The 233,469-nt window shown below is 39.8% G+C and overlaps 2 protein-coding genes across 4 annotated transcripts; one reads left to right on the top strand and one right to left on the bottom strand.

Moving 5' to 3' along the window:
• Nucleotides 1-872: 872 nt before the first annotated feature.
• NOX4 (NADPH oxidase 4) lies at nucleotides 873-118,509 on the bottom strand. Of its 2 annotated transcripts, XM_030042542.1 has the most exons (20): nucleotides 118,405-118,509; nucleotides 117,548-117,643; nucleotides 106,334-106,444; nucleotides 105,248-105,332; nucleotides 104,497-104,594; nucleotides 102,456-102,483; nucleotides 99,299-99,371; nucleotides 94,607-94,687; nucleotides 89,985-90,213; nucleotides 87,770-87,934; nucleotides 87,559-87,621; nucleotides 70,724-70,784; nucleotides 48,194-48,275; nucleotides 23,606-23,725; nucleotides 20,120-20,228; nucleotides 19,469-19,537; nucleotides 17,285-17,385; nucleotides 12,115-12,204; nucleotides 9,945-10,003; nucleotides 873-8,259 (listed from the first exon to the last, which is right to left on the bottom strand). In XM_030042542.1, the coding sequence occupies exons 1-20, from the start codon at nucleotides 118,459-118,461 to the stop codon at nucleotides 8,105-8,107; spliced, it is 1,932 nt and encodes a 643-aa protein (XP_029898402.1). In that variant the 5' UTR covers nucleotides 118,462-118,509; the 3' UTR covers nucleotides 873-8,104. The 2 variants fall into 2 exon arrangements, with proteins under 2 accessions (XP_029898402.1, XP_029898403.1); XM_030042543.1 differs by having other exon boundaries at nucleotides 873-12,204.
• Nucleotides 118,510-193,424: 74,915 nt separating this feature from the next.
• LOC115353314 (putative N-acetylated-alpha-linked acidic dipeptidase) lies at nucleotides 193,425-227,552 on the top strand. 2 transcript variants are annotated; one of them, XM_030042541.1, is made up of 19 exons: nucleotides 193,425-193,650; nucleotides 195,054-195,159; nucleotides 198,367-198,553; nucleotides 199,344-199,445; nucleotides 203,829-203,954; nucleotides 205,873-206,059; nucleotides 207,395-207,488; nucleotides 209,672-209,770; nucleotides 211,857-211,942; nucleotides 212,969-213,088; nucleotides 214,488-214,570; nucleotides 214,870-214,933; nucleotides 215,487-215,554; nucleotides 217,561-217,652; nucleotides 218,539-218,629; nucleotides 219,435-219,699; nucleotides 220,902-220,983; nucleotides 222,688-222,780; nucleotides 223,828-227,552. In XM_030042541.1, the coding sequence occupies exons 1-19, from the start codon at nucleotides 193,533-193,535 to the stop codon at nucleotides 224,015-224,017; spliced, it is 2,253 nt and encodes a 750-aa protein (XP_029898401.1). In that variant the 5' UTR covers nucleotides 193,425-193,532; the 3' UTR covers nucleotides 224,018-227,552. The 2 variants fall into 2 exon arrangements, 1 of the variants encoding a protein (XP_029898401.1); XR_003927541.2 differs by lacking the exon at nucleotides 223,828-227,552 and having other exon boundaries at nucleotides 219,435-219,545.
• The last annotated feature ends 5,917 nt before the right edge of the window (nucleotides 227,553-233,469 follow it).

The following is a 233,469-nucleotide window of genomic DNA, read 5'->3' as shown; positions in this document are numbered from 1 at the left end:
TCGAGTGGGTGCTTTAGTCTGCACCAGCAAGTCCCCAACCACATTACTGGGACATGGATTATGAGTTTTAAAACAACTGTTTCAGATTTACTGTAGACATTAGCTCTCCATTAAGAGCTATCAAAAGCAGTATGGTCTGAGCATGTGCTTCAGATAAAACACACGGTGAAATACTTTGGTAAAGATCATGTTTCCCTCAGTCAGGCTCTCAAGTGCTCATCTTAAGTAGGAAGGATTTCTACACACTTCTGGTATGGAAGGAAAACTGTGTTCATCATTGATTTCGGTGGGTTAGGGTCAGGCAGGTGCCGTCTTCTGTTCCCTCTGTGCTCTACGCAGACAAAGATACGCAGAGCGCAGTGGACTGGTCTTCTAAGTTCCAGTGGTGGGATGACTGTGTATGAGAATGTGATAACTTTATTCTGCTTCTGAGATGGCTTCATAGTTGAAGATAAAAACAGAATATATTTGGCACAGTCCCTATTTTCGAATGGTCTGGATTTATCAGAAATTTCAAGAGGTGGCATATGAAGTAAGCATATGCCTAATGTTTTAAGCCAGAACATGACTCTGGGTGGCTAAACAAGGGTGCCTAGTAGAATTTTTGTACTTCGGGTATCCTACCCAGCTTCCTGCTGTCATTCCAGAGGATCCTGGGTCTCTGTAGCATATCTGCCAACCCTGTGTGGATGTTTCAGCTAGTTTAGGGCAACTCAAACAGTATTAGAGCCTCTGTTTAAGCAGTGAAATCCCAGCCTCCCCTGCCAGCAGTAATACATACGCACATATGCACATACACAATGCTTCCACGATTAAAGCAGTATGTCATTAATTAAAAGCAGGTCACAAACAGCAACTCAACCATGTTTTGCTCAGTCTTGGAATGGTTGTTTATTCCAAAGTCACGAAGCTTCCTGTAAAGTAAATACCTTGAGAGTACAGTGCCATAATTACATGATGAATAAATGTATGGTGCTTTGTCAAATACAATAAGAGACATAAACTCACGTTAGGGCATCCTGCTAATATAACAGAATGTAAAAATAACATCTGAACAGCAACAGAACTCAGCAGCCAAATACTTTACTTGTCAGGATTGCCATTAAGATAAAATAGCTAATTCAGTGTAGTGTTTTTGGAAAGAAGCATCCTTTCCATACTGCAACCAGCATTTTGCAATTTAACTAAACAAATTTGAAATGAAGGAATCTTTGCCAGGCAAACCCATAAAACTCTTTTCAGGTGTGGCAGTCCCCATTTTACAGGTAGGCAAAAAGAACATAGGATTTTATAAAGAAGCTTAATGCAGTTGGGTATCAAAACCTCAGTGAACTTGAATTCTTCATGTCACCCTGAAAATCCTAAGCAGAGTAACTGGTTTGTAGGGAAACTCCAGAAGACCATAGGATAAAGCTTAGTATTTCTCCCAGTCTGAACCTTTTTTTAGCCAATGGTTTGCATCTACCCTCACAACACTGTATAATTAAGAAAGGGACACTACAGGAAAAGATTTCTGCACATGACTCAGGAAAAAGAGAAGAAAAAACCCCAAAGGACTCAGGAAAAAGCAAGAGAAGAAAAAGAAAATCCCAAAGCTTTTTTTATAATCAGTTTTCTAGCTCTGCCTTATTATACAGCTAACTGGTAAAACCTTTGCTTCATTTGATGGGAACTAGCAGAGTCGAAAAGCTTACTGCTTACTCTTTGAAGGTTTACGAGGCATGCAGTTACAATAGTGACCTATTTAAATCCTTCCAGCCAGTGAAATATAATTCCTCTGTTGTGTTGGGGGGCAGCAAGCTGAAGCTACAAAATGGGCTGTTTCATATGACAAAGTGTGACTTGTTATGGGCACAAACCCAGTAAGTACTGTTCTTTTTCTAAAAGTCAAGCCTGGAGGAAAAAATTAAGAACGGAAGTTCAAGACCAAATTTTGCTTTCTGTTCCACTTGGAAACTAAGCAGACATTTCTCTTCAAAGAATTGTACCACATCCTGATCTATAAAAACATAAGAACAGATTGAAATTACATTAATGTAAACAGGCATCTCTGAAAAGAACATTGCGTACTCAAAATTGTGGACATTTATGCTAGTACTTTCCAAAATGGTTATCTTGCACATTGTATAGAGATAAAAAAGTAAATGCCACCTTCCTTTTTAATACATTATTTCAGCTCTAGTGGAAAAAATATATAATTACAGAATTGGAAATTTAGAACAAATTTTATGGCCTCTCTCTCTTGGGACAGGAAAGAGTGAAGGAAGAATGTATCCTGTAGTGAAAAAGTCAAGACCTGCAACTACAGAAAAAACAGGGCATTAATTTTTTCTATCACATATGCATGTTAACTGGAAATAACTACTTCCAAGGCTTATTTCTTGAAAGAAAAATCGGAAAGTTGAACTTAGTTTATTGCTTTTTCCAGATTTTAGGGATGGCAACAATTTTGTCTGGGGTTCGCATCTTCCTTTGTGAGACTGGATCTTGATTAATTATTTTCTGTCTGTGCAGCACTCTGGTTCAAAGAAGTCCTTTGACTAGTGGGATCACAGGCTAAGGTCTTTTCAGGATACCCACGCTCGTACCAGTGTGCCCAGTCCTTGGATATTTACGATGTCAAACTCTCACATGGCCTCTGAGTCCCACGTAACCATCCAAAGTGAGAGAAAAATAGATCATTCGCCTTCTTCCTTTCTGAAATAATTCCTAACTCTATATCCTCATCACTTCAGAAAACCATTACGAAGTAAGGTAAGCTGTGGCTAAAGAAGGCTAAATGCCCAACAAGCTCCCTGCCCTCAGCACACACAGCTCTCTCACGCGAGGGCTGGTGTGCGCCCAAGAGCCCATCGAGCCTCCAGCGGCCGGCTCAGCCTTTGGGCTCAAGCTGTGGAGCAACCCAAGTCTCGATCTGCCGCAGACATTGCCTTGAAGGTTCAGCTGACAGTGCAGACATGGTCCTAGAGAGATGCTTTGCTTCAGAAGAAAGATTTTCACTTGTCGAAGCTCAGATTGTGGTAGTATTGCTTAGTTTGAACAGTATTTTTCACTAATGAAGGTTGGAAAGAAAAAAATCCTAAAGAATGCTTTGCCATTAGAAAAGAATATTTTTTTCCAGCTGGTTTCCACTCTCCTTCTAAGCATCTTGGAAGAATTTTTTTAAAACAGACATGTTTTGGACATGCTAAAGATGTTAGCCCAAGTAAAAAGATGTTTGGGGGGTTTTTGTTCTGCTTTTTTGATCTGAAATGAAAATATATTTAAACAGTGTAAAACCATAGAACATGAAAAAAACCCATATGCACATTATGGAACTAATATAGCTGGTCCAGTCAAAATACCTTTTCGGACATCGGTTTGAGGAAAAATGTCAGAATTATGACTTTTCTCCTCAGCTATCACAGACCAAGGGAACCATTTCTTAACCAAATGTGCTTCATCAAATGTGCCCTTGCAAGTGATTAGAAGGAATGCAGGGAGAGAAAAACTCAGTGGGATTAAGGGTTTGACAACCTGGCACATATGGGCTAAGGCTACTTGTTTCAGAAAAAGCTAACTAATAAGCCCAGAGCTTCATCGACATAGGAATCCTGGAAGAGGGTCTTGGTCACATCTGAATCTCAGTGAAAGCTCTGCCCTTCTGCAGTTGCAGCAGCATCAGTGCCTCCTTCTCAAAGATGCAGAGCAGAACATATGTGTTGGGAGTTGTCTGCTTAACAGCACAATCCTTCTTCTTTTCCTCTATAAACAATGAGCTCTCAAGCTCCCTCAAGCAAAGAAACCAGGCGAGGAAATATTTAATCAGTGAAAGGAGGAATTTATATGCAGTTGATAAACTAGGGGCTGTAAGGAAATAGAGAATAGTTGAAAAAAGCAACCCTTTCCATCACTGCCCGCTGTCCTGAAATGCCTACGTGCGAAAGCAGAAACATGACTTAATTTCAGTGATGGCCACAAAAGATCTGACTTTCACAAAACCAAATCCCCGATTCTCATTCAGAAGATGACATATTCTTTGCTATTATGAGTTTTCCCCATTTTCTACACAGCTGTCCTTGTGGCACTGCCCCTCCTCTCATTTTACAAAGCATCTCCAGGAGTAGGATGCTGCAACCCATCAGTACACTAAAGCTCATCAAAGTGACTACAAAACCCCCGTTGGTTTGTGTACATTAGGAGCGTTATAAAGGCTGATGCATGCCGATTAAAATTGAGGACCTCTGCATTTCCCAAACTGGCATTCTCCTGAGTTAAGGGAAGCAGAGGGTGGGAGAAACCTCTTGACACAACATGTGCTATGGAGGGAGAGAGCGCAGAAAAGAAGGGCTATGTGACACGTGGATGAGGCTGTTTCCAGTGAACCAAGGGTTAAAGCACATCTCTGAATAAAGGCTGAGGGTATACAGAAAGGATGAGATGGATCTGAAAGCTCAGCTCCCACTAATCTTCCATGGAGAGGGAGCAGACTGAGATTAATGAAAGCACCAATGCATCCAGCTCCAAGAGACGATACTTCACTATCAGGTGGAGACCCTTTGCCAAGTTGCATCTCAGCCATGTTTTTAAGCTCTGCTTGGGGACACTATGTTTTTGTCAAAAAGCATATATCAAACACTTACAAGTGCTTAAGCAATCAAAAAGAGTAATGCCGTAGGTGAATCTTCACATTCTTATCAAATATTTTTTAACAGTTATTTATGTTGTTCTGACACAATAAAGGAAAAACACAGCACTTGTATCTTCTCTGCAGAGATTTTGCCATTTATTCCTCATGAACACTAGTGCAAATATGGGCAGGTTATATTCAGTTGTCAGTGGAAGCTGGCATTCACTATCCTCATCTGTTCTGGACAGTACATGCTTTCAGGCATCCAACACCCAATGAGGTACAGTAACATACCCTGCTCCCCAGACCCTGAACAACACGCTTCTACAAAGCTACAGAAATACAAGGGGTATGTCCATACCCTCAGCTAACCACACAACTGAGACTGCACTCAAGAGTCAGACCGGCTCGTTGTCTACACAATTCACCCTCGGATATGACAGGTCTGAGCTCCAAGCTGGAAAGTGCACACAGGTGGCTCACCCGGCTGCTTTTAAACCTGCTTTCATCTCACATTGCAGACTCAATCCGAGAGCCCTCGACCTTCCCTGATGCCAAAGTGTACCTTTAGGATAGGCTCTGACTCAGCACCATCCAAAGACATGATGGCCAGTGTTGCGACATGGCCTGCTTCTGACTACAGATCATGTATCACTGCTCTATTTCTCCTTAAAACAGTTGTTTTGTTCTTTGCCTTAAACCTCGCCTCTTCCCAGCAGCTTGCAGAGTTTCTGTAAAGCATTCCTAACCAGGCTGCACTGAGTGCATCTCAGGACACAGTCCACTCTATATGCTCTCTGGTATTTTGCATTTCTCTCGGATTATTAAAGGGAGAAGAAAAGGCTCAGAGGCGTTATTTATTCAATTCAGAAGCAACCCGTTATCACTGTGTTACATTTCTAACACGCAAACACCACTACACAGCACCAGGAGAGAATCTGTTATCCCTGAAAAAGAAATGACATGCTTTTTTGAAATTGAAAGAAATGCCCTGCTGTCGATGAATGTATTCTTGGTTACAGCACAAGGAGGAAGTTTTCCCTTTTCCTCCCCCACCTCTCATCCAAATTTCTTCCCCAGGGTTGTAGAGTATGAGATGAGCAACACGACCTTGCAATGACAGAATTTTAATGTGTGACTGGTGCACCAAAAGCAATGCAGCAGCGTCTCTCTTCTCAGTGTTGCTATGTACACTAGACATTTATGTAACACTGCTTCTCATCCTCAAGGCTGTCCTCACCTAGGGTCAGCAGCAACGAACACAGAATTTATTTAGTCAACTGCCAAAGCTACTTACAGCTAGCACAGAGAACTACACGCTTCAGTATTTTGGTGAAGAGAAGTTAACAGGTAAAGCCATTCCCAACCCCAAAGCTGCAAAACAGAAGTGGATGGTTTTTTGAAACAGGTTAACTAGAAAGAGTCAATGGTGGATTTATTGCAAACAAATTGCTTATTTCCAAGGTGTTTACTAAAATATACCAGTTCTCTTATGTGCTTTACCACCAAGTTGTGCACAGAAATGCAATGTCTTTGCACATATTAGTTCCCAAATCCCACGGAGACTTTGTATCCACATCCAGAAAACAAGGCTTGCTTGTAATTTCTAGAATTGAGAAGCCAGGAAAAATGTCTCACTCCTTCCCCTTTGCTCCCAGGTTCAAAATATCTCATCCTGTTCATTGCTGGCATTCATCATGCTCTCCTGCCCTTCTTGGTTTGCTCCTCAGTTGACAGCAGTTGAAACTTCAGGAGCTACTCTTGGCTTCCCCCTCCTGGTGTAACAGTACAGATCATTAGGAAGAAAGTGCAGATTTTGGACTGTGGGATGGACAGACTTTGCCCGGAAGAGGCAGACAGCACGTAAATATTTTTGCAAGGTCTGACATCCTCAGAAATCCAAGGGCTTTGTTAAGAGGCAATCTACAATTGGGATGGGTGGCTTTCTCCAGCTTTCTCTCCGTGCCCTGTACTAATGGGACAGATCCACTGCTGTTAGTAGAGCACCAGCAGCTGCCTCTTACAAATATGATCTTCTAGAAAATATAACACTTCAGGCTCGGCAAACCTTGAGCGTCCACTGCAAGCGTGGAGATATTCATAACCTCAGAGAAAGTGCACAGCATTCCACAGCACCAAAACAGATCCCTCTTACAACATGGGTAATACAACTAGCAGGATACTAAACCTTCACAAATACTCCTCCAGCCCTTTAAGGAGCAGCATTTGTTGCTCAAAACTTTCGTGTAAGAGCATTCATTATACATGTCAGTCCAGCAGAGGACTCGGGGTTCAACCCTAAAAGATGCTGGCTAATCAATCTACTGCATCTACAAAGGAAATTCCAGAGTTTCTGGGATTTGCTACACTTAGAAGTGGCACTAACATATCAGGCTCTTTATGGGAATGAAGAGTGTCATTTCAGCTCCATGCGTTTCACCAGTGCATCACTATAGTGGCCTTAATGAAATACACCAGTAGCAGAGAGGATGCAAACCCCAAATCACTGCTCACAGTTGAGTCATCAGATGTATTATATATATCCCTGAAAAATGTACATACATTGCAGAAAAGCTCAGTTCAGCACAGGCACCAGTGGCATTTTGATTAAACCTTGCTGTTAAATCCTCTTTGTTAAAACAATAAAAAACAGTTTTATTTGTGAGGGGTGGGAAATCTGCAGACAAATTAGATGCATAATCCAGAGAAGAACAGATCCAGCTTGTCTTAAATCATGCTGGCATGTTTATGAAATGATTGCCAGGCTGAAGTGAAAATTAATCTCCCTAGAAGCCCTTTTATTTTTTAAACAAGTAAACATTGCATTTTAATAACTATGTCTCTTCTCTGACTTACAGGGCTTGAACTGCCATAGGCAATGACTAGTTAGACTCCTGCCTGCTTCTCTAAGCAATGTCTTGTAGTTTGAAACTACAACCTGGTGCGTTAGTGTTGAGTAGAGGCTTTTCTCTTAGGCTGCTGTTCTAAAAGCAAATGTCTTACCAAACCATTACTTCTCTGCTCTGTTAGGCCGTTATAGCTGAATTACTGTTCCCAATGCGGCTGGTCTGCCACTCGTATTATCTGCTCCTTCTCAGCCAGCTCCAAATCACTTTCTCACTTATGCGCTAGAAGTATTAGAAGCAAAGGGACGACTCCGCTCTTGCTTGCACTGGCTGCAAAGCGTGCTCACAGGTTGCTCCATGCTTATATCAGACTGTGCACAGACGCAAGTATATGTAGTACTTCTCTCACCTGCAAGGCACATCTGCTAACAAGACAGGTGAAGATCTGCAACCAAAGAAAACGATGGCGATTCAGTGCTGAGGGAGTAAGTCCGCGATCGGGATGCAGCGGGAACTGAATGTGCGCAGTGCTTTCATACACATATTCACGTCGGGCTTGTGTGGGCAGGAGTCTTCAAACAGAGAGAGGGTTGGGTTTATCTCTTTTCCCTTTACAGCAACTGCTCTCTAGTCTGTTGTGGCAAAACAATCAGCATTTTGCAGAAAAACGGATTTGGCTTAAACTTTCTATCCTAAGCAGTGCAGTCACCGGCGAGGCGTCTGTGCTACGCACTGGTGTCCTCTCCCCAGCCCAGGTCCAAGGTTGTACGTTGTGATCTCTCATACTCCTTTCAGTCCCGTCTCCTAGAAGAGCAGATAAAAGACCAAGGAAGAACTCACATGCTATTGGAACCATATGCTGAAACAGGGAAGCGTTGCTCCAAATCAGGGCTGGAATAATCATCATGGAGGGACGGGCTGTCCTGCAGACTTCGGAGGTGAAGGTCACTCCTCATCAGCCCTTCCCATGCTCCACCAGGGCTCGCCTCTGCAGTCCTTTGCTATGGCAGTGAACATTTACTCACACAAGTAATCTCAGTGCTATGGGAATAGGATTTCTCCGGTAAATCTGATTAATCCAGCTGTTAGCTGTGTAAAGCCCCGAGTCTCACACTGCTGTACAAGGGCTGGATTCTCATTGCAGGGAAAGGGCTTGGTTTCCACCATTGCATGAAAACATTCTTAGTTTAAAGAAAAGTCCTGAAACATTTATGATGAATATAACACAACGCTCCTGCTGACCAAACACTGAGAGGTCTGCAGTTTTGTGACAGACTGAGTGAGAAGTGGCAGAAGACATGGCGGGATCCTTCCCCTGCCAGCAGGACACTTACGACAGACTCACTTACAGGACTCAGTTTAAAGAGTAAAGATGTTCAATTACGTAAATCCGGTTGATCTGTAAATGTGGAATTAAGTGCTGTCAGCCTTCACTTACTTTGCTGGCATGGAGTTATATTTTCACATACACTTGGCTCACGGATAAAAAAGCTATGGAGTTTAAAAGAGGGCTCGGCTCAGTTTTGCAAGCTGGCGACACACTCAGAAGCAGCAAGGACAATGCAGCCTGTGGAAAGACCGTGTTTATCATAACGTCTGCCACTCCTGAAGCCAAGTCACAGTCGCTAACCCTTAAACTTTTCGCTCCTCTAAAAAGCGTAGCTCAAGGAAAAGGAAAAAAGCAACTGAGGCTTTTAGCCTTTCCCCAAACTCCTCCTCACCTGGTCTAGCAATTAGTCATATCAGCAATAGAAAGGTTTACACAAAATAAAACACAAATACAGTTGCACAGCAATTAGATAGATCTTTCCACTGCAGGTGCACTGAAGTGATCCCCAAACATTAATTAAGCCTCACAACACTCCAGAAAGGTAGACAGTCCCAAGCCTGTTTTACAAGTGGTCAGCTGAGGTTAGTACAGGACGAAGGCAGAAAGAGGAGTCCCTGGCTCTGCTTATTCTTGCCCTGACAGCACTGCCTAATGTAACAACAGGCATTTAATATGCCTACACGCTGCGTCAGCTCCTGCTACAATGCAGAACAAGAGCGCAGTACTAATATTACTATTTTAATTATAAAGCACTACCTATATAGGAGCTGAGCCAGAACATATAATCTGTTTTAGCACAGAGCTAACTACTAAACTAGCTGCTCATTATATGGTAATGGAACCGATATCTATCAGAGAGGAGACGTGAAACCACAAACAACATCGTGATTAGATGACTCTAAACCATATTTAAAAAACATTAGATACTAGATCCTAAAACAAGTGGAAAAAGATCACTGTCTGGTTGTGGTTAATAGATGTAGTCATGATTTCAATCACGCTTTAAGCTAACTCCCAGCAAACAAAAAAGCCTGCAGTATCAGCAATATCCAATATCTATGCATTTTGCCATCAGTGTTATGTTTATTATAAAACCCAGGCAGGCAGTATTAGAAATAAATCTTAATGATTAAAAAGGATCTAATCCTTTGCTGCATACCTTCAGTTTTACAGTGATGGATGAATGAGATCCAATGGGAAAATAATGATCCTTCCAGCCTCAAAAAAAAAAAAGAAAATCAGTAGCTGCAATGTAGGCTTCCACCTCACACTGCATTTCTGTTTTGGCTTCTCTCCTCTAGGCTACTTTGAGAATTCTCATCAGTAGGAATACGTCCAACTCTGGCTCTTTCCTTCCCCCCTGAATTACAAATTGGGCAAAGCCAGAGGTAAAACCTTCAGTGCAAAGTCCCGACACTGAGGAACACGTCCCCATGTGCCTTCGCTGCTGCAGCTCTGCCCTGCTGCTCCACCGAGGGCAACTCCTGAGCAGAAGCTGCCAAGGCACAGACTAAACTCATTTTCACTAGTTACACATGCAACATGCCTATACACCACTTACTAGAAAAACGCTTCCCTCTGAACACTGATACTGATACTTGCAGACCCCTGTACAGAGTTTGTGTTGTGAGCTGAAAGTTAGAGTCTTTCCTACTACAATAAAAAAGGTCTTCATTGGAAAGATGTAAACCAAATCAAATGCACTGTGCTAAATACAGGTGAAGCACGGGCATGAGAGATGCTGAGCTATCTTACGTTGGGGTGTGCTGCAAACGCCACAGGGTATTGCTCCCAAGCTTCTGCTGGAGAATAAGGGGCAGGTTTTCAGCATGTGCAAAGTGATGCTGCTCTACTAAGATGCACTAGAATGATGCCTATTTATGCCAGCTAACTGTCTGACTCCTGTGTAAATTCTCTCATCTCAGCAAAATAAGGAAAAGGGGGTAAAGAAGACATAAAGGAAGTTGGATTGGCTATTGGATGGAGGAAAGAAAAGTTGTTCCTCAGAACCAAAAAGTTATAAAGTGCCTGTTTCAACCTCTAGCCTTTCCATGGCAACTACGAGCAGAGTGGAAAACAGCTGTGGGGAGGAGAAGGGAAGGAAAGCTTAAATTTGGGTGTTTCAGATCCTCCCCTTTGGAACACACTATAACCACACCACAGCTCCTGCAAGGTTCCTATCTGCACACATGATGCAAAGAGGCACAGTAATGAGGGCTTCGTTCTTACTCTGCTGTAGATCTGGCCCGATCCTGCTTTCAGTGACATCAGAGCAAACAAGTGTGACTCCAGGGAAGGTACTCAAAAGATCACCGTCAGCCAAACATACTCTGGGACCTCTAAAATTGGATTTCAACCCACTGCGTTGTAAAATAATCAGTGAGAGCATCTGAATGCTTAAGTATTTGACATTCAGGGCATGTGAGTGCAGAGTGAGTGCAACTTCCACGTTGAGCACGTAGTATAATAAAACATCATATCCTGTCTGCTCCCATTAATCGCTTTTCTTGCTACATCTTTCTGGCTGCATAAATCACACTTATTTTGCAAACTCACTGAATGCTGAATCGATGCAAGATAGAGAGTTCTCCACATACAGCCGTTTGCTTGCCAAAAGGCTGTGATTTACATCACGGTGGAGTCTGCCCACAGGTGCTACGCAGTTGTGCTCACTTTTCCATAGGTTAACTTACATCTTTCCCCATATTCCACCCTCCCATTCAGGGTGGGAATATTCACATCCATTAAAGAAGTAGACTAGCGAGAGCAACACTCTATATTTTTAAATACAGAATCCCAATTCTGCTGTATATAAAATCTTTAATATGGAGTGTTTCCACCCCAAAGCCATGAGATTTGTATACCAACAAAAGCCAATAGTCTTTGTAGTCTATGTTTTATCATTTGGATTAACCTGGGTTTTGGTTTACTGATCCAGCTTCAGAGGACTGAAGTGGAAGAAGTTCAAACATTCCACAGATTCTTCTTCCATCAGCTTTTAAAGCAATTGTGTCTCTCCCCAGCTTCTGTACTTTTTAATTAACAGAAACAACTCCAAAGAATCACTGCCGCCACAAATACTGTGCGAGTGCATTTGGGTTTGAACATAAACACTTATTATTTGTTGGTATACTGCTGCATCCATCATTTTCCAAAGTCTTAAATAATCATAAATAAGAAAATCTGTGCTATTCTTTGGTACATTTCTGTCTGCTTAAACCACAGCGGAACTTTTAAGTTGTACAAACAAAAAATTGCACTTTTATCTTCTAGAGAGTCTTGCTAGTCCAACAGACTTTCAGCTGAAGGATTCTTTATTATACTCAAACCTTGTCCCATAGGAGTTGCTGCTGTTGCTCAGTTTATGAAGTATCTTAGAGATTTTGCTTGGTCCACAACAGAAAACTCCAATGGTCTTCCTGTTAAAAAAAAAAGAAAAAAGTTATGACACTGCAAATAAACAGTAACCTCTAATGACAGACAGAATTGGATTCTGGCCTCACTGTATTATATGTAAGCCAACTATGCGTAAATTTTAAGGTGAGAACAGCTCACTAGGTCATGTAGTTAGTATTACTGAAGCCACCAGATCTCTCCCAAGTATCCCCACAACAAGCCTTATTACTTACTTGACTAAGACAACTCTTAGAAAAAAGCGCCTCATCTTAGTCTCAAGATACCAAGTGATGAAAAATTCCTACTTCCCACTCTAATTTCTTCCACGATTTATCACTTTTTTTGTTAAAAATGTGTCGTACCATAATTACTTCATTAGTGTAACTCGTGATTTACACCAGCAGGAGATCTAGTCACAAATGGTGATTCATTACACTAATGAAACCAGAGCACTACTAACCCATGATTATTTCTGGCAGCAGCAGAGTAATTTTACCGCTTTAGTTTCATATTAGCATGCAATCTTTCTTTAAACAGCTGCATCGGAAATTCTTATGAAACGCTAAACACAGAATATGATCCTTGTTCACCATCCACAGCTATCAGCCCAAGTTCATTAGTTAACCTGACTTTTTCATTCACACCACTCCACTGACAACAGCTCTTTGCTCTCTGGTCACCTTAAACACAGCCTGCCAAGTCAGACTCGCAGTCATACAGCATTTAAGGGCTCAGAACAGTAGCCAGCATCGGAACAGGACACATCCACAACAGCGGGACTGAGCCAGTCATGATATTCATCATCTCCCTTTTTTTGAAAGATGAGGAGAAGGGAAATGAAGGAGAAGGGAAAGAGGATGTGGTGCTGCCTCTTCTATATCATGAAAAAAAAAAAAAAATTCTTCACCTTCCTGCTGAAATTGTGCCACTACAGAGAAAGATCTTAAAGATTTACTGAGATGGAGAGAGAACACGCAAGAGGGAACATGGCTTTAACTATTGTGGTCTACAGCACTCACCAAGAGTTCTGGTCCCTGCCTCCAGGACTGTTTCAGTATTTTATCCAGTAACTATGTAATATAAAAAATTCTGGCACATGCAGGATAATCAAAAGCACAGTTTAAAGCTGCCTGTGTATGTGTTTGGTGAGAGAAGGGAACTAATACATATAAGAAGAAATCTTTGATGCACACTGTCAAGTGTATGTGCCTGATGTTAGGCAGCAGCTTGAATAGCACGGCAGTCCACGCTGTATCAGCGCACAGCAACACTGGCGTGGTACAACTGAGGACTCAAACATTAAAAAGCATCACAGAGTTATGCAGGTAACTGCAATGGTGTTCTTGTGCGGGCACCTTACAATGCTGACTTTAATTGCCTTCAGCTACATCATCTCTCATAACAATCCATGGCAAATATTCATAACTCGTACTTTTCTCACCCTTATGTATATCTATTAAACTTTCCTATCCTGGCAGTACTCCTTTTAATGGTAAGGGGTGTTGTGTTGGTGGCTGGATTTGAAGAACTAATGAGAGCGCTATTGCTCGTTGCTCTCAAATAAGATTCCTCAGCACCTGCAGACTCCGAACACTCTCTAATCTGTGCACGGTGGAGAAAAAGGGTGCATAAGCTGCCAGCAAGAATCTGTCTTTTACTGTGTATTTAAGTGAGAGAATTAATGTTGGGATTTTTTTCATTAGCCTAGTTAGTACAGACAACTGATAAACAAAACCCGAAGAGTTCACCTGTCTCTCTCCCTTTTATTACGTATACATAGCCCCCAAAGCACAGACATGTCTAAGCAGCACATACTGCTAATGTATTCCCATCTCAGCAATACCCTTCCGAGGCATACAGACTTTTTGGCTAGTAAACAGAATCACAGAAAGGTTAAATGATTTGCCTAAGGTCACACAACAGACCTGTGGCTAAAAAAGTCTCCCAAAACCCAGCTGAGCCACTGCGGTGAGCCAGAGGCTCTCAAACTCCCTTCCCGGGATACCCACCATCCGCATCTGTTCCGGACATCCCTCCACGTACCGCTCACCTCCCGCAGTTCACGCCCCACGCCCTCCCTCACCTCCGCCGCCCACGTCCCTGCTCGCAGACGCCCTCGTCCCCGCCGCGCTGGCTCCTGCCCCGCTGCTGTGACACCAGCGGGCAGGCGGCTGGAAGCAGCTCCTACCCGGAGCAGCACACTACTACCCCGAGCTGCTGGGCTTTTAATTGTCTATCACTTGTCCGGGTCAATTGCTCACTTTGTCGCTCAGATGAAAACAGGCAGCTAGGTAGTGCTATGGCTGAAAATCTTTATAAATACCATTAACATGTTTACAATTAGGGAAAATACGTTCTAGGCCATTCTTTGTAATGATTATAAACATTAGTATAGGATTTTACTCATTCGGAGCACTAAGCAAATAACTCCTCGGTGTTGCTATGGGATGAGTAGGTCAGCACGTATTCTTACATCCATTTTATGGACAGCAGGAGGTGAGGGAGAGGTGAAATACTTTGCTACCTAGAGAGGACAGTCAGGACTTGAAATGTTCCGGTTTTAAATCCAACATTCATTCCTAGATAGAGGCTTGTCCTTTACAGTGCCTAAGAAATATATCATGGTGCTCCACGCCCTTCTCTCCTACAGATATTCATGTCTTTTTCTAGGTCAGTCTCCATCTGGAAAAAAGCACATGTCCATTTGACCTAAGCAAAATGGAGAAAGTGGGGCAGCCGAGGCATGGTGTAAGCTTTTCATCCAGGACACCACTGAACAGGAACAAGGCTGCTGCTCCATCCCCAAAAAGAGAGCACGAAAAACAAGACCAGTAATTTATTATATAAACTGTCCCAACGCCCACCGCTGGGACTGCGGCTGTCATATAAAATATCAACAGTAGATGGCACGCGTCTGCTCCTCTTAGTCCAGAAGCAAGAATCGGGAACCTGATGCTGGGTTGTCCCATGTCACACTCTGAAGGTCTGGCAAAGCTCAGACAATTACAAATGCACTTTGCTTATTTGGGACCCAAACAGCAACAACAGCAACAATTCACAAACCACAAACCAATCAGATGGCTAAACCGATGAGAGGTTGGCCAGCTGTGTGTTTATTTATGCAGGGCTTTTACTAAAATCACAAGATAAAAAGTGGAAAATATCTTGGCTGCCCATGAACAAGCCCAAGGGGATGACTGCAAATACATGTGAAAGCCTGAACACTGGCCCCAGATGTTGGAAACAACTTGGTTGCCCTGTTTTGGGTTTTTTGGGGGTGGTTGTTTTTTTGGCCTCTGTATTGCAGCAGGGTCATTTAGGTGGAAAGTTACAGAGAAATAAGAACTGAAATAAAGTGAGTAGGAGACCAGGAAATTGGACTATAGAGAAATACTAAAGTTCCCATCTCATCCAGGTAAATAGGGAGAATATTTACCTACAACAGGTAAGTTTCTGTGGGATAGCTGAGTTACAGGTTGCACTACTGTCTATCATGTTACATGTAACTACGCCTATAGATACAGACCTGTATCTATAAACCCTGATAAAGGGGTGACAAAGGGTGAGGAAGCCTACATCTTAGCAAGCTGCAGGATAATCAAAAGAGTCAGAACATTATTTTAGGTATTAAAAGACACCTTGCTTGGAAATGGTGGCACAATTTACAGACCTGATGTGAAAATGCAGAGGAAATGGTACTTGAAGTCTAATTAGGAGTAATGCAATGGAAAGCACAGAACAAGCAAGGATGACTACTACTAATAGCTTCATCTATATTATGTGCACTTACAGCCTCGCAAGAAAGTGGCAGAAACCTCACCAATTTCGTATTTTAAAACTGCATTCACACAGTTAAAACAAAAAAGACATTAGAATGGAGCATAAAAGGTCAACAGTCCCCTATGCAGAAGACTCTGAGCCAGAGAGTCAACTTGCTTCTCTGACGTCTCTATTTCCCTTTCTTTCCCATGGTTCTTTACTAAAAACCCCTTCTCTAAGTGATACTCATTTCCACAATGTGAGAATCCTACTAGGGATGTCCCTCTGTAGCAGCCTTTGGGGCGTCCTGGCAAGGGACCCTGTCCACAACATCCTCCAGGACTGAATCCAAGGTACATGTTGTCAGCAGCTTACACTGCCAACAGTGATACAAACTGGCACTCGGTATTTCTCAAGAGCCTGGGCTCAGTGTCTCCTAGTCATATCCAGGCTCAGAAGAGAAGCGTCACTAAGCCATGGGCAGATATTCACTTGGCAAGTGCAACAGAGGACAAAAAATTCTTGAGGGAAAGTTCTGCGGGTGACCATGAGAGCACCTCTCAACCTGGTGCACCCAGATTACTATCAACAGCTACTGAGGGTGGTTTGCGCCCACCCCACTGACTTTGCCAGAAGTGAATTAGGGAAGATTCACACAAACCCTTCTACCAGATCAGCTTTTGAGGCAGAAAACTGCCAGTGGCGGGTAAAATACTCAAGCAACAAAGCTGGATCTGGATAAAGACGTTCCATAGTCTCAGTTGCATGTCTTCTCTGGTTTACAACTGTCTTGTTTCAGACCACAATATGTTTGCCTAGCACAGTAAAAAGGCATTGCCAGGTCTTAACAAAGAATAAGAAAGTGCCAGGAATCTCCAAAGACAATATCCTCTGAATAAAAACAATACAGGACAGTCACATTCTTCCTTGTGCGTTTTGTTTGTAAACAAGCACTATAAATCACAAAAATTATAGAAGTCAACAATAATTTAAAAATGCAACTTTATATATAAAACCAGCATACGTTGCAAGCAAGATATTGCCATGGACAAAAACATATGCAATCTCTGTGCAGTGAGATGGAAATCTATTACTTTTATTTTCTGGGCCACTGAACATCCTAGCTGCATGAAAAGATGAACTGTTCTGAGTGTAAAAAAAAAATAATGTTTCAGTTTGTACAGGCTATCTCTCACAGCAAAATATTAGCTAATTTAAACATCAGTAGCTTAAACATTACACTCTAAGATAAAACCCAAAAGTATTTTCATACAAACATAGCTAGAAACAGATAATATCCCCACCCTTCAAACTGTGGCATCCTTCAAGTGGACTGGTACTTACCGCCTGTTACACTTTGCAATTTCATCTAAAAGGAGTTTCCACCGAGGTCGTCCAAGCAAAAGCCTTGAGTTTAAGGCTTGATATTTTTCACCAATTATTTTCTGCAAGAAACAAAAAATTCCATTCTGCCTGATTTGCAAATTGCCTCATATCACCCAGGGCTCCCATTTCTGACACTGGCTGACTTACCGTATCGCTGAGGTGTAAAACCTGAGCACAAGTATCAGACAGTTGTGATTAAAACTGCAGCCATTTCATGCACCAATACCTCTGCTCACTGCCGCTTCAATGGCTCTCCTTGGTGTTCGTTATACATTGTTCCTCATGCAGCTGCTCATTAATCTCCCCATTACTTTTAAACCAATTTATTTAAGCCATAAAACAATAACCACGCTCCTATTACTCATTCCCTCATTGGCTTTTAATGCTAAGCTGGAAGAAACACTGCTGATGCAAAAATCGTATTTCTGTCTGAAGTCTTTTTTTTAACTTTGTACAAGTAAGTATTAAGATGACTACGTCTGAAAAAGTAACAAGGGATATCTTACATTTCTCCCTGAGTGTAGTTTGCCAGCTGTTTTGAGCTGCCGTAATGGCAGAAAGCAGCCAAAACCGCTCCCTGGATGGAACCTGACCCATTCCAGCAATGCTAACTCACCAGCATTTTGATAAGGTCAAATGCCCTTCCACTGCAGGGCATTACCCTTCCTTGGTTTCCTGTCCGAATGCGATAGAAAGGCAGAGAGAAGTTACATCTTCTCCAGGCTCCCATATTCACTCCACTGCTGAACAACCTGAAACATTGCTCATACCAATTGCAAGCACAGAGTCCAGGCTAACTCATCCTCCGTTGGCCCTTTATATTCAGGAGGCATTTGCTGAAGGATGGGCTTGGCTCCCTGTTGTCACGCAGGCATGCTACTTCTGAGCAAAGGGAGCATGAAGCGAAACTGCCCTAATTTTGGTAGCAGTCAGCACTTTGGACTAACATCAGTGAACACAGAAACTGTATGGCAACAGAGAGTTGAGTTTAACTCCCCCTTGAGAAATCACGAGCAGTATTATGGTTCATGCCAGTTTTGTTCAATAGCCACAAAAGAAAAGTGACTTTAAAGAAAGACTTAAAGTTGACTTCTTAAATAAATTCTGCTTAAGTTGTGTAGCTGCTTGATACACAATATTAGAAAACTTGCTTTGAATTGTCTATTATTACAGTCTTGCCGTGTCATTGCAACGCAGTCTTGCTTTGGGTTTTAATTTTAACCTAACAATTACATACCAGGTTCATCAATTAGGTGTTTTCAAGCACCCCATTTCAATCAACATATGTCATCCAGACATTAAATTTGTGGAGCACTGTTCGTAACTACTGTAGCTATCACATCATTGAGACTATTGGATAGTGTTCCTACCGGAGCTGTGAATGTTATGCTGTCTCCACCTGATACCAGGCAGATCAAAATCCTTTGGGCATGGTTTCTCACTGCATTTCATGTTCTGTAGTAATTGTTAGGCTTGGTTCTGGGCCTGCTGCAGTCAATGGAAGGCTTCCAGATGCAGCAGGGTAAAGAATCAGGCCTGGGCTCATGTGCTAAATAATGTGAAATGAAGATCGTAAGCGTAAATTGCTACGGGAGATGCCAAGAGTTGGGGAATTAGCCCAGCTTTGGGGTTGGTAATACATGACAATCAACAGTTCAGTATAATTTCCAGTCTCGTACATCAAGAAATTTGTAACTTTTGTCTGTATTTGAGGCAAAGAAATCCAAAGCTTTTAAAAAACACTAGTTTCTCTCAAAATATTTATTTGAAAAGAAGATTTGAGCTTGGAAGCTCCTAGAACTATTCTGTTTTGATTCTTAGCCCAGAAATGATGCAGATTTCCCATCAAACACGGCCAACTGTCTGGTCTGTGGCCTGGCCTGGAAGGACCTCTTTCCTAGAAAAGGAAGATATGGATTTCTGCCCACTTCTGATCAAGTTAAGGCTACTCGACTAGATTCTCTTAATGCTGTGGGGATGGACTTGCTCTCTTGACCTAGTAATGAATCAGTCACTTGAGTTTATGGCCTCATTTCCTGTTTTTACCATCTGCAGTAATTCCCTTTTGCCTTTGACTGACAGTTTGCATTGTCTACTACCCCAAGGTCTAGTTCGGTTTACAAACAGCATTTAGCCACATACCTGTATTCCATCTGTTTGACTGAGGTACAGCTGGATATTTATATAGTCTGGTCGATTCTCCTGCCAAAGCTGGGAGGATGATAAAAACAACTAGTGAAATAATATCCCTTCTCTTAGTGTAAGTGTAAAGTCACTTGTGCCTACTATGCTGAGGGACATGGGTTTCAGCATCAGTGAAGTAAGCTTTTTAACGAGGAAGATATGCTTGCATAGCACCCCTTTGTGAACTTCAGACTGTTGCACATCATGCTGTGTACAAAATATTATTTTAGGAAGCTACGCTGCTCTTAAAATCCACCTGAAATTGTAAACCCCCCTCTCTTCTTGATCTGTGACTAGCCAAATGGCTAAAGGCCGCTCAGACTCCCCAGCCTGCATGTTCTTCTTCCATCTCATAAATTTCACAGATAAGTGTCCAGATTACTGGTACATGGCAACACTGTGCAATGAAATACTGCTGACAGGCACTCAAACTGTTTTGTGCAGCTCCAAGAATAAATGGAGTTTGGGTCACGTAGCCAAAGCAGAAGTACTGCTGGAGCTTGCTTGTTTTGAGCAAGGCTGCCTTTCTCTACAGCATGCCAGTTGTGTGGTGTGGACATACTTTGCATTCGTTAAGGTGTCAGTATCCCTCCAAGCCATACCCATTACCTTGTTATGCAACATACAGAGCAGATCTGCAAACCAGCGGAAAGATTCAATGTCCCTGCACACCCAAATGAAGTAGAGTCTTCTGAGCTTGTAGCATTTCCAGCCGTCACTTGAAAATAAAATGTTTGGTTAATTAAAAATTATCATTTAAAAAGGAAACTTTAATTAAGATGCTTTATATTCATTAGCGAAAACATGAATTTCCATTAGAAGCTAGCTGCTAAGTTGTTCTGCATCCTATGATACATCAGACACTGAAATGACCAATGCAGCCTATTAAGATGATCCTGAGAATATTAAATCTCTACCACAGAGCTAATACCCTTCACAGATACTGTTTCTGCATTAGGAAGTTGTCAGCTATACAGATGATTTGGGCAGCAAATATGGATTCATGCATCATCATCAAACTTTTATTTCAAAGCAAAGCAGACATTCTAAGTTCAAGCGCATTATGTCAATTCTTTATTAGGTTTATGAAGCGACCCGTAAGAGGAAAATATTGACAAATGCAATAATGTCAGGACTTAATTCTGCCTTTATATGTGAAAGGCTCTGGTTGATTATAATTAATACTGTAGCGAAATCACAAAGACCAAATCAAATCAGAGCTCCATTGTGTTAGGGAACTGTGTGATATATTACAGTCCTCAGAAAACGCTGGTGGGTAAAGTGCAGTCATGGGCAGATTCTGCCATTGCATTTAGAAAAACAGGCCTCTCGTGTCAGATTTCTAATTCAAATAAAACAAATATAGCAAAAAGGAAGGATTGGGATGAAAGGAGAAAGAAAATAGAAGTGAAAAAAATCCTGATGATTAATGAGTTCAAATAAAGCACAAATATCCAGGAAGTTTCTTAGTTGGCCAACGCTGTTTTCTGTTGTTTTGATCACTAAAATGTTTCCTCCTTTTCCTCCTAAAATAATTTTCAGAGAAGGCCGTAGTCTGTCAACTTCAAACGCTAGTCCCAGCAGCCAACCCCAGTTGAAAAGTTTCACGATACATCTCACCATACCCATCGCGCATTATTTCAACCTCTGGTGTTGCCAGCATATCCAGCAAGGGTACAGTATAAATAGATCTACGTAAGTGATGGCTCCAACCACTGTCCTACCTGCCCATACCCCTAACCTCCACTGTAAGCCTGAGGAACAAGGGTGGTGACATTCTCAGCAGCATATAAAGGCTGAGAACTCACCTTTCGTGTAAACTCCCCAGAGAGAGAAAAAAAGTGCTTTAAGACTGGGGAGTATAATGTCTTTCAAGTCCTGATTTCAGCTTTTTATTTGTAAACTGTTGACGTGCAGAGCAGGATTTCCTCCATCTTTTTCTGACTGCCTATACTAAGACAAGCCCTTAGGAAGGGTCACAATCTGGTCAGATGTGACAAGATAACTATGAGCAGTAGCAAGGAAAATAAGTGCCTTTCACCATAAAAAAGGATAAAAGAAGAGAAAAATGCAAGGCATTTTGTATTGAAATGCTGTAGTTCAGTAACAAACCGCCACTCTCAGTGGTGAAACACTGCAGCTGGACAAAGAGGCTGGACTGCAAGACTTCACGAAACAAGTCGAGCGTAGATTTAAAATAGCACCTCAGACACACATGCTTGGGTCTACCTCCAGCAGGATATATTATGCAACAAAGGTGCAATCCCCCATTACAACCAAATCCACATGTATATAGCACTTCTTGTGTGTTTCTATGTTACCACCGCCAGTAATAACAGCCATTATTTACAGACCCTTCTGCATGAAAGCCACTAGCTTTCCTTAATGTAAGTTTTATTTTCTTAAAAATAGGGCATAGCGTTCAACAGTTAAGTGGAGGGACGGGCAGCAGCAGGAATTAAATTGTGTACATACAACAGGAACACAAATGAGCAGGAAATAAATGACTACTTCTGATCTCCCCCAGACCAGCATGTCCTTGACACAACAGGACTGGTCCCGCTGCTCTGCAGCGCCGGCATCGTAAGGCAGTTTGCATGTTCACACCTGCCAATTTCTGCTTCTACGGCAGGGCAAAGACAACAGGCAGTTCATCCACTAAACTAGTGCTTTGCTGATGTTTAAATACCGAGAAGGGAAGTATGCTAAGACTGTTGCTTTTTCCCAGAATCACAGAATGATTCCCCTGTATATTGTACGGCGCACAAGGGAAAGATTGGCTACAAAGGTATGGTAATGTCTGTGCAAGTTCCTACAGCCTCTGATAACAGACTGGCAGAGGCAAATATCTCATTACCTGCCGCCAGCCCATCATGATGATCTGTGACATTTTTGCTAAGCACTGTCAAGCATAATCCATCACAAGGAAAATGGTCATCTTACCCACCTGGGCCCCCAGCTTTCAGCAAAAATGTACCCTCTTTTTGAGAGAATGATCAATACACGCTTAGGAAAAGAAAATGAGGGAGCCCACAATGGTCTTTGAGGGCTGAAGCACTATGAGATGGGGCTGATAATTTTCAGAAACGCTCAGCACTGTCAGGTCCAGCCCAGACCAAGGATAGAAGAACTTGCACAGCATCTAAATTCCAGGCTTTAACTTCACTTTGGCGTTAGAGCTGGCCATTGGCATGTTCATCTTAGAACAAATGCTTCAGTTGTGCAATGTAAAACCCTCCCAAAGCCAGCTTAGCCTTCCAACACTTCAGGGAAAGTTTGCTGTTTTGGTTGGCTGTTTATACAGTGCCTATGAAACAGGGGTGCTTAACCTGTGACTGGAGCTCTTAGCCAATACTCTAGCAAAAAAAAAAAATTAAAAAATCAATAGCAATCATAAAAGCAAGCCTATTTCACAGAGTGTAAGATTTAGTGGGAACCATGTTGTCAATGTGACAGAGAAACAAGAGGTGAAAGGTTTGGTCTGAGTAGAATATCAAAGGCTTCAAATTAAAAAAAAAAAAAAAAAAAAAAAAAAGAGAGAGAAACAACAACAACAACAAAGAAAATACCTAAAACTTAAACTTCTCAAATGGAGTTAAACATCCGAACGCTACCTGAATCCAAGCTGATCCCTTTCCTTTAAAACCTTAAGCTTACACATTTACAGAAGCCAAACAGACCAGGAGACCCGTCCCTGCATTTCCAGCAGAAAGACTGTCACAACTTCCTGACTCTCAAAAACTCACTATCACAGCCCATAGCCTCTTCTAAACTGGGACTAGGGGAACAAGTCTAGCTGAAGAGCTGTGACTACATTAATCCCAGGTTAGGCTGGTGGCAGGATATAACGGCTAGTGACACCATCCCAGTTCAGGTGCATTACTGGCACAACTCTGCCACAACTCCTTGGGTTAAAAAGCCTGTATGAGAGGATTTATGCTCTTTAGGGGACATCCCAGTCCTCTACCTCTCTCCAAGGAATCATTCACTTATGTCATGCTAACGGAAGTTTTTAAATACTCTGAAAGTCTTTCTGACATGCACTACTATGGTAAATTGGGGGGAAATGGCTTTAAAAGGCTTAAGCTCACTTACAGCAGTGTGTTGAGTACTGATGCAAATGGTGTAACTCCAATACCTCCAGCCACACAGATGCTGACCTCATAGTTCAGGGATTCCTCAAAGGGACTTCCAAAAGGTCCATCCACATACAGTCTGCAGGAAAAGCAAAAAGAACACTTTTAGAGAAAGCTGCTAAAATCAGAGAGAGGAAAAGGAAAGTGAGCTGGAATTAAAACCCTACAAAGAATTTGTTCCAAGTTTTTATTAGTCTTAGGATGCAGAATGTGAAAATCTTTCTCCTGGAAAGCTTTATGTGGAGAGAAACCAATGTACAGGTGGTATGAAAAACTGTTCTATAAAATCTCTTGGCACATTCCATGATTAGACAAGCTCTTTTTTAATCCAATAAGTGGAGGTGACTAAATTATGACTGCCCTTTGTGTCTGTTATTAGAGGGTAAATAAAGTGCTGCACTGGAAACAATAACAACTTGGTTGGTCACACACAGGAAGAAAAAGAGTTTGGCTAGCCTTGCCTAGGAGGTTCATCTCCTGAACATCAGAAACAGCTGAGATGGACAAAGGGTTAAAAAAATCTATTGTTCCTGGTTCCTCATAATGTTTTTCAAGGGCCTCCACAGAATAAATGAGGTGACACATATCCATCCTGCAATGTGCAAACGGAACAAATTAACGTCTGTCTACTCCTTCACTTCATGTCCAGACCCTTAAGAATGTGATCTCTCCCAATCATACAGGTATTTGAAGAGGGAGAAAAATCCCTGAGTTGTACCCCTTTGACTCATGCCTCTAATTATTGTACTAGTTTTGTCCACCGATTTTGAAAGATTGTTTAGGAGACTAAGTCCCATTTCCAACCCATTTTGAGTATTTCAGATACTGCTAGAAAGCCAGTTGACTATAATTTAAGAATGGGCTTTTAGGCATCTTCAAAAGTTTGACCTCCAAATCTTTCCTACACTGCTGAAAGTGTGACCAAGGTCATCCATAGATAGCTCAAAATTTATGGGCTGTAAGATCTCCAATAAGATTTACGTACCCCCTATTCTTCCTATGGAATAACAACTGCATATCTTACTTCAGTAACAGATTCACCTTTAGAAACTATTACAAAGAGAACTTGAACAGTACATTTAGTCAAGGTCCATTCTGTGTATGAGTGGCTCACTGGATCACCACGTTAGGTGACCGGTGAATACAGCAAAGTGTGGTGGGACCAGCACTACGTTCAGCAGCTCAGTGACCAGGTATGTGCTCACAGCTAGGCTGAGATCAACCTTTGGCCTGAGTCCACAACAAAGCTCCAACATGTATTAGTTTTGTACATGCACATTCTGGTACTGTTATGCAACTAACTACACATACTCTACATCTAATGAAAGGGCATAAGCTTCTCCTTTATAACATCAGCCAGAGAATTAAAGGCAGAGGAGATGTCTCTTTTCCCACACAAAGTCTTCCAATCCTCATCTGATTCTTTCCTTTTGAGGGCTGGATCTTAGCCATAACTTAAGATCTCAGTCTGATCTCATTTCTTTTAGTTTTGTGGTCTGACCCTTGGCATCTTACCAGTCAGGACAACGTCTTGTCTCGGTGTCTTTGGCCAATATGGTCCTTTCTAGGAAATTTCTTCCAGACCTCTGCTATTGCTGACATCTTGATGCCTCATATGTTAGGCTCATTCTTCTACAATGTCTTATTTAAACACAGATAAGTACCTACTTTCTGATGGATCTGGAGGCAAACAGGCTGATCCTTACTATGCCCTGTCTTATAAACTCCCTTCTTGGCTCTTGGTGTCTTACCTGGAGAGAAAGGGAGAAAACACTGGGCCAGCCACAGCCATCATCAGCAGGCATTGGAAGTGCTGGCAGTAGATGTTTCATCACTGATATTCATAACTAAGCAATCGGCAACCTAAATATGCTTATTCTTATTTCTGTCTTTATATTCTGAAGTCACTACAGTATTCTACAAACGTTCTCTTGGAGAATCTCAAAGCTTTTCAATGTCAGGTATGTTAGTTCCAGCACAATGAGAATACTAGAAAAACAACTTCACTCCTTACTTCGGACAGATAAATTCTTTTGTACAACGGGGCCAAGAAAAACTTAACTGGACATGTGCATACAATATAACCAGAACTTTAAGTATCTTCTCATTAAATGTCTCCTGTTACATAACAATTTATACCCCATTTGCTTAACAAGGGTTTATTTTCCACTAGTGAAATTATACCACTGCTGGTGCAGAGTGCAGCAGCAGCTGCTTTAAAAGATCTTCTAAACATTGGCTGAGGAGGTAAAGGAGCATCTCTTATTTAAATAAGCAACAGGGGAAATGTAGAGAAGCAGGTCATTACTCTGAAATGAATCTGGTCCAGGGAACATTTTGAAAGAAGTCCACAAATGTTATGGGTCTCAGATGTGTATCTCAACAGAGATCTAATTTCAGGATATCAGTGTGGGGCAAAAAGAAAAAAAAAAAAATACTGGCTAACGAAGACCAGCAACTGAAGTCCACTGTCATTCCTGGCATACCTCTTATACATATGTTACCCTAATCAGATCCTGCCTAGCTGGTGAAATCTGGAGAATTGCTCCTAAAGGTATGAAGGGCGTAAGCACAGGCTTGAGGGAAATTCCTTGCATTTTGCACAAGCAGCACTAACTTTCATTTGGATATACAGACTTAAAGCCAACATTCTGGGGGGAAAGCACAAGCAAGCAAAACAAAAGCAAACTGGCAAAGGAGATTTTTCCAGAAATTACCACAGTGGATGTGACAATAGTCATATACTGCAGGGGTGCCTCTTGGCAGAACTGCACTTAAGCCGATTTGAGGACTATCTGAAGTATGTATGTATGTCTGATCTCAGAAGGGATGAAGCAATTCCTGTGAAGTCTGAGTGCCACTGAATACCACTGACATGATCAGGAGTTGAAACATGCAAAACTAGATCTGTTCACTGCAAACCAGTCAAGCATGGTGCATAATTCCGTGCCAGAAATTCAAGAAACAACCTTCAATTAAATATGTATTTTGGTCAGATTGCTCCAGTTTGTGGCCCATTAGCCCCATCTGGCCTGCAAAATATTTCTATCTGCCCACTGTGTCTTCCTCTGAGGGAGTGAAGAGCAGTTGTTTGGACAGCAAATGGAGTCAGAGAAGCCAAGAGTCTCCTGCTGTGCCTGCATGTGGTCCAGCACAGAACAGCCAGAAGTCACCGCTTCCAAGTGTGAGAAAGAGAAATGGGGAAAAAGCTGGAGAAATACTGCTACTGCGTTAACCCACTCCACAAGACTGCCTGAAAAGACTGATTCCAAAGATAACATGACCTCCCTGGAAGATTTTGCTGGATGTCATAAACACACACTATTTAATCCCATTTTACTATGGGGATAATTTATAACTAAAAAAAAATGTGGCTCTGATGCCTTGATGGAAGTGGTCATTGAGGAATTGATCTTTTGTTCAAGTCAGTGGAAGAAAGAAACCTCCTGATGCCATATCAAACAGCGCAGCGATGAACAGAGCAGCAATTCAGTCATGGACTCTTGCAGAGATTATGCAACTTTCACTTCCTGTCAACATGTTCCTCCTTTCATTTGGTGGTACTGAGAAGTTTTGCATAAAAGCAGTTCATTATTGCAAATGAAATATCACAGCATTCAATAAAGAGACAGACAAGCCAAGGGGGGTAAGATGACTTTTTGTTTCTTGAGTTGTGCCCCAGATATATCACACTACCACGCTATGCTCTCCTATACCCCCAGCTTTAATTTAATTAACATGAAGGAAGGGAATGGAATCTTACTAAAAATTTAGAAATTCCCCCTTCAGGCAAACTTATTCCAATAACGAGTTGCTCTCTTCACTTGTATTCATTTCTAGTCTTAGGAGTGCTCTCAGTTACTCTGGCACAATTTCTTAGCTCACAAACAGGAAAAAAGCTCCTCAAAACAGAATATATCACAAAAAATAGCACAGCACATTATTAAAAAGCATCTTACGGATAGCTGGTGAACATATTTTCTATTTAAAGCGCATTTACATTCTACAGTACAGTGGTACAGAAATATCCCAGCAAGCACCGAGACAGCTTGTTCCAGCACTGGGCAATGCAACTGCACCAACGTGGGGCTGTCCCTGAACCAAGGGACACTGTCTCAGGGACACAGCGCGCTGTACTGCTCTTAAGACCCAAGTTATTATCTTCCATAAGGAACTGCATAGTGATGTGTGGAGACACCTGCTCACAATTCTGTCGGACTTGGACCTCAGTGTCATGCTTTACTTCGGGGTGTAGATGCCGTTAGAAAAGTTTAATGCTTATATTGTACTTCACTACCCAACTGTAAATGCTGATACTACATTTTTTTCCAGGCTCTTTGGGAGCCACTGTGAGACATTATCTGGGAAATTAGTGGAATAACAGATGGATAGGGGAGTTAATTCAAGAGCTTGCAGGAAATTTTAATTAAAGATGTATCAGCATTTGCAAGCTGAATAAAATGCTTGGATACAAAGTACTGCATAGAGCACAGAAGTCCTAGTCTGACTGAAGTTTGTGGCAAAACTCTTACCAATGTCAACAGAGTAAGGATTTCACCCAGCAGTATGAGATTTTATAACCTTGGAGCAGTATTCAGTCTGTTACAAAGACCTAGGTGTAGGTATCTTTGTGTGAGCATACTAAGTCTCCGATGCAGTCAAAAGAGATGCAGCCAATATAGCTAATGGAGCCTAGAGAGAGATTCGGGATGTGATGAAATGCTCTCTCTGTCTACTGACTGTGCTGACTCAATTCAATAGGACCTTGGAGATCAGTGTCCCTCTGGAAGGGCAGCTGGAGGCCAAGCAGAACTGAAGTGGCACTAGGCACCTAACCTGAGGGACCTGAATCCAGACCTAGATATCTACTGAGATAACTGGAGCTTTGATACCTAGCTCACACACAGACACCTACATTTAGATGTCTTCAGCTGGAGCTGAATCCCTCCCCTGATTCCCTATTCAAAGCCCATGTCATTGACTTCAATAGGTTTTGGATAAAGTTCTCCAAAATCACAGTAAAATCGACTAAACAACCCTCCTCCCACGCTCGTTCTTAACTTGTCCTACCAACACCACAGCTCAGTACTGCCATGATAGATACAGCCTGAGAACTCCAAGGAACTGACTGTCTGATGGCTGAAACAGTTTCCTTACGCTCTTCTGCTGCTGTAATTCTTATGCACCAGAGAGATGCCATCACCTCCCTCTGATAGCCCACAACACCAGCCTCCACCCCCACGTGATAAATATTCAAACAAGTGCCTTCATGTTCCTCCCACACCGCCCTTCATGCCTGGGAGGAAATGTCTGTTAACATCTGCACAGCTATTTCATTATTTTCCCTTCAAATTCTTTCTTAAGACTCCTCTTTCCTCTAATATCTAAAAAACCAATAAACCAGAAGTTGACAGTAGTTAGGCTGCCGATGTGCTTGCTGTAGCTCAGTCATATTCTGGCCCAGTACCGTCTCACTGTTTCCCTGAATTTTGCTGTCTGATTGTATCCATCTGTTGTCTCCTGTTCTTCTAGTTTGATTTGGTTTGGTCAGGACAGTCTCTCTGCTGTGTGACTGTGTGTATCAGGATGGCTTCCTGATGCACAACTGTTTCCTCAGGGCACTAGGATAGTACAGATAAGCAAAGAATTACTGGAAACCATCCAATTCTGAAACTTATATCAGAGGCAATCTTTCATATGGTAGGCTTGCAGAAAGCAAAACTGGCTACAGAAGTGTTCTGGACCACTTTGGAGTCCAAGGCTCAATTCACAGTTTTCAGTAAAAACCTAGCTACAACGAATTACATGATTTTATTTTTCAAAGGAGCTGTACTTACTACTACCGAAGATTTTCAAGTATTTTCTGTACCAAAAATCAGGACAGCTACTACATCTTTTGAAGTCAACATATGACACTTTATGTCATTATTTAAACCTCAATTAGTAAGTGTACACTCTGACACTATTTTTCCAGAGGGCTTGTGATTATTGACAGCATTTCAGTACCAACAGTCTTTTACAGACGAAGAACCACCACTGAACAAAGCATATCATCCTTGGTTTGTATGGATTTCCGAAACTACAAAGGCTTTCAAGGTTTAAAAGTGTAACAAAATGTGACATCTGGCATGTGAGATCAGAGATTCCCATGTGTTCTCCTGACATTGTGAAGGATGATGTTTTCATTAAAGCAAACGGCAGTCCCTTAGACAAGTAAGCTCGCAAAACCCAGTGGGTCCAATTAACTTTATATACTATTTTGCGCAAGATTGCAAAGTGTTATGATTCTAATTCAGATTTCATTAGGCATCCTCTCCTTTTTTTAACAGTTTGAATTTAATCTCTGATTGATTATTCACATTTTTCCCTTTCAACTTCAAACATACTCTTACAATATACATTAGAGTTTGTAGAAGTTTCCTTCTCTCTTCTACAAAAGTTGCTTCCTTTATCTGTTAATGAAACATCCAATTATAACAACATAGATGGCTCAAAACCCTATAGAATCAATTAGCATCAGATTTTCTACTCATAGCAACATGCCAAATTATTATTATTTTTAAAATTCTGCAAAAGCCATTGGTTTTAGCACATCTTAGTTCCATTTATTTCTCCCTGGTTGGGCAAAACAAAATGAAATCACCTGTTCTTCCACTTACTATACTCTCAAGGGCCCAGAGATGACTGAAGAAGAATTTCCATTTGTACAACATCCTTAGCAAGAGAAAATATGTTGAAGGCATGATGACAAGGGCAAGAAAGTGGAAAAGCAGAGCAGGCTCCTGCATTTTCATGGATAAGGCTCCTTCTGTAAACCCTGAACTGAGATCCATGGTTTTCTGAGACACAGCGCCGGTACAAGGAGAAGATCCCACTGGAGTAGACTGGAACACTACAGCAGCAAAAGTTGTACAACTACCTATGGGGGAGCTGGACTTGTAAGAGGAGTGAGGAGGATGGTAGAGGAGGAGAGAAGAACCTCATAACTATAACTGAAAGTTTAAAAAACAAGCGTGGAGATCGCACTTCCACTGAAGGCAACAGAAAATAGACTCGCACAAATGACAGACACCCTTGTAAGCATGGCTCTTTCTTGTTCAGGACTCCTAGAGCAATCTGAAGGCAATCTCTCAGACCAAGTAAATTTTCCTCAGAATTGAATAGAAGTGTTTACATATTGCCCAAAGTATTTATGGAGAACCTGTATTTCTTATTACTCATTGCTGACTATCACAGGAGAGAAGCAACAGTTTAAACCACTCACTTACTTCATTAAAAAGGTCTGTAAAACCACTATGAGAACTACAATCAAGTATAATTATGTATTCAGACAACTTTGCTCTCTGAAAGCACATGTATTTTCTATACAAAATTCTTGGGTCAATATTCTTAATCAACATTGTATTAATTCTTCTCCATGGCAGCCTTTTTACTGTCATTTTTATAAAATGTTTCCAAAATGTATTCCTTTGATTAAAGATCTCACATGATTTAATTTTATTGTAACAAGAAAACCAATTTTCCACTTATTTCCTTACCAATTACAGTATCTATTTTGTGAAGTGCCTTGACTTTCTGTAAACTTGTCTCCTACCAATTTTGCCCCAGCTAATAAAGTAAAATAAAAAGAAGAGTATTTGTAGTGAATGCACCACCTACTGTAACTCGTCTTTTGAAAATTTAGTTTGTTACATCATTAAGTGATAAGACACTGCAGACCAGCAACTACAATTAGGTTGAACGTGTTGGCCATGTTTCTCCACAGCACATTCACTGGCACAGTAGTTATCTGCCCATTTCACTGCAAACAGTATTTCTGCTTTAGAGCAACCCACTTCCATATTTGAGCTTTGGTCTCTTTAAATATTTGCACGAAGCTCTTTCTTGCCTGTACTGTTCCCTTTGGTGGTCATCTAAGAGTTGCCATCTAGCAGTTGGCATGGGTCCTTCACACAAACTGATATTAGCACTGAGCCCTCTTCCTCACCTGATAAATTATACTCACCAAGACAGGATATCCCATCTCCCCACGTCAGTGGAAATACCTGCAGCACCAGTATCTCAGGGTATTATGGGATACCTGAAGCAACTGAAGCATACTGATGCAACTGGATTGCAGATTTCAGATGCCGATTCAAGTTTTCCCCACCTCTAATTATTACATATTAACCAGCACCAGAGGTCTAACGCAGTTACCTCAGCCAGGGTTTGGGTATTTTCAAGCTAAGTAAAAAGTCTACATGGGACTACTACTTAGGACTCAGGAAAGCCTGACAGCTAGTACATATATGAGATGTAGTAGTCCCCCAGCCCTGGCAGCTGCTTTGTACTTACAAATATACTCAGGGGGTGTATTATACCAAAGGTCAAAATACTTTTTTTAATAGAGTAGGCTGGGGGAAAAAGACCACCACTCTAACTAGACATCCACACTGCCGGTAGGTTTTCCCGGTCAAGCTCCAATACACCTTAGGGCTGGGGAAAGAAAAGTTGGCACCAGCTGACAAATCCCAAGGATGACAAGTGCAGAAATTAAAATCCTAGCTAGGTATCTGCAGAAACAAAAGGGGAAGAAAGAAGCAGCTGACAAGAGTGCTGGAAGATATAGTTGGTAGCAGATCAATCTGAAGACAAGGCCAGGCAAACCACGATCCCCTCCAAAGGCAGCCCACTCAGGCTCCTTGGACTAGATTAAGTACAGATGAAGAATTCAAAATGAAGAGAGTAAGAAGAAAGAACAAAGAAGGACAAATCTCAACAAATTCTGCAGTTGGAATGAAGTAGTTAATCCTGCAGTAAAATGGGATCCTCAAACCTAAGCACGAATACGTTACCTAAAATGTAATAAACCCCCAAGAAAAATTTGCCATGTCTCACTGCTGACTCTTTTCTGTCTTAGGGTGTACCCTGGGTAAGCAAAGTGACTTAGTCCAGTCACAAGCCCATCTCTTCTCTGGAGAACTCTCTTTGTAAGGAAATGTCTCTCACAGCTACAGTTCCTTTAAGGAAAGATGCTCTCCATGAACCTCACATCCTATACACACTAGTGAATGTGCCTACAGGAGTAGGTTTCCTTCAGGTCAGCTTCATGAAGCAAGTAATTACTGGTTTGGGGGTCTGTAAAATACCTTTGCTTGAACTTAGCTGCCAGGAAGCCCAGAAAGAAATTCTCTACATACTGCTCTGACAGTTGAGGAGTGAGGTCTGCAAGATAATGAATGATAAGGCAGCTTCAGATGGCTTCCAGATGTTCAGTGATGGTCAGACAAGCTCATTTCCTTAGGCAGACAGTCTCTTATCCGGAAAGGGATACGGAAAAATGGCAAGGCCAAAATGGAAAGAAAGAATACCTGCTGAACACTAGAGTGCACCATACGCAGTTGCAGTAAAATGGCAGATTAAGGATGAGATCACCCAACTTGGAGAAGTAATTTCTGAAGTCAACACTAGCCTATAGAAGAGTCTGCGTATAGATCCACGGGCAGAAGCTTATCAAGCTACCAGAGAATATACTGCATTACATCATAGGTGAGCTCAATGCAGCCCTGACTATCTTGACCTCTTCATTGTTTTTCTCTGAAAATGCTCCAACTTCTTATTCCAAGTTCTGGTTTTTAGAGTGAAAGGCCCATTATTGTCTGCAGTGTTCAAATTTCAGTCCTGCCAAGGCTGTATATAATGGCATAATAATTCATAGGTGGTGCTGTCATCATTACTACCTTTCTAGACATACAAAGATGCCTTTGTACAGCCCTCTGGCCTCTTGTGTTATTCAAAATAAAGAATTTTTCATCCCTTGAATTTTTAAATTCCTTCAAGCTCCTACCTTTCTACGTGCTGTAAGAGTATCCATGATAACAAAAAGAGTTTTTAGTGTTTCTATGAGTTTTAAGAATCTAAGAGAGAACAGGTGACCCTGAACAAGACAGATGAGCAAGTGACCTGGTGAGAGACAGAGAGAGAGGGGACTAGTGTTTAAGTAAGTACTTCAAATATATCATTCCTCACACAACCCTTCCCACCCCTAATTTTCATGAATATCCCGAGGGTTACAACCCACTGGGCGTGAAACACTGCTGTAGGGCAAGGTGACTATAAGGCACTGAAGAGAACAGAGGCCGGACATCACAGCAGAATATATCTGGCACAGAGTCAGGGTCTAAGCCGAAGGAGCTTCTCCTGTAGTCCAATACCAGTTCCTATTGACCAGGCCCCCTGAAGGTGCTCCATGTACATACAGAGAAACCCCACCGTGTGTGACTGGTCTTGTCATTCTAGAGAGACACAGCACATCTTGACTCGTGACACTTCTTAATAAAATCAGTGTCGTGCAGCTCCACACTAGTCAGGCTGATCCCCGTCATGTTCACTGTCATTGTGAAATGCAGATCACAGGCCTGTGCCTCAGGTCTGACCTCAAATGCCAGTTTTGATCAGTCAGAGAGGAAGAGAAGTCCGGCCTTTTAATCCCATCTCCCTCATGCTGATCCACTGTCATTTCCAGAATGTCATTTACTTCCTCAGCTATGCTCTCCCTTTTGGTGAAACCAGGTAGCAACACTTTCTCAGACCTCCCCTCCACAAGATCAGGAACACTTAATTTAATAGGTTTAATACTCTGATACATGCAGACAAAAGGCTGTTATAAAGTGCTAAGTATGATCCTAACATTTCCCCCACCCCATGTCACTGTTTCTTCCTCGATGATGACAATTTCCTTCTCGGTGAACTGTCTGATATTTCTGCCTATTCCAAATCATCTTCCTCTTCTTCCACCCACCTCCTGAAATTTGCCAGATCATTGAGAAATTTCAATCCATCTGCTCTGAAATACACTATCCTCCCTGGTCCAATATCATCCGAGGATTTAATTAACTTGGTGTTTACATCTCCCTCCTTGTCATTCATTATTTGATATATTGAAAAGAACAAGTCCCAAGATGAATTGCTGCATATTTGATACCTCACCCCTTTTAAAACTGTCTGCTTAAGAACTATTTGTTGCTTGCCACCTGTCAGCACTGACTTTTTCTTTTTTTCTTTTTAATACACTGTGCTGTATTCTTATTTAGACAATACTCTGCTAAACTGTCTATAGGAAAAAAAGCAAACTGCTTCCAGGACGAAACAAATGGCATAGATGCCACTGAATTCCATGATATGAGGATTTAGTTCTGCAGGACTGAAAGGTATATTATCAAGCAGATATCCACTATACAAGTGGATATATATACCAAGTCTACTTTTTACTACTTATCCTGCTGTTGTACCTAGATTTGCAAGTAAATACACCAGGACATGGGCAGTACACAATGGATGAAATCTCAGTGCTCTAGGTTCTGTGTATCTACCAAACCTCATTTTTTGAAGAGGTCACTCTGTATCCCTGAGCTGTGGTCAGTGGTTTAGGTGTTCCACATACCATTTACTTTCTTTCTGTTAAGGGTTCCCTTAACAATTGTAATTCAAACAAATTGTAAAGTAAAAATTGGACTGACAGGTGAATACTTTCTGGTTGTTCCTTTCTGATATTCTGAAAACTGCATTTATGTTTTTCCTAACGGTCGCATTCATCAACCATTTGCTAAACCACCACCGCATGTTTCTAATGTTACTACTGCTACATCTATTGTGGAAGTGCCCAAAGGTCCCCAATCAAAAGGTACCTTCCCCCTTGGGGTAGGAACTTTATGAAGAGGAAGAATGAATGCAGCAGCTTGGGTGCTGTGCTGGATCCAACCCACTCTGTGCCATACCCTCCTCAGGAGAACTTGGGCAAGTCGGTTTAGCATCGTGTGACAGCATCTACCTGTTAGACAGGAATAGTTATATTTCTCAAACAGAGAAGAGCATTTCAGCAAATACTTCATTAAAAGTTTGTGAGGCCCATAGAAATACCTATAACGGCGGTCATAAACCCCACCAATATATGGATCACAGTCCTTAATGAGCAAATAAAAGGAAAGGAAGGACAACATTACACAAAGGAGTGTTTCTAGAGATTCATTGTTTTACCATTTCCATCTGTCCAACTGATGGCTTTTATCTGCAGACCTGACTGATGCACAGTTTAAAAAAGGGTAAGCAATAGCTTCATATCTCATTGGAGAAGTCTTGCCAAGACAAACTAGTGAAAGAAAGGGTAAAAATGACTGTGGACACAGGCACCAGCCCTGTTATTTCCTTGTTAATTCTATTTCATCAGTTTGGTTAACCTTACATGACAGTGTTCACATACTTGAGTGCACAGGGGTTTTTTTACCACCCGTGACCCAATGATAATAAAACCATACATGATTTAGAAGCAATTCTGATATATTTTTTCTCTGTGAACAAGTTTTATGGTGCAATGTCCCTTGAACTTTCATCCTCCAAGGGACCTTCAGGGCAGAGAAAAACAGACCCCAGACTCAGCAAAATCAAGACACCCTTTTTGTTTTTTAATAGCTGCTAAATATTTCAGTCATGAGTCTTCTCCTTGGACATCATAAGAAGGATGGAACAGGGGAACGAGCCAAATTTAATTGGCTCTTAATTGCCAAAACATTTCCACACAGTGCAGATGCTATTCACTGGTGCTAGAATCTGAGCGCAGGGCCAAATAACTAACAACAACAAAGTTAATTCAATGAGGGGGGTTCATCTCACCACATATAGCTGGCATAGCCAATGCAGAGATAAATGAATTTCTTAAGCTCCAGTGATGCTTTAGAGTTGCTTGCAGCCAACCTGCTCTATTTTGCTATCAAATGGCTTGAGAGAACCAGCTCAAATTTCAATAACTGCTGTTTGCACCAATCCCTTAAAGTGGATTCCTTAACTGTAGTGCAAATCTGCACCAAGAAAAAGAAAAGTTAACCATCAACAACTACACAGCTAGTTATTGCGATCTAATAACGTGAAGGCAAAATGCATATAGACACACACACAAAAATGCATTCAGACAGCAAAGCGCTGCTGCAGATGGGGCAGCGAAAGCTAGAAAAGTTCCCCATCTCAGAAGCGCTGCTTGTGCTGAATCTGAAAGAGGGAAGCAGGGGCTGAGCCCCAGGGGACAGCCCTTCTGCTGCTCTTAGAGCTTGGAATTAGATGCTCAAGTGCGTACTAACGGCACCACGGGTGAAAGAAGCCTTGGAGACGCCGAACTCGCAGCCTGTTTTCTCCTGGGGACACAGCAATCCGCAAATAAATTAGCAAGACATTCCTTAAACCCTCCTCCCCAACGCAAGACAGAAGGAGCTCGAGTTGTCCATCAATACCAGCACTGCTTGCCTGTCACAGAAGAGCAGTGCCCAGAGGCTCTCATTACAATCAGAGCCCTATGCAGCTGAACAAGCTCATTATATTTTGCTCTGCTGATCCCATAAGGCAAACCTGTTCTTTTGAATTAAGGTATCCTTCTGCATGTAATGTGTGGACTGTGCACAAAACAGAAAGCTACATCTGTCTTTTCTTCCTTCCTGCTCTCCTTCCCTCCCTCCCTCCATCCTCCTGCTCAGACCACACAATATTCAGCATCTCCGCTCCCTTCCAAGCTATTCAGAAACCAGACTTATCTTAAGAGTTTTTAATTTTTCTTCAGTTCTCTAGCAAGCTTGACATATGTGAGCTGAAGCAAAATTTCATGTTGTCTCCTTGAAACAAAACAGGGTCAACAAAGAGGCTTGCATGTAATGATTGTCCTTCACAGAAAGTTTGTTCTTTCTTGATGGCAAGCAGCATAGCATTTCACTTGGACATAACTGAAATACGTAACCAGTGACTTTTACACTCTTCAGATCAGCAGTGATCCTTCAGGACAGCAGCCCCTGCCCTTCCCACTCAGACACACTGGCACAGCCCGTGAATTGCCTACTATATCACCCTAACTAATGGATTTTGGTACTTTCTAGTCTTTCTTGCAGCTTATACTAAAAAATAATGGAAAGCATGAGCTCGGTTCACAACTCTGCCAGATTTCATCTTATACCAGCTTAAATGAAGTGCCAGGTTCCTAGATTTGAGCAAAGTGAGTGGGATCTCTCCAAAACACTTCAAACTCTTACTGATGGAGCAATTAGCTGAAATCCTAGAATTGCTTCCATTGAAAACTGCAGTGACAGGAGATACTCTAGGTATGTTATTAAGATCACAGAGTTTCATCTTCACAGTGCCCAAATGCCCAGAACATCAGGTTTATGACTCCTTCACAGGATAACATTACATCTACATGATTTGCCTCATACAAACTGAAAATACATCTGCAGATGAAGCACAAGGAAATGTATGGGACAGTTCTGCCACCATTTATTTTGCCTTGCTCTGGTAATAACAGTCCCATGTGATGGAGAAATTGTCACCAACCACTTCCATTGCTCTATTTTCCCTAACAACGTAAAAAGTATGGCACAAAAAATAAACTACAAATAGCTTTCAAAGTCTTTTGAGAGGGGATGCAAATACCTTTATTTTGGAGAAAACACTGGAAATAAATGCCTGCATTTCAAATACTGTTTAGGAAGCTTCAGCTATCCATGCAAAAAAGGACAATTTAATCTATTTTAAGACCTTCAGAATTGGTTTAGCAAAGGGAAATCAATATAATAAAGAAATTCAATCTTTTATGGTGATTTGCCTAAAAGAGGAAGTAATTGTACCTTAACCATTGCAATATTAGAAATCACCAACAGTAATGTATCTAAAGAACTATCTTAAGCCTTAAAGACATGGTATACAGTGAAGGGAAATACAAAGCTCTAACATCCTTAGGTAACATCATGATGCACCATGCAGAGGAAAGCAAGACCCCAGTCCTCAGAAGTGCTCAGGCATTTGGCTTTTGTTAGACACTTTTGAGTACTTTTTGAAACCAGAGAGGATGCAGAGAACACTTACACCGACAACTCTGGAGGTTGTAGTATAGGTTACTGTTTCCATACTGGTCAAGTGGATTTGACATAGGAGGATTGACCCTGCTCCCATGTGTTTTTTTGGACTATGCAGCAATTTTGCCTTACAAGCTCCCAGAGGACCGAGGGAAGTTCCTTGCAGAGTTTGGTTCTAAATGAGTTTCAGCCATGCACAAACTTAATTTAAACCTCGTATTACAAAGATACCTTGACAGCAATGGATAATTAAGTCATAAAGCAAAGTGTTACATGAAAGCTATTAGGCTCTAAAGCAAATGATTTTTGTATCTTTTCTTTCTGGTCAGTGCGTATAACACAGCTTCTCTCATTGCTTTGGGGGGAGAAAAAATGTCACTACATTCATGACACCAAAGAAAAGCATTGCTTGTCACCTCACTCGACACATCTAATGCCTCACTTTAGGTGCAGATGCTTAGACTGGTAATTTTCTGTCAAATCTGTGACTCACAAAAATCTTGTATTAAAAAACAACAACCAGGAACTCTGAATATCACCCAATTTATCTTCACCATCCAACAACTCAGTACATATCTTCTATTCAAACAGCTTTTGTGTTAGGACTTATCTACTTTACTCTCCAATTCTGCTCATGAACAGCCTCAGCTAGCTGATTAGGCAACACTCAGAAAGGATTTGGCAGCTAGTATCATGGGCCGTCGCTGTTCTGCAGCTGCTAACAATGTTTTCCAGCTGCTAGCTGTCTGGCCGTTCAAAAGCACTTGTGATTCTTACAAACCACTTGACGTGGTTGTAGAAGAACTTTCCTTGGGGCTAGGCTTGCCCTACTGGGCACAATCTCCCAGCATCCAACTCCTGTCCCCATGATTGAGGATAATTAACATCTGGAACAACATACTATAGGATGAGATGGATTTTCTACCACTGCCAGTTTTTAAGACTTGATAGTTGCTTCTGAGCTAAGCTCTAGCATAGATGCCGAGACATCTTCCTTCATGAAATGGGGTTGGCGTATGTGTTTCCTTGGGGGCGCTCAGCTCAGGGTGGTCCAGTTGGCATCCCACAGCCCAGATCTCCCATCCATTTCTCCGAAGAGACAGGCGATGGCTGTTAGATCAACATGGGCCTCTGCTGCCCCTTTAAGCACCCAGAGCTTAAAGCCCAAATTGTTGCATGAAAAAGAAATGTGAAGCGTCTCCCTCATGTACACTGAAGAGCCTGGCATTCAGAATTGAACCGCTCCACCAGTGCCACTCACCAAAATGTTGCTAAAACTGAAATCTAGGCTCATGTCCTGATGAGAAAAAGCCATCCTTGCCCAGTTTATGCAAAACTAGACCATCATAACTGTCTCCTTTGACTTGATTGTTCGTGCTCCCCTCTGCTTTCACACAGAGCATACACTTGCTCTGCTACCCCAGGGGCAGCAGCAGTGTATGCTGTTTTCTGTGGCATTAAGCAGCATGAAGACGGACTTGTGGTACAGCTGAGACACTTATCTAACAGTTTACCTGCTTCTTCAAACCCTGTTTGGGGAAGGGCCAGAACAGCAATCAGTGCTGCTAAATTTCTGCCCTCCTTAGAGACCAGTAAATACAGTTTTTGCTTATGTCTTACATGAAATATAAAGGATGACATGGTAGGCAACTCCTTTTTCCCTCCCAGTTTCTTTCATGTGTTTAGGGGCATAATATTGTCCATTTTCCCGTTTATTGTAGCTGTAAACTTTCTTTTCTCCCTTCTTCACTAACACTTACTAATAAAACACCAACAAAAGATGCTGCCTCCTTTAACAGGTTCTATGAAAGAAAACAGCCTCCAGGGTCCCTCACTGAAAGCATGGGGACAAAAATTAAATTGCTAATGTGCAGGTAGGCGTATAGGAGTGAATGAATGATGCTGCTCCCTTTTACCCAGAGAGTCAAGAATGAAGTCACTACTGTCAACAACCACAACTCTTTAGCACTTGTTTTTCTTTTTCAAGAGCCTGGTGCTTGGATTTCTGTAACTATGGAAATTGTGAAACTATTTTTAAACTAATATAAGCCATTTTTAAAACTATGATAAAAGTGGATATGAGGGCAGAAGGGATCATTGTAACTCTCTCTTGCATAATGAATCAAAGAACTTCACTAATAATTTCTGCATCAAACTACTATAACTTCTGTTTGAACTGTTTAAAAAAACATCCTTCAAGACATCCGGTGGCAGATAATTCCCCCCAGTCTCACACTGCTGCTCAGTAGTAGGCAGGTATGTATCAATTACATCAACAGGCTTTATCAAGAACTATGCTCATGCTTCCAAACTGCAGAATGAAAACCAGCTGTAATGTTTTGTCTTATACCGTTCACTTTGAACAAAGCAATGATGTCATCTTCCAAATATTTTGAAAGGTTTAGGCATCTTTTATTTTCAGTCAGCTTTCTCCCCTTCTCAACTGGGAGTATTGCAAGTTTGCATAAAACAGTTCATGACTGCTAATAAGCCACAACTATGCTATGATAAACAGAGCTAAGTCAAACTTGCATTCTAGACTGCTTGGTACTTAGAAAATATATGCACATGGAGCTTAGATTTTGCATGTATGTTGCTGCACAAATCTCTCAGAGGATACAGGTTTTTCCCCACATCTCTCTACATCTGAAAGATTGGTACTTGTTTCTTCAAAGTTTCTTAGATTTCAGGTCTGAGCCCTGTTGCAGTTAGCAGCAAAATTCCCCTTGACTTTAAGGGGATTGATTCACTCTGTGTTGACGGTATCTGAACTTGACGTCTTTAGAAACAGAACAAAAGTGTCTTTATTTTGCACTAGAAATTACTGGGGCATTGTACTGATACTCTGAACAAATATAGTCTCTGTCTTGAGGAATTTATGACCCACATTTGAGTTTAATGTGCAGTCCTAAATATTTCAAGATATTGACTTGGTCTTGTTTGATATTATGTGGATGTGTCCACATAAGTCTTTGTAGGATCTGAGCGCAAACATGTAGTGCACAGTATGAATTACTGTCCTTTTTCTTCCCATTTTCATTATGGTTTCAACAAAATCTAGATCCAATACTTGCATTTTTAGTGACATGATTACTCCTGTAACATGACTGTTGTTTTTTATAAATAGCTAACTGCCTTTGCCCCATTGCCATTGTTGCTCTTACCACTTGGTAAAAATCCCAAATGACAGGAAAATGCCCTTTACTTATAGTGGAGGTCTTATTGTCATGGAGCTCAACCCTGCACTGGTCTGCAAACTCAACAGGATAACCTGGTATCACCGCAAGTCACATTAAAATAAAAAAAAGAAAAAAGAATGAAAAATAAGAGACAAAATCCCAAACCACTAAAAACACCTATAAACATTCTTCTCTATAAACAGCTTGAGTTTCTTTTAAATGTCATTACCAATTCCTTAAGCAGGTATCTCTTTTTTTATCAAGTAATCAAAATTCCCTGAGACTCAGGTTTTCTGAGGGCTCAGTGCTGCTGGCGAGATAGTTAGCTTCTAGCCTGCATTTTTAAATAAATCTTGGAGCGCTTCAAAAACAGTAATTTTCATGCTTAATGTACAATGCTACACAAAGCATTTAAAGTGCTTGTGTGGGCACTTCTGAAAGGCTCCTTCACTTGGCACTTTCCCATCTGATTTCAGCAATATGGGCAGGCCACGTGTTTTTTTCAGTGGAAAACAGGATAGATGTTATTTTAGATGAGAGAGCCAATTGCACACAACTGAAAGGACTGTGGAAGACCTGATTTCTATTTCTGGCCTCGTCCCCAGGAGAATTGTTCCTGGGTGACACTGGTAACTCACATCAGAGTGCCATGCCTCAGTTTCTCCTCTGTAACAAGAGAACATCTTTTGTAAAGCACTTCACAGAAAGCCTTTTACACAAAATCACTCCATGAAAGTTCTCCACCCCTTTTTAAAATTAAAAATCTCTTTGCCTTTACAACGAAGACTGCATGACAAACGCATAGGTCACGATTTTTCCCCTTGTTGAACACCAAGGAAGATGTTGCCTTTGTTTCTAATGCGAACTGAATTGGGTTTCTAGGCCATGATCCTGCTAGCTGGTTGCTCTTTTATGTGCTTAAATCTAGGATTCAGGGGGAATCTCAGCGGATGCACTGTCTGAGCATCATCACTTCCAGAAGCCACAACTCACTACTTGCTCTAGTTAGACACAAATTATTTTCCTCTAAAAAGAAAAACGTTCTCAAGACAGTTACAAATAAGATACAAGTTTTATTCCTGGGGTATTATTTATGAAATATTATCTGTTTCTTGGCTCGGATCTTAAGCTGTACTAAACTGGCATGGATCCATTACAGATCCATTATCATTAAAATGAGTAGCAATTGAGAACCAGATGGCACAATGGTTTAGGGCACTAACTTTCTGCAGCCTATTTGTCTAGACTACTCCATGATAAGAATTGAATAACACCATTTGGCTTTGTTTGAGCTGAAACTTTCAGCAGCTTTTCAAAGATGACCTTCAAAAATATGTATTTGAAGATACATATATATATAAAAATCAGGATCTTGTATTTTCTGGTTTTCTGTGACATGAAAATGACCAGTATTTTTGTGCATACACAAGAAGCCTGCCTTAATTTACTAAGAATATATGACAAAGAAAGGTTTGTAAGTTTATAACTGATGGCAAGTAAATGTACTTGGAATACTCTGTTATTCTATTACACCTGCTAGGTTCTAAGTTCTTCTTTTTTCTCCAAAGTTCAACACTTTGTCACACCATTTAAATAATAAGATAGTGCTCAATTTACATTGTCTCCTTATTTGACTACAAAGAAGTGCTGTTATTTCTCTATGTGCACATTATGAAAACAGTTACCAAAATACTTTCTTATTTCCTGCCTGTGTTTATAAAAAAAAAAAAGAAAAAGAAAACTTTGGAAAGGTTTTAAAAAGAAAAAGCAAATTACTAGAGAGAGACCTTTTAAGTAAACCTTATCCTGCAAGAAAGTTTTATTTATTTAATTTGTGCAAAAGAAGGGTAAGTTTTAAAATGACCGCCAACCTCTTGTATGGAGGTGTCATTTCAGATGGTACAGGACTTTCTTGTTTAGCAGAAAATGGTATAGTAAGATAGCAGAGACTGGAAACTGAAGTTAAAGAAATTAATGTTTTACATACGTGAAGTAATTGACAACTGAAACAAGCTGATCTAAAGGCTTGTGAATTTTCCAGTTTTTAACATCTCAATTTAAAGACCGGATGTCTTTCTAAATTCATGCTCCAGTTGAACCAGAAGCTTGCTGCAGGGATTACCGGGTAATGCTCTATGGCTTATGTTAAGAAGGGACTCAAATTAGCTGGAACATAACAGCTCCTTCTGTTCTTAAAATCTGTGAATCATCCAAGAACATTTCCACCAAACCCACAGAAGATAAGAATGAAGACTGCAAATATTTCTGAAGGGGAAAAAAAAAGAAGCAAATAATCCCTCCAAAAGACCCACACACGTATTTGAGGATTTCAGCAGTATCTTGAAAATATGAAGTACAGCTGAACTGTCAAGTCACTTGCATACAGACAAATTTGCTAAAAAGCTGTAATGCCAGTAGCATTTCTGGCGCATCCCTCTCAAGCACTGTTTCGTGCAGTGTCAGCCTCTCTCCTGCCTTTTTCACCCACCAACCTAATTTCTCACTCTCGCACTTCTTTTATCACTTCCCTTATCATTCCGCTCTTTCGGGTTTTTTTTCTTTTGACATTATCAGGCCCAGCTACGAGAGACACTTCTCTCTGGTGTCGCAAGGTAATTGCACATCCTTCCCTTGTGCACACAGCACAGGGGGTCAGGAGCAAAGTGGAGTCAGCAAGAAAAGACCAAAAGACCCTGGTGGGATGGAGTGACCTAGGACCCCACTGCTAGCACCAGCCACCCTGTCACTTGCTGGACCCTACAGCCCAATTAATGAGCATAATGGTGTCTTCTTCGGGAGCAATCCTCTGTAGCCTGTGTCAGCACTTCAGCAGTTCTTGCATTTTATGAGTGAATCCATGTGGTAAAAAGGTAAGAACCTTATGGGTGAAGCGGGCAACTAAGGAAAGCATAAGCTTGATACCATCGTGAGGAAAGCTCCTGCAGAAATGTCCTAAGAGTGAAACTCTGAAAAGTTTTTCATGAGATATAGGAGCCCTGACGCTCCTTGTCAAAGTAAGGAGTCTTGATAAGACTCATTGCAAGAAGTTTAGTTTGTCGACAGGCCTGATCATGTTGGTGTAACTCACCTCGGTGACTTCAGCACGCTCATGGAGTGAGGGAGAGAAGGAACAAGCTGCAAGTATGTCTGTGATTTGGTTCGCGTGCAGAGGCTCTTCCCAGGCGGGTCCGCTCGGAAGCAGCTGTGCACCCCAACCCATTTGGCTGCCCACAGCTGCAGGTTTATTCTTAGTTTCAGGAATTCAAATCCTCACGGACATAGCGATGGCTTCATGTCAGCTAGGAGACAGATTTTCTCCTCAAAATATTACTCTCTGTGGATGCTTGGGTTTCCTGATGAGGTGGATGAGGGGTGTCTAGAGACATCTGATTTCTGAACCATGCATTTCATCCTCTGACTTACACTTCAGGTATCAAAAAGCTTTGCCTAGGTTAGTCTGGTCTGGCTAGTTCAGTAACCTGTAGCTACGTGCAGTGCAGTATGTTTCATTAAGAAACTCTACTGTAGGCATTTACTGGAGAACATAATTCCATATTCCTTCCCCAATAACTATAATTTTTCCAAGACACCGTTCCATTATCATGCGAGAGAAGGGTAAGATAAAGCCAAGCTCATTCTGCTCTGCAACCTTGTAAAGAGAAGTGAGAGGACGCACACTGCAGGTTAGGCTGACTGCATGGATGCTGTACCGATGTGCTGGCACAGTACTGCATCTCAGCCCACAAGGCCATGATGAGAACCAGTGCTCATGATGCCACGCTTCTTGTGGACACACAGTGATAAGTCAACCAAGTCAAGGTGATGTGTCGTGTGACTTTACAAGCCTTGATCTTTGTAAACTCAGGCGCCTCTATAATCTCCTCCATGTGCCAGAATAGGTATTTGCTCCTTGGCTAAGCCAAGACCAGCAGAATAAACTCAGGCATAAAAAGATCCTGCCTTTCTCCCTTCATCAACCAGGGGTGCAATGCATGTTTCTTTTACACATTTACCCCAGCAAATCCAGAACAATGTGCATGCATAATCTAGAAAACTTCTTCCAGCCATTTCAGTGCACAGACATCTTCTCTGAGAACAAACATGTACCCAAAATGATACTGCTGTTTCCTGGGAAAGAGTTCAGGTCTTAATATAATAAATGTGCAAGAACATAATTCAGGCCAGAACATCATGTTTCCTATTTCTTTCAAGAATTGATGGATTCTAGTTTGCTTATTTAGCTTTTAATATCTATTACTATGTCTCTGAATATCCTGAGAGATGCTGAACAGCTTCCTATCCAGTCTACTTCCTTTGGACGTCTGTCTCTTAAACATGGGCAAACTTTTGTCCTTTCTACCTACTAAACCCTGCTTAGTCAAGCTATTCAGCTAAAAGTCATTAATAAAATTTCTCTTCTATTTTTAACCTTCCATATTCTTAGGATTTCCTTCAGCATTACAAGCTCCAGCTCATGCCTCATGACAATGTCTCATTAAAATTACCTTACTGCTCAGGTTTTATGTAGTACAACCAGCCATTGCTCAGCTAAAGTCAATGAAGGGACACTGATTTAGAGACCTGTCTGTTCATTGTCTTCATTTCTGTTAACCGACCTTTCAATGAAAATGAGCATAGGGAATAGAAAAAACTGACATGGGAATAAGACAAAATACATTATGAAGATGAACGGGTTTTCTACCTTGCTGAACACAAGTATTTCACTTGAAAGACAACCCCTAGGGAAATTAGGACATGTCAATATTCTTCAAACAGTTTCTAAATTAACTATAATAAATGATACATTTCTGTAACAAGCAAGCAAATTTGCATCAATTAATGATGCTATAAACAGAAATCTATTGCTTTTAAGAACATAAGCAAACTTCTCTTTCAGGTGCCAAAGTTTGACTGATTTTATATAGTAGATGAATCAGTCAATCTTGCCAAGTAATGTGGCTGAAAACATGTATCATTTTGTCATGCAAGGCCACTATAACTTCAAATAGCAACAGAGCTCCATACTACCAGCTATTTGTTGTATGATCTTCAAAGAGCTGAAGCATCCACTGAACAGAAGACAACAGGCACTTATTCACCCATGAATGTGACAATGTGTAATATCGCTAGTAGACTGTACTTGCCAAGAATGCTAGTAATAAATTGAATGTAGGGAAATGGAAGTCAGACACCTTAGGAATGATTTATACAGAAATAAGTCTGTTCTTTGAGGAAGGACAATAAACTAGTTTCTCAAGACCAGTCTGACAGTGTCTGTACCGTAAGTGAAAACATCTAAGCCAAGCAAAGCATTCTACTGCCATGGAAAAGTAACTGTTCCAGTGCTCCAAAGGATAAGGAGAAAAGTAATAATTCATGGAAGTCCTAGTAAAACAAGTAGACCAATCCATCTACATAAGGTGCCTCCCACAGTTTCATATATTGTACCTCCATAGTATTCCAGTAGAACAGTGACAATGGATCATGCAATCAGTAAATTTAGAGGGATAAAATCCTGTCTCCCTTGAAGTCAATGCAAAATTTCACCATTTTCAGAATCAGGATTTCAGCCTTGAGTGCTTTTATTTTCAAGTATTCACAGTGAGGAGATGACTGGTTTTCAGCACTGAGCCCCTCTGTCTGTTGTCTGCTCTTAAAAAAAATCGTATTATCGGATTTTAGGAGCTGTATTTAACACTTAGCTCCACTGGTGTCTTGTGCATTTCAGGAACCTGCTAACAATAATTAAAATAAATAACTTTGCTTATTTCCATCATCATTGCTGGATTGGCTCCAGACATTTTTTCTTGCTTCTTCTCCCTCTGTCCATCCTGCACTAGCCTTCTTTCATGGCTCACTCTGGCCACGGATAATTCTTTTTCCCCTTCACTGCCTCTTTTCAAGACTTAGCTGAAAGTGACTGTTTCTTTTAACCAATATAATAACAAGGAGCATTTATTGTTTTGTTCAGGTACGTCACTTGGGAGAAGAGGTTTCATCCAGGATACTCAATACATGCAAGACCTCCTAAACGCACAACACTACTCTTTTGATTTGCTTGTACATCCATCCCTAAAAAGGGCAGAAAAAAAATGTCTTCTAGTGCTTGCAGGCTTCCAGAGGGGAGCCTGCTAAAATCCAAGGGAATCTGTCACCATAAATGATGGAATCCCACAAGAGAAGAGTGGGGATTAGCCTGACAAAACATCTGCCTATGTCAACACAGTGTCAAGTGAAACAAAGCTTCACCAAACACTGATCCAGGCAACTTAACGTCTGCACTCCACCACCACCTCCCCACTGACAGCTGGGCACGCTTGCAAAGCATGTCTGCTTCTCCCTGGCACCGCTGAAAGACTGCAAAGCTCAGCGTCAGTGTCGCTCCCTGACAGCTCTGCCTCAGGGCTTCACACCAAAAGCATGTACAGTGCTATAAACGCTTCACTCTCCCTCACTGCAAATAGATAAAGATTTTATTTCTCCCAAGAAGACAATCTTACTTACTTGGGATAGCGCCTCTGCTGAAAGATGGGAAGAATCTCTGTATCTTGATTTGAATGTAGAAGCAGTAAATCCCGAAATCTTTCTGTCAGGACAAAGAAAAAAAGAAGAAAAGAAAAAAAAACAAACCCAGACTGTGACTCTGCATTATAAGTTCAGGCCACAAGTAAGCAAGCAGTAATATCAGTGAACTCTCTTCTCCAGCAATATTTACCAGAGGACAAAGCTAAGTGTATAGGGAATACTATCTATATATTCATACAAAACTGCTGCTAAGACTAGAAATCGCTGTTTCCTGTAAACCCTTTTAATATTTTAAAATGTCATTTTTTTCATCCAATATTGAATTCTAGTAGTGCTTACAAGTTTCTGAGGCCTGCATACAGGTCTTCTGGGTATCATACACAGACAGCCATAAACAGTCCCTGCCTTGAAGAGCTTAGTCTAAACAGAAAGAAGGAGCAACTAAGAATTCACCAGTCACTCAAGGATCACAGTAATCTAAACAAACACAGATTAATTAATTAATCTAAATCAAATTGCAGTACGAGTCCTTGGGTAACTGATTCATCGGTATTTTCAAGGATGGCTGGAAGACTGGATTGCTTTTTGTTTATTACTATATACTTAAAAAACTGCATTATAGGATCACCTGCAGTAGGTAAGGTTTTTGTAACTTAGCTTCACCAACCACCAAGTGAAGGTGTGGTTGTGGTTTGTGTGATGCCTTTTTCTTGAGGTGGTTAGATGCAAAGTGTAAGCGGGATCTGTAGGAGCTTCTATAAGTATCAATTTCTCAGCTCCTGGAACATGGGAACCTCCTCAAAATTCAATGGATACACAAATTCAGGGATAGAAGGGAATTTTCCATCCAGGTCAAATTCCCTTAGCACAGCCCGGAGCTCTCCATAGCATGGGACATGCTTTGTTTCCTGCTTTCCTTCCATCACCTGCAACTTTTATCTAACCAGTCCTCCAGTGGCACAGAAACCTAGGACACTGGTGATGTCCTTCCCACCTTCGCATCTCCTACTCTTCCTGCAATACCTTAAACTGTGGCTTGAAGTCTTCAGCTACAGGTTTTACCCTTCATTTCCTAAACCACAGTTTGTAGCCTGTGTTGTGTGTAACAGCTGTACTATGCGTTTCTCTACACTAGCTATCTCTTCCATGTAAGTTTTTCATTCTGGGAACTGAACCTGAGGATAAGGGTAGTCCTTCCTCCCCTTATATCCCTATGTATCTCAAAATATCCTCTAACACCGGGTTTACAGATAAGGAAATCAAGGGACAGAAAATCAGTGGACAAAAAATGTGAATCTCCCAGCTCCAAAAAGGAACCATAGCAGCTTTCTTACTTCTTACAGGTTAGTATATGATGGCTTTCTTAACATTCAGCTTTATGTACTGTTATGTCATCATAATTAAGCTTCATTAATTTGTACACAATTCTGCTATGTAGCCTCTAAAATGGAAAAAAAACCCCAAACTCATACTTCATAGAGTTATAACACTTTGAAGAAAGCATAATAAATTCAGAAGAAAAATTCTCTTGTTAAGGGCTCAGTTTTAAGGGTCAATTGTCTCAGATGGTCTGATCTAGTCATTCATCACCTGGCTAAGACGCATTGCAAACATCTTGGAGAAGATACCAGGATCTGCCAGTGAAGAAACAAGGGTTGATACTTAGTATCTTCATTCCTTTACTTCTACACCTCTTCAGGTTCAACTTTGAAAGAAATAACCACTTGTACCTCCAAAATTCTTACCACATCTTCAAAATGTAACTTGGCTTTCCCTGTACCTAGCTAGGACAGAGACTGGATGTGGCCAACAACAATAAATGCAATGCTGTAAAGATGGAAGTGAAACTCAATGAGCATCCTTCAGGGAACAGCCTGCTCATTGTCTTGACAAAAAGCCTGCCATTACAGCTACTTCTTGAACTCTTCTTGAATTTTTAGGAAGATGCAGAGATTTCCTTTTTTCTCAGTCCTCTGGTACATAGCAATATACTGTACACGGGCATGCCCTGTCATCCTTAAAGATGATACACTACGATCTTCAAAAGCCACTGGACGAGAACTGAAATGCTTCAGGAAGCTTCCACTGGTGCAAAATATACAATTGTCTATGTTTCAGAGCAAGCACATTAACCTCCACCCCTACCTCAGGAATCTCCCAATTCAACTGAAGCTACCAGTGTATTTCTAGGAACCCTTTATAAAAAGGCTTCGTAGGAACAACAGACTTTGTGTGTGCCTGGTGGAGGAATGAGATGGAAGTTTTCAATGGCAAACACCAAACGATAGTACTTCCTTCCACGACTTGAGGGTTTTGACCTCCAGAACATGGTGCAAGTCACCACGATGAAGGATTTGTCTTTGGGGCGGTCTGATTTATTTATTTTTTAGGGCTTATAACCAGGTGCGACAGCAATGCAAAGCATTGGGAGACATGGTCTTCTTCAGTTCAGTACTGCACAACACCACATTACATGTGAGTGAGTGAGTGAGGCTGGTCTGGCAGACCTTGCAAAGGGCCTGTAACTCTCTGGGAGAGACAAAACACATCTTGGCGAGGGCGCAGATATGTCCCGCTCCGTTGTTCTGCCCGAGATGGACAGCACCCAGGCAGACAGCCATATTCCATCTCTATCCCCTACTCCGTGACTCTTTTTTCTTGTGCTGCTGCCCTTTCCCATTGATCCAGGCCACCTGGCTGCACTCCAGGACTCAGTTCAACAAGCTGCGATCTTGAAAATATTTTGAATAGTAATGTGACAGGGCTGGCCAGTACTGGAGTGAAAGCAGCCAAGTTATGGCATCTGAATTGGCCTAAACAGCTTCCCTACTGGATCTTGTTTTCGTTAAAGTCAACTTTTATTCCCCCCCCCCCCCCCATGGCAAATTTCCCAGGCAGATGGATTTTCTTTTCACCATATGACTTTACTCATTTTTCCATGGCAACACTTACGCTATATGGTAGCGTTCCACCTCATCTCAAATACATACTACAACTTCCTCCAGCACATGTAGCCTCCACGACCTGTAAATCCTCTTAAGAGAAATGGCACACTGAACAGAAGCTTTTTGGATTAACTTGTCCCATAGGACCATTATGTACATGCTTCACCCTCCAGGTCTATGATACTCTGATATTACACATATGTGTGTACAGTACAAAAGTCATACTGGTGCAAATGACATTATTGCCTCTAAGGACTATCCAGCAAGGTGATGAGAGAGGTGACGAGAGCTTTGGCAGCTACTGACAGAACACAGGTACTTTTGGTACTCTTAACAAAAGTGAGTATCAGAAGTCTAACGCTTGACAAGAGAAGGCTTTTCAATTTGCAAGAAAAAAATCACAATGATTCCTTCCAAGGGGGGGGAATTTTTTTCAAAAACCTAAGATTTTCTTCTAATCCATGCCACAACAACAAATGAAAGATTTGAGAACTGATTAAACTAGTAACTGGAGCATTTTTACACTATCTTGATTTGCAATCACTAGTTGATCAATAGAACCAAACCAAGTCACAGAAAATCTTACCATTACTTGGATCATTTTAGAGAGACATCTCCCAAAATTGAATCTTTTCCATCACTTCCTACAGTTTAATACCCAAAATGTGATGCTTTTGTCTACATGTTGGTCTGGTTTGTTAACAAAACATGAATAACATTTGCTTAACCAAGTCTTAAAAGGCTTACTTCTGAAAATCTGCAATTATCTTCTCTGTCCCTCATTCTGTCCATGCAATTTGCATTAGTTTAAGTCTGTACTAGCTAGTCTCCTAATGATTTTTTACATTGTTCTGAGACCAATTATGCCATTGATTGTTTTGTCACTCTGCTGAGTGTGACACTGCAGACATCATCTCACTGATTCTCCCGTAAGTCTGTCGACAGGACAAAGTTCTCACAGACATCAAGAATGGTTGCACAGTCACACCTTATGCTCAAACTTCTCTTTTCAACACGCTGAGTGTCTCCACTTCCTCCTGGCTTTCATTTTGAGCGTACAGTTCCTTCCAAATCCTTGATCACTGAGAAGTCCTCAGTTAAATTTAGGCAGTCTCACTGGGATCATATGTTTAGCTAAATGTGTAGCACAGTTACCTGTGATGACTAAGGGCTGGATGTAATAACACAATCTTATACCCTGTCCTCCTAAGTCAGGAAGGTTGTAGACTATAAAGGAGAAAAGAAAGTTTGCCGTTGAAAGCTTTAGAGATTTAATCTGTCCTCTTACATATATCTCTCTTCCCTGCCTCTCATCTAATTCTTCTTCCCTCTTTTCCACCCTTTGTTCCTCCTCCCCCCTCCCAGCTCAACATATTCCCAAATCAGCTGCTGGAATCTCAGTATAAACGCCCACTAACGTCTTTGTAATACCTGTAATGACAAACCAGTTACCAATTTACAAGGACAGAAGGATGCATTTCAAGGGAAATTCTCCCTTTGAAATATTTAGATGCATGTCGTTGTTGTTCTCAAGCAGAATGGGGTTCTGCTCGCCATGGTGAGTAAATGGTAATGCCAGAAAAAAGTGTGCAAGAATGGACGTATGGTCTGAAGCCCATTCAAACTGCTTACACAGTCAAGTTTCCTTTTTTCCAGGTTACGCTATTAGGGAGGTGGAAAGAGACACAAAGGGAAGTTTTATGATAATATTTTAATACCTGGGGCTCTGAAAGCAAAGAAAAATAATTTGTATAGAAGGTCCCTGTGAACTAAAAACTATTATTATTCACATTCTGTAGACAGACACTATGACACAGGGAGCACTGGCCTTGTTTTCTGAAGCTGTCACATCCCTGAAGCTCTTACTGCTTTAGCACTTTGAAGATGATGCCAAAAGTCAAACACTGCAGTTCTGTCAGGTTTGACTTTAAAAGTCAGGTCTTGTGGCTCTTCTTTCCTTGCTCCTTCTTGTTACAAAATATTTTACAGAAAATAACAGCAAAGTCAATCCGCTGAATTCCAAGGGTCTTGAAAAATCAAATTCCTGCTCATTCAGAGTTTGATGGGTCTGTACCTATGAGGCCACAGCAGTATATAACTGAAGTCCGAGATATTACTGTTTTGTTTATCCAAACCACCTTTTAAATAGCAGCTTCAGACCACACTGAACCTCTAATAAAAACAGGTTGAATTGCATGCAATCGACTCAATTAAGAACACTGTAAAACTGATGGTAATTGGTTTTTATGGAATAAAGATTTTTTTATATCAGTTTTATGGATTATTTTTAAAATCAAAGTTCATAAGAATGAACAGATACGGGACTAAAAAGCAACCAGAGAATAGGAGAACAGAATAATGTCATCAGTTATAAAGTACAGAATATTGTGGTCCAGAAGGCTAGCTGTCTACCAAAAGGTCTATCCATAGTGACACTCTCATGCATTTCGTTATTTTGCAGTCATGTTTCTGTAAGTACCTGTAGCACTTCTGCATTCATTGAGACACAAATCTCAGTTCCATCTTTCACGACATGGACGCTTGCAAGCCCTGCAATTTCAAACTAAAAAAATCTGCCTAGTTTTATGCAAAATACAGAGTGGTCTGGAGCACCTTCTGTGTCATGAATAGCTCCTCAGCACCTTGCAATCATTTAAAAAAAAAAAAAAAATTAAGTCAGCTTTCTTAAGACTGCCAACTGCATTTAAAAGGATTTGAGACCCACTAATCTGACTTGTTTTCAAGCTCTGTAAATTTGGAAATGCTGTCATAAGTAGTTCCTCAGTGCCTTGTAAAAAGAAAAAGCATTCAGGAAGAAGACTTTGCCAGTTAAGGGCTATAAAACTATGATGAGCAACAAGATGGCATAAAACTGAAATGTCCAATATTTTAGTTTGACCTGTGGCTCATTAATGGCCGAAGTTGCTGAAGTTAAGGAAGTGTCACTTCTCTTCTCTTGAAGAGTCAGTGCTACAAATATTCTCCATCAGATTAAAAGAGGAGGAAAGAAAACAATGATGAGGTAATGTTGATGAGGTAAAGGTTCCAAAATGATTACATCATAAGCCTTGGAATTCCCCTGAAACATACATATTTTGTGGATACAAAGAGACAAGCTTTTTGACCAGCTTTAACCTCCATGATTCTCAGTCCATTAAGCCTCACAGAGTTTAATTCTCCTGTTTTTTCACTACCATTTCCTTCCCTCCAGATCAGTCATCTGAAAGAATAATTAGAACCCACCATTTACAGAGATACTAAAAAAAAAAAAATTAAAATATAGCAAAACCCCAGAAAGTTGAAAATTTTATTTCAAAAATTGCTGTTTAAATTTATTTAAGGGAAATAGATAAGCTTTTACAGAAAGGCAACTGGTCTCTTCATTTTCTAAGCTAGGTGAGTAAACAGCGATCGTCCGTCCTTCTGTTCAACATTTTCTTTTGCAGGATTTTAGTTTATTTAAGGAGAGGGGACAAAATAAGGAGATCAACTAATCATTACACAGGTCAGCAGTGAACCTTCCAGTCACTCTGGACGTGCAGAATAGTCCTCCTTTCTTTGAAGAAAGTCTCTGTACACCCTGCGTTCCCTCCTAACCTGCATTTGCTTCCTAAAAAAAAAAAGTCGGCTCCTTCTTTTTCTCTAGCTATGTGCTTACCAGCTGGAAATCATTCTCCCTCCCTGATTCTGGCATCAGCACATCCTTTCCCTGCTGGAACTCTAGGTGCTTTCCTATGCCTTTAAAATACCCCACCTACTATGTCAAAATTAGCTTGGACAGATTTATTTCTGTCTAGACCTCCCTCATTTACACTATAATCACACATACTGCATCATTTCTGTGTGTATACCCATATATCAGCCAATGAATAAACAGAGTAAAAGGCAGTTCTCGTCCAAGGAACCTTAAAAGGTTGGAAGATGAATGATGGGAAAGAAAAAGCATCACTTGCTTAGTTTCAAAACAGGGAAGAGAGATGCTGAGGACCATATTTAGACTGCATTTTGTACGTCTAACTTGACGAGACAGCAGGGAGTGACCCAGAGTGCTATGAGCTACGCTGCCAGACTCGGGTTCCCCGGCCAGCCAGTGAAGAGAATTGGACACAACACCAAAGTTAAGCAGCCTTGATGCTCAATACTGAGTCAGAAATTCTTCTGTAGGTTATACAGCAACTCCCTGACAGAGCTGGAGATTAGCTACACTGCTGGAGTTCAAAATCAATGTCTTAATCAAGAAACTTTTTTTCTCAGAGGTACTTACTATGCTTGAAGACTACTTCAGTCATGACAGCAGAGTGCATTCCACAACTCAACACTAACACAGTGCAACAGTAAAACAGGCTTTAGAAACAACACAAAACAGTAACTTTAAAAAATATCTTTATAAATACATGTTCTGAAGCGAGTGTTATTTATGCAGATTTTTTTAGCACTGAGCTGTACAGTATCTCCCTTTGGCCATGAAGGGCCATACTTTGCTGTTAGAACTTCCCACGAGCCAATGCAGGGAGGCTCAGCTACCATTTTATTCACTAGTGGTGCACTTTCCTCTTCTAAAACATGCCAGAAGAAATGATGAGGCATCAGTATATCCCTGTTTGGCTTTAAGGTAAAGTTGTGACACGATCTAAAAAATCCTTACATTCACAAAGAAAAGACTCAAATTATGCAAAGGGGGGATTCAACTGGTTCTCTCTTTGTAACTTGTAATCCGATACAGAAACTAGAGAAAGCCCAAGCTTTCAAAAGCTTCAAGGGATTTTAACACTGAAATGGAGCTACCATCCAGCTGTGCAATTACTGCAATACTATCCAGCACCGCAAAGCTGCCTCTAAAAAGCTGAGCAAAAGCACAATTCGTCAGGCTGTACAGATTCACACCAAGGGCCCCCCTACCCTAATATCTTGCTTCACATGCAGACACCGATGGAAGAATCAGCACAGGGCAAGACCCTCCTGCTGTCACCTTCCCAGCCTCCAACTGTTTCTGTCTCAGCGGATCTCCTGAGCCTATGGTGGTTTGTCTATTGTCTCTAATGCCTTGATTTCTCTTTAAAGTACTTGCCCAGTCCCCCATGTAAACCTCTTAATCTATCCCACATCCTCTGACAAGGAGTTCCATGTGTGTCTCACCTACTGCATGAAGATCCATCATCTTATGTTTGCTCTGAAATGGTGTCTTACTGACTGTATTTGATAGCCAACAGTTCTGATACTGGCAGAAACTGTGACTAGTCAGGCCCTACCCACTCACTCTTCCAGTGTTATGCATGATTTTGTAGACCACTGCTATATTCCCCTAAATTATCTCTTTTCCAGGCTAAAGAGTCCCTGCATACTCAGTTGTCCTGTGTTTGGAAGCCTTTCCATGCTTTTGATCATCTTTGTCATTCCTTCCCAAACCTTGTCCAGTATCCTGTCTGAGAGATGAGGACCAGACCTGCACACAGGATTAAAGTCCTGGGAGCACCACAGAAATACCCAGCTGCACAATGATCTCCTCTGCTTTATTCTCTACTCTTCTCCTAATAATTTTTCTCTTTATTGCTGCTGAGCACTGAGCTGATGTCTTCATGGAAAAAATCATCATGACTCCAAAGTGTTATTCTAGGGCTGTCATGGTCACATCATCTCCAGCCATGTGTATTAGTTTGTCACCAAATATATCAAACATCAGTATGTACCCACATGCACACATGCACTGGTATTTTTAGCCAGGTCTATAAATAGGTTTGCAAGTGTAATATATTTTATGCACTTGAACAAGCTACAAGAACTTTTCATTAAACGTATTAAATGGCAGTCACAAAATAATGAAATTAATCCCATCCAAGGCTAAAATTTTGTATCAAAACAAAACCACCACCAGTCACTGGGAACTCATTCTTGGGCTCTTGTCTATTCATATTTGGTCTCAGGTTAGACTGTAAGCATGGGACCACTTCACCCTCTTACTAATACAGACACAGCTTCATTATTAAAGTCAAATATGCAAATAAATTACTGTATAATAATTTCACAGAATCACAGAATAGTTAAGGGTAGAAGGGATCTCTGGAGATTGCCTGGTCCAATCTCCCCGCTCTGAGCAGGGTCAGCGAGAGCAGGGTGCTCACAGCCATTTTCAGTTGGGTTTTGAATATCTCCAAGGAGGGAGACTCTAGCACCTCTCTCAGCAACCTGTTTCCGTGCCTGACCACCCTCACAGTGGAAAAGTTTCTTCTGACATTTAAAAAGAATTTCCTGTGTTTCAGTCTATGCCCTTTGCCTCTTGTTCTGTCACTGGGCACCGCGGAGAAGAGCCCGGCTCCATCTGCTTTACTTCCTCCCAAGTAAAAGTAGGTAAGACGAAAGATTTCGGAGGGAATAATTACATGTCATGAGACTTGGATTCAAGATAATGAACCTTTCTCTGTGCAACATAAGGGGTGATGTAAGGCTGATAAAATTATATTTTATCTTTGGCCACTGTTGTTGAGGTGGGTGATGCACAAAATGCTTTGCATACCAAAACCGCACAACAGGCCAGTCTTGTACAAAGCCCTCCTCCTCTGTTACAACGGAACAGGAGGGAAGCACTAGCAGATTTTGGCCTAGCAAAGGATGCCCCTATAGACACATCACTGCTAAGTACGTCCCAATCCTTTGTGTCAGCTCCTTTCTTAAAAGTCATCCTAAATTTCACTAATTGATATAATCAGCGGGTCTGCTTATGGGAAGAAAAAATATTAATATCAGTATTTTGTGCTGTTTCTGTTGATTGCCACCTTTGGATAAAACTGCAAAACCACACCTATTTGAGAAAAGGGACACAGCAGGTTAGAAGGCAACTGTCCCCACAGCTGATAAACACAGCCAAGACACTGCCCTGCCATAGGCTTCATACATGCTGGGCAAGTTAGATGCTGGCTTCTCTTAGCTGGGGCAGGGATGGGAGAGGAAGGGAAAATGCTAAAGAAAAAAAAAAGAGTTTGCAAAAGAGAACAGGAGTTTCTTGTTAATGCACACTCACTCCCTGCCTTGTAATATAAGGCAGTGGTGAGATTGCCCAGCCCTCTGGCCTCCAAGTGCAGGTGTGAATGATGTTGCTAATCACTGAGGCTTAACTGATGTTAGTAAGGTCATTAAGCATAACTTTTACTTCCTCACAGCTAAGTTGTGTGAATACATACATTGAAGAAGGTGCTAAGTTATTCTCAGGGTCTGTGCTGAGGGCCGGACAGAAAGCTGAAATATGCTGAATACTTAAGAGACAGTGCTTGGAAGAGACAGCTCTGACAGAGATCCTGTGGGGGAAACGCCTGTCCAGCCAACCACTTAGCTAAACTAAAATGTTAGAAATAACAGTAACAAGACTGCAAATAAGAAACAAAAGGGACTCCATTTATATATAAAACTAATTTCTCCTGTGTTTTCAGCTGTCTGTGTCTTTCAGAGAACACATACAAGTTCTTCTCTAAAAGCACTCCTAGCACTAGTTGCACTGAAGCATAACACAGGATAAAGTGATCAGAGCTCAGCCAGATCCTATTTTCTATATAAATTTTGCTAGGCAACTGGGGATGATCCACTGGGAAGAAATGCACATTTTTTCCAAAGATCTAATCACATCTGAGGCTCCATTTCTTATAACATCTCTCAAAGGGCAATATCAAAACCTTAGCAGGAAATAATTTCAATGACTAGCAAATGAAATGAGCTATTAGATATTGTTTTTCTCTTTTTTTGGGCGGGGTAGGTGATAAACATAATGTACACAAGTATAATAGGAAATATATCAAAAGTTTGGTTTCATTTCACCCTGCTGTGAGCAATTCTGTTATTTCTTCTTACATCTGAATGAGACAAGTCATTCTTGAGAACTTAAGCCTGCCCACTCCCTGAATATACACTACTGTATATAACCTAGTCTGGGTAGTTTTTGTTTACTCTTAATTAATAATTTCTTAAAAATACATACATTTGCTTACTTAGTACTAGCTCTTGTGTAGACTCTCCTTAAAATATGCTGCAGGATTTTCTACCACATTGTCGTCTCCATCTTTCTACTATCACGATGTTATGAATGCAATGAAATATTAAATAGACATGTTTTTACATGACAGAAAGTCTTTTACAACTGAAGTCAACAGAAAAAGTATTCCCAGCCTTGAACAGGAAAGAAAAGCTTCAAATGTTACCATGTAATACTACATTGATAACTATTTTCTAGAACAAAGAACCAGTGGTTTAACATGATTTAGATCACACAGTTCCTCACATCATTGCAAGGAAACAGTTTGGCATGTACTTTTCTGAAAGTGTGATTTTGCCAATTCTTATAACTATAAGCTGTCATTAGATATTTATCTTTTATTCTTTTAGTTACCAGTCATGACCTGGCATATAGCAATGCATCCATGTACAAATTCAGCAATACAAACCGGCACAGAAATGAAAAAAAAACTTCTTCATGCAGAAATGGCACATGCTAGTACATGTGTTCAGAGGTATGGGAGACTTATAAAGAAATATTATTTCTAAACAAATTTTTGGATTAATGAAATGATGCTTTATTTGGAAACTGCACTGAGAAAATTTCATTTGCCATGCTTGTTAATAATGGGGCACAATTAGCATAATCCCCTCAACCCATTAAAAAATGTGAACATCAAATAACAGAAATTATAAAAATGTCTTCCTTTAATTATAAATTTTGCCTTTTTCAAACCAGTCACAGCTAAGCTCAAGAGATACTCAGCTAACACAGTGTACGTGAAATCCTTGAGGGAAAGCCCTGTGCAGTCAGGCTGGCACCAGCCACTTGGCAAAGCACAGCAAAGCATCACAGCTTCGTCTTTGAAAATACGTGGGGGTGTCTGTGGCATTTTCCTTGAGGAAATGGCACTTACAGTGTGCGTAATGAATACGGGAATATGTTAAATTTATGGGAAGAGATAGTCCTTAAAACTGCTTATCGCACTGAAGAGCACAACCTGCCCACTGATTTATTTTCATTTCACGTAACACAAGGAGGCTTCGCGGAGGCTGTAGGCGCACTAGTTATCATCGACAGTACAGTAAAATCATCACAGCAGCCATTTCAGCAAAACTCAAAATAGCCAATAATCTCTGAAACTCCTCCCCTCCCCCAAGTCCCCTTTCAACACTGAAAAAAGTGTCAACAGCCATCGGTAACAACAACCCTCCACTGAGCGAGTCCCCCCTTGTCCAACACACATAAAACCACAAATGTACCTGTTTGGATGCACAGACCTTCTAGGCTCTCTCCCCAGCAGAGGAGCATTCTCTCTTACTCATGATCATGGTATTTACTACAGCATAATTTAAAATTTTCTGGTTCCAGGTAAGTCACAAAGCTAAGCAGTCATCCACTGTTTATCGGCTTCTACATACAGAACAGGGTCCCTTCAAATTACTAAAAACACAGCGAGGCTTTGCATAGAGCATTGTCCAATTTTTACTCTCTGTAGATGGTCAAACATTTTCAATCAAAATGTTGTTTAAGTAGGATATTGAGATTTTAAGAGAGAAAAACCTATTAAAATGTAAAAACCACACCCAAATGCTTAAAGTTTATATACATGTGGGCATGTACAAGCACTTCATGCAAGTCACAGTGGAGTTTTCTCACGTGCCCATCTCTTCTCCCAACTGAGTTGCCAGCCAGACTGTATCTGCCATGATGCAAATGCCTTCTCTCTCCAGGAGGGAGTGAGACCATGGCATATTCCAGCAAATATACCCTAAACTGGGAACCCAGCCAAGAGAAGATAAAGAAAGCTGGAGACGTACAAATCCTAAGAGGCAGTGGGGAGAGCATTTACAAGTGATATTTTTGGCTTTCAGACAGTATTTTTGACCATACGAATTTTTTAAGAAACATTATTTCTCATGGAAAAGGTAAATGAACTTTTTTAAAAAAAGGCGGGGGGGCATCTTCTATTCATTCACTAGGCAATTTTATGGCTCATATTTCTCAAGGAAAAAATTGCTTTAAAAAGTAACAGGGAATGTTACTTCATTCCCTGCTCTTTGCTTTCACTTTGCTGCCTCTTTGTCAAACCTGCTGAAGGCACTGCATGCCTGAAAGACAACCTGTTTTTTCCGGCTGTTTCAGCTGATCTAATAAAAGATATTACCTCTCCCTACAAAACTGGCCTCTCATGGAATATTATTTCATTATAGTGTGCTTTGGTCTAATCTGCTACAAATGTCACAAACTATATAAATAAGAAGAATCATGATATCCATTTTGAAACAAGCTCTGTCACTTTATCCCTATTCTGAGCAAAAAGCACTTTAAATAAAGAAGAAAAAGAAGAAGAACAAGAACATGCCTGAGCTGCAGAGATGTGGGTTATAATGTCAGTGAAACAAAATACACACTGCACCCTGCCCATCAGCTGCTGCACTTCATACCAAAGCGCCGTTTATTGCTGTCACGGCACACTCTACTCCGCGTACCGCAACGGGCAAGGCTGCAATCCCATTCACATTTTGGAAAGTCATTTCCAGCCTATGAATTCCCTCCTACAGTTTCTCCTCACAGCACTTTAGTTAATACTGAGATAATTGAGCCTCATTAAGAAAAGCCACGTTCAGCACGTAGCAACTGCCATTTCAAATTTCACTCAAAATTCAGATGCACTAGCAATTCATTTACCTTGCAGCATCTTAAACTCTATAGAGTATTTAAGGCATTTCTGCCTCGCCACCTTTTGAAATTTCAAAGCCTGATAAAAGAAAAAAAATGGGTTGTAATTACAAATTAATTTAGTGGACTGACACTCACAAAAAGATGCCTTTATATTAAAAAATGGATTGCACTGGCAGTCTGACTCCATTCACATTAGGAACTTGCCCCCACATCTGTGTTCTGCACTGGGTATCCACTTTTCTGAGGCATGGGATTACGAGGTTCATAGTCCAGCACAGAGCTGTGATTAGCATGCAGTTTTGTGTGTCATTTAAGTATGTACAAACCGCATAGCCATAAACATTTTCAACTAAACTTTTCTATTCTGCTTATAGCAGATACCAAAATATCTATTTTGAGAAGTTGTGGAAACCTGCTGTTGGCCCATTGTCATGATGTGGTGCTATCCGTGCAGGTTCTGAGGTTTGGTTTGGTTTGTTTCTTTAAAGGAAGAAGTAACACTTTTGCAGCTGTCACATACCCGTTTTTTTCACAGGAATCCTATTTTTGCAGCTGATAACTATATAGTTGGTTGGTGGCAGATTTTTATTAATAATATTTAAGATTTAATGGGACAGATCTCCAGGGGAGGACTGGGGCAGAGAAGAGCTGTGGCTGCAAGATTCCCCTCAAAAATTCTTGGATCACAGACTGGTTATATTTTGTTAGGGTGAAACCCAAATTCTCCAGCTACTGCTCGATGCATCAGAGAAACAATGCACATACGAAAGTCAAAGGACTGGATGAAGCAACAGGAAGGTGTGCGGCACATGAATGCAGAGCTGGGCTGCAAGGGGCTGTAGGGAGTTGATGCTAAGATTTGTGGTGTAGGATTTGCTTCACATGAACAAGGCCAGCACTGATTTTAATGCATCTTGGAATACAAAAAGATTTTGGAAGTCAGTTGCTGTTTCAAGGAAGTCTGAAGTTTGGGGTGAGGACATGCAGCTGGTGAAAAGTGGGGTAAATATACTTACGGAATGAAGGAGAAAAAATTATGCAATAAAGGAGATGGGATATCTTAACCAGAACTTCAACACTAATATCATGCCAACAAGGAGCTATACAATATTTGCTGTGTAAATAGGCTGAAAATGTCATTTGACCATGTTATTTTATCATGATGACATTTGCAATGTTGTGGGCATTTTAATTAACTCCCATAGAGTTAACTGCTGAGCACAGAACAAATTCTGAGCAAGCGATGGCCCCTCTCCCTTCCGATTCAAGCTTAGACAAGGCACCTGTAGAAATAAGCGGACAGGTAGGAGAGACCAAGCCCGCTTCTGGATTTAAAAGGCATGTTAGAAGTGGAGAGGGTGCAGAAAGCAAAGAGCCAGACAAATGCAAGGTTTCAAAACTTGAACTTAGAACAACAGATCAACTAAATCAAAGGTTCAAAGGTGCCATGCTCATTTTCTGTACATATTTGCACACAAAGAGGCAACAACTAAAATGCACACACATTATCCAGTGGTGGTTCTTGCTCTGAAATGAAGGAGGAAAGGGGAAAAAAAAACCAAACAGGAAAACCCACTAAATTATGACATCATCACAAAGTTGAGCTTCATTTTCACAAACAGCACAGAAAGAGTCCATGGACATCCAAAGGTAGAAGCTTAAAAATCTGCAGACTATTTCAACCCCAAGTTTTGGTTTTGGCTTATGTTAACTTCTGCATAGAAATTATTCTAAGAAATTCTAAAGCATCATGTGGGAATTGGGAGCACAGAAAGACAACTGTCCCTTCTGACCATAAAGTTTATAAATATCAGCAGTTCCTACAGAAGTTTTTCCTATTTTTTTTAATATTCCAAATTTGAAATATATTTTTCCTAATTAACTACTGCATTTTTACAACCTGTTAGAAAAGGATCCCCAAAAGAAACCTTTGAAATCTACTTTCAAGACATTTTAACTAGCAATAGTTAAAGACTGGTAACTCATAATTTCAAGTCGAAGTGTCTCTGCTTTTTTCTTCTGTCCTTGGGGAAGAAGTTTCAATGAACTGGGAACAAAACAAGATGATGTTTGGTAGGGATTCTTCAGTAAAACTTGAGTGGCAACTAGGGGTTTCCACTATTGCCCCCAGGGAAGTGCAGGCATGCATGAAGAGCTGGCATTTTGATGTGAACTCTCTCATTTCTTTAAAATCCATTACACACCTGAGCTTGTTAAAGGTGCCCATACAAAGGAACCAGAAAGTCCAGCCAGACTTTGTATATTCATTGCTTGAAGCAGCTGTGTACCCCTGCACAGAAACTGCCACAAGAATGGGACTTCCCTAAGCATCCTGAAGCAAAGATTAACAGAAAAATGGTGAAACTAAGCAAAGACTTGCTTCCCTAGGCAAAGATTAACAGAAAAATGGTGAAACTAAGCAAAGACTTGCTTCCCTAGGCAAAGATTAACAGAAAAATGGTGAAACACAGGCAACTCCAGAACAGCAACTTTGCCTTCTTAAATAGGCAAACACAGCATATAGACAGTGATTACAAAACCAGAAATTCGCCTGGCAGTCCACTCAAATACATACCCTAGAGCTTTTCTATCTTGTGACTCTATTTTCAAAGTAGAGAGTAGCTTTTTGCTTTTTTTCACTACATTCATTTAGATCCCATCAGCTGCTACATGTTAATGTGCTCCACAGGTTTCATTCCTGTAGCTCATAAGGGTATTTAAAACATCTGAGGCATGGCAAGGAATCCTTCAGCCTTGTATTCTTGGATCAGTTCTTAACTACAGCAACATCCACACATCCTGTGCATATTATATCAAAGGACAAAAATAATTTACATCACTCAGCCATGCCATTTTCTATAATCGTTACGTGATTAAAAAGATCCTGGGACGTGCAAAAAGGTGGAAGTTTACAAATAACAGGGTGCATGAAGAAAGTACTTCAGAGTAGGAGAAAAATTTCCTTCCAGGCAACTTTCTCACCTAAAAATCTTTTTTCCCTGTAGAGGTAAAACCCATTAACTGTTCAAATTGGAGTTGACGAAAGTTATACTGTTTTGGTACTAAGTCAGCTGGAGTTCAAGTAATGTAAAACAATCCAGGTCTGCAGCCAAAAATTCAGATGTGTTCACCTTCAGCCTTAATTCTTTAATCAAAAGAAAGGGGCTTTCAGCATTGACCCAGTAAACTAAATCTGCTCTCCTTTTTCTCCATTCTCTTAATCCTTTTAGTGAGCTTGTTTGCAGTCATAAATAAAATAATTAATGAATGTTAATGGCAACGAAGAATAAAACTAGTATTCCTTACGGCACACTTTAGCTAATTATATTGTTAAGGCATTTTAACCTCCCAGTAATGTAACAGTATTACTTTTATTACTTATGTCAAATTATATAAAATGAAACACAATCAAACCTTTTTAGCACTCAATTCTGATATCTTCCTCAGAAGTGTAAGTAGGATTCACTGACAATATAAGAATCGGTAGTCATAAAATCTAACAGGGAGAAATAACATCTATCCCATCTCTGTCTTCTGCTTCCAAAACCACATGTTGATTTTGCTGGAACAACCAACAGTACCACAACATTAACACTTTTACACCCTGGCAGGAATCTCATGGAATAACCAAACACAACAAAATACATGTTACTATGGAACGAAAAAGGCCGAAATCAAACAGAGCTTGAGGTAATAATAAAACAGTTGACCAACTGTTCATCACCAGTGACTAGATATTTTTAAAGAAACTCAGTAGCAGTTATAGCGATCCTGGGACAACCTCGTCACATCCTGCAGGCAGACTCTGTAGTCTTATTATTCCTTCTTGTCAGCTTCTGCTTCACACATTTGTCCAGTCTGAATCAAGATCTACTAAGAATATAGTAGATACTGACTGAATGATCCACTACTTCAATATCTCTAAAACTGTCCCTGGGGTTACTGACAATAAAATATTGCTTCTTTGCTAGCTCCTACACTTGCTGATAAATTCCAGCTAAGCGCAGCAATGCACAGCGAGCCTTGGGATGCTTCAGGCATTCTCTAAACCAGGAGCTGCAAGGACTTAACAAGGTCACATAGATACTCCTGAACAATTTGACAAACCCTCCCAGGCCAGCAAGTTTAGATCATTCTTCCTTCAGAGCCACTCAGAAGGTATGTTTATTTTCGTCTGGTAAGCATGCAAAAAATCCTTAGTCAGCCTTCAACATCCCAAACAACTGCCTCAGAATTTCTCTCTGTTTAAAAATAAGAAATCTGGGGTGTGTACTCTTAGCTGTCTCAGGTTTTAGTCCATAGGGAGTTAAACAAGATCCATGCTTTCATACATTTGCCATGTTCCGGAAAATTGTTGGTTTTAACTGAAAAATATTCCGCCCCCCCCCCCCCCCCCCCCCCCCGCCCAAAACGTCCTGCTCCAAATGTGGACCTTCCAGAAAAAGGACTATGACAATATATCTGACATATATATATGATGTATCTATATATCTAACTACCTGACAAAAATTCACATTGTACCACATCAGATTCAAAATAAGGTAGTCACTACCTAAATGACCTAGCAACTGTGTATATAAGAATTAAGCAAAGATACGTATTTTCTGATGAGACCTAGAGTTTACTAGAGTGATGCAGACCGGTACCCCATGATCTGTCTGTTCTGGTTCTAACTGGAGAGTTCCCGCACACGTCAACACCTCCTGTTACCATGACATTTAGTAACCTACAGGACAGAAGTCTCAGATTCAGTGGGTGGTATTAAAGTGCTCTTATGGCATCCCCACCATAAATACCATGCTGCTCAGAATGGTGGACAGGCCTTGCAGATGTCTCTAGGATCATACGCAACTGCACAGCAGGATGATGTCACCACAAGATAAAAATTACCGTAGAGAGCAGAACAGCAGCAGTGTTTTAAACACAGTCCCACGTCAATTTGTACCAGCAATACGCTGCAACATAACAGCAATGTTTTATTGCCGTAAGGCATGCAGTTCACCTTAACACCTCTGAGTGCTCTGTATTTGTTTTCCACAAAAACATGCTGCATGGCTTCAGAAGTCTGTTATTTCGGCATCATCAATATCACTTTCTGTCTCGCACCCTGAAGTTTGTCTAGTGAACGAGACACATTGTCTCGATACACTGCCGTGGTTTTTTTTCACTGCTGTCAAGTGGTTGGACATGAGGCATGGCCGGTGGCCTCTCTTTTTCCCTCTGGAGGTGCCAGATGAAATGTCAGCTTTAAAACTAAACAAGCAGTAGTACTTGAGGCAGCAGCAAGGACAGAGGAAGCATAAGGCTGATAGATGACAACGCTGATGACAAACTAGACAATAAGTGGGACGAAAAAATACTTTCAAAAAACCCTTTTGTAAATACTAAGCCAACAATTTTTTCTAAGCTGAAGGAGAAACAGGTGACCACAGAGGAGAGAAGCAGAATAAAACAGGTGTTTAGAGGGGAGGCTAGTAACAAGATCAGATTATTAGCTAATTCATGGATCGCACAGCTCTGATCCGTACACGAGCCATTGCAGGGACTTCAATGTTACTGTAGGGTTTAAAGTTGCCATCCACCAGCTCAGCTGCAGTAACTGCCAGGCGGCTGCAGAGGAAGACACACTGACTTAGCTCTGAGCCACAGGGCTAAGCCAACCTGCAGGGCTTCACGTTTGCAATTACCACAGATCAGTCACTGTAAACCCATTCTAACTTGGGTGTCTAAGTCACAGAATCATAGAATCATAGAATCATTTAGGTTGGAAAAGACCTTCAAGATCATCAAGTCCAACCATGAACCATGCCCAGTAAACCATGTCCTGAAATCCTGACAGGCTAACTAAGCTGTGGTCTACAGCCATAGGTTTCGTCTCTGTAATATGATGAACTAACTGCATTAATAGTACGAGCCACCACAATGCCATAAAATGTTTTGTTAATACAATAGGTGCTGACTTACGTAGTCACATGTCAGCACAGGGATAGTAATTACATTATCACAAAACCATTCTTTAAGGGAGGTCTGTAATAGCTGTTCTACTATTCACAATACCCAGTGCACACAACAAAAGATGGAAAAACCACGTTAGGAACTTTCACATGGGAAAAATCACAACTAACTGTCAATTAACTAAACTAACTACCTCTGAGGTAGGGATGTATATATGTAGACTCTCTTTACAATGAATGAAACCTGGCTCATCTCATCCTAAACTAGACACATAAACAGGTCAGAGGTCTACAAAGGGAGCCATGGGAAGTATTCCAGGTGAAAGTATTTGCTACACAGGCATCTGAGGGCACATTACAGCAATACCAGTGCCTGTGTGTCTCTGTTTTCTGTGACAAACATGAAAGCTAAGCACAATACAGTTACTAACACCACCATAACACAGACGAGAAATGAAAGAGCTCAGATTTGTATTGGAAATTTTTCTAAGGGATGCCACTGCCTACATAATGGGAGGGAATGTTGTGCCTTTATCCAAACCTGCTTCTGAGAAGGGCAGGTCTCAGCTGTTCTAAGCTCAGATAGTACTATTTGATTTCAACGGAGCAAGAATACATCACTTAGGGGTCTGGATTACCATTTGGTTTGCAAGGGTCTCAGAGCTACCATTTCTGAGGTTTCTTCCTCTCTCCCCTACTTCTTCTGTCCTATGTTTTTCATTATTCAAATCATTGCTTTAAAAAGCAAATAACAGTATTGCCTGAAAACCTACTAAATATCTGCTCCTATGCCAAAAATTATTTCTAGAGTGACTGCCTTTTTCAGAAGCTGCTTCTTGTGGCTTCTTCTATTGGATATTTAAAATTATATGCACTGGGATATGGGCAATAAATGACTTTCCATAACAGCAACTTCTCATCAGGAGATGATAGTTCTACTACCTCTTATCTTTTCTCTTGACATGCAGTTGCTTTCCTAACCTACAAAACAAAGTCACTAAGGCCACGAGGTAGTCTATTAAATTCTCAAAAAATAAGACTCAGTGTCAGAGACTAGACCCAAAACATAACTTGCAGAATTGGTTTGCCAGCAGTGTGTATCCCCCCTCAAGTCGTTACAGCTAGTGGCAGGAAATTGTTCCTTCACATCTCCCAGGTACAGGCAGCAGAAGCTGAAGCCAGCAACAGGAGAAATGTCTCAAACTAACCAGCTCTTCTCTGCATTTCACAGCATATCTGCACTCTTCTTGCATCCTTTTAATTTAGGCTTGTAATTGAGTTCTCTGAAATAAATTGTTAACTCTCTTTGGAGTCAGGCATAAACTGTCAGGAATGTGAAAATGTGATACAAAAGAGAATTTGAATAAATAGGATAAAGGCTGAGAGAATAGGTCATGAGAAGAGCTCAAATGACAGTATGTCGCATAAAAACTTCTCCAGCCCAATATTCTGTCTGCAGAAGCAGCCATTAGAGCACGCTTAAGAAAGATTATAAGGAATGTGGCAAATATAATAATCCTTCCTCAAACAGTCAGAGGATTAGAGACCATTAATTGTCACAGGGCTTAAGGGACCGAGTGAGAACAGGGCTCCATGGCGCAGATGCAGCATAAAGGGTTGGGTAAACTGCCCGCTTCTCAACAGCACATTTGACGCCGGGAGAGATATCCCCGTTTAGCAGAACTACTACAACAAATGGTCTCTGTAATGTGACAGTGTCCTGAATCTCATACAGTCCTACCTAGGCAGACCTGCCTCTCAGTGGACAATATAGACACTGAGTTGGGAGAATAACATTTAAATGCTAATAGAGAGCAATTCACGCCACAGAAGCAATCAGAAAACTTAAAAGATGTCGCTTCTTTTAGAAAACTGATCTACTTAGCACTTCTCCGCTCCACTTGTCCCAATAGCCTCCTGTCCTCTCCCAGGTAGGAATGATGCTTAACAACAAAAGAGCCATCATACTGGGGCAGACCAGAGGCTAATTAGGCCCATAATCTGCCTCTGTCTGGCCAACACCCTATACTTCGAGCAGGAACTGAACATCAGGGTGATTAAGGAGCACACATGCATATGGCACTGCCCTCCTAACCTTTACCTATTAAAGGTTCAGCAACTTCCATAGCCAGGTATGCAGCCAGACCAACAAGTTCAACGGATATTCATGGACTTATTCTCCCTGAATTGGTCTAATCGCTTTTAGGGCGACAAACTCATTTGACTCAGTTCCACAAACACACAAGCTGATACAAACTAACATGAAAAACATTTCTTCATGAGAAATGAACAAGAAGGTGTTGCGTATTTGTCTTCCTTGCAAGGAAATGCTATGCTAAGCAAGAAAAAAGTCAGCCACCAAGGAATAATGACAACTATCGCTTGAGTATACAACTGCCACAGGGAGCAGCGAATTACCATTCTCCTCTGCAGGGAATCCTGGCTTACACTCCTGGTCTGGAGGACATTCAAAGAGCAATGGAAGAGCATGGAAGAACATGAAAGCAACCTGTAATCTCAGTGTACCATAGGCGTTAATTAACCTGGCTGCCATCCAAACTGCTGGCATCAAAATCCGCTTATCTGGGAGCTGCACATTTCAGCATTTCTGCAGGCACTACTACGCAGAGAGGCACTGCACTGCACAGGGGTAGCAGGCTACCGAAAAATAAGAAAAAGAGGCAGAAACGGAGGAACACTGAAAATCGTTACATTGCCATCAGAAGATCTGTTAGTAGTTGGAAAAACTTGTTACCTGAAGAAACATACATCTGAATAAAGCAGGGGTTGCATCAAGAATGTAATAAAAACAACTTTGGGAAAACAAGCGTGAACAATCTCTAGTGAGAATACACCACAATCAAGGTACAATTGTACTGAAGCCAGAAAGGGATAACAGTTCAAGTAAAGGTATTTGTCTCTGAAAAGGAATTGTTTTTCTACATACCTGTCCAGTCTCCTACTACTTTAAGGTGGACCCCAAACGTTGCTTTGGTATCTGTAGGGCACTAAAAATATTAAATATATTAAGGACCACTTCTGAGTAACAAGAAAATAACAAAATGCATTCAAAGTACAGTTGTTAAGACAGAACCTGATGTAAATAGGTCATTCCTGAGCAGCCATACCCTTTAAAAAGCAAGTCTAGCATCAGTACAGTTCAGGAAGCCAAGCATGGCTAGTGTCCCCACAGTCTTAACCCTTTCTTCTGGTCACAGAGGAGTTTGGGATGGGCTTGTCTTGGGGGGGTGAGTTGGAACAGCCACTTCACTAAGCTTTACTCAGCAATGATACCAACTGAGGATACAACAGCACAGAAATACTCCCTCTACTATTGACACTTATCATTCAAAATCAGGAATTGCCCCATCACTCCTAAAACAAGGCATTTAAAAGACTTCTGGTTCTTGAATGTCAGGGCACATGTTTTCAAGTTGATCACTCACACAACTGACACTTTCTTCTAAATGGAAACTGAAATTTTGCTGCATTTCATAAAAGCTTAGAGCTTGCAAAGGAAAAAGACCAGATTGCATGGCACATCATAAAAATCACTTTACAGCCACCATTCTCTCACTCTGCACCTATGCCCTCACCTCGGGGCTACTTACTTGTGACTATCAACACAGGAATGATATTATTCACAATCTTATCCACACCATGGCATCTAAAAACCTCCAGTCAAGCCATGTCAAAAGTCTAAGGAGCCTCCTCAGTTTTGTTCTTTGTTAGCTCCAGGGAGACTTCAAATGCACTGTCTGGACAGCTTTTGCAGGTACACCAAATGATAAACAGGACAAGTAACCATTCTTCAAGAAAAGATTCTTCACTTTCCTTCTATAAACCAACACCATTGGTTTCTTTTTGATAGAAGATATTACTCCTGAGTTTTGATGCCTTTCTTAGAACCTGTTAATGACTGATCCAAGCTCCATCATGAATCTAACACCCAACAGATGACACTCCTGTCTTTTTTTTTTTCTACTGCTACAGACAAATATGAATTCTGAGGTGAGGGCTTAAATTCAAGGAACACATCTATATTATAAATAAAAGAGGCCCAGGTAAGGAATCCAAGCACCAAATACTCAATCATCCATCATGCTTGTGAGGACACTCCTTGGCTCTGTTCTGGACCATTACCATTAGCATTCCCAAGATAATCTGTTAGGCAGTGGGAAACCGCTTGTCTCAGGGCTGAGGATCAGTTCCTATCAGTTCCTTATTTAGCAGCAGACACAGATAAAAGGTTAGTATTCTCTACGCCTTGGCAAACCTAGAACAGGGAATACAATGTCCCAGCTAGTCACTCCATTTTCCTGAAGGGGAAGAGCATTCTTGTTAAGAGTACCGATTACTAGACAGATTCATATTCAATTCCTTGCCATCTTTAAAGTCTTCCTATAAAAATTTGGTACAGAAACTTAATCAGAATTATTTCAGCAAGCCTTAGCCTTCAAAAAAATGGCATCAAGGGAGGGATGCAGACAAACCTTACGCAATGAGGCCAGTATTTGCTGTGGCTAGTTGCAATGTCTGCAAACAAAAATATCAAGACCAATTCTCCATATAAAAGTAGTTAAGCAGTCTCTCAGCTAGGAAGTTGCACACTGGCAGCAAAAAGATCTGTTCTCCTGGGGGCTTCTGTAAGAGCATTTAGCAGAGTTTATTTTTCAGTCTCGGCTGTCCCAGGGCTCTCTATGTTTCACAGGAGGTTGAGTGATTTTCTTAGCCCAACTATGCACCATCCCATTTCAGCACATCTTCTATAAAATTGTCTGTCATTCCCTCCTTCCATTAAAGTTAATGGCAGAACAGCCCTTGTCTCCAGCCAGAATAGGTTCAAACCTGTTATCCTTTACATTACCCTTCTGACTAACTCCTTTCTGCACTACTTTGAAAAATTATCTAATAAAAAAGAGATTTATTTCTCTTTGGACTTTAGGAAGCCTATTTTGATACCTATAACTGGGTATAAGAGTTCCTCAGAGAGTTCTGGAAAAATCTTATTGTACTGCTAAATCTTACCAGAAGAAACACATGCATCATCTAGGCTACACTGAGTGAATTTCCCTCAGTTCGAGAGACAGCAAGATTGTAGATGGTCCAGCAAAGGGCCACCAAGACAATGAGAAGATTGGAGAACCTAACATAAAAAGAGAGGTCAAAAAGCGAATGTGTGCAACCCACAGATGAGAAGTCTCAGGGAGATCACTCTCTTCCAATACCTAAAAAAATAGCTGTAGAGAAGATGAAGGTGCTCTCTTCAGCACCATGCACGGTGACAGGACAAGAGACCAGGGGCACAAGATGATTCAGGGAAAATTTCATCTGGATATAAGAAAAATATTCTTCACCATGGAATAGGTAGCCAGAGAAATGGTGCAATTTCTCTTGCTAATTCAGCTTCACAGGTCCCTGGATAACCTAATCTACGGCCCTTGCACCAGAAGGTTGACCCAGATGATCTCCAGAGGCCTCTTCCAACTTAAGACTTTCCTATGGACCTGTAATTTTAACTTTTAAAAAAGTACGTTTTCACTGCACGGAATGCTTATTTTACCTCTCTCATCTCCATAAACACAATTAAGTCTCCAAAATGTGGCTTTTTCCAAACTGTTAGAGAATATATTCCAGAAGCTTAAGAAAATATTCAAAGACAGTTTTCCCGAAGTTTAATCATGAAAGTGGGTAAACTTTCCCAATGTTATTAACAGACCACTGGGCACGTGTAATGAAGTGCAATGAAAATATCATCTCAGATATTTAACCTTTTCCATGAAAACACAGAATCATAGGATAGCTGAGACTAGAAAGCACCTCTGGAGACTGGCTACTGCAATCCTTCTGCTCAAGCAGGGTATGCGAGAGCAGGTGGCCCAGGACAGTGTCCAGCTGCGCTTCCAATGTCTCCAAGGATGGAGACTGCACAGCCTCTCTGGGCAACCTGTGCCACCCTCACAGAAAAAGTGGGGTTTTTTCTTATGTTCAGATGGAGCCTCCTGTATTTCAGTTCGTGTTGTCCTGTCACTGGGTGCCACTGGGAAGAGTCTGGCTCTGTTTTCTTCACTCCTCCATCAGTTCCAGCTCTCTCAGCCTCTCCTCATATGAGAGATGCTCCAGTTCCTTAACCATCTCCATGGCCCTTTGTGCTCCGATATGTCCATGTCTCTCTTGTACTGGATATCCCAGAACTGGACACATAGCTCCACATATATCTCACCAGTGCTGAGCAGAGGAGAAGGGACACCTCCCTCGACCTGCTGGCAATGCTCTGCCTAATACAGCCCAGGAGGCTGTTGGCCTTCCTTGCTGCAAGGCCACGTTGCTGGCTCATGGTCAACTTGGTGTCCACCAGGACTCCCTGGTCATTCTCTGCTGAGCTGCTTTCCAGCCAGTCAGTTCCCAACATGGACTAGTACCTGGGGTTATTCCTCACCAGCGGCAGGATTTGGCAATTCCCTTTTATGATCTTCATGAGGTTACTGTCAGCCCATTTTTCCAGCCTCTCAAGGTCACTCAAATGGAAGCACAACCACCTAGTGTTTCAACCACTCTTCCCAGTTTTGTAGCATTTGCAAACCCATATTGACTCCTGAGGTACACCACTACTGACTGGCCTCCAGCTGGACTTCATGCTACTGATCACAATCCTTTCAGCCCAGCAGTTCAGCCAGTTTTCCACCCACCTCCCTGCCTATTCATCTACTCTGCACTCCATCAATTTCTCTATGAGGATTTTATGAGAAAGTGTCAAAAATCTTGTGAATTATGATGCTCTTGTCCATTTTTACATATCTAAGTCTCTGATCACCTATTTTACTCTTAATTTGCCATATCTCATCTTTAAAACACTGCACAGCTAAACACTGCTTCAAGATCCTTATTACAGTCAGTTCATACACACATTTAAATTGACATCTATTTATGTTCCATGAAGAAAAGCACAAGCTGAAGCAGCCTCTTGAATTGGAAATCAAGAGAATAATGATATGAGCCTTGGTCAAATAAAGGCATATCAAAGTGGCCTCAGCAACGCATGATGTCCTGTCTGCAGCTGTAAACAAAAAGAACTAAAATTGTTTTTAAAATGTGTTTTGGCAAATAGTACTTGCATTTCCCCCTGACCCTTTTAATCTGGGAGCCCTAAGAAAAAATCCAGTGACTATTAACTGTACTGTAGCAAGAGCTGCACGCAGCCCCTTATTTTTTCCTTATTGCCCAGTACACTGCCCAAGAGGAAATTGTAAAGATTAGCCAATCTTAAAATAAAAAAATACTTTTCTCTTACTTTCTTTTCCTTAAATAAACAATGTTTTCCAAACAGGTAAATCACTAACTTGAATAGTCTGTAATGAGAAGGGACATTAGACGTTGTTAAACAAAAGATCACAAGTGGTAAGATTTTCAGTAGCTCTTTCTGCATTTTGAAGAGTTAAATGAACCTCATTTGCCGCACTCATTTGATTAAAATGCTATGGTACACAAATTAACTGGCAGATAGATAGTGTAATTACGTGAAGCTAAATTAATCTTATTCTAACCTCAAGCTATCTATACCTTTAAAAAGTGAAAGATTTCACAGGTAGGAACGTCTACACTAATCAGAATATCTGCCAGCATTTGTCATCCTCCAAAAACAATTGAAAACTGAAGGAATTCTGTTAAATTTAACAGAGCTGTGCAGATTTACACCCCCAGAGGAACCAAACTATGTTCTTAGCATTGGAAACTTGGTAGATTTCCTCAGAGCTGTTAATCACATGTGACCAAGTTTACAATGCCTATTTTTATTTTTTTTGGTATGTATTTTCACATTCAAAGCAGTGAGAATTGTATTTTATATGTAGTTAAAACTAATGGAATACAGATTGTTCTATATCTTGATGAAAAAACACCTTTCCACATTTTTTTTCCTTTTTTTTCAAGCTAACTTGAAATACAAATGCAAATTATCACATAGGGAATTTGCAACAATCCCTGGAGAATTTTATGCTTATAAACCACCAAATTAATTACACTCACCGGTGGCTGTAGCTCTACTATTTATCTATGCTGAGATAAAATATAGATGATCATTTTTAACAATCTTAATAATCTAATTAACTAATGTTTAATGCACTACTAGATTACTACATACTTGAAATGTATTTTATTTATCAGTTTTACACTGTGAACACGATTACATGCACTCTCTCAGAAGCACTAATGCATACACCAGGATAACACTGCAGAACACCTATTATCAGAAAAAAGGAGATGCAAGGGATGCCCAGGTTATGTACCCCCATGTAGCTCTGCAAATAAAGCTCCTTACAAGTTCCTGTGGAGACACCGCTCTCAAACTGATACACCACAGTAAACACCAACTTCTGTGTTTGATGCTGTAGCAGGTGGCCTGAATAGTGCCCAAAGTTACAAAGAATATCTATGCCACAGCTGGAAGAACAAAGTGAAACCTCATCTTTGTCTGATTTGGGGAACTAAAAATCTCACTGTGGAGTTTGTTTAAACATAGGGAAACTCCTTCAAAGAAGGCTTTCACTTTGGGGAAAAAGCCACAATATGATCCTAATATGGATTTGCAGATATCCTGGCAGGGACTGTAAACACTGCTGAGCCCCTGATCTTTTTCCATCCCTCTGCCCACCTGCCAGGGTAAACCAGCTGCACCGTGAACCCCGTTTCATCAGCATATCCTTGCTCCGGACTCAGACGAACCCTTACACAGATCAAGAAAAACACATTAAAGACTTAGCATGTTTGGGAAAGAGGCAGAATTGAGGGGAAAAAAAGAACTAAACACAACCAACTTATTTTCCCTCCTGTAGAGGGAAAAAAAAAAAAAGAAAAGTAAAGGTTTTCAACTTTGTCAACTGACAAGAAAATGTGAACCTCGGAAGCTCAGAAAGCTGTAGCTTGTCTGGTTTCATACAGAACTGATATAAACATTCCTAAAATGATTCATCCTGACATCAGAAAATGAAGAGGAGTGATGACAAACACAGGCATGCTATATAAAGGTAGCCAAAAAATAGTAGCTAGACTTCAGTCTGACTCATAGGAGGTGAACTCTGTTACACCGGGTTACCCCTGTTTTAACTAATGAATCCCATAAGAAGCAAATTTCAGAGGAAAAAAAGTTAATCTGAGGAGTTACTCTTCTAAATACCTCTCTGCCTCAAAGGCTAGGAGATTCTCTAAAATGGCTCTGTTTATTTTCCTGTTTCGTGTTACTTTATAGATCGGATTTTGTCTAAGAGCTTTCCCTGTTAGAGATTTGGCCTTACAGCTCTCCTAATTTAACTGGCAGACATCAGCAGACATTATAACATCTCTGAACGTGGGGAAATCCTAACCACGGAGCATGATTTAAGTGTCAAGGGTGTCTGGATGATCAAGGCAAGACCACCATGCCTTGAACACTCATTGCTTCAGCCAGAGCCCTCCCATTGCAGAGCTGACTCCTTGCAAGCAGTCCAGCTGCAGAAACATACCCCAAACAATTTTCCCTTTCACTTTCCATTCCCTTATACTCCTTGTTGTACACCCCAAACACCTGCAGTGTAGCTAGTGGAAAAAACACACCATAGCACTGTGGGATGCTCAGGATGCATCACTGGTCAGCTGCAGTGCCAAGAAGGATTGTTCTGGTCATCTGGGGTCTAACTTCTTCTGTAACATAAACCACAAACCCACACCCACTAATTCCTGTGAATCTGTAGTTCAGCATTTGCTACTTCACTCCCTGCAGTCTCAGTTGTTAAATTACTCTCAACAATCTTTTTTTTTTTTTTAGGTCTCAATCTATGAGCATTTGTTCCTTGATTTCACTCTTGCACCACAAGAAAACACAGATCTTTACTGTAATAGATTAGGATTGTAAATAGACCAATAGTTGCATAAAATAGATACACTGTTGAAAAAATAATATGAAATTACTTTATTTGTTTTCTAGTAAGTCTGTAATAGCCCAACTGCTACTCTATTGCTGCTACAGATGCACTACAAAGATACACTTCTACAGACTAGTCAGTATTTCTTTACCTCTGCAGTTCAATCACGGTAAAAAACTTGCGGACTACCCTTTCACCCCAGGAGACACATTACATTTCACAGGATCACAAATCATACAATGCACAAGTTGAAAGGAACCCATAAGGATCATCAAGTCCAACTCCCTATAATATAGTAAAAATGTTTCAATCCTAGCAATATTCAGCCCATATAATTTATGCATTTCAAGTTGCTAGCTAGGGGAAAAAACAAACCACTTCCTTATGGGACGCTCAGGATGCAAGCCTTTGTCCCTGAAGGAGTAAAAAGCAGCGGAGCAACGTTTCTGCCCAAGGCTGCCTCTCCAAGTCCTCCAAGGGTATCCGGATACATTGCCAAGCAACACCGTGCTGAGCTGACAAATGCACGAACAGGGAAAACTGGATGGCACAAAAGGCTCCTTCTCCATCATCCCTGAGCAGAAACCATCGGCCACCTCCAGACTTGCGCTAACTGGCTCCCAGTGGTATGAGGCACTCATGGAAAGAACCATCAAAGCATCGATAGGTATTCTAGTCGGATCACCAGCACCTTGAGGAATGCTGTGTCTCTCCAAACTACCCTACCAGCACACACAGTATTTTGCCAGCCTAAAGCACAGATCCCAGCCAGTCAGCTGGTCTTAATTTTAGGACAGCAAGAGGCAGGGCACTTCATTTCCTCTGATACTTTGTCCACATGTTAACTGTATTCATGCTTAAAAGTTGTGCTTGGTTTTTTTTCATTTTGACGTTCTCTTGCACTTCCTAGACCTTTCTTTGACCTGACTTAGCAGGTAACCTAGAAGCACTACCTCTGACGGGAGAAAACACACTTCTCTGCTAAAGTCAGTAGATGCTTGTTATGCATTGTAAATTTACTTTCATAGTATCAGAAAAAAAACTACTTATGAGAGGGATCTGACACCTTTGGATTAAAGTATCTGCTGAAGGAGGACTCAGGATTTAGTGAACTTGAATGTAATAATTTCTGTGCTCCCTTGACCCAAAAGAGTCAGATTTATAAGTTTAAATGAAAGTGAAGGTTTACTTAGGGTTTTTATACACATCCCAAAACTATTAAGCCCAAAACCAAACCAAACAAACAAGTCTAAGGAAGTACTAAAGGCATCTGAAATATTAATCTATTTTATTTTTGTTTTACTTAAATTCTTTGTCAAACAGCTGCTAGATTTTCTACTACTTCTATGAAAAGCAGACAAGCTCTAGGGATTTCTTTAGTTTGCCAGCAAGATACTTCACAATATCTGCATTTCCCTAAATGCTCTGTAAATCATCTCATAAAGACAAGTTTCATAACCATTTGCACAAGATATTTAACAAATCTTATTAGAATGTCATCATGTGAGATTTTGTTTTTATTGTATTTATCTGTCAGTATGAACTTAGCTCTTGATGTCCTTACATACTTTTTACTCAGGGAAACTTCCAATAACTTCTCTTTTTTTTTTTTTTTTTTTTTATGAAGTATTTCAGAATTTGGCCCCTAGGCTTTTCCTGTTGTGGATAGTTTATTTCTCAAGTTTACAGTACAGGACATGTGCTTCTCCATCATCTCTGGTTTTGCTTCTTGCGCAGTACAAAATTTCTTGCTTAAAAGCAGCTTAGAGCTAAAACTTCACTGCCAAACTATTAATACTTTTATTGACTTTAAATGAACTCTGGATTATCCAGGGATAAAGACAACCTTGGTTCCACAGAACACTGGTTTTCTCTTACAAAACCAATGTGTTACTTGTGACATTGTTTATACTCGTGTATTATTTGCTGAGAGCTTTCTGACAAGGCATCAAGCCCAAAAATGTAAATATACAGATGAGGGCCATCATCTTGTAATCCCATCATGCCTAAATCCAGATACCAAATGGACTTAGAGGTGCGGAGGTAACAAGGAAAACTCAATCTACAAAAAATCAAACCAAACCAAAACAAAAACCTTAAAGGTAGAAAATGTATGAATAAGTAATAGCTCTGAGACATTTAGGTACAGTATTATAATTTCTCATGTACATCCAGAAACCTCTTTCAGGTAATTCTTCTACCTACTCTGAGATGATTAATGGACTTAAGTGTTTCTCTGCCCGGGGTTAAGCAATTATTACTTTATAGAATTTTAATTTGGATACTAATCAGTCAAGTATTCTTCTTCAGTAATATATATCTGGGTTTTGTCTGTGGATCTGAGTATTTGCATATGCAAATTTGTCCTCTCCCCTCCTGAAAACTCAGCTTTGATTTATTAAAAATCACACACATACTGGCCTCCTAACTTGCTACATGCCGTAAATGACGTAGCAAGGATTTGACCATCTATGTATATGAGCAGAGAATTCAACTCCCTCCAGACTTTCTTTTCTTAGTCATACAGAACTCTGTGTGGAAGGACAGGAAGAAAGACGTCACAAATCCTCCTGATATGATCTGCTTCAAATTAACCATCTGTGCAAAAAAATGGAGAACCAGCAAAAGGGCAGAACTTCTTGGAGCTTTTTATTACCGGACTCTTCCAGCTTATACTTCAATGGGATTTAAAACCAGATTTCTTATGCAGTACTTGAAGTAGGGGAGGTCAGAGCACATTATAACACAGGAGAAAACTTCCTAGTTTCAAAGAAAGTTTCAAACTACCTATTGCAGGTAGTTGGTCTCTGCTTACCTACTACCAGAACTAGGATCTAGACATTGAATGAAGAGCCAAAACTCTTTGGAGGATCTGAAGAAGCAGCCACTCATGTAATATAAAGCAGATATTTCATAAAGTCCTGGAGTCTGAAGGCTGGGGTGTTTGCTTTGGGTTCTTTGTTTTGGTTTTATTTTTTGCTTTATATGTGCCACTTCCATGACATCTGCCTCTATTAACTCTATCTCACAAAGCTACTAATCAGTGGATATGCAGTGTACGTCTTAAACAGAGAGGCAGAGAAAGCTCAACAAGAGTTTATGCAAGTTATCTTTGAGTATCAACAAGAGTATCTTGGGACGCATGCATGTGTTAAAAAAAAAGTCACCGATGGATGACTTCAATGTTAAAACAGTATTAATCTGAAAAGACAACATCAAGCTCAGGATATAGATCTCTTGGAATGACAGATGAGGTCCTGGACAGCTTTATAGATATAAGTACAAGGACATTTATCCAAAATATTTAAGGTTGCATTGTTCACAGGAGCAGAATAGGTGGTACTTTTTCTACATAGACAGTCAACTTCTAACAATGTAGATTAACATCTTCATGTTAAGCCTTTTATCTTAATAACAGGTGGCTTTTTAGTTGATTCCAAAAGGGATTCTGGATACTTAAAGGGGAACTGCAGGATGGGAGGGGGCATCCTACCAATGGTGCTGGGTCAGGAGGAACGATGGAGAAAGGAATGAAATTTCTATGTCAAGTCAGTCAGTGGAAGGTTGACCTATACAAACCAGGCAATGCTTTTTCTCTGCCTGAAGAGCCTGAGCTCAGTGGGCTAAGATTTATTGTTTCACCACTTCCAACAAAATGATGTCCTGAATCTCAGAGAAATTCAATATGGATTATTTGCCTGAGTGACTTCAGTGAAGAAAGGAATTGTGCTCAGGTCACTGAAATCACTAGACAGGAACTACAGAGTGCAGAATTCAGTTCCCAGAAACTCCTAAGGACTCCCTCCTCTCCAGCACCCACAGCATCCGAGGGGGGATTCCCAGGGACTAACTGTAGCACCTTCTCTAGTCAATGCAATAATGCGATTCAGCGGATCTACATTTGGCTCCTCTAAGTTCCACATGAAGTGATGCAACTGTTCCCTACCTTCTTTTGCCACAAGCAAATCAACACTACTGAAACAACAAGGTTACCAAGCTTTATGAGGTGCTGGGAATAGACACCAGTCTTTTTTGGTAGCCAAGATGTCTAAACTGCAGCTTGTGAGAGTTTGTGGCTTGCATTGACTCTGTAGTAGATTCAGCAGAGACCACATGAAAGAACCCAGAACATCTTCTGAAGCACTTAACATCTGCAAAACACAAGGCTATTTCCATGAGGCTTACTGCCAATCACTGCATGCCAACGCAAGAAATTCCAAAAACATAGAAGAGAAGTCACTTTTTCTGCTAAGACACTAATATATATTCTAAATGGGAATCTACTTCTGAAGTCATTCATTAGCAAAAAAAGGAAGCGAGCAGCCATAAATGGTCAGTACCATGGTTTCATGCTGCTGCAAATAATCAGTAGTGTGGTTAACTGTCTGGAAAGAGAGGGAACTCAATACAAAGTGAAAAATATAAGATGGAGATGGAAAGAAAACCAATGCTACCATAAACAGCAAGCCTTAGTCTCGTCTTGTTCATACAGGTTAGAACGAAGAGCAACCAAAACGAAGTCGGGGAAACAAACGCTTTCCAAAAAGGAAAAAAAAAAGATGGAAGAATATCCATAAACTAATTTTTTTTCTTAGTTTTGATAAGAGGTGAGGCTTTGTATGCTAAAGAGTAGAAGCAATGTTTTGGATATATGAACTGTAATGAAGGACCACCCTTACTACCAGAAATTTGTACTATTGCTGGCACTTGTTTTCTTTTCCAAGGGCTTTAAAGATCGTTATAGACAATGACATTTAAACTGTATTCCACAGCAGATGAGTTCCACACTATCATCTGCAAAAGTGTAAAGAAATGTCAGTCTCAGGAAGCAGAGCACTAAAGAGAAGATTTCTGATATTTCTTTGGATGGTCTGATCTCCAGACTGTATTGTGCACTTGGTCTGAAAGACAAATCTCTTTAGAAGAGTTCATCAAGTGGAAACACACAAAAATCATCTGTCCCTTTACAAACCCTCAATTAAAATATTTATTTACAGAAAATGTTTCTCCCCACTACAGTTCAAAATATCTTGGAGCTGACTGCATTCTGCTCAGGTTCAATTGTAAGATGCAATGATGTCCTATCTAAAATAAGTAAATTGGACGTACAGGACTAAAGGGCATACAGGACTGAAAATGTTACTCACACTGTCTTAAACAGCATAGTAACAGTTGTGTACAGTTGTGTACAGAAACCGGTGAAAAAAGCATAGAAAAACATGTTAAAAAGAAAGCATTTTGCTAAAGTGAAATCAAAGACAATGGAGCAATGAAGACAATATGAAGTGAGTAGCCCACTATGAATTACCTAGAGCTGGCCAGCAGGTCACTTGCAGGAATCCCAGGCGTTGGGTCATCCATCCCTTCACTACCACTCCCAGCCTTTCCAATGTATAACAAAGTCAAGGAGTCACGGTACTGAATACAAAGTCACTAGTGGATAAAAACCAGTGGAAGGACACTTCAAAAATGGAGTTAAAAAATGTCACCTTCCACATCAATCATGAGAGAAAATTGAGATCTCTGAGTGCCTGGATTTCAGAGTGTACAAGTAACACTGCCAGCAGGTCACGGGAGGTGATCCTTCCCCTTTACTCAGCACTGGTGAGGCCACACTTGAGAGTACTGTGACCAGTTCTGGGCTCCTCACTACAAGAGAGACATGAACACACTGGGGAGACCCCAACCAAGGGCCACAAAGATGATGAAGGGTCTGGAATATGTCTCCTATGAGGAAAAGCTGAGAGAGCTGGGACTGTTCAGCCCGGAGAAGAGAAGGCTCAAGGGGACCTTATCAATGCCTATCAATACCTGCAGGGAGGGTGCAAAGAGGATGGAGCCAGGCTCTTCTCAGTAGTGCCCAGTGGCAAGACAAGAGGCAATGGGCACAAACTGAAACACAGGAGGTTCCCTCTGAACACAAGGAAACACTTTTTTACTGTGAGGGTGACCGAGCACTGAAATAGGTCGCCCAGGAAGGTTGTGGAGTCTCCATCCTTGGAGATATCCAAAAGCCATCTGGATATAGTCCTGGGCTACTGCCTCAAGGTGGCCCTGCTTGAGCAGGAGGGTTGGACAGGAGGATCTCCAGAGGTCCCTTTCAATCTCAACCATTCTGTGATTCTGTGACATGGAACCTTTGATGGCTGAGCCAGGTCACAGGTTAGCAAAGAAGCCAAACTGGCAGCTCTGAGTTCACAGCAACATGGATTTTGTTTCTTCAAATTCTCATGTGCATTTTGCACCAATGAATTCTCCTCATTCCTTCCATCAGCAGGGGGAATAATGCTTTCAATTGACAAAAAGGAAAAGAAAATAAACACCACTGCACACATTTCTGAACAATGCCTACCTCTTTATGTTCATTTGGTTACGATTCAGCGCTCCCTCTGGCTCCAAGTGAAACATGTGGGAGCTTTGCCAGAGTGCAATGGGAGGGGGTTCAGGCCCTTTACACAGCCTCCCAGTGTTTTCCTCCACCCCGGCATTATGTAAGAAACTGAGCTAAACTGTAAATATTACACAACCTCGAAAAGGGAAGGGACTATTAAAATATCTGCATGACTTCTTCACGCTGACTCACCCCTTCCTTTCCACTTTAGTCCTCGCTTAGAGTAAAAAGATATGCCAGAACTGGTCACTTCTTGCCTTTTAAGCATACTCCAGGCACAGTGAGATGTTTCATCAGCTTAGACAGGACATCACATAGAGCCTGGGGACAGACTTTTTAGTAGGGCCTGTTGCAATAGGACATGGGGTAGTGGTTTTAAACTAAAAGTGGGTAGATTTAGATATAAGGATATAAGCATAGATATAAGGAAGAAATCTTTTACAATGAAGGTGGTGAAACACTGGCACAGGTTGCCCAGAGAGGTGGTCGATGCCCCATCCCTGGAAACATTCAAGGTCAGGTTGGACGGGGCTCTGAGCGACCTGATCTGGTTGAAGATGTCCCTGCTCATTTCAGGAGGGATTGGACTAGCTGACCTTCAAAGGTCCCTTCTGATCCAAACTATTCTATGATTCTAAGCAGGACAACAGCACCAGGAAGACGGCTGCAGTCTTCCCCCTAGCTCTGCTGCAGTCATCGCTGCACTGCGCTTCCAGTATCTGAAACCCCACGTGCCCCTTGGGCTGCTCCTGCTGTGGCTCCGAGTCCCACGCTCCTACACCAGCCTTGAAAAATAACCCAGGGGTTATCATCACCCAAGAAAAGAAGCAGCAGCAGTGTTCCAGCTTGCTTGGTAACTACAAGTAGGTCAGATGGGAGCAGAAAAAATACCGAGTTAAACTATTGCCTACAGACTCTATAAGCACAGTCCCATGCCTGGCATCATATTAAACAACAATAAAAAAGCTTTTTAAGCAGGACAGCAGCCCAAGGCATATTCTATGACCTAGAAAGACAAGTGGAAGTGATTGTCCCCTGTTTAGGCTGGGGAAAAAGACTGTCATAAACCTAGACATTTCAAATCCTCATTATGCTGTAAAACAGCCATTTACCCAATAAGAGCATTTCTCCAGCATAGTTGATGTTCTACTGAAATGTGTTTGTGGCAATAAAAATGAAGCTCAGTAACTCAGTGGTAACTTCATATCTTGTAATAGTTAAAATATGTATGTGATCTTGAAGGATATGCTGTTACGCTGAAGGATATCACTGTACTTTAAAGTGTAAAGCACTGAGCATGAACAGGAATTGCCTGGTCTAGTATTACATACTTAAAACATAATGCATTGTGCATGAGTGGAAATTGCTAGTTCTGATGTTACATATTTAATACATGACTGTAAAAATTACACAAACTGTAATTTATCAACTAGACTTACGTATCGGAAATATACTGCACATTATCTGAATATAAATGAGTTATTTATATTCACTAAGAAAACTCAGACTCACAAAAAGAGATCTGTTTTCCATAGCTCCTAGATCTAGAAGTTTTCATGCAAAAATAATTTTTTATAACGTGCAGTATTAGAGTATGCCATTTTAAATATTGGATGAAATCCTCAACTCATGCAAAGAATCAGACTTCAGTAAAACATCCTATTCAACTTCATCCTATGATCTAACCCAATAGGTCCATGTCAGCAGACTCTTTTCCAATAAAACCTCTCATCATAACAAGTAAGAATTTTTGCCAGAGAAAAGACTACTGAACCAGGCCTAATAACCTCTGATGACATTATTTCTGGAAATTAGAATCACACAATCCATTGTTTTAGCAGTGTCCTAATATAAAAAGAGTAAATCTTTTTAAGAGTCCCATAGTTTCCAAACTGTGCAATTACTACTAATGATCGAATTACCACCATTATTTTAATTTCCACTGAGATGGACAGTCAGAAATTAAGAACATGATGTTTTGGGATGAATGTTTAAATAAGATGTGTCCACTGGTATAGAACAGGTCTAACTTTATTAAATATAGCTATGCTAGGGCCAAATGAGTGTAAAGAGCAATCTGAGACTTACACTAAGCTCTTTAAATTTATCTTCTGATCACTAAGCGAATAAAATATATAAATAAATACTGACTGAATCATTCTGCACAAAAAAACAGCTACCATTCCATCATACCCAATGCACATCATTTTTCAGCATTGCTTATCTAATTATCTTCATGCACTACACAGAGGAAAGCCATAAAAATTGCCTGCTGGAGTTAACAACAGATAAATAACACATGCCTCTGCTTTCTACTGGTAAAGTGAACAGCCAGGAAAACCTGGCAAAAATCAGGCTATGCAAGTGCCAATACTGCTTCACCAACTTATACTGAGGCAGCTTCCCTGAGATTCGCTCCCAGATTTACAGCACAAAATTTATTTTGGGTGGAATTTATTGTGGGTTCCCCTGTGACAGTACTTGCCTCCTGGCTCAGTATATAGATAAATAAATTAAAAAAACAAAACAAAAAAACCAAAACACCCCACAAAACCAATGAACTGGAAGTGGACAGGACCTGGTTGTGCTCTCTGAGTTTCAGGTAACAGAAAAACATCTCAGCTGTTCCATAGCGCTAGGTACAATTCAGTGGGGATAAAGTATGAGTTATCAGTCCAAAGAAAAGAATCAAGTGGGAATATTTATCTCCATAGTCTTCTTGAAGAAGAATATCCATTTCAGGCAATCCTAAAGCCTTTATTCCCTTTGGAAGGAAAAGGCTGCCACTATTATTGAACCTTAGACTCTGCTTTTTGTAACAGCATAGCCAGTGCAGTACAGTGATTTTTTTGGTAGCATCTCACAGGCCTCTGCACTGCTCACTCCTGAAGAACTTCAGGTCTACATACAATTTCACTTTATTCCAGCCTTTCTCCCCGGGGGTCCAACTCCCATTCTAGATCAATTGAGCTGAGTAAGTAATAATCCCAACGTTGTATGACTTCACTGGTAAATCACTTTTAAGTCATCAATATATCTCTTAATATAAAAATAAAGAAGAAGACTATTTCAGAAACTTCTTTTTTAAACTTGATGAAAAGGCAGTTGAAGGAATGTCTTTTCATTGAACAGGAAAGACGACAGAAAACTCATTACAACTTGTGCTTATTCTGTGTTAAGGTCTACAAAAATGGCTGAAACCCCTTTTATGAAACAATGATCAAAATCACATGGATTTTATTTATTTATTATTGGTTTTCACTTATGGAGGACTTTGAAAAAAGTTCCCATTATCATTTTCTCAACAGTAGAGAAAATTAAATATGCATTGAGTACTGTCATACATAATAATCATGCCATTTCATATTCATTGGTACCCTCATAAATGATACATAAGCCTTTCTGGAGGGAATTTTCACTTTGAAGGAAATAAAGACCATTTGCTTACCAAATATAAATAGAAGGGAAAGTACAGAAATATATCATATTTCTTACCATTGTAAGGGTGAATGGATGGCTTTCCAGTGCGGACACTCTTGGACAGTGTAGAATAACATACTGAAACAAAATAAGCCAGAGAAAATAAAATGATAGAAAAGGTATGTTCAAAATATTCAGTGATGGGTTAGTATATACAAAGTGAAAGTCATCCCTACAGACAATGCTACATGAACAGCTGTGATTTTTTAGGGGCACATTAACTCACCTGACCAGGCCTTGCTTTGAAGTCATCTTTCATCATCCTTACTTCAAGGACATTGGAAGGATGGCTTATCACTGAAGTTATGGTGACTGGTTTATTGCTGCGGATGTAGCGGTACAGCCTTTCCACACAGTACAAGCACAGAGGTCCAGAAATCCAAAACCAGGTCTATGGGAGAACAAAAATATGTTACCTCAAGGACTTTCCATTTTATGTTTTCTAATTTCAAAACTACATGAGTGCTTGCAGGACCTCATTTCACATCTATTGTGGAACAGTGTTTTGGTCACAAGTAACCTCCGTATCTCTCTACGTGCAGAAATCCAACCATGTTATGGAGGCTTAATCAGTCTAACCGGCAGCATCATCCACCAGCACAAACAATTTCAATCATAAAACTCATCAGGAACAAAATGCTAATGACCTCATTTGCAATGATGTTACTCTGGTTTTAAGTAGTTAGATTGCAACTGGTTTCAGCCGTGAATGACACTGTACATTTCAAAATCTAACAGACCAGAGTACTATAAAACTGAAAACCTTCACGGAAAAACACTCTGACATGCAGTATTATGTGACTATTACCTCCTTTTAATTATCTCAGGTACAAGCAAAAAACTAAGAAAGAAGCATTCTTGTGCTATAGAATTTATGCCTATATTAAACTAGTGTAAAATCATAGACAAGGGAGAGAAATGGGCACTTCTGAATCACGATTCATTTGCCCCTGTGGAAGATGTGTATGCTAGACAAACAATGCCCTGGAAATGTCCATTTCCCTGCACTGATTATACAGGGAGCCCTGGGTGACTACCTCAGACGGAGACATTTGCAGCTGCTCAGCTAAATCCCATCCTGAGTCAATTACTAACAGCTTATGGCAGAGATAACTACTAATTCCACACCTGCTCAGTCATTCAAGCCATGGCACTGAAGTGCCCTCGACTGCCATCCATCTTCCCTTCCCAATTTTTGAAGCTACACATCAGATTCTCTTGCAACTAGCAGAGTATTTAATTTCCTCAAGCACCTCTGGCCTGACAAACTTCAGTAGCTCACAAGACCTAAGGCTTTTTTTTGAGACTTGGTATCGCTAAGTGCATAAAACGCTTCCAAATCCAAAGAAGTCCTACGTAATGTTACAAGCTACCAGGAGAACACTGCGTGGCCATTTCTTTCCATGGCTGCTCTTTTCCCATAAATGGCTCTACAGTAGGCATCTTAAGCCCCTAATAAGACTGTTTGTGTCCTATGGGTCATATGGAGCTACACATACATTGATGCTTGTAATTCAGGAGTATTACCACAACAAAATACAAATCCAAAGAACTTTGTTGGATGACTTCAGTGTAGAATTGACTGTTTCTTATTATGAGTACATGCTCCATGGTAAAATGGGTTCCCACTGTGGCTAGTAAGGGACATATGCATTCTACAGAAAACAATGATAATAATAAAGAGAAACTCCTGTGAGGTCTGTTATGGGACCACCTTGAATGATGGGCCTTGGACTTGTAAACTCTGTATTCTCAAACTTCCTCAGGCTACTTGCCAATACAGCCCAGCTCATCTTCTCTCAAAAGAAAAGAGAAAATTTGTATGAAGAAAAAGCTGCTGCCACAAAACATAAAGAAACAAAAGGAAAACGGAAAACAGAAAAAGAAAAGGCTTTTCTATCCCCATCATCATCATACTCATTTACCCATGCCACATATAAAACAAGCCTGTCTGCAAACAACAGGCTATACAAAGCCAAACCACAACCAACTGCAACCCAGAAATGAGTATTAGGACTTGCAGCCGCATGGTAAAAAAGAGAACAAATGGAGTTTGATTATTTCAATTAACTACCGCCACACAATGCTTACAAAGGGACCTTATGAATATGTTATATAAATGTTTTCTCTGAAGTGCTATGCTGCAATTTAAAGTCACATTTATAGCAAGACCAATACATCTCTTATCATGTCGCACAAAAAAGAACATTACAGCCAATCTCTTGACATTTTTCCGCCCTATTCTATGCACCACATTGTAATGCAGTTCAAGGTTTAATACAGATTGGTTTTTCTCTACCAAATCTTTGAATGTCTGAAAAGGTTTTAATAATATTTTCCATTATTAAAACATCTGGTCTGGAAAAGCAATAATTAGTGGTTATGGCTGACTGAAAGGCTTGGCATGGCTTGTAATACCTGAAACGTCGGATCATACAGACCTCTGGGAAGTGTGACTGGAACTTGGGTTCCTCGGAACAAATTCTCATAAAGTTATTTTGTACAAAGGGTTCTGGTACTGCTAAGTCCTCTGGGAAAGGCTCAGTAGTATAGTCAGGAAACGGCTGGTCAAAAGCCTTTGGCACCGTCATATTCTGTCGAAGTGTTTTGTTAGGATTAAAGCAACCAGGAGGGTGTTCCTCTAAGTTGGTCTGGTACTTGAGCACTCCCCTACAGGAAAATAAAAATACCAAAGACACTGAAGTAACATTTACAACCAAGCAACTTATCTTGATTCGGAGAGGGTTTTAGAAAGCAGTCACAAGGCTCATCTTCTGTAAGAATTTTTGTTCTGTTTGCTTTCAGGACTTTCAATGAGATCGAAGCTTTGCAACAATAGAGCCCTCTGTCACTAGAGGCAAGGTTTAACTTTTCCAGCTCACTTGGCACTCCCCCACTGAACAGCCTCAAGCTTAATACTGCTTGAAAGGGGGAAGATATTGTAGGAGCCTTGAAAAAAAATTAAATAATCACATTTCCAGTTCAATCACACCCAGGCTGTTTTCACTCATCCTCCCTACAGTCAGCAAGCAGTGTTTTTTAAGGCAATCTGTAGCAGAAGTGGCCTAAGTTGCCAAATCATAAACCGCAGGAATGTTCCCACTACTTGGTGTTCGTCAGGTTTGCACACAACTGTATAATTTGCTCCTTTAAATATCACCTTGTCAAATAGATAGAAGGAAGAAAGAAAGTCCTGCATGATAGCCAAGGAACCTTTCTTGCAAATTATTTTGTGGGGTCCATGCTTGTTTTTTACGCTAAAGTTAAATTTATAGTAAAACGAAGTGAGAACTTTGCAGCTGCAGCTAGAAACTATGAAGAAAGAAGTGGAAACCTGAGACACTCTGGGATTTCTCAACACATGAATGAATCATTGAAAATGGGGAAGAACTGATAATACTAGTAATAAAATTCCTCGGAAGTACTACTTGCCTCCAAATCTGGATTTGATGACAGTAAAGCCGCAAGGAGGAATATTTAAAAAACCAAACGACTAAATGGCAGCTGTATAGGATGGTGGCTGGGTGGGAAATGAGGCACACTGACACAATGCCTGGTGAGACGTGCCCTCTGAGCGCCAGGCCATGTGGTGAAGGCTCATCTCAAGTATACAATCAAACCTAAGGACATATGCTCCCCCCTCTTCTCCCCAACGTACACACACGGCAGCAGCGGTGACAGAGTTTAATTCACAAGAAGAGAGAGAAGAGGGACATCTGTAATATTCCCAACTTAAATGGGCTTTGACAGGCTACTGGCAATCTTCCCTACTGAAATGCAGTCCTGACAGCTAGTAACAAGCTTCCCACATGGTCCAGTGAATAATGTACAGCTTGGAAGTTAAACCTGCTCACTCTGAACTCCACGTCTGACCCCGGGAGAATCACTTGGGAAGTGTCCGTGCGCCTACACCTGTGCTTCTGTCTGTCTTTATTGCCCGATCATGCCTATCGCTTGCACCTGGCATCACTGTTGGTCATCACATATTTACAAAGTGACAGATACCCTAGCATTACGTTAGTTCCCTGCTCCGTAAATATTATGGTGCCTCACGGATTTAGCTAGAAGTCACAGCACATGCAATATTTTTCCAATCAGCCTTGTGTGCATGCCTGACAGCTGCTCCCACAGCTTCCCTGTTCTCAACAGCATCCCAAAAGAGGATTCCAGGTTTTCCCTGAGACATGAATAGCTGAACCACAAACAAGAGCATCCCCTCCAGTGATCTCTAGTTTGTTTAAACTATTACAAACATGCTAAGTAAGTGGCAAACTGGGATGACAAAGCTGCCTGTTAACAGCAGCTGCAATGACTCTCATTTCTGAAGCTGTCAAGGAAAGGCAAGGTGTCTTACACACCCAAGATCAGTTCCCAGAAAGGTTGAGTTCTGCACAACTCTTAAGGAGCCTAAGATATATCCCCAAATATTTATTTGGTGCAACACCTGAATACAGAAAGACTCAGTGTGGATGTCAGTAGGTAGAAGACAGACATCTTTAGCAAACAAAAATGGGAGAGACAAAAAGGGTAAGTCATGTGAAAGTGTCCTACAGGCTGAGCAACACAGCATGCAGGATTTGCATGGGCATACATCAACCTCTGCCCCAATTTTCCATCCCCAAAATTCTGTCTAGAGCTGGAAAATACATATCACTATTTCTTGAGATTTTTATGGTGATAAGCTAGAGGTCAATGGTTCTAAGTGGAATTGCACTGCTCCTATCTTCTCATCCATCTTTTGCTGCTCAGCTCAAGGTGAGTTGCTTGAGGGGTCTGCTAAATGTCAATGTGTGGGTGGAATCTTAAGAATTTTCACCCTTTGGAAGATAAATCCTTGAATAACTCTAGTGACAGCACAAAGGCCTTATTCTCAGCTCCTATGGACCAGCATAACCCATTCAACTCCACAGTAATATCAAATTTGGATCAGCTGAGGATATGGGCCCAAATGTTTTGTATGTTTTATAGCTCCTTACATTGGTACTAGAAACATCAAGCTTCTATTTTACATAAACTATTTTTTGTTGTTGCTATTACCAGCTTAAAATATAGATAAATTAATGTAGATATGCACCAAGCCTTAAGCCACCAAAATATTTGAAAGTCACATTGCAAGAACTACAAGAGCAACAAAAGTCTTTAAGGATAATTCCCTGAAAGATAGTCCTCTCCCTTAGGGTAGGGATGAAAGAACAAACCAATAACATGATAGATGAATCACATCATTTTATACACTGCTGAGAAGTGCTTGGCTACTCTGAAGAAGAGGATACTATAAGAACATACCCATAATAGTTTGAAACAAAACAAGAATCCAGGAATACTATGGAAATACTTGAAAGGAGAGACTCCCAAGACAGGTAAATCCTCACCCAATCTGCCTGCACAGTTCAGCCACAGGAGATGCCTTGCTCTGTAGAGTAACTGGCCATGCATCTGCAAATCAATGAGACATGCCATGCAGGAGTCAGCTGGGCACCTAAGCATGGGTGTCTAAGCTTTATTCTCAGAAGAGATCTTCTAATCAATATCATGAATGGAGCCCAGAAATCAATCCAGCTCACTTGAATGTAGGTCTTTGTAGTAGCAGGTTAGTTGAAGCATCCTTCAGGCTCCACTCACTGTATTTATTAGAACTCATTAGACTATAATGGGAAAAAGACACTTAGAAAACATGTAGAGACCTACATTTAGGCATCTTAAACTTGAACTGACTCCCACTCTTCATGACTCATTCTTCTCCCACTTTTCACTGACACTCAGTTCTTTCAGATTTGCACTGAACGACTTTCCAATTCAATACTAAGGAGGCTGCGTACAAGAAGATGCCTGTTTAATGCTTCGTGTATTACTGCAGCCTTGGTTTGCAAACTTCTCCAACTAGACTTCTTCCTTCATGAAGTGGCAACATGTTTAGGAATACAATGGGCAAAGGATAATACAGTGAAGAAGATGAATTAAACCAGACATGAAAAATACTCCAAAGGCAATCACTGGAACAGAGTGCCTATGGAGGCTGGAGGATCTCAGTCACCAGATGTTTTCAAGAAGTTAGACAAACTAGAATAATTTAGCAAAAGTTCACCCTGCCCCAGGATGGAGAGAACAGGTTAGATCCATCTTCCCCAGCCACGAACAAGAGCTATGCCACAGAAAAACAAAACGAAACAAAACACAGAAAACTAGAATTGTGTCCAGGAGTTTCAATTGCTTTGAACTCATTATTTCAATTCACCAGATCTCAAGCTGCGTTTATTTTGTTCAACAACATATTCCTACCGTGATCTTGCTAGGCCTAATTACCTTTCACTGTTTACTTTAAGCAGCGGTGCTCAGTGTCACACAGACATTCCAGCACCCTGTGTTTCAGTAGATGTTTGATGACATGAAGAAATAAACCTCGTTCAAATACACCTTCCCTTCCCTATACCAATCTCTGCACCTACATCCACAAAGGAAGCTTCAGAGACGTTAGTGGACCAGATTTTCACACAGCGTAACTTGTGGAAGCTGCTTTACCTTGCAGTAAAGCTGGGCTTGTTTGTGCCCGATACAGACCTAGCCATCAGCTTCATGGCGCATGAACACTGCTCTGATGTTTGTGAAAACAAGAAGAAAAACTAGTAAATTTTGTATCATAGCAATAAGAAAGAGATAATTAGGGAGAGACCGTTCCTTCCCTCTCCTTAGGAGTCAAAATGGAAGGTAGAGAGGAAAGAGAAAGGGATGACCAACTTTGCTTCACACTCTCCTCTCAGCAGCCAGGTAAGAGGGGGCAGAAAAGAAACGTTTTCTTCATTTCCCACTAGAAACTGGTAAAATGGACAAGGAATAAACTTGAAAGTGAAGAACTTTGTGCTAGCTGGCTGTAGTAACACAAAATTCTCCAAGCTGCAGTCTGAACTTTATTTAAACAAACACTTGTTGAAAAACTGAAGAGGATAGCATCTTGTCAAGAAGTTGGCCCACTGTCCACAAGCGAGCTCAGGAAAAGCAGCAATCAAGGGAACTGCTCTTTCTGGTTGTGCTTCAGGAAAAGGGACAGTGTTTTCCATTTACTTACCCAGAAACATGCAGCATCAGCAGCATATAGAAGACAAAGAAAAGGTTGTGTGTGTACCAGAAGACGTCATAGTTTGAAACCCTGAAAAGAATAAACCATGGTTCAATGCTGTTTCACTCAGATGGAATCACTGCTAATGAAAAGCAGATCTGTGCACACAGGACATCATTATACACCACGTAGTCATGTAGAATAGTCAAAGCCCGGTATGTATTCCTACAGGCCCACTGTACTTGCAAGCAATTAAGTGTTGAGAAGAACAGGTGGCTGGCATGGAAGTAAAAAGCTGAGAGAGAGATGAACGACAAAGAAGTACAGAGCCAGCTGAAGAACTATTCCTGAATTAGGAGACTTCACTGCTTTCATAGGTCCTACTTATTCCCTGTCAGATCCTTTAGCTAGAATAGTTCTTCTGTCTCCAGGCTCAAAACTCAACCTCTTTACGGCAAGTGCCTCCTTGCGTTCTCCCTGCCCCAGTACAGGGCTGTGGTGTTTAATGTGTCACTACTGGTACAACATACAAACAGGTAGTGTAGACAGCAGCAGAAGAGCTGCTGGGAAAGGTAAAAGAAACTCGTGAGGTTATGAAGTGGAAGGAGATACAGGAGGAAAGGGAACTAGAGCAAAGAGGCAACAAGAGGACAGGTAGGAGAATTTTGAGGGCAGGAAGCCACATACGGTGGGGCTCTAGGACTGATGGTCTTGAGAGGAACAAGAAGAACATTACCACTGTGAGGATCAGGAGAGGTGAAGGGGAAAGAGGACTTCCTTTCATCAGTGATTTGTTAGGTAATGTAAAAAGAACCAAGACCAAAGAAAACACCCATCTGGAACTGTTTTCTGTTAAGCTTGTTTGTTTTTTCTTGAGGAAAATACTCGCCAAAACACAACAACAACCAAATGGTTAAGAAAATACTCTACTTCATAGCACACAAACGCACCTTTCACACTACACAGCATGGTAGGAGAGTCCCTTCCAAAACCAAAAAACCTACCCCCATTCATAAGCCAAAACAATTATTCAATAAAAAACAACCTTAAATTCGAGGACGTAGTTTCAGAAGCTACTCCTCCGACATAGCTAACTTTTTTCACAGTTTTTTTCCCCTCCTATGGCCTTTTACATAAACAGCTAACTACCCTTGCTTCAATACATCTGAGATGTACACTGCATTTGTTTCTGTCAATACAGGACTTGTTTTCTTTCTCAAGACAGAAAAAATAATTTTGATAATCTGAGGGCCACCAAAATAAAATCCAACGAACAGCAGTTCCAAGGAACCCAGCAACAGCAAGGGGCTCTGAATCCCCCCCTTCACCCTGCCATCCTTCCTCCGTTCAGCACCACGCTAACGCTTTTTCCCCCCTGAGGCTGCTCAAACTATTTCTAACTGCCCACACCCTGGCTGGCATTTCCATACAGTCACTCATCAGTATCTGTAAGGAGTTGTGGGAGAGAACATCAGTAAGATGAAAGTAAAGGATGACGGTGTGGGGAGTCGAAGCACAATGGGAAGGCACAAAGAGAGTAACATTTACCCCCAGACCCGAAACAGGTCTCAGAGTTTAATTTGGTATCTTGCTACAATACCAAAAGCTGCACACTGAATTCATTTTTATTGGATCTTCAGCACTTTTTTCAGAACGCACCGATTTTTCAAAATTTCAGTGATGGAAAGTCATTCCCAGCTTCTGACATGTTGTTTTCAACAGCTAATTATTATCACTGATTAAAATTACTGTACACTTCTTGTCTGAATATGTCTAAATGTCAGCCTCCAGCCAGTTGAGCATTTTATTCTTCTTTCAGCATTCCTGCAGATATCTCTACTATAAAATCCTGGTTCCTTCCATGTATCAAGTTCCCCTAAATGTAATCAAGTCCTCCCAACTTCACCTTCTTAAACTAAAGGAATGGAGATCCTTGAACCTCTTACCATGAAGCATATTTTTCAATATTTTAATAATTATAAATTTCTTACTTGTATCCTTCTTTAACTGTGTATCCTACAAATACATACAGTATTCTAATATACTCAATAATCTTCCTGCTGCTACATATATATTTTTATAGTTCTTCAGAACATTTATTACTTTCTTTACCCTCTTCTTAGGGCTTAAAATAGACATTATTCACAGAACGAATGCATTTCTTAGGAACACAAAGTCCTGAAAATTTGAGATCAATTTGAATATTTAATTTTAATGTTGGTTAACCTACTTTAAAATTTTGCAGGTGAAGTCCTGCAAGAGTTAACTTACTGAGAAAAGTGAGGGGAGATTGCCATGCTTTAAAGGGACACAGTAAGCAGAACAGTTTTGGAAAAATATTTTTAACCCTGTAACAGCTAGTTTTGAAAAGGCAGATATATGTGGTAGTTTAGAAGATGAAATTGAAGACTGGAATATTTGGTTACAAAGAGAGATGGCATTGGAGCAGCTTATATTTTAACATTCCTTTAAATATACGATTTCCAATGTCACTAGTAATTGTGTTCAATGGAAATACCCCTGAACAACACTAATTTGAAAGTTAGCAGAAATGTCAACTTTATTCACAGGATTTATTGTATTTTCTAATAACTTCATAACCCTTCCAATAAACAACTACCGAACAGAAAATGTTGGTCTGGTATTCACAGGATTTATTGTATTTTCTAATAACTTCATAACCCTTCCAATAAACAACTACTGAACAGAAAATGTTGGTCTAGTTCTCTGGTATGACACAGCAAAAATCTGCAAAATTTTTCAAACAATACTCATTTTCCCCTTTTAAAACATTAGCAGCTAATTCAATCTCCTAATACTTATTCACACAGTTTACTGAACAAGTAAAGGCACGAAAATAGCAGGATAATCATGCGTAGAAAAAATTCAGGAAGTACATATGAAGGAAGAAATGATTAAGCAGGTTAGTGTGCAAGAGCAGATTAGGGCTGAAATCCAAGAGAGTATAATAGTCTCCGAAATACTTTTTTAAAAGCCCAGTTTCTGATAGGCAGTGAACATTTACAATTAGTTTTCCTAAGACTATAGCGTGAGCTTAGCCATCATAAGCAAGTGAGAATCCACAGGGAAAGAGATTGAAAAGGGACAGAAAGATGCACACGGAAGCTTGTTTCCTTAGGAAAACATACTATAAAGATAAGCTTGAGCCATACGCCTGAGGGAGAAGGCAGGATAAAATTTCTAAATAAGAATTATTGCTAGAGTAACAGGAGATGCAGGTGCTCTCTTAAGGGCTTTGATTCTGCTGGCTAGATGGCAGAAAGACAGGAAAACACTTGCACTTAGTAACTGAAGAAGGAAATAACAAACATGTAACTTCAAAAGACGGAAACCTTTGTTGCATGAATCCCAAAATTATTTCCAAGAATATGGTTGCGACTACATATATTTTCCTAAATTTCACAATCATTAATAAATGCTGTTCTTTTTTTTTTAAAATTTATCATGGCCTTGGAGAAAACAGGACTTTGTTCTGGCTCACTGCTGCAGAGTAAAGTAATGGTTATATTTTTCCATCTTCCCAAAACTGGCTTTCTTTTGCAAGTAGAGCTATCTGTGTGGACTATATAGTGTGCAGCCATGTCTGACATCTTGTGCAGCAGTCTTATCCTGCACTTGTGTAGCCTACAGTGCCTCACAAAGGTCTCAACCCTGTAAGTATCTTCGTCTACAAAAAGTGCACAAGTATTTGCTGAACTACTTTCTTGAATCAGTGCCTGATAACATTGCTACTCAGGAAAGACAGATTAGTTCAAAGTTCAAAACCACATACCTAGCTCACATGAGTGAAGCACCATTAATGTTTGAAGATACGGAATCAAAATATCCTTCAGTGTTTGCTGAATTGAGATAATATATTTACATAACCAGTCTTTGAATTCATCAGAGACTGCTATAAAAATCAAGGGGTTTTTTATATGCTTCAATTGCAGAATCAAAGCCTTAAAAAGGCTATGATGTAGGGCTAGATCCTCCAAGGTGCTGGTCAATCAAATGATATATAATACTATAATATGTATTCAGTAATGTTGGTGCAGAATGTGAACCCACTGGAGGACCAAACCTTTAGAAATCCCAGCAGCTACTCTGAGTCAATACTGCATTGCTGTTTCGAATTATAATCGACATTAAAAAGAATATATCTGACAACCAGAAGCAGAGCTTTAAAGAAGCAACATTCTACTTCAGTAGCACAATTCTGTTCCAGTTCGCTTCATTGCTGGGTTTTTTTTGATGTTTTTTTACAGTTTGTTGTCACAATTAATTGGTGAAAAGAATTAAGATAAATATATCATCTTATTTTACTTCCAGTGGACTTAATTTATGCATTGGACAGAACTTCCCATATGCTTAGTTTACTGCCTCCCTGTACAAACAGGAAAAAAAAAGAACTATTTGAATTTTTAAAGGCCTAGATTTTTAACTGAGCACATTCCTCCAACAGTGTTTTTCTCTGAAGGCAACTTAATCAGGTTTTGTAATTTTTTGAATACAAAATTCACTGTGCTAATTTACCTGCAAGCTAATAAAAAAAAAATAGGGCAAGAAAACTGGTATTTTTAATACTCATTTAAATACTCCTTGCCTCGTATTGCATTTACTTTTCATTCCCTCTAATCAGTATGAGAATATGATTACACAAATGGCATTTTTCAGCATAATGATCAGATTATGTCTTACCTGATGGCATACGTAGAAGCTGTACACATTAGGAATAATACTAACACCATAATGACTCCAGTCAGACCTGGAACTAAAACGGACATAAGATAACTTATATTTGAACTGTGAAGAGGTATATTTGTCTCCTATGACCTTTCAAGAAAGTGGAAGTTATTAGACATACAAATTCTGATTCAATCAAACTCTTGCATTTGATATTTATCTCTTGAAGACAGCTATTGTGTTATTTCCCACCTTCCCAGAGAAAACTGCCCTTTCCCTTGCATTTCCCCATGCATCACTAACTTCCTATTAGTCTTTGCTCCTGTCATCCTTTGCTCACAGCGTTTGTCTCTAAGCAAGGACAAATCCTGTCTATTTGTTTACTTGTAAGACTGACTGTACAAGTTTCTGTATCTCTTTTTTATTCCAAACCCTAAACTCTGTTGAACACAATTAAAAACCTGGTCAGGGACAGAATTTCAAGCAAATCAATTTCTATGCAAGCTGTCACTACAATTGTTTGCCAACCCATTTCATCCTGGAATGAGAAAGAGCCTGAAATTACTCTCCATGGCATTGTATCATGCTTGAAATCGCTGCCCGTAGAGCAAAGTCTGTGAGAGTGATCTACAGGCAGCATTTGAGAAGGAAAGGTTAAAAATACTAAGGACTGGACTCATCTGCTCAAATGCAGACATGTATCAGAACTAGTCTATCCTCAGCTCTGTTTTAAGTCAAAGGAGAGAAACAAGTATTTCTAACAGCATGACTCATCTCACCCTAAAGCAGAATCTTGCCCACAAAGTACAGTAAAGCATCAGCCTAAAGACAGATTAGAAAAATTCCAACCAAAGTTACCACTTTTTCTGAGCACCTTATCTTCAAAATTGCCATCCCAGGAATTAAGAATCTGAATTAAGAATTAAGAACCTGAAATCCATGAAGCATTACATCAAAACCTTTTACTTCTCAAAGATTGATAGTTTTTAAGCATAGTCTCTGGTCACCCTAAAAGCCACGTGCTTGGGTTCAAAGTCAGTCAGGCCAATCACCAAGCACAAAGCTAAATAAGTGCTGTTTTAATGTCAGAATATAAGCGTCTCAACCAGCTTTCATGGACTTAAATGGCAAACCCAAAGATTTTAATGGTCCAGGATCTTTGGCAGGATCACATCCTAATGATAAGAACAAGCTAATTTTTTTAAATAATTGATTGTGCTTTTAGACTCTTTAGCAATAAAGAGACAATTTCAAATCTTATCTTTTTATAAACTTCTCAGTATCCCCTTGTTGAAAAGTCTGATACCCAAAATCTGATACATCCCAAATCACTCCTCAGTTTTACAAACTGTAGGAAAAATCCTGGTCCTACAGTCAATGGAAGTTTTGTCATGGACTGCATAAGAAACATAATTTCACCCCTTCAGGGAAAGGTTACAATTAAAAGCAGTTGCAATAAAAAATGTGCATTCTTTCCATTGCCTCCTTCTTCATTTCTTCTTTCTTAATCTAATTTGATATGTAGCGTGCAATCAATCTCCCCTCTGACACAAATACTTCCAATCCAATTGCAGTACAGCACTTGATCCAGCTTCCTACACTGTCACTCAAGCCACAGGTCACCTTTTACATCCAGTTCTTCAATTCTCTTCTCCATCAAACTGCAAAAATGAAATCACTCACAGCCTTGTCCCAATTCATCAGTGCATTTTCAGTGTTTCCTCTTCTCCCTGTCCCTGTCTCTCTTTTCCTCCACCAACTATAATCTTGAATACTTGTTCCTCCCACAATTAGCCTCACACCGTTATACAAGGAGGTACTTTCCTGGACTGATCTGAAAAGGCATCACACTATAAATCCTTCAAATTCCTTATTCCTTCTCACTATGTTAAAAAAATCAGCCAATAAATCTAGTTCTGAACTGTTTGGGAAGAGACCACTTTTTTGCATATTTGTACAGCTCCCAGTGCAGCAAAATCTTGGTCCCTGTCTGGGCACTCCTTCAGCACAAATAATAAATGTTAATTACCAGTCATTAGGATGGGGAGTGATCTGAGTAATTTTAAATTTAAGATGACTTAGAATCACTGCTTTTTGAAACAGAGCGCTCAAACTTTCAGAAATGCAGTATATTCCTGGCTGTCAGAGGGTAAAAGGAGTTCCACCTTGCAGGTTCTCTGCTCAACCAGAGAGGTCTCAAGGTGTCCCCAGAAGCCAGGACAGTATTTGATGGGGCCTCTGCACTGGTTCTCCACCCCAAGTCCTCCTTCATCCAAGATACTAAATAAAATCCTTAGCTGCTTGTTCCGATTTTCCCTCCCCTTCTTTAACTCCCTCCTCCATCAGTAACCCTCTTTCTCACTAACTACACCAGTTACCCAACCTATTTCCAGTTCGCAGTTAACTTACACCTCAATTTCTATAATATAATTTTCTCACTTCCTCTACTCTCAACTGATCTAAACCTTCCCTAGGGTTTTTGGAAAGCACTTCCCCACAGGCTGCTAATTCTAGCAAACGTATTGGGATTGACAGACAGAGAATCGCATTCATTGCTGTCCAGATAGATTCCTTTGGACCCTGCCCTAAATGCTACCAAGCTGCAATTTTTGGTGAAAGACAGATGACATCAGGAAGAACCTTTACCTGCTTGTGAAGCTCTACAGCTCAGGCTTCTGCCTATCCCTGCATACCCAAACATTGCTCCCTTCTAAATTCCTGCACCAAAAGTGTCTTTGCTTATTTATTCTTTATGAGTGCTGAACCCTGATTCCTGTGTAACAGTTTAGATTGCTCTTAAGTCAAACTAACCCTTAAATAAACCAGCTGAAGCAAGAAGACCGCTTTTTTGTTATGTTTCTTTTTCTAGAAATTGGATCATTTAGGAATTTGGTTTTAAGATTATGCAGAATCTCTGTTTGAAACTAATGATTTTCCACTGACTCATCTGTACAACAACAACTTTGAAGATGCCGCTCATCCTACTACAGGGCTTATGTAACTCCTCCCTCCTGACTATTGGATAAGCAAACTGAGGTTATATTAACACAACACATCTTAACCTAGCTGAGATACAACAAATGGACCATGCAAACACAGGATCAAAATGTTTTGCCTGGAGAGTGATGATGAGAAGCAGCAAACTTTCTCATCAGTTTTGCAACAGACTTACCAGTAGCAAAAAGCAGTTTCCTTGGGTCCTGAAAAACAGACAGGGGAAAAATAAATAAATAAATAAAAATCAACACACATGATTTTATATCTATATGAATAATGTAATAATAATAAGTAGCTCATAGAGCTCACACACTTGAAGGCATAAGCAATCCCTACATCTGGATGTAGGAATGGATTTGGTATCTGGTAACAGTTTACACTGACTGCAATTCAACGTAAGCTAAACCTTTAGCCTTTGCGTTCCCCCAATGAAGACAATTCTGATCTGTTACGAAAAATTAGGATCCTAATTTTACAGACAGTTATTTTTTGAAAGCTTAACTTTAATCAGTTATCTCATACCTTTGGGAGGACAGAGGGGAGCAGAATAGAGAGAGATTTTGAATTCAAATGAAAGACAAGCCACGAGCGTTTTACTGCCAGTTACATCACCAAGAGATTTACAGTGGACTCCAGTGAAGCAGGACTGAACACAAAGGAGCTGACAACACAAGGCCAGATGTTCCTGTGTCCTTCACCACATGTGAAAGGAAGAGGGGATATGTCAACCTCACAGGAAACTGCCTCACTCCCCCTGAGTCCTACACCTCGTGAGGTTTTGTCTTCACTTTGGAGAAAAACTTTTTTTTTTAAACTTGCAATAAAATGCAGTGAGGGGAGGTGAGCAGTTTTCATACAGGTCAGGAAAAACGAAGCGTCCCTCTCCCTGAACTTGTCTGCATCCAGATGTGTGCACCCATCTACAGAAGATGACAGTAGCATCCAGAATGCCCACCACACTTAAAAAACAGGTTTAAGTGGAATTCAAGCACAAAGGTTCAAGAGCTACCAAAATACCTAAAATTCGAGAGGTTTTAATCCTAGAGTTACTAAAAACTTGTTATTATCTCCATTTTCTATTGCAAAATTCCTAAGGCTGCTTAGTACAGGCTTCCATGCACACCCTGGCACATTCTAGCCTGAGGCAAGCTCCTGCTAATGTTCCTGATGAAGCTAAATCTATTACACCACTCCTAACACATGCAGACACTGGAGTTCAATCCAGAACCTCAGCACAATAGTTGGTGTTGGCATGTCTGTCTGCCACAGAATAGCTGGGTGATTAGATCATTCACCCAGGGAGTGGAAGACCTTGGTTGTTGGTCCTTATGAGCCTGGGCTGAGTCAAGCTCTCCTTTTCCAGGAAAGGATGCAGCTGGGATAGGGTCATTCTAAATCTTTCCTAATGAAGCTGGTAGAAAAAGAAATGCAGACTTGAGACTAGAATGAATATAAACAAGAGAGAACTTGATTGTAGCCCAAAGGAGAAAGAGTCCTGGACTCTGGTCTTCCTCCCAAAATCTGCAAATCTCTCTCCAGTGCCAAATGCACAAGCAAGCACCTGGAGGAGGGACTAGGACTCTGGTATGCCTGCAAGAGATCTGCACCAAAGTCAGAGAAAGGCATGCAAACCAACTATTTCATAAGTAGAAATTAGCTTCCAGCCCAGTTCACGCAAATAACTAATTCCACTCTTTTAACATATACACTCCAGTTACCACAGCAGTTTAAAAATGCAAAATCAGTCTCAAATCTCACTATCCTCAAACGCCCAGTATATGTCACATAGCACTATATTCTAAAGTGCGCAAATGCAGAATGTATTTTCCCAAACAGCAGCAGAAGTGTCTCAATCAGGCCCACACAAGGAACAGAGAGAAGCACGAGAGAAGCAGGAGAACAAGGTACAAGGTGAAAGGACTTTATGACAGCATTCTCCACCTCATAATCCAATATGATTGAATCCTGCTGGCTTAAACAGAAAATGCTTAATACATGCTCTGTCCAGAGTAAAAGAAAGAAGAAAATAAAGTAAAAAAAGAAAAAAAGAAAGAAGTAAAATTCACAGCAATCCACATGATGGTGAGTTTTCAGTGCACAAAACAGCAGCACTGTCTAGATCAAAAGATGGATCATACAATGGAATTGAATATACAAATAATCATGTATTTAAATTATATACTTAAAAGCAAAATATGAAAGGACAGCTGGCTCACCTCACCACGATAGTTCGCTGCATTTAGTGCCAGAAAGTCTTCATTGTAGTTCTCAGAGAAGTTAAGAGCATTCACCAGATGAGCAGCAACATGTAGGACTAAAAAAAAAAAAAAAAAAAACCGAGTAAAGCTGAAATCCGTAAACAAGATATAGATATTCCCCTGAAGAAAAGTGGCTACCCAGATGCCAAGCTATAAACATATCACCTGCGTGAGATGCATCAGGGACTAAGGATTTCTTTTTCTAAAGTAAATTGGGTTATAGATATTCATGGCAGAAAGCTGTATGTATTATGTATTTTAAAGTTTTTTTCACACTACAGCAATCATTTCTGTACTGCAACGCTTCAGCTGGGAGACAACATTCAGAGGTGTCCACCCAAGAATATTTCTTCTTCACTGAATTAGGTATTTGTCTCCACTGCTCGCTCTTCTGCAGATAAGCCTGGAGCTCCCTGCTTCTTCACTCTAATTCCTTAGGCACAATGCAGGGTCACTTGTAATAGCAGATTTTGACCTGATCTCATATACCTGTCCTTTTAGAAACTGGAATTTTAAGGAAAGGCTCAGCATTAGAATGTAAGCCCATGTGTTTACAGGAAAAAATAATCGAAAACCCACACACATCCGAGAAAGCATTCACAATTTAAGGCAGGGAAGCACAGAGCAAGACTACCCCCAAATGTACTGTACAAGAAAAACCTCAAAGTACTGCTTCAATGTTTCCCAAACAAGCCGAGTAAGATCTCACCTGAAAAGATGCATATTGTAACACCACACGTCACGTGGAAAGTTTTACTTTTATCTAGGAGCCTTCTGGTTTTCCTGCTGGCAACCTAATAAGAAAAGAATTCAAGCAATCTCTCTTCTAAAACAAAGCAAAATAAAAAAAAAAACTAAGACCAACTGAGGTGATTTAATAGCAACTTCAGCTTTTACTAGGTTTAACACCCTTGCAAGCACAGTACCTAAATTTAAAACTACAGGATTATGTCAATAGGCCAATTTTGAGGTCTTAATGAAGAAATTACAGTTGGACCTGTATTACATAGATGTCAAAAGCGCCTAAAGTTATATCCCTTTTGGCCTTAAAACTTAGGAATTCCAGCACTAATTGCTATAGGCTTCACTAACTCTTTAGTGAGAGGATCAGAGGGAAAGGTATATTTGCATACATATATGCATCTATAGGCATCAACTCTTATAGGTACTGTCACATGACAAACAGAACTCACAGGTTCAATTTGCAACCATCTAGAAAACACAGATGTTCCTCAAAAGCATTACTGTAAAAGGAACCGGTGAATCACAAACAAGCAAAACTATTGTTTACTGAATACTGGTACAGAAAACAAACCCTCTTAGCTTTGCCAGAACTTTTTTTTTTCTCCCATGGTAACAAATATATCAGGTTGGGTATTTTTATTTAAAGTTCTATCATCTCTAGTAGGACACTTCTGGTTACGCAGAGATGAAGTTCTTTTTCCCCTGTTGAATTCTACCAGGAAGCAGTAGAGAGGACACAGATGTCTTTAATATTAAAGAGTTGGGAAAGAAAGAGACTTCGTCTGGTTACATTTCCACAGCAACTCCCGTCCTTCAAAAATGCATTGAAGAAAGCTTGCTCACAACAAGTCCGATCAAACCAGACAATGCCAGCCAAGGCATTGTCTTCAAAGGAGCCGTGAATCTAGGCTGAATGTCTGATACGTGCACCCTGCAGGCACATACTGTATAATAAACAGGGATATAACAGATTTTTTCCTATTATTTTTAGACTAAACAGGGACCAGGGCCCTCCTCTTCTCAACTGCTGCATGCTGAGGACAGTACTTACCTTCTGAGATCCCCGCAGGAAGGCCAAGAGGACACGGCACATTGGTAGAAGGACCAGGCAGCAGTTGAGATTGAGGACAGATGCTGAAGCTCTGCTAACACACAATCCTAGCTGAACAAATACAGCAAGAGTTAGATTACAGGGAGAAAAGATGCTCTAATGGTTCGCGTGTCAGTATTCAACCTCCTCTTCTTTACTGTGAAACCAAACGGTTCCCATGCTCTCTTGACTCATCAGAATAGTGGAGTTTCATGTTTTACATGTACTGGAAAAACCACTGTTCACACAGCATGCTATGCTGTTCTCCGAGGGAAACAGCTCTCACCTTTGCATCAAAAAATTAGTCAAAATTAATTTTGTCAGGAATAATGTCAGCAAATGACAATTTTCTACTGAAACAACCAATATCTTCATTAGTGCTCAAAGCCATATGGAACAAAGCATATCTGAGACAACAATAAGCATCCACCGAGAAATTACCCGAAAGCTTCAACAGACATAATTAAATAAGAAAGAGGGATAAACACTATGAAGACACTAGACAGCCACTTAAGTAAAGTGTAATGATTTTCTGGTAAGCAAGCCAGAAGAAGATGTGAAAAAAAACCTGATTCAATTAAACTGAAATGATAATATTGTTTCAATGACTGTTATGGAATTGTCACAAAACTCCTCATCCATTCACACTATGCAGTGCCATATTTGGACCTAAAGAAAGTAGGTTTTCTTCATTTTAACTACTCAGTAGCTGAAATCTAATTTGAGTAATGCTTTCACTGGTGCATTTGAAACTTGCATAATTAGAACAAAAACACTTGTCAAATAAATGAACAAAGCACGCATTAATGTCATAATCCTGTATTTTTTAATCTTATTATATTCTCTCATTCATTTATGATTTTTAAAGAAGTTAGCAAAATGCCATTGTTCTCCTAGTTATTAGGTTGAATTACCATTTTACTAGCTTATATAAAAGATGCTTTCAGACTGTCAACAGATTTCTGGAAGGATACTTCTTAGAATGTTCTCTAAACCCCAAGTTTTTCAACTACTGAAGAAATTAATAAAAAGCTATTATAATATTATAAGATAAACTCAAATACTGCAGAGGTATGTGAACGATTTGAACAGGTACAAATTATCTAATAAAAATTACTAAAGATTATTACTTTTTCAAAATTAAACTTTATGTCAAAAAGACCCCACTTGTTATTTCTCAGTCAAAAGAAATTTCATCAGTGAAAAATTTATTATATTCATATCTTTTGTATCAAGAAGAAGAAATAAAATTGGAGAGAAACAAAGAGGTTTTATTTGTTTGGAAATATATTTTTTTACAAAAATTATTAGAAAAGCCTTGTAATTTCAAAATTTATAATTGCTATTAAGTTGGTTTTTTACAGACTTACCTACATGTCACAGAAATGGATGAATACATAAACTAGTAAAAATAAAGTAAACAAAATAACTGGACTTCAGCATGTCTATCAAGATGACAAGCACGATGGCATGACAGGAGCTTCTCAGTACCATAAAACATCAAAACTGCCTACTGTCACAGTTAGTAACACTCACGTACCCCACTTTCTCTGCAGTACATCTGGGCACAAAACCAGTAGGTAACCAGAAGGCAAAGATGTTCAATCTGCCTGAAGCATCAAGCTCCCCACCTAAATCCCATTTCTCTTCTGGCTCTACTTTACATTATTTGGTTAGACCTGAGTGCTAGGGACTTCCTCACCAGACACTACCACCTTCCACAGAACGAAGCAGTCCTAAGGGCACCTTCTCTCAAAAGTTGCCCCTGAGAAGTAGGAGGAATTACCCCACAAAATGTGCTCTGCCTTGTTCTCTGCCATGTAAACGTGGGATCCCTGGCAAACGTCCCAGGAGCAGATCTCACAGAAGTTACACTGAGAGTGACACTTACAAGAGAGGCATCTCTAACCTACTGAATGATAGAAAATAAGACTAGAATGAACCACATCACTTAGTTCTTTCCCACTCTCCAGACCTCCTCCACTATTTCTTCCAATGCACTGCTAGTCTTTTTTCTCCTTACATAAAACCTCCCTTGCTTCTATTATTTCATCTGTTACTTCACACTCTGTTCACATGCACAATAAGAGATTATTCTGGCTGCTTTTCTCTCACAAGTCATGTTCTTCATATTTTAGATCATCCTCTCCTCCCTGCCCTGGGCTCTCCCAACTGGTCCAGAGCCCAAGTGCAATGACTACAACCGAGCACCAGCTACAATGGCCACAACCTCAGCAACTGAGCTGAGATTTTACTGAATGCTGATGTCACTTTCCACTTCAAAGTATGATAAAAAACAAAAAAAATGTGAACAACCACAACAAATATTTCTCTATCCTTGCCCACAGTAGCTTAAAGTGACTTTAGAACAAAATATATTTGGACTATCAGATAAAATGGCAATACCCTTGAAATGATTGGACTTAATGGCAAGTAAAATGTCTCTATAATGTGCTGCTTCCATCTACAAGACTGCCTCTATTTTCATTAATTATTATTCCTCTAAAGAGAAGCTAAAAATAAGCTATACACCTCGTAAAAGCAGTAAGTCCAAAGACATGATCCTTAAACACATATAAGCATTTTTATTAGAGCTTGCGGATATGCTACAGTATTTCAGTGATTAAATGAGCATGATTTGAAAAACTGAAGAATTATGTGGAAGTAACATTATGCAAAACCAAGAAGTAAACTGAACCATTTGTGTAGCTCTTGACTAACACCCAAAAGCTGAAAAAAGTTTCAATACAATTAATAAGTAAAGCAATTAAAAAATTTTAATAATTTCTATTATATGACCTACATGATGCATCATTAGTTTCTTGAGAATCTTTGTTGTCTTTGAGTTTAAACACAAACCAGGCATGATATCAATTATCCAAGACTTCATTTATCAAGCACAACTATTCTTCTTACAAAACTTCAACAAAACAGTCTAGTTTGCAGTAGTCTAGAATAGTTAATTCTACACTGTATAGTATTAAATGAATGAAAATGCCAAATAATTTAACTAGTACAATATGCTGATATGAATCAGCTATGAGTCGAAAAAGCTACCCTACTAACCTTCCTTTGTGTTTTCCATGCCACCATTTAACAAAGAGCAAATATTCATTCATAATGCAATTACTATGGAAGAATGCCCTTACATTAATTCTAATTCAATGCTATCAGCATCTGTACAAAGGAAAAAAAAAATTAAAAAAAAAAGAGAGCAGGAAATGACTTCTTCAAATATGCAGTGCACTTCTAGGAAAGTGCGATTCAAATATTTTCACCAATGGTTCACTTAAGGTATTATTCTGAAGAAATAAAGTTGGGCATGTTTGCTGCAACAAGTCCACGACCAATTTGAAAACAATGGTAAAGTAACACATGTAACAATGCTTAGAATCACAATTCATGCAAGACCCAGAAGAATAACAGTACTAAGTTTGCTCTTAACATATATCCAAAGGCTAAAAATATCCCCATGAAACTAATTCCTTCCAAATGGTTTCCAAGCGGTCTCTTTCTTGACTTCCTTTGCATTGCCTGGGTGGCATAGTAACGAATTAACACAGTGCATTGTTGGATTTTTAAACAATAGTAGAATAAAAGATGATTTTTGCTCCAAGGCAACTCACTGGTTCTAGAATGGAATATATATTCTTATTAAGTAGCTAAGAAATGAGAGAAATATAATCCTTTTTTCTTCCTAAGATTATCTTTGTCTTAAGGGGAAAAAAAAGTATTATTTCATGTTAGTAACATGTGACATTTCTGTAGGATCAAAAAGAGAGAAAAAAACACCCCCAAAATCTCTGCTGGACACTCTCTTTTATCCACTTCTGCCAATATCAAATCCAAGCACTTGACAACCTCCTTCTGTACTCTGCCTACCCAGTACCACACATGCTGTTATCCCATTTCATGGAGGGGCAAAGGGGCACAGAAAAACTAAAGGATTAATTGAACTCACAGAGGAAATCTGTCACAAGGATAGTAGGGAACTGGACCCAATAAAAACTCAAATCCTAAAAACTAGGCTAGATTTTTTTCTCCAGACAAGTATAAAGCAATCACCATATTCTCCTCCAAAGCAGCAGAAAAGGGCTCCAGAGATGTAGTGGGAATGTAAGTCCTCCAGCTATCCCTGTCTGATGTACAGTCCCAGAGAAATCAGGATGGACTCCTGGCTACGCTTATACAACGTAAAAAGTAGGACAGAGAAGCAAAGAGTCAGTTCTCCTTGGATGTTCTGTGTGTTGCTGCCAGCAAAGTAGGGGAAATGAGCTTCTCTGTACTTAGGCAAATGATTTCAGGATTAGGTTGAGGGCTAAAGTAACTTACTGTGTACCACAGAATCCCCAAAAGTTCATCAGTTATAAACACAGAGATGATCGTTACCTGCAACTGCTGTGCAGAAAAATCTAGTATCCAATACATGGTTGCAAAACATACTGGAGAGCAGAATACAGGAAGGCTTCAACAAATACTGTCCTATCTCACCTTTCAAGCCCACCTTGTAGCAAAAAAATGGAAGAATACCGCAAATCCTTCCTCGCCTAAAAGTGATGCGATTCTGTTTCCCAAGACCTCACCATCTACAAGCAACAATCCTAAACAGGTCATGGGGCAGCAGAGACACCACACTTGATGCTCTCTCTGGAGGCCTTTCTTTGAACTTTTTCAATCTTCTGTGGTTCAGGGTAACTTGAAAGGTTGCGGGCAGACTCATAAGCCACATACTGCTCTGCAGACACAGGTCACAGACCACCTCCCCAAATCAGTACTGGAGCAGGTAAAACTATTTATTTTCATAGGTGGGACAAAGTGTGCTACACAATGTGCCTCCTTTTGACCTGACTTCCTCTTCTTCATAGATAGAGTACCCCTTGTTTTGAGTAACAGAGCACAGATAATCTAAGATGAAGGAGAGATCTGAATTGTACGGATAGCAATTACTGCCCCTAGGCCTGACAAATCTGGTTGGAGATCTAGCAAAAAAATCCCAAAGCAGCTGAAGGGAAGGAAAATGCGAGGGTAGCGGAAACCTACCAGAACATGTGAAAATTTCTACAAAAGTTTGACTTAGTTTTGTTCCTGAAGATGGAAGGTTTCGAGGCAAGACTCTGTAAATCCCAACCTCATGTACTGCAACCCTTTAAAAATTATTTTAAGGCTAAGTGGTGTAATATTTCTGAATCACATTTGAAAAAAAAAAAAAAAAAAAAAAAAAAAAAACAAAAAAAAAAAAAAAGTGTATTAAGTATTTAAAAAAAACCTAACAACAAAAACCAGCAATCCTTTACACAGAGAATTTAACAGCAGCCCAATTCTCTATGCTAATTCAACTTCAGTCTTCTGCTTGCATATATGAATCAGAAGTTGGATATGATATTATAGAAAGGGAGAAACATCAGGAGTGGACAACGGCAACAATATTTTTAGCTCTTTCATGAGGTATGGGGTATCTTCCCTGCACTACTGAGAATCAATATTCTTACCATTCACTTGTAACTCACCAAACAGGCATTCCCTGAAGGTTTTCCTTCTCTTTTTGTCCACATATTTAGGTTACATTCTCACTTTATACGCAGTCCCTTTGCGTTAGATGTACTCCTTCCGCTTAAATCAGTCATTCAATCTGAAGAAAGCAACTATCTTAACCTGGAATTCAATATCAGCTTCCAACTTCTCTGATAATCTCCAAACGAAGTGTATTCATTTACAAGATTTCAGACCAAATGTTCATCTTTATTAACCTATTAATCAGTTAATTTAGTCTGTTAGAATCCTGACCTCAGGAAATAAAATTTTAAAAAATACTTTTGTTGGTGTTGCTGAGTTACAGCTTTCTTTTCGTGCCAGGCAGAACGATACACACACAGACTGGAAGGGATCTGAAGTTATCTTCCAGATTTGAGTGTTCCAGACCATCCTTATTCTGCAGCAACATCACAAAGCGTGACAGTATTTTATACCTTAATTAGCAACAAGAGCTTGAATGGTTGATGTCGCAAGATGCAGCATGATCTAAACTCCACAAATTCAGTCATGAATCAAGGGATTAAGGGTACCCAAGTCCCTGCAAGACATTCACAACACAGTGCAACTCATGGCCAGAGCAGGAAGTTGCTTATTGTCATATCTGAGTCACAGTCACACAGAAGTGATGCAACGTCTGCTGCTAAGGGCTTCCTTTATGTTGAATTATTTCCCCTTACCACAACACAGTAGGTAACATGGGCTGTAAAACTGGTCTTCTGGAGTGTAATGCAGCTATTTTTATTTTAAGATCTGCCATTGTTGGACTACCACGGGAACTCTGCAATAATACATAATATAATGCATAATCAGCCAAAGAAACATTTTGGCCATAATTCAGTTCTGTTCTACACAGAGTATTATGCCATAATCATCTTAGAATGAGGGGCAATGATGACAAGAAGACTATTTTTAACACAAGACTACATGATACAGTAGTAAAAATTTCAGTTAATTATTTGAGTTGTACCTCTACTAATTGAACCACCATTATGGACAGTTTCACAAGAAGTTCTGCAAAGGTGGAAGTTCTCCCATAAAAGTTAACAATATAGATGTCCTTCACAGGATTACTGCTACTTGAGCTAAAAAACAAAACAAACAAAACAAAACCAAACAAGCAAACAGAAGAACTACATGGTGCAAAACCCAAGTTCTTCATTGGCTCATAATGGAGAATAATCTCAGCAATGATGCTGAACTGTGGGCTGCTCGGGAAGGACAAAGAGTTGAAGGAAAAAATGTTTTGGCAAACAAAAAATCTAGAATGAGTCAAAGAGAATGCAATTCAAGAAGAGATTTACTTGCAAATTCAAGGGGACTATCACGATAAGGTCTTGTGGATTAACACACTCAGTCTTTACTAGGGAGTCCTGCATAAATATAGCTTCCATAGCAACATAAATCCAGTATTAGACATTTTTGTTACATGTAACACTCTAAAAAGCAAATCCCAAATAGCCTGGTTACAAGACAATTAAATAGCAAAACCACGATGCATTAAGGAAAATAAAGGGTCACGATACACTACTCCCTCCAATGCTTAGATTTGTGGGGGAAGCAGGCTGCAGTGTGGTTGCATAAGGATCAATGAAAGCAGAGTTTGGCCTTAATTAGTAAAATCTCTATCATTACTATATACTAACAAGGAGACACATGCAAGTTACTGGAACATCTGGAATATATTCCAAGCAGTGAATAAAGATGACATAAATGTGATGCACAGTACTGCACAGTAAGAAGGCAGCAACTGTATAGATAAAAAAAGTGAGGTAGCACTTTTCCTGTTCAGTCCCATTTTCAGTTATTCAATCTTTTCCAAAAAGAGATCCTTCTGAGATGCATTTTGTTCACTTTGGTCTGAAACCCAGAAGCTTATCTCTTGCATTAACATCCATTTGACTACATTAGAGTTATTTGCGCAGGGCCTAGACAGGGAATAGGGAAAAAAGACCTTTAACGCCATGACAAAATGAGCCCAATGCTCTTTCTATTCATGGGAAACTCAAGCAACAAGAAACAGGCGTTTCATTTAATGCTGTCAAAAGCAAGATTTGAGTTCTGTAAGGCCAATACTGAATTTAGGACTGAATTTGTTGGTCAGACACAAGCAAACTTGTTGGAAAAAAATACAGCCAAGCTAATCTAAAGGGACAAATCTTGAAGTCTGCAAAGAAATTAATCATCTGGACAATTTCTCTCACTGAGCAGACACAAAACCTCCAACAATGAAGGTTTTGGAGTCACGTCAAGTAATTTATGAACCTTCCTTTCTGTAATTCATGCCTACTCCATCTTGTAGTATCTATTATGAACATGAAGATGCAAATATTCCTTTCCTCTTTGCCACACTCTTTTATAAGAAATCCATGCCTGTTGTGTGCTTCCCAGGCTTCTCTTCAAGCAATGTAAGGCCACAAGTTAACATTTATTAAATTATGAAAAACTGAGATTCTTTATCTGAATCATGTTCCTGAACCAGCAGCAATGAACGCATTCATGCAGTAAGACTATAGGATCTGCAGTGTTACAAGCAATTAAGTATCCAAAGGGATGGTTCATCAAGGCAGAAGTACTGGGAAAGGGTTTACATCCACTAGGTTCTGGTTGAATTTACACAAGAATCATATAATCACAGAATTACTCTAGTTGGAAGGGACCTTGGGATGTCTCTATTCCAACCTCCTGCTCTAAGCAGGTTCAACACCAAACTCAGACTAAGTTTGCTCAGAGTTTTCCCCAACTAGCTTTTGAAAACCTCCAGGGATGGAGATTCCGCAGTGAAGAGTTCATGGTCTCATTAACAGGACTCAAACTGAGCAAAGCAGTGACATTTGACACAACATAAATTTACCCACTACATTTTGTAGCATAGAATAGGCTGATTAACCTCCTCCTCCTCCTAGCACATCGGTGCCCGTGACTTATTTCTTCTCTTTGCACTTCCAGGACACTACCGTGCTCTTAGTGCCTCTTTACAGGTATAGAATTCAGGATCAGAAAGATTGTCATTGAAAGATTGAGTGGGAATTAGGAAGCTACATCATTTTAAAATCCTGTGCTAAGTATCTCGTTCAAGGTTGCAGAGGATGCAATCAGACAAGAATAAAACTGAGCCTCCTTCTTCTGCAGAAGGCTGAAGGCAAGTGAACCACTTCAGTGACCACTGAATGAAAGCCTAACCTCATTCTTTCTCCTTCTTCGCATCAGAAAGAAAAGACATGGCATGAAAATGTGGCAAGAGTTGAATATATTCAGAATATTCAGTCCAATACCTCATTTCATATCACAATCTGATTTCCTACAGCAACTCTTCTTGTTCTCCATCCTGTTACTTGGCAAACAATAAAATTACCTGTGTAAATCTTTCAGTGCTGCAAGTGCAGAAGTTCTTAAGGAGATTTTAGGCTATCATAGCATACAAAGAGAGAAAAAAGTTTCTTAGCAGACCACACTGAAAAACAAGAGAATTTTTTTTTATTAAAGAAATGACATTCTTTTTTGCCATTTTTTGTTAACTGGCTGGAAAAGGGAATCAATTTTCATGAAAGTATCTGTAAAAAAGTTAATTCTGTAAAGACAAAAAAAAAATCAACTGTTTAATTATAAATGAAGAATTTCCATCTAAACCTCAACATTTTCAATCAAGAAATGGCACACAGAGGCACTGCAAGCCACTCACACATGCATGGAACAGAGAGGAGACTGGTTATGCAGATGGGCCATGGGCCAGTGGCTACACAAACCAATATAGAAAAAGAAGAGGAGCAAAAATCCCCATGGAAGGTTAACAGCAGCCATGGTATGGATATGCTTACTCAGCTTCCTGAAGAGACTAATATTGGATTCAGTTTTCCCAACCCTTGCAAAATAATCTGTATGATTTATATGCATATACAAATATATACAGAGAAGAGAAGGGAGAAAGCGAACTTTAGGGCCTAAGGATGATATTTAAACAAACTGTAAAAAGTGAATTGTAATAATGTTTTACAGTCTTTAACATTTTCAAAATTTTTAAATTAGTTTCAGAACTTTGACCAGAAGTATTTTTTAGACTCAGCTCTTCACTTTCCTCCTCATTTTAGAAAGTCTTTAAACTTCTTTGGTATTTTTTCCCACAGCAGCAGACACAGTTAGACAAACTCAAACGCATGGCCTCCTGGTCCTCATCTCCTGACCAAGACAAGGAATCGGTTTCTTGAATCATCTCACAGGTTCTGAGCACACATTATATTACTTTGTACGTGCCTTTTATTCTGAAGTATAAGAAAACCAAAAAAAGACCAGATGATGAGCTGGTACAAGGCAGACGAGTCTTCTGAATTGAGAGGAACTTTGCTGATTGATATACCAGTTGACAGACTGGCCCAACATGTTGACCCAAGAACATTTGCTTTATAAGCAACCCACTTGTTCTGCCACAAACAAACACAGTTTTCAAATGGATGCACTGGGTTGCAAAGCCGTTAGAGATTATGATAAAATTAAACACGTTTTCATGCTTTTTCTGTCAAGAAAGTCATCATCATGAAGGGTTTAATTATTTTCGTTCCCTCCTTTTTGCACTACCTTTGCTAAAATCCATTTCTTGAACACATCCAAGTCAGCCATAAGAAGGGAAAAAAAAAAAAAAAAAGATAAGTATATCAGGTCAACTTACTTTCAAACAAGTTCACAAAAGCTTATGGAACTGGCTAGCTATGGCAATGATATAAATCATATGAAAAAATATATACTGGATCTACCAAAGATAAAACCCAGAGGGTCTACAGCAGGTTAGATTGTGCATCATCTGTGCTTTAACCCCATGTCAACTTTCCATGGAAATCCATTCCCAAGTATGACACAGTGTTACAAAGCATCATGTTATTCATCCACTTTTTCGTGGGTTCTCAAATTCTGACCAACCCTAGAGCATTTTCCAGAAAGCTGTTAACCCTTAATCTATCCCTTTGTATAGAAGTCGTTCCAAAGAACTGCAACGGTGTAGCTGTGGATAACTTCACAAGACAGACCAGTATCTCACTTCCCCAAATTATCTTTTTGGGTTCTTCTGGTAGTGGTGGATGTTACCTTTGCTAAATCAAAATAGTCAAATTTTCATTAAACCATTCAGATTCCAAGAATTTGTTATTAGAAAACACAACTAAAATTACATACATTACAATGATTTACACAGAATGGAGGATCTATGAGGATGACACAGACCGAAGAGAACTAAGACTTATCAGAAGAATTCCTTCAGCAAATACGTATCGCAATAATGGGATTAGAAAGAATTTGCCAGCACGAGCCCATAAGCTTGGCTAATGTTTTGATGACAAAAAGTTGAGCTCCAGTCCTCTGTTGAGCATGTTTGTGTTCCTGTGAGACTGCCTGCAGCTGGGAACACCGGGAGGGAGGAGAGGAGGGGGAAGGATAGCTGTCCCACACTTGACGGGCTCTTTTTCTTCTCAACTCTGTTCACTTTCTACTCCTAAACAACTGTCAACAGTATCCCAGTAATTTCCTACTTGATCTTTCCCCACTTTGCAGAGTTACCAGGCAGTTTGTGTCATCCTCAATTAGCAAATGCATTCTGTCCCTTTCCCATCTCCCAGCATCCCAATTTCCAGGGCAAAAAGTAAAGTCTGGGTCACTCACCCCTAACATCTGATGCAAATAATAATACTGCAGCCCTTGATAATAGAGCAGGAAGGTTTTCCAGAAGAGCCATACATTGAGGGAGAGCCAGAAAAACTAAAATGAAATACAAACAAGAGATTGTAAGTGAAAGAAAGTTACACGCGCAAATTTTTCAGCGTTAATTTCCTTCGCAAAACTCGTATGCCTGTAGTTTCATAAACACATGTACATGGAAAGGGAAAACAAACTTCAAGCATTTAGCATAAAATATTTTAAAATGTTAAAAGGAATAGCCCCTGTGTGAGAAATTTTCACTCTCACTGAGCTGGCGAAACCCCCCGCATACAAAACCCTACTCCAATCTTCAGTTAGGTATCGCAGCTAAAGGCTCGAAGAATAAAAACTACCAACAAAGAGACAAAGACAAAGGCAGGAAGAACTTGACCTCCAAGGAGACGCATCTTCTCCCCCAAACTTCACCAAAGAGGATCTCACAAAGGGCAAACACACGTCCAGCGTGCGCCGAGCCCCAGCACGACGCGGACTCCCGCACCGTCCCCGGGCCACGGGCACACGCGTGTACCTCTGCCAGCCGCCCACCGGGACGCGCACGGAGCGCATCCCCGCCACCCCCGCACCTACAGCCCTGCCCCCGGGCACCTCAGCCCGGCACGGCCGGGACCTCCTGCGCCCTGCCGCGGCCGAGCGGCCGAACCGCCCCGACCCCCGGCGCTCCTCGGTGCCGGCCCCGGCCGCCCAGCCGGCAGCACCCCCCGGCGCCCACCTCCCGAGCCTTTCCCGCGGGTCAGCCCCGCCGAGGGGACCCCCCCCCCCCCCCGCTCCTCCTCGCCGCGGGGAAGGGGGCAGCCCCCTACCAGAAAGAGATGTTTGCTCCCCTCATTAGCCAGCCAGCTCCTCCAGGACAGAGCCATGGCGCGGGCCGCCTGCGGGGCAGCAGCACCCGGGGGGCGGGTGGGAGAGCGGGGAGGTGGTGGGGGGGCGACGGGCGGGCGATCGAGCCCTCCTTTTCAGCCGGGCTGAGCCGGTCCTCCCCTCTCCCCACCCCTCACCCCCCGCCCTGTCTTCCGGCCGCCGGGTCCGGCCCCGCCGCTCCGCGCTCCGGCCCCGCCGCGGAGCACCGGGCGCTGCCCCTTTTGTCTGCCGCCCGCCGCCGCTTTGTGCGCCGCGCTGCCCGCGGGGCTCCCCCGGGAACCGCGGCGGAGCCGGGTGGAGGCGGCGGAAGGGGGGCCCGAAGGGGCTTTGGGCCGCCGGAGCCTCTGCCCCGGAGCGACGTGGCCGGCTTCTCGCATGTCCCCCACCTCGAAAAGCTCGTTTCCCCGCGGGGAAAACCCCGTCCGTGGGGTTTAACCCCCCCTCCCGCCCCCCACTCCCCGCCGGCTGAAATGTGATACGAAAGGCAGGAGGGAGTGGGGGAGCAGCGGCGCATGCAACCGTACTGCAAGTCGGGGGAAAACAAAGAGGCTGTCCGAGAAACTACTGTGGGGCTGTACGTGAGGTCTTCGAAAGCTGGGAAGGGCCGGACTGCGCTGTAAGGGGCTTGATCCTGCTCCATCAGGTGTCCCGGGGGGGCACGGGAAGAGGCAGGCTGCTGTGCCCAGCACAAAGCAACCGAGTGTGCCCGCGCAGCGGGTGTGTAATCCTACGGCAGCCGCGAGAAAGGGTGCTGTGGGCACCTCCACATCCACGGCGTCCCGAGTTCCAATTGCTATGCTTTGCAACCGGTCTGCTTTTTGTGGTGGTCTTTGTGTTTGGTTTGCGTTTGGTTTTTTGGTTTGGTTTTTTTTTTTTTTTTTTGGAGTGGGAGTTGCACCGGATACTGATTTTTATATTAAGAAAAAGCTTTTAAAAAACCCTTGTTGCTAGCAGCTTTTAAATACAACACCCTCGTTAGTCACCAGGGGAGCTTCCACTCCAAACCCGGCATTGTGGTGCACACGGCTGCTCCTTGATATAGCGGCAGCGATGACAGCTGGCAGCAGAGCAAGGCAGTTTTTTCCAGGAGATGCCAAGTCCAAGGAGCAGTGCCGAGAAGTCTCATCCAGTCCAGCTTGAGCTGGCTGTCTTTCTCTTACAACTCGGAAAGTTGCCGGGTTTTGTGTTCCTCATGAGCCACATACCAAAGGTCCAGAGAATATTGGGAGGAAGCTAAATACCTTCTTTCTCCAGTTCCATATAAAGATGGAGGGAGCGCCTGACACATATGTGGCCCTAAACTAAAGAGTACGAGTAGAGCATGGCTCCTGTGAAACTCAGTTGGGGCTACTTTGTCTGCGGCAGGAGCCCTGTCTCAGAAAGTGGCAGGATGAGGTGCCAGGTAAAGTTTTGGAACAGCAGGACAGAGAATTACAGCTATTTTATATCATCAAGTGACACTAAAAGGAGAACTAGTGAAAGGGAAAATACATATTTTGAATTTAAGGCTCACCAGAGCCAGTTTGATGCCAAAGCAGCTCTAAGCAGAAGAAATAGTATAGTTTATTTATCTTGTTTGCTGTTTCCATTCACTTCCTCATTTCTGTTGGAATGTAAGAGAAGCGGAAGCTGCTCACAGAGAACCAGATGATGAAACTTCTCTAGACAACCATGTCAAAGCTGGAATGACAGAAAAGACTTCTAGGATATGTCATGCCTAATAACGTGGGGCCTCGGCCAAAGCTGACGCCGCAGCAAGTGCAAACAAAACCAAAATAATTTGCCCGTGCCATATCCTATACTTCCAAATACTCTTAGAAATGTCTCTGAAAAATTAGCTTATGCAGGATTTCACTGCCCGCTTACATGAAGCTGATGACTCATGAGCCAGTGACTGCACTTCACTGCCCACATACCAAGTGCTGTAATGCATGTGGAGTACATGACTCATGCTCCAGTTGACACTGGATCTTACATCATATCTAGGTACAGAGCAAGGAGTGTGTTTTTGTAGAAAACATCCCCTTTTTCTTTCTCCCTGGAAGCAACCAAGGGTTTTGAATCAGTATGCCAAGAAGAGGCTGGCAGAGACCAGACGCACTTAATACGACTGCGTTCCTCCTCCATAGAAAAGGCTGAGCTTGCACTTGGCTAAATCATGCCTTCCCAGGGATCTCTGGAAGTTTCCTGTCTTCTTCCTCTGTTTTAAACCATCCCAGATGTATTATGAGCATGTGTTCTAAACTTCTTGGTAAGAGCACTCAGAAATTACCATAGATGCTAGTTATAACCTGAATAATTAGAAAAGTTATAACATGACTCTCAAACATCACTTGAGCACCAGCTCATCTCTTCTCTGCTTCCTGAACATCCATTCTTCAGTTATGACAGTCTTTGTCCTACCAGCCGACAGACCACTGTCATGGCAGGCAGTCCCTCTTAGAGACTGAGCACATACTTGCTCTGATAACGTTGCTTCTACTGCATCAGCAAAGTCACCCTTTCGCCTTTCGCACATTCGCCTTCCAAGCCGACTTCCTGCCAACATCGGCTACGCTCAGATCTACTCTCCCAGAGCTTATTCAGGTACTTTACAACACTTTGCTGGGCGTTGTAGTTGATGCTACAGACACGGCTTAAAAGATATCTGCTGCCAAAATTTTGCTTAAGTACCTGAGAGTAATCCAGATTCAAATCACCTAAACTCCTGGGTGTCTCCATCTCTCAGCCTATATGATCATCCTGCAACTTCCCGCAGTGACTGCACGTGTTGTGGGCACAACGCTGTGTCCTTCCAGTCTGGGGAGCGATCCAGGCACCTCGGCTTCTGCTCTGTTGCAATCTAGATTTAGGCAGACAGGCCCTTAAATTCTGCCTGCATCCCTAAGGGGGTTGATCCAGTATGCCTTCTCAGAGTATCTTCCCTTAACACTGAGCTCATGGGAGGAGAAGGAAATGTTGGCACCGATTTCATTACAGAGAACGGGAAAAGTGCAGTTTCTGCATAATAGCTGAGTGATTAGACCACTTGCCCAACAGTGGGAGAGCTGGATCTTTCTCAAAGAACTGAAGCCTGGCATTCACATCCCAGGAAAGTTTCCTAACCGCTGCCCTTCACTGGGGTTAAGGAAGGAAACAATCTCCAAGTGAGCCACTGTGCAGCCAGGAATGCAAGAGAGAGAGGTCAGAGAAAATCGGAAAGGCATGCTGGCCAAGTGGTAACAGCACGCATCTAAGGAAGGGAGAGGATCATCTAGGAAAAGGAGATTTGGGATGCTAGTTCATTTTTTGTTTCCATTGGAAGAAAAAATGCAGAACAAATTTCAAAATTCAAAATGTTCAGGAGAAAACTGCAATCACAGGAGAAACCAGAAACAAAAAGGTTTCCCCACAAATGAACTTCTTGTATTTCTTAGAAACTTTCTCATTAAACTTAAGCTACATGCTCTTTGCCTTCATCATTTTTACTGTAACTCTAGTATGTAGTCACAACATAAGGGTAAAATAGCAATCAAAATGTGTGTCACTCTTAAGATCTGTGCCATGTGAGTAATATCCTGTGCAATGGCATATGGCTTTTATGGCATTACATGTTGTGTCATTTCTTTCCTTTTTTGAAACTGGATCTTTACATTTGCTGCATACCACAAGATCAACTTGCTTTCTTGCATGCTCCCTGATGGACTCAGAGGCCTCCCTAGGGTGAAATGCTTCTCCAGATTTGGGTGACAGCCAAGTTTATTAATTTCAATGAAGCTGCAGTGATTCATGGTAATGCATTATTTACTGCTGCTGTAGTGTCTAGAAGTATTGGGCATGGCCCAGGCCCACGCTTTACCTTACCAGAAACGTAAAATTTATGCCCAAAGACTTCAAATGAAAAGTCAGACAATGACAGATGGAGATCTGATCCTCGATTCTTGTAGACACAGCAAAACAGGCAGCAAGGCGCGAGTGCACCGCTAGCATTAGCAGGCTGTGTTTTGGTTCTGTTGAACCTCTCTCCTAAATCAAGCCATTCAGCCACTGCTCAGCTCCATGCTACAAGTTCAAAAATATGACAGGAGGTCCTACAGTATTTTGTCCTCAAATAACCTCCTACACATTCCTGATTTAAACAACAAAGATAGCATGACAACTCCAACACACGGCAACATCGTTCATCACGAAAGAATGCAAGCACATAGCACATGGGGAAAATGTGTATAATAAATACAGCTGGAGTGCATTCCGTGACAATTTGAGAGAAATGTCAGCTACATTTATTTTTTCAACTGTTTGTAAGATTTTCTTGAACACTTATTACAAAATTGAACCACATATCTACAGATCATTAACACGCAGCATCTTGTACCTTTTAAAAGGTTTTAGGTCAAATCCACCTTCCACTGAATTTATAGGCCTTTCCTTGATTTCACTATGAGTGGGGACCAGGTCTGAGAATAGTACAAGGGTTAAAATGTACATTGCATTGATTTTAGAAGTTAAAGGAACTATTATATTCCCCCAAACTGGCATTCCAGAGATACTCAATTATTTCTGTATTTGGCCAATCATCAACTCTGTTTGAGCTTGACCAGTTCTGTAAAAAAAATTGCTAGCCTTATTTTACAACCTTTGAAGATGGAAATAAACACAACCTACCAAGCTAAATGATCCTTTAAATCATTATCCTTTGCTTTCTTTTTTTTTGTGGATGCACCATATTTTTGGACCAAACAAGACTAAAACCATTTTGGGAGCACTGGCATTATCATGTATTTTGCTGTTACATGGAAATAAATCTACCCTCAGAAATCCCTTTTCTCTTCAGTTTCAGGTAACTTATAATAAGTCACCTTTTTACTTTTTTCCTGGTTAACTGAATAGACTGTGCATTTAGTTCTTAATTCTTCCCTCCAAGACAAGGTTTCCAGAGTTGGAAGCATTTTAGTTGACATTTCATCTTTCTTTCTGAAGAGGAAACTCCTTCTTTTTATACAACAGTCCAAAACCAGGCTCACTAATATTATAGGTAGGAGTACGAGTATCTTAATACATTACAGGACACTCCTCTGCTTATATGCTAAGTTACTGCATTTGCCAATTTAGCTGCAGCACTGCACTGAAGATTATTAATGCTTCCAGACCATGAATAAAAGCTATTGAACAGAGCTGGTGTGGAAAAAAAGTTACTGAACAGTCACGCTAACACACTACCACTGAATAACAATCCCTTGTGATATGCACTTAATAAAAAAGTGATATCCTTCAAAGAGAGGCTTTAGTGGAATCATTAATAACTGAGTCTTGGAACAATCCATGAAATAAGTAAAAACTGGGGAAGAAATGCCTCATATCAGCACAGTTACTTCTCAGGTAGAAGAGGACAGCTGGTTAAGAGTGCGCAGCAATAATTTAAGACAAGAAATAAAACATTCTTTTACATCTCCAGTAGCTTGCATCCCAAGGTGACATAGTGTGTGCTAACATTGTGCCAGGCCATCCTGATTCAGTGCCAGGACACGAAGGTCAGTGCCAAATAATCTGCAGTATCCAAGTTTCCCAGGGGGCTCATCGAGAACACGTCAGTCCCGGTTAACTGAAAAATTTTAAACAATTACAGTACAAACTACAGCTCTTACAGTTTACTGAGCATAGTTTACAGAAACTCTTAAGTCTACAGTGCAACATCCAACAACATGCTTATGCAAGCATCATAAATATCAACATTGAGTAAACACTCATCATTCCCCAATTCTTGGAAAAACTTTTTTCCTCGGAAGACTGTAAAGTTAAAAGCATCAAGACTGCAGATCCAAGAAATTGGCACATTCTTCCGCATTAACTCTGCCAAACTGGTGTTTGCACTCTTACTACAAAGTTAGTGGGACAGGAAAAAAAAATTGGAAATGCAAGAGCAAAGGAGGGCACAAAGCTAACAGAGGAGCTCTGAGAACTAAAGCTGACTTTTATCCATGATCAAAAAAAAGTAAAATCAGGAAAGCACTTTTGATACTTCAAGATAAAAAGTGACCAGATTTTGGTCCGATATCCCAGATACTAGAAATTACTATCTGAGGAATAGTTCCTTCTTTGTCTATTCACATTGTCACACCACAGAATCCTCTTATAAAAGTGCAAACTTTATTGCTCTTATTTAATCTGGGGTTATATTTGTCTTTGTAAAACTTGCTCAAATCACTCATGTAAGTTCACTGCTCTCTGTATATTTGAGAAAGAAATTCCCATGGGAATGCAGAAAAGAGATATTCAGGTATTTCTCCCCTAATTTCTTTGCCTTAAAAAGTTTGTCTTCTGAAAGATGCCTTTAGGCTGCCTTCAGGATGCATCTCGCTGCCTGTACACATAGAGAATCTGAAGTGCAATACATGCTATTGCCAGAGATATGAAAATCCCCAAATGCTCACGTGCAGATGAAAGGTTGTAACAGCACCAGAAAAAAAAAAAATAAAAAAAAAAAAACCCAAACAAAAAAACCCAGAAAAACACATAAGCAATGACTGGAACCTGCCAGGCCAGTAGTACAAACTTAAGGCGGAAAAGTTGACTGTGCCATACAGCTGCACTTGCTGGGGAGTTGAGGAGTAATGCAAATATGATGAAAGAGCAAGATCTGCTTAGCTTGGAGAGAAATGGTGCTATGGGATTCAGTCAGACAAAGCAGCTACAGTTGGCAGTAGAAGTGTAAATACTAATGAGGGAAAGCACTCTACCATTCTTTAAATAAAGGGTAACACCAGTACGTGAATAAATATTTATACCCTCTTCATGATTAAATTTAGCCTGGAAACTAGATGAGGTGCAGTGAAGTGCTGGAACAGCTTTCCAGTAAGAGTAGTGGGGAAAAAAAAAAACCTTGTTAAATGTTAGAGCTCTATCATTTTATGAAAAGGACTGTATAATATCTTCCAGAGTTAAGTGGAAGACTGTTAAACGATCCAGTTTCAGAAAATGTCTTCCACTCCAAACACACCTTCCAGCAATCACTACAATGACTGGGGACTGCCACCAAGGACTCCCAACAGTCAGGCGCACGGTCCGGACTTCACCACTCCGTCTGGTTTTAGTAGCAGTTTTTGGGGTGAGAATTGCTAAGTTATTTCTGACGTTTTACTGTCAATTTAATATTGAACACAATGTTTCTCTCTCCTTCTTTTAATTAAAATCCTCTTGAACTTTCTTGAGAATGTGCCTATTATTGTCATAGTTATGGGGCCTTATTACAGAATTCAACTATTTTTGTAGAAGTAATACTTAATATTCTTACTTGGCAATTAACTGCACTGGAAATTTAACTCACACTCCTTGCTTCGCACAACCTACAGAGGCAATCTCACAATGTTAGAGGATCCCCACCCCCTGTTCAGTTTGATGAAGCCCAAAGACATGTGGAACTTTCTGCGGATCATATTGCATTTAGTGCTAAGACAAGGTAAACAGCATTAGGCAAGATAGTTTAGAGAAGAAAGATTGTGAACATTATGGAGAAGATTATAGGGGATAGACTCGAATCCCCTGTTTTATTCAATTAGGCTGTCATCCAGTAAAGGTCTTAGGCACACATTTAACTTGAAAAAAACCAAGCACTGAGGTCCAGTCTCACTTTCCTTACAGTTAAGTAAAGGGATTTCTTTGCTTGGTGAGGGCTTTCAGCACATATGTAAGCGCTTTGTTGAATCAAAGTCTTGCACAGGAGTAAATGAGAGGCAACATTACTGAAGTGCATGGAATTATGTCAGTTAGACTGATATAACAAAATATGGCTGGTATTTCTCCTTGTTCTCCCCTTAGTATTCTGAGTAAGCAGAGCCAGTTTTATTAGAGACAGCCATTATGACAAACCTTGACACAAAGTGCTGCTGGCTTGAGAACCTTCATTTTAAATGCATTTAGAGTTTAATAACACATTTAAGTGTTACTGAATATCTAGAGGCTTATGATTTTCTTGCATAGATATGCTTGTAACTGATGCTATGATTTTTTTTCAGACCATGCCATTCTTTTGCAAAGTATCTAGGTAGAAAGTTAGGACAAGTCTTCATTACCTGAAACTATTTTGGGCTTTCTTACTAGACAGTCTTCTGGGAGAAGCTGAAGGTGTCCTCACTGTATAATAAGGACTTAGAGTTAATGTTCTTTATTCCTCTGGAGCCACAAGCATTACACAAACCCTTGCAAATTAATGAAACACAGTTTCTGATGGGGCTACTTAAACTGAACCAACCAAGAGCATCATGAAAGCTGGGTCTTGAGTTTGTGTGAGACCAATTCCACAACTGAGAAATAAATACTTTTGCATGGCAGTCACACCTCTCAGCTACTCAGTAAGCGAACTATTTCCATAACCATTTAGTATCCCCCTGACCATGTTTTATGACAGCACTGTTCTCTTTTTCCTTATTTACACGGTGCCTCTGAAAAATTTGCTGCAGTCACCTTTCTGTATTGCAGTTCCAAACTATGTTTGCCAAAGGCTTCCCCCTAAGAACAATGCCACTGTAGATTATGTTAAGCCTCACTAAAACTAAGGGCTGTAACCAACTCACTTGCCTCATTTCTCTCATATAAGAGAAGCATAAGAAGTCACAGAGGTCCGTCAGTGAAAAAGGTTGTTGAAAGGAAATATCCCCAGAAAAGAGGCACATTACTGCTCCAAAAGGCAAGTATGCCAAAGCCGAATTTATTACAGGGGAGAGTTTGCTACATATCGATTCAGAAGAGCAAAGTTTACATTTGTAGGTGAGAGTATTGCAAGCTAAAAACAAAAGAAACAAATGGAAGAAATAGAAAAGCTGGGACACCTTGTATAAGAGTATCAAGATTTGTAGCTGATGAAAAAAGCATGGAGTACCTACAAAGATAACCTTTTTTGTTACTAGATCCCATGCTAGGAAAATATAAATGTACGTTCTTTATGAACAAACACTTTCTGCAAATACTTACTGTATCAGGAATTGCTTGGTTTCTTAATACATATTTTCTTCAAACATTTTTTCTTTCTGCAAGTCTAGCTTCACTGATTAAAAAATAAAGGAATAGTGTAGATAATAATGACATGGTTTCTTCAATTCATGTACATTCAAAATTAATTGTTCAGTAATTCCAATTTTCATCTCAGCAAAAATATATAACTAACTTAAAAAAAATGCTCTTGTTCCCCCAAGTAAGAATTCTTCTATCGTTATTCATCCTTTTTTGTTTAAAGTATTATGAACGCTTTATAAACTAGAATAGATGAATAACATCTATTTTCAATTATGCTGGGCTTTTGGAATTACAGCAGTAATTCCTCCTTACTTGGTAAATTGTTGCCTAAAAGCAGTTTCACTCTTTAAATGTTATTAAAAAGCAAAAGTTTTTTCTTTCACATACACAATTTGAATCACATTAAATCATTTAAATGATGAATGATACACCAAGTATTCTTGAGCAGATTTTTTGGATGTTCTTTTTATTGCCCTGCACCCTCAGTGGAGTTTAAGCTATCATCATCTACTTTGGAAGCCAAAAATGTGAATTGCGGTATCAACTAAACAGTTCATATTCATTAATTTTAAAGAATTTAGAGTGGAAAGATTTATAAAGATGTTTAAAATCCAAAGGTCAGTAAACAGCATCATTTTTCAATAATTTAATACAAAGCAAATTTTCCTATTTGATTAAGAGACACTAGGGGAAGGTGAAATACGCTTGCCAGGAATGAAATGCATTTACATTTTCCTGCCAGTAAAGGTAACTGACTGACATCGGAGACAAAAAGAAACAAACAAACAAGATATAGTCAATTCTCTGTGAAAATGAAAAACACTTTTCTGTAATTAAACTGCTTCCCAAAGGAAATATATTTTTCAGTTCAATGCCAGAGTCTTTTATCAGATAACATTCCCCAGCGTCTACAAGGAGAGTGCTGGAACACTAAGGTACTGGCATTTTTAAGTATGTAAATCTATAAGATTTGATTTGACATTATTCCTATTTTATGCTTTTAATAGGAAAAAACTCATTCAGCAGAAAATTGCTTTTATTAGCTGGGTGCTGCTCACTTTCATTCTCAATGTTTCTCTCCTTTCCTTGTTTTGCTACACATTGGTAAAGGAAATCACAGATACATTCGCATCAGGTTTCTCTGCCAGTAGAGCTACCTGTCATCTGGACTGTCCAGGATACATCTTCTTCTGCCAAGACATGTTCTCTTGAGGGAAACTGAGGACTTTGGTTACCCATCTAAAATTTCCAGACATACAGCAACTTGATCAGTGTGTAACGGTTGATCTCTGTAAAGATTTCAGCTCTGGTTTGGAAGTAGGTCCTTCATGAAGGGTTTTTTTGGAAACAGACTACCAGTTCGCTCCAAGAAACCAAAACACAGTCTGTGGTGGTAGTGGAGCAAGTAAGAAAACAGTTGAATGAATCCCAGATCATTGAGGATGACCATTAGGTCTAGAGCTTATCACTGAGTGGCATCTGACATTGAACCTATGCATTGTGTCCTCAACGCAAGGAGATTTAGACCTGTATTTCCCTACCACCATTTTTCCAGGGTAGGCTGGAGTGTGGATATGCCACTGAAACTCTCATCCAGTGCAGTAAATGATGCAAATTCAGGCACCAAAAAGGAAGAAGAGCACAAGTTGTATCTTGACTCTGCCACAAGTGGAAGAGCACAAATAGAAAGTATAAATTTGCAGTTACAGTCCCAGCTCCTAGCATTTCTGCCCAGTAGCACATTAACAAGCTAACACAACTTGTTGAAAACAGCTGCTCCTTAAATTAGTTCACCAGGTGCCTACCTTCATCTTTTGTGTGACATCTCACGCTATTACAGTAGAACCAGATGGATCCAGAAAATCAAATGTTTTTATTAGTATTCAGTGACTGTTGTAATGTGAGATACAGAATTTCACAGTGTTTCTTCTGACATGCTGCGATATATTTCAAGAAGATGTGATAAATGTTAACAAGACATTACAAAATATAACTATAAAAATTAAAACCACCTCTATGTTTTTCCAAAATAAGATTTTTATAATTTCCACTTTGGAACAAATCTGGAAGATAGTTTTCATTGTGATTCAAAATACCAATGTTTTCTGCAAAACAGACATTTTCTTTCCTTTCTTTTAACAACCTCAAAAAACTCAGTGATGGGCAATAAAGTAATACAGTGGTAGTAGTAGTAGCAGTAGTAGTAGTAGATGCTGTACCAACATAGCTATGGCCCAAGTCTACTGCAGAATCCATGACTTCCAGCCTATTTTCTACTTCTGTACCAACTGCCCTTGATACATCTGTGTCTCCTCCCAGTACTCTCTGGTGTCTGCCTGGGCTTCCTTCTCCTGCAGCTAGAAGGAGATGGCACTAGAAGCAAACCACACATCCCTTTTCTCTCCTCCCTGAGGGATAACACTTCGGAGAGCAGTGCTGCTGAGCATCTGGGATTAGCAATCTCAGAAGGTGAGTGAGGAATGCAGAGGCTTGCAGAGCAGGGATAGTCCTGTGTGTTCAGAAAGTGGATGAGGAACAGGGAGTCCAGCAACTTTCTGCAGCCCTTAACTTGAGGTAAAGTTCTCAAGGAACATTTTGGTGTCTTAGCAAGTTTGGGTAGGGAAGGAAGAAAGGAAGGAGAAGGGGAACAGTGCCCACAGCCAGAGTCACCTCAAAACCTATTGAACTGTTTCTAAGAGGTTTAGTAGGATTAGTAAATACATAAATATATGTGTATCTCATAGGAGCTTGAACAGTATCATCTGTTGCACTAATAGAAATATTTACCCTTTTAGCTGAGAGCAGTAATTCCACTAGCGTGTTGCAATCATCATCTGCTGTGCACCAGCCAGGTGTCAGGTCAACAGTCATGCCTGGATGGGAGTGCTGAGCACCCCCAGGACACAAAAATCGGCATCACTCACTGAGCAGTGCTAATACAGGAGTGTTATAGCAGTTCATCCCATCTTCCAGGCAAACCTGTGCATCATCTGAGTGCTGTTTGTATGGCCACAATCCTAAACTTCAATCTCTTTTAACAAAAATCCACAGTACATGTGCTTATGTATGTATAAAGACAAATATATATTTACTGAAAGTATTATCTTTTTGTTATAGCCACAACCAAAGAAACCATTGTGATGATAAATTGGAAAATGCGTCTTAAAGATCCAGATAGTATTTTATATTTTTATCCATTTATGTCCCACAATATTTGTAAGCATCATTATTTTCAATTTTAAGTACCTAATAGGAACACTTTTTAAATCCATTTCCTTTTTTATGATTGCTGTAGCTATAAAAATGTATACAGTTTACCTTATTAAATAAAGAACTCCCAGTGTTCTGGAATAAAATTGTTCTCATCAAACAAAGAACTTGTACCTACCACAGAGAAACTGTCGTTCTCACTGGGGAATTTTTTTATTTGTTTACCTGTTGTTCCATATAATTTCTAAATGATAGAATTCACAATTGTCTACTGAATGCCAAGATAACATTTGACTTTAGGTTTCTCATTGAGCTTTATTCTTTGTCTTTGCTATAGAAATGAAGAACTAGTATTTAGAAACCCTGTTGTTCAAAGAAAGTAAATAGCCACGTATTTTGAGGAACACTGCTTGCTCACGCAACCTTCCTTCTCCAGGAACAAAGGTAGCAAGAATGACTCGAGTGCAGAGCTGCAGAAATTTAAAAAAACAACACAAACACTTGGAGATTTGCAACACCACTGCGCATTAGTTCACACAACTCATAGCGCATCTACTTTCTGAAAGCAAGAATAATTGACAAAGTATTGGTGTTATATAACGTTTCTAATCACAACTGTCACCCTTCCATCACTTGCATTATTTTAAGCTAGCCTAGACAGTGATATTACAAAGGAGTGTCAGATATACTGATGTGTGAGCAGTGCAATTCTAATTTAGCTGGACATTTCTCATGCTTTGATTATCAAACCATATAAATGAAAGAAACATAAGGAAGTCATAAACTGATGTATAATGAGTGCCTTTATCATACCATATTAAAAAAAAAGGAAACCAAAACCTTTTTGTAATATAACTTTTAGACTTGTTTGTTATTTAATGTTTGTTACATTAAAAATTGTCTTCCTGTTATTTCAATGAACTAAAATGAAGTAACTCTGAACAGTACAACAAACTTCCTAGAAATGTCAGTTCCTTGGGGTAACCTAGCCTGGGGGCTGGAAAGTTTGCTTTTGCATTGGTTTCATTCCAGAGATAATAAAGCTAACATAATACGGAAAAGGTCTGGCAATGTTGTATCTAAAAAGGCATCACTGGTTTACATCAAGATTCATGTGTTTGTGTTTAAAAAACACACTTAATAGAAACTTTCTCAAGGAGTGAATACATGAGGAGAATGACAGACATGTTTTTTATGTAAGTAACCACTCATGTTAAGAACATCACCACCAATGGCTAACATCATCCTTGACTGTGACTTCCCATCTTTTCCAAAGATACAAAAGACACAAGAAGATGGACTGAAGTCAAGGCAATTAATATCAAGGATATTAATAACTATAATAAGTGGTACAAGCCCACCAGCATGGCCAAGTTTTTTTGTAAGCATGATATTGAAGGCTTTGAAGGAGGTCAATGAAGTGGCTTTCAGGAGTTTCACAGCAAGCTCCTTTTAGCAAGAAAGGCAAAATGGGAAAAAGCCCCATTGACATTTGCTGATGAATTTAGTAAGTGGACCAGGAAAGTCAACAGTACTGGCTGAGTAATGTTGGCGATTGACATTGTGACAGCAAATGAAAGGTAATAACCACCAAGGTATTTCATAGCCTAAGTACTTTATGTTTGATGTGTCAGTGAAAAGGAACAATTCCCCAAGCTGACTGATAAAAATAAAGAGGAATTTTCCATATGAAGAAGGACAGTTCACAAATCAGTGTCAAAAACTTCAGTACTGATGGCAGGGAGAAGCTGCAATATCTTCACAACCTGTCTGTAAAAGGAGATCAGTGATAGATCCCTAATCTTTCAGTATTCGTGTAATGTAGGGAAGTATTACTGTTTTTACTAATCCTAACATGATCAGAGCTATAGAAACCTAGATAAACAGGCAGTGCGTTTTTTTCTGTGAGATTAATACCCAGATTCTTTGTCTCACTAAGGTAGCAGTCAAAGGCAGTTCAAAAATAAGCAACTACTTTGACTATAAGAGACGATTTTTTTTTTAAACCCTCTGTTTTTAGAGTCAGATGTCTTAGATATCAAAGACTTTGGAGCAGAGACTGGAAACGAGGTTGCTGGATTTTCCTCCTTTGCTCAGAGAGCTGTCTTCTAACCTATAGAATCCTACAATCAGTCTTTGTGTAGAAGAGCAGAGTGTCATACTGTCACCAGAGGGAAGACATGGCCTCCAGCCCAGCCTGCCTGACAGCCTGGTGGTTAGGGTACCCTCCTGCATAGCACATAGGGTGAGTTTAATTCCCTGAGGTTGAGGAGTACTTTCATCATTAATCTTCCAGCATCTTGCCTGTGTGCTCTCACTATCAGGATATTGAATGAAAACAGATATAATCTTATTCTGCATCTGAAAGAAAAATTAATTATTAAAATGGCATATAATGAAGTTCCCAGTTTGATAAGAGTTTTGAGAAGACCTACCAGATGTAGCCCAACTGTCACTGAAATTTTCAGATGAGAACATGACTTGGGTGAGAGCATGTAATGGGCAGCTTGATACCTGCCGGGAACAAGAGATGCCTAGGCCTGGGTAGAAGTGCAACCTTTAGGATGCTTGAGAATTGCCAGTGTTAAAATTATGCATCTAAAAGAGCATGAAGTAGTGACTGAGCTCGGATAAAATGGAGATACCGTCTTACTGTGCAGGGTAGGAGAGTCAGGAACTGTGGTAATTAGGGCCATGCACATACCTTTGGCATCCAGAACCATAACCACAAAGACTGAGCGGACTGACATAGTACGAACAAAATGAATGGTTTGGGGACAGCTCCAGGGAGCAGACATTTGTGTGACAAGGTCCAGAAAGACTTCAGAAACCTCACAAGGTCGTAGAGGACAGAGGATAGATATTCAGAAAAATATGGTAGCAGGCTGACTAGTTAAGAGAGTTAAAAAGGGGGAAAAAAAGAAGAAAAAATCCCCACCTCTCAGAAAAAAAAAGAAAATAAAATAACATGCCATCCTTTCACGTTAACTCAGACCCACTGTAGGACAAGATGTGTTAATCAGGCTGTTTCTTTTGTCTTCAGAGGACTGTCTCCCTACTCTTAATAAATCTTGTTGTTTGGGTTTTTTTTTTTTAATTAGATCCTTTGATGGAACTCAGCAAATGACCCATCTTGCTCTTCAGAATTTTCTTTTTATTTCTTTATGTCTTTTTTTTTTTATCCTCTTCATCCAGTGTGTGGGCTCACACTTCTCCACATTGCATCGCACACAGAATATTCTGTTTCCTCAGGAACTTTTTTATTTTGTGCATTACTGCAGAAAATACGCATCTCTAACTTTCACAAATTTGCATGAAGCCTTGTGAGATGTCTTCATTTTACAGATAAGAAACTGAAGTAGAGTGAATTGTCCCTAAAATGCTTACTGATTCTGAGTAGGTGAGGGTCTTCAGTTCCTACATCCTTCAATTTTTCCCTCTTCTGATCTCTAATTATGTTGGCTTTCCACTTGTTACATTACAAGCTTTACAAAACCAATAGCCCTCCTCATCTTTGTGCCTTGTCAGTGCTAAACAAAGCAGGATGATAGAAGACAATTTTTTCCCACACAGATTGAGAAAGAATTTGTGGTTCTGGCCATCTTGCCAGGCACATGTCAAGTATTAGTTAAACAACAGTTTGGGGAAGAAAGAAAGTTTGGACTCTCACTACCTTTTCTTTGCCTCCACTTTTTCAAAATAGTTCTCTAGGCTATGCAACATACAGACAGATTCAGTTCACAAGGGAATTGCTTTAGGGACTATGTGCTCTCCAGCCCACAAGTACATGTATTTCTGTAGACTAAACATAACAGATATGTCTCTCTAGCACTGCAAAGCCAGTCCAGTTTTCAAAGTTGACTGTCCTGGAGGCTCCAGTCTCTGTGCAATGTTAAGTGACCCCAAATGAAGAAAGACAACATGTAATTTGTATTATTATTTATTGAATTCCAAACATCCAAGTTCTGATTATAAAAGCCTGAAAAAATGCTTTAGTGTGCAATATCCATTCCAGGTCAGGCAAATGGCCTCATACACTGCCCTGTCTCTGAGGGCAGCCAGGGTCAGATGCCTAAGAAAAAAACAAATGAAAACAGTGAGAGTCTTAGGGATGCCTCTGCACAATAGTATTCCAGCATCTCACTATTCATGGTCCAGGGAGTTCCTGAGAGTCAGTATTTTTTAATCCTTGAGATGTTTTTTCTTCCATTGATTGTCCATCACTTTAAGAACCATGTAGCCTTTCAGTGTCCACTGCCTCCACTGGTAAGAAATTCTACAGCTGAACTACAGATGAACAAATATTTTCTTCGCCTACTTAAGACCACTTACCTACCATTTTCATCTGATATCTCCTGTTTATTGTTTTAGAAGTACAATTGTTCTGTACCAATTTCTACTAAAGCGCTCAGGATTTTGAAGACCTGTATGTACCCTCGTCCCCAAAGGTATGTTTCTTCCCGGACAATACACCCTAATTCTGCTTTTAGTTATTTCTCAAACTTGAATCACTTTTGTTGCCTTCTCTGTTGCTCTGCCAGTTGTACTATATAACCTTTTGGAAAGGGATGGATGCTGTTTGCGTAGCTCTGGTTCAACAGAGCCCTGACATTGCTTCCGGACCCTGTAATTCAAATATATGTAAGGAACAAAGGTTTACATAGAAGAAACTGAGAATTTTAGAAGTAAGTGCAACAGATTTGTATAATCAACTAAGAAAATTGTCAGGTTTAGTCAGAATAGGACCAATTAACAGCTTGATGAATAAAACCAAGAAAAAATACTGTGACATGTAAAGGTTGTACTGAATATGCAGAGAAAAATTTTACCAGAAAATGCAGAAGAATAATGTCACATTGTAGCTCAAATTTATGAAACAAAATGAACAATTGGAATTAAAACAGAAAAGCTTGTTCGGTTTGGGTTTTTTTTTTTATGTTGACTAAACTAGAAAAGATGTGCATGAACATTTAAGTAACATCAAAGAGCTACAGGTGATGGAACAAAGCTGATTTGGAATCATTAAAAGATGCAGTGACCTAAGTTACAAACATTTTGGATGGTACTGAGCCACTTAACTACCTGCTAAATCCCATCAAGAATCCTACTTACTAAGTGATGGTACATTGTGGCCTAACAGGAGGAGAAACTAAAGAAAATCGAAGGAAAAGGGAGCCTTAGAAAAAATGAGCAGTGTCAAAAAGTATCTGAAACAAACTGTGAAAAGAGACATTATTGAAGAAGGATGGTACTTCAGGGATCACCTGAAAGAGATTGAAGAAATAATTTGTCAGAAGACATTGAAGACAGAAATGTTACTGCTAGCTTGGAAGAAGCTGCAGTATGACAGCCTCCAATCACATAGTTGCAGAGAAGAAAGATAACTAAACACAGACTGGGAAAGAGTGGAAAATGGATATGATTTAATTATCTCAACAGAGCTCATTTTAGCCACATCTGAAGACAAATAGAAGAAAGGTCATCTGAAAGAATGCAAAGCTGCTAAGGAACACAGGAAAATGGTAAACAACATTTTAAAAATTGAGAAATGGGAATAAGGAGAGAAAGTCCAGTCCCTGTCTTTATTAAATGGGATTTTGCTGAGTTTAATTCTGTAAAGCATTCAAACATAACAAACAATCCACAGAAAGCATAAAAACAAGGATCAGGCTGCTGCAGAAGTTCGTAGAGTGAGTCATCAGCCCTGGCCCTTAAAACCAACCAAAGTTGCAGGCAGGAGGAGAAAACTTTAAAATGCTTCAGCGAAGCCACCCTAAAGACTGCCTTGGACTTCTGTATCAGTAACTTGGAATGAGGGTTCTTGCAAAGCCAGAGACATGTGAAGGATTTTAAGACTATCAAAGTCTATACATAAATATTTTGTTATGATCAGTTGTTGTGAAGCCCTACAAAGTTTCACAGGGCAAATCACATTGGGATGGGAAAAAATCAGATCAGACTGTAATGCAATTGACTTCATAACAGGAAGGTCATCCTGAGGTAGAAAGCAACACAACTAAGCCTCATGGAATTTCAAAATGCAGTTCAGATCCAGACAAAGAGTGGGTTTGTCCTCACAAAGAATAAAATTAATAGAAGTCATTGTATAATAAATCTCCATTGTTATGAAGGAAGAACTAAGAGTTCCTTGGAACTGCTCTGAATTCTCATTTGCATTCAATGCCATCCTATAACCCTCTTGCACAGGTGGAAAAGGAGTGAGAGCAGCCTCCAGAGGCTGCTGGAGATGGAAACCTGCAAGTCTGAGGCTGCAGCAAGTGTCAGCTGGGACAAGACATCACCAACATGTGTTTCTGCAACCTATGCCTTCCTATATCTGGGGTTTTCTTTCAAAATGGTGTTTCTAATTTCAGAGCCAAGAACTGAATCTCTTGCTCTGCTACAAATCAAACTTACTGTTTGCATTTTGAGCTCTATTTAAAGTGAATTTAGGTGAATCTTGCCAGTAAAAGACATCTTACTCTTCCGGGGGCAACCGACTGCAATAAAATATTGCTATAGGTGTACTCTCCCTCTGCTTCATGTAATCCCCACTGTGTGCCACATCTTTATTGCAGTGACAGAGGAAATGGTCAATGCACAAGTGGCAGGAATAGAGCCAGGACATGGCAGAGGGCAAGTGACACCTTTTTTTTAAAAAAGAATGCATTAAGGGAGACCCAGCAGGAAGAAAAGAGCAAGTGGTTCCCTTCTTCACACCCCATAAAAGAATCATCATTTACTGTGTCCATAATGCTCACCTTAAGAAATTGTAAAGCACTTTACACGCAGAAGAACTTGGTGGATAATGATACTAGCTACATATCAGTACCCTCAGCATCAACAGGGATTCCTACAAACCATTACACATCATTTTTTTTTCCAACAACATGCTTCTGAGAAAACAACCTCTTCTGTCATTATTTGTATCTTCACATTCTTCAAAGAGATGGGTTTCAATGGTCTTTTCCCACTCTATTTCCACAGCTAGCTCCATTCTTTTAGGACTTGCTGTGAAGCATTGGAATTCTTTGCTTTTGATTGGAAGGAGAGAGGGCTTAAATCACAGTCTCCAAAGGAAGATGCCATTGGTTGGCCAATCATGATTTACAGAGATCTGACTGAGAAATTCTGTCAAACCTGATGCACGATAGAGTGGGGATTTCAACAGCAACTACTTTTCAAAAAACAGTCAGCATTTTAAAAGCAATATACAATTAAGGTAATCCTGCCTTACTTCCGGAGTGTCACAGGTTGAGGACTTTATCCAGCAATTCCTACAGTGAGCATATAGAAGAAATACTTGATGCCAAAGCCATATTTCTTAAAGATACCCACTCTCATTTAAACACTCAAGTGATAAATAAAAAATCTTCCACAGCTATTGGTAATAGTTCTTAGTAGTTTATTAACATCCCTGTTCAAATGTTTCACTCCATTCTCAATCTGAATTGATATGTAATCAATTTCTAGAGATCAGATCTCAGGCATACCTTGTTCTCCTAGATCAGACAGCATGTACTGTCAGATTTCTTCTGTTGGTATAGTCAAAAGGTACCTTCATCAGATTTGTAATATTTAATTTGTAAACTAATTAGGCTCAGTTATCACACCTAAAACTAAACTTCAAATCTCTCATTTCTTTTCAGAATGCTTAGGAATTGCTTGATGCTTCTGTTTGGACAGAGTAACCAGATATAGAAAAAATATTCCAGTAGTGGTATTCTCTGTTCTGCACATGACTATAACAACACCTCTTTATTCTAGCTGAAGTTCCTGTGATGGTAGATCCAAGTACCATGTTTACCTTCAGCTACACCACCACGTTTGAAGTTTGCACTTGATTTGCTGTGGATCATGTCCCAGCTCCTATCTCAGAATCACATTTCCAGGAGACAGTTCCTCACCATATGTATATGCTTTTTTTCCTTGGCATTTCCTATAACTTTTTAAAGAAGTAAATTATTCATAGTTACACTCCATATCAAGCTGTAGAAACCTGTTGGTGTAATTGGCCTGTCCTCCAACTTGCATGTTATTTGAAAACTGCATGTGCATTCATTTTATATTTTCTTTTGAGCCATAAAAAACAGCTCAGAAGCACTGGGAGAAAACCACCATAAGGAAAAATCAGATGTTTGCTGTTTTGTGTAAGGAAAATAATAATATTTTTATCATTCAATATATGCTAGACATATGCACGTGTGAGTATAGTTTCTTAACTAGTCCTCAAGCAATTAAAATTTATCAATACATTAAACATAACTGGTATCATTGCTTTGCTGCAGACAGTCTTAGCAAGTTAATAAACTTGTCCACTGAGCAATTTTGAAGACTAAGCTAAGTATCTTGAGTATTTGCACTTCAAGATTTAGGATGTTTAGATATTACTATTACTTGATGTTTAAATAATGTTATGAAGTTTTTAAACTCAAGTTGGAGAAGAGGAAACAGCCAAAGAGCAGAAGAAAAACAGCCAGCAGTTATTCCAAATGAGATAAACAGAGACTGAATAACCAAGTTTAAATATCTTTTTTTTCCTGGCAAGATTCTCTGTTTTTAATTTCCTAGACCAACTTGTTGATTTTTTTTTTTTTTTTTTTTTTTTAATATTTGCCTGTCTGGAGAGGGATGCACATGAACCTAAGGGAAAAGAAGATGTACTCAAAACAGTAGCACAGCATAAAATGTTCAGACACTGGAAAGAGATGACCTCATCCTATTTTTGCCTGAGTCGGCTGGTTGTAAGAAGTGAGCTGGCCATGAATCTCTTTGAGCAATTCTTTGGAGAACTCAAGTTCACCATTAAGAGCAGCAATGCAGTTCCTCTTTCTCCACATTAATACAGTGGATATTTTGGAATTTTAAAATGCACAAAAATTAAAGGAAACTGAAAGGTTAGTTCTCCCATAGAAATATTAAGGAGGAATTATGATTAACATCATAAAGGAATATACCACAGTATGCACTGTAAGCAGAAAGCGAAATTATCCAAGATATTTTTTTACAGTAGGGAAAATTATGAACAAATTAGAGAAAATAAATTCACTCCTGAATGCCTGTATGCTTCTTAAGACACCATTTAACAAGGACATTGCTTTTAATTTCTCTTCTAAGAAAAACAAAGGAAAAATCTGCTTTCACTTAAAAAATGAAATCAAAATGAAAAGGATCTAACCTAAAAGTTATTTTCTAGTGAGGGTGTCTCTGCAAGTTCATCTTATGCTGTTCATATTCTTGTTTCCTGTGCTCCAGCATGCCTAGTAAGTATTCCAAACCCACGAAGCTCCACACAGCATTCAGCTTTATTAATTATCTCTCTTGACAGAGTCAATCTTGTTACATTGGTCTAAGCCTTAACTTAGGTCTCAGTCTGTTTTCCTCTTAGCTGTTTCTTAAGTTTTCAGCAAGCAAGCTGTATCCCTCACCTGCTTTCCAATAAAAACCTTCTCAGACTAACCAGGACTACCTTTCTAGCAAACTGGGAGAAGGCTATACAATACACTAGCTAAAACAGACTTCTTAGTTGTAGTTATGCACATCCAGAACTATGTCATCTGCTCACATGCATTGATTCCAGCACAAAGCTATTTCCCCACCAAGCTGGGACATAGATTTCTCCTTTTTTAAAGGAAATGAGAAACACAGGGGTTCCAGACTGCAATGGGGCTACATGTCTTTCTCCTTGTTGCAGTAAGGCGTAGGTATACATACACACAGAGATAACCTCTCTCCAATATATTGACAGAACATAGTAACAAAACTTATTTCTCTAAAATATTTTAGGACTGTAATTCATATTTTCTGTTAAAGGAACAAATGAAAAGCTAGCTCTATTCCTGGAGATGTTTATTTGAGGGGTTTGGGTTGTGGGGGTTTTTTAAATCAAGACCACATTGTGTGGCCTATAAATTATTTCTTTTTGGCACGTCTTTACACATGAAAAAAATGTTAGAAATTTAGGGAAAAGATTTGTAAGCTTGGAGCTAATTTCTGTTGCCATTTCTTTAAGCCTAATCCAAAACAATTTCATTAAACTCCGTCACATTTCTCTAGATTACCACAATGCAAATGAAATTCAGTTTTGTTTCAAATGTTTAAGTGATGTTTGCAGTGTACACGGACACTTGTGCAACCAAATCTCTTTCCTCTGCAATAAGGGTTTACGCTCACAGCAAGATAGTAGCTGAGGTGAAGGTAAAAGGGCTGCATATCTGTGACAAATTCTCAGTGTGTTTGCATAACTAGCTAACAAATTTTGAGGGTTTTTTTCCTGAGAGTTTCAAGTACCTCATTCAGCACATCCTTATCTCTAATAGTGAAAACTGCTCTTCAGCCATGAGATGCTGCATGTAATGGAAGAAGTTTACATTACACATAAAGTTTCTAGGTTACACAAGCTCAGTAATGATAGTGAATCCCTTTCTAGACTGCAGAGCAGAAGGCATGATGGTTTCCTCCGGAGAAAACAGGGAACAGTTTATGTGTAATGTGTAGCCTTGTTAAAATGTTTTCCCAATGGGGCAATAAAACAGTTCTGAGAAGTCACAGAAGGGAGGAAAATGTTGCATTCCCTTTTTGCCTTTGCTTCAGAAATAGCAGCTGTGTTAAAGACATGAAAGGATGAGAAGTGTTCAGAAGTGGAAACATGAGCAGATTTAGGCTCCTATAATTCAAACTGAGTCGAGGAAAATCATAGCTACCATGTAGAGACACAAGAATTATGAATATGAATGAGTGAATTTTATATATAATTAATTCTACTGAGAAGCATAATTACTTAATTGTATAATGGGAGGGAGATAGTTGCTTCCTATATGCTCCTGAGCAGCAGGGTGCCAGGCACCTTGATACATCCTTACAGGAGTTTCTGTATTGTAAGCAGCTCAGTTGTTTTATAGAGACGCTACTCTCTCACCCTAATCTTGCAAAGGTGTAAGAGTGGGCATGGCATCATTTCCACCTCTCTTCCTTTCACAGGAGGAAGTATCAGACCTCAGTTTACAGGTGGCAGAGCCGTACCAGAGGCATTTCAGTGCTTGGGGCAGGATGTTTAATTTGCCTTCCTCCCACTGCTCCAGCTCCCAGCCCTGCTCCTCCTCCTCCCCAAGGAAGATCCTGTAGCCATTAATGCTCTTGTTCTACGTCCCTGATACTCCCTCACACAAACCAAAGACGACTTTTGCACTGACCTCAATATAAGTCTTCTCCCCGAAAGATCCCATTAACTCTTAAGTTGTCCTGGGAGTTCAAGCTACATTTTCTCAGCTCCAGGAGAACTTTAAGATCCTCAGCATTTACAGAAAATGTTGCCTTGGACCTATGATGCACATTTTCAAGGAAATTCATGTGGTACTTTACTGTGCTTCAATTTTCTCTTGTTACGTTTTCAGGCTTAAGAGACTACGAACAAGGTTCTACTTTCCCTTCAGCAGAAGAAACCGCAGTTTGTTAATATTGGACATTTAATAGGTCCATTCTTGGCAACTCTCTGGGGTTTTATATTTGTTTTTAAGGTCTTAACAAAAAAGATATTCCTGTGAGCAGCAATATTCCTGTGGCATCCTCTGCATCACTGGCTTGTTGACTGAGTTCATGTACAGGCAAAAAAATGCAAGTGGAAAGATCTCAAATGTCTTTTTAAGTTTGTTTCTTTACTGTAGTTCAAAAGCAGAAAGTTCTGTTAATAAGTAAAACTTCTTCAAGGACAAGACTTAACAGTCAAACCCTTGTATACCGCAACACACTGATGTTAATTCTTAGTGTGACTGTGAAACAAATTATTTCAGTTTTGTGGACCTTAACTGGTTCATTTCATGGAAATTAGAAATAACATATTTTTGTCTTTGCTTTTAAAGAAATGTCAGGTCCTTGAACATAAAAAACTGCAACTACTTGGCAGATCATTCATGGTTTGAAAAATTTTAACTGTCCCATCATGGTTTGATTATGATACACTTCATCATAGCTCATGTTAGTACTTGAAGAGATGTCGTTCTCTTTAGCAGAAAATTGTAAGAAGTTCAATTTTTTTTTTTGCCTGTGTATTAAAAGGAGATATTTGGGCTAGTTAGCATTTTGCTCTTAGTAAATCTTTGTCTTGGTTGTATATTGCTGCTTTAATTCTTCAAGTGCTGCAAGAAGGCACCAGAAGTTGTAACTTTCTAGGACGTTGCCAGACAGGAAAGAATTTTTAAGATAAGTATCTGTGAAAATAGGTACAATCATCTATTTGGAGCAGGGAACATCATTTTGCATTGTGTTGACTTTCTCTGTATCACAGTGGACACAGTCTTACCACCACTCAATAATTGAAAAAGATCTTTGTCTCCATAAGTCATCCATTAACCAACAACAGAGGACCAGCTAGTTCAGCATAACATAAATATTTCTCATTATTCAGGGGAAGATTAAATAGTCTGAAATGTTCTGTGAGAAACTGAAGGACATAGTAGTAAACAATAGACCATATACAAGTATGAAGTGGAAATCACAGTTGTCAGAGTTGCTGAATAGTCTTATTCTTGTCACCATCAATCCATTCTCAGTCCACTGAAAAAAATCAACATGACTGGGAGGAACGTCTTCAGACCTTTGAGGAACCAATCAGGGAGGTTTATTTCATAAACTGATTAAGCTCTGTTTTAAAATTCATTCTAATTTCAGTTCTGCTCCTCCTGTTACTACTGAATGATCATCACACAGCTTCCTTCTTCAGATACCTTTACTTTCTTCTGTTATCCAGCTTAAATGTATTTACATTCTCAGAAATCCATCCTGAATTTATTCTGCTATTCTCTTTTAGTTTAATTTCTCTTTTTCTCAGTTGTTTTCCCAGTGCCATGACCTGTCCACTTAAGCTCTGCTTTGCTAAGCCAAACATGGAACAGGGATATTTTCTGGGGTAGTCTGAAGTTTTGCGTGCCAGATGTGTCCCAAGGCTGGGTTATGACTCCTTGCTGGAAAGAGACCACAATCACAGACAGGTTTCCAGAGCCTTGGTCAATGGCATTAATACTTCCTTCTCTCTGGTTGATATATGTTGTCCAATATATCACAGCATTGTGTTTGTTGTTTTAAAATTCTTCACTGAAGGCAAGATAAGGGAAATTTATTGCATCCCCTTTATTTAGCAAAAACCAGAAATCTTATCAGGGCAAATAGTTGGGTTACTGAATATTGCTTGCTCTTGGGAAATTCACATTGCTTTTTCTCCATTTCTCACACACCATCCCATTGGTAAAGGATTTTCTTCTTCAAATTACATTGTAAAGTCTTATAACCAACTCAGTCTAACATGTTCAAATTGTTTAATCCTCTCTAAAAGTTACATATAATGTCCCTCTCTCATGTCTCCCCTTCTTCCCCCACCATCTGGCAATAATCCTCACTAATACAGTCATTTTTAATGAAATCAGAATTCTGGAATGAAATATATCTGATTCTCCCCAGACATACACTTTCTCCCTTAGATGCTAAGCACTTTGAGATTAGCTTCTACTTCAGTTCTGGCAATTTTAGTTTTCATAACTAGTTTAATCAAGATATGGATTGAACGAAACTTGAGTTCTGGCTGTTTGTAAGATAATACTTAAGCTCCTACCTAGAATTTCTGCAAAAAGGAAAACAAATGTTTTCCATGTCACGGAGCAGCATGAGCAGGGATACTGCACAAGGGAGGATGAGCTGGGAGCTGCAGGTGGCTGCAGCAGAAGCATGGTTCAAGTCCCACATATCTCACCAGAGCAGGATGCTGATAACAGGATCCATCAGCAGTCCCAGACAAGGGAAGGTGATGAATCCAGTCCAGCATGTACCTAAGGGGTCCAGAGCAGCAAGAGACAGGTTGGAGACAAGACTCAAGACAAGTCAACAAGATAGGTCCTAAATCCAGACAAGAGACAGGGCTAGAAATGTACACATATGGTATAGCTCAGGCACATCATAAAGACACAGCTTAAGCTTAAGCAGAGCTCCTGGAGAAATGGACAGAGGGTGCATGGAGTGGAGGTCCCAAGGTAAGGTCAGTCATGATAATTAAGGCCTGCTGGTACACTCAAACCATCTTGCAAAGCAGTACCTACCCTACTCCCAGTCACTGCTTGGATTTGACAAAATGAAGCCCTAGAAAGGGAAAGGATGAACAACATGAACTTGAGAAAGAGCCTGGATATAATATATCTGCATGAATAATTTCTTGACTTTGACCTCTTTATAGCCCCCCATTCCTGCAGGCATCCAGCAGACAGAAGAAACCCTTTACTGTTTTTATTAGTCTTAGAGTGTTTTAGGACTCTCACTATGAAAATATGATGACAATAATTTGTAAAATTATGATGGCAAGCCTGTAGCCTCAGACAAGAGTTTATGATTTTCATTAGACTATCACTGCCCTGCCCCCAAATAAAACAAAGCTGTGATTTATCAAAGCTTTACTTCATTTTTGCACCAATTTGACCAATTTGAATTGCCATTGTGCTCAGATACAACCTGTAAAGAAACCTACTTGTCTTACTATATTAAGTGATCTCCTATCAGAGACCTGCTGCATAGCAATGCATCTAGACAGAATGAAAGTTTTAAAACATCAAAATCAATGACAATTTCTAACAGTCACTTAAGTCTTCTGCCACTTTCTCTTTCTCAAGTTGCAAGCACATTTGATGCCATTTCTAAATGGCCAGTAAATGTAGGGGCTGGCTTAAGTTCTTACTGCCAAGAGAATCTTACCAAAGGTAGTACAAGGTGAAAATATTGTGACAATGTTTTCTGGTTTGTTGACAATGCAGCAGAAGATAGACAGAAGCTATAATGACAGGGGATGCATATTTGGGTTTTGAAGGATTCTGGGATTTACAGGTGGAAGAACATGGCCTGAACCAGCAGGTAGACGTTCAACCCCCACCCAGGGAATACCAATGGCAACTGCTTGAGTGTGTTTGGAAGAGATGGGGGCAGATGAGTGGGAAGCAAATGAAGTCCTGTCAGGTAATTACATCTCCAAAGAAAATCTTTTTTCCCCTTATTAGCTTATATGGTAATATTGATGTTTTTTGGTTGGTAGCTCCAAATCTCTCTCTGTCTTTTTCTCTGTTTCATAATCCCTCTTTCCCATTTTCTGTTGACTGCACTGGCACAAGTCATTGACAGGTGTTACTATAACTTTCATCACTGAAGTATTTTACATGAGGTTGTACAAAATCTGGTGACACAAACCTAAAGCATGACTGCAGTCACAGTGCTTTACAATTAAGACAAGGTTGATGAGGGAACAGTTTTCTGTCAGCTCACAGACTGCACAAAGTCTACATTTTGTAGCTGGCTACAGCTTCTGTCAAGAGAAAGCAGATGGGGATGTCATGATATTTTCATAGTGAGAGTCCTAAAACACTCTAAGACTAATAAAAACAAAAAAACCCCTAATGATATACAGACTGCTAATACCTCCCCTGCTGTGAGACACAGCTTTAATTAAATATATTCACAGTTAACTAACTGCAGATTGGAGGGAGTACTGGGACTGAAAGGTCGCCAGTGAAAGATCAACAATGACAGCCAACAGTCACATTAAAAAAGAAAATAAAACAACAAACCTGCTTCTTGGGCAGTGCCTAGGAAAAGAGACAATTTCTCATGGATAATCTGCAAAGTACTTCCCATTTCTGCAATTTAAAACATAAAATAGCAATCAAAAATAAATAAACACCACCAGCAGCACCCAAGGATGCCAAATTTCAGATGATGGAGGCTTCAGCTTCAGGGTAGAAAAGGTTCCCAAGACAGTCTGGCTTTGAAATGTCACCTCTCACTCTCTCTCTCTTTTTTTAGCTTCCTCTTGGGACCTGCCAAGCCCAGTAGCATTTCCTCCAGAAGAATTTTTTATATGCCAAGGAGTTACTCCCAAAGGGAATGAGCCTTCATTAGGGACCAAAAAGGGCATCTGGTTCAAATCAAATCCTGGATCAGAGAGCAGGAATATTTTGCCTTTACTGATACTAGACTTCTGCAGTTTCCAGGGAACAGAATGGGGCACAGAATGCCAGTTCAATTAAGCAGCACTGTTGTTTCCTCTAACTCCAGCAGGGAAGTTTGCTGTTGCAAGACAGAGACTCCTGGGAGCCACTAGTTCCTTGCTATGTGACCTTGGGCAAGATTCTTCATATTCTCATACCTCAGTTAAATGGCAAGAGTATTGAAATCTTAATTAACATGGGAGAGATGTGAAGGTGGCTGTAGAAAAAGCGCAGTTTTGTCATTATTACTTTTGCATTTGGACTAGCTGATACGTCTCTGCTCCTATTGATCACCTTCCAAAACTGTTTCAGTTTTAAAGAAAATAACAGTGACTGTTTTAATATGCTAATTTAAAAAGTAAGAGTTATGCTACAGCTAATCTACTCAAATCTAGGGGATTGCTGAAAGAAGCAGTCAGGACTCCCATCTCCTCCATGTTCAAGTGCTGCCTTGTGCTTATGCTGTCCTTGCCATGAGCTGGTAGTGCTCACTAAGGGCAGGAAAAAAACATCTACCCCCATTAAATGAATAATTCTGTTGGAGTTATAGAGCAGACCTGGCTCAATCAGACCAGACAAGCTCCAGAGACAGCACACAGGGAGCAGCAGGAGCACAATTCCAGGGAGCTGGTGCGGGGTGGAACAGGGAATGCCACCTCCAGCCTGGTAGCAGTGAGCTCCCCTTGTTCCATCTCAGCCTTAAGCATGAAACCTCCCCTCTGTCCAAGCAGACATCCCCACAAATGATTCAGAGAAGGAGCACAGGGGCAGTAACTGTGACTCATTCCAGAAACAAGGGGGAACCTTCAGAAGTTATGAGGCCTTAAAATTCAAGAACAATTTTTAAAAGAAGCCCACATATGCCTGCTTGGCACCGCGTGGTCCTGGAAGCCATTTCTCGTGCTCTCCTTTGCTTACTTCTTTCAGAGCTTTTTCGAGAGAGACAGGCAGCTGATAAGTGAGACTTGAGGAGTTGAACAGGAAAGTATAAGACTAAATTTAAAGTCTCTAATAAATATTTAGACCACTCCTTCATAATCATACTACAACATCAAGATAGCTTGCACATTAACTAGAGCTGATGAAGGGCAAAGGAAAAGGGAGGAATTCAGTGGCATGTTTCAGAGGGAAAAAGCTTCACATTTTGCTCAATATTCAAAGCTCCATGTTTTTCCAATGACAATTGTTAAAGAAAAATAAATACAATGTGGAGCAAAAGAATTGCTTTCTCTTTCAAAATAAAATTTCAGCTAGGTAGTTTTCTCCCCTGATCATTCTCCCATTTTTTTCAATAATGATCACTCCTTTTCCAACAAAGGGGAGGGGCAAAGTAAAGGAAGGAGAAAAAATTACAGTTCACTACAAAAAGAAAGAATTCTCTGATTATTAAGCCTCCCTTTGGCCTAGTGGAAAGAGGAGAACATGATTTCAAAAGTTGGAATTTTTTACTTAATTAAAGTTATTTCATTAAAAACTGGATGTTGTTCATATTGCAAAGTCATCTAGTAGAAGGCACTAGAAGGAAAAATTGCTTCAGAGTTGTTTTGGTCCAAGGCATATTCATGCTCTGTTATCATATTTGTAAAGTAAAAATTTCCCAGCAAAGGAGAAAAAATTCTACGTCATCCAAACTTCCTCTGATCTTACTTGTTCCTTCAAATTCAAACTAGCTTCTACAACTACTGGTGAATCAGATTAATAAATCTACAATGCACAGATGTACTAACACATGAATCCCTTTCTTTGGCTCTAAATTAATTTAAGAGTTATGACTGGTTATCCTGTGGTATTCAAAAATTAGAAATTGTTCTTTCTCATGAACTCCTTTGCTTTTCGAAGAAGCCTGATGAGAACTGAACTATATTTCCTTGAAATTCTTTATTTTTCTTCTACTTGTTCCCACCCTTTTTTGGATTCCTCTAAAGTTGGAATTTGTCATATTTGTTATATAATAATTGAGTAATCTTCTATTTTTACCACCTTTAATCCTTATTTTTAAGGTTCAGCCACTAAGTGCCGGGGAAAAAAAAAAAAAAAACCAAACAAAACAAAGCTCTCACTCCAGAATAGACACATTGAGTTGATAAGTTGAAAGGGCCTGTCAGGCAACATTGCAAAGACAATTCTGTGCTTCACCTTAAAATAGCAGATCTAGGAGGTATTACCAAAATGTCAATTAACATGCATTCACACTAATTGAGGGAACAGAAGGCATGTGTCCTTCAGAGATCTGGCCTGTCGTCTTCAAATCTGTGTTTGAAATTAAGTTTAATTAACCCCAGAGGATAAATCAAGACATTTAGCATCCCACTAAATCCATCATGAATCCCTTGGAAATGAGGAGCTAACAAACATATCCCAAAATTAAGTACTTTTGCCTTTTAGCAGGGAGAGGGAGCAGATATTTCCTGACCCATATTAATAATAGTGTAACTTCAGCTTCAGCAACAAATATAGTATGTTATCCAATTATGTGTACAGTGGCTCAGGTTCATTGGAAGCTGACCAGTTGCCCTCCAGTGAACCTAAGGATGTATCTGCTTTGTTTCTGGTGCAGGAGGTATGTTTTCTTTCCATGCTGTACATCCACCCCAACCCAGATAGTGCTCCACCACTTGTCAGCTGCTATAAAGTCCTTGCTCTGAACTGGGGAAAACCAGAAGCAGAGCTAATCAGTGTAGTCCTTACTCAGGAAAAGTGCCATAAGACTACTGTTCACATAGGTATTAGCAGAGGCCTTCCTCATAGAAAAATGGTGTAGGCTGTTGATCTGTTTCTGCAGCAGATTCTCAGCGGGAATATATCAACTAGTCAGCTAGTGATCTGTCCTTATGCCTTTTCCTACTGTTGTCATGCTCTTTTCTGAGTGCTAATTGCACAGGTTTCTGCAATCTGAGACTTTTCTGAGACAGAATTCATTTGGGACAGAATGGAAGAGGGGGCTGTTACCCTTAATGATTAAACCAAGCAGCCATAATGACTGGGACTTTGAACGCCAGTTCAGTTGTGTGAACTATAGAATTTTTAGGCATATGTGTATTTTTTTCTTTTTTTCCCTTTCTCCCTTTTTTAAATTACACAATCTCTAAACCTCCAGTGGTAAATCAAAGTAAAAAAAATCCAAACATGAAACTGACACTGAGCCTATTAGTATGCACTTTGTAAGACAGGATCAGTAAAATTTTTAAAAGATATGGGAGATGTTTCTAAATTTTAATCAGTGTCAGACTCGCTAGGCTACAATAGTTGTGAGATCAGCAAGGTTACAGTCTCAACCATGAAGCAGGACAAAGACTGAGGCTGTTTGCTTGTACAATGATGAGCCCCATGCTGCTCTGGTAAATTATTCTTTGTATTCCAGCTGATTAGGTGAAAGCAGGAACAATAGCATTGACCAGGTCAGTGCTTCCAGCTTCATTGCCCCTTCCATCAGTGAGGTGAGGTGGCCCAATGACTCATTAGCCTCAGGCTTTAAGAAGCCAATTTACCTTTAATGTACTTAGAGTGACAGAGATAATCCATGAACAGCCCCATCCCCTGTGCAGCAGTAACAAGGACAATTGGAGGCAGTAACTTCATTAGCTGCACCAAGCTTTGCCACATTCACTCACTCCCCTTGGGACCTATGCGATTTGCAGTAGGTCCATGGACAGCCAATGGAACGCCCACACAGAAATGTCTAAGACACCTGAATTTCATTAATATGTTTGCTGCGGATAAAACAATTCACGGGGTTGCAGAACTAAATGCATCTAGCTAATGCATGGCTTTATATAAAATGTGGGAAGCTTTACAGTGTTTTAACCCAATTTTAGATCGGTATTTTATTTATAAGGTGACTGGAATGCTGTGATTGCAAGAAAAAGGGCTGAAGGGCTTCTTCCTTTCTAAACAGGCAGATTTTGGAAAAAAAAATGGTTAGCATTCATTTATTCATAGTCTCAGTTACTATGACCCAGAATGACTCATGTTTACAAGCATCTGCATGATTCTCCAGGCCACCGATTAGCTTTTATGCAGCTTCTGAAAGGTGCCACAATTTGCAAATTTTACACCAATATGAAATAAGTAACCCCTACCCACAGACACTAACATTTTAAACTGAGGCAATGCCATTAACATTACAATAATGCTTTCTTGGATTCACAATCTGATGAAGCATAGGTCAGGGGTTTACAGCCTTTGACCACCCAGGATGGGTCAAAACTTCCTTTTTATTTTTAAAAACCTATTAATAATTCATATTAATGTACTGAGCATTCAGTTGTTGTATCAAACTTCAAAATCAGGGTAAATTTAGCAGATGCCCAGATAAACATCTGTAGCTCTTGTTAAAATAATAAAAACAAAATTTGTTTTCTTGGAAGGTCAGCTTAAATGTTGTCTTCTGTCTGCCTTATTCTCAGAGATAGAATTTCTTTAGAGAAACAATTCATGTGAGACTGTTTAGTGTCATAAATTCCCAGTCCCAAAGCTATGAAGAGCGTCTCCTGGCTGAGTATCATACCTGGCTTTCTTACAGATTTTCTGATTTGTCTCACGCTTTAGAAGGAGCTCTACAATTGTTACCTTTATATTTAATATTAAAAAAAAGAAAAAGGCATCAATACTTTTAAAAAAATGAGGACAGGTGCTACTTTGAAAAATAGGCACTTATATTGTGCTCTGCTTAAACATATTGTGTATATTGAACAAAATACGATGTGCAAAAAGAATAGCTTGCGTAAGCCTACATATACAAAAGCGATTTTATTCTTGCAGCGTAACAGTTCATTGCTTATTAGTCATAAAACTAAGGCAATTTACTTCTCAGTTGCAGACATCTAACACTGGTTATCAAGTCCATCACCACCCTTCAGCAGGCAGGTAGAAACCACAACAGAAACAATAATTTTTAATTGTACAACCGAACTTTCAAGAATCTTGGCACAAATTTTGTGGCAAGGATTCCTGTGGTCTCAGCATCACATCTACATTGCACTCTGCCACTGAGTGTACAGAAAACAAGTTAGCTTGCCTGCAAGAAGCAGTCTAGCCGTAGTAAGTCAGAGCTCCTGCTGAGAATCTGAATACAGCCTTAGAAACAAAACAAGCTGTGTTTGTTCAGATCTCTTATCTAAATTACATTGGATGTTTCAAGGATCCAGACACCCAGAGTAGGTCTAGACAAGTGAATCTTTACATGGGATAGTCACAAGCCCCTGGATGCCAGCAAGTCTTTTTTCACTTTCATTCTTTATTTCATTGTTTTAATTCTCCCAGCCAGACTATGATATTATTGTCTGTTTGATTTATAGGGGGTTTTAAATGTTTTTGCATATAAAATATTGTAAAATATTTCAGATTATGCCAATGGGACAGTATAAAGGGGCAATATTTTCTATTTTTGTTCTTATTTAGGTTGTCAGGGAAGACGAAAGTATAGTACCAAGCCCATAGGCATCCTGATCTAATCAGAGGCTCGTAAGCATTATTGATGTGCAGTTAATAAAATAATGTCTGAATCTCTTTGAAATTTTGGAATTCCTGACTATTAGTTATTTTGTATGAAGAATAAAAGTCTTAGAAGACCAAACTGACCAGTTATTTTATTGTCATTAGTAAATGGAAGAAAGCATCCACAGATCCATTACCAATCCTGGCATAGTTCAGTGCTGCAGCATTCCTATTGCAGATCGCAACTCCTTTTCAAAGACCCCAAATATACATCCCATTACTGTCATACCGTAAAAATCAAAATATTTCTAGCAGTTTCCTATTACCTTTTGAAGAGAGCTTGCCAAAAGGAAATGCAGTTTCAAAGCCATCTTTTGTCCCCAGTACAGAGTACGTGCTTGGGGAACATCTTCAGAATTCATTTTGAACAGTCTTTTTAAATACATGGTGCCAGCAACAGCTAACACCATGATGGTAGCAAAACTGTCACTGCAAAGCATTCTGGGATAATGACTTACCTAAATCAGTTTCAACACAGAAAAGGACTTTAATAACTATTCATATTAGATAGTAATGCATAAATCAGGACACTTAGTGCAAAGGTCTTACAAGCATTAGAAATACACAACATAAAATACCATACCTCTCTTTGTCAGTTCAGATAACACTTAATGAAATAAGCAGAGAAAACAGAAATAAAGATATTTGCTAATATAAAGTAAGTGAGCCAAAGAGAATTTCTTTATTGACTTCATTACTTAGCTCAATGCAACCTACTAACCACCTTCTCAAGTGCTGTATATCAAGAACACAGATTAAAGTCAGGAGCTGGAGTAAGAACTGGAGCTGGATTTTAAGGCTAGATAGTGGTATGCTCCCTTGTTTTGTGCCTTCTGTGTTTAAAAGGCAATATCTTATTTGGCTCTAACATCAAATAACCAAATATTAGCCACCTGGATTGGAATGGCAAGCATCATCAGCATGAGTGCTAATATCTAGTTTGCAGAAAAAGAAGAGGTCAAAGTAAAAAGTACAAATCTGACTTTATGGTGATGTGGCACACTTACTGCATGCCCTTCACAATTCTCACTATGGAAAAGAGCCAACACAAAGCATCCTCAGAGTATAATTCAGCAGTGGCTTTTATACAGCTGCCCATTTCTGGCATGGTAGGTTGAGGTTGTATATCCAACTAGCTAGCTGCAGTTCAGTTCTATGGGCTCTAGATGATAAATTATCATCCACTGGTATTATTCCAACTCAGTGGGAACACCTTTGGCCAGAACTTCTGCTCTGCCCACAAATGCATCCTAAATCATTATCAGATTATCTATCGTTAATGGGCAATCTGTTGACCTGAGCAGGCAGCATGTAATTTGTCTGCATAATATTCTGAGCCCATCTGTGTGACTGATAACATGAGCTCTTCAGATTTTTCCAGTCTTTTCCTGGGCTGTTCCATTAAAAATATGAAATTATTACAGAGAATTAGAATTTAGGACAAGTAGGCTATCTTGCTGCCTTTTTGAGGTACAATTAATTTAGACAAACTAAAGTTTAGAAGGTTTATCTGTAAAGTACATAAACAATTTTTGACCTGGGATGTAAAATATAATGCAAGTTTGTAAATGGAGTAAAAATGCCTACAATTATATTAACAGGGTGGTGATATCCAGTGTCCAGCCAGTCACTTATCCTTTTAAAGTTCTTATTCCAATGGCATCTTTCAGTGAACAGCTTCATAAGCATATCAGAAAGAATAAATCCAACATAAAATCATATAAGTAATTTGTGCCTCCTTGAAGACATGGGATTGGCACTGAATCTTGAATTTAAGAAAAGACTGTATAAAACTAATAATGATTAATGGTCTATTTGTCATCGTCTTTTCTTTCATTGACCAAAGTCAGTCCTTGTTGCAACTCAGAACACCATGGATTTTGACAGATGCACAACAGAACATTTCATCCATGAGGTTTTCATAAACTTTGCTGGCTGTGACCTGGGGAAACAATCTTTTTTAACTGTGGTACCACTAATCAAGTGTGGAAATAAAAGGATAGCTGTGGATACAGTTTCAGTTTAAATAAGCTGGATCCAAACCAAATATCTGACATCTAAAATAGAATAGGAACTAAGTAGTACAGCTGAATTCATGGAAGTACTTAGCCTGCTAAGATCCATGCTCTCCCCCAAATCTTTACAGAATTCTAATTTCACCTCTCATTGCATACTGCAGATCACTCTCTGTGGGGCCAGAATCACCAAAGACAGAGATTAGTTCTAGTACCAACTTGGAAACACTGGTTCCTTAATTCTAGCTGTAATTATTTAATGTTTTTTGCATAGGATATTCTTAGTTCACTCTCTGGGATGTCAGTGCATATCATGGTAGTCATGCATTCAGTGTCATGGAAAATGAAGTTTAGGCCAAATAGAATAGCTCTGTAGTAGCTGTTTTAATTAAGTCAGAGAAGACAAGTTTAAAAAGAGCCCCAGTGTTAAACAGCTCACCTCCCAAAGCATGTCTGCTTATCCATTTTTGTTTTGACAGTGATTTATGGCTGTGATTCCTGCATAGCAAAGTAATAACAATACTGCCCTAGGCCGTATGAGACTTAAAGAAAACAAGGCTGTCCATGAGCTGTATTCCACTATGTTATACCACAGATGTGAATTCTATAGCAAGATAAAATACATATTCATACATATTTATCTACCTCACCTCCTCACCTCTTCTCAGCCTGCTACTCGTTTCCACTCTGACACTCCTTTTACTACCTTAAAATGTGAAAGATGCTCAGAGTCCAAAATAGACAAGGATCAATCCCAGCATAAATGGTATCTTTTTCATCCTTGATGCCTTTTCCTTGAAATATAACTCCTTGCACATCTGCAAATGAGAAACGAACTTGCCATACCATGGGAAAAAGGGTGATGCCCAGCTTGCACCAAACAGAGGAGGCCACCCCCTCAGTCTGTAAGGACCGGGAGTGGACCTGAGAATTTAAATGGGTTGTGGAGGTGCTGAGAGACCTCAAACAGAGCAGGCTTCCCATTGTGGTGGGTGTTATTTGCACAGCAAGCATCTGTCTCTGCTGGAAAGACTTGCAGTGTAAAAGCAATCTGTGGCAGAGACACTGCCTGTGTCTGCTTTCCCTCCTCTGTAACCCCAGGAGAGCAGGAATTTCCAAGACAGCCATAAGAATTTTAGTCAACAGTTGTAAATCTTTTTTCTTTATTATTTGTTTTAAATAGATAAGAGTTTAAATTGACTACCATGTGGGATGTGCAGAGTACATCCCTCTTCATAGTGTACAAATGCAGATTCCAAACAAACATACGTTAAGATTATACATTTTAAAAGTCAGTAGGAATGCATTTGACTGATCTTATACAGTCCTCTTCCTAGCATGGGACACAGAGGCTTAGCCCAGTAATTCCAGTATGCAGGCAACAAGTGATACTGGAAATAGTCAAAGTTATAAAATTTGTGAAGTGAGTTTACTTCTGTTGCACCTCTACTGTGGATGAGCTTGCAGTTAACTTTATTCAGTTTTCTCGGGTAGTTAAGCTGCCAAGAAAAGGCAGTAACATCAAAGTCCTTCATCACCTTGTTAAAAGATGACTTAATGACTGAGGAAAGATACCAGACTGTTCAGCAGACTAACAGCAACAGAGGGTATGTTCCTATTTAAATGGATTTCTGTCATATTATTCAAGTTTTGAGAGCCTTATTCTGCTCTCCCTATGTGCAAATATATTTATAAAGACAGATCATTTCTACAATGTTTGTCCATACACAGGCAGGTTAGAAATCACTAGAATTACTAGGAGGCTTGCTTGCTTGCTCTGTACACATGGTACAAAAATTATAAACAACATGGGATGTGTTAGGCTTCTTCAGAGGACTCCATAAGCTCTCTTCATAAAACCATTAACATTCTGGCTAAAACTGAAAACTGACAAAACTGTCACTGCCCTCTACGGATGAAGAACTCACCCACTGACATGAGACAGGTATCCTGAAAAGATACTACCAGTGCCTAATACTTGGACTGAATGTGTGAAAAGCTATATATTTACCCATTAATATGATTTGGTCCCAATTTCACTTCCTTGCAACATTCACTAGTTATGATATATAACAATGACTGGAAGATTATACACTTCCCTGTCCTTTGCAGAAGGATCACTGGGTTACACTGCTATAAATCAAGGTCATTGTTGAAGTGGTAAGTGGGTAGAAAACACAGCAGGTGCAGAAGAGAGCAGAGCAAGAGATCTAGGACTAAAGAAAGCTGTCCTTGTCCAGAGAAAGGAAGCAATTATCTTCAGCACTCTGCAAACAGACAGAGCACTGTTATTCACTCAAACTTTGTCAGTGTTGGTAAGGCTCATTTCCAGTTCCCTAGAGATCAAGATTCATTGCTCAGTAGAGACATGCCTATTGAAACTGTTTTATTTGTAAAAGTAACACTTTTACAACTGGAAACAGTAGAAAGAGTTAGGTAGCTAAAATACACTTAATATAATAGAAAACAGATGTTATATGAAATAGACATATTACAAGACCCAGCTGTGAGATCAGGGGACATCACCTACATTCAGCATTGCCAAGTTCATATAGTTGCATATATTACCTTCAAATTGAGCAGTCATCCAGTTATCCCTATTGTGCTTAGCTTTCTAAAAATATTAATTTGGTAGATAACATTAATTATAACAATAATAATTCCCCTTGGAACTATTTGTGTGTCCATAACATGGGGCTGAAATAACAATGAAGGGAAATACCAAGAGACACTGTTCTGTGGTTTTTAGTCTTATTGCTGGACTCCCTTACTGCAAGGGAGAGAAATTCAATGAAAGCATTCCAGGTGTCCAAGCTCCACAATCTCAGCTACTTTCAGTGCACTGTTGTTAGTCTGTTATTCCTCTAGTCCATTGCCCTAAAATATGATTATGTATACACTCTAAAAAGAAGTTCCATTTTTCTTAGTTAAATGGCCAAATTCTGTCCTCAGTTGCCATAGCATAAATCAGTCAAGTACCTGTAGACTGATAAAGCCTAAATGAAGATGGTTGTTTCTGGCTGGTGCCACTGGGCTTAATCAGGATTTAGGTAGTGCATAGACTTCATTATTGCTTTCAGCTGAGAAATAAATTTCCAAACATATCAGTATGAACCATGATTCAGACATGTACTTTCATTTAGTTATTCTAAACGAACAAACACAATGTAGGGAGGATGTTTATGTTCCTCTAAAATACTTACAGAAGATCTTTAATATATACAATAGTCTAATTTTGAAACAGCAGCTGAACATTATTCAACAGAGCAATAAGCCATCTAGTTCTGATGCACTTTTGATTTTGCAGTACATGCACACACGACCTTTGCACTTAATGGGTTTCAGACATCTAGGAATGATCCCAGTGCTGTGAATCTATAGACACAGGTTTGTATTAGTTCAGGTAATAGAATCATAGAATCATAGACTCGTTTAGGTTGGAAAAGACCTTTAAGATCATCAAGTCCAACCGTCAACCATGCCCACTAAACCATGTCCTGAAGTGCCTTGTTTACACGCTTTTTGAATACCTCCAGGGGTGGTGACTCAACCACTCCCCTGGGCAGCCTCTTCCAACACCTGACAACCCTTTCAGAAAAGATATTTTTCCTAATAACTTCCTTCTCTCAGACTGAGGGGAATAACCAAAGTTCTGCCTTCAAAGGAAGAGACTTTCAGCTTTGGAAAGCAAGAACAACACACAGATGGAGATAAACCCAGATTCCCTTTGTAGAAGTTTTAAAAAAAAGTTCCCAGGCAGCCTTTTTGAGTAACTAAGTACGCTTTGGAAAGTGGGCAATCCTTCTGGTAAAGAGCCCTTTCATTTCATCTCACTGTTCTGAACCATAACCTCCCTCATTGTTCTGGGGCTGGGAGGTATCCTTTGGAGTGAAATGCCATGCTCAGCCCAATGTGGACTTTTTCCCCCAAAGGCACATGATCCAAGTGGTGAGTTGCATTTTAACAGATTCCAGCCCTTTGACATTTCATTCGAAGATACGTGGGAGTTAAGAATGCAAGCCCAATTTTTAATTGCTTTGGACTACAGCAACACTGAGGAGCTGCAACTTGGAAATCATATTCTGTTCATTATTCAAATCATATATACAAAGGTATCATCACTCACATTGCAATATTTTATGGAGTGTGTAATACATAGGTGTCTTCACAAACCAGAAAGTTGGAGGAAAGCTATAGGCTCCATTTCTTTTAATCAGCATTCATTGCAAACCAGTAATCCCTCAGACACTACAGTTCACCTGTCATAGAGGGAAAAGAAAGTTGTCCCTCACCATAAGTTCCCCTTTGACCCAACTTTGCTTCCACTTAGGCTCTGTCCTAAGTGCAGTCACCCCTTGGGGTCTGTTACTGCTCTGAAGAAAAGTGACAGCTCTGAGGGTGCTGAGGTACTTCATACAAAACAGCAGAAGCACAACTAGCAACTGGAAGTGTGGCTGCTAGAGGAGGAAATTGGAAACTCTGCCGTGTCTGTCCTTTGTCACACCCAGATAGTTTCTTGCATCATTTCTCCAAGAATATCCCGCAATCAAGGAGAATAAGAGTCTACATATCCCAAATAGTAAAATCAGCCCCCAAAAGGGGAACTCTGACTTTCAGGAGAGCATGTTATAACCCGAACTTCAGAGCTAAAACTAGCATTCAGCCTATTGCATCCAGAATTTCAGTAGCTGCTCAGTTTTTCTTGTTAATTCAAACATATTAGTAAGTAATTATTTACATCAGAGAGCCATCCTCAGGATGCATCTCAGACTGGGGGACTGCTGAGATAAATGAGGTTAAGAAAATGAATTCTCTCTATTCTTACCACATATTGAAATAGTCTAGCTTTGCACCAGGGACTAATTCCACAGTAGTTAACTTATGAACACATCAAAAAGTGGTTTCAAACTCCGCCAAGAAATTTCAGAAAAGAGTGACATCCAACTCTCTTTCTATCCCATTTAGCAAGAGATCAGTTTTAACCTTGTTTTGTTGTATAAAATGTTCTTTTCCTGGTTTAAGAGTTATAATATTATTTTGATTTTACCTTCGGATGACAATTCAGCTAGTAGAAGATTGCCAAACTCAAGCATTAAGAATACATCTATGAGTCAGTTCCAAAGAATGCAATTGAAAAAAAAAAGTAATTAAAAAAGGCATATTTTCACATTTAAATATCCAAGCTACTTTGAACATGTTTTTCAGATTTAATCTATAAATATGAGGTACAGTCTCCTTTTTAAGGGAAAAATACATTAGAATTGGGACTTTTATGCTAAGCAAAATGGTATCTGTTTAATCAAATTCAAGAGCTGACAAAAGGTTAGTATCAAATTCCATGTAGGCTTTCCATGGCCAACCATTTCTACCATCACAGATCATTTAAGTCTTAATATATTTATCTTCACATAGTTATCCCTTTGAGGCAGGGTAGTAATTACATCGGAGTTTCCCAATGCCTCACAACAAGTCTAGGAACAGAACTCTGGCATTGTTTGCTCTGTGATAGTAATTTCTTCATGAGAGCACTTTTTCACATTATAGAGTTATTTTGTTTTCAGCCCCACAGCACTGATTGAGCCAGACCTTGTTTACAGTTTATTCATCAGAACTGCTGAAACTAAGGCACAGGAATAACCGCTCAGACAAAACTGAAAAAGTACATCAGTCAGAACTAGATCAGGGACCTTGCCTTCCATACATACATTTTATCTTCAAATCAAGCATCCTTCTTGCCATGAGAGGTAATAGAAATCATCCAAAGCAAGATATGCCTACAAATATTCCTGTTCATAAATAATAACACTGAATAAGTGAGACGATTTCCGCTGAAGAGCCTGTTATTATTACTGTGTATAGAAATAACTGTGAGAAAATTGAAGGTATTTAGGGAGACAAGTGGATATCTAAGAGACATTGGCTCTAGTCCTACATCCTGTACAAGTGTAGCAAGGCATGCTGTCTGCTTGGTACTTCAGTTGTCTCCCAAAACAACAGGAATTGTGAAACTTGTCTGGCATTGAGAAGTTCTTTGGAAGCTGAAATTAAAAAGTGCCATACAAGATCAATGTTTTCAGTTATGAAGCATTTCCATGAAATGAAAGTACTCACCTGGGAGATGGGAAATACATAGTCTAATTCAGGCAGTGAACTTGTATGGACCTGAATTTCCCCACATCTCAGACAACTGGCCTAATCTCCAGATGAACAGCTTTATCCGTAGCAGTATTATTTAAATTGAATTCTGGAAATGAGAAAAGACAGCTTTATTGAAACTATTATTTCAGGAAAGATACTGGTTTCAGACAATAAATATTTCTGGCTCCCTGCCTTTTTACTCTTTCGTTACCTTTACCCTCAAACAATGAGCCAAAAGATCCCAACAAACCTTACCCCATTCCTTAGCAATAGCAAGAGACTAATTTCTAATGATGACAAGGAGAAATGGCTATTCTGAGAAGGCCACTCAGGCAGATTTCAAAGTTTAAGTTAAATAATACTAACAATAACATCAGTCACAGACACCTGGAAGAGTTTGATTCCATCCTCATGCAGTTTTTTAACAACTATTTTTCTGAGAATACTTAAGGATGAAAGTTTAGAGCTATGCTTCAAAAGCAAAAGCCACAAAACTAAAGTTTCATTGTAAACAGTTGCTTTTCAAGAGCAAGCTATCAAATTTATTAGTAAGAGAACTCCCAAATCACACCTACACACCTTGAAAGCCTTTCACAACCACTTCAGTAACTCACATACACACAGGGTCCAAAGCAGAGATGGCCCCAAACTCCTGCCCAGATTTTGAAGCACACACATGTTCAGAACAGATGTGCAGGGAATGTGTCCCCAACTTCTGCTGAACTACAGTAGTCCATGCATTGTCTGTGTGTTTTCACCTCAGAAACATCTAGGCAATGCAGAAAGGTAGGGAACTATTGATCCACGTCAGCCCCTGCTGATACACAATCTAGCACATGTCTGCACTATTAATATGTGTTTTCTTCAGCTCAGAGAGGCTGTAGCATCACAAATCAGCTGTTAGCATTGCTCCTTGAAGAGGAGAGTTAAGGCTGAAGAAACAATGTGCTTGCATTAACATTTTTAGGCTTGTGTGATGCTTGTTTCAAACTTGAGTATCCATCCTCTTACTCCAAATCACCAAGCACACCATCAAATCAAGAAGAAAAGCAGAAGAGCAAAGTAAAAATGAATTCACAACTGCACCAATATTTTATGTACAAGAAACCCAAATCTCAGGAGAACATCAGAGAACCCTAAAGTATTATCTTCTGTCCTGCAACCTTCCTTGCCACTGAAATAACAAACCTGTACAGGAAAAAGTGTTTCAGGACAATACAGGAGATGGCAATTTTGTTGCCCCAAAGAAATGCAAAGAAATGATGAATACTTACTTAGGAACAAGGAGTAATTAAAATAAATCCCTTCCTTTACAAAACAGATACCCCAGTTATGAGGAAATATGTCTAGATTATTCTGGACTGATAAGCCAAAAAAGAAATTAAAGGAAGAACACAACAGCACTGAGTTTTTAAAGAGAAAGAAATATAGCACTTGGCCAGAAGAGCTAGTAAGAAAGCATGAGTTCCTAGAATCATTAAATCCTCTGGAAAACAAAGCAGAAAAATCAATAATAATAATAGTAATAATAATAATAATAATAATAATAATAATAATAATAATAATAATAATAATAATAATAATAATAATAAAATCCAATGAACCGTAAAGTCTAATATTAGAAAAAAGTAGGGCAACGCTATAAGGAAACAAATAATGCAGGAAAATTATATCTAAAAGAAATCTAGCTACAGTCACTGGCAGCTTCTAGGGAATGAAAACTACCTCATTCAAATAAAAACAAATAGTAGAATGCTATCAGCCAAATCACAGATGAGTGACCTACCCTTAGCAAAGAACCTGATAATATCAAAAAGAAAAGGTAAAAAAGAAATGCAGCACAAATTGAACAAACACACTCTTGGGAAGGAACTAAGAATATAAAAGTGAACCCAGAGGAAAGAGAACAAAACAACCTCATGCAGGATGCCTTTACACATGCAGATGCATTGCGCTCAGCAAAATTCACAGGACAGCTCTCCTCCTAATATACCGTTATGATGGGAAAAATACAATGCTCAATCAACTATCCCAATTCATATATATAACTCAGTAGAGCAGATTTCTTCAAGGCAACTGAAGTACACGGGAACCAGTGCTAAAACCATCTACAAAACAAAGGAATGTTATCCACAGCTGATCTCCAAGACAGAAAAAATACTATCACTAATAGTAAAATATTGTCAACAGTGCAATTCACCTGCTCCAAAAATCAAGAGCACTCATATTCATCTTCCTACATTTAAGCTACCCAACCCTTCTTTGCTACGAAGCAAGGTGCATTGGGTGGAATGCAGCAAAAATAGAAACACTGCTCAATTTCACCAAAGCCGCATCTCTAGATGAGGATTTAATGGTGTTCAACACTAGCACATCTCTGTGCTTTCTGTGAAGCTGCTTTCTGGGGAGAACAGCACACCGCAGAGATTCTCTACACCACATCCCTGTTCAAGAGCTTGGTGGCTGGTCTGGACTGAGTGACAGCCCTGGTCCTGGATGAGGGACAGTCTGATTGACAGGCTGCTTCCTCACAGAATGTGAAACTCAGCCTGGAAACAGAATACAGAAGTCAGTCACACTGCCACTAACAAAGAAAATCCCATCTATGACCCTAACCACACCAAGACAACTGGAGCTGATAGAAAAAAGTGCCTGAATGGGGACACACATTATATCCCATGAAGAAAAATGCCTCAGAAATAGTTCTCGACTTCAACCAAGTTCTTTGTCTAAAACCCACCAAGCAACAGCTCAGGGATTTTTCTATCACATTGTTTTAGTGTGCCTTTTGTCTATTATTTCTAAGAATTAAAGCCTGCTCTTTCCTCTAGGTCAATACTGGCAAATAAGATATATATCTAGATACCTCAGCTCTTTCTAAAGCTATTAACAACAGGCATTCAACACTGCAAACATCCAAACGCCTCTCTCTCCCATCTTGTAAAAAGAGCTTCTGATCTAATTGATACCAATTCTAGGAAGCAGAGAAGAAAACCTTATGTTTTCATTGTGGTGGTTGTGAATTCATTTGCAGTAAGTGCATCATGTTACTGTGAAGATGTCTGTAAGGGCTTTAGGAGCAAGACAGGGCAGTGCATTTTAAATTGATTGTTTGGGAGGAATATCTTTAACCCTGCCCTGAGAATGCATTAAATGAGGCAGAAGAGCTGAATCTCATATACAGTTCTGTATACGAACCATCAATGTCAAGTACTGTTCTACAGTCTTAAAGTTCACTGCAGAGCTGAAAGGCTTAATTACATAGAAGCCTCTTGTATTTAGTGTTTGAACTGAAGAACAACCATCAACCAGAGTTGCTCTAACCACACCATTGCAGACTGGGCTTATAGAAAGAGCATCAACAAAAAGTACTTAAACAGACACACAGTGAGGAACAGGACTAGGCAGAGCATTTCTTTTGCTGTTAACCCAGATGACCAACAAGGAGATGTCTGTGTCAACAGCGATCAGCGTGCTGGCCAAGTGCAGCTCATATTTCACCAGATTTATGCCAGCCAAAGAGGATAATATGGCTCATATTTCCAAGCAGCATTCACAGCCCCCAAGTTGGAACTGGTTCAGATCCACTCATAGATGCAGCTCCCACTGCAGTTGATGAAAACTTTATCTGTGTAATTGTACCAATGTAACCAATCATAAAATTAGACTTCCAACCCAAGATTTCATTGGATTATTTTGGCGGTGCTTAGTTGACAGATTATGGTACCCCTAGTAGTTCTGTGTATTTGAACAGACCTATTAAAAGAAATAAAAAGGATATCACAGTAAGCCCTGTAATAAACAGAGTACTAAAATCCTATTTCAGCAGGAAGAAGCAGTGTGTCCCTTCATACAGGTACCTTGTGTTCTACTAATCTAGAAGATTAGTGGGCAAATCAAATTAAAGCAGAGTGAGTCCTCAGAAGAACAACGAAGAATTGAATTTCATTGTGTTCCCATCAAATCTCTGGATCTGGATCTCTGGAAAAAGTCTTTACATCATGATAAACAGGACAGGAGGCATGAAAGAAAAATTTGGCTCTGGAGGAGCCACATATCTTTGATGAAAAATTTAATCTGGCCTCTTGCATGCAGAAGCAGAATTCATTTTAGATTTTTTTCAGCTGTTCTCAAAGAAAGACAATGTAGGGTCATAATTTTTTTTAGATTGCCTGCAATAGGGATGTTTTAGTTGTGGCCATTCTCAGCAGAAACAGCTTACTGTTGAGGCTATAATGTCTTCTATCAGACCTCACAGCAGCCTTTCTTTCCACACCTGTAGGAATACACATCCCATTAGAGCCAGTGAGCTCCCCAGCTACAATTCTAGATTCCTGCAGCTCCCTCTGCTCTCCCTACACTGATTTGCAGGACCAAGAAGACGTTGCACTACCTAGGTCCAAGGTACCAGCCACATCAGTGGAGAGCAAGGTAGCTCCCTTCTTTAATGATAAAAGAGAGATAACATCAGCTGTGGGACCTAAGGGAGCTAAGAAGAAATAAACTGGTTAACATAATTCATGTTTGAGAAGACACCATGTTGAGACCAGGACTGACCTGGGGATCTTCACTCCATCCTCCATTCTGCACCACAAAGTTTGGAATCTAAGGTGCCTCAGATTGCCAGCAGTGGGAATCACTTGTGCACATGCCAGTCAAGCATGGATTTAACACCACTGTTTTCCCTTTTGTAACATTCCGTAGAACAAGGCAGTATCATATCACTCTACCAAAGTACTGCACTGCAGATAAATTTTGTCCCAGCTTGACATTCTGCTAACTATCTGATCTTCCAAAAACATAACTTTCTGAATTCCTGAACTATGAAATTTCACAATCAAGAGATTAACAACTTGTGACTGTATTTTGAGAAATAATAAAATTAATGAAAGCATAACTGTGCATCTCTGCATTTCTGTTTTTTTGGTTTTGGCGGGTTTTTTTAACAATTGTGCAGGGGAAGAACTTCAGTTAGACTGAAAACAGCCATTGAAATTTCTGGATTATCTGAAAGTTGGTAATCTAAACAGCAGCAAATAAACTCATTTATTTCTAGTCATTTTCTTTCAACAGCTAGTAGTAGACTGATTTACTGACAAAAGCAGCTATTTTTCCCACAGCCTGATACAAAATAAATTAGTTACCTTTACAATACAGTGCACAGAATTTAATATAATGCTACTGAGGCAGAGGGTACCTGCAGATGAACTGGATGTTGTTAGATCATGGAGATGACTGAGCAATATACTTTTGCACAGTTCTCATCGAACTGTTAGCAGGTGGACAGAACATCTGGTGCTGGGAATTCATCAGCTATTCTTCATCAACACGCTTTCTAACAGACTGGTCTAGGGGTGACTGTGAATGCTGATTGGTTTTCCCTAGATTCCAGGGAAATCACAACATGTAAGTGGCACATAAAGATGGAAGAGAAATAAGGCAGGGCCATGAACAACATGAAAAGAAAACAAACAAACAAAAAAAGGATTGTTGGAGGCAGGGAAAAGCTGGGTAAAAACATAAATCAATTTCATGTATTTTAACATCAGAAACTAAACTGATATGAGAATATGAGAACTCACTGTATTAGCTGCTTTTAGCAAATTAAAGCTCCACAAGCAGCAGTATAGAAGCATCTACATAATAGCAGACTTGGGATATGCATGTATTTTTACTTCCGCAAAACTTTTATTACTGCAGTCTGTTCTGGCAGCCTTGCAATCAGTGTCTTAGCAAAAAGGCCAGCACCACTTGCACCTCTGCAAAATATGGATAAAAAGCAAGACACAACTCTCAAGAGACAACTCTCATGCTGAGTATGCTCATGTCCTTGAGCAATGAATTCCTTTCTTTTCTACTGAAGCCTTAAAGAAGGCATCAGAGTTACCACATTTGTGCCTACACTCGCTTTTGACTGGAAGAGCAGTATCACAGTTTCTTTAACCATTTGGCAAATCGCCCTGCAAAATTCTAAGTATTTGCTACAGGGACTCCACTCACAAGGCTCTTCCCACACAACTGATGACTGAGGAGTTCATTTCTAATCATTAATCATCTCTAGGAATTCATCAGTCTGGTTCAGTGCTCCTCATGGGAATTTAGATTTTTAATGTTGCAAGTCATTTCATTGTTTAATAATTTATATTCCTGCACCAAGACTTTCCCCAAAATTAACAGCACTTGCACTGCTTAACATGAAAAGGTTTTTAAAACACAGCTAGTCCAGAACAGAAACAGTGGGCACAGACCTCAAACCTAAAAATGCTACATAACATCAGGTCAGTTGCTGCAGTGATTTGCTCAGTCCATGCAGCAGTGTAGGAATAATAACAAAACTGCCAAAAAAAAAAAACCAACTTAAAATGTCCAAACCTTCTTTAAAGGGAGAGCTGTGAAATTCTGTAAACTTACGGGGAGCTGTGCTCCATGCAGCCTTAATTCTCTCTGTTAGCAAAAGTATCTTCCTTCTTCCTCCTGACTCTGGACCCAATTTTATTTTTTTGTATTCTAGTTCATGTTGTCAGCTTTCAACTCCACACACTGCCAATCTACAAATACACCAGCTTTTTTTCAAAACCTTTATACTGCTCTAGGATAAACATCTTGGGGAAACATGGCATGTGGATTAACCCTTCCACTTTTAGCACTGAAGTACTGGCGTTAGTGATCTGTGCTGTGTTGAGTCAAAGGACATTCCACTGATTTCTGAAGGGCTTTCAATAAAATTGTCCATACACAGGAGATCAGATAAGTCAGACCTACCCCCTTCAGACCTATCAATGTTAGTAGATCTAGAAGAGGCCAACAGTCCACCACAGAGTACTACTACAAAGCCTCAGATCAGACAGGTGTACAGCCCCAAATTCATCTCTAAGTTATCTGCTATGAAAACAATTGTTGTCAAACATCTTTGACGTCCTCTTATACTTCCCGATGTTCAATTTTAACATTGTGTGTCAGACACCAGGATGACGTGCTACATCCTCCAGGGTATCATCTGTTTTACAGTCAGGAAGTGTTTAAAATTACTTCATTTAATTCTGTTCAGAGTTTGGTGCTCCTGTCCTTTTTCTTAACCAGAACTATGGACTAAAACCTCACTGGACTCTTCATGGTATTTTCTTAAGTGAATTAGAATTCCTCCTTCCTACCAATAAAATCATGAGTTTGTTTAATGAGTTGGGATATCCAGTATCAATTTTACATTGGACCAGAAGCGTTGACATAGATCCTTGAGTCAAAACTATAATTCCAAAACAGAAATCCTGATGGTTTTGCTGTCCCTCCCTCATTTAATCATATGGCTTTGCACAAAAACCAATTCCCTACAGACCTTTAGAACTCTACCTTCATCCTCTCCTCCCTATTTTCCTCTCTACCAGTGTTCAACAGATGTATAGGTTTTTCCAAAATCTATATTCTATAAACATATTTTTTCTCCTATCTGTTGTTGCCCAAACATTCAGCCAGAGAACTATGACTTCTCACTGTTTCATCACTTCTACATCTTGATCCCTTTTTTCTTTAGCTGCAGAAAACTTACAGAATGTAGAGGTTCTAATAATGACTTTCCCCTGGAGTAGCTCCTGAAAGCCAATTGCCTACAAACCATCTCTTCAACTTGTGCCAGATTTTCAAAAAGCAACTTCAGCAGACCAAATTTGCAGATACTTGCCACAGGACTGACTCTCGAGTTATTAGCCATGTTAAAATGCAGGTCAGTTTTTCCATGACCAAAACCTCTTTCTTGGATTTTAGAGAAGTCATATTCCATTTTTGGATGATTGCATGTTCCTGGATCATGAACTTGATTTAGAGCAGTTCTGCTCTGAACACACCCCTTCCCACATTTTTTTTAGAATGCCTTTTCCAAGAGTTTCCCTAGGAGTTTGCCACTTCCTTTTAGCATTTCAAAAACTAAATACTATTATTCAGCTGCAGACGTAATGATCTCCTTGCGCTCCTACCCATTTAACTAGGTAGTTTTTCAGTCCAGGAAAGAGATTTTCTTTGGACATGTGTGATGCTCTCTGCTCACCAGTCTTGCATTATAACAATCCTTTTTATAAACAGGATTTTTACACTGCCAGCACTTCATGGAACTGCTTCCTTTATTTTTTTGCATTATTGCCAATTTCCTTTATGTTTGAATAGTTCAATAATGGTATGACCCAGGGTAGAATCTTCTTTTCCCTGGACATGGAGCTGTACTTATGACCAGATTTCACCTTCTCTCATTCTCATGTTTACCACCATAGGAAATGTCTTACTTTCTGAGTATCACAGAATCACAGAATGGTTGAGGTTGGAAGGGACCTCTGGAGATCATCCTGTCGAAGATCCCTGCTCAAGCAGGGTCACCTAGACCTGGTTGCCCAAGACCTAGTCCAAGTGGTTTCTGGATACCTCCAAAGATGGAGACCTCATAACCTCCCTGGGCAACCTGTGCCAGTGCTCAGTCACCCTCACAGTAAAAATGTGTTTCCTGATGTTCAGAGGGAACCTCCTGTGTTTCAGTTTGTACCCACTGCCCTTTGTCCAGTCACTGGGCACCACTGAAAGAGCCTGGCTCCATCCTTTTTGCACCCTCCCTGCAGGTATTTATAGACATTGATAAGATCTCCCTGAGCCTTCTCTTCTCCAGGCTGAACAGTCCCAGCTCTCTCAGCTTTTCCTCACAGGAGAGATGCTCCAGTCTCTTCATCATCTTTGTGGCCCTTTGCTGGACTCTATCCAGTATGTCTATGTCTCTCTTGTACTAAGGAGCCCAGAACTGGACACAGTACTCCAGGTGTGGCCTCACCAGTTCTGAATCACCTTGCTCGACCTGGTGGCAATACTTGCCTAATGCAGCCCAGATTACCCTTAGCCTTCTTCGCCGCAAGGGGCACCTTGCTGGCTCACGTCCTTGGCATTCTTTAGATTTCAAGTCCAGCTGAACATTCATAATTGTTTTATTGTCAGTTTAGCTTTACAGCCCTTGGTATGTCTGTAGCACAGACCTCCACAGGTCCTGCATCAGCTCAGAGACAGCTGATTCTCTCCTCAATATTTAGCTTTTGGCACACTTTAGCTAGCTGACTTTCTACTACATGACTTGCATCATTTCTAGACCAATCTGTTTCTGAGAGCAAATTCTTCAGTTTTATTAGACCTGGGTGACTTAGCTTAGCCATTAAGATATGCCTTCACACCTAGTCATTTATTTGTGCTACAATGCTGAACTAAGAAAATAAGCTATCCTTACACATTTTTATGTAAGCTGAGACATCCTGACCTCTGGTCAAATGGCCCTCTATCTAAGCTTTCTTACCATTACAGAAAAGACTTTTGTAACTGTGCGCTTCAGCCTGCCTAGACATTTTGCATTTATTGTTCTAACAAAAGTATTCAACTAAATGCCATTTTTCCTGCTCTTTATGGTAACAAAAATATAATGGTCTTTGATTGTATGAAGTTCTTCCACTACTTATTCCACATTATTATAGGTGGGCACTAGCTCACAGCATATCTTCTTGATTCTTCAGGTTACCTTCCTGACCAGAGAGAAAAGCTAAATTGTCTTTTTTTAAATCAGGTAGAAGAAGACATTGTGAAAAAGCTATGTGACAGCATGTTTGATGCTGCTGGTGGTTTATAAGCATCTGAACCCTCTTAAACACAAGGGATGAAGACAAACAAAGGAAGTTTCCTGGCTTACAGAAAGCATCTTTCCAGCAGTCTTCTAACCCATTCTCCATATTTCTGAATTTACATTGATTCTTTCATCCAACTTCAGTTCCAACTTCTCCTTTCTGCACCTCAGTTTGCATCATACACACCAAATATCCTTCACATAGGTTATGGTAACTACTGAATGCCATTAGACCTTCCTCCTTCTCTTTTGGTCAAAATATGTGTTTAACTGTCTTTTATAGCTATTTTACATTAAAAGCAATGATTTAGTAAAGTTTGCCTTAGCCTTTTAATTTTATGTACTTCACTGTTTATACAGTAAAAGACTCTAATGTAGAAAAATGAATAGATGCAGTTCTAACTCCTCTGTCTTGTCAAATAAACATTGTTTTTTGATTGAATGATATTTCTCAAACACATCATATTAAGAAAGCTTTTTTTTATGTAAACTTACAAGCAGATGACAGGTGTTTCTAGGAGGTATCAGATAAAGCTTTTACTTTCCAGCAGAACCCTATGCTGTTGAACTCAAAATAGGTGTGTGTCATGCAAAATATCAAGTGTGAGGGAAAATTGGTAAATCACCAATCACCCCACCCAGGATATCTGTCTGTTAGAACAGCTACCTCAGTCAAGTGCACCAAAGCACAGTAATCCAGCTGATTGATGCTAACAGCCTGTTCAGAAGAAATGACAGCTATTTCATACTTCACTTCATACCTTCTAAAGCACAGAAGTCTCAGCTTCACAAGTGTAGTGCAGCAGAACCTGACTCCAGATATATTGAATTCATAATGCAATTGATATATCTGGGAATGCCTGACAACCTTATCTGGGGCGTCAGATTTTGATGTAGTTCAATGACAGTTGGTTTGACTGATTAAGCACAGCTTCACCTATGCCTGGATTTCAATTTTCCATATGCATGAATCTGGGACCATTCCATTTTGTCAGACTAAAGAATACCATCTACCATCTGTATCTCTTCCAGAACACCTCTTTACATGTCTGGTATGTAAAGTCACTTAATTTTCCACATGGCAATCCAGAAAGGATGTGGATCAACCAGAGAAAGTTCAGGGAACAGGGCTAGTAAAAGACAATCAACACTTACTAGAAGAAAGAAAAAAATTGAGCTGTTTTCTTTAGAGAGGGAAGACTAGGGAGATGTGTATTGACTTTTCAAATACGTAAGATGTAGCCATAAAAATATAAAGGGAATAAACTCCTCTCTATGCCTACCATGAGTAAAACCAGTTTAAGTGTTTTAAATTGCAGCAGTAGATATTTTGTTCAACATTGGAAAAGAAAAGCTTCCTAGTAATAAGGATGATGAAGCACAGGAGTAAGTTGTCAATCGAAGTTGGTGGACCCTCCACCATAGAAGATTTTAAGGATTTGTTAAATAAGCACCTTTCAGGAATGAAATCCATTTCATGAACACCTACTTCATGTATACCTTCAAATATACCGTCCTTTTCTTCATCTGTGCTCCTCTGCAACCCTGTTTTCTATGATCAAGTCCTCCCTTTAAGTCAGGTTCAGAGAGGTTTTTCAGGCAGCCCTATGCACTTCAGAAGGCACTTAGACATCTGTCTATGATTTTTTATGTACTTCCAACTTTAACATTTTCAGATAATACAAAGAAGCATTTCAGCTGATGATTCATTGTTTGATGTTTAAGTCATGGATTTTTTCTATGGCTCTGAAATGCAATTGCAGCCTCTCCAATACATGCCATTTTTTCTCTCTAGACATTTCCATTGATTGGATAGAAAAAGATATCTATGGAGTTGCAGCTAACGACTATTTTGATACATAGATACCAGATCTAGGAGGGCTTGTGTGATAACTGGATTTTAGTACTCTTTATTAGTGTCAGGCCACAGAATTTTGATTATGCCCATTTTATTTCTTATACATATCTTGTTTGCCAGATTTTTTCTGCACAAGATTCAAATATATCTCTACTGAAAGTCTTATGAGAGAGAATACTGATAGAAAATTAAATAACTGTTTATGGACTTTTCTGATATGAAAATCCCAAGCTGCCAAGATTCATCTGAATCAGTCCTGGGAAAAAAGCAAGGCTGCAATAATATTATATTTTTCTAGTTCACTTCGTGACTTATTTCATTAACTTAACAATTTGCTCTAGACCCTTGAATGACGACTGTAAAGTACAATCAGCCACCAGCTCTATCAACATAAGTCAAACTGTATTTTTGCTGAAGGGCAGAAGAATGCTGCATTACAGAAGAGAAAGTAATCTGCAGTACCTTACATAGCTGACTAAAATGTTTCGGTCCATATACAATTTAAAAATTGTCCTAATGCTCAGCCTCTCTTTTCACCACTGGAATCCTTCTGCAATTCTCTGCTCCTCATGGTATGGTGGAAGTACAGTGGAAGTTTACCTACTTAAGCTCCATTTTCTTCCCAACTCTCAGAAGATCTTGGAAACTTAGAAAATCTAAATTTATTGAACATCTAAGACAAGGGCCTTAGTACAATTTTTTAACACTAAACAGTGAACTCGGAACAAATATTTAAAGCATCCTCTACAAACAAAATACAAGATACCCAGCTGAAAGTACAGGACATGAAATGCAAGTCATTTAAGACTTATTGTAGATTCTGCTTCTACAAAATTCACCAATTAGTCAAGGATTGATTTTCCAGGGCAAGCAGCTCCACAGGAAATGTTTCCTGAATGATCAATATATTATTGCTTATTCAGTGAGTGATGAAGCTTGCCTGCCTGACAGAGCATTATCAGCTCACCTGGAGACACATCTTCCCTGTTCCCTAATATGGAGAAGGGCTGTGAGCAGTGGACATCTGTGACACAAATGCAATCCAGAATGGCATTGCCATTATCACATTATCCCTAGTGGCTGGATTATTCACGTATGTCACTGGCACAAGTGACTGAAAAAAAAACTTCCTATTATGCTCTTTTCCTATGGCACATTCTTCCCTTTTCCTGGCACATTTCCCTGACTTTTGACATTGTAATCATGAAGTACAACTGAAGGATAGAGCCCATCTCCCTGCTTAAGCATTCCCTCTCCCCTCAGAAGCCACATAAGTTTATGTCACCTGCCCTTAAAAGCCTCCAAAAAAACGAGATTATGCCCTTGCTGTGGGTAGTCTCTTCCTATTTTTCATTCATGAGCAAATTAATTAGACTGCCTAAGAACAACTATACCAGGTCAACGCAAGGGTCCTTGTAGTCCAGAATTTTATCTCCAGCAGCTATAAACAGAAGGGTGTAATAACAGGACAAACACATAGTAGTACTTCTTCAGACTACTCTCACTGGCTCTAATGAATTCTGGCTTAGGAATCACTGAGCCAGAGTTGCTCACTGTTTTTTTTGTAGTACACAACCTAAAACTCACCTGCAAAGGGTAGATTCTATGTAGAATAAGGAAAGTCTATACTGAAGAATTATACAGATCCACAGTTAATTCAAGATTCAGTGTTGCAATTTATATTGTAGTGAATATCACTTGAAATGCTTCAAAGGTGTTCAGTTAAGTTTCAGATTTTATACCCCATTTCACCTATCTCCACCACTATCACTTGCTGCCATGGCTTTTAATAGACTTCAGTGTGCTCTGAATTGGGCTCAGGAAAACATTGAAGTCCTCACTTTTGGAAATTGCTGCCTAGAGTAAACCAAAAGTCAATTAAAAGTTTTTACAATAGGATTCCCTTCCCTCCTCTGCTTGAAAAAGTTTCTATTCCTCTTCTTTTTTTCCCAAATGGTTATCTAAAACTAGTGACATTGTTTCAGGAACATTTTCATTTTCAAGTAGGCAAAAAGGATTTTTTTTAAAAAAATAAAATTGGAAAATTATTATTTCAACAAAGAAACTCTTGCAAAAATTATAAGCGTGCTTTTTCTAATCTTTTGAAAGAAAAGCATTTTTAAATCTTGTTTGTTTTTTTTAGGAATTTTCCTCTTTTGGTCCAGCTTTTCTTTCATACAGTGCTTTGTGCTTCAAACAATATACTAAGTAAAAAAACCAACAGTGTTCGCCACATGTAAGATGACAAGGATTGTCAATGAAAGAAATATACACAAATATAACAGGTATTAAAGGTAAGAAAAAACATGTTGCATTTATTAAAATTATTGCTCATGTGCCTTTTAAAAATCATTATTTAATTAACATTGAACTAACATCCTCACTTTGCAGATGCACCTCATCATACTTGCGATTTTCTTCTTTATTTTGATTTGCCTGATTAATCTCTGCCTCTTGTAAAGATTAACTGCTTTAGATGGCTATACTCTGCAGCAAACAAGAAGCTAGAAATACCTCAGATAGATTAGATGACGAAGCAGTCTAATACTTTCTCTAACTTCAATATAAAGACTCCTGCATGCTAAGAACAATTCTTAGATTTTGGAGCATCTCTGCAACATACTCTGGAGGTATTAAAATGGTATCACACAGTTTTGCTTGTTAGCTAGTGGATAGACAGCTGAAGCAACTAAGGAGATAGTAACATGGAATAGTGTCTATTTAGTACAGGTGGCCTGTTGTTAATTTACCAGGCATATTTCCTTGATGTGAAAAATGTTAGATGCAGTGGAGACAATATAGATATTCATTCATTTTCAGGTGTGGGCTTATGATATATGAAGACCTTTCAGTAGTCAGATACTTCAGATAGGCAACTGCATAAATTACTGGTTCACTCAGACTGCCAAAAGACAAATTGAAAAAAACCCTCGAGTTCCCCAGTTTGTAAAATGCCTGAGTGAATGAAACACCAGAGCAAATTTTGGAATGCTCTGGGCTGAGAGCTGGTAACCAAGCCCAGTTATGAGGTGGTTTCAGCAAAGTTATTTTAATCTTCTTCGGATGTTTTCTGTTTCTTCCTCTCCTAGCATGGCTCCCCTTGGACAGCTTCAGTTAACAAACTGGGATTTTAGACTTTGAGGAAAAAAATGATAAAAGGGAAATTTTAATTTTTGTTGCTTAAGAAAGATGTGGCAAATATTTGAAGAAAAAGAATACTGGGACATTAACTTAAATCCTTAAGACCGCTTTGTTTAGGTGCAGGTGTGTTGCGCTGAAAAACCAACTTAGGAAGTTTCTTTTTATTGCTGTTTCATTAATTAAAAACATGGAAAAATAGGTTACCTTTTCACATTTGATACACAAGAGTAGAACATATATACAATACGCAAATATCATCATATATTATATTATTTCAAAAAAATAAATTGAAATTGTGAAAAGGCCTTTGAATTACACAGGAACCTATGCCAAATTAAAAACCTGACTGAAAGTCTCCACTGAAATCAGTGTTCTTAAAGGGTAAGGACATAAATATTATGTTAACTAGAGCTATAGAGAACAGTTTTAGAATACGAATCTGCTTAGCTCTCCCATCCTGGAATACCCAAGGGCTTCATTAGCTGTAAGGTGGTATATCCAGGGGGAAAAAACTTACATTTTTAGGGCTCCAGAGAGGAAATAAAGAGCACATGCCTTTGCAAAGCTTCGGTAATGCTATTTAGATTAGAGGAAGGTTTCTTTCTAAGGAAACTATTAACTACAGGAGTTTAAAAATGCTATTTTAAGATACAGGAGTATAGCAGTTGCACTTCAGTGTGCACTAGCAAATGATTTCTGGCTGCTTTTAAAGGGGTGCAGAGGGGTTAATTGGCTTTCTGCAAAAATGCAGAAGGATATGCTGACAGACCCAAGTATTATTTTGAAGACCAGATAAAGAAATACACATGCACACACACAGTTTGTGGAAGTACTGTCAGCTAAACTGGCAAGCATTGCAAGTTGTTCATTCACAAGGTGTCTAAAATCCTGTAAAAACACCATACAAACCTTAGAGGAGGAAAAGACAGCCTGATAACAGTGGTTTGCTCATTTTATGGGTACGTTAAATGGAGAACTGGGATCCTCTTCCAAAGAAAGCTTGGAAGGGTGTGAAAAGTTTCTTTAGACCAACTCCAAGAGCAATGTAAAGAGAAAAACAACTACTTCATGTATTTTTACAGGTTTGCCATTTTGCAGCAGATACCTGGGATGAGGGCTTCTGAGCTCCAGTGACTATAGAGCTATTTCAGTCAGCCTGGATGCTTTGGGTTATAGCAGTTAGTAAGCCTGTCAGTGCTGTTTTCAGTCGCGGATCATGTCAGTCCTAGACCCATCATATGAAAGGGGCCCAGCACAAACTAGCCCTAGCAGCAGCTGTGCAAGACCTACTTAGTGGACAGTGAATGTGCAGCAAGTCTGGTGACTTCTCTGCAAGCAAGATTTCTGCACCAGGCTCCAAAAGCCCTGTAAGCCTCACTGACAGTGTTGGCCCCACCACCAGTTTGTCGTTGCAGAGGGAGATTCACCCAGATATACACGCGCTAACATTGTGATGCCTGCTTCTTTTGCCACATTGAGAGGAAAAAAGGGCAGTGTCAATGATGGATTATCTTTCCCACAAGAACAGACAGACCAAGACAGCACCCTTGGCAGTCCAGCAATAGAAAGATCACATAGCATATCACACACTGATAAGTCCAATAAGCATCTCTTTTTTGGGTTTATCTAAGTTCATCATCAGTTCTGCTCTCTGCGCTTCTGTAAGCTCACTGCTTTCATACTGGCACTGTTTTTGTACCCACTGTGTCTGGGTTTTGCCATCAGTCAAATACATAGCAAAGAGTCTTCTCGTTTTGAAGTCTTTCCCTTACACCTGTTTTAAGCCCAGGAAGGGATGGCCAGGTCTCAGGATTCCTGCTTCAAATTATACAGCTTACTTTAAATAAGCTGGCAGTAAAGTCCTGGACATGACCTTCAGCAACAGACATTGCTGCAGAAAGGACTGTGCCCATTTCAAACTGTGAGCGAAAACACATCTCAGATACTTGGTCTCTCATGAACAAATCATCATCATTTATCGTCTCCTGGCACTGTTGAGTCAATGCGCATAGCTGAATGCTAGAGGTGCATGAGGACAGATGATGGCATTTGATTAGGGTTACAGAAATGTAACCCAACCATCTGATACCAAGGTGGGCTTAAAAAATTTGTAAACCAAAAATAATACATTTAGTTAGACCACTGAGAGAAAAATGCTACAGAATGAAGATGCTGGTTGAAATGGCCTAAGATTCAAGCACTGAGTTAACCCTTAATTTCTGTTCAATTTTTTTAGAAATTGTGCTAAATAGTGAACAGAAACTACTTAAAAAGAGGCATAAAAAGACAGTTGTTTAGTGTGATAGCTAAGGCAAAAAAAAGGAAAATAACAGAAGAAAGCAGAAATACAGACAAGAGGTAAGTCCAGAGTCTGATCCCCCCGTCTTAAGGAAGCTGATTGATATTTTTCACCCTATTTTGGCAGGAAAAAAAGGTCTTTTCATTATACATGGCAACATTGGCACTTTACTGTCCCTAAATTCTTACCAGCCAATGTGTCCCACTGCCCAGAGAAGAAAAAACACTAATTAAAAAACAAACTAAGTCCAGTAAGAACTTCTTTGCAGTCTTGCTACCCTTTCTAAAAAGAGGGAAGTACCCTCTTGCAAAGTTCACAAAGGACTGATATCACTACTGCTATTCATTTCAGACAGCTACTATAAGGACAAGTATAAATGCCATGCAAGAAAAGGATGTTGGCAGCATGATATATTATATTAAAAAATCTTTTTGAGATTGACCTGGCTTTCAGTTAGTGACAGCTTTAATCATAATGGAGACTTTGTGACAGGGTCTTCAAACTTAAACTACTCATGAGACACACACATTAATCCTGGAGACTAAAGGCCATTAGTCCTGTTCTTCAAAAAAGCTATCAAAGCTGATCGAACTCTTATCTAACTTCAAAAAAACATCCTAATGAACCCTAATAATGGGAAGGATAACCCCACCCAGACTACGATTTACAGGAAAGCATGTGAATCTCCTAATGTAGAGCTCTAATCCCACAAAATATCCCAGCTTCTTGGTTTGCCAAGAGCAAACTGATTTAACTCCAATTATGCAATCTTACATTTGAAGCAGCATTGCTGTTACAAATGAATTGCTCATTTGTTCCTTAGTAGTTTCACTTTTTGGCTCTCATCCTAACATGGAACTGCAATTTGCAGGCTACAAACACTGCACAGGGAAGTTTCATTCTAAATGAAACAAACTGTTTCACCATTATTCTTTTAAAATCAACCAAGAAAATGTATGCATGTAATGTATATAACAAAATTTAAAACCTGAATTTATACTGTGGCATCAGACCACACCATCTTAAGATTTCTTCATGTTGTCTGTGGGCTTTGGCAGCTTTCCTAAAATAAGTCCTAAACAAAGAGGTGTAGTTTTACTTTCATTACAGTTTGAGATTTGTCACTGACTTTAATAAAAGCAGGACTCAAGACTATAAACACTTTTCAAACAGGATGCAAGAAGACAGACATCTGACCATGTAACTGACTCATTTCAAATAAATGGTACATGATTTAGAAACTAAGCACCATATGTCTTCACACCCTTACTTGAAAATATTGCGGTTCAAAGGGGGTTTTTTATCCAAATATCGCTGCTCTGGAAATCATCATGAAAAGTCTTCTGAAAGCATGACATCAGAATACATGTCCAAAGGTCAACAGAAATTTTCTATGGAAGATATACCAAACAGCAGCTTTGAGGACAGGTTTATCATTTCATAGTTGCCTGTTAAATATAAAGGACCAGATCCAGACAAGAATGCTAGGGGGAAAAAAAAAAAAAAAGTTGTAAAAAAGGTTTTAATGCAACAATGCTACAATACTACTTACTACTAGACATTACCAAGTCAGTGTGTAAAGAAAGATTAAGTTCAGGAATACTATTGCTGCCCTAATGGTCCAGTGGATAGGATACATAAGTATAAATTCCTCCAAGGAGAGAAAACAGGGAGCCTCACAGACATCAGTCTTCAGTCTTATTTTTAACTAAAAGGAGATCAGATACTATGGGGACAAAGATAGGACATGAATATACAGAGAATTAAAAGTCAAATATAGAGGTTTTTTCCCTGAATCATTTGAAAAATGAATAAGACTATTCAAAGCTCTTATAAATACTAGGCCAGGAAGGAAACAAGTTCTCATCCTCCTGATGTAAAGGTTTATGACAGCAACTTTTACAGGAGCACAGAGCAACTGGAAAGCAATCGCCACAGCCTAGGTAGATTTGCTTACCTAATATAGAAAAGGATCTCATTTATAAACCAGAGTGATGTCTGAGTACCTGTCAACACTCTGCAGAGAAATTAAGTCACATTGATGTATATTGCTGAATGATGGGTACAAAAAGGAAAAAAAAGGGTGAAGGTAGGTGGAGCTTCATTGAAGCTTCACTTCACTCACTTCATCTGAGTGAGGCAGTGGTGGAGACGGGATAGGGTGGACTGTGTAATAGAAGGAAAGGATGCCACGTCACAGTGTAGTGGGCAGTATTCTGGTTTGAGACTCCTTCACCTTCTGCTGAATTCTCTTATATTTCATACACAGAGGAGTCTACGGGTCATAGTACTTTAGGGTATGTTAGAAACCACACACACACATTAATTAGGAAACAGGTATATGCAACAGCACAACATTCCTTGACCTAATGTGACTACAGTGCTCATCTCTAGCCTCACAGCACCATTCACATCTTCTAGACCATTGGCCTGGAACACTGCAATGCCTTCTTTATGGTATCACACACAGAAAACACTGCAGTCCTTTAACAAAACTACCCTCCAAATTATTTTGGGGTGAAATTCAAGGCAGCGAATCTGATTAGCCAATCCATTGTTTATCTAGGCTGTTCAACAGACCCTTTCAGCCATGCCCATCTTATTTTCTGCCTCCTCCCTTTGTTCCAATGTGTAATTCAGTTATTCAGTAAGACTTTTGTAGATACAATTGCTATGCTATCACTATTACTGCAGAAGCAGTCTTTCTTTTCTAGCTTGATCACTTTCTCCCTTTGCTCTACTGTCCTCTACATAGTTGTAAGAGTACAAATGAGTGACAAACCAAGAACTGTTTCACTATAACAATTTTAATTTGAGGACTGCTTTATACGTTTACGTGAATGAAACTGAAAATTGAATAAAATTGAGTGTGTTTTATTCTATATAACAGTGAGTGCCCAAAATAGTACAGGGGATCATTTTCCAGTTGACATAGCAAGTCAGAGCCAGAGTAAAGACAGGATCTCAAATGCAAACCTTCACACAACTCAGAGAGACTGATTTTCCAAAAGTAGATTCTCATGCCTGTCTGCAAAATCAAATGAACAACAGCAACAAAAAAGATAAGGTCTTTTGTTTTCTCTCAAATTGAATTCTTGCAATAACTAGCCATTTTTTAACGTCTTAACACAGGTTTCTATTGCACTTGTTAGATAACACTCTCTCCCCCGAAACATGCATTCCAGTGTGGCATATGAGAAAGCAGCAAAGATACAAGAGCATATATTGTAAAGGATACAGTTGATGGGGATGTAAAGACAGAAGCATTTTCAAGTGATCTCAGGAGCAGTAGCAACATTGCTCACTGGAATATAAACAGATATCTTCCGTAATAATAATAAAAGTTCAAGATGTTTCTATTCTAAAAAAACAAATATGCAAGATGGAATTTCCTCATGTATAACATCTGGTAAAAATAACCACTGAGCTTCTCTGTTGCCATGCAGCACAGAACACATCAAAAAGGTCCAAGAGTACAGTCCTTGCACAACCAGTTCCTGAAGCAGTAGGATCAAGGCAAGGACCAATGGTCAAACTAAGCTTCACAAACATTTCTCCTGTTAAAAGCAATTGGCTGGCTAAGCACCATAGCACCATCCTTACTAATGACTCCATTCATAAAATGATGAAGTATTCCAACAGCCCAGCAAAATACCAGATAAAGAAGTCTGCAAGAGTACTTTATCTAACATAAAAAATTATCTCCCACCCTCAACAAAAGCAGTTAGCAACCTCAAGGCTCTTTCATAATGTAAATATTCCATAGACAGTACCATTACAAATGCATTTTCTAAAGAATAATATAACTCTGGTTTTACAGCAAAGAGGACTCTGGCAAGTAATTTACAGTTCCTGCAGTGCTCTATAGTCTGCGTCCCTCTTAAGTAATACCAATATAACATGTTCGTTCTTTCCTGTGTATCTGTCTACTGAAAGTGAAGAAGTCTATAATATAGCAGCTATTAGAGTCCTATAAATTATAAAATACATATTCAAGGAGATCAGGTTTTACCACTGCTCTAGGGCAATATTAAGCTGAATAAAAACAAATGTTTTATTATGAATCATAATATTGTTTTCCAGCAGTGAGGGTCAGTTTTATACTCTCAGCTGTGTGAACTTGCTTTTTTTTGTTTGCTTGTTTTTTTAAAAGTCATTAGAAGTCTCAAAAGCTCTAATAGAAATGAACTGTAGCTTAGCTATTCAAGACTGACCACCTGATCTTCAAGACTGGAAACAGAAAGGCACCAACAGCTCGAGGTATCCATGTTGGACTCAAAACATCCTGAAGATATAAAGATGCAGCATCTTTTATTTTAGTGAAGGACTGGCAGTTAATATGCAAAGCAGAAGCTCTAATAGGCATGTTCTTTCATATTATCTAAACTGAAGGCAAATGATGACCTTGCCTTAGGACATGAGTAACATTCTTTTTTCCTAAGATGAAAATAAATATAGTATTGCCAGCTTTTCTTTCCAGAAGAGAATGAACAGTAACTGCTGAAATCCTTCCCAGTCTACACATGTGAAATAAAGTAGGTCACGAAGCAGTCAATGGTAAAGCCTTTCATAAAAGCTACCAGCAAATGAAATACGTGGGAAGGCAAGAAGTAGGCCTGTGATTTCTCATCCATGCAGTGTTCCAAATGTGTAGGCTGCTGTTTAAGGTAGAACTGAGATAAGTGGCTACTTAGGAATCAACTTCACAGCCATGTCCCTTTCAAAGACTAGTCCTCAGATCAAAACCAAGGATAAGAAAACTGAAATAGCTCCTCACAGAACCAAGGCTTCACCCTGCTTCAGCCTCTTGCACTCTCCTTCAGCCAATGTGTAAGAGAGAGGGCATTAAGTATGAGGGACCCATCCAAGTGGCTCTCACTTTGTGCTCCCTCCTAGGTACATACAGGTACATCATCATAGCTTCCTTCCTGCTAACTGATTTGATGTGTTGGCTGCAACTAGTTGAGCTGAGCTGCATCCCACCACCATGCTGCAGCTTCCCATCAGGTAAACAGAGCAAGGGAAGAGCCTGTGGCACTGTACTTCAGCTACAGATTTACAACCCAACAGGATCCTGTTAAAGACCACACTTTCTCACTATGAGACACTGTGATCCCATTACTCTATTACAATTTTCCATTTAAGCTTGTACATGACTCGATTTCCATCAGTCTGTAGTAACCTCAGAGTGGCACTAGAGCTCCTGCTGGGCCAGTAGCTTGCTGATGGCCAGGATGTTATGCTGGAGAGTGATTAGAATTATCTGTAGAAAAGTAGCTCTGCAGCAAGGAGGAAACCCTCCCATTGTTCGTCCGCATCACATGGTGACTGAAGAAAAGAAAATTATGTTACTTGGCTTGTCACTTCCTCAGCCTACACAAGTGCAAGATTCCCCAGTCATTATCACATCCTAAATCCCCAACTGTGCAAAAAGTTTTGACTTTTGCAATAAAAAAAAGACATACGCTCCCCCTAACCTGCACCATCCTACATTACAAAGCAGTTTTGGGGACGTTCTAGCATCCTTTCTTCTCATCTACTCATCCATACAAGTTTTTCTTTTGGATTTAAACTTCCTTTGAAGGCTTCTTTTTTTTTTTCCCTTTTTTTTTTTTTCCTTTTTGTTTTTCTTTTAAGGAAAAAAGGTATTTAAAGAACCAAGTAAAAAATCCTACAATCCTTTTAGATCAATACTCTCAAAGCTGGCCAAAGTCCAATTAGATTTAGAGACCCATTTGGTGCCCTTCTTTGCATCCAGGAAATACAGAGAAGCTCCATTAATATCAAGAGATTTCTTCTGGAAATAAACAAATGTCATTTAGTCACTAGGCCTCACTTTGTTTCGCACACATCTCTGTTATTTATGGCCCTTTTCAAGCTGCCTACCCAAATTATCCATTGGAGCAGCAAGGGTATTAAAATGCTGGGTTTTTGCATGTTCCCCAAATCCTGCCAACTCAGAAAAAATCACAGCACACAAGCAAAATAAAAGCCAAATACAAAGCACACATCTGGCAGCTCACAGTAAAACTCAGCTTCTTGTGTTGCTATTCTTGTGTCCTCCTTGGACAGTAATTTCTAAATTAAGTAGCCACTGCACTGAAATTAAAATGAGTTCTAAGAGCTCAGGAAAACAAAAGGCTTAAGTGATGTTGTTTGTTCAGTGAATGTTACAGTGCTAGTATTTTGGAACACCTCTTGGTTCTGTCTTGGTAAACTCTATGATTTTGGACATGTCCCTGCTCATTCTGGTGATAACTCCCCCACACTATTTAGACTGTAAGTCCTCTTGTAAGAAGGTACCATCCCATGACAAATTTGCACAGGGTCCAGTCCAGCAGAACTACATCTCTGCAAAATGCTGACAATCATCTCTCTGACTGAAGAATTTAAGAATCTGCTTTCAAGGTGTGTAAGTCAGACTTCAACTTTCATGCTACTGATGATGTCAGAGTGGAAGAACATGGGTATTTTTTTAACAGTAGTATACAAAAGTGGAAGGCTGGGCTGAAACAAGGAGATGGGATCCTAGCAGGGTCCCCATCGGAGGCATACTCCAAGTCAGTTACAGTACTGCTATATCTCCCATTTAGCAAGTGTGATGAAGGATGAAAGAAAGCATAAGAAGGAAGGAAAGAATGAACGGGGATGAACAAAGTTGAAGAGAGTCTCTCACATTGAATATATGAGATTTAATGATGCTGTAAAACTAGGACTATTGTTTTCACTAGCTTAGGCCAATATAATTCAACTGAATGTGTATCACAACCTGCGGAGAATGTAACTCTCAAAGAATGAATTTACTCTATGGATTTAAATGCATGACACAGGCACATCTTTGCACACATATGAATTCAGCAGGCCTGATTCCTCACCTTCCCAAACTGTAAAAGATGTAGCTGCACTTATATAAGGCAAGTATAAATGGAAATCAGAAGAACCAAATCCGTGAAGTTCATTTTACAGTTGTATTTCTCTTTGCTGGCTGACTTGAAATCAAAGCGCCTCTGTCGGACTATGGTCTCGGGTCATAGAAGTTAAATAAACATGAGGTGAATCTGCTCAGACTCGTGGGCAGTCTGTGGTTGCCATCTGGTGGCTAAATGTAAATAGTACATGAAAATAAAGAAATATTCCCATCTCCCGATCATGCTTTCTTAACAGCATTTTTAAAGAACATGCGTGTATTATCACTATTTTCTTTTGTTTCAGGGTTAGTAACATGTATAAGATATTCCAAGATTCATTATTTATATACGCAAGTTCTTAGAAATTCAGGTCGTCTCTTTTACCTTTTTCTTCCAGAAATCTTTAATTACTGATTTCTCCTTCACTCTCCCTTATATAACTTACTCTCTGCAGACTAGCTCTAAAAAGACTTAAAGTAGTTGCATGTAGAAGAGTAATAGATTCTCATGCAGTCGTCATCCTTTGCCTCATAGAACACCAACCCGACAGATACTGCCACCCTCACCGCCCCCGTACCAGCACATCACTAGATCCTGTAGAATCTAGACAATATTGTTAGACAGTAACAGATATTGTCGATTGACTGTGGTGTCCAGGAAGCTGATACTGAGGTGGCCAAGAGCATCAGAAGAAGGACTGATAGAATTTAAGGCTGTTTCATTTATATTTTAAAAATACCAATATACAAGCTTTCCATTCATTCTCCCCAGCTTCCATATTTCTATGCTGTCTTTGCAAATAACTTTCGCTTGTTCCAACAGAAGAACAAGTTGCTGTTGGCAACATTTCTTTTTTAACCCCCCTCTGCAGGACTGTCTAAAGGATTCACCCTGTGGGTTCAGAATATAGAACACAATTTCTCCAAGGACTAAATGAAATGCTATAGTAAGTCAGACTGCCTTTATTTAAGCTCTTCAGGTAAGGAAGAAATGATTACACCATTTGGTAAAATACTCATATAAAACCTTCAGTCAGGTGTGTATGGTTACAGTGACATATTTCATAGGCATCCCTACATATGCATAGCACCAGTCCAATCTGAGGCTATAGGTGCTCCTATAACACAAATTAATAATACAGCATATGAAATGTCACATACGTTCTACAGAAAACTAACATAATTTTATTCAGATAACCACGTTTACAGACATGGATGCAGAATACAGCCAACATTTGCAGCTCCTTCTTAGCATCCAGGAAAGATCCTCATCCACAGGTTTGTTTTAGTAGTCTTTTTGCACTAATACCTAATACCTAAAGTCTCCATCAATTTCACTGACCATCAGCAGCTGCTGAAGGGGAAGAACCTGTGAGTTACATGCTGTAACACTAAATAATTTCACATAGCTGAATTCTGTGGTCACCAGTAAGATTCAGGCAGGACACTTGCAACTGATCCCCATGCGTACCTACTGCCACACACACTTTGACTTCAGTCTTCCACTATGAAGGTCCAGGAAATGTGTTTGGTTTGCACTTCTCGCATAGCAATTGAAACACGCGTGTGGACATCTTTTTTTGTGATAATGATATTCAGCAATGAAAACAGACTAAGACATGAAGCCGACCTGCCCTCTCGAGCCTGCCATTCACATACAAAGTAAAAAAAAGTAGACGAGGCAGGTCTCCTCAGATTCACTAATTTCATTGACCTCATACTTGAAGGTTGAGAGGCAGATAGTAATTTTAACTGAACCACAGAGGTGTTGGAATTATTAAGGTATCTCTTAACAAGAGAAGAAGGAAAGGCATTTACAACTGAAGTAATTAATCTTGTAGTGACTGAGGGAAGAAGTGGACCCCACAGATCCAATTTAATTCACCCTGCAATCTGCCAGACTCTCATTTCAATCAATTTAGTTTAGTGCTTGTTTCAAGCTTTGCTAGAATGATGCATTTTCAACATAAAAAGGCTCAGCAGAAGAGGGCTTTCCTTATACTGCTGGGAAGAACAGCCAACGTGACTGAATTCTTGAAGTGAATTTCTTTCTTCAAATAATATCAAATTCACTGACTGAACATGGGGAACAGATGTCAGCACTTCCTTTTCACATAGAGTTTCAGAGAACTGATGACTTCTCTTTAGAGCTCAGGGCAGGAGAAAGCATTTTTCCCCTTACACCGCAGGACTTTCACAAGAGTTATTTTAAAGAGTTGTTTATTTCTTGCTTTGCCTTTCTTCAGCCTGTGTCTTTAATCTGAACTCTGTCCTTTCCTCATATTTTTTTCTACAGCTGCATATCCTTTTATTTCTCTCTTAGTTGCTTTTCTTATCAGGAGGTTGAGTGTACTTCAGTTTGTCCTTTGCATGGTGATCACACAAAGTTCAGGAGTACAATTCACTTGTGTATTATTCTAGTTTCACACCAGTGCAGTTTCTTTTTAAAGAGACTAGAGAGTAAGACTGCTGTGATTCAGGCCAATACTACAGATTTGTATCCAGTAGTGAAAATCGGTGAAGTATGTAGGTGTCTGTTTGGGGGACAGTTCATTTGAGTCACTGGGATATTTTTCAAGGAAAGACAATGCTTGAAATATGCAGACAAAAGGCAGGGGGGAGAACCCTCCCCACATTTTACTGACAGCAGAAATTATGATACAGTAAATGGAACTTTACCGGGTAGCATTTTTTTCTACATGCACACAGTGCATAACTATCTTTGTCAAAATGACGTGCCTTTGCAGTAAGAGCAGTTGCAAAGACCAAGAGCTAGTCAGCTCATCATCTGAAAGTCAAGTGTAGACTTAAGGAATACTACATACTTTGGATTCAGGGAAGTTATTGTAGTCTTGTGGTCAGGACACAGGGCTGAGAAATCAGAGACCTTTCTGTCTACTACAGTGACCTCAGACAAGTCAGAACGACTCTGTACTTCAGACTCAGTGAGAATTAAAAGAAGTACCCTGCATAAAGGGCTTCTAACTACTCAGGAGAAATGGTGCTATCTAAGGCCAAGTATTCTAATTTCTCCGTGTAATAAAAGAAATAAAAAGAAATAAAAGAGTATGAAATCTCCAACCACAGAACTATCCTGAATAGGACAAAAATTGAAACAGACATTGTAAACTTCTGGAGCAAATATTTATTTCTTACATCTGACCACAAAAAATCCCACTGAGAATTATTAGCCTCTCATTTCTGAGAAAATTAAATTCACAACAGGAAACTATTAAAAAAATAAGCTTCATACTTCGCATTATGATGCAATCACACAACAAACACAAATGTCCATAACAGTGGTGCCTATTTTTAACTTGTTTTTAAAATTTAAAGCCGCTATGTCTTGTTCACCAACAGAATTGAAATGGATCCCTGCATCTGACTACACATACTCAATCTCTTCCAGCTGCAATAGAAGATCTTAAAGAATAAACAGCTAGGAGCAGACAAAATGGCCAAAACACATACAACAGTGATAACCACAGCAACACCACTATTCTGTAAAATTCAAAGAATAAATATTGGCTAACTGACTCACGATCAGTAAAGAGGCGTTTATTTAACAGGCAATACAATTTAAGTCTGTGTAGGTAAGCACAAAAAAAAACCCTCTTAAACTCTGCTCCTGTAGCATGCAAAAACTAGGATATTAGTAGGCTTCAGAACACTCCAGTGCAGCTATAAGGAAAGCAAACGTCGTCAGGATGCTCATCTTGAGGCAGTTCCAACACGACTAAACTGCAGTTTATTGATTTCTCAGAGCAGAAAGGCACATATTTTGATATTAACTACGCCCTAACACCTGAGAGGTTTCCATGTGTAGATCATTAATTCTGATCCATTCTCCTTGCTTTCCATATTTGCATCCCAGTCTTTGCTATAAGACCCACCAGAAGAATCTGTGCTTGCTATATGTGAAAGATCAATGCCCTGGGAAGGCAAAAAGTGAAAACAGCCACAGAAGAAATTGCCTTTCTGTAAAAACTTTTTCTCAATCCATAGAAAGATTCAAGGCAGTTCAGATATGGTGGAATTAATTCTGCAGTAGTAACAGGCCATTTATATTTTCATGGTGACATCAACACAGGGCAGCTTGGGCTGATTTAACATTCTGCTGCCACAAAAGGGGCAGATACACCCTGGATCACCTTTTGCCATGTCTGCAACTTGTCTGACTCCTCCATGGGCCAATTCAAACCATAATCCAGCAGCAAACTGAAGTTGAGAGAAGTAAATACTCTTCTGTGACATACTGATGAAGCCTAATGAATCAGTTCATGAGCAGCCCAGTGAGGATTACAACTGGGAGAGAACTGACTTGTGAAGCCAACAGCAGGAGTAAGCAGCAAAAGCTCCCTCGTTCAGTATGGCAAGCTCTTAAATCAGTGTAGGCATCTTTACTGAGCTTCATCCTTCTGCATGTTGCAACACTGGGGCTGAGATGATCTCTATTACAATTCAGAATTACCTCAGGTCTTTCCATGTGTAGTATAGATCCTTAGAGGCCTTTATACTTGTTCACAGTACCTTCCTCTTCCTTCTTTTACAATGTATTACCCCAAAATGCTGTAATATTTGAATAACCAGACTCCCTTCTGCAAAGAGATGGATATTCACCTCTATGACTTCTGTAGAAGCTAAAGTTTTCCAGCATTTCATTAGCAAGCCCCAGAAAATGGGAGCATAATTATTTCTGACAGAGTAACTAATGTCACCATTCAAGACAGAAGGGAGTTAACAGAAGAGCACACCTGAGCAGGTAGTTACTATGGCCAATTCATTACCATTTTCACTAAGGCATAAGAACGGATTCCCTTGCAGAATTTTAAGAGCTGGCAGAAGAGGAAAGAGGATACGAAAGGAACTCAGAAGAGAAGGAGGACAAAATGAGTGAGCCATTACAGCAGGAAAGCAACCCTGACACTGCTGCTTTTTTGATAGTCACCAGAGCCTCAGCAGAAGGAATTTTATCACAGCAGTGTAAATACTACACAGAACTCTTAAGTGCACAGCATAGGGACAAGGCACAAACCCAACACGGAAAGCTAATAAACTTGACTACCAAAAATTAAAATCGGGGAGGTGCTGTTTACATTGAGTTTTATCATTGCTCAGTGCTTCATGTAGGCACAGAAGCAGCATTCTGACTTCTGTATACAGATACCTATAGGGAGAAAGATATTAAGAAAGCTCAAGTCTTGTTTCCAGTACGTAGGCATATGTGGTACCTTGCAGAATGAGATGTTTCAGAAGCACTGCAGTGATGTGAAAATCGAAAGCAGCATGATTACTAGGCCCCTGAGAAAGTTTTATCTATGCAATTTCTATTGCAAATACAAGAAGAGTATATAGCAGGGGAAAGGAAAACATGAGTTATAAACCTACTTATTATTTGCATGCCTTATATGAGTAAAAAGTGTGAAGCTGGTATTTTGAATAGTTTGAAAATATGAAGCTAGAATAAAGTGTAAGAAAAGTTTTCTAGGTGAAAAGTCTTCTAGGTTTCATTTCCTGCTCTTCTATTGACCCTTTATAACAATACATCTAATTTAATTCACTCATGAAGAATGTAACAATAAATTCTATCAGAAACACTTAAAATTTAATTTGTGAGTGGTTCTATAGCATAATAGAGACTTGGAACTCATGAATTTCTTTACTTTTTTTCAAAATAAATGATTTAATCCTACAGAACCCTTGGGAGCTAGGCAATTCTTTTCATTTCACTATCTGTATCACAAATTTGTAACAGGATAACACAGACTTTGACATTTACAAAGCAGACTGCATATTAATCCACAAGCAGCTCTCCATTAAAATCACAGAATCATAGAAAAATGTTAGAAGGGACCCCAGGAGGACAATTCAGACCAACTCTTGCTCAAAACAGAGCTAACGTACAAGTTAGATCATGTTGCACAGAGCTTTGTTCAGGTGTTTTGAAAAGCTCCAAGAATTTATATGCTACATTTTGGGGCAGCCTGTTCTGGTGTTTATCCAGTCCCGTGCTGAAGGACCTGTAATCATGAGACTTCTTCTAGTCGTTTAAAGAAGACTTCATCCATTTTCTCATCTTGAGAGAGCAGTCAGTATCAGATGACCCACATGATGTCCCCCTGTTGGCCTTCCCTCGAACCCTGGCACATAAGCTCTCAGCCAGCCTGTCACCAATTCCACAGCAGAACTCCATGCATTTGAGCATCCACTCTTTCACAGTTAAAACCGTAACAAAGACTGGCAGCTATAAGCAAACACACCTTTATTTGACAAGCTATAAAAGCTGTCCTCAGACACTACAGTAGTGTTGTCTCCACGCTGGCTGCTCCTCCAGTGGGTTGTAAGTGATAACTGTTTTCACCTTCTTTGCTTTGCTCTAACCAAAAGTTTGGAAGCTCCTGTCCCAATCACATATCAAACTAGCTTTGTGACTCAGAAGAATGAAAGGCTACTGCAAAAACTGCCACTGAGACAACTTTTCCCCACCCGTCCCCAAATCCCAAACCTGAGTGAACTCACAGCATTCATTTAGTAGTTACATCAAGAACCCTCCCCACAAATATTTGTAAGCCTTATTTGCAGTAAATTAATGTGACAACATTTTCACACGCTGAAGGGCTAGCAAAGAATAAAGCAGTAATCCTGCAGGTATATCAAAGAAAGTAGCACATAAGTTGATCTTATTGTATCTGTGTTTGAACGGCACCTTAACTTACAACTAGGTTCCTCAACACCTTGCATGTACAGATCCTACCTAAAATAGTCACATGAAATTGGTTTCAATTGGACCTAAGGAAAACTGCGTCATGATAAACGATATGTAAAAGGATATCATAACCAAAACATTGCCCAAGATTTGCATCTCAAAAACCAGTGAGTTTGTTTCTGCAGGTGGATGAACTGAAAAATATTTTTTTTTCATACATTTCTCACAGCTCAGAGATAAGAAAAATAACTTATAGTACTTTGATTAGTAGAAGATTTTCCACTAAAGCATAGAGAGAGGAGAAGCAATAAATTTTCCTACTTTTGGTTTATTGAACATTTTTGGTTTAGTGAAATTGCTTTGCCTGCAAAATGACCTATATGATTCTGTATATAGGAACAAGCATAACATTTTATGCATTTATCGTAACTGTAATTTGTTCTTGAATAAAGCTTTCCTATGCCCTTTGGCTGCTGCTATTGTGTATTTAAGGGTCATAATGTCCTGTCCAAGCTGCAGGCACACCGGAAGACTATATATAAAATGCCTCAAAGCAGTAACTCAGAAATTCTGTGGTGTCGGCAGGTCAATTAGTTTCAGAGTACTGAACAGCACCAAACTTTTGACAATATCCTCACGCAGTTTCTTCACTGTTCTTTTCCATCTTATTTTACTCGAATAAGTGTGGCCGTAAACCACTGGGACTGAATAAATCCCTCTGGAATATTGATCGAGAGATAAGGTATGCTTTTGCTCAGCACCTAGTCCCATGGTGCTTCATGAACTTAATTTCCAAGTGCTTCAAACACGAATTAGCTGATCCAGGAGCTCTTCCAGGTTCCTATGTCCAAAGGTGCCCTGGCCATATTAATCTTTTTAGGAATACCAGAAGACATGTCCATTCTTCAGCCCACTTAAACACCACATTGATTTCAGCTTCCATCAATGAGTAGTGGTGGAGTAGCAAACACGGGCACATTATGCCCATCCAGGTACAGAATGGGGAAGGAAAGTAGACTGCTGGCTAGGGGTACAACCTTCCACTGTGCTCATTTCCAAACTTAGGTTCCCTATATGTTATAGCGGAGAGTTGGGCATTCCAGAATGGTATCTACAACAGCTAGCATGCTGAGGGCAACTTGGCAGGCATCTGGCTTTGCCTTGACAATGTGGCAGAGTACCCCACTCAGAGTATCGTTAAAAGCAGGGCTTTTGCACAACAGGGCCAGACTGCGTAGGATAGTATAAAGCAAGAGACAGAACTAATATCACAAATACTGGCATTATTTTTAGTATCCGTCTGGTCATTTGGAGTTTTTTTGTCGCTTATAAAATTTCAAAGCATGTTACTGCTGTGTCATTGGTATATAGCTCTTTGCAACCAACACTCCTGCTTCCCACAGGGCCCATCTAGTAGTCTTGTACTAAGATTTCCCAGTGCAATGGGTTCTGCAGATGAGGTCCAAGTCCAGTGTCTGGAATTCACCCTAGACTTAGGTTTTGTCTGCATCAGCAAGTAGAGTGGTGCAATAGGAGCAGTCCTGTAGAATGCTTGCACCTCCTGTTGAGAACCGGCTGCCCATACTATATGTGGACATGAACACAACATAACTACAGACTTTATGTCTTAAATATCAGCTGTCTCCCCAGCTAGCACCTGAGCAGGGGTTTTGAGGACGAAAACCTGTGCAGAGCCCAGGAGGCCACCTCTGCATGCAAAGTTCCTCTGTTCATGGACCTAAAGGTACAGCCTCATCCCAAATGTGATGACTGAACTGAATGGAGAGGTTTTTCCAAAATGATACAGTGGAGATTTTAAGAGGTGGCAAAAAGACTCAGCAAAGTCAAGTGTGTGTGCAGGGTTTGAGGATTGTCCTCAAATGAGCAGCTGGGGTGCACCCGCACTCTTTGGGGTTGTACCTCTGTAAACTGGAAAGAAACAGAGCACTGAGACGTCTGGTAGTCAACCCACCTCCTGGTAAATGAATCCACAGGGGCACGTACCTCTCCGAAGAGTCTTTACAACCTTTCAGAGAGCGTTGCGTTATTGGGGTATAATATTGCATAAAATAAATCTCTCAAAATAATGGCTTTTACCTTCTTTTCCTCTCACATTTGGTATGCTGGTGTCGTCCACTCTGGTGTGTGCCACATGGAGAAAGGCATGGCGCAGCCCTGTGTGAAACGGCCACGGCAAACCAGGTGTCCAAATCATCACTTTACCTCCTCGCCACACTTCGTTGCAAGTTAAAAGGAATATGGGGTGGCAGGACAGCGAGCACATGCAGGGAGAGAGGGGGGAAAGCAGAAGGGAGGCGAGCACGTCTGGACTGACTCTCGCACCTCAGCGAGAGACCGCCAAGCGCCCGGGCCGCGGCTTCGCCACCCGGGCGGGCTCCGACATCTCCAGCCTCGCCCGGGCGTGACGGCGGGCGGGCCCTTACCCCCGGGCGCTGGGGCAGAGCGGAGCCCCCACGGCCGGCCCCGGGGCTGCGTGTGAGGCGGCCGGCCGGAGGCGGGAAGCGCTGAGGGAGCCGCGACCGACGGGCGGCGCCGCCTCCGGGGCGGGCCGGGCCGCGGCAGGCCTTCCGCCGGCGGGGCAGGTGCGGCGGGCAGCGGCGCGGAGCGGCCGGGAGCGGGCGGACGGACGGACGGACGGACGGCGATGTGGACGTCGCTCGGCACCGTCACGGAGTCCGCCGGCCGCAGGGCAGGCAGCTGCCGCTTCTGGGCTGTCGTCCTGGGAGCGGCGGCGGGGGTCTTTCTCCTCGGGTTTCTCATCGGTACAGTGCAGACTAACCCTCCTTCGGATCGGGGGGGGCTCTCCCGGCCACCCGCCGCTCTTCCAGCCGGGGTCGGGGCTCAGAGCCGGGCCGAGGAAGGGCCGCGTGTGGGGAAGGAGCGGGCGGGTTTCCAGCGCCCGGGGCTTTGTGCCAGGGGGTGCCCGCAGTGAGTGTGTGCTCGGCCGGGGCCGGCCGACACCTCCCTCCCTTCCTACCCTCCACACCGGGCAGGAGCAGTCACCGACCCCTCCTGGGATTTCCAGCTCCTCCGCAGGAGAAGGGGTCTTTGCTTTTTTGACTTGTTTCGATTTCGCTTTAAATGAAATAGTTCTGCTGCGGGCAGGAGAAGAGGCGCTGGGTTTGTGAGGAGGGGGCAGAGGACAGGCCCCACAGCTGCCGTGTTGAAACCGCACCAGCCCAAACGAGAAAGGCGGGAAGATAAACAGGGGGCTGGAGGAGCACTGACAGGAGGGGTGAAATAGTCTCTAATTTATTGTCCCACCTCCCCCTCAGCCCAAGCAGGCGGGCCTGCGGGTTGCTGCCGTGAGATTTCCCCTCCTTACCTCCCCTTTGGTTCACAGATGAATCGGGATCAGTTTGGGGGAGGAAGGAAAAACAAAGGAGCCACTTGTATTTTGAAATGCCTTTTGGTCTGCACTTGGGCTTCATGCCTTTGGGAAGCCCCAGCTGAATTGCTCTCCCATGTGGAAAGAGCCTTTTGCTGTGCCAGTGACCAGTGCCTCGCCAGTGCCAGCTTGTTACTGGCTTTCTGCCCTCCACCAGTTCTCTCATTTGGTCCACCAATGTAACTGCTCCTGCATTTGCACAGAACATGTCCAGTCTCTGACTTAAAAATAAAAACAGATGTCAGAAACACTTTCCTTCTAGCCAGGTGTTCCTCTCATCACTTACTCTGGTAATGCCTGCACAGTAAGGGAAGGATTCCAGAATAAGAGCCAGACAGAGCAGAGAGTGAGAAAGGAGTTACAAGACATCTGTTCCTTACAAAGGGTGTCTGTGTTTCTGTGCATTTTTGTAAAGCTGCTGCCTCATTACTGAGGTGACTGCTATGACTGACATGACTGACAGCATGATGTTCTGGTGCTAAAGGAAGATAAGTCTCCTTAGCATCCACAGTAAAATAACTGTGATGAATAAATATAATATAGTATTTTATTCCCCTCAATATCTACCTAGGTAAATAAGTTCTCTTACTCTGGGGGGGGACTGCCACTACCATCACTGTGCAGCCTCCATTAGGTTGTGGTTGCTTGTCTGTGCTGAGATAAAAACAGTTGTAAAATACACAGTGAAAATCATGTGGTGATACCAAAGAGAAATGGTGTGTGTCATGGGAATATTGCTCTGGTGTTTTCAGTGTTGTATTTTTGTGTGTTATACAGGCTGGTTTGCAAAACCTACAGAAAAGACATCTGTGAGTCCTCGTGAGGACATGAAGGCAGCATTTATGGCTGAAATGAAGGCTGAAAACATCAAGCAGTTTCTTTAGTAAGTAATGTGTAGACTAAGCAGTCCAAAAAAGAAAAAAAAAAAAAATTCAAGCAGGAACCAGCCCAAGGATGCCACCAGACAGAGGATGGTGTGCAGGTTGTCAGCCATAGGTTTTATCTAATGTGCCCCAGTGAGCTGTGATTCACAAAATAGTCCATCTCAGTTCCTCTCTTTCTTGTTTGTGTTGGAAACAGTTGAGGAGTTGTCAGTAATCTCAGTACATAAAGCAATTAAAAATTGGCCAAGCTCTTGCTCGGCATTTGGTGAATGCTTGTACAATGATGTAGAGGTTCAGCCTTTCTCTTATGTATCCTTTTTCAGTCTACAACAATGTTTATCTTACATTGTTTTTTATGGAAAAACGATTCACTTCAAATTAGGCTGTATGAATGAACTTAAATCAGGAGAGATTAAATGGAAAATAGCAGAGTACATCAATGCAAAAGAGAAGAAAATCATACCAGTGTTTCAGCCTTTAATTCTTCCTATAGCTTAGGCCTTAATACCTTATTGCTACTCTTCCTTCACACTTTGTCATGCTGTGACCAAATTTATGTGATAATCTGTCACCATTCTGGCCTCATACTCACATTCATGAAGAAAGATATGTTTCCAAGCTCTCTCCCTCTGCACAGTGAATAGCTAGAACAGACATAGTAGATAGCAGCTAGTCATCATGGTAGATTAGACTGTTCATAACACATCTCATAGTCTTAAAGTTTTAGAGTCTTTTTTCAGACAATGTTTTTTTCCCAATAATTTTTTCATTTCATCTACCCTTTAAATTAGGTGATTTTAAATATACTCTGTTTCTTTTATTAAATCCTAGAAGCAAAACTGCTAACATTTGTTCCTGAAAATTCAAACAATGGAAGATGACAATATAGATATTTTTAAAATCTATTACAGTTTAATTACTGTGATTAATTTCTTAATTTCTGTAACTTAGGAGCTTTAACTACAAGGAAGCTTTTGTTTCTTTTAGGGATCTTGTAAACAGATTATTTTTCTCTTAGGACAGTGTAGTATTTCTTAAAAGCATGTATTTATTCCAGTCAGTAACAGACCAGAAGTCACAGCTGATTGATAGAAATTTACTTTCTGTGTAAAGAAAGTGTTAAACTATCAGTTGTTTTAGGAGTAATCAACAAATTTGGGTTTGCCTTAAATTCCCAGCCTGATTACATAGCATGAAGTTGTTTCTTGCTATAAAACTAAATTACTAAAAAAACATTTTCAGTTTATAAGATTGTGGCAACCCCACTGATTTCATTTTAAGTGCACTTGCCACAGACTATTGCAAATAAATTAGCTGGAAAGTGTGTTCTCTTTACTATGTAACAGTCATGTCCTGGACTATATAAACATGGAAAACTGAAGACTTAGGATTTTTTACAGTCTTAACCTGTGTTTTGGCTCCTACAAAGTCAACTGTTGTTAAAGAGCTCTGTGAAAGGAGAGCTTTCTGCTCTCTATAGACTATGCCAACAGGAAACATTTACTGTCATGCGGCCAGTTCTGTGGTGAAATATGGCAGATACTTAGTCACTGCTCAGAACTACCAGTACAGGCAGTCAACAGATTAGAAGAGGAAATGAAGAAAAACACAATATTCAGTTAAATGGGAATATAACACAGGAGAATGTTATTGCTTATGTCAAATTTTAATAAAAACGTGAGACTTAAACATTCCTAACTCTTACAGAAAACAGCTGTTGGCTCTAACAATAACATGTAACTGTGCTCTTGGTTCGGTATGTCATCCAGAAAACGGTACTGTCACTGTAACAAGGACTTTCAGTACAGTGTTGGTACTAGTTGTTGACATTATCAGAGGAACATGGTTTTATCTAGCAGCATTCGGCTGCTAAGGACTTTGGGTTTGTCTAGTTTGGAGAAAAGGAGGCTGAGGGGTGAACTCAATGCTCTCTACAGCTCCCTGAGGAGGGGAAGCGGAGAGGGAGGTGCTGATCTCTTCTCCCTGGTATACAGTGATGAGATGCCGGAGAATGGTTCAAAGCTGCATCAGAGGAGGTTCAGACTGGACATTAGGATGCATTTCTTTACCAAGACAGGGGTCAAACACTGGAACAGGCTTCCTAGAGAGGTGGTCAATGCCCCAAGCCTGTCAGTGTTTAAGAGGCATTTGGACAATGCCCTTAATAACTTGCTTTAACTTGGTCAGCCCTGAATTGGTCAGGCAGTTGCACTAGATGATCATTGTAGGTCCTTTCCAATTGAAATATTCTATTCTATTCTATTCTATTCTATTCTATTCTATTCTATTCTATGTGTATAGTTCTTTCAAAATGCTTTTTTGATGGCTTTGTTCTCACTTGTACTTGGGATTTTTCCCAATCTTATACCCCTTCCTTATCGAAGATCCAATTTCCTTCCTTAACACCAACTGGTGCAACACATGCTTCTGTGGCATGTTGATGGCATGGTCATATGACGGATGAGGACATTGTGATGACAACCTCATTCAGCTGGGAGTTTCTTCAGCTCCCTTCACCACTGTGCTTTCTCAATGGTCTGGACAATTGTTTTTTCAGACAATGGGTTGCTCACTATTCATGGTATCTTTCACTGTTTGTTATTCATACTGCATGACTTTTAAGTCACAAGCTATTGAGTTTTTCTCCATTCCTTGTTTGTAGGCCACTCTCGCCTCTTATTTGCCAACAAGACACACTCAGAGTGAACTTTTAGAAAAATCAGTATTTGTGCCAAAATTAATTAAAACAGTGAGATCCAAGGAGGTTATACAGTTAATTAAAAGTAGGGATCAGAGTAATTATGCACATTTCTAAATTGAATACACAAAGATAATTATACTCAATTCTTTTATTACTTCACAAGGAAGGTCAGTCTCATTGTGCATAGGAGTGATTGGCCTAAGGTCACCCAGAAGACAAGGAGTAAAGCGAGGACAAGACCCCACAGTCGATGTCATCATGCCATTCTTGCTAAGCCATGCTGTGAGGAAGATACAAACACCTGCGATAGCTCAGGACAGACTGAAACCCTTTACCTCAATTTATGTGTAAGACCGGCAAAAGCATAGATGCACAGGAGTCTGGGTCCTTATTTAGCCTGGGTACATCTGGTCATCTCTACGGGCTTTATTTCCAGCTAGGCTAAGAGGAGTTCTGATTATGAGCTGCAATGCCTGATCCTGTCTTGTTGCTTCTTTTTCTTTAGCAATTTTACACAGCTTCCTCACCTAGCAGGAACAAAGGAGAATCTGAATCTGGCACAGCAAGTCCAAGCTGAGTGGAAAGAGTTTGGTTTGGATTCTGTTCAGTTGGTTCATTATGATGTCTTGCTCTCTTACCCTGATGACACTAAGCCCAACTACATCTCAATAATTGATGAGCATGGAAATGAGGTACAGAAAACACCATTTTTTGCAACCAGGGAACAAAATCACCTTCATACACCTGGGAAGTCTGGGAGGGAAAGCTATTCTCTGCTCTGTTAATGGTGTTGGGCCTGATCCAAAGCACACAGAAATCAGGGGTTCCAGTTTGCTTTTATATTTTGTATCTTTGTTTCGTAGTGTATGTGCTAGGAATACTAATAATTACCCTGATTCATACAGCATACTGAAATATATGGATTAAAGGAGAATTATGTAAGAGAATTACTTTATGTAATTAAATTGTTTTAGAATTATTCTGTTATTTAGAAAGAGGAAAGCAACCATGATCAGCATCATTATTTGCATTGATTCATTATACAGTGTTGGTGATTGTGCTAAATTCAGTTTCTTGAATATTAGAGTTTAGGTCTTGACATGCACTACCACAGGTAACATCAGTTCGTTACAGAGCAGCTCTAGTCCTTGTAGAAGCTCCAGGGATGAGCAGAATGCAAGTGTTTTTTACCATTATGATATAACCTTCTCTTATCTGCTGTACTGAGACCACCTTAAGGGACCCTGTGTTCATTTAAGCAGGATTCTTTGTGAAGAATGGAGATGGGATTTGCAAGATCACACATTGAACCTGCATGCTGAAAAGGTTGCCCAGTGATTGCTAAAGTTTTGGCCACTCCTCATTTACAGTTCTAAAACTAGAGTCCTTTAAACTGCAAATGCATGTGAAATGTGCCTGAATAGACAGTACTTCTTTTCCATATTGCCTGGCTTCCATTTTTCTTTTCTTCTTTCCCACTAGATTTTCAACACATCATTATCTGAGCCTCCTCCTCCAGGATATGAGGCTGTTAGAGATGTGGTGCCACCCTACAGTGCGTTTTCAGCCCAAGGAATACCTGAGGTAACATAGTAGAATAGTAAAAGAAATAGAAGTAGAAATGGAAACAGAAATAAAAGTAGGAACAGGAGTAGAAATAGAAACAGAAATAGAAATAATAGAAATAGAAAAGATGGAATACCATAGTGTAGTGTAGCATAGCATAGCATAGCACAGAATAGCATAGAATGATACAGAATTATGTGAAATTCCTGGGTCTTAGGCTTTAGTTCAAAACTTGACATATCACCAGTAGGAAAGATGTCATAGTTCTAATGTTCTTGGGAGTTTCGCAATGGGGCAATGTTCAAATTGAGCAGTCATACATATATGTTTAATTTTTTCCTCGAGTTTGAGTCAGAACTGGATTTTTTTTTTACCTTTTCCTTAAAAAATACGATAATAAACCTTTAATGTTGTCAACTGCTATAAGCTTCTCCAGATATTTCTGTGAATATGCACTATGTTTCCCATCTTGCTGAACAAATAATACTGTTACATTTATGTAGGCAAATGAACAATAAAATTTTCAAAATGCTGCTTGCCCAAGGCTCACACTGACAGGTATAACTGCACAGTGTACAGTATGCTTGAAAGTGGCTTTTATTCTAGCTGGCATTAAAATGTTGCTGTGATCTGAGCTTAACTCTAATCCTTTCTATCTTGTATAGATGGTACCAGCTGACGGGCTTTCTTTTATAAAGTTGGCCTGTGTAACAGGAGTTCTCTATCCTATGATCATTAGTGGTTTCAATTAGTATTTTGTAAGATTAGATTTTTTTTTTTGTTATTCTCAGTATCTCTCCTGTCTATACATAGAATAATTTAGGTTGGTAGGGCCCTCTGGAGGTCTTCTGGTCCAATCTCTGCTTTAAAGTTGGATCTGACTTTGAAACCTGCTAACAGTGCTTTTACTTGCACAGCCCAGTATTAGTCATATACTTTCTGAAGTTTGTTAATAAGCTGTGCAAGTTCAGGATACAAAAGGTATCCTGTATTCATTTGCCTCAGATACTCAAAGGAAGCTGGAGAACCAGGCAGATAGTCTGTACCCTAGGACGTGAGAGCTTTGAGTATTTCAAGAACTGCAGTGGGAATTTTGGAACATAATATAAGGTAAAATTCATGGGTTCTGACTTTGTATCATAACGTAATATCCCCAAAGACAGAATAACCTCACTGCTTTATTTGGTTTGTGGAGAGCTACAGTAAGTGATGTATATGGGAAATAAAAACAAGTTTTAAGAAGCTGCAGCTTCCTTCTTTAGAAAATGATTTTATTTTAATTACGTATAAGAACTTTGTTTCTGAAAAAAAAACCCAATAACTAAAAGACAGATTGTCTTTTCAAAATATGATGCTTATGTTCACCTTATTGCATAATACTTTGACAAAAGCTCTGGGGACCTAGCTAGTGCTGTTAGCGATAACATCCTCCAGTGAGCAGTTGTCTCCACCTGTACTGCAAACGGCACAGGAGGGAACATGTATATAGCTCAGCAGTGGAAATACTCAGTGGGTTCAGGGCTCTTCTGAGTTCTCCCAGGCCGGTTTATGTATTTTATGTTAAAAACCATTCTATTAAAAAACAGAACTAAGCTGTGGAGAGAGATGTTTGGATCTTGCTAAGTACAATCGTCAGTCCTAGGTTCTCTTTCTGCTCATTAATTTTGCAACTGATTCCTACATAAAGCTCCAAGTTCAATGAAGGGAGAAGGCTGTAAAGTACCTGCATCACAGGCTAACTATAGTCTCACGAGTAGGCCACCTTCCTGGAAAGTGGGAGAAATGGTCAAAGTTCTTCATACTGAGAGGCCAAGAACGCAGCTCACACATTTTCTGGGTGAGTGCTATAATCGGGGAGTTGTGGAAATACAGTTCAGCACTGCTAGCACTATTACTTTTTCCTGCAGCTGCTTTTTAAAAATAAGTGGCAGTGACTGTGTTTTGAAGGTTAAATACTGTCAGAGTGGGATAGTAGCTACTTGCCTGCTAGAGTGAGACCCTGCAGAGATTTAGAAGTAGTTCCCACTCATTTCAAGTTCTCAGTAGACGGAAGGTGGAATATATCCTGGTCTGTCATACAGATTGTCAGAAAATGTACATTTTTTCTGTGTGGTATATTTCAACTAAATCCCAGTAAAGAATTGGATGAAAAAAGTTAAGTTTTGACCAGAAACTTCTTTTAACAGAAGTATTAAGCGGAAAGCAGACAAAATAGCAAAGTCACATTCTGTCAGACAGTAGTAGTAGTTTGGAACATTAGCATCATAAAGAATGGTAAAATTCTGCTCTTCACTTCCTTTTTAAGTGACTGCAAAAGTACTCCTATCTAGTTAATGATGGTCACACATAAGAGGCGTACTTGAGATCTCTAACTATGCTAAAAGAGCCCAGATAAGACATTTTATGAGTCTACACTACATTCTCAAAGCTTGTATTTTGTAATAGCTCTATAAACATGAGGGATTTCATCACATCACTAGGAAATCATGATACAAAACTGTCACAATGCTCTGATGAGACATTTATTACATCGATGTAGTTCTTAGTCCTGTTAATGAAAGTTAAAGTTGAAGAATTTTCAGAGGTGCTAAAAGAATTTAATTAAGGAAGCCTGATTTACTATGCAGTATATCGAATACTGCCAGAATCTTCAAATAAGTACCTTTTAATGTAGTTTCAGAAATCTAGAGATTGAATAAGTATGCGTTGTTCTGCAACACCAGGAAAAATGCAATGAATACGGATTGTATACTTTATATCAGATATAGTTATGAGAGTTTCTTCTAAAGATCAGAACTGTTCTTTTCTTTATGTGTTGGCATCTACTTAATCAAAGACATTATTTAAAAAAACCCTGTAAAGTGTGAACAGGTTTTCACCATAAAATGTAACTCTCACGTTAACTTGTTTTGCACTTCATTGTAGAACAAGGGCCCTGAATGTGAGAATCCTGCAGGTTGCTATTAATTGTTATAATTACAGGTCTGCAATTATGTAAGCCAAACTATTAACATTTTTGTATTTGTCATAAAAAATACAATAGCCTACAAATGTAGGTATTCTGTGCAAGATATTCTAAAGAAATTTTGTTAAAATGGAGGACCACATTCTCCTTTTGCTTAATCTAAATAGACTGGAAGGACTGTCTTGACTTCAGTAGAGTTACACTTGATTTTACTGAGAGGGAAAGGTACTCCATAAATTCAGAAAAGCCTCCCCAAGAATAATCCTTGCATTTATGAATTATTCTCTGAACAAAGAGGACCAGAATCTTAAAGGTGTGAAACTGTTTGCCTTATTTAAATACAGTCCCCTTTATTTCGTGAATTTATCCTAACTGCGTTCATTTTGCTTTGTTTAAGAAGAAATTGCGACTTGAGCAGATTAGTGGTGAAACTAGTACAGTCAATGACTGTACCACAGTCTTATCAGGACATGCCGTATGCTGATATATAAGACCACCTGAAATCAGTGATTTTTGTCAGTATAAGAGATTTGAGCTTATACCTTTTTGAAACTAAATTGATCTCTCTGGAGGTGTCTGGTAATATGGAGAAATGCACTAAGGAAGAGTTTCCTGTCAGCTAATTTTAGTTGTCTGAAATTGTAGGCATCTTCCCTAAACCAATCTTTAAAGCTTTTTATAGGCATTTACTCTAAAACAGTCTCTGAGGTATAATCAATGAGAGGTATATCCAGAGGGCAATTTATTCCTTCCTAAAATAGGTGTTTAAAACAGATTTGGGGTGAATTGTCTTGGACAGGGTGAGTTCTCAGAGAGCTTCCCAGCTCTTCACTGGCTATGGAGTGCACTACAGGACCTTCTTGGACAATGCACACAACTTTTAGGTAGCTGACATTAAGGAAGATGAATCACACACCAAGTATTGAATAACATGGTTGAAACACAATCATGAAGAATACTTTATTCATGTGCAAAGTCTATTTATTTTGACAGTCAGGCCCTTCTGCTGTATTGAATTAGAATCAAGTCCTGAGAATTTCATACGATACTGGCATCATTCAGTCTACTGCATAAAATATAATTGGTATTTACTGTGGTGTCTGGGTCCAAAATACCTCTAGCTGTCCAAGACTGACTACAGCTTAAACAGATTAGGAAGAGAAGTAAATGCCATACTCTGAGCACTTACTCTAAGTTTCTGATTCAGAAGTCATATCTTAACATTCTCCATTGTGGACAAAGTCTGGCAGCTTTGGATGGTAGGAGTCTAAATTCATCAGAAGTCACTTGCCTACCTAATTGTCTCATGATCAAAGAATTCATACCGGAGCCAGTCTGAGAGCTCATTGTTCCCAGCTTATTCTCTTACTAGATCACATCCTCCTTTTGATATGCTCATTGACATTCTTGTTTCGAATTCTACCTCTTTCTATCAGGGTGAGTTAGTGTATGTGAATTATGGCCGCATTGAGGACTTCTTTAAGCTAGAACGTGAAATGAAAATTAACTGTACAGGAAAGATTGTTATTGCCAGATATGGGAAGATCTTCAGAGGAAATAAGGTAATGTCTCTATATAAAAATGTTGCTTGTGTTGTCCTTCAGTTGATTTCAAGAGACTGAAACACTTACCTAAAGTGTTCTGGAGATTTTAGTGTAACTGAGTTTCACAGAGCTGTGTTCAACGATGATTCTTTAGTAGAAGATATAAAATACATATTTGATATGTATGTAATACATCTATAGGATAAAAGTAAACAACTTGGAAAATGTTACATATTTTTATATTCATTTGCATATTATAAGTTGTTCCAAAATATTACTAACATTCTTGGGTAATATGCTCTAACTCTGAATTAGACCATTCTTCCCTATTGGTTCAGCTGTGATTTAAGATGCCTATATTGTGTTTCTTTATAATGGTTTCTGTACACCAGGGAGAGACTATAACTATATGGAGGTTATTTTAAATTCTGTATTTGTTTATTCAATGTCCCTATCATATAAATATTTCTAAACTACAGACTTCTGCAGATTTCCATGGCCTGACAGGGAGGGACATAATCATGTGTATACTTCAGGCATACACTCAAGTTATTTCCTCAATAGGAATGTAAGAAGACAGTCTATTTTAAGTGCGTTTGGCTTTTGTACAAAAATTAGTTTGACCCTAATTTGGGCAGGACTATAATTTGTATTTGTCAGTTACCTAAGGGTATCAAACACTGAATCTCCTCGCTGGAATGCCAGCTCTTATTATATGCTGTTGAATAATCTTCTGTGAGCTTTTAAGTGGGTGACTTACTGGTTTACATACATACCATTTTCACCAGTGAAAAGTGACATGTAACTCATATTCTGGGTCAGATAATATTTTCACTAAATTGTTCACCACTCTTAAAGATACTATCTGAATGGAAAAGACTTAAAAATTGAAAAAGTTATTGCTGTCTATGAATCTTTTCTTAAAATTAAATACAAACACCTCTAGAGTTACTAATATCTAGAGGGGCAGTTGTCCTGTGGTTTGGAAATTACATGTCCTCGTTGACACAAAGGGATGATATGTTCATTCTTATGGTAGTATTTCTAATGAGTGTTTATATACTGAAAAATTCAGTAGCCCGTATAAAATCTGGAGGACTATACTGTCTTTTTCCAACTTACTAATGATGTGCAAGAATAGGATAGAGGATGAAGGCAAGTACTGTATTTCCTTAAAAAAGCTATGGTATTTCTAAATTAAAATACCCAAATTTAAAACTGTTGAGGATTAGTTGTCACTCAGTCACTATACATCACTGTCGTATCTAGTAGCAAAACAGATTGGGATGTCAGAATGACATATATTTTCTCTCACTCTCTACCAATCAGTATTGTACAATAATAAAGTCGCATGAGAACACTTTTTTAATCAAAACAGCATGCAGGTCAGTCCTTCTGCTGTAATAAGCCTAAGATACACACTCTGGAGTTAGTCTTGTTCACAGCCAAGGACAGTTTCAAGCTCTCCAATAATAATCTTCCTTTGTAGTCTGAATGCTGAGATACGTTCAGGAGATCATTTAGGTAAATAAGGTAAATACATGACTAACTAAAAGATAAAGTTGCATCAATGTGATACAGTTTTTTCCATCCATGATGTGTACATTTCAATAGTCAGTTGATTGTGTTGATCGGAATGACAGAATACAAACTCAGGTTATGTACTAATACTGTGAAGGATGTGTCACTGCCGTTATCGCCTAACTAAAATTCAAAGCAATAGCAAACCTCTTACTTTCATATGGAACCTGATAATCTACATATCTATTTTCAGGAATTTTTATGATATGAGATGCTATGGGCCCTTTACTTAGCCCCAAGCACTGTAAAAGGCCCTGAGGAATAATCACTGTAATTTATATTACTTTCTTTTGCCCCTTGAACTCTGGTGTAAAGCTATAAAGGACTGGATGGGGACTGGAGATGTGCTTTGCAGGTGAAGAATGCTGAACAGGCAGGTGCCAAGGGAGTTATTCTGTACTCTGACCCTGCTGACTACTGCGCCCCAGGAGTAGATCCCTATCCAAATGGCTGGAACCTTCCAGGTGGAGGAGCCCAGCGTGGAAATGTGTTAAACCTGAATGGGGCAGGGGATCCTCTGACACCAGGTTATCCTGCAAAAGGTGAGTGACATGAGAGAAGTCATGCTCTGAGGGTCTGGTTTCAGGAAAGGCAGGGGAAGGTAATGGGGATGTTCTTTCCCTTGGAACAAAACGCATTTTTTTCTTAGTTTTTCTGTTGCTCAAAAGAGGCAGCTTTGGTCTTCATGTCAGTAGACCACTTCTGCAAATGGTGCATGAGAGAAAGTGAGGGGATGTTAAGGGAGCCACACAGTGCAGTGCTGGGCTGCTTAACTTCATAGACATACCCAAGTTAGCCCGGAGATCATGACACACCAGAGATCATGACACAGGTATTTGACAGCTGAAGCCCTAGTCATTTCTTTCTGCTTCTCATCAGTCAGTCAGCAAGGAACCAGCCTGCACAGCTCACAGGTTTCTTTGCTTTTGCAGTTCTCGTTTTTGCAGGATTTGGGCTGCTTTCCCTCCACAAGAGCCCCTGCTGGCAATGCTGAGATCTTTCATGCTGTGACTCATGTCACCTGGCTGCAGCTGAGTCTCCTGAGAAGATGACCATTCTCCACTGGTTCATCACCTTCAGCTCATGCTTCCTCAGCTGCTTATTTGAGCTCTGCCTAAACTGTTTCATTTAGCACCTAACCCAGATCATTTTAACTGAAATGCTTTAAGAACCATTCATGCCAGCACTTGAGCCAGCATATCTGAGGGAGGCAGTCACCTCAGGAAGAGTAGTCCCTAAGTGATGGGGAAAGTTGCCTCTAGCCAGCACAACTTCAGTATGTTCATGGCAGGAGCAGACCATGAGAGAGATTTCTGATTCCTCATGCTAGAGTCAGTGATCTCATAGATGAATCCCTGTCTGCTTCCCTCAACAAGGGTCCCTGTGAATGTTGTATTAAGGAGCAAACTATTGTTTTCCATACGTGCTGGCTTGCAAACATCAAATTTTGTCCACGTTGTGAAAATTAAGATTCTTATTTGTAAAAAATGCATGATTTGTATTTGAGCTTTGTCAGAACAAAACCTAGACTTCATTTTGTTCATGAAAACAGCAAGACAGGGTATTCAGTAACCCAGTGTGTAAGATTTTATCTGCATCTCTTACCGACTGGCAAAAGTTTTTTTGTTCCCAGCTGAATGTTCCAAGCATCAGACTACGGGCTCCCTTTTTGCTCTTGTTCTTTATCTGTGGCTTAGTGTGAAGTTCTTTCCCGTGGAAGGAAATATTTCTATCTAAAAGCATTTCAACACAAAAAAATAGCAAATAATTTAAAAATTTCCAGCCAGCTCTAAATGCATGACTGCAGACTGTGCTATGAACTGTACAGATTCCTTCTGAGAGTTGTAAATATGAAAATATGTGTCTTTTGCTTTCAGAATATACCTACCGATTAGACAAAGCCAGTGGTGTAGGTCTCCCGAAAATTCCAGTTCATCCCATTGGCTATCATGATGCTGAGTCATTACTGCGGTAAGAGTGTGGGAGACGAGGAATTTTAAGCAGACCGTTTTTTGAAAGTTACGAGAGTATTTGAAAAGAAAGGGAAAAGACTTTTGCACTGTGCTTCTGTAGCTGTTGAAATAGTATATGTTTGTTTGTCATTAGGTTCTCTGTAGGAGGTAAAAATGTTATCTGTTACTACATACCAGATATGTGCAGAGTGATCTGAAAAGGGTCATTTGTAATATATCAAGATTAGTCAAGTATAATAAAGTTATAAAGTGCCTCTCAGTTTGAATAAAGGCAAAAATATTTGAGGATAGCATGGTACCTGTCTTGCAAAAAAGACCACAAATGAAGTCATTCATTCATCCACGGATATACTTGTCATGCATGTTTGATGGGACAGTATCTGTACTGTCCTCTGTTAAATGATGGTGTGTGCTTTCTCTCATCAGGTGTATTATGTTGCATAAATATGAAGTGATGCTAGCGAACTAATATAAAGACACCAAGGAAACTCTGGAGTATTATAGGGGATTTAATAGACATCTATGTGTAAATAAGTGTGCTTGCTACACATGCACGTGACATGAAGACAGGCTACCAGCTTGCCAGACGACAGCATTAAAATTCATAGTTATCTTAAACCAGATAAGTTCTCTGAAAAAACTAAGATGTGATTGAGTTGGCAAGTGTATCATTCCCCTAAAAATGTAGCAGTAATCATCTGTATCAAATGTAGAGATACAGAGCAGGAAATGCCAGGATTGGCAACAGTACCACAGTAAGTGTTTAGGGCAGTAAGTGAACATAATCTTGGGTGTGTATTTGTGTAGGAATTTTACATCTAAATCACATGAGCAATCGCTCTGCTCTGTCTGATGCCTCTGTTTGAATATGGTGTCAAAAAAGATAAAATTCTATCTTGGTTCTCTGTGCAGGTTTCCTCTGAAGTATTGAAGCTATTTATTTTTATATGAGGTAGAATTTTAATGTGTTTGGTGTTTTTGCATACCTGATGTTCATTAAAACTGTTCTAGTGTTTTTCCTATTTCCTCCCAAACTTTTATGGACTAATATATCTCCAAACTGTCTTTTCTTTAAAACTTTACCGTCGTCACTGTTATGAGGTTAACTGCTCATAATGATAAAGGTATAGGTTAAAAAAACTTTTTTCCACTACCAACTCGTAGTGGTAGAGCAGATTAATATGTATCAATATGAAGTAGCTAGATATTTCTCTTCAATAAGTTGTAAATAATTCTAGAACTTGGTTTTAATAATTATGAGTGAAATCTAAATCATCTAAAAATACTAGGTCCTTGTTTTCACTTTTGTCTGGAGAAGTCATAACTTCTAGTTATTCCTGCTATCTTATTTTTGTTTAAAAAATATACCAAGGACTTGAAGACATGCTGAAGTGTTCTGTGGAATAAAGCTTGACTGAAGCATGCATTTACAGTAAAGGACATGCTTTCATTTACAATAAGTATATTTTGCCTAATAAGAACCAGAACATCCAGCATACTTTTTAGTATTTTTTTATGTTTCTCACAAGTTCATGTAAAAAATATAAATCCTTTAGAATAGGTGAATATGTATGGGTGATTGCAATCCACTGAATTACTGTATTTCCAGTTGTGTTAACTGAGAAAAAACATCTGACCTTTGACAGTGGAACAAGAAAAGGTGACTTGGACTGATCATGTTTCTCAAATTTTAGACATCTTTGAAACACATCAACTCTCTCTATGCTACTGGATTAAACAAATGTCCAGGAACAGGCACTGGAAGACAACTGCCTATGTTGTTGAACTGTTAGAATGGTCCAAGTTACCCTCTGCTATCTCAAATGCAAATGCAAATGCAGTTCAAGGCAGTAGAAAGTTCCAGGGACCATTTACAAGTGGCAGTTTGCATGCAAAATCTTTGGAGGCCAACACAGTTTTCCAGGATAGCTGTAGGCCATTCCAGGCTGATCTCAATGCCTAGGACTATTCCTCTATGTTAATTTACTAGTATTAATGTAGCTAAAAACCCAGATTATTCTTCTGTGGAAGCTTGTAGTATAAATTGTCTAAGATGAAGACCATCACTGTGGTCTGTGTGTGCATGGGACCTAACCAAGTGTGGTTCCTGGTTCCTCATTTGTGTTTGGTGCTATTGTAAGATGTCTGTAACTAATAATGATAATTTCTTTTTCATAATAGTAATATGGGAGGATATGGACCACCGCATAGTAGCTGGAAAGGAAATTTGAATGTATCTTACAACGTTGGTCCTGGTTTCACAGCAAATTATTCTACAAGGTCAGTTTTGTTTCATAAGGAAGGCATGCTTGGAATCAGAGAAAAACAGGTAGAGCTATAGAATGTGACCAAAGGTAGAGTAGTTGGGATTATTTGCATCATTCCTTTGATTATGACCATTTCCTGGGCTAAAATGCTCTCAGTGCAAAGCTTCAGTAGATTTACCTCTTGATTGGATGGATATAGAATCATAGAATCATAAAATCGGTTAGGTTGGAAAAGACCTTTAAGAGTCCAACTGTAAACCTAGCACTGCCAAGTGCACCACTGAACCATATCCCTAAGCACCACATCTACATGTCTTTTCAATACCTCCAGGGATGGTGACTCCACCACTTCCCTGGGCAGCCTTTTCCAATGCTTGACAACCATTTTGGTGAAGAAATTTTTCCTAATATCCAATCTAAACCTCCTCTGGCACAACTTGAGGCCATTTCCTCTTGTCCTATCACTTGTTCCTTGGGAGAAGAGACCAACACCCACCTTGCTACAACCTCCTTTCAGGTAGTTGTAGAGAGCGATAAGGTCTCCCCTCAGTCTCCTTTTCTCCAGGATGAACAACCCCAGTTCCCTCAGCCGCTCCTCACAAGACTTGTGCTCCAGACCCTTCACCAGCTTCGTTGCCCTTCTCTGGACACGCTCCAGCACCTCAATGTCTTTCTTGTCATGAGGGGCCCAAAACTGAGCACAGTATTCGAGGTGCGGCCTCACCAGTGCCGAGTACAGGGGGATGATCACTGCTCTAGTCCTGCTGGCCACATGATTTTCTGGTACAGGCCAGGATGCCGTTGGCCTTCTTGGCCACCTGGGCACACTGCTGGCTCATATTCAGCCGGCTGTTGGCCAACACCCCCAGGTCCTTTTCCACCAGGCAGCTTTCCAGCCACTCTTCCCCCAGCCTGTAATGTCACCTGGGGTTGTTGTGACCCAAGTGCAGGACCAAGCACTGAGCCTTGTTGAAGCTCATACAGTTGCTCTTGGCCCATCGATCCAGCCTGTCCACATCCCTCCGTAGAGCCTTCCTACCCTTGAGCAGATCAACCCTCCCGCCCAACTTGGTGTCATCTGCAAACTTACTGAGGGTGCACTCGATCCCCTCGTCCAGATCATTGATAAAGATATTAAACAGAACTGGCCCCAGTACTAAGTCCTGGGGAACACCACTTGTGACTGAATTGCTTTAGTTTCCAGCTAGTCTTGAACCAGTTTCACTTGAAAAGCATCTAGCCTTTGACAAAATACTTGATGAGACTGATTATTTTTTTGAGAACTGAATTTGTTGTCTTTTTAAAATTCATTTGGGTCCAGCTTCTGGTCTTACCTATTGCCTTATATAAAACAGTATTAACCTACAAGTCAAGTTTTCCAGAAAAAAAGCTGTAACTACAATGTCATTTTTATTGCTTCAGATCGTTTTTAAACTGATTTAGTAATTACAGTTTAGGACTAAAGTCCAGGTGTTTCAATATTGGCTGAGCTATTGTACTGACTTCATATGAACCATTTGACCTTTTCCCCATGTCTTAGTCATACCACATGAAAAATTCTTCTTGAAAAATATACAGACAACCCTTGAGGATGAGTTGTTGCACCTCCAGCTGTGTTGTACATAAACAAAGTCTGTTGATGCAACTCAGGTTGTCTGATTTTCTGCTGCCTGAGATGACACATCAGTATTGACTGCACTGGAGTCAGTTCTGATTTGCAGCAACCTCTGGATGATTAGAACTATTTACCTTTTTAACATTAGATGTTTTTCATTTTTCTTCTTTCACTTCCAAATTTAAAAACTGTCTGCTAGCAAGTCTTTGAATTTGGAGTTCTGAGCTTGTTATCCGTATAAATCTTACTGACATCAATAACAGTACATAGCTTTCAAGGGCTAAATGCTGTTCTCAATTGCACAAGTATAAATCCAGAAAAAACTACACTGAAATCTTTTTGGATTTACTTTGGTTTAATGGAGGGTAAATTTGGCCAAAATGCTTTCCTTACAATTTATATTGTACACTTTTAAAAGGTGTCAAGATGTTTTATTATTTAATCTGGTGGATTTTCTCTTTGGATTTTCTTTCTGATACACTAGAAAGGTGAAAATGCACATTCATAGCCACAATGAAGTAAGAAGGATTTACAATGTGATTGGTACCATCAGAGGCGAAGTGGAACCAGGTAAAGTCATTTGTCTTCAGTGTAATGTGAGCATACAGTGACCTCTACATGTACTTCATAGTTACAAGGGGAAAATGAGGAATATAGTTGTCTCTGAAATATTGCTCTACATGATCATTGGTGTTGAAATATTTATTGCACCAGGTTTCTTATGGTTCAGGGTACGTCAGCACTTTCACTGTAAAAGCTGATTTTCAAGGGGGAGTCATAACCAAGACAGAAATATTTGTCTTCAGGCAAGTAACTTTGCAATTGAAAGAATATTCTTAAGTGGATATTCTTCCCTACTAACACAGGCGTGGATTTTGCATTCCATCTGAAGACGTCATACCCACCACTATTGACTTTTTGTCTGTCTTAGAGTCTCTTGTAACCAGTATGATTATACACTCTAAAAAAATAGATATATAGACATCCCTAGGATGATGATAGCATCGTTTAACTTGTAACTGCAGCACTTCCCTGATGCCTGAAACGCAACTGTTAACAATATTATAGTAGCACGGATATCTAGTCTGACTTTGATCTTATTAATCACATCTCTGTCATGATTTGGACAACCCTTTTTATGATTGACTAGATATATATATTGAGAGAAATATTGTATTCAGCACACCTTAATGTTGTGAGTTGGCATGCTGTACAAATATAATTAGTGGATCAGCTTTACCATGAAACACACTATTGTAAAATACGGAAAGATGCTTCTATCTTTAGAGGAAAGCTGCTTCTATCTTTAGAGGAAAGCTGCAGTATTTCTAATAATAGAAGTAACATTATGGAATTTAAGAGGTTTTAAGTCTTATGGGATCCAGTTACTGTGTTTGACAAATTCTTTAGCACTGGCTGAAAATGCAGAAAAATGTCTTTGGAGATTTAAAATGTCTTTTGCCTTTCTATCATGTGTATTATAAACTATTAAGCTTTGTTGCACCTACATCAAAAATTAGAAATTGCTTTGAATTAACATCTGGATGGCAGGAAAAAAGTTTTTCTCAGTAAACCCCCCATAATTAATTTCTCTAGACAGATACGTCATCCTAGGAGGCCACCGTGACTCATGGGTGTTTGGTGGCATTGATCCTCAGAGTGGGGCAGCTGTGGTTCATGAGATTGTGAGGAGCTTTGGAAAACTGAAGAAGAAAGGTAATGTAATGAAAGAATAAAGCCCACCAAAATCATTGCTCTCTACAGTGCCCATTGATTTCACTGGGATTTAAGCGTATGCTTAGAATTACACACGTGTATCTCACTGATCTGGAGTAAGCACGCTGCTCTGCAGCTGTTAACTAGTTCCAGTTACAGCCTTGGTATATGTGAGGTACTTCTACTCAAGAGAAAGTACACCTAAAGGAAGACAAAACAGAGAATAGGGGATACTGAAATAAATACGACATTTAGGTACAATTGATTACTCTGTATTTGAGGCTGGTCAAACTGGATGTTTCAATGGTCCTATAAAATTTATACAGTGGTGGACTGATCAAGGCTTCATCAGGGCGACATTAAGAGCCTTCTCAGCACTTGACTGTAGTTTGGAGACAGGCCCAAGAATAAAGCGTGTCTGTGTAATGCAGAGAATAAGCTGTGCAAATGTAGTAGGAGGTAATAGTTAAAAATACCTCACGACTAGTTACATTAGAATAGGAACAAATGTCAACTGTACCAAGTTTCTGCTGCTGTCAGAGCAAATGCTCTCTCCCTATCTGACATCCCATGGGAAGAAACTCTAACATAACTCAGATACTATGCTAGAGGAGCTTTCTTTGCCTATCCATTACATTTAAAATCTACTGACATTTAGTTTTCTTTCCATTCCTTCCCAGTTATTGTATGTAAGGGGAAACTGTCTTTAGAATGCAAGCTGAAAAAAAAACCCAAAAAACAAAGGTAAAAAAGAAAGGGAGCAAAAGATTAAAAGGTTCCAGTAGCCTCAAAGAAAACTTTGGGCAGAGATACAGAGGCAGGGCAATAAAGCCTATTCCATTTGATCTGGGTTTAAATCAAATGCAGAACTTCAAGTGAAAGATCTTTGTTTTGAAGGTGATCTGTCAAAGTTACAGGGAATTTCTTAGGTTTTGAAATCCAGCATTTGGGAGACAGGTCAAAGAAATTCAGTAATTGATATGAAAACATGCCAAACACTTTTCTGTCAAAGTAGACACTGGTATACAATGTGTACTAATTAAGCAGAGCAAAAAGAGTAGAAAAGCTCTTTTTCAAGAATTTGTGCACAAGCACATTATTTTTCCTTGTTCAGAGTCGTAAATTTTAGAAATTTTTCTTGCAGTTAAAGCTGAGAGAGGAAAAAGAATACATTATTTGGCACAATATTGAAATAGAGGTGAGATGCTACAAAATTAGCAAACCATTATTAGATTAGGTTAGTGAAGAAGTTGGTATTAAAGTTCCCTAAACACACCTCTTTCCCCACAGATCAGGATAAAAGATGAGCCCCCAGAAAATGACATTTATTTTCACATTAGTTACATGTAACAAGCAGTCTTTATTTCTGTAATACAATTTTCATAGTCTTTTATTGCAGGATGGAGGCCAAGGAGAACAGTGATATTTGCAAGCTGGGATGCAGAGGAATTTGGCTTGTTAGGATCAACTGAGTGGGCTGAGGTAAACCAATAGTGTTCAAAGAGGAATTTGCACAGTGGAGGATCTTTGAGAAATCTGTACTAGAAAGCATCACTTCTTCCTTCCCTCCCTCCCTCTCTCTTCCTCTTCCTCTCTCCCTCTCCCCCTCTCTCTCACACACACACACACTCTTAAGTTTCCTTTTGAACTACCAAGAATATATGGCTCCTTCCAGTATATGATGTCTTTCCCTGAAACAGCTGTTACTTCAGTTGATGGGAAAATAGTTCTGAGGAAAAAGGAAGTTCATCAGCATTTTCTTCCTCTTTTCCTTCTCATAGGAAAATGCCAAAGTTTTGCAAGCACGGGCAGTGGCTTACATCAACGCAGATTCCTCCATTGAAGGTACCTAGTTTTTACTTGTGTTTTACTGTAATAGTGATAGTATATACAGATGACTGGGAGGCATTTTGGCTTGGAGATCCATCAAAGCTTCAATGCGATAATTTTGTTGCATTAGTGTGGGATTAAATATAGGGGGAAACCATGACCCAGAATCATAAAGTATCCTTCAGATATTCCTGTTGCTTCAGGGAAGAAGTCTGTTACAGTAGCTATGCTATTGGGGAAGTCATGGGGAGGGACAAGAAGTGTTGTGTGCCTTTCAGCAGTTCTATGGCAACTCTTTAGAGTCAGCTTCTGCTCTTACAATGTCTGTAATAAACATAGGGACATAAGAAAAGCTCTTAAGGCTTGCTTCAAAAGCTGGGCTGTAATTCATCCTAACCAATACAAATGCACTGACAAGGTCACAGGAGAACTCTTCTACAGGGATGATCAGCTTGTTCCTTGTAGAGAGTGTAGGTCTCTAGTCCCTTTCTTATTCACAGTTAATGGCATGAGGTTTCAGCTGAGTAGAGCTTGCTTCTTTGAATCAATAGTTTTTCCTGCTTTTCAGGAAACTACACACTACGAGTGGATTGCACACCACTGATGTACAGACTGGTGTACAGTCTGACTAAAGAGGTAATACTGCTTGAAATTTTTAGCCAGCATGTTCAATACTCACTTTCTGGATGGTGCTCTGCGTATAAAATACGGTGTCAGATATTTCTTTCTTTTCTGACTGCAGTACCACTTTCAAGTCAATAGCTAAGTAACTGGAGCTTTTTCCCAGAAGTGGCAAAGGGATTTCAAGCTTATACCTTTAAATTATTAGCTATTCAGGTTTAGGGGATTTTTCCACTCCTCCTGTCAAAGTATTCCTTCTAAGAACAAAAGAATTAAAAAATGCCATGAGTCAAAGGAAAGAAACAAGCACAAACCTGGCTGCCCAGTCCAACCACTAGGGTGCCCATGGTAGTGGTAGACTCTGACTCCCTTTAGGCAGGGGAAGAAATTATGCTTGCTGCAGTGTTGTTTTTAGCATGATGTGACAGGTTTGGTCAATGTGCTCAGCTTTGGTGTACCTTGTTAGATATTCATTGACTCTGACCATGATGCTCTCACATGTGTGGCAGACAAGATTAAAAGGTAGGGACCTTTCTCAGGAAATAGCCTCACCATCTTGGATGTAAGATGTTCCTTGCTTTGAGAGTGAATCTTAGAGGCTGGCACTAAGGGCTTTTTATTTCTGTTTTTTTTTAATGTTCATCTGTATTAAAGCATGAACATTTAATTAGTCGTCTTTGTGTTTTATATATATATATCATGTACATTCAGCTACTGTATATATTCTATGAATCTACTATATCCGTCTTCATCTGCTGTATATATTCAGTCATCTGTGTTTTCCAGAGTCAATAATTTGTTATCTCTTGGAAGCTGACATTAGACTGGTACAAAAGTAAAGGAAATGTTGTAATTCAGTATAATAATTTTCTGGCAATTGAAAGACAACAGATAAAATTTAAATCTGTTAAAATCAGGTGCCCAGATAAAGATATTTCTGTCCTGAACTGCAGAAAACCTGATCACCTGCAGTTCCCATGGTAACCTGTGCTAAATGCAGGTGTTCAGAACGGTCAGAAAATCAGGTCAGCAGAGTCTCAGTTTGGACACCAAGAGCCATTGTTAAAATGTTGACCTAAATACCAGTAAATATGGTTGCATAACCCTTCCTCAAGCTGGGAAGCAGCAACAAAGGCTGATGAATGCATGTAACCACAGCTTGTTGGTAGCTGATTTCTGAAGAGAATGCTGATCAGGAAGCAGGTCCCACGTGATCTCATCCAAAATTAATCTGTGGCAAAAAGTGTTAACGCTGTTCTATGAACAATTAGCTTCATGGCCAAAACCCCCAAATGTATTAGTTTTATTTTGATTCCTATTGTGGAGTTATTCTTAGTAGATATAGATATTAATAATAAAATAGATATTAATAATCTTTACTAGATTAAAGATAATAAAACCTCAGCAGCCCACCAATAAAAAAGAAGGATGAAAAAATACTCACAGTGTTTAACCTGCTCAGTAATCTGGAAAGTAGTCAGAGTGATAGGAATGAACTTTAGGATGATCATGATTTGTATACCTTTGTAGCAGCTGTGATGACATAAACACCAAGTGCTGTACACTTTGCCCTTCTAAGGTTACTGCTGCATCCATGTAAATAATTTTTGTGAACTAAAACAAGATAGAAACAGTTAAACCAAGACAAAATTGAAATTACCTGCCAAAGTGAAACAAAAAGTTTTGGTTTTGTGAGGGATTTTTGTGTTGAATATTTAAATTAAATGGCTCAAAATCTCATAAAGAAATATCAGAATGTAAATATTGACTTGAAATGTTTTGCTTTCCCTGTGTTTTCTTCCATCTAAAATTACCTTTTTTTAGCAAATAAACTATTCCTCTGGAAAATGCTATGCATTTGAAAAGTTAAAATGGAAATGCAGAAAGGTTGAGGGACTTAAGACTGTGACTTATTCATTGCCCTAAGCCATAGGCTTTACGTGATGACAGGTTGTAGATTTGTTGCTTGGTAACATTTAAAATTGTACCCTTTGTCTTTTTTTACAATATACTTTTTCTAGATACCAAGTCCTGATGAGGGGTTTGAAGGAAAATCTCTTTATGAGAGCTGGTATAAAAAAAATCCATCAAGAGAATATAAAGAGGTCCCCAGGTCAGTGGCAAAAGAAAATAAACGATATACCAAAAGTTATTATAACTTGTAGAGTGTGGATTTTAAAGAAATATCCACTTGAAAAACTGAGTGCCTAAAAGAAATGGTGTGATTCTTAGCTGGTATAAATTTCAATGTTTTACTCATTGCAACTCATACACTATTGTAGAACAGTTTTGTGAACTTGCCTTTGCAGCACGAACAGGAGGCTTTAGATATGAAAGGTAAAGCGTTTGTGTAGTTTATAGAGATTTAGACAAATAAGGGTAGTATGCACAAGCCAGCGGCAGGCACACAAGATGCTAACATAGCAGTTTTCCCTTGCACTTGCTTCCTGTCTCCTGGAAGGCCTCTGAGTTTGGGTGGCTGGGGAGCACATCAGGCGGGATTTTACAACACTGTCCCTCAAATTTACCAGGGTTTCTCTATAGAATCTCAAAGACTGATTCTGTTCCATGGAGCCATGCTGGTAGTGTTGTGTTTTCTCTCGGTTGAGAGCTTGGGATAGTGGAAGTTCAGCAGAAGGAGGGTCATTGGATCTTCTCAATGATTAAAGACAGTGAGTTAAATTCTCTGCTTGAGAGTTTGATTGCAGGTGATACACTATCGTACAACAATTTTGTGAACTGGCTTTTGTAGCATGAACAGGAGGCTTGAGAGTTTTGACTCTGAGAATGATTCTGCTCCTCCAAGAATGCAGTTGATGAGGTCATGTAATGTAGGGATCACAGGCAATTCATGGTATATTGACAGAAAGAGTGTACTAGGGAAAGATTGTGTAGTGAGTGCAACTGCAGAATACATAATTCCCACAGTACTTGGGAGCAGACTAAAATTACACTTTAAGTATTGTCACTCAAGGCATTTTCCTCTTTCTTGTTAAAAGAATAAATAAACTGGGTTCTGGCAATGACTTTGAAGTCTTTTTCCAACGTCTTGGCATCGCTTCAGGCAGAGCACGTTACAGTAAAAATTCGGTAAGTCTGTATCTTTGTAATTTTGTCTCCCCTGTAACTGCCTGAATAATATCACCTGTAATTGAGCCATTTAGACTGCCAGCTTTTTGGAGTAGTTCAGTTTAGTGTGTCAAGAGTGGAGTCCCAGTTCATTACTAGAACTCAGTGTGCTACTACAACACAAATATTTGATAAATAGAAATGGTCAACTTGGTGTCAGTCAGGCAAAAGGACCTTTGTTCAGGGTAGATGGATGTGCTCAAAATTACCTATGGCTGATGAAGGCTTATGAGTGGCTTATGATGACTTTTGAATGATTTGTAATAACTTAGGAAGCTTTGAATTCAAAATGGTTCATGTTTCATGGAAAATACCGGTTTGACTCTGGAGCATACTGTGACATAAGACTAATTGAGAAATGTTCAAGGAGCAATCTATTCAATGTGGTCTTTTCCTCTGAAAAGACATATCCAAAGACATGAATGGAAATGACTGTTGAAATCCAAGCAAAGAGAGGAAGGGCAATCTCACCTTAATTTAGCCAACTAAAAGTTACGTGTCTGTTCTTAATTACCTTCTTTAGGCTCTGTACATGGTCAGTGGAGAGAGTTATCTCCAAACGACCATTCATCTCATCATAGGTTGATGTTTAAGAGAGCCACCACTGAGCAGTTCTTCTCATGCAACTGTCTGTAGTGGTTACATAGGATTAGTGTGACCTGAACACTTAACTTTACAGTGCCTTGAATCCCACAGCAATGGCTTTCAAGCAAAGCTGAAATAGCCACAGCTGAATAACGGTTTTGTTTGGGTTGGTTTGTTTCAGAATGTAGAAAAATATAGCAGCTATCCAGTTTACCACAGTGTCTATGAAACCTATGAAATTGTGGAGAAGTTTTATGATCCCACTTTCAAGAATCATCTGACAGTAGCTCAGGTACGGGGAGGGCTGGTGTTTGAATTGGCCAACTCCATTGTGCTTCCTTTCGACTGTAGAGATTATGCATCAGCTGTGAGCAACTATGCTCACATCATCTATAATTTGTCAAGGAATCATGAAGAGGAACTGGCAACATACAATGTATCCTTTGGTACGTACAGTCTTTCATCACATTCCTCCTCTGTTAATGCTAGCAGTGTCTTATCTTAATGTATGTCTTAGTCATGACCTGGTATTTTTCTTGTGCTGTATGAACAGTAAATAAAACAAGAGCTACACCCTCCAATAATTTGAAATTTGAATGTTTTGTCACTAGTATGCCTGTGTAGAGACTATGCCACTGCCAAGTAGAGCTAACGCTTACAGTTGCATGTTCTTTGACCTGTGCATGGTTCACTGATGTTGGCAACAAGATATCTTTGTCTTGGTCCCTAAAAAAAATTACACCGCTTTGCAGATTCTGGTGTTGGATAATTCTCTGTCCAACACTGATCATAGGATAATTGAGGTTAGAAGAAATCTCAGAAGGCCTCTAGGTCAACCTACCCAAGGCAGGGTCAGCTCTGAGGTCAGACCAGGTTGCTCAGAGCTTTATACCATCAGGTCTTGAAAACCTCCAAGGACAGAGACTACAGAACCTCTCTGGACCACAGTGCTTGACTGTCCTCAGGGTGAAAAGATTCTCCTTATTTCCAGTCAGAACTTCTCTTGTTTCAGTTTATGGACACATGATGGCAAGTGCAAGCACTATAAGAAGTTTGCCTTGGGGCTTGGTCAGGCAGGAATGGTTCATCCCTATGCCACAATAGGGATCCTGTGCTGGCATGTGAAATTTTATTTCATGTTATAGGGATTCCCTATATGCCTCCTGCCTGAGAAGCCTTTATTTTATTGGCAACATTATGTAGTATTCAGTTTAGGACTTGGCTGCTAATGACCAACTTCAGGAATGTGTGCGCATGTGCACACACACGCATATACTCTCAGTCTTTCTCAAAACTCCATATATGTGGAGGGACATACCAGTTGTTGGGATTTATAAAATCCCAGACCTACTTGAACAGTGTGGTTCTGGCAATCCATGCTCTAGTTTTTGATATTTCAGTACATTCTGCAAGTAGCACATAATAAACAATACTCACAAAAATACTGATTTCTGTTGTCTCCAAGGCAAGTTTTCTCACAGAATTATGTAGTTTCTAAAGTAGGAATATGGGGTCATCTGATTTTCATTCAGTGGGAATTGACAGATAATGGTCACAGTGAAAGATAAAGCTTTAATTTGAAGAATTTGATTTGTTAAATTATTCCTTCAGAATTTGAAGTTAAATACTACTTTCCTGTTCCCTCCAGATGCTCTCTTTTCAGCTGTGAAGAATTTTTCGGAAGTTGCTGCTAGCTTTCATGAGAGACTGCAACAAATAGATATCAATAAGTATGTTTAATTCTTTTTTCTTCCAGTCAAATACTCTATGTAGTCCTCTGGGCTGAGAGGGCATAGTCTTCACTTGCATTTAGTCCCCTCAATAACCTTGGTGACAGATGACTGTCAGTCATTTGTTTCATTATAAGTCCTTTTGGACTCTTGTCTTTAAGGATCTGGTTACTGTAGGAAACAAAGTATAGAAATGTTGAATTAGTGGACATCAGAGACACTGCAGAGCCTGGGAATCTAGCCATGTTAGCTTCAAAAAGTGCCCAAGCTAATTAGTGTCAATTCTTGACAGGTTTTAGTTGAGGAGCAGTGCCAGGATGATACATGGATTTGACTAGAATGCTGGTTAGCATAAGCAGAGCCAGCTCAGGTGTGTAACTCCCTCTAAGTAGAGACATGTCCCAAGATTTTGTCACTGGATTATCATTAAAGAACAAATGTTGACTTGTGGTCTTTGTTTGCTAACACTCTAGTTTTCAAGATACTGGTACCACTTAATGAAAAAAAAAATTAAAATAGCTGTACCATGATTGTAGTTGTGGCAAGCTTCTTGATGAGCTTTCCAAAAATTCTATGCACCACCTATGCTAAAAGACCTAATTTGCACTTGACTTAATTCTTAATTTATTCTTTGTAGGCCATGCCCAGAATGACAAACCAAACTTCCTTTTGTATATGTGTGTATGTTACATTTCTTGAGAAGAATCTAATTTAGCCATATGCTTACCCTTATGGAAGACTAAGTGAGAATAAAAGCCATCTTTTTAATGGCAGCAACTTTCAAGATAAATGAGTTAACAATAATTTCTTATGTAAAATACGATGTTTGTGACATATGACATGTATGAGACATTTTCAAAATGGTTTCATTGATGGATGGCCTAAATCTAAGCTTTAATTCAACCAACCAGTTTTGGTTTCTGTTTACACCAATGTAAACTTGAAACAACTTCATTGACGGTAGTAGAGTTACTCCAGGCTTACTGTGATATAAATTTTACCATTTTTTTATTGGTGAATACCTTCGAAGCTTTACAATAAGTTACTTTGGATGTAAACTACCAAACCCACATATATTCAGTATAAACTTCTTCACAGTTCTTTTATTTGTTAAGCATCAGTAGTATGCTCAGAGCTATTCAAAGCACACAGACACAGATGGTCTCTACTCTAGGGAATTTACAATCTGCCATCAGAAAAACGCAATTCTTGGATGACTCAAAAGATGATTCTAACATCACAAGGTTCCTGTTTCTCAGATGTTGTGGTTTTACATAAAAATAAATGTGATTTTATTGAAGTAATTTGCAGCTGGCCGGCTTTGTGGAAAATAAGAGTCTTCAGAAAACTGTTGTACAAAAGAAGTGAATGGTCTGCCTAAGCATCGTAATGAAAAGGAGATAAAGCAATAAGATGCAACATGAGAGAAAATACCTGAAAGTCTATGTCTTCTTTGACATTATTGCTTGGCCTTTAAAAACAGCTTCAAGAGACTTTCAGGTTATGAACCAGACTGTCCCACAGTACAGATCAGCATAATCCTGTTGTGCAGGTAGCTGATATGGGCTGTCTTTTGTGGGCAATGCTTTAAGTTCAACATCTTGGATCTACTGTCCTTCATAAATCCAGAGTTGTTCACATTGGGGCACGGGATGAGAGTGGGCCAAACACTCTGTAGGTAACATATTCCTGTTTTCTTTTTAGCCAACTTGCTGTCAGATCACTAAATGATCAGCTCATGTTTCTAGAAAGGGCTTTCATCGATCCTCTTGGATTACCTGGCAGGCCATTCTATAGGTAAGAAAGGCTTATTTTTCACTTTCTGCCTGGAGTACCCTATGAGTATTCCTTTAAGATTTACAAGTCTCTAAATGGAATTGTAATGATTTTATTCAACATGGTAAAAGTAGATTAAACGGGACAAATAAAACTGAAAAGGTAAAACAACATAAGGGAAAACTTCAGTGAGATACACTATACAGAATGAGGAAAAGTCTTGTTGGAAGCCTGTTCAGATCAGTAAACCCATTTCCATTGATTTCATTGGGCTTCTAAACAGATGTAAAAGTTTGGCCCTGGGCTCAGTTCAAGTAATTTCAGTGGTAAAGGATCTTTAGGAAGTTATTTTTATTTGAAAGTGATATAAGGTATAATTGAAGTTTCTGTAATTTGATTGATTATAGCAGAGCAGTCATGCTAGCAAATGCATTGCAGAGGGCAGTAGTTCAACAGCAGTGAAGTGAATTCAGTAGTCCTCTCATCCAGTTCAAGAAGTAAATCTTGTTTGAGAGGCAAAATATTCAAGTCAAGTCTAGCTTTTTGGTCCTTCTACCAGTCTGCATAATTCAGAACAGTAATCTTTCCACTAAAAAGTTCCACTAAAAAGTAACTAGAAGGAGAACTTAAGATCTGCAGTCCTTGTACCTCTCATAGCTTGTGATTAAAAATCTGTTGAGAACAGTCTCTTGTTAAAGCATCAGCTTTCCTACCTCAAAGCATGCCTGTATCTGTTGGAGATTGTGTATATCTGCGAGAAAAGAAGTTGGTTTTTTTTTTCATCTTTCCATTTCATCTAAAGTGAGTGAAAGGAAAATACTTCAGTCGGCTTTATCTCAAGTCTTCCTAGCTATAAAGTTCTGGAATTCACATGCAATAATGTGGCTTATGTTATTTTCTTGCTTCGGAGATTATAGGTATTATTGCTGCAATAATCTTACTTATTTACATCTTTAGTGTCAAGAATTCAACAGATGATACAGAAACAGATTAGTTTTATCCATTATAAAATGTTTTATTTTCCTAATGCAGGATATTGTTGTTTTTTTCCCCTCAACTTCCCTACAGACATGTTGTCTTTGCTCCAAGCAGCCATAACAAGTATGCAGGAGAATCATTCCCAGGGATCTATGATGCCATGTTTGACATTAAAAACAAAGCTGATCAACACGAAGCCTGGGACGAAGTTAGGAGGCAGATTTCCATTGCAGCCTTCACTGTACAGGCAGCAGCAGAAACACTGAAAGAAGTAGCATAAATATCAACAGCATAATCGTCAATGAAGACTACATATGACAGCTTGCAGAAGCCTTAAAAACAGAGCAATTAAAAACACTAGGAAGATTATTACAAAGAACACAAAATCTAACAAAATCTTTTTCTTTGCGAATAATTTACCCAAGTGGAATGCATTTAGCAATGTTAACAAGGTAATGTACTCCATTTGGAGAACTCAGGCTTTAGATATCTTGTGAAGTGAGAGGGAAAAAGCTTCATGTTTTCTCTCAGCTTCATATTTTAAGAATTCTAACCACTGGATTTATTTTCAGAGCTTTGAATTTTTCTAGCTTGATTATTATAGCAGTCTTCATAGTGCATCAGGAAACCAGAAGTCATTTCATGTTTCTATCAGTTTCTGATTTTGTTGTTGACTTTTTATTATTTACCTTAGAGTTGCATAATTATACTCCAGGATAGGCCTTTCAGCTCTCCTTTTACACAAAGAATCACATATGAAGATGGGAAGACTGTCACATACCGTGTGCGGGATGTATAATGATCATAACAAGTTTTGGGCAGCCAGCCCAGAATACTCATCCATGACGTTCTTCTTTTCACATGCTGAGTCTTGCAGCTGTTTGCAAATAAAATTAAGCAAGAAGCCTTCTAGTCACCAGAGTAAAAACAAGGCAATACATCTTGTCAAACGTATAATCATCCCACAAAACATGTCATTCGAGATTAAGACCTTCTTTTATTCTTTTATCCAAAATCTGCTATGCCTTGTCCATATCAAGGTATTTTTAATATGAAGACAATTAGAAGCAAAGAAAATTCATCATGTCCTTAGTTTGAAAGGATACCAAATTATTACCATCTTTGTAGAGTCCATATTTCTAATTTTGGTGTGCAGCTTACTCTTATGACAGACTGCTCAAAAGGCTACAAGGGGACAAGGATGATCAGACAGAGAAGACTCGGAAAATCAGATCCCTTCATCTGACACTCTGCCGCTGGAGGATTACTAACCCCTCACACAGCAAATATTTTGTGTAATTTGATCTGCCATTTTAGCTGAGGCCTCTACCATGTCTTAGAACACTGTCCCATGATCTGATGGTTTTCAGCGTCATGGTAGATTTTTTTCTTTTCCATAAGAACTCATTTATTCATAAATATTTCTACTCTTCACATTAAAATCCTTTAGGCAAGTTACTATAATTAAGTCATTTCTTTATGTAACTGTTGGTCATTCTCATAAAATAATACAGTTTGCCAGATAATGGGAAATGCTCTTACACCCACAGTTAACTATTGCCCAGTTATTTTCACATTTTTATGAAAGTGATTGGAGTAAAACCACGGAGACATGTCTTCCCCCAAATCTAGTTCTGCTGATGGGAGACATTGCTGTCTCTTAAGTGTTTTGTCGCTACTGGCTGCTCCACTGTTCCTTTTGCCAATGGAGAATTCATTATGACAGTCTAATCCAGACTATCCAGACAGATAATCCACCTCTGGCAAAATTAGCCAGGTTAGTTTAGATTATCAGTTAGGTTAACCTAGAGGATTTTGTCTGCAGCAATCAAGGGAGCGATAACACAAATCCACACGCAGAGGGGGGCAGCAATAAACAGCTTCTGTTGACCAGGTGGATACAAAAAGAGTATTTTTCTATTGCTAAGGAGGATGGACTGAAGTGCCAAACTCAGAAATTGTGGAGATCTTTCCCTAAATGACATGTAAGCTTCCTCAGCAACTTTTTCTCTCAGCCCAGAAGACATAATTTTTTAATCTCTGTCCGAACCGTAGCATTGTTTCATTTAAGTTTAATTAGGGCCCTTTTTGGCAATAGCTAGCAGATAATACACAATGTCAGTGCCCAGGATCTCACAAAATAGAGACAGTTACACTCTTAAACTACAGCAACATCCATTTAAAAAAAAAAATAAAAATCTGTGGGCTGTCCCCTAACCACTGTGGGGAATAGGATACAGGAACAGAAGTTCTCTCTCTCCTATTGACTCTGCTCCCCTTCACAGAAAAAATTCAAGGCTAACTGGTCCAGAGAGAGGAAGCACCCGTAAGGCTGCTTGTAACACGATGGTTTACATCATGTTTTGGTAAGGTGTGATTCAAACTGTCCAGTGCCATCTCCCAGGTTTGGCTCTGCTTTGTGACCCATCTTTGTTCAGCGCAAACCACAACCTGTAGCAGTTGAATTTTTAAAGCAAATGGAGCTTTGCTTAATTTTGTAAGAGAAGAATATCTTTAGATGGACTCAGTCCAGCTCTTTCCCCAAGCCCTAACCTAGTCTCTTATCAGAGATTTGAGGTCGAAGACCCTATGCTGCAGGCTATTGGTGGGGGTGTTTCCCCACTCTCTTAGCATGAAGCTTTTCTGATCTCCATTCTGAGAAGGCTAATACTTGGTGCTGACTTCTCTGGAGACAGCCACTGTGATTCTTATCCTTAGCTTACCCAGCATCAACTTGGATGTTCCTGGCCCCACTGCAGAAAGCCACCACAATGTACAAATTTGTTACAGCAAACTAGCACTCATTCTGTTTTTCCTCAATATACTGGGCTGCAATTTGTGCTTGTTCAACAGCTTCTTCAAGAGCTGCTAAGACACCTCTGCTTCTTTACCTGGGACTCGCTGAGAGAGGGGAAGACAGGTGGCAGGTCATAAGCATGATAGGTATTCCATGGTAAGCTGTCTGCACTTGTAAATGTTTATCTTGGACTCCTTTTTTTCTGTGAGGAAGGAAGCACAGGTGTCTGCTTTGGCAAGCCCTGAGTTAGATGTGGCAGCATCTAGTGTTTAGACACATTATGGCCCTTTCTGAAGTTCTTGATCAGTTTTTAAATTTAAAATAAAGATGCTTTTTAGTCTTCAAGAACTTATGTGGAAATTCTGATAAGAACATTCTTCTCCCTAAATCATGTCTTATTGTCAGTCTTCTATGGAGTCTAAATATAGCCACTGGAGCCTTCAGTTCCTCAAAGACTATGCCAGGCAGGAATTGCTGGTGTCATTACTGGACAGCAAAGAGCAAAGCCTATGTAGCTAATTACTGAAACTACATGATTTGTAGCCAGCTGTCCAAGCCATGTCAAAATATATGCATGGATGCATGTGCAACTGTCCATTTCCTATATGTGTCACTAGGATTATGAAAGGAAAAAAGGAAAGAATAGCTGTGTATGGACTGAGAAATGTCCTTTAATATCATTCATTTACTAGGATGATACAAAGAAGCAAGGGTCACATTTCACTTTTATGAACAAAATGAGGCCAGTTGGCATGTGCCAGCAAATGAAGACATCTAGTTCCTACCAGACAAGTGGGGAACAATGGTTAAATAAATAAGTAATATGCATTAAACAACATAAAAAGTCTTTTTTTTTCTAGACTTACACAGTAAGTTGAAATTCACTCTTAACACTGCCAAGTGCTGTTGACCAGATTAGCTGTTTTGGCTCTCAAGCTTTGATATTATTCCATAGTAATTGCCCAACAAAGGCTGTTGAATTAAGTAAAAAAATAAAATTCAGGAACAAACCCCAAAACTAAGTATGTTGAATTTACAGTTTATTGATCATCTAACATAAGCCAGTTGTTCATGTAATTACAGATGTTTTCAGCTAGAGATGGCCGTTAGCAGAGTTTTTTACTATAATCAACTTTCAGTTCTTTTATATTCTAAATATGCTGTAATTAATACTTGGAAGAACTAAGGTCCTAATTCCAGACAGCTCCTTGGAAACACTCATTTGGCTTTTACAGTTACTGCAGACAAACTCACCGAGTCATTGATTTATATACAGCAGCAGATGACTTAATTACAAGACAAGAGCTTTAGAAATATTTAGTAAGCAGATGGAGGAACCTAGCTGGCATTGTGGCATTGTTGAGAGCATCCTTTCCAATTTGAGCAATTACATTAAAAGAATCTGCAGGTGAAATGAAAAAGGAACGGTATTTTTTGAAGAAAGTACTTCCTATCATATGATCACAAATTAGATGCTGTCAAAATTTTCTAAAGAACTCCATGTAATGACCATCCTATGCACTAAGAGTCTAAATCAAATGAAATAAAAGCATACCCATGTGTGGGAAAGGTAGAAACTATACTTGTATTAAAATGAATCATTGCTTTCATGAAACCAGCAATGTCAATGTTACTTTGGCTGGAAAAGCTGTTGACCTGTCAGCATAATTTCTAAATTAAGATGCTGTTAACACAGATCTTAGTTCAAGTGTTGGTTTAGCTGAGACTACCAGCGCAATCACCGGTAGTCAAGATCTTTGAGGTGGGACCTGTGCTCATCTCTGCTTGTATGAGCAGTTTGCAATGTGCTGCTGGACTACAAACAATACTGTGGTGGAGCAGAGCAGCAAGCTCTGACAGCTGGAGTCAGAGTAAATTGTATTCTTTCACTTGATGGACAGCAGCTCCCCAGGGCAGGGGATTGCAATGAATGGAAGAACATCACACAATCATAGGGTTGGAAGAGAACTCAGGAGGTCTCTAGTCCAAACTCCTGCTCAAAGCATGGTGAGCTCCAAGGTCAGACCAGCATGTACAGAGTTTTATCAAGTCCAGTCTTGAAAGTCTCCAAGGATGGAGACCACATAACCTCTCTGTGCAACACATTCCAGTGGTTCACTGCCCTCATGATTGAAAAGCTTATCCTTATTTCTAGACAGATCCTCTTGTTGTTTCAGTTTATGACTGTTGTTTCTCATCCTCCTGTCGCGCACCGCTGAAGAGGCTGGCTCTGTCTCCTTGAGAAATTTCTTGTACATGCTGGAAGATACAATTTGGTTTATGTTCAATGCACTGTCCTTTACTCTCTTTGCCTCACTGGGTACATTCCTCTTGTAGAAGAAGGGGTCAAAGTTTGCAAGCTGAACTTGTCAGCTGCCAGCAATGTAAACTTTATTTTAACTGGAATCTGATAATGGACCCCTGAAGTTCAAGATAACAGACTCCAACTCAATGCATCAAAATCTGCTACCCTTTTAATCTGGTAGTCAGATAGACTGCAGAGGCCATGAGAGAGTTCTGGGGGACTGTGCAACTGGCAGAGTCAGAAGTAAACTACTGATTTGAAATTGCGATTGAGCATTCCCCTGTTGCCATTTTTCCTGCAAGAGCTGCCTTTCCCACAAACCAGGGCCCTTTGATCTCTCAAGCCACAAGTTCAACCTTTAGTCAAACAATAGGTCAAGCAGTGCAACAGTAGCATATCTTTCTTGGTGCAGATATTGACCCCTGGGGCCCAGTTGCTGAGCAGCTACAACCTACAGTTTACAAGCCCTGACATTCATTCTATGTATTATGTATTTTTATGTACTGTTGCTGGGTTTGCCAATTGGTGTGTAGCATAATTATGCATTCAACAAACAAATGCATGCTAGTTTTGCATTTGACATGTGTATCTCTGCCATTTTTGGAGCTTTTCTAGTTTACCAGGGGTATTTTTTTTTTTTTTAACTAAGTAGAATATATGTAGCTATCTGCAAGTTCTGCTAGCTTCAGCTGAACCTCACTCTTGTTTACACTCTCAACATGTGCAATTCTCACCACTCCTCAGCTCAGTATGAGTCCTATGCAGTAACTGATAGTTTTCTTGCTAGTTTTAAAAGTGATATGAATTTGGAGGAGTACTGTGTATTCAGGAGTTTGTCTGTGTTTTGGACCTTTTTTCAGTATTGTCACCTGGTCTGAGGAAAGAAATCTCTTTTCGTAGTAATCTTTTCACATTGCTTGTTTTGCGTAATTTTTGTGACTACTTAGGACTAGCTTTATCTCAAGTCTTAACTTTGATTAAACTTAGGCTAAGGTTGGTATTTTCAATATTGAATAAGATACCCAACTATTATCAGAGAAGCAGTCTTAGCAGTATCTTGCACTGATAATACCTTAGTTCTAGCAGGAAAAGACCCATGTAAAAGAATAGGGTGGCTGATAGATATGGTTTTGATTTGATCACGAAGTGACTCAAAGAGAGATGAGTCTTACGGGATACTGATCCATCTTAACAGCTCTGAGCTCTCTCCTTGGCTGCTAAGTGAGATGCTCAGCAACAGCTAAGAGTGAGGTGAGGTGTGGTTCGGAGCAGATTTTTCCACCTCCTCACGGATGTGACTTTGCATTTCAGGCATGCAGTACTTCAGATCTCACCATGGCAGGCTCATTTTTCTCTGGCTTCAGTTATTCTGAGGAGCATTTGTTAGACATGATACTACAACTTTGTCTTTTTGATTTAGTAATGTGTACAATGGGTTATTTAGGTCATGTCCCAAGACTCAGAGAACAGTGAACATGCAGGATAGATACTGCATTCCTTATACTGCATATCTTGGAACTGGTAGTGCCAGCAAAGGGGAGAAAGTAAAGGAGGTACAGAAACAAAAAAGGGGAACAAGAAAGGAGCAGCAAAACAATGCTAAAAAGAACCCCTGCTTCCAGCCTAGGCACTGAGGAAAATGGAGGCTGGTATAGTAGGAGGTTGCATTATTCCCTCTCCCTTCTTTTGGAAGACTTAGTTCTAGCTGCTCTCTGGTCTCTCCCTACATTCTTTAAGAAGCATGTGGATTGCTGCACCCTGTTCCTCCTTCCAGAAGGGAAGCCAGCAGCATCTGGCATCTGGCAGTTATCAAGCCAAAACTTCTGTTTCGCCTGGGTGAATGGTATTTATATGCTGTATTTCTCATCTTCCGAGAAAGTGTGTAGATGAGATAGCTCAGGAGTACTTTTGCAACGTATCAGCAAGCAATTTCAAATATCTATGTATAAAATAGATATGATGCAAAAGGGACAAGAAAAATTCTTGTGTAGTCATGTCACTGCTTACACTGGCCTCCACAGCATACCAAGCTGATTCATAGAATAGAATAGAAAAGTTTGGGTTGGAAGGGACCTCCAAAGATCATCTAGTCCAACCCCCCTGCAGTGAGCAGGGACATCTGCAACCAGATCAGGTTGCTCAGAGCCCCGTCCAGCCTGAGCTTGAATGTTTCCAGGGATGGGGCATCGACCACCTCTCTAGACAACCTGTGCCAGTGTTTCACAACCCTCATTGTAAAAAATTTCTTCCTTATATCTAGTCTGAATCTACCTTCTTTTAGTTTAAAACCATTACCCCTTGCCCTATTGCAACAGGCCCTGCTAAAAAGTCTGTCCCCATCTTTCTTATAAGCCCCCTTTCAGTACTGAAGGGCCATACTAAGGTCTCCCTGCAGCCTTTTCTTCTCCAGGCTGAACAACCCCAAATCTCCCAGCCTTTCCTCATAGGAGAGGTGTTCCATCCCTCTGATCATTTTTGTGGCCCTCCTCTGGACTTGCTCCAACAGGTCCACGGAAGAAGGAGTAAATAGTCCCTTATTCAGCTGGGAGAGAAGAAGAAATGTTGCAAGAATTTGGGTCTGCAAAGAACCAAAAAATTCCAATTTATGAAAACAGGAGGTTTCTGAGTGTGGCTTTATTCAACACTGGAGTAGGACCACAACAATTTGTGAGAAAGAGACCAACTTCCTTGAAAACAGTTGATTGCACAGTCATTTTGTAATCTGTTCAAGCAATACATATGTGAAGTTCATTACTTTTCTATGCCTGATAAAGAGTGTGGATTTAAATATGACTGGATAAGTTTGCAGGACTGGTTTATGAAGACTGTCACTTTCTTTCCCAGTGGTATAGCAGCCATATGCATCTGTTTGTGAATCTATAAGGGATTCCATGGATAATGGAGGTTGTCTGAGACAGAACAGGTAAGATAGTGAAAAATTTTCCTTTGATGGCCTCAGATGAAAATTACCAGAGATTAAGCGCAAAACATCCTAGTTGCACACTTGTCAGCAAATGACCTTGTAGTGAGGTCTGTGTGGAGCCCATATAACCCAGAATGCCCTCGACGTCCTTCCTCATCGGACTGACTTAAGGACGTGACTCTTGGCTTGCGCTCTGCGGGTTTCCATGCTGCTCTGTGATGGACCAGTCGGTATGTTTTGAAACCATTATAACCACATGATCCCAGAGCACCCTCTGATTGGCTCCCTGCTTCCTTTAGATTGGCAAGTGCTCATATAGAACAATATGCAGATGTATATAGAGACATTTCTGTATATATACATGTGAGTATACAAATGTGTATAAATTTGTATTTATTTATACATATATATACTTTATGTGTATAAATACATGTGTATTTATGTATGTGTATATATTGCACATTATATATTATACACATATATATAAAAAAATATAGTAAGGAAATAAGGATCATAAAGAAAGGCCCAAAAGATTTCCCCAAAAAACCTACACAAACCAGAAGAACCAGCCAATGGGTTCATAAATCAGAAACTTTATTGCGAGGTGAGTTTCAGCAGGAGAAGGTGGGTGTCATGGAGCTCCCCTTGTCCATGGCTGTGGGGAACTTCCAGTTGCCTGTGAGGCCGTGGAGAGGTGCAGACTGGGGCTTAGCACACTTTAGATGTCCTAGGGTATCTGGCCTGATTCCAGGAGGCCTCCTGTGTCATATATGGCAGCTCTATGGCATAGAGGAGTTGGGAGTGGAGAAGTTAAGCTGGAAAAATTGGGTGCAGTGTGGGAGAAGTTTTTTTAAATTTTTGTCTTTTGTTTCTCACTATCCAAGTCTATTTTAATTTGCAATAAATTAAATTATTTTTCCCTAGGTCAAGTCTGTTTTGCCTGTGATGGTAATTGGCAAGTGACATCCCTGTCTTGATCTCAACCCATGAGCTTTGTCATCTTATTTCCTGCCCCTGTCCTGTTGTCGAGGGTGTGTGATTCAAGGCATAGATTTATACTGTATGTTATACTTGCATTTAAATGGAACATAATATGCTCCACTAGTGGCCAATCCATGGAATGTAAGAACTTGCCACAACTTAATAACTAATAGTACTAGGACTGTATTTTAAGTGGTAGAAGCCACTTGGTTCCTGTTATTGTTCAACCTCGGCATTGCTGATGCCCTTACTGCTTTAAAAAGACGTAGGCATAGAAATAAATACATTTCATACTTTAACACTGTTGCTATTCTTACCTTCTTCCTCCACTGATGTTACCATCATGTGAGATCTAATTTAGATAGTAATCTCCAAAAGCCCTTGTCACTTTACTGTCTATTATGTGCCAGTCCTACACCTGTGGTGCTATATAAATGCTAATAATACATCAATATGCTCATTCTTTATAAGTCCTGTAGGTGGAATTCCATCTGGTTTGTATATGTCAAGTGAGATGTTGGTGTGAAAAGTCCTTGCTGTTCAGAATCTGTGATGGCTTATGAGCAGTTGGGAAATGACAGAAAAAAAGATCACAAAACTGGACGTGCTTATCATTTGAACAAACACATCCAGCCGTATGCCTAAGACAGTGGCTGTGACTGGTGCAGAATACCCGAGTGATGTAATTCTTCTCTAATCTCTGAAAAGCCTTACTGAAGTAATTAG

This window comes from Aquila chrysaetos, chromosome 19, assembly GCF_900496995.4.
Source record: "Aquila chrysaetos chrysaetos chromosome 19, bAquChr1.4, whole genome shotgun sequence".
In the NCBI taxonomy this organism is placed as follows: domain Eukaryota; kingdom Metazoa; phylum Chordata; class Aves; order Accipitriformes; family Accipitridae; genus Aquila; species Aquila chrysaetos.
The sequence above is the reverse complement of the archived record's forward strand: the minus strand, read 5'-3'. Positions and strand labels throughout refer to the sequence as shown.

Bases quoted from the DNA above. Each gene is read 5' to 3' on its own strand.
- NOX4 (XM_030042542.1), bottom strand. From the start codon at position 118,461: ATGGCTCTGTCCTGGAGGAGCTGGCTGGCTAATGAGGGGAGCAAACAT. The intron at 90,214-94,606 runs GTAAGTAAATGG...ATTTTCCTGTAG, and splicing joins CTGATGCTGCATGTTTCTGG to GGGAGTGCTCAAGTACCAGA. The intron at 48,276-70,723 runs GTATGTAGAAAA...TTGTCCTGACAG, and splicing joins AGTAGTAGGAGACTGGACAG to AAAGATTTCGGGATTTACTG.
- LOC115353314 (XM_030042541.1), top strand. From the start codon at position 193,533: ATGTGGACGTCGCTCGGCACCGTCACGGAGTCCGCCGGCCGCAGGGCA. The intron at 211,943-212,968 runs GTAAAGTCATTT...TAATTTCTCTAG, and splicing joins CAGAGGCGAAGTGGAACCAG to ACAGATACGTCATCCTAGGA. The intron at 213,089-214,487 runs GTAATGTAATGA...CTTTTATTGCAG, and splicing joins TGGAAAACTGAAGAAGAAAG to GATGGAGGCCAAGGAGAACA.